The sequence below is a fragment of the Pseudophryne corroboree genome, chromosome 1, assembly GCF_028390025.1.
Source record: "Pseudophryne corroboree isolate aPseCor3 chromosome 1, aPseCor3.hap2, whole genome shotgun sequence".
Taxonomy (NCBI): domain Eukaryota; kingdom Metazoa; phylum Chordata; class Amphibia; order Anura; family Myobatrachidae; genus Pseudophryne; species Pseudophryne corroboree.
In genome coordinates, this window is record NC_086444.1 from 415,609,448 (window position 1) to 415,836,199 (window position 226,752).

Genomic DNA, 226,752 nt, shown 5'->3' on the forward strand with positions numbered 1-226,752 from the left:
CTAACCGTGGTTTTTTTTTCTTTCTTTATACATACATACTAGTTACGAGTATACTATCTCTTTATCAACCAGTCTATATATTAGCAGCAGACACAGTACAGTGCGGTAGTTCACGGCTGTGGCTACCTCTGTGTCGGCACTCGGCAGCCCGTCCATAATTGTATATACCAGTGACCTAACCGTGGTTTTTTTTTCTTTCTTTATACATACATACTAGTTACGAGTATACTATCTCTTTATCAACCAGTCTATATATTAGCAGCAGACACAGTACAGTGCGGTAGTTCACGGCTGTGGCTACCTCTGTGTCGGCACTCGGCAGCCCGTCCATAATTGTATATACCACCTAACCGTGGTTTTTTTTTCTTTCTTTATACATACATACTAGTTACGAGTATACTATCTCTTTATCAACCAGTCTATATATTAGCAGCAGACACAGTACAGTGCGGTAGTTCACGGCTGTGGCTACCTCTGTGTCGGCACTCGGCAGCCCGTCCATAATTGTATATACCACCTAACCGTGGTTTTTTTTTCTTTCTTTATACATACATACTAGTTACGAGTATACTATCTCTTTATCAACCAGTCTATATATTAGCAGCAGACACAGTACAGTGCGGTAGTTCACGGCTGTGGCTACCTCTGTGTCGGCACTCGGCAGCCCGTCCATAATTGTATATACCACCTAACCGTGGTTTTTTTTTCTTTCTTTATACATACATACTAGTTACGAGTATACTATCTCTTTATCAACCAGTCTATATATTAGCAGCAGACACAGTACAGTGCGGTAGTTCACGGCTGTGGCTACCTCTGTGTCGGCACTCGGCAGCCCGTCCATAATTGTATACTAGTATCCAATCCATCCATCTCCATTGTTTACCTGAGGTGCCTTTTAGTTGTGCCTATTAAAATATGGAGAACAAAAATGTTGAGGTTCCAAAATTAGGGAAAGATCAAGATCCACTTCCACCTCGTGCTGAAGCTGCTGCCACTAGTCATGGCCGAGACGATGAAATGCCAGCAACGTCGTCTGCCAAGGCCGATGCCCAATGTCATAGTACAGAGCATGTCAAATCCAAAACACCAAATATCAGTAAAAAGCCTCTTTTTTTCTTTGCGTCATGTGCTGTTTGGGGAGGGTTTTTTGGAAGGGCCATCCTGCGTGACACTGCAGTGCCACTCCTAGATGGGCCCGGTGTTTGTGTCGGCCACTAGGGTCGCTAATCTTACTCACACAGCTACCTCATTGCGCCTCTTTTTTTCTTTGCGTCATGTGCTGTTTGGGGAGGGTTTTTTGGAAGGGACATCCTGCGTGACACTGCAGTGCCACTCCTAGATGGGCCCGGTGTTTGTGTCGGCCACTAGGGTCGCTTATCTTACTCACACAGCGACCTCGGTGCAAATTTTAGGACTAAAAATAATATTGTGAGGTGTGAGGTATTCAGAATAGACTGAAAATGAGTGTAAATTATGGTTTTTGAGGTTAATAATACTTTGGGATCAAAATGACCCCCAAATTCTATGATTTAAGCTGTTTTTTAGTGTTTTTGGAAAAAAACACCCGAATCCAAAACACACCCGAATCCGACAAAAATAATTCGGTGAGGTTTTGCCAAAACGCGTTCGAACCCAAAACACGGCCGCGGAACCGAACCCAAAACCAAAACACAAAACCCGAAAAATTTCAGGCGCTCATCTCTAGAAAAAACCCCTTGTGGAGGAAACCTCTGGGGACCCATGGCTGAAGGACTGCCCGTCCCTCTAGGCATTAAGAGACTATGCAGAGTTTGCCCAGACCACCCACCCACCCACTAACCTTGCCTAACCCAGTCATCCCTTCTGTCGCCTCAAATCTGCTATCTTGACCTATTTAACCCAGCCGGAGAAAAACGCATCTACACGTCAATGGTGAGAGAGTGAAGAAAGAGAGCAAGAGATGAATGGGAGTGTGTGTGTGTGTGTGTGTGTGTGTGTGTGTGTGTGTGTGTGTGGGACAGTCATAACCACCATAGCATTCATTTCTGATGCTAACAGGGATTACAACTGTAAAAATTTAGCCATTCTCGTTGTGGCTACATCTTACCGCAATGGCGCCTTGTTAGGCGCGACCACACCCCGTATGTTTGGACGACATGTGTGCCCCATTCACATGGATGGGAGCGGCAAGTGCCGCAGCTCGGCATAGCTAGGCACAGGCGCGCATAGCTGTGCCGAGGGTGCACGTTTACCTCAGATGTAGCCATGAGCAGCATGGCTACACCTCAGTGGCGTGCGGTGAGGTCAGTGGCTGGTGAGGCACTACAGCCATAATGTCTGCCGAATCCTGTCGATGACCCCAACCGCCGCTGAGCCAATGCCCGCTATTGCCCCTGAGCCTATGACCACTACCACTGCCAATGGCTTAGAAACTCGCCCACCATCAACTAACCCAGCCCTCCACCACTAATTTGCATCTCAGTCTGATGCCGCCAATGCCCGCTGCCTGCCTGCTCATCATACTTGTGATATATTGTACATTTTTATGGAAAAAAATAAACATTATTGCCTGGGACTGGGAAGGGGTTCCCCGTATTTAGACAGCCAGCACTGGGCTCTTAGTCCGGTCCTGGTTCCAGAAATATTGGGGACAAAAGATGTAGGGGTCCCCCATAACCAGCACCGGGCTCCACTAGCCAGGGAGATAATGCCACAGCCAGGGGACACATTTATGTAGTTCCCTGTGGCCGTGGCATTACCCCCCCCCCCCCCCCCCCAGCTATTAACCCCTGGCTGGGGTTACTAGGACTGGGGACCCCTTAAATCAAGGGGTCCCCCTCTCCAGGCACCCAAGAGCCAGTGTTGAAGGCCGAGGCTGTCCCAAGCGTCTCAGTGTCCCAGTGTGTCAAACAAATGAAGTTTTTTGTGTGGAACTACAAGGCCCAGCAAGCCTCCCCCACTTGCTGGTACTTGGAGAACCTCAAGTACCAGCATGCGGGGAAATAACGGGCTCGCTGGTACCTGTAGTTCTACAACAACGAAAATACCCAAATAAAAACACAACACACACATTGTGAAAGTAAAATTTTATTAAAACACACTTACACACTCACACATACTTACCTACATCCCACGCCGATCATGTTCACTTGTCCATGTAGAATTCAATAGGGGTACTTGTAAAAATTAGAGAGATTACTTACCTACATCCCACGCCTATCACGTCCACTTGTCCATGTAGAATCAGTACCTGTAAAAATGAAAATTATATTTGCAAACTTCGTTCTAATCCACAGGAGGGGAAAAGGAGAGAGAGAGAGATCTGGTTATGCTGCTGCCTGGGAGGAAGGAGCCAGCGGAAGACGAATGAGAGGGGAGAGCTGCACTCAGACGCTGCCACTGCTATGCACGTCCTTTGCCCCGTACAGCACTGCCAGTTACAGCCAGATGCAGTCACTGTCAGTGCTGCAGCTGCTGCCCAGTGACCAATCACAGTGACAGGGGCGTGCTTTCAGATAGGCTGAAAGCACATCCCTGCTGATCTGCGGCACTTGGGCAGGTGCCGCTTCCATTACTTATTTCAATGGGCTTTTACAGCCCTTTGCTTGGCCCCGCCCCCTGCTTCCGGCCGCTTACAATGCACAATGTATTTAAACAGCCATTTACAATCTAAAAAAATTAACATAATATAAAAAAAATATGTGTCATAAGTATCTTCTTTGTATTATTTGAATCAGGAATAACAGTGGAGGCACTGCCTCCCCTGCCTCCCCTGACTGCACGTCCCTACTACACCTGTTTATAGTATTGGATAAAAACATACATATATTATAATAGTCATCTTTGTCCAGTCACTAACCTTCTACCAGTGTGCTATGCCGACCCAGGCCTCTGAGGCATATGCAAGAGACAGCAACAGCAGAGCCCTGTATAGGCAGTTGCCATTATGACATCACAGCATGACCTCACACACCCCACCAGACCGGCTAAGACTGGTTATTTCTGGTTTGAGGCCTTTGTTGTCTATTATGGAAAAAAGTTTACAGGAAATAGCGCATAATTCTGTTTAGTCCATTAAATACAAGGATGTAACCCAATTTTCTTTTTATCGGTTTCTCATTCATATATGGAATCCATCGTCCGTCAAAACGAAGATCCTCAAAAGTAAAACCAGAAAACAGAAAATATAGTGTAGTACAGGAGTGGCCATACTTTTGGAGTCGGTGATCTACTTTGAAAGCTGAAAAGCTTTTGTGATCTACCTAGGTGGGTCAAAAAGGGGCGTGGTATAGCAAAAAAAGGGACGTAGCCTTGCTGCACAGAGTGTAATGACTGTCTCGCACAAAATAACACATTGGCCCCCACAGGTAAAAACCTCAAACACATATGCCCCCACAGTGCCAGATACACCTATGCCCCACAGTGCCAGATATGCCCCCACAGTGCCAGTTATGCCCCCACAGTGCCAGATACACATATGCCCCCACAATGCCATGTGCCCACAGTGCTAGATATGCCCCCATAGTGCCAGATACAGATATGCCCCCACAGTGCCATGTGCCAACAGTGCTAGATATGCCCCCACAGTGCCAGATACAGATATGACCCCACAGTGCCATGTACCCACAGTGCCAGATATACCCTCACAGTGCCACATATGACCCCACAGTGCCAGATACAGGTATGCCTCCACAGTGCCATGTGCCCAAAGTGTTAGATATGCCCCCACAGTGCCACGTATGACCCCACAGTGCCAGATACAGATATGCCCCCACAGTGCCATGTGCCCACAGTGCCAGATATGCCCCCACAGTGCCAGATATGCCCCCACGGTGCCAGATATGCCCCCACAGTGCCACATATGACCCCACAATGCAGATACAGATATGCCCTTACAGTGCCATGTGCCCACAGTGCTAGATATGCCCCCACAGTGCCATGTGCCCACAGTGCTAGATATGCCCCCACAGTGCCAGATATGCCCCCACTGTGCCATGTGCCCACAGTGCCAGATATTCCCCCATAGTGCTGCTCACCGTTTTGCTGCTGTGTGGGGAGCGTAGCGCGCAGTTCTCCTGCCTGCCGCCCTGCCTCTCAGTCTGGTCTCCGGCAATGACGGCAGCATGTATATCTGAAATCAGGCGCTGGTCCGCGAGCTCTGATTGACTAACGAACCGGCACCTGATTTGAGCTATACACTCCGCCGTCACTGCCGGAGACCAGACTGAGGGGCAGGGCGGCAGGCAGGAGAGGCACTCTCCTCGCCTCGTGTGGATGGGTGGCGGATCGCGATCGACTGGTCTCATGTCCGCAATCGACCAGTTCATCGCGATCGACTGTTTGGCCACCCCTGGTGTAGTATATTTGATATTTCTGGAGACACCCTCCACCAATGAGTATAGTGATGATTATGCTGAATCCATATAACAGGTATAGCTTACCTAAACTCACATAGTGATGAAGTCACTTAGGCTCATAAAGGTATCTTTAGCTTTAACACCCAGTGTGAACCAACAAAATCAGATACTTCAACTTCGTCTTTCCCAAAACGAAAGACGTACCGTACTCACACAGGATGAAGTGGTTCAATCAAAACACGTAGCAGTTTCTTTAGTCTTTGATACTTGTATAAGTTCCCACTTTATGATGCGGTTAAACTCAGAAAAAAAAAGATAAAAGATATATGGTGTAGTATGTTTACAACACAGCAAGATTACACTCAAAAGGTGCACAGGATATCAATATGCATAGGTACAGCGTACCGAAACTCACACTGCGGTGGGGTACTTTAGACTTATCAAGGTATCTTTAAAACAAAGCCACCATATGTAAAAACCAGCAGTGGTGAATGGACATACATGAAAAATAGAAAATGCTCTCTGCCTCTATTTTTTATGTATCTCCATTCACCACAGCTGGTTTTTACATATGGTGGCTTTGTTTTGTATGTAATCGGCCGTTATTCCATCACACAGGTCATTAATTCATTCATTCCAGCATTTTGGTGGATTTTTAATGTTTTAATAAAACATCCGTTTTAGAGTAAGCAAGTCCATTCCCTTCCTTACAATATATGGAAATAGGGATCTGTAAGGAATAAAGAAACTGCTACGGGATTACAGCTACATATTGTTATGTAAGTAAGGTACGTCTGTGCATCATGATGTTTTAAATGAAGGCCATCAGTGTATTTATGCGGTAATTTATTTTAAAGATACATATTGGCATGCATGTATAAACGAGCCAGCACCAACGATGAACGAGCTCGGGGGTCACGCATCATTTATCATTGGTGCCTACACACTTAAAGATATGAACGATATCTCGTTCATATCTTTCAGTGTTATCGCGTAGTGTGTAGGGCCTATTACCGTTTTGTTATACGTATAGATTTTTATTGTAGGGTTTCCCTATTTATCTTTGGCTATGTAAGGCTTTGTATGAACCCAATTTCCACTGTTGTTATGTTGTTTATTACTGTTACAGTGTTTCAGTAATAACCTCATTTAAGGACAAAACTATGAAAAAATCGGAGTAAATCTGTGAAAAGCACAAACATAATCCGATTGGTCTAATTCTGCATATGCTACAGCAGTGTTTTTTAACCACTGTGCCGTGGAGCAGTCTCCAGGTGTGCCGTCATAGAAGCAGAGCCAGGCCCGTCAGTGTTTTGCCGCTTCTGAGACCTTGGAATGATCAATACTGGTGGGTTTAGTGGTTGCAGAGCCAGTTCTAATTTTGGGCCGGGCATTGTTGGGCTCTCCTGGCTTTCTCAGATGTGGCTCAGGTGCAGGGCCAGCAACAGAAATCTTGGGGCCCAGTACACTGATATCTCTGGGGCCCCCTTAACTTGGCAGAGGGAAGCTTTAAAACAAAATAGTATATTTCTCTCTCTCTCTCTCTGTCATCCTTAGTTTCAGTTATATGGTAGGGCAGAGCCGGCACTACCCGCTCAGCAGAGTCTGCAAAGCAGGGAGGCGCTGGGCTAGAGAGATGCTCTCCCTGATCTGCGACTCTGCTGCTGTGCGCTGCTGCTGGCTCCGCTGCACCTGTCAGACTCTGTGACAGGCAGCGCTTCAGCGGCGCCGGCAGAATGAAGCTCCAGTCCAGACCACCCACTGATCTCCTCTCTATTCCTCCCTCCCAGTAGAGTAGAGTACACAGTGGCAGGAGGGGTTACATAACAGTCTGAAACTCCTTCTGTCTGCAAGGTAGCGTCTAGTTTCTCTTTGTGCAGAGGACCTTTCCCATAACCCCCTGGGTCCATGTCACAATCTATATGAAATAAAAAAAGTGTGGCGAACGAAGCAGAGCGGAGCAAGACACCGAGCCCGAAGCGTGGCGAGCGAAGCGAGCACGCGAGGGTCCAATGCTGCATAGAAAGAAAAACTCCCCCAAACGAACGGAGAATGAAGAAAACATTTAGGAGCTGTAAGGGCGGAAGTTCTCTTCTGCCCTCTCATTTTGTCACGTCCAGGTTCTTAGCACGAAGGTAACATAGACACAACCCTGTCCGCAGGGGCTGTCTAGTTTCAGTTTCTGTTACTGCTGATGATGATTTAGGCAAGGAACAGTTCTCCCTGCACTCAGGTTTTTGAGCCCTTCCCCCTCTACATGCTGATGCACTTGTCTGGGTTCAGGGCAGCCCAACACAACAGTGAGTTGAAAACCTTGTTCTCTACAGAAATTTTATGAATCCTTCTGTTGCAAGTGTGTGCTTCCAATTTTGTCTAAATATTTTTTTAAGCGACACTGCTACCGTGGGCATGTATATAAGTGGCCCTGCTACCGTGGGCATGTATATAAGTGGCACTGCTACCGTGGGTATGTGTATAAGTGGCACTGCTACCGTGGGCATGTATATAAGTGGCACAGATACCGTGGGTATGTGCATAAGTGGCACTGCCACCGTGGGCATGTATATGAGTGGCACAGATAGCGTCGGTATGTGCATAAGTGGCACTGCTACCGTGGGTATGTGTATAAGTGGCACTGCTACTGTGGGTATTTGTATAAGTGGCACTGCTACTGTGGGCATGTATATAAGTGGCACAGTTACCATGGGTATGAGTATAAGTGGCACTGCTACCATGGGTATGTGTATAAGTAGCACTGCTACTGTGGGCATGTATGTAAGTGGCACAGATAACGTGGGTATGTGCATAAGTGGCACTGCTATCGTGGGCATGTATATGAGTGGCATAGATACCGTGGGTATGTGCATAAGTGGCACTGCTACCGTGGGTATGTGTATAAGTGGCACTGCTACTGCGGGCATGTGTATAAGTGGCACTGCTACCGCGGGTATGTATATAAGTGGCACAGATACCGTGGGTAGGTGCATAAGTTGCACTGCTGCCGTGGGCATGTATATGAGTGGAACAGATAACTTGGGTATGTTCATAAGTGGCACTGCTACCGTGGATACGTGTATAAGTTGCACTGCTACCGCGGGCATGTGTATAAGTGGCACAGCTACCATGGGCATGTATATAAGTGGCACTGCTAATGTGAGCATGTATATAAGTGGCACAGATACCGTGGGTATGCGTATAAGTGGCACTGCTACCGTTGGTATGTGTATAAGTGGCACTGCTACTGTGGGCATGTATATAAGTTGAACAGATAATGTGAGTATGTGCATAAGTGGCACTGCTACCGTGGGCATGTATACAAGTGGCACAGATACCGTGGGTATGTGCATAAGTGGCACTGCTACCGTGGGTATGTGTATAAGTGGCACTGCTACCACAGGCATGTGTATAAGTGGCACTGCTACCGCGGGTATGTATATAAGAGGCACTGCTAACGTCGGCATGTACATAAGCAGCAAAGATACCATTGGTATGTGTATTTGTGGCACTGATACCGTGGGCATGTGTATAAGTGGCACTGCTATCATGGGTATGTACATAAGCGGCACAGATACCGTGGGTATGAGTATAGGTGGCATTGCTACTGTGGACATGTGTATAAGTGGCACTGCTGACGTGGGCATGTACATAAGTGGCACTATTACCATGGGTATGTGTATAAGTGACACTGCTACCATGGACATGTATATAAGCGGCACAGTTACCGTGGGTATGAGTATACGTGGCATTGCTACAATGGGCATGTACAATAGCAGCACTGCTACCGTGGGCATGTATATAAGTGACACTGCTACCACGGGCATGTATGTGAGCAGCACTGCTATCGTGAGCATGTATACAAGTCGCACTGCTATCATGGGCATGTATATAAGCAGCACAGATAAAGCGACACTGCTACTGTGGGCATGTGTATAAGTGGCACTGCTACCATGGGCATGGGTATAAGTTGCACTGCTACCGTGAGCATGTGTGTAAGGAGCACTGCTACCGTGTGCATGTGTATAAGCGGCACTGCTACTGTGGGCATGTATATAAGCGACACTGCTACCATGGCATGTGTATAAGTGGCACTGCTACCATGGGTATGTGTATAAGTGGCACTGCTTCCGTGGGCATGTGTATAAGTTGCACTGCTACCATGGGCATGTACAGGTTGAGTATCCCATATCCAAATATTCCGAAATACGGAATATTCCGAATTACGGATTTTTTTTCGTGAGAGTGAGATAGTGAAACCTTTGTTTTCTGAAGCTCAATGTCCACAAACTTTGTTTAATACACAAAGTTATTAAAAATATTGTATTAAATGACCTTCAGGCTGTGTGTACAAGGTGTATATGAAACATAAATGAATTGTGTGAATGTACACACACTTTGTTTAATGCACAAAGTTATAAAAAAATATTGGCTAAAACTACCTTCAGGCTGTGTGTATAAGGTGTATATGAAACATAAATGCATTCTGTGCTTAGACTTAGGTCCCATCACCATGATATCTCATTATGGTATGCAATTATTCCAAAATACAGAAAAATCCGATATCCAAAATTCTTCCGGTCCCAAGCATTTTGGATAAGGGATACTCAACCTGTATATAAGTGGCACTGCTACTGTTGCCATTATTATGTGTATAAGCAGCACTGATATGGTGGGCATGTGTATAAAGGGCACTTCTGCAGTGGGCAATATTATTATTACTACCTTTTGTGTAATGACAATAAGATTGTGCTACTGTGTGGTGTACTTTAAATTGGGTTTCTATTGTGTGGCCATGACCCTTCCTTGTGATACCACACCTTCTTTTTGAAAGCACGCGCTGTCCCTTTATTAAGTATTGGAGAGAGGGCGCAAATTTAAAGTTTGCAGGGAGGCGCCAAACACCCTAGCACTGGCCCTGTGGTAGGGGACAGGATTTGCTTCTGTTTGTGTACATATGTTATGATTGCCAGCCACCAGCACTGGTTTTGCCTATAACACTAACTATAAATATTTTGAATTGGTCCTGGACCATCAATCCAAGGCACCCCTACAAGTGTCCTGAGGAACCCCAGGGTACAGTTTGAGAACCACTGGTTTAGTGTGTACCCAGCATAATTATTGCAGCTGGTCTGTGGGTTACAGCTCCGAGCACCACTTCTGGAAAAAAAAATGCAACAATGTAATTTGTGTCACAAACAGCGGAGATTAACCCTTTCTGTGACTGCTGCACGGGGATCACACAACCTCTATTCATAGGGCTGAATTCACTTAGGGGAAAAGTTCTCGCCCCACAAAGAAGTGCAAGTATATACCGCACTTACAATACCATTGGATTCACAGATAATTTCTTGCAATACACTATATACATAGAAACATCGATTTTTACTGCAGCCATTACGGTTAGTTTAGGGGTATGGGTTAGGGTCAGGGCCAGCAACAGAAATCTTGGGGCCCAGTACACTGATATCTCTGGGGCCCCCTCAACCTCCCTTAACTTGGCAGAGGGGATCTTTAAAAAAAAGGAGGAGGGTTTAGGTGGCCTGTTGTTTTTCTGCTTAAATTGAGCAGCTGGAGCATACATTTTAAAAAGCAATATTGGCACTGTGGCCCTCTTTATTTCTGTCCTTAATACTTGGGGCCCCCCTGAACCTCGGAACCTGCACAAGTGTCCTCTTTGTTTCCCCCTGTCGCCGGGCCTGTTCAGGCGTTACCTATGGAGAAGCTGCGACATGACATCCTAGGACACACAACTGCACCATGCATCACCAATATATTTGAGTGTGCCTTGGCAATATTTAAATCTTGTTCAGTGTACAGCGAGTTGTGAAAGGTTGAAAATCTCTGTGCTACAGTGTCATCACCATGTTGTTATAAAAACGCCCCAAAAACTCAGAAAGAGATGCATTGGGGTAGGGGCTGCTGGAGAGGCCCGGTAGGGGCCCCAGTTTGCTACCCCTCCCCAGTATGCCCTTGCTGCAGCCAGTGGAAGGGGCGCCATCTTCCCAGTGATCTCTTCAGGAAGATGGCGCCGCACATACAAAGCAAAGACTCTGGCACAGCTCCTGATTGGCTGCCGGTCCACAATGTCTGATTGGCTCACGAACTGGCGCCTGATTTAAGATACCCGCGCCTCCGCTGGAGACCAAACTGAGGAGCAGGATAAGCGCGTGCTGCACTCTCCTGCCCTTGCTGCAAGCAAGGTGGTCGGGCCGCTAAAGGACCCCTGCCCGTGGGCCGCAAAAGGATGCGGTAGGGGAGGCATGCGGGCCGCGGGTGTGACACCTCTGCACTAGAGTATCAGAATTAGCTTCACGGCACCCCTAGGCCAAATTTTCTTATTGAGAAATTCAGAAAAAATTATAAAATTAAGTCAATTATGTTTATGATATGTCATCCTTAGGTTCAGTTATGTGGTGAGGGACTGGTTTTGCCAATTTAATTAAGTATAAATAATTTGAATTGGTCCACCAAACTCTGGCACTACTGCAAGGTCCCCCTAACACCTCCCCCCCCTTCCCTTTCCTGAGGCACCCCAGGGTGTCACGGCCCCCAGTTTGGAAACTACTGCCATAAAATAAACTTCTTCTTTTTTAACTACTTGTAATATACCTTAAATCTCAGTTTCTATAAGGTTTTAAATCCTTGCATACAGTAAACTACACATTTTAAAATCCTACACCAGGCACAAGTAGTCATTCAGGTGCGTTGGGTATGGTTGACCGGCAGCCGGGATCCTGGAGATAAGCATACCAACGTCGGGATCCCTGGCTGCCAGAATGCCGGCAGGGGAGCGAGCAAAATGAAGCTCCTTGCGGCTCCCAGCATTCTCCACATTGTGGGCTCAGTGGCTTGCTGCACTCGCCACAGTTTCTAATCCCACTCAATGGGTGTCATGGACACCCACGAGTGGGATTAGTCCTTGGCCCCCTGTCGGCATTCTGGTGGCCGGGATCCCGGCGTCAGTATGCTGACCGCCGGGATGGTGACTACATCCCATTTAGATGACTATGTGGGAGTTTTATCATTATTATCCTATTTGTATGTAAAAAGTGTTGAAAGGGGAGAGCGCTACTGCACAGATTCCATACTGTTCCTTTAGGGAGGCTTCACTCCCTGTACCAAGATGGCTGCTGACCCAAAATACTGCACATAAGTGCGGCGCCATCTTGTCAATGTCTTAGAGCATCACAGTGGGATACAGTAGTTTTTCACTTAACTCTTCAGAGACCTGAGATTATCAGAGATCCACAACACTTCCAGTGATCCTGCACTGCTATCTGTTGCATACATTCATCAGCTGGGGAGCCGAATGACACCCCTCTTGTCTCAACCTCAGCTCAGTGTGTAACACCGGTGTGTAACAGTGATTATGTGGGATTCATATAAATATTTTATGCAATTCACAATATGAACTTACCATCTTCGGAGTGTTGGAGAATTATTATACATTTTTATTTTTTTATTTTTGGTCAAATATAGTTTTTTTATTATTATTATTATTATTATTATTATTATTATTATTATTATTATTATTATTATTATTATTGCAAAATGTGACTGGACCCTCTTTTGTCATTTTCACCTCAGCTCACTTTAAAATTTTTATAAAAGAGAAAATTATCTAAAAGCAATTATAGAGTAAGACCATTTTCCTTACTGTGTAAGCTGCAGAACTAGGTGTCCTGTTAGTTGCTTTTTGTTTTACCCTTGTATGCTTTACTGCCTTACTGCCATGTTTTGCTTATCGCACAGTGTAACCTAAGTAGTGCACCCAACATGGCTGCCTCGCCTGGTACTCTCTTGTGTAGAATAAACAATGCATGGTTCTGAACTCTCCTAATATGTTTGTCTCCCCAAATATGTGTAATTTCTTCACCTTTTGAGAGAATATAGAAATAAAGACAACTTCAAGCAAAATATATTTTAAAAATAAATGTCTATTTTTATTTTAAGTAAAATTTAGCCACTTCTTCTTCTTCTTCTTCTTCTTCTTCTTCTTCTTCTTCTTCTTCTTCTTCTTCTTCTTCTTCTTCTTCTTCTTCTTCTTCTTCTTCTTCGTCGTCTTATGATGATGATGATGATGATGATGATGATGATGATTATTATTTTGTAATTATTCATAATATTATTTACTCTGCATTCTAAAATAGGTAATTTCGGACTAAGATTCGTCCAGTAATCTTACAAACTTGTCCTATAAGAGGAACAAGATGGCGGGAGCCTCATGACTCATGAAGAGTCATCCTTCAGCACTCAGGAGAGGAAAAGCCCCCTTGTGGAGGAAACCTCTGGGGACCCATGGCTGAAGGACTGCCTGTCCCACTACCACTGCCAATGGCTTACAAACTCGCCCACCATCAACTAACCCAGCCCTCTGCACTAATTTGCATCTCAGTCCGATGCCGCCAATGCCCGCTACCTGCCTGCTCATCATACTTGTGATATATTGTACATTTTTATGGAAAAAAATAAAAATTATTGTTTGGGACTGGGAAGGGAGTGGGACGAGGACATGAATGCAATTTTGCTGTCCAGGGCTTCCATTAAGTTAATGGAAAAGGGTCTGAATGGGTTAAAAAAAATAAAAACAAATGCGTGAGGTCCCCCCTCCTAAGTACAACCAGCCTCGGGCTCTTTGAGCCGGTCATGGATGTTTAAATACTGTGAAAAAAATTGGACAGGGGTTCCCCGTATTTAGACAACCAGCACTGGGCTCTTAGTCCGGCCCTGGGTCCAGAAATATTGGGGACAAATATTGGGGAGATAATGCCACAGCCAGGGGACACATTTATGTAGTTCCCTGCGGCCGTGGCATTACCCCCCAACTAGTCATCCCTGGCTGGGGTTACCTGGAGGACTGGGGACCCCTTAAATCTCCAGGCACCCAAGGGCCAGTGTTGAAGCCCGAGGCTGTCCCCAGCGTCTCAGTGTCCCAGTGTGTCAAACAAATGAATATTGTTTTTTGTTGTGGAACTACAAGGCCCAGCAAGGCTCCCCCGCTTGCTGGTACTTGGAGAACCTCAAGTACCAGCATGCGGGGAAATAATGGGCTCGCTGGTACCTGTAGTTCTACAACAACAAAAATACCCAAATAAAAACACAACACACACATCGTGAAAGTAAAATTTTATTAAAACACACTTACACACTCACACATACTTACCTACATCCCACGCCGATCACGTCCACTTGTCCATGTAGAATCCAATAGGGGTACCTGTAAAAATGAAAATTATATTTGCAAACTTCGTTCTAATCCACAGGTGGGGAAAAGGAGAGAGAGAGACCTGGTTATGCTGCTGCCTGGGAGGAAGGAGTCGGCGGGAGTCCCCGACCTGGTTATGCTGCTGCCTGGGAGGACAGAGTCGGCGGAAGACGAAGGAGAGAGGAGAGCCGCACTCCGACGCTGCCACTGCTATGCACGTCCTTTGCCCTGTACAGCACTGCCAGTGACAGCCAGATGCAGTCACTGTTAGTGCTGCAGCTGCTGCCCAGTGACCAATCACAGTGACAGGGGCGTGCTTTCAGATAGGCTGAAAGCACATCCCTGCTGTTCTGCGGCCCTTGGGAAGGTGAAGCTTCCATTACTTGTTTCAATGGGCTTTTACAGCCCTTTGCTTGGCCCCGCCCCCTGCCCGTCCCCTACTTCCAGCCGCTTACAATGCACAGCGGGAGGCACCGTTCTCTGTGCTGCACATATGTATTTAAACAGCCATTTACAATCTAAAAAAATTAACATAATATAAAAAATATACTTATGACACAGAATATGTGTCATAAGTATCTTCTTTGTATTATTGAATCAGGAATGACAGGGGAGGCACTGCCTCCCCTGCATCCCCTGACTGCACGTCCCTGCTACACCTGTTTATAGTATTGGATAAAAACAAAAGTAATGATTAAAGCACAATATAATTCTTTTACATCTCTTTACATTAATAGAAATGGATCAGCCTGCAATACTGGCACACTGGGATTTAAGCAGGCAGCGAGAGAGTAAAGGATTTAATCTGCAACATTATTTATTACCAGTTTATTTATTTATTACCAGTTATTTATATAGCGCACACATATTCCGCAGCGCTTTACAGAGGATTGACCACTCACATCAGTCCCTGCCCCCGTGGTGCTTACAATCTATATTCCCTATCACATGTACACGCACACACATTCACCCTAGGGTTAATTTTGTTGGGAGCCAATTAACCTGCCAGTATATTTTTGGATTGTGGGAGGAAACCGGAGTACCCGGAGGAAACCCACGCAAGTACGGGGAGAATATACAAACTCCACACAGTTAGGGCCATGGTGGGAATTTAACCCATGACCTCAGTGCTGTGAGGCAGTAATGCTAAACATTACACCATCCGTACTGCCCTTATAGGCTCACCAAACAACTCCAAGGGGATGTCATGGGTGCAGCCGCACATAAAGGATTTAATTAGGAACATTATAGGCCCATCTAGACAGCGCTCTTCAAATATCTCCAATGGCCCATTTGCAGCCGCTTGTGGTTATTAAGTAACGGTACTATCCCAGCAGGTGTGAGATTTTGTTTATATCCAATACTATGCTATCCCCAAGGTAATAAGTCATAATAGTCATGCTAAAAGTCTGCCGACGATTCGAATTAAGCTGCTCTTATCTTTGTCCAGCCACTAACCTTCTACCAGTGTGCTATGCTGTGCCAGGCCTCTGAGGCATATGCAAGAGACAGCAACAGCAGAGCCCTGTATAGGCATAGGCAGTTGCCATTATGACATCACAGCATGACCTCACACAACCCACCAGACCAGCTAAGACTGTTTATTTCTGGTTTGAGGCCCTTGTTGTCTATTATGGAAAAAAGTTTACAGGAAATAGCGCATAATTCTGTTTAGTCCATTAAATACAAGGATGTAACCCAATTTTCTTTTTATCGGTTTCTCATTCATATATGGAATCCATCGTCCATCAAAACGAAGATCCTCAAAAGTAAAACCAGAAAACAGAAAATATAGTGTAGTACAGGGGTGACCAGACTTTTGGAGTCGGTGATCTACTTTGCAAGCTGAAAAGAGGCGTGGTATAACAAAAAAGTGGTTTTGGTATAACAAAAAAGGGACGTAGCCTTGCTGCACAGAGTGTAATGACTGTCTCGCTCAAAATAACACATTGGCCCCCACAGGTAAAAACCTCAAACACATATTCCCCCACAGTGCCAGATACACATATGCCCCACAGTGCCAGATATGCCCCCACAGTACCAGTTATACCCCCACAGTCCCACATATGCCCCCACAGTGCAAGATACACATATGCCCCCACAGTGCCATGTGCCCACAGTGCTAGATATGCCCCCACAGTGCCAGATACAGATATGCCCCCACAGTGCCAGGTATGCCCCCACAGTGCCAGATATATCCTCACATTTCCACATATGACCCCACAGTGCCAGATACAGATATGCCCCCACAGTGCCATGTGCCCACAGTGCTAGATATGCCCCCACAGTGCCAGATATGCCCCCACTGTGCCATGTGCCCCCAGTGCCAGATATGCCCCCATAGTGCTGCTCACTGTTTTGCTGCTGTGTGGGGAGCGCAGCGCGCAGCTCTCCTGCCTGCCGCCCTGCCTCTCAGTCTGGTCTTCGGTGGTGACGGCAGCATGTATATCTCAAATCAGGCGCCGGTCCGCAAGCTCTGTTTGGCTAACGAACCGGCACCTGATTTGAGCTATACACTCCGCCGTCACTGCCAGAGACCAGACTGAGGGGCAGGGCGGCAGGCAGGAGAGGAGCGCGCTGCGCTCTCTTCGCCTCGTGTGGATGGGCGGCTGATCGCAATCGACTGGTCGCATGTCCGCGATCGACCAGTCAATCGCAATCGACCTTTTGCCCACCCCTGGTGTAGTATATTTAACAGGTATAGCTTACCTAAACTCACATAGTGATGAAGTCACTTAGGCTCATAAAGGTATCTTTAGCTTTAGCACCCAGTGTGAACCGACAAAATCAGATACTTCAACTTCGTCTTTCCCAAAACGAAAGACGTACCCGTACTCACAGTGGATGAAGTGGTTCGATCACCTCAGTCCGTTTAGTTCCTGGTTTGACGTCACAAACACGCCCAGCGTCCGGCCAGCCACTCCCCCGTTTCTCCAGCCACTCCTGCGTTTTCTGCTTGCACGCCTGCGTTTTTTAGCATACTCCCAGGAAACACTTAGTTACCACCCAGAAACACCCACTTCCTGTCAATCATTCTCCGATCAACAGAGCGACTGAAAAGCTTAGTTCGTCCGTGAGTAAAATAGCATAGTTTTGTGTAAACTTACTTAGCGCGTACGCCCTGTGGTGCATACGCATGAGCAGAACTGCCGGATTTTAGCCTATTAGCAATTCTGCTAAAAATAGCAGCGAGCGAATAACTCCGAATGACCACCGATATCTCGTTCATATCTTTCAGTGTTATCGTGTAGTATGTAGGGCCTATTACCGTTTTGTTATACGTATAGATTTTTATTGTAGGGTTTCCCTATTTATCTTTGGCTATGTAAGGCTTTGTATGAACCCAATTTCCACTGTTGTTATGTTGTTTATTACTGTTACAGTGTTTCAGTGATAACCTCATTTAAGGACAAAACTATGAAAAAATCGGAGTAAATCTGTGAAAAGCACAAACATAATCCGATTGGTCTAATTCTGCATATGCTACAGCAGTGTTTTTTAACCACTGTGCCGTGGAGCAGTCTCCAGGTGTGCCGTCATAGAAGCAGAGCCAGGCCCGTCAGTGTTTTGCCACTTCTGAGGCCTTGGAATGATCAATACTGGTGAGTTTAGTGGTTGCAGAGCCAGTTCTAATTTTGGGCCTGGGCATTGTTGGGCTCTTCTGGCTTTCTCAGATGTGGCTCAGGTGCAGGGCCAGCAACAGAAATCTTGGGGCCCAGTACACTGATATCTCTGGGGCCCCCTCAACCCCCCTTAACTTGGCAGAGGGGAGCTTTAAAACAAAATAGTATATTTCTCTCTCTCTCTCTCTCTCTCTCACTGTCATCCTTAGTTTCAGTTATATGGTAGGGCAAAGCCGGCGCTACCCGCTCAGTAGAGTCTGGAAAGCAGGGAGGCGCTGGGCTAGAAACATGCTCTCACTGATCTACAATCCTGCTGCTGTGCACCACTGCTGGCTCCGCTGCACCTGTCAGACTCTGACAGGCAGCGCTTCAGCGGCGCCGGCAGAATGAAGCTCCAGTCTAGACCACCCACTGATCTCCTCTCTTTCCTCCCTCCCAGTAGAGTAGAGCACGCAGTGGCAGGAGGGGTTACATAACAGTCTGAAACTCCTTCTGTCCGCAGGGGCTGTCTAGTTTCAGTTTCTGTTCCTGCTGCTGGTGATTTAAGCAAGGAACAGTTCTCCCTGCACTTGGGTTTTTGAGCCCTTCCCCCTCTACATGCTGTTGCACTTGTCTGGGTTCAGGGCAGCCCAACACAACAGTGAGTTTAACTCCTTGAAAACCTTGTTCTCTACAGAAATTTTATGAATCCTTCTGTTGCAAGTGTGTGCTTCCAATATTGTCTGAATATTTTTTTAAGCAGCACTGCTACTGTAGGCATGAATATAAGTGGCACTGCTACCGTGGGTATGTGTATAAGTGGCACAGGTCCCATGGGCATGTATATAAGTGGCACAGATACCGTGGGTATGTGCATAAGTGGCACTGCTACCGTGGGCATGTGTATAGGTGGCACTGCTACCGCGAGCATGTGTATAAGTGGCAGTGCTACCAGGGGCATGTGTATAAGTGGTACTGCTACCGTGGGCATGTGTATCAGTGGCACTGCTATTGTGGGCATGTACATAAGCGGCACAGATACCATGGGTATGTGTATCAGTGGCACTGCTATTGTGGGCATGTACATAACCGGCACAGATACCGTGGGTATGAATATAAGTGGCATTGCTACTGTGGGCATGTGTATAAGTGCCACTGCTACCGTGGGCATGTACATAAGTGGCATTATTACCATGGGTATGTGTATAAGTGGCACTGCTACCGTGGGCATGTATATAAGCGGCACAGATACCGTGGGTATGAGTATAAGTGGCACTGCTACAATGGGCATGTATATAAGCAGCACTGCTACCGTGGCATGTGTATAAGTGGCACTGCTACCATGGGTATGTGTATAAGTGGCACTGCTACCATCGGCATGTGTATAAGTGGCACTGAAACCGTGGGCATGTATATAAGCAGCACTACTACTGTTGCCATTATTATGTGTATAAGCAGCACTGATATGGTGGGCATGTTTATAAAGGGCACTTCTACAGTGGGCACTATTATTATTACTACCTTTGGTGTAATGACAATAAGATTGTGCTACTGTGTGGTGTACTTTAAATTGGGTTTCTATTGTGTGGCCATGCCCCTTCCTTGTGATACCACACCTTCTTTTTGAAAGCGCGCGCTGTCCCTTTATTAAGTATTGGAGAGAGGGCGCAAATTTAAAGTTTGCAGGGAGGCGCCTGTCAAAGTCGAAAAATATCCTGATGCATGTGCCTTGTACTAACCCCTCATGCACATGCCCGCTGCACGTGCACACGCTCTGCCGTGCGTGCACATATCCGCAATTTGCGTAAGATCGCTCCGGCGATCACACGCGTGGTATGCGCATTTACGGTAGAGTTTGTAAGCGTCTAGCGTGCGACTCGATCGTAGCATATTTAACCCATATAGTGTGTTTTGTAGTAAATATTCCCCTAGACAATGTCAGCAAGTATGTTTAGTTTAAACTGTTCCTGGACAGAGAGATTCCTCTTTACATGATAGGAAGGGTCAGACAAAGGTTGAAAGGTGGTGTTTAGTATCCAGCTGTAGGGTATTTTAAGAGTAACATTCCGGGGGCGTGGCCTGACCGGGATAGTGGACAGCAGCATTCCTGTACTGCTCCCACCACACACCTTTTAAAACCTCACCTTACACCTACTACAGCCCTGTGAGAGTGCTCCCTGCCCTGACCCCTTTACCTCCTACCACTGGTGGTCAGCTCAGCGAAGCGCTGCGGAGCCGGGAGACGCTTCCAGAGGTCTCTGCAGGTTGCGGCCTTTGCCTCCAGTCAAGCCGGGGACTCGATTTCCGCGGCTGCCCGGCAGCCGAGCTCCACGCCGGAGATCGTGGGGACACGGGACCGCGGGCGCCGCTGCCTGTTCATCCAACAGCCTCACAACACCTGTCTCCCCTCCAGGGGCCCGACGGACCACACTGAAAAACAGGGCAACTAGCCCTGCACCACATCACAGGAGGTGAGAGTATTTTAGTGCAGTGAATCCATCACTCTGGCCTTTGCTGCTGCGGCGGCCATTTTACATCCAGCTAGCAAACTCTCTCCAGCATTATAACATCAAGCCTGCCTAATTCTATCACATACCCTTTATCACTCTCCCTCCTGGTGCTGGTTTCTCTCCTTGACAGTGTTGTTGGATATCAAAGAACCTCACATTGACATTGTATGAACATATACCACTGGCTGGACTTACACCTCAGTTTCATACATTTCTATAACCCTTATTATTATATCTGCAGTACCCCCGAGCACCCGGTCTGTTGCTACCTGTGGATTTTATCATCATCCAATCCTCCCCCACATTTCCTGTGATTTCTATTTCTATAATTCCGCTTATCCCAATTGCAGTCCCTGTGATCTTCAGTACATTGTGGAGGAACCTGCGGTGCTGCTGGTCAGACCACAGTACTTCGCTACAATACGAATTGAGATTCCTATTTGCTCTGCCAGGGATGCATTCACAGGAAAAATCATCCACAAGTTTTGATATGTAACTGTGCTTATATAATGCGCTGATAGCCTTCTTCGCAGGCCTCAACTTAATCAACTAATCGGCTTCCCTACAACTCCGACACTAGCCTCTTAGGTCCAAGCTACTGCTTATATGGAAAAATACCTCACATCCTCTGCATCCACGCAGCCTCTTCAACAACGCCAGGAGAAACGTAGAGCTGACGCAAATATAACTTCTGACGCAGACACCATGGCTATGTCTCCAGCTGCCAAAAAGTCAGTAGCTCCTCCAGACTCATATGTTACCTACAATGATGTCGTGGAGGCAATCAAGGCGACCATGGGGCCATTATTATCGCAAGCAGTATCGGATATCACCTCGCAATTAAACCGTCTCACTCATCGTGTTGAAGAAACGGAACACAGGGTGGGCACCTTGTTTCAAGATGTTTCACAACTTACTCATGTAGTTCCCAAACTGGAGAAGGACAACTATCATCTCTGGAATAAGGTAGACGACCTGGAGAATCGATCGAGAAGAAATAACATTCGCCTCGTGGGTCTTCCAGAATCAGTTAAGGGGCCAGCATTAGCCCACTTTGTGCGTTCTACCCTACCGACCATTTTGGGGGTTGAAACTGAATGCCGTGACCTTGTCATAGAAAGAGTTCACAGAGTGGGTCACCAGTCGTCCTCTACTACTAACCGCCCACGGGTAGTCCTTTTTCGCTGTCTCAACTACCTACATAAACAGACATTGTGGTCGGCCTCCCGCAACAAGAACCCTATCTTATGGGAATCAGCAAGGCTATACCTCTTCCAAGACTTTTCAGTTGAACTGTCTCGAGCACGTAAAGCCTTCTCTCCCATATGCTCCTGTTTGGTTGCTGACCACCGAAAATTTGCTTTGATGTATCCGGCCAGACTTCGACTATTCGATGGAACGTCGTACAAAGATTTCAATACCCCCGCTGATGCCGAAGCCTTCTTGGCGGAAGCTGGTAATGCTTCATCTCAAGCAGACATTACTGACCCGCCTTCTACCGCTCACTAATCTACACGGTGTTCAGAATAGATTACTCCACTACTTCTCCTCATGGCTCTTGCTCTCTGAACATTAGTAGGAATACACTGGTATCTTTATCCATGTTCGTGTGTTAAAGCTTGGACTTAACAACTACTGATGTTATCTCCTAACTATGTTTGAGGCCTGCACAATTTATCTATGGTATATTATGCTTAATAAGGCTATTCAAGCACATTATACTTTATTGGTTTACTTATATATTACCTATCCTTCTTTTAAGGATGTTGGAATTATTTGTTCTGTTTTGCATATGTCATCCGTCATTTTTCCCCTGTCTGTCTGTCTCCTTCCTCCTGTTCTTTCCCCCTCCCCCCTTTCCTCTCTCTTTTTGATTGACATGTTGAGTCGGGATGTTCTTTTCTGGTCCTTGTTTAACACCCCCATCACGTAAATGTCAGTACGGATAGGTACTTGGAATGTGGGAGGGATCAACTCCCCAGCTAAAAGACGTAAGATACTTACTTATATCTCCAAGTTGAAACTAGACATTGTCTGCCTTCAGGAGACACATTTAACTCATTCTGAATCACTGAAGTTGCAGATACTGGGTTGGAAATTATTAGCAGCTGCTCCATTCAATTCCAAATCACGTGGAGTAATTATTCTAGTCAAAAAATCCTTACCCATCTCTATCTCTGCTTCAGTGATTGATCCTGAAGGTCGTTATCTGATTGTAGAAATTTTAGTCAATAAGTCCCCATATGTCTTATGTACGATCTATGCTCCGAATGTCTATAAGAAATCCTTCTTTTCCAATTTACTGGCCAGATTATTACCTTATAGCTCAAGCCCCCTCATTTTATTAGGGGATTTTAATCTTATCTCCTCTCCTATACTAGACAAATCCACCACACAAAAGTCTCCCCCCTGTCTCCCAAAATTGGGAATCCCAGCCCTTTCTGAACAACTCTGCTTGGTAGATGTTTGGCGTGCAATGCATCCGACCGACAAGGACTATACGTGCCTGTCGGCGGCACATCAAACTCTTTCTCGCATTGATTATATTTTACTAGCTTCCTCCATATTTCCTACAATACATGATGCTTCCATAGAACCTATAGGTTTATCGGACCATGCACTAGTCTGGATTACACTGCAGACCACAATAGACAAAGGCACTTTTAGACTCTGGAAATTTCCTAATTATCTGTCTCAATCCGTAACATTTCGCCAGAAAATAGAGGCCGCATGGATGGACTTTAAACATACTAATTTGGATTGTGAGTCCTCAAATCCTACTTTATTTTGGCAAACGGGTAAGGCATTCCTCCGAGGTGTCATTATCTCATATGTCGCAGCTGAGAACAAACGTTTAGCCACATCTTATTTGGACTTACAATCCAAGTTGACTGAGTCTTATCAAGCATATAAAACTGCCCCTTCACCATCTAATAAACTAGCTTACACCACAGCGAAAGTTCACTTTGATGAATATTTCAAACTTAAAAGCGAACGTTCACTTTTCACTACTAACTACAAATTCCATAAATTTGGTAACAAGACAGGACGCCTTCTTTCCAATCTTCTAAGAGGCTCGCAGCCGCACATGCTAGTTCACCCCCTCCGTCGTGAAGATGGCTCCTTAACAAACTCGAATGACCAGATCACTGATGTTATGAAGTCTTTTTACGAAAAAATATACTCTGACCCTCATCACGATAATCCTCCCTTACTTACCAATGACTCTTCTCATTCTTGGACGTTCCCCTCCCTTCCACAGTTCCCTGAGGAATTTTCACATATATTGGAGGCCCCTATCTCCATTGAAGAAGTCACAAAAGCAATTCGATATTCCAAACCCCTAAAAGCCCCTGCTCCGGATGGCCTAACTGCAGAATTATATAAGATTTTACTACCTAGGTTTAGGGAAAATTTGGTGGTGTTCTATAATAACATAATCAGTACTCAATCTGTGCCTCTTTATTTTAATTCGGCAATCATTAAATTACTCCCTAAACAGGGTAAGGATCTATCCCTACCAGGATCTTACAGACCAATTTCCTTACTAAACTTTGATTACAAATTGTTTACTAAGATTCTAGCTGACGGGGCGTGGCCTGGATACTGAAGGCAGCAGACGTGCCTTACATGAGCTCCTGCAGTTAGCAGTATATTTATTCTATTATATAGCCCTTTGCTGTCCCTATTTCCAGCAGAGTTGGCTCCGGCCCCTCCCGACCACCCAGAGGTGCCCCTGAAGGAGCCGCGGAATCGGGGAGCACCTTTTGGAGCTCCCGCGGATTGCGGCCTGCGGGCGTCCTCCGGACCGGGACCTCAATTTTTCCCCAGACCGGAAGGCCTTCCGGGACCAGTGAAGTGGCGCTGTGGATCCCCCCCATTTACCTCTTGGTGACGGAGCAGCGGCTACGCGCTACGCAAGACGGCTACTGGAGACCGGCAGCTGTGCTCTGTCCCCGGCCAGCCGGAGCCGTCAGGGGTGAGACGGAGAGAAGCGGCACCCGGCGGTCACGTGTGACGGGAGACCTGATCCGGGCTCGGAGCTTGCGCCTGCACTTGGCGCTCGGTGACACACCGCCGGTGGACCTGCGGGGACGGGTGCAGTGGAGACCTCAGAGCTGCGCTCTCGAACAGGGAGATAGTGTAATCAGGCATTGAGGATATGGATAATCGCTGCCGGCAAAATAATATCAGAGTCAGGGGCTTACCTGAGAGTGTCCAACAGGCTGACCTGACAACCGCATTATCTACGATATTTGGGGAACTCATTGACCTGGATCCGAATAAGGACATTATATTTGATAGAGCTTACCGAGCCCTCCGTCCTCGTGGCTTACCCTCCGATAGACCACGAGACGTGATTTGCAGGCTCCATTATTATGTCCAAAAAGAGGAAATAATGAGGTCGGCCCGTCAGCTGGACAGCATTGACTTTCAAGGGGACAAGATTCAGATATTTCCTGACCTTGCCTGGTCGACCTTACAACAACGTCGAGCCCTGAAACCTCTTACAGACTCTCTCAGGAAACTCGAGCTGAAATACAGATGGGGCTTCCCTTTCTCCCTCCAGGTCTCTCATGGTGGCAAAGTCGCGAGTCTCTCTAGACCTTCGGATTCACAGGCCTTCTTCACGATCTTAGGAATTCCTCCGGTACCGTTACCAGATTGGGACGCTTTTCACCACCTACCGGAACTGCCTGTTGTGCTCCCTCCAGACGACGCGTGGCAACAAGTTCGTTCCCCACGGAGGCGGGGAGCTAATTCTGGTTCCGAGTGGACGTAAACTTACTTGCTACCCATGCTATACACTGAGTTTTTGTTGTTGTTGTTTTTTCCTAAATAATGCCATGTGTTGCTCACACGTGAGATCGGTTTTTGTAACTTAGTAATAGTATGCAGTTGCCATGGTTTCAAAGATAAGCGATGTGGTATCGTCGACATGTTATTTCGGTTTATTTTTATACCGAATTCCTTATCTTGTTGACGATACTCACATACACAATTGACCAACTTTCATGAAACCTGGTCTGATAGTCTAAGGATTATATGTACACTTTTATATAAGCTTTTATATTTTTTATTTTTGTGTCACTTATGCCTTTGTGCACACCTCAGTAATATCACACATTTGTTTAGATTCTATCTTGTGGATGGTCGCTGTCCTGGGCCTCCCGTAAGACCCCCACTATGCTGCATCCCCTGTCTCTTTGGACTGGGAGTCGGCAGGATTCCGCTCCTGTCCTTTTTGCAGCAGTCCTTCTTGTAGTATTATCGTCTCTGTTTATTGTCAAAGTATTTTACGGCGTGGATTCCCACGCTGCATCTTTTTTTTCTTCTTTTCTCTTCTTTCCCTTTTCTCCTATTTCCTTCCCTTGCTGCTCTTCCTTTCCCTCCCCCAATGTCTGCCGTAGGGAAGACTATTGTGAAGCAATTAGATCCGCCTGATAATGGGGGTGAACGATCTACATGTAACTACCCTTAACGTCAAAGGGTTGAATGTTCCTGAGAAAAGGTCTATACTTCTTAAATGGCTTAGAGATGAGAAAGCTGACGTTGCTTTTATTCAGGAAACACATTTCAAGATGGGACATGTGCCGTCCCTAAAATGTCACTACTATCCTCATGTTTTCCTGTCTAATAACTCTACTGGTAAGACATTGGGCGTAGCTATATTATTGGCTCGCCACCTGCCTGTTCTTAATGTGGCCTCCCATAGAATAGCTGAGGGTAGGGGGTTGTTGGTGAAATGCGACATACATGGTCAACGTTTCTCTTTCCTGAACATATACGCCCCTAACGCTAAACAACCTTCCTTTATATCCTCAGTACTAGATACCGTTGAACCTCTCTTGGAGGGGGTGGTGGTGATGGGAGGTGATCTAAATTGGACCCTAGACCCCCGCCAAGACAATTCTAAAAAGAACTCTTGCAGGCCAGAGAAGGAGCATAGGGGAGTGAGACGCGCCCTGCTCGACCACCAGCTGATTGACACATGGAGACTGACACATCCTACTGAGTTAGATTACTCCTTTTTTTCACACCCACATCAGACATACTCCAGAATTGATTACTTGTTTCTGAGCCACCGGCACCTACACCTCCTTTCTGATGCCTCTATAGGACAGATTGTGTGGTCAGATCATGCCCCAGTTAACCTCACATTACGCCTGCCTCCCAGTACACATCGCCAATGGTCCTGGCGCTTTAACAACACTTTTCTGCAGGACGCAGATTGTAGGTCCCGAATCGATAACGCTTTAGATTCTTATATTTGTACCAATGACTTAGATGATATTTCCAAAGTCTCAGTCTGGGAAGCTCATAAATGTGTCATTAGGGGGGTTTGTGTTCAGATAGGTTCCTTCCGCAAAAAGCAGAGGGAGAAACTTAGGGGTGATTTATTGTCTAAAATACAATCTCTCGAGCTCCCACACAAAAAATCCCAAACCCCACAACATTATGCCGATCTTGAAGCTGCTAGGGCAGATCTGAATAAGTTACTCTCTGATAGAATCAAGTTTTCTTATCGGAAGTGCCGTAGCAGATACTATCAATGGGGCAATAAACCTGGGAAATTACTAGCCAAAGCACTTAGAGAACAACGTGCTATTACTTTTATTCACACGATTAAAAATAGCCACGGCCAATCCCAACACCAGACACCCCACATCGCTAGGGCCTTTAGGGCATATTATTCCACCCTGTACAACCTCTCCGGCCGATCGGAAGAATTGATAAGTTGTCCCATCAAACAGCTATAGCTGATTACTTATGGGCCTTAGACTTCCCCACACTATCCACAAAAGAAGTAGAAGATCTAGACGCCCCGTTTTCTACTGAGGAGGTTCAGAAAGCTATTGAATCCTCCCCCAACGGCAAGAGCCCCGGTCCCGATGGATACACCACTGCCTATTACAAAGCTTTTAAAGAGAAATTAGTCCCTATACTCACGAGAGCCTTTAACACCATATCAGATCAATCGCCTTTTTCCCCACAATCTCTTGAAGCCCATATTGCAGTTCTACCCAAAGAGGGTAAAGACCCCAGTCTTTGCTCCAGTTACCGGCCAATCTCACTGTTAAATATAGACATAAAACTTTTTGCTAAATTGATTGCAAACCGCCTCAAACTATTATTACCTGGTCTGATACATGGTGATCAAGCAGGATTTGTTTTAGGCCGAGAAGCTAGGGATAACACCTCTAAAGTGCTCAACATGATTCATTATGCCGGCCAGCTTTCATCCACATCAATCATACTGTCGACTGATGCCGAAAAAGCATTTGACAGAGTGGACTGGGACTTTCTGGCTGGTATACTGAAGCATCTGGGACTCGGTAACGCCTGTCTTCACAGAATTTTATCTCTTTATACCTCCCCGTCCGCCAAAATTAGGATTAACGGCTCCCTTTCTGATTCTTTTCCAATCTCCAATGGCACGCGACAGGGCTGTCCACTATCCCCATTGCTCTTTGTCCTTTGCATGGAAACATTAGCTCGAAGCATAAGGGCGAACCCGAGTATTTCGGGTCTGTTGGTAAAAGGGACAGAATACAAATTGGCATTATATGCCGACGACCTACTCGCTATAATCACAAAACCGGTCACTTCTTTGCCAAACTTGATGGTAGAATTTGATAAGTTTGGAGCCCTCTCTAACTTCAAAATAAATTATTCTAAATCTATTGCCATGAATTTAACTACTCCTCCTGATATAGTAGAGGGCTTGAAACATGCCTTCCCTTTTATTTGGCATGATCACAAATTAAAATACCTGGGGGTGTTACTGACCAACGATTTATCCAAATTATTCTCCCTGAATTTTATTCCCCTATTGGCTAAGCTTCGCCTAGACTTCCAGAAATGGAAGAAATTAAGACTGTCTTGGTTCGGCAGGATTAACGTTGTCAAAATGAATACCCTCCCTAGGATACTATTCTTTCTCCAGACACTTCCGATACACATCCCCCGGCTTTGGCTCCGAGACGTCCAGAATCTTATTCGTGCGTTTGTTTGGGGCGGTAAGACACCCAGGTTTAAACACAACATTTTATTTAGGAGAAAACACCACGGGGGGCAACAACTCCTACATATTCCTAACTACTACCACGCAGTACATTTGAATAGGATTCTGGAATGGACGCGTGCTAAAGACCGCAAACAATGGGTCCTACTAGAGGAGGGTTGTTTCCCACATTATATTGAAATTGCACCTTGGCTCCCTACCCTTCCGAAGGTTTCACACCCCACGGTCTCCCCCACGCTCAAATTATGGGCCACGCTGAGATCCCAGAGCCATATATCCTCCAAATGGTCCCCTCTAACCTCCCTTCTCTATAACTCCGAGTTTGCTCCAGGTCTTCATGGGACAGCTTTCGCTCCATGGGCAGAAGCCGGGATTTTTAGAGTCGGTCAGCTGGTGAGCTCGGGTAGGGTGCGCTCCTTTTCAGATGTTCAGTCTTCTTGGAACCTACACAGTGCTGAGTTTTGGAGGTTCCTGCAGGTTCATCATTTCATATCATCCTCTAAGAACCTCTCTGATATAACCAGGGACCTCACCGCGTTTGAAAGTCTATGCACCTCTCCCAGCTCTCCCACACATACAATCTCACAAATCTATGTGCTTATCATGGAAAACTTTTTCCCGCAACCCCCTACCTTTCTGGCTTCCTGGGAGAAGGAACTATCAGGGCTACCTTCGCAGATTAATTGGGAATCCGTATTTAAGAACGCCCAGGCGAGTTCTCTATGCTTATCGACACTTGAGACCCTCTATAAACTTATATATAGGTGGTATAGGACTCCTCGTGTTCTTAATAAAATGTTTCCCTCTCTCTCGAACCTGTGTTGAAGATGCAAAAATGCCCCAGGGAGCTTCATACATATTTGGTGGGACTACCCTCTTATAACCCCATTTTGGGCAGAGGTATTTAAATGCACCGAACAGATAGTGGGAGATAAGATCCCGAAAGACCCAGGTTTTTGGCTCCTCAACCACACCCCCACGGGAACACACTCCTACAAACATTCACTGTTGAGACACCTTAGCAACGCAGCAAAAGCGGTTGTTCCACTCCTTTGGAGATCCACCTCACCACCCTCGATTAAATTATGGATTTCAAAGGTCGATTACTTTTTAGATATGGAAGACCTTGTCTCCTTCTCATATGGGAAAACCGTTAACTTTATAGCCATTTGGTTTCCCTGGTACGACTTTAAAGACACACCTCTGTATCGGTCCCACATGACGACATAACCCCCCTCATATTCATATCCATATTCATATTTCGATTATGATGTCTCTTTAATATGGCTCAAACCCTCAAATGGTGGAGATCCCTTCCCCTCCGTCCCCCAAACAACCTATCCCTACTGTGCAGACTCTCACACCTGACTCTACCCGTCTTAATTTTCCCTCTCTTTTTCTTTTTTCTTCTTCTCTTCTCTCTCTTTTTCCTTTCCCATTTTCCTATACTGTTTTGTTAAAATGTTCCTCATTTATAAGTTCTGATGTTGTAAGCGAAGCAGACAAATTATTTTTCTACTCTGGGCGCTCTATGTGTATTGGACTGACATATATGATATGTGATGTTTTTGTCCCTCCTTCTTTCTTTTTGGAAAAGTATTGCTGTAATGTTTTGTCTGCTGCTTTACTTAATAAAAAACAGTTTACACAAAAAAAAGATTCTAGCTGACAGACTGAAACTATATCTTCCCCAAATTATACATCTGGACCAGACGGGATTTATCTTAGGTAGGCATTCAGTTGTTAATGTCCGTAAAATCTTGGCAATGATTCATCACTCGATTTCTAGTAATTCAACTCCCCCTAAGATGCTTGTTTCTTTTGATGCCGAAAAAGCATTTGATTTAGTAGATTGGAACAATCTTTTCTCCACTTTGCATTTGTTTGGTTTCCCCCCCCCCCATTTTCATATCCATTCTACAAACATTATACCATACCCCCCAGTCACAAATTTCCTGCAATGGCTCTCTTTCGTCTTCCTTTTCTATTTCCCGCGGAACACGACAAGGTTGCCCTCTATTTCCCCTATTATTTGCTATAGCTATAGAACCACTGGCGATTGCAATACGTAACTCAACGTCAATTGAGGGCGTTACTATTAGAGATGAGCGCCTGAAATTTTTCGGGTTTTGTGTTTTGGTTTTGGGTTCGGTTCCGCGGCCGTGTTTTGGGTTCGACCGCGTTTTGGCAAAACCTCACCGAATTTTTTTTGTCGGATTCGGGTGTGTTTTGGATTCGGGTGTTTTTTTCAAAAAACCCTAAAAAACAGCTTAAATCATAGAATTTGGGGGTCATTTTGATCCCATATTATTATTAACCTCAAAAACCATAATTTCCACTCATTTTCAGTCTATTCTGAATACCTCACACCTCACAATATTATTTTTAGTCCTAAAATTTGCACCAAGGTCGCTGGATGACTAAGCTAAGCGACACTAGTGGCCGACACAAACACCTGGCCCATCTAGGAGTGGCACTGCAGTGTCACGCAGGATGTCCCTTCCAAAAAACCCTCCCCAATCAGCACATGACGCAAAGAAAAAAAGAGGCGCAATGAGGTAGCTGACTGTGTGAGTAAGATAAGCGACCCTAGTGGCCGACACAAACACCGGGCCCATTTAGGAGTGGCACTGCAGTGTCACGCAGGATGTCCCTTCCAAAAAACCCTCCCCAATCAGCACATGACGCAAAGAAAAAAAGAGGCGCAATGAGGTAGCTGACTGTGTGAGTAAGATTAGCGACCCTAGTAGCCGACACAAACACCGGGCCCATTTAGGAGTGGCACTGCAGTGTCACGCAGGATGTCCCTTTCAAAAAACCCTCCCCAATCAGCACATGACGCAAAGAAAAAAAGAGGCGCAATGAGGTAGCTGACTGTGTGAGTAAGATTAGCGACCCTAGTGGCCGACACAAACACCGGGCCCATTTAGGAGTGGCACTGCAGTGTCACGCAGGATGTCCCTTCCAAAAAACCCTCCCCAATCAGCACATGACGCAAAGAAAAAAGAGGCGCAATGAGGTAGCTGACTGTGTGAGTAAGATTAGCGACCCTAGTGGCCGACACAAACACCGGGCCCATTTAGGAGTGGCACTGCAGTGTCACGCAGGATGTCCCTTCCAAAAAACCCTCCCCAATCAGCACATGACGCAAAGAAAAAAAGAGGCGCAATGAGGTAGCTGACTGTGTGAGTAAGATTAGCGACCCTAGTGGCCGACACAAACACCGGGCCCATTTAGGAGTGGCACTGCAGTGTCACGCAGGATGTCCCTTCCAAAAAACCCTCCCCAATCAGCACATGACGCAAAGAAAAAAAGAGGCGCAATGAGGTAGCTGACTGTGTGAGTAAGATTAGCGACCCTAGTGGCCGACACAAACACCGGGCCCATTTAGGAGTGGCACTGCAGTGTCACGCAGGATGTCCCTTCCAAAAAACCCTCCCCAATCAGCACATGACGCAAAGAAAAAAAGAGGCGCAATGAGGTAGCTGACTGTGTGAGTAAGATTAGCGACCCTAGTGGCCGACACAAACACCGGGCCCATTTAGGAGTGGCACTGCAGTGTCACGCAGGATGTCCCTTCCAAAAAACCCTCCCCAAACAGCACATGACGCAAAGAAAAATAAAAGAAAAAAGAGGTGCAAGATGGAATTGTCCTTGGGCCCTCCCACCCACCCTTATGTTGTATAAACAAAACAGGACATGCACACTTTAACCAACCCATCATTTCAGTGACAGGGTCTGCCACACGACTGTGACTGATATGACGGGTTGGTTTGGACCCCCCCAAAAAAGAAGCAATTAATCTCTCCTTGCACAAACTGGCTCTACAGAGGCAAGATGTCCACCTCATCATCACCCTCCGATATATCACCGTGTACATCCCCCTCCTCACAGATTATCAATTCGTCCCCACTGGAATCCACCATCTCAGCTCCCTGTGTACTTTGTGGAGGCAATTGCTGCTGGTCAATGTCTCCGCGGAGGAATTGATTATAATTCATTTTAATGAACATCATCTTCTCCACATTTTCTGGATGTAACCTCGTACGCCGATTGCTGACAAGGTGAGCGGCGGCACTAAACACTCTTTCGGAGTACACACTTGTGGGAGGGCAACTTAGGTAGAATAAAGCCAGTTTGTGCAATGGCCTCCAAATTGCCTCTTTTTCCTGCCAGTATAAGTATGGACTGTGTGACGTGCCTACTTGGATGCGGTCACTCATATAATCCTCCACCATTCTTTCAATGGTGAGAGAATCATATGCAGTGACAGTAGACGACATGTCCGTAATCGTTGTCAGGTCCTTCAGTCCGGACCAGATGTCAGCATCAGCAGTCGCTCCAGACTGCCCTGCATCACCGCCAGCGGGTGGGCTCGGAATTCTGAGCCTTTTCCTCGCACCCCCAGTTGCGGGAGAATGTGAAGGAGGAGATGTTGACAGGTCGCGTTCCGCTTGACTTGACAATTTTCTCACCAGCAGGTCTTTCAACCCCAGCAGACTTGTGTCTGCCGGAAAGAGAGATCCAAGGTAGGCTTTAAATCTAGGATCGAGCACGGTGGCCAAAATGTAGTGCTCTGATTTCAACAGATTGACCACCCGTGAATCCTTGTTAAGCGAATTAAGGGCTCCATCCACAAGTCCCACATGCCTAGCGGAATCGCTCCGTGTTAGCTCCTCCTTCAATGTCTCCAGCTTCTTCTGCAAAAGCCTGATGAGGGGAATGACCTGACTCAGGCTGGCAGTGTCTGAACTGACTTCACGTGTGGCAAGTTCAAAGGGCATCAGAACCTTGCACAACGTTGAAATCATTCTCCACTGCGCTTGAGACAGGTGCATTCCACCTCCTATATCGTGCTCAATTGTATAGGCTTGAATGGCCTTTTGCTGCTCCTCCAACCTCTGAAGCATATAGAGGGTTGAATTCCACCTCGTTACCACTTCTTGCTTCAGATGATGGCAGGGCAGGTTCAGTAGTTTTTGGTGGTGCTCCAGTCTTCTGTACGTGGTGCCTGTACGCCGAAAGTGTCCCGCAATTTTTCTGGCCACCGACAGCATCTCTTGCACGCCCCTGTCGTTTTTTAAATAATTCTGCACCACCAAATTCAAGGTATGTGCAAAACATGGGACGTGCTGGAATTTGCCCATATTTAATGCACACACAATATTGCTGGCGTTGTCCGATGCCACAAATCCACAGGAGAGTCCAATTGGGGTAAGCCATTCCGCGATGATCTTCCTCAGTTGCCGTAAGAGGTTTTCAGCTGTGTGCGTATTCTGGAAACCGGTGATACAAAGCGTAGCCTGCCTAGGAAAGAGTTGGCGTTTGCGAGATGCTGCTACTGGTGCCGCCGCTGCTGTTCTTGCGGCGGGAGTCCATACATCTACCCAGTGGGCTGTCACAGTCATATAGTCCTGACCCTGCCCTGCTCCACTTGTCCACATGTCCGTGGTTAAGTGGACATTGGGTACAACTGCATTTTTTAGGACACTGGTGAGTCTTTTTCTGAGGTCTGTGTACATTTTCGGTATCGCCTGCCTAGAGAAGTGGAACCTAGATGGTATTTGGTAACGGGGGCACACTGCCTCAATAAATTGTCTAGTTCCCTGTGAACTAACGGCGGATACCGGACGCACGTCTAACACCAACATAGTTGTCAAGGCCTCAGTTATACGCTTTGCAGCAGGATGACTGCTGTGATATTTCATCTTCCTCGCAAAGGACTGTTGAACAGTCAATTGCTTACTGGAAGTAGTACAAGTGGGCTTACGACTTCCCCTCTGGGATGACCATCGACTCCCAGCAGCAACAACAGCAGCGCCAGCAGCAGTAGGCGTTACACGCAAGGATGCATCGGAGGAATCCCAGGCAGGAGAGGACTCGTCAGAATTGCCAGTGACATGGCCTGCAGGACTATTGGCATTCCTGGGGAAGGAGGAAATTGACACTGAGGGAGTTGGTGGGGTGGTTTGCGTGAGCTTGGTTACAAGAGGAAGGGATTTACTGGTCAGTGGACTGCTTCCGCTGTCACCCAAAGTTTTTGAACTTGTCACTGACTTATTATGAATGCGCTGCAGGTGACGTATAAGGGAGGATGTTCCGAGGTGGTTAACGTCCTTACCCCTACTTATTACAGCTTGACAAAGGGAACACACGGCTTGACACCTGTTGTCCGCATTTCTGTTGAAATAGTTCCACACCGAAGAGCTGATTTTTTTGGTATTTTCACCAGGCATGTCAACGGCCATATTCCTCCCACGGACAACAGGTGTCTCCCCGGGTGCCTGACTTAAACAAACCACCTCACCATCAGAATCCTCCTGGTCAATTTCCTCCCCAGCGCCAGCAACACCCATATCCTCCTCATCCTGGTGTACTTCAACACTGACATCTTCAATCTGACTATCAGGAACTGGACTGCGGGTGCTCCTTCCAGCACTTGCAGGGGGCGTGCAAATGGTGGAAGGCGCATGCTCTTCACGTCCAGTGTTGGGAAGGTCAGGCATCGCAACCGACACAATTGGACTCTCCTTGTGGATTTGGGATTTCGAAGAACGCACAGTTCTTTGCGGTGCTACTGCTTTTGCCAGCTTGAGTCTTTTCATTTTTCTAGCGAGAGGCTGAGTGCCTCCATCCTCATGTGAAGCTGAACCACTAGCCATGAACATAGGCCAGGGCCTCAGCCGTTCCTTGCCACTCCGTGTGGTAAATGGCATATTGGCAAGTTTACGCTTCTCCTCCGACAATTTTATTTTAGGTTTTGGAGTCCTTTTTTTACTGATATTTGGTGTTTTGGATTTGACATGCTCTGTACTATGACATTGGGCATCGGCCTTGGCAGACGACGTTGCTGGCATTTCATCGTCTCGGCCATGACTAGTGGCAGCAGCTTCAGCACGAGGTGGAAGTGGATCTTGATCTTTCCCTAATTTTGGAACCTCAACATTTTTGTTCTCCATATTTTAATAGGCACAACTAAAAGGCACCTCAGGTAAACAATGGAGATGGATGGATACTAGTATACAATTATGGACGGACTGCCGAGTGCCGACACAGAGGTAGCTACAGCCGTGAACTACCGTACTGTGTCTGCTGCTAATATAGACTGGTTGATAAAGAGATGTCGTAGTATGTATGTATGAAGAAGAAAGAAAAAAAAACCACGGTTAGGTGGTATACAATTATGGACGGACTGCCAAGTGCCGACACAGAGGTAGCCACAGCCGTGAACTACCGTACTGTACTGTGTCTGCTGCTAATATAGACTGGTTGATAAAGAGATGTCGTAGTATGTATGTATAAAGAAGAAAGAAAAAAAAACCACGGTTAGGTGGTATACAATTATGGACGGACTGCCGAGTGCCGACACAGAGGTAGCCACAGCCGTGAACTACCGTACTGTACTGTGTCTGCTGCTAATATAGACTGGTTGATAAAGAGATGTCGTAGTATGTATGTATAAAGAAGAAAGAAAAAAAAACCACGGTTAGGTGGTATACAATTATGGACGGACTGCCGAGTGCCGACACAGAGGTAGCCACAGCCGTGAACTACCGTACTGTACTGTGTCTGCTGCTAATATAGACTGGTTGATAAAGAGATGTCGTAGTATGTATGTATGAAGAAGAAAGAAAAAAAAACCACGGTTAGGTGGTATACAATTATGGACGGACTGCCGAGTGCCGACACAGAGGTAGCCACAGCCGTGAACTACCGTACTGTACTGTGTCTGCTGCTAATATAGACTGGTTGATAAAGAGATGTCGTAGTATGTATGTATGAAGAAGAAAGAAAAAAAAAACACGGTTAGGTGGTATACAATTATGGACGGACTGCCGAGTGCCGACACAGAGGTAGCCACAGCCGTGAACTACCGTACTGTACTGTGTCTGCTGCTAATATAGACTGGTTGATAAAGAGATGTCGTAGTATGTATGTATAAAGAAGAAAGAAAAAAAAACCACGGTTAGGTGGTATACAATTATGGACGGACTGCCGAGTGCCGACACAGAGGTAGCCACAGCCGTGAACTACCGTACTGTACTGTGTCTGCTGCTAATATAGACTGGTTGATAAAGAGATGTCGTAGTATGTATGTATGAAGAAGAAAGAAAAAAAAACCACGGTTAGGTGGTATACAATTATGGACGGACTGCCGAGTGCCGACACAGAGGTAGCCACAGCCGTGAACTACCGTACTGTACTGTGTCTGCTGCTAATATAGACTGGTTGATAAAGAGATGTCGTAGTATGTATGTATGAAGAAGAAAGAAAAAAAAACCACGGTTAGGTGGTATACAATTATGGACGGACTGCCGAGTGCCGACACAGAGGTAGCCACAGCCGTGAACTACCATACTGTACTGTGTCTGCTGCTAATATAGACTGGTTGATAAAGAGATGTAGTAGTATGTATGTATAAAGAAGAAAGAAAAAAAAACCACGGGTAGGTGGTATACAATTATGGATGGACTGCCGAGTGCCGACACAGAGGTAGCTACAGCCGTGAACTACCGTACTGTGTCTGCTGCGACTGGATGATAAATAATGATATAAAAAATATATATATATCACTACTGCAGCCGGACAGGTATATATATTATATAATGACGGACCTGCTGGACACTGTCTGTCAGCAGAATGAGTTTTTTATAGAATTAAAAAAAAAACACCACACAAGTGAAGTCACACGACGAGTGTTTAACTTTTTCAGGCAATCACAATATAGTATACTACTAACTATACTGGTGGTCAGTGTGGTCAGGTCACTGGTCAGTCACACTGGCAGTGGCACTCCTGCAGCAAAAGTGTGCACTGTTTAATTTTAATATAATATGTACTCCTGGCTCCTGCTATAACCTATAACTGGCACTGCAGTGCTCCCCAGTCTCCCCCACAATTATAAGCTGTGTGAGCTGAGCACAGTCAGATATATAATATATATATACATAGATGATGCAGCACACTGGGCTGAGCAGTGCACACAGATATGGTATGTGACTGTCTTGTACTCCTGGCTCCTGCTATAACCTATAACTGGCACTGCAGTGCTCCCCAGTCTCCCCCACAATTATAAGCTGTGTGAGCTGAGCACAGTCAGATATATATACATAGATGATGCAGGCATGCAGCACACTGGGCTGAGCAGTGCACACAGATATGGTATGTGACTGAGTCACTGTGTGTACCGTTTTTTTTCAGGCAGAGAACGGATATATTAAATAAAACAACTGCACTGCTGGTGGTCACTGTGGTCAGTCACTAAACTCTGCACTCTCTTCTACAGTATCAGCCTCAGGTCAATCTCTCTCTCTCTCTCCTAATCTAAATGGAGAGGACGCCAGCCACGTCCTCTCCCTATCAATCTCAATGCACGTGTGAAAATGGCGGCGACGCGCGGCTCCTTATATAGAATCCGAGTCTCGCGAGAATCCGACAGCGTCATGATGACGTTCGGGCGCGCTCGGGTTAACCGAGCAAGGCGGGAAGATCCGAGTCGCTCGGACCCGTGAAAAAAAACATGAAGTTCGTGCGGGTTCGGATTCAGAGAAACCGAACCCGCTCATCTCTAGTTACTATCCGGTCTAAACAACTGAAGGTTTCATTATACGCAGATGACATGGTTCTCTTTTTGTCCAATCCAACTTCCTCTCTCCCAGCCGCCCTAAATCTCATTTCCTCTTTTGGATCTGTTTCTGGCTATAAGGTCAACCTTGATAAATCAGTGATTCTCCCTATCCATGGCCCTCCCTCATTTTTTCAATCACTTCCTATTCTTCAGTCCTTTCATATTTCTCAGTCCTCTGTAAAGTATCTGGGTATACAGATATCAGCAAACTTATCGGACCTCTATAAACTTAACTTTACCCCTATCATTGCCAGGATTAACAGCTATCTGGACAACTGGATGTCTCTTCCCATCTCCCTCCTAGGCAGATTAGCAGCCATTAAAAGTGTTTTATTCCCAAAAATCTTTTATGTAATGCAGATGCTACCGATTAGACTTCTCAAGAAAGATGTACAACTTTTGAATTCTTACTTCTCCAGCTTTCTGTGGCAAGGGAAACGTCCTCGAATAGCCTACTCCAAATTAAAACTACCCCGTAAACATGGAGGCCTCGGCTTCCCTGATCTGACTTTATATTCAGATGCTATATTTTTTCGCTATATCAGTGACTGGTTACTCGACACTAGTTCTTACACAGATATTCATTTAGATTCTGCCTTATTCTCCCCCTATTCTCCAAATGCCCTGTTGCACTCTAAATTGGCTGATGTTCCGACTGTCATTAAAAATAATCCCTTATTTATGGACACATACCGATCCTGGATTATAGTAAATAGGAAATTTCACACTAATTCTAGCTATTCCTCGTACACGACACTGTGGGGGAACCCTGCTTTCCCCCCTTCTTTGTCTAATATCTCTTTTCTTCAATGGAAGGAAAAGGGCTTGGCCTCGATAGCAAAAGTATTCGACCCTGGTGGCAATTTATTATCGTTCACCGATCTCCAATCCAGATATTCTATCCCATCTCATCATTTTTATATGTATCTCCAAACACGTCACTATATTCAGTCCCTTCCCACACCTTCAACCACAGATAATGCAATGTCAACATTTGCTTTGCTTCTCAAACTTATCTCCTCTGTACCATACAAAATTAGTATGTTGTATGAACCCCTAGCTTCTATTTCAGCTTCATCCCATTGGGAATCTTCACTACAGAAATGGTCCATAGACGTCCCAGGTATCAATCTAGTATCAGACCTACTTTCGCAATATGAAACTTCTCTGAAATTTTTGCAATCATCTTATTTACAGGAGGTCCATGTTAGAATGATACATAGGGCATATATCTCCCCTGCTCAAAGGAGATACATGTCGTCCCTTGAAACCGGAGCCTGCATTAAATGCTCCATGTCTCATGCCACATTTATTCACTGCGTTTGGGAATGTGGTAAGATAAAAAAATTCTGGAATAAGCTGATCTACCTGATCAACTCCATGTTCTCTACCACCATTCTCCCTGACCCGCTAGCATGTCTATGCGGAAATTTCAAAAACTGGGACTTAGGCCCAAACAAGAAAGAAAAACTCAGTTTGCTAATCACAATTGTCACGGTTGCAAAAAAGATCATTCTTATCCATTGGACCCAACACTCCGCTCCCTCCATATCAGAAGTCAAACACAAATTGTTACAAATATTATATTACGATAGACGCACTACTATGCCTGATATTGAACATGGAGTTGAAAAACTTTATCATAAATGGGAATATTTTATTAATACTTTAGACGAGCATTCGCAGAATCATATTCTTCAATTATTTGAAAACACTTCATGGAACTTACTTAGGAGAATCTCTAAGGACACAGAACCTTCGTCCTAGGTTGACAATGTATCTACTTAGTTTTCGTCTGACACCACTAACCTGTCAGGATAGTACACCGGACTTAGGATGATTTATTTTCCCTCTCCACCTCTTTCCCACCCCCACTTCCCCTCTATATGTGTTCGATGTCCCCCCCCCCCTCCGATTTTTATTTAGTCTTGTTTTGTTTAGCTTTGTTCTCACGAGTGTCCAGAATTTTGGTTGCGACATTTCGTCATCTGTCAATTAACCTTCTTTTTCTTGTACATTGTTATAACTGGTACATTATACTCTGTCAGAAGGGTATTTAGGAAAGACATTCTTTCCATGACTTTTGTGAGACATGAATGTACAATACTTTCTAGTCCTATGTTTTATTACTGGACTTTCTTGATGCTTACTGTGGCTCACCTATTGCATTAATTTGAATTGTCCAATATCTGTTTGAAAATATCAATAAAATATATAAAAAAAAAAAAAAAAAGAGTAACATTCCGATGCTAGTTAGGAAAGGATCGCTCGCTCCTGCGTATAGTTATGTACAAATGTAGTTTATGAACATATATTGTATTTGCTGTAAATTACACATGCGGCGGGAATCCTGAGGATACCTCCCACCAGAGCAGTTGGAGAAAGACACAGCCCACCTGTTCAAATCCACCTATGACCTTTGCTATAATGTGGAGACACATTCCTGTGTCCAATGAACAATGAGATTATAGGGACCATTGTATTGAGAATGTATGTGGTGTATATAAAGACCACCATTGCCTGGCCAGACACTCACTCTCTCTGAAGGCTTTCTCTCTGAATGCTGAGGGCTGGATCCAGGACGCGCTTGCGAATCATCCCCACGTATGTATATTTCTCTGTAGCCATTTTGTTCGCCATTTGTTCTCATTGTGTTCTCATTCTGTTCGCTCTAGTTTGCGATTGTTCGCTATTGTTCATGTATATTCTGTTATTCTGTTTAGATTTCCCTGTTAGTTTGTAGTGTATAACTTGTATTGTGTTTCCCTTTTTCTCTAAACAATCCACGGCAGTTTTAGAACTGCTGCGGTTTTAAATCCAAACCAAGTCTTGTGTTTTCACTGTTTATTGCAAAGGGCTTTTCTTAGTGACTCAATTGCTCAAACAGCATACACCTTGTTAAGGTTTCTAATCGTTACATCATTACAGTAATTGGTTATTAAGGTTTAGAGTATAAGTATCTTCTCACTGTGTTTTTATTAGAAAGGTTTTAAGGTTATCCACTGTGTGTGCGCCTGCTGTGTGTAATCCGTACACTCAGCGCAGCGTGTGTACGCCAAGTGCGTACCACGTGCAGGACTCTGTACGCAAATAGCGTACAAAGTGCGTAGCACGTGCACGTGGTCTAGCGGCCATAACGGCTCCACGGTATTAGTATATAGCTTCATGTTTAAAGGTAATATTTGACATTATCAATTGAGGGCTCGTCCGGTCCTCCTCATATCCGCAGCCTAGCAGGACAAGGCAGACTTTTATCTATCAGCAAAGGACGGGAAGGTAGTATCCCTGTTAGCCGTTTGGTGGTCGGGGATACAGTAGTGCTGATTAGATAAGCGTCTGCTCCGCTTGGTTTGTAGGGATGCTGGTGGGATCCGGATCCGAAAGGTAAGAAAGCAAAGCTATTGTTTTTTATTGGTTTTTAAATCTGTTTAAATTTCTGTTTGGTTTCCACTGCGCACGCAACACACGCAACACACGCACGCATTTGTATTTTATCTGTGTATTTTCGCATATCTACCTTCCTGTTTGCCATTAGCATTGATCACGTGCTGGGTAATTTGTTGCTATTTCGTGAAAAGTAAAAAGTAATATTTAAGGGAGTAATTGTAAAGCACACACGCAGCCTGACCCAGTTATAAAGGTTTATACAGGAGATACTGTGTGGTGCTTGGTAAGCGATTATAGTTACATATTGTTTGCATTTATAGAAGCGTGTTATTTGTGTTACTGCGGACGTATCCGGCCTTTGTATACGTGTCTCGGACCACGTGCGAGATTGCTTACGCAACGCAGAGGCCTACACACGTGGCGTGTTTACGCAACGTGCGTACAGATACGCCCACTAAATACAAATCACACGATAACATTGTTTTAGTTTAAGTGATACGGAAGCCACGCGATAATAGCACAAATTTGTTCAGTTTCCAAAATTTTAGTTTAAAAGATCCTTCTCTTATTGCATCACCTCTGGGATTAGCCTGTTTTACCTGAATGAAAGTAATTTTCTGTACAGAAAAATCAAAGTGCATATGAGTGAGCAGGAGTGAGTGTGAAAATAAAGTTTTTTTCGTGAACCCATAATTCGGGATCCCGTCGGAGACCACATCAGGAGAGTGGACACTTGGTGGCGTGGGAGTGGCTTTCTCACGTTAACATTTTATAAGGTATAAAGGAGCAAGGTAGTATTACAGCAGACCAAAAGGTCGGCGAAAGTCAGAAATCCGTTTAAGGTAAGTAATGAAGTTCTGAAAACCCTGACTTGAGAAAGGTCAGAGGTAGTGAGCGCAGCCCCGGGGGTTTGCGTAGTACCCATATAGGCCCATTTTGAGAATACACTCCGGCTGAGGTTTCGCAGCCTAAACAACCGATTCCGCTGGTCGTAAGGCGGATAAGTAATAGTTACTTATACGCAGTGCGACTGGACCGCACGCTACGGTGTACATTAGTTAGTTCAGCTTGATACCCACTAAATTTGCTGCGGGATCATAGACGCTAATTGTACAGGTAAACATGATTTGTGTAGGTTTTTTTTTATTTTAAGGGAGTTTCGCTGTTCACTCAGGAAATCTCCAACAACTGATATTTACTGGGAGGGGTAGCATACTCCCACATGCTCTCAGTAAATAGAGGTTATAAAAGATCCCGAGGTTGGGTACTACCGGCACTGAAAACAGGATACGGACACAGGGCTGGTGTATAGGCCAATAGGGGCGTGAGTGGGTGAAAGCGCTCGGAGAACTTTCACCGTCGCCTTACCACTGAGTAAGTTGGTTTTTGTAAGGGTTCGCTGAGAAGGCAATACCTGCAAAGAATGGGGGCCACTTGCTCAAGTAGGGGACGATCAACAAGGGTTCACGTTGATATTTGTCGGCCCAAAGGGTCGGCGAGGTACATAATGTGTGAGAAATATGGATCACACGCAGAGGTCTTGTGCAATGAGTGGGAACGTATGACTGTGAACGATGGGGAACAGTTCCCTAGGGTAGGCAGTTTTAATCCTGAGGTTTTGCAAAATTTAAGGAGAAGGATATGTCTGATTAAATCCGGAAAGCAACGGGTAGACATTATGATTATTTACAGTTATGGCAACAGGAAGGTGAGATACAAAGGGGATTAGCTCAAGCAGCTGGTTCCAACCCTGGTAGGAAACTGATAGCCACAGCACCACCACCACCATACATAACAGGAGAGAAAATGGCTACAGAGAATTGCATACTGGTATATGACGATGATAGTGCACTTAATAAATGTATTAATGATAAGAGTAAACGTAATAAATGTGTTAATGATGATAGGAGTACAACTGATAAATGTACAAATTCTAACCCGTGCAAGTTGCACCCCATGTTAAACTTCCCTCAGGATTACAAGCAAGAAAGTGAGCCCAGCACGATGTCGGCACTTTTTCCAGCAGCCACCATACAAGACACCCAGGTGGGCATGGCCCAATCGGTAAAGGCAGTAGTAAAGCCCCCTAACGGAGGGTCAGGTGAGGTCGTGTCCACAGGTAAGTACGGTATTGTATGTTATGCACAGACAATTGCACCTCACATTGTAGAGTAATGTGTACATCATAGAGAGGTAGCGGTGTGCGTATTAATGGAAGGTTTAAAAGAAGTGTTGAGAACAAGGGTACAGACCACTCAACCTAACTGGAGAGGTATCTCGGTGGATGCATTAAGAGAGTCCGCTATCGAGCATGACCATAATATCCAAAGAACCAGAGAAGCACAGGGAGAGCGGTTGATGGTGATGAGCATCCAAGCACTAGAAGAGGCATCAAATCGACCAAAACCCCCAGCCCCTGGCACATGTAGGAAGCCAAGGGTTTGTTATCTGTGTAAAAGGGAAGGGCATTATGCCAGCAACTGTAACAGCACACATAAAGTCAGACCTCCTAGACAAGAACACGAGCAAAGTTATGACACACGTAATTTGAATCAGGGATCATAGATGGAAAATTTTAGGCCGCACCTGTAATTTGCAGCCAGTGAAGTTGATTATTAGCCTAGATAGTAAGCATGAGGTTACAGTCGATGTAATTGGTAGGTCACCCCTTGTAGACACAAGGGCGGCCAGGTAAACTCTGTGATTTATCTTTAAATGTTTCCTCTTCATCTCTGAAGTTCACCAGCAGAACTACAGCTCAAACGTCACATGTCTACTTGGTCTTTTCAGAGGTCTACCCAACCCCAGTATATCTTACCAGCATCATTGTGCCTGGCCACGCACAGAGGGTGGAGAGTGGAAATACTGGTGGGGGAGACTGTGCAGAGATACCGATAGACATGTTGGTGTGACAGCCTGATGGTGAACGGAAATCTGACAATTTTTCTCTTTTTCTATTATTCTCTCTCTTTTTGTTCTTTCATGTTTTACGGATGGTATGTCACACAACAGTTAAACAAATGGTAATGCAAGATTTATGCTCCTTACAGAAAGATCGCTGATTCGGAAAGAATATCGTATCACTGAAGTGTTCGTTTTGGGAAGACTAAGAGGCAGCACTGTTGAGACGGCATCTGAGCAAGAAGAAGAACAACAAGACTAGAGGACAATTATCGCAACAATTTTCTTTCCCTTCAATTATTTTCTTTACCCCCATTACCACTCTTTCTTTCTCCTCCTGCAAGATGGACTTGCCCCAAGAGACTGCATTCCGTGTTTTCCTGTTGACCCTGTTGTTGACCAGAGCAGTCTATTTCGGTGAGAGTACCAGAGAGGTCGAGAAAGGATCTGGAATGGGTTCTGATGACAAGGATGGATTCGTATAATTCCGAGAGCAACACAATCACCGAGCAAAGGCGAGTATCAGAAAACGATCTAGTAGCCACTAGCCATGACACTAAGAGACATTGTGAAGGATTGTTAGCTGAAGAGAATTGTATCTGTTGGAATTGTGAAAACATAGTTGAGGACGGGTGCATCCAGAGATGTCAGTCCAGCATTAATATCAACATGGAACGTCATCCATTGAGTGACTATCACTCATTAGTGGGTAAGGTTTTAAACCAAACGGAATGCTGGGTGTGCTCACAAGTACCTCCAGGTCATAGAAAGTCAGGACTAGTGCCATACGCTTTAACGATAGATGAGGTACTTAAATAAAGGGATGGGAGGCCGGTGGACAAGAAATTTAATATTTCTAAGCCTCCTAGTTTGAAGCTCCACCAATATCATGTGGATAGGTCCTTAACATGTTTTAACATTTCCAATCCCCGAAAGCCGGGAAATTGGAAAGTGACATGGAACAACCAAACCATGACATTCTCACACAGAGCCGATAGAATGCCCATAGACTCAGAGCTTATACGCCAAATAGCCAACGGTGGGAGATATTTTCAGTATAGGTACACTCTAGGAAGAAGGACCATGCGAGTTGGAGAAGTATCACCAGGATACTGTGCGCATATCATACAGCCTGATACGTGTACTAGACAAATGAGAGAGTTAGGGATAGGATTTTTCACCTGGAAGGTTTGTAATATGGTGATGTCATATTCTGTCCCATATGTCCTCCCCGATGATGCATATTTCATATGTGGGAGGAAGGCGTATAAGTGGCTTGCCCCAAACTCAGAGGGATTGTGTTACCTTGGAAGAGTGTTGCCAGAAGTAATGACCATTACCCATGAAAAGATGAAAGACGTTCACCGCAATGCTCAAGCTCCTTACACTCACACCCATTACGAACACATTGTAAAGAGACACCTTATAGATAGGACAGAGCACGCAGCCTCTGATTTGATCCACGAATCCACCGGGATTCAAATCCTACTCGCGCTAGATATCACCCGTACCGCCAGAGGAATTATAAATTGTAGGTATATAACTGCGCTAGCGAACCTGATAGACAATATCACCGAGATGTATGATGACACCTTCAGGTATACTGGGAGAGAATTGCAAGCTTACAAAACGGAACTGATCCAGCACAGGATGGTTCTAAATTACATCACAGCGGTGACAGGCGGGTATTGTGTCACCCTAGCAACTCAGTATGGTGTAAAGTGCTGTACGTATATCACAAACAGCACTGATGACCCCACCGAGGTCATAGATCAAAAGATGGACGATATCTTGCAATTGAAGTGGGAGTTCCGAAGGAGGCACAACCTTACCCTTACTTCTGTGAGTAATGAACTGACCGGCTGGGTTTCATGGTTGAACCCACGCAATTGGTTCTCAGGTTTAGGAGAATGGGCTCAAAATGTTATCGTTACTGTAGGGAAATTCCTCTTATGTATCCTAGGAGTTGTCATAATGATTGGATTGATATTCAGATGTGTTCAGATTTTAATGAATTGCAAGCGTAGTACCAAATTGATGAGTTTGAGGAGCGAGGGCATTGTAACAACAACTGGTTTAATTTATGACCCATCAATCGAGACAATGTTGTGATAAAATGTGATTCCACGGTCCGTTTCTTTCACCCGTTTCTCCTTTGTTTTTCTCCAAGGTAAAAAGACATCCACTCGGAAGAAGATTTTGATGACCTTTTATACAGACCATTGATGAACTTTTTCACAGACATTTGATGAACTTTTAGAGACTTTAACTTTATGGACACTTGAAAAACTTTGCTTGCCACTTACAGCAAAGATACAGCAACCCGGACAAGACATCAACAAGACTTCAACAAGACATCCAAGGACAATCACATACAACATCATATGAATGCATTTATAACGCATGTTTCTTATCTTCATCTCTACGATCTTCAGGTAGTGACACACATAGTCGACAGGTAATATAGGCACATATATTAGCACTCACATATTTTCCCCCTTCATGTATCATCACCTAATGTGCACCCCATTTGTTGGAACTAAAAGCCGAAAAGAGCTCGGTAGAGTTTGTTAGCCCACTTACAGACCCTTAATACGGGATAAGAAGGATTCAATGTATACTTCGCAATACCTCGAAGCTTATTTTAGAACATGTACGGCACGATGATACATGACCCCACAGACATGAATTTCATACATACATGCTTTTACTATCCCACTAGGTCATACATTTTCTACCTTCTCCTCTCCTCCCCACACCCAATCATATATAGGTATTTCACTGTATTATATATTTTTCTGCTTAAAATTGTTTAGATAGTGGCAGTTATTGTTGACTGCCAAAGGGTGGACTGTCAAAGTCGAAAAATATCCTGATGCATATGCCTTGTACTAACCCCTCATGCACATACACGCTGCACGTGCCCACGCTCTGCCGTGCGGGCACATATCCGCAATTTGCGTAAGATCGCTCCGGCGATCACGCGCGTGGTATGCGCATTTACGGTAGAGTTTGTAAGCGTCTAGCGTGCGACTCGATCGTAGCATATTTAACCCATATAGTGTGTTTTGTAGTAAATATTCCCCTAGACAATGTCAGCAAGTATGTTTAGTTTAAACTGTTCCTGGACAGAGAGATTCCTCTTTACATGATAGGAAGGGTCAGACAAAGGTTGAAAGGTGGTGTTTAGTATCCAGCTGTAGGGTATTTTAAGAGTAACATTCCGATTCTAGTTAGGAAAGGATCGCTCGCTCCTGCGTATAGTTATGTACAAATGTAGTTTATGAACATATATTGTATTTGCTGTAAATTACACATGCGGTGGGAATCCTGAGGATACTTCCTACCAGAGCAGTTGGAGAAAGACACAGCCCACCTGTTCAAATCCACCTATGACCTTTGCTATAATGTGGAGACACATTCCTGTGTCCAATGAACAATGAGATTATAGGGACCATTGTATTGTGAATGTATGTGGTGTATATAAAGACCACCATTGCCTGGCCAGACACACTCACTCTCTCTGAAGGCTTTCTCTCTGAATGCTGAGGGCTGGATCCAGGACGCGCTTGCAAATCATCCCCACGTATGTATATTTCTCTGTAGCCATTTTGTTATCCATTTTGTTCGCCATTTGTTCTCATTGTGTTCTCATTCTGTTCGCTCTTGTTTGCGATTGTTCGCTATTGTTCATGTATATTCTGTTATTCTGTTTAGATTTCCCTGTTAGTTTGTAGTGTATAACTTGTATTGTGTTTCCCCTTTTTCTCTAAACAATCGACGGCAGTGTTAGAACTGCTGCGGTTTTAAATCCAAACCAAGTCTTGTGTTTTCACTGTTTATTGCAAAGGGCTTTTCTTAGTGACTCAATTGCTCAAACAGCATACACCTTGTTAAGGTTTCTAATTGTTACATCATTACAGTAATTGGTTATTAAGGTTTAGAGTATAAGTATCTTCTCACTGTGTTTTTATTAGAAAGGTTTTAAGGTTATCCACTGTGTGTGCGCCCGCTGTGTGTAATCCGTACACTCAGCGCAGCGTGTGTACGCCAAGTGCGTACCACGTGCAGGACTCTGTACGCAAATAGCGTACAAAGTGCGTAGCACGTGCACGTGGTCTAGCGGCCATAACGGCTCCACAGTATTAGTATATAGCTTCATGTTTAAAGGTAATATTTGACATTATCACGCCAAACACCCTAGCACTGGCCCTGTGGTAGGGGACAGGATTTGCTTCTGTTTGTGTACATATGTTATGATTGCCAGCCACCAGAACTGGTTTTGCCTATAACACTAACTATAAATATTTTGAATTGGTCCTGGACCATCAATCCAAGGCACCCCTGCAAGTGTCCTGAGGAACCCCAGGGTACAGTTTGAGAACCACTGGTCTAGTGTGTACCCAGCATAATTATTGCAGCTGGTCTGTGGGTTACAGCTCCGAGCTCCACTTCTGGAAAAAAAAATGCAACAATGTAATTTGTGTGACAAACAGCAGAGATTAACCCTTTCTGTGACTGCTGCACGGGGATCACACAACCTCTATTCATAGGGCTGAATTCACTTAGGGGAAAAGTTCTCGCCCCACAAAGAAGTGCAAGTATATACCGCACTTACAATACCATTGGATTCACAGATAATTTCTTGCAATACACTATGGCCCTCATTCCGAGTTGTTCGCTCGCAAGCTGCTTTTAGCAGCTTTGCACACGCTAAGCAGCCGCCTACTGGGAGTGAATCTTAGCTTATCAAAATTGCGAACGAAAGATTGGCAAAATTGCGAATAGACACTTCTTAGCAGTTTCTGAGTAGGTCCACACTTACTCTGCAACTGCGATCAGTTCAGTCAGTTTCGTTCCTGGTTTGACGTCACAAACACACCCAGCATTCGGCCAGACACTCCTCCATTTCTCCAGCCACTCCCGCGTTTTTCCCAGAAACGGTAGCGTTTTTTCGCACACACCCATAAAACGAGCAGTTTCCGCACAGAAACACCCACTTCCTGTCAATCACATTACGATCACCAGAACGAAGAAAAAACCTCGTAATGCCGTGAGTAAAATACCTAACTGCATAGCAAATTTACTTGGCGCAGTCGCACTGCGGACATTGCGCATGCGCATTAGCTACTAATCGCTCCGTTGCGAGAAAAAAATAACGAGCGAACAACTCGGAATGACCCCCAATATACATAGAAACATCGATTTTTACTGCAGCCATTAGGGTTAGTTTAGGGGTATGGGTTAGGGTCAGGGCCAGCAACAGAAATCTTGGGGCCCAGTACACGGATATCTCTGGGACCCCTCAACCTCCCTTAACTTGGCAGAGGGGATCTTTAAAAAAAAATTGAGCCTTTGACTCTGTCACTGAGCCCGGCAGGTGGTTTTCATACTGGGCTACCCGGCTCTTCAGTGGTGGTGGCAGGGACATACAGAAAAGCTATTTAGTCCGCACTGGGACGGGATGCTGGGGACTCCGTAAGGACCATGGGGATTATACCAAAGCTCCAGACCGGGTGGGAGAGTGCGGATGACTCTGCAGCACCGACTGAGCAAACGCAAGGTCCTCATCAGCCAGGGTATCAAACTTGTAGAATTTTGCAAAAGTGTTTGAACCCGACCAAGTTGCTGCTCGGCAAAGCTGTAATGCCGAGACGCCTCGGGAAGCCGCCCAAGAAGAGCCCACCTTCCTAGTGGAATGGGCCTTTACGGAATTTGGTAACGGCAATCCAGCCGTAGAATGAGCCTGCTGAATCGTGTTACAGATACAGCGAGCAATAGTCTGCTTAGAAGCAGGAGCGCCAACCTTGCTGGCTGCATACAGGACAAACAGAGCCTCTGTTTTCCTAATCCTAGCCGTCCTGGCAACATAAATCTTTAAGGCCTACATCCAGGGACTTGGAGTCCTCCCAGTCCCCCGTAGCCACAGGCACCACAATAGGTTGGTTCATATGAAATGAAGAAACCACCTTAGGCAAAAATTGAGGACGCGTCCTCAACTCTGCTCTATCCACATGGAAAATCAAATAGGGGCTCTTGTGGGACAAGGCCGCCAATTCGGACACCAGCCTTGCAGATGCCAAGGCCAATAACATGACCACCTTCCACGTGAGAAATTTTAATTCAACTGTTTGAAGAGGTTCAAACCAGTGAGATTTCAGGAAACTTAACACCACATTAAGGTCCCACTGGGGGCACAAAGGGGGGCTGGATGTGCAGCACTCCCTTCACAAACGTCTGGACTTCTGGGAGAGAAGCCAATTCCCTCTGAAAGAATATAGATAGGGCCGAAATCTGTACCTTAATGGAGCCTTACTTCAGGCCCATATCCACTCCTGTCTGTAGAAAGTGGAGAAAACGGCCCAGATGGAAATCTTCCGTAGGAGCATTCTTGGCTTCACACCAAGATACATACTTCCTCCAGATACGTTGATAATGCTTTGCCGTCACCTCCTTCCTAGCCTTTAGCAGAGTAGGGATGACTTCCTCCGGAATACCTTTCCCAGCTAGGATTCGGTGTTCAACCGCCATGTCGTCAAATGTAACCGCGGTAAGTCTTGGAACACACGTGGCCCCTGCTGTAACAGGTCCTCCCTGAGAGGAAGAGGCCACGGATCTTCTGTGAGCGTTTCCTGAAGATCTGAGTACCAGGCCCTTCGAGGCCAATCTGGGACAATGAGTATTGCCTGTACTCTTCTTTGTCTTATGATTCTCAATATTTTTGAGATGAGAGGAAGAGGAGGAAACACATAGACCGACTGAAACACCCATGGTGTCACTAGGTCGTCTACTGCCTGAGGGTCCCTTGACCTGGCACAATACCTCCGAAGCTTCTTGTTTAGGCATGACACCATCATGTCTATTTGAGGAATTCCCCAAAGACTTGTTATCTCTGCAAAAACTTCTTGATGAAGTCCCCACTCTCCTGGATGGAGATCGTGTCTGCTGAGGAAGTCTGCTTCCCAGTTGTCCACTCCCGGAATGAAGACAGCTGACAGAGCGCTTTACGTGATTTCCGCCCAGCAAAGAATCCTGGTGGCTTCCGCTATCGCCACTCTGCTCCTTGTCCCGACTTACATGAGCCACGGCTGTGACGTTGTCTGATTGAATCAGAACCGGTAGGCCGCGAAGAAGATTCTCCGCTTGTCGTAGGCCGTTGTATATGGCCCTCAATTCCAATATGTTGATGTGTAGACAAGCCTCCTGGCTTGACCATAGTCCCTGAAAATTTCTTCCTTGTGTGACTGCTCCCCATCATCAGAGGCTCGTGTCCGTGGTCACCAGAACCCAGTCTTGAATGCCGAACCTGCGACCCTCTAGAAGGTGAGCACTCTGCAGCCACCACAGGAGAGACACCCTGGCCCTGGGGGACAGGGTTATTTTCTGATGTATTTGTAGATGGGACCCGGACCACTTGTCCAGAAGGTCCCACTGAAAAGTCCTCGCATGAAACCTGCCAAAGGGGATGGCCTCGCAGGCTGCCACCATTTTTCCCAGAACTCGAGTGCAGTGATGAACAGACACTCTTTTTGGTTTTAGCAGGTCTCTGACCATGTTCTGGAGATCCTGGGCTTTTTCCAATGGGAGAAAAACCCGCTTCTGTTCCGTGTCCAGAATCATGCCTAGGAATGATAGCCGTCGTTGGAACCAATTGTGACTTGGGCAGATTGAGAATCCAACCGTGCTGTTGCAGCACTTTCAAGGAGAGCGACACGCTCTTCAGCAATTGGTCTCTCGATCTCGCCTTTATCAGGAGATCGTCCAAGTATGGGATAATTGTGACTCCCTGCCTGCGCAGGAGCACCATCATCTCCGCCATTACCTTGGTGAAAATCCTCGGGGCCGTGGAAAGCCCAAACGGCAACGTCTGAAACTGGTAATGACAGTCCTGTACAGCGAATCTCAGGTACTTCTGATGAGGAGGGTATATGGGGACATGAAGGTATGCATCCTTTATGTCAAGTGACACCATAAAATCCCTCTCTTCCAGGCTGGATATTACCGCTCGGAGCGATTCCATCTTGAATTTGAACTTTTTCAAGTACAGGTTTAGGGATTTTAGATTTAAAATGGGTCTGACCGAACCATCCGGCTTCGGGACCACAAACAGGGTTGAATAATACCATTTTCCCTGTTGGACCAGGGGAACCTTGACCACCACTTGCTGTTGACACTGCTTTTGAATTGCAGCTAACACTACTTCCCTCTCCGGTGGTGAAGCTGGCAAGGCCGACTTGAAAAATCGGCGAGGGGGCACCTCTTCGAATTCCAGCTTGTAGCCTAGGGAAACAATTTCCATCGCCCAAGGATCCACTTCTGAAAGAATCCAGATTTGGCTGAAAAGTCGAAGGCATGCCCCCACTGGTGCGCACTCCCTTAGGGGAGCCCCAGCGTCATGCGGTGGATTTTGTAGAAGCCGGGGAGGACTTCTGATCCTGGGAACTAGCCGACGCAGGTGTTCTCTTTCCTTTACCCTTACCTCTGGCAAGGAAGGAGGAGCCCCGACCTCTTCTGGACTTATGCGACTGAAAGGACTGCATCTGATACTGTGGAGTTTTCTTTTGCTGTTGGGGAACAAAAGGTAAAAAGGTAGATTTACCCGCGGTAGCTGTGGCAACCAGGTCCGCGAGCCCCCCCTCAAACAACACTTCACCCTTGTAAGGTAAAACCTCCATATGCTTCTTTGAGTCTGCATCACCCGTCCATTGGTGGGTCCATGGAGCTCGTCTCGCAGAAATAGCCATGGCATTGGCTCTGGAACCCAGCAGCCCAACGTCTCTTTGAGCGTCTAGGGTATCAAGGCCAGTTGACAAGGTATCTGTCCATGCTGCAACTGCGCTACATACCCATGCCGATGCTATTGCCGGTCTGAGCAAAGCACCTGTATGCGCATAAATAGACTTTAAAGTAGTCTCCTGTCTGTGATCAGCAGGATCCTTGAGGGCTGCCGTGTCCGGAGACGGTAGCGCCACCTTCTTGGACAGGCGTGTTAAAGCCTTGTCCACCCTGGGAGAGGATTCCCAACGTACCCTGTCCTGAGCAGGGAAAGGATACGCCATAAGAACCCTTTTGGGAATCTAGAAACAAACAACAAATAGCAGCGCTAATATGGTGATAAAAATTATAGATTAAGAAGGATTGAATGATAGTTTTTACACATTTAATAAGATATAAATTTAAAAACCAGATAAAATCATATGTATGGTAATACCTAACAAATAGTGCTGAGAATGGGGTCACAGGAAGCTACACTTTGGGGTCACCAGCCATATCCATCACATTGCCGAACTGTATCCGGACCAACACTGGAGTTTGAACTTTGCAGCATAAACAAGTGAGACGTTCAACCCTTTAGGACCATCATCAAGCCTTCCCATTCAAGGAGTACACCGCGCTAATTGAGAACCCTCAAAACCGGACCGGTTTTGACTCGATGTAAGAGACTCTTTCATGGGACTTTACCTCTAGCGGTTTCTGGTTAAGATCTAAGGGCAAGACTGCGCTGTCAGTCCGTCTCTATATTCTGCTATCCAGTTATATTGTTAATGGGAACGTGATACACTGATATTGGCATGAACGATTGTGACCCCATTCTCAGCACTATTTGTTAGGTATTACCATACATATGATTTTATCTGGTTTTTAAATTTATATTTTATTAAATGTGTAAAAACTATCACTCAATCCTTCTTAATCTATAATTTTTATCACCATGTTAGCGCTGCTATTTGTTGTTTGTTTCTGTATTGTATGGTTTGGGCGTGACTATCCCAAACGTTGTTAGCAGCAGCATTAGAGACACAGGACCCAATAGCGCCCGGTTGTTTTCCAGTTTTTTGGTAAACCTTCTCTTCCTTTTGGGAATCTGCAGTTTTTTATCTGGAGTTTCCCAAGCTTTTTCAAATAACTCGTTAAGCTCATGAGATGGGGGAAAGGTTACCTCAGGTTTCTTTTCCTTATACATGCGCACCCTCGTGTCAGAGACAGAGGGGTCATCTGTGATATGCAAAACATCTTTTATTGCAATAATCATACACTGAATACTTTTTGCCACCCTTGGATGCAATTTTGCATCATCGTAGTCGACACTGGAATCAGAATCCGTGTCGGTATCAGTGTCTACTATTTGGGATAGGGTCGTTTTTGAGACCCAGAAGGGCCCTGTGACCCAGTCCAATCCGTGGATTGACTCCCTGCTTTCTCCCTGGACTCTGCTATGTCCAGTCTCTTATGTAATGAGGCCACACTTGCATTTAAGATATGCCACATGTCCATCCAATCATGAGTCGGCGTTGCCGACGGAGACACACCACTCATCTGCTCCACTTCCTCCTTGGACGAGCCTTCCGCTTCAGACATGCCGACACGCATGTACCGACACCACCACACACACAGGGATATATCTATAAGGGGACAATTCCCCAACAAGGCCCTTTGGAGAGACAGAGTATGCCAGCACACACCCAGCGCTAACTGACACTGGATTAAAACCCAGATAGCGCTTTTTATATATATAATCAATGTGTATACACTCACTGCGCCTTAAAAATGCCCCCCCCCCCCCTCTTTTAAGCCCTCTGTCACCGAGTTCAGCAGGGGAGAGTCCGGGGAGCCAGCTTCTCTGCAGCGTTCTGTGGAGAACATGGCGCTGTTAGTGCTGAGGGATCAAGCTCCACCCCCTCCAGCGGCGGGCTTCGGTCCCGCTTCAATATACAAAAAATAGCGGGGGATCACTGCATTTACTGCCTCCGCAGCCTAATGTACCCTTATATGCCAGTCCAGAGGTTTATTGCTGCCCAGGGCGCTCCCCCTGCGCCCTGAACCCATCAGTGCCTGTTCCGTGTGTGTAGTGTTTGGGAGCAATGGCGCGCAGCGGCTTACCTCAGTGAAGATCTGAAGTCTTCTTTTCTTCTTATACTCACCCGGCTTCTATCTTCCGGCTCTGCGAGGACGACGGCGGCGCGGCTCTGGGACGAACGGCGGGGTGAAACCTGCGTTCCGACTCCCTCTGGAGCTAATGGTGTCCAGTAGCCTAAGAAGCAGAGCCTATCATTTAAGTAGGTCTGCTTCTCTCTCCTCAGTCCCACGATGCAGGGAGCCTGTTGCCAGCAGTGCTCCCTGAAAATAAAAAACCTAACAAAATTCTTTTTCAGAGAAACTCTGGAGAGCTCCTCTGTAATGCACCCTATCTCCTCTGGGCACAAAATCTAACTGAGGTCTGGAGGAGGGGCATAGAGGGAGGAGCCAGTGCACACCCATACTAAAAGTTCTTTATAGTGCCCATGTCTCCTGCGGAGCCCGTCTATACCAGGGACGTGCAGTCAGGGGAGGCAGTGCCTCCCCTGTCATTTATGATGAAAATAATACAAGGAAGATACATGACACATATTATGTGTCATATGTATCTTCGTTATAATACTGAAATAATTTTGAGACTTTAGACTAGTATAGGAGGCACTGCTAGCAGTGCCTCCCGTTGTCAGTGTTAATGGGCATAAAGTGGGGGGCGGGGCCAAGGACTGGGCTGCAAAAGCCCATTGAAAAAACGACGATACAGCGTCACTAGTAGATGTGCCTCTGGGACAGGGCCTGATGTGATTGGACAGCGGATCCAGGGCTGGATCCGCTGGTCCAATCACCCACATGCTGCGGCGTCGCTCACCTCCCTCTCCTCCCGTCCTGTCATAGCGGCGCCGCTGGTGTGTTAACATCCGTGACCTCGGCGGAATGTGAGGTGGCCGCTGCTACTGATCCACAGCTGGTGGAGGGTCGGAGCCTTCCGCTTCCCTTCCCCGTGTAGTTGTCTCCCCTGCAGCGGGCTGATGATTTCAGAAGGCACCTGCTGCTTCCGCCGGCAAGTGGCGACGGCTGACGGGTCCTCTTTCAGCGGTGGCTGGCGGGGCTCCTTTGGCGGCGGCTGGCGAGTCTCGTCATCCGTCACGGCTCCCGGCTCTCCGCAGCACCTGTTGTCTCCCCTGGTCTCCACGGCGCTTCCCGCAGCGATGCTCAGGCCGGCTTCCTCCTCTGCGCGGCAGCCTGGGGGAGTCAAACAGAAGCCTTTTCAGCTTTGCAAGGTATAGGAAAACGTCATCTGAAGATGCCATTACCCAGCGATGAAAAGACCTCTCTCTCTCTGGGGTATATTTACTAAGGTCCCGATTTTGACCGAGATGATGTTTTTTCTTCAAAGTGTCATCTTGGGAATTTACTAAACTCAAATCACGGCAGTGATGAGGGCATTCGTAATATTTTGGAAGTCCTAGGAAAATATTACGAATCAATACACCATCGGTCAAATACGCCTGCAATTTGGTAGAAATCGGTCATTTACTAAAAAGTACAAATCACAAACACTGCCGACAATAGCCAAACACTGCCGTGCTGAAATACAATTCGTGAAAAAGTGCTAAAAAAAAAAACAGACCTGCTTTTTTCCCCCCGTGTTTGGATAGGCATGCACGGATCCATGAGATCCGTGCATGTTTTTCAGTGGGAAGGGGTGGGAAAGTGTTATTTAAAAAAAAAAAATGCGTGGGGTCCCCCCTCCTAAGCAAAACCAGCCTCGGGCTCTTTGAGCCGGCCCTGGTTGAAAAAATATGGGGGGAAAAATGATAGGGGTTCCCCCATATTTAAGCAACCAGCACCGGGTTCTGCGCCTCCTGGTCCTGGTTCCAAAAATACGAGGGACAAAAAGCGTAGGGGTCCCCCGTATTTCTGAAACCAGCACCGGGCTCCACTAGCCAGAAACATAATGCCACAGCCAAGGGACACTTATCTAGGTCCCTGCGGCCCTGGCATTACATAACCAACTAGTCATCCCTGGCCGGGGTACCCTGGAGGAGTGGGGACCCCTTCAATCAAGGGGTTCCCCCCCTCCAGCCACCCAAGGGCCAGGGGTGAAGCCCGAGGCTGTCCCCCCCATCCAAGGGCTGCGGATGGGAGGCTGATAGCCTTTTTGACAAAAAATGAATATTGTTTTTAGTAGCAGTACTACAAGTCCCAGCAAGCCTCCCCCGCAAGCTGGTACTTGGAGAACCACAAGTACCAGCATGCGGTGGAAAACCGGGCCCGCTGGTACCTGTAGTACTACTACTAAAAAAATACCCCAATAAAAACAGAAGACACACACCTTGAAAGTAAAACTTTAATACATACATCCACACCTCCATATACACATACTTACCTATGTTCACACGAGGGTCGGTCCTCTTCTCCATGTAGAATCCATGGTGTACCTGTTGAAAAAATTATACTCACATAATCCAGTGCAGATGGCTCCTCTTCTTTCCGATTTGTAATCCTGGTACTTTGCAAAATAACAAAACGAACACCCGACCTCGCACTGAAAGGGGACCCATGTTTTCACATGGGACCCCTTTCCCCGAATGCCAGGAACTCCCCCTAACTTTTGTCTAAGAGGGTTCCATCAGCCAATCAGGGAACGCCACGTTGTGGCATCCTCCTGATTGGCTGTGTGCTCCTGTAGTGTATGACAGGCAGCACACGGCAGTGTTACAATGTAGCGCCTATGCGGTCCATTGTAACCAATGGTGGGAACTTTGTGGTCAGCGGTGAGGTTACTTTCGGTCAACCGCTGACCACAAAGTTCCCACCATTGGTTACAATGGAGCGCATAGGCGCTACATTGTAACACTGCAGTGTGCTGCCTGTCATACACTACAGGAGCACACAGCCAATCAGGAGGGTGCCACAACGTGGCGCTCCCTGATTGGCTGATGGAACCCTCTTAGACAAAAGTCAGGGGGGTTCCTGGCATTCGGGGAAAGGGGTCCCATGTGAAAACATGGGTCCCCTTTCAGTGCGAGGTCGGGTGTTCGTTTTGTTATTTTGCAAAGTACCAGGATTACAAATCGGAAAGAAGAGGAGCCATCTACACTGGATTTTGTGAGTATAATTTTTTCAACAGGTACACCATGGATTCTACATGGAGAAGAGGACCGACCCACGTGTGAACATAGGTAAGTATGTGTATATGGAGGTGTGGATGTATGTATTAAAGTTTTACTTTCAAGGTGTGTGTCTTCTGTTTTTATTGGGGTATTTTTTTAGTAGTAGTACTACAGGTACCAGCGGGCCCGGTTTTCCACCGCATGCTGGTACTTGTGGTTCTCCAAGTACCAGCTTGCGGGGGAGGCTTGCTGGGACTTGTAGTACTGCTACTAAAAACAATATTCATTTTTTGACAAAAAGGCTATCAGCCTCCCATCCGCAGCCCTTGGATGGGGGGGGACAGCCTCGGGCTTCACCCCTGGCCCTTGGGTGGCTGGAGGGGGGGGACCCCTTGATTGAAGGGGTCCCCACTCCTCCAGGGTACCCCGGCTAGGGGTGACTAGTTGGTTATGTAATGCCAGGGCCGCAGGGACCTAGATAAAAGTGTCCCCCGGCTGTGGCATTATGTATCTGGCTAGTGGAGCCCGGTGCTGGTTTCAGAAATACGGGGGACCCCTACGCTTTTTGTCCCCCGTATTTTTGGAACCAGGACCAGGCGCAGAGCCCGGTGCTGGTTGTTTAAATATGGGGGAACCCCTATCATTTTTCCCCCATATTTTTGCAACCAGGACCGGCTCAAAGAGCCCGAGGCTGGTTTTGCTTAGGAGGGGGGACCCCACGCAATTTTTTATTTTATTTTGACACTGATTTCTATTTTAATAAAGGTGCACAATGAAGCCCAGCACGGATCTCTCAGATCCGGCCGAGATTCATTGTATTAAAGTCGGCAGTGTTTTAGAAGTCACTCACGTAAAACACTGCAAAAAAAAAAACGAATGACATCGACATCGGTAAATACGAAAAAGCAGAATACGACAGCTTAGTAAATTAGTCGTAATAAATTCAAAAAGTTGCAACTTTACACTTTCGATGTCATTCGTGATTGAACTTTGACCTCAGTCGGGAAAATACGAATTGTAGTAAATATACCCCTCTCTCTCCTTTTTCTTTTCTTTTTTATAAGTAGCTCATTTCTGTACTCCTTCCTCCCACTTCTCTTTCTCATCTCTTTCCCATTCCTTGTGTCTTTTTTTTGGGTGGGATGTACTAACTAACCTCCCCCGCAGCGTTAAATGCCTTTTCTGCTCTCCCCAGACATCTCGGTAACCTGGCTCCTCCCCGTCCTGGCGCTGCTATTCGCTCCTGTTGTTTCCGCGTCACAGCTACCTCTCCGGATGATGTGATATGAGCACATGCGTCGCCAGTGAATACCAAGGCTCAGCGCGGCATGCGCAATGCTGAGTCCTGAGTGGTTGCGGCAGTGAGGAGGCGGTGCATGTGAACAACAAGAAGCGAATAACAGCGCTGGGACGGGGAGGAGCCAGGTTACCGAGATGTCAGGGGAGCGCAGAGAAAGCCAGTTAACGCTGCAGGAGAGGTTAGCACACCCCGCCCTTTCTCACATGTTTATTCTCTCTCTCTCCTTTCTTGTTTTTTTTTTTTACTTTTTTCTCCCCTACAGGTCCCCCTATTGGATTCTACTGGACAAGTGGACGTCATTATCGGCGTGGGATATAGGTAAGTAATCTCTAATTTTTACAGGTCCCACTATTGGATTCTACTGGACAAGTGGACGTGATTCTCGGCGTGGGATGTAGGTAAGTATGTGTGAGTGCGGAAGTGTGTTTTAATAAATTTTTACTTTCACGGTGTGTGAGTTGTGTTTTTATTTGGGTATTTTTGTTGTTGTAGAACTACAGGTACCAGCGAACCCGTTATTTTCCTGCGTGCTGGTACTTGTGGTTCTCCAAGTACCAGCAAGTGGGGAGGCTTGCTGGGCCTTGTAGTTCCACAACAAAAAACAATATCCTTTTTTATTTACACACTTATGGCTATCAGCCCGGCACCCACCGCCCAGGGGTGCTGGGGACAGCCTCGGGCTTCACCCCTGGCCCTTGGGTGCCTGGAGGGGGGGACCCCTTGATTTAAGTGGTCCCCACTCCTCCAGGGAACCCCGGCCAGGGGTGACTAGTTGGGGGGGGGTAATGCCACGGCCGCAGGGACCAATATAAAAGTGTTCCCCGGCTGTGGCATTATCTCTCTGGCTAGTGGAGCCCGGTGCTGGTTTTAAAAATACGGGGGACCCCTACATCTTTTGTCCCCCGTATTTTTGGAACCAGGACCGGACTAAGAGCCCGGTGCTGGTTGTCTAAATACGGGGAACACCTGTCCAATTTTTTCCCCAGTATTTAAACAACCAGGACTGGCTCAAAGAGCCCGAGGCTGGTTATACTTAGGAGGGGGGACCCCACGCATTTGTTTTTAAATTTTAACCCATTCACACCCTTTTTCACAGATAAGCATGCACAGATCTCACTGATCTGTGCATGACTATCACAACACACCAGCAAAAAGCTCAATTTTATTACGAATTCCATACTTTCTCGGAAGTGTTTGACTATTGTCGTCAGTGACTGAGAATGCAGTGATGCAAATTAGTGGCGGAGGGCTGGGTCAGTTGATGGTGGGCGCGTTTGTAAGCCATTGGCTGTGGCAGCGGGCATTGGCTCGGGCAGTAGCGGGCATTGGCTCGGCGGCGGTAGGGGTCATCGGCAGGATTCGGCGGACATTATGGCTGCAGTGCCTCACCAGCCACTGACCTCACCGCACGCCACTGGTCTATACCCCATAGTCCTTACGGAGTCCCCAGCATCCTCTAGGACGTAAGAGAAAATATACTTATGACACAGAATATGTCATAAGTATCTTCTTTGTATAATTTTAATCAGGAATGACAGGGGAGGCACTGCCTCCCCTGACTGCACGTCCCTGCTACACCTGTTTATAGTATTGGATAAAAACAAAAGTAATGATTAAAGCACAATATAATTCTTTTACATCTTTTTACATTAATAATTTAAGCAGGCAGCGAGAGAGTAAAGGATTTAATGTGCAACATTATAGACTCACCAAACAACTCCAAGGGGATGTCATGGGTGCAGACGCACATAAAGGATTTAATTAGGAACATTATAGGCCCATCTAGACAGCGCTCTTCAAATATCTCCAATGGCCCATTTGCAGCCGCTTGTGGTTATTAAGTAACGGTACTGTCCAAGCAGGTGTGAGATTTTGTTTATATCCAATACTATGCTATCCCCAAGGTAATAAGTCATAATAGTCATGCTAAAAGTCTGCCGACGATTCGAATTAAGCTGCTCTTATCTTTGTCCAGTCACTAACCTTCTACCAGTGTGCTATGCCGTGCCAGGCCTCTGAGTCATATGCAAGAGACAGCAACAGCAGAGCCCTGTATAGGCAGTTGCCATTATGACATCACAGCATGACCTCACACAACCCACCAGACCGGCTAAGACTGGTTATTTCTGGTTTGAGGCCCTTGTTGTCTATTATGGAAAAAAGTTTACAGGAAATAGCGCATAATTCTGTTTAGTCCATTAAATACAAGGATGTACAGATGTAGCCACCTTTATCTTGACTGTTTCTCCGCCGAGATGGGCGTTTAGTCACGCTAAGGCGATAGCTGAGTTTAATCACAAGTAGGCGCGTTGAGGCGATCTAGATACTCATCATGCATTACACATCTCCACCACTGTGTGGCTAATGCTCCACTAATCCAGTACTTTCGATCATACAGTATAGCGGCGGATTGATCTACAGCTCTGGCAATACTGTAGGCGTAACGGGAGGCGGTGGAAAAAGTATGGAGTACTGTATGTGTATGGAGACGCAACTACAGTAATTGAGTAAAAGGAAGAATGTACAGGACAATGTATAAACACCGTGCTTTTAAAATACATGAGCGTCTGGGAATGGAGGGCTACAGTAGCTAGCAGGAGGCGGTGGAAAATACCGTGCTTTACAAATGCGAGCGTCCGAGTCCTCTAAGGCATAAACCAACACCAATGGGGTGGGGGCCGGGCGCTGTTTGCAGTACTTTCACACATGAAATTGTGAGTCTCTCATGAGGCGTCGTGGGCTAGGGGTGAAGGCTCCCACCTCCCACGCTGGGGGTCCAGGGTTCGAGACGTGATGTGCCTTCTTTTTTTTTTTTTATTGTAATAATACACTGTATTATTTTATCTACATTGTAAGACAGTCAATGGAAAGGTGCACACAAGTTACATATAAATCAGAGTACATCTGCAGGAGCGATTCTTTACGCTAAATGCAACTAAACAGCGGGAATGAAATGAGGGTATTCTGACGCTACTAACTGAGCAAAACAGTACTGTAGATCTTCAGCGTTTGTGTATTGCACATGACCTGAATTCCCTCCCTGTGCAGGCTCCCAGGGGGGAAGGGCGATGGGGGTAGGGGGAGACGATGGGAAATACTGTACTGTGCCTTTGAAATGCAATTACATGAGCGTCCGAGTCCACTACGGCATACTGTAAACCAACACCAATGGGAAGGAAATGCCAACCATTTTTTTTATGTGTTCCCGTGACATTCATTTAAAAAAAAAATGTTTTCTCTCTAATACATCCAATGGAAGGATGCACACAGGTTTCACATAAATCAAAGTACATCTGCAGGAGCGATTCTTTACGCTAAATGCAACTGCACAACGGCAATGAGTAGAAATGAGTGTATTCTGACGCTACTAAGTGAGCAAAACAGTACTATACAGTAGATATTCGGCGTTTGTGTATTGCACATGACCTGAATTCCCTCCCTGTCTACTGCATGATCTGTGCAGGCTCCCAGGGGGGAAGGGCAATAGGCTAGCAGGAGGCGGTGGAAAATACCGTGCTTTACAAATGCGAGCGTCCGAGTCCTCTAAGGCATAAACCAACACCAATGGGGTGGGGGCCGGGCGCTGTTTGCAGTACTTTCACACATGAAATTGGGAGTCTCTCTTGAGGCGTCGTGGGCTAGGGGTGAAGGCTCCCACCTCCCACGCTGGGGGGTCCAGGGTTCGAGACCTGATGTGCTTTCTTTTTTTAGATGTGAATAAAGAAAAGAGAGTGGAACAGGCACGGCGATGGATTGAGAGTGGTGAAACATTTGATGATGTAATTTTCACAGATGAATCGTCTGTTGCCCTTGAGCGGTTCTCCAGAATGTCATTCCGGAAACGTAACCATATCTCATTAAAACCACGCCCAAAGCATCCATTGAAAGTCCATGTATGGGGAGGCATATCACGAAAAGGAGCTGGTCCCCTATTATTTTTCGAAGGTACAGTACTATACTTTATTCTGTGCCTGTGTTCTGTAAAAATACATGCTGTACTGTAGAGTACATGTAACTGCACAATAAAAGGAGTTTCTTATTAATGAACAACATTTTTTGATTTCTGTAGGGATCATGGATAAGAAATTTTTCCAAGAAACAATAGTAGAGGAATGTATGGTGCCATTTGTGAATAAATATTACCCAACTCACCATAGGATATTCCAAGACAATGATCCTAAACACTCCGCCTCAGCCAAAATTATGGAAGAGAAAGGTATGAATTGGGAACGCACACCACCAGAGTGAGTATTCTTTCAACAGTGTACAAGTAAAATTTTGGATAGCACTCTAGTACTGTAAATTTATTTTTTTGTTTAATAAACAGTACAATATTGTATGTTTAATTTTCTCTATTTACTGTAATGTCATTAATTTTTTCTATACGCTTTTTTTTTTTTTTTATATAGATCACCAGACATGAACCCAATCGAATTAGTGTGGGCTCAATTGAAGAGGTACATTAGGAGTGTTGCGAAGCCAACAACAAAACAGCAACAGGATGGGATAAAGAAATTTTGGCTAGAAGTACTCACACCTGAACATTGTAATAATTATATAAATCACCTGTATAAAGTATTACCTGTTGTAGTCGAAAGAAATGGTCAAGCCACAAATATGTAGTTCTGTACTGTATTTTCTGTTTAAAATTTTAAATTGGTGCATTATTAAAAAAAATTATAAAATTGCCTTTGTCCGATTATTGCATAAACTAATGTAGAATATGATACAGTAGTAATGTTATTGATGTGTATGAACAGTTATTTTCAGTTTTATAAGTCCTGAATAAGAGTACTGTACATTTTGATCAGTGCAGTACATGGAATCGGATGTTGTAACAAATACTTTTTTTTACATTAATATTGATGCTTTTCCAATAAATATTCAATTTTACAGTATGGTACGGTACAGTACATGAGGGTACCTGTACAGTATGATACGTCATTATGGGGGAGAAATACTGTATCCACTAAATGTACAGTAAAATGTTTTTTTTCTTATTACAAACACACAAATGCATCTCAGATGGAAATATGCTATACACAGCAGACAGCTTATGGTGACAGAACTTCCCTACTGTATCCCCACCCATAGTCGTGGTATATTTTAGATTGCCTAATGAGACACTCCTGCAGCATTGCCAATGATTCATGTAAAACCTGTGTGCAAACAGTATCTGTATTGAATGCAAAGTACAGTAAGAGTACAGTATACAGTATTATCAGAGCCATACCTGACCAACATGATGCCCTAGGCTAGATTTTGGCTGATGCCCTCTTGCATAGATGCTACGTAGTTCCGCCTCTAACCCTGCACCCCTTTCCCAGCACCATCACCCATTTTGTCGCTCCTACCCCCTATAATCTAAATAAGAACAATGTGCACATTTAGTGCCAGCCCAAAACAGTGTACAGTATGTTCTTGCTGGGAAGGGGCATGGTAACACAATAATACCCGAAGATGAAATGACACAACACAGTACTGCAACTTTATTCACATTATATCATGCAGTAGTGTCTCTTATTCTCATTACATCATATCATAGTACCACATTACTTCTAACAGTATTGCCCCTTATTCACATTACACCCCACTACATTCATCTTTATTTACATTAGACCACAGGTTCTCAAACTCAGTCCTCAGGACCCCACACAGTGCAGGTTTTGCAGGTCTCACAGAATCACAAGTGAAAAAATTAGCTCCACCTACTGTATGGACCTTCTAAAATGTGTCAGTTAGTAATTAATACACCTGTGCACTTGCTGGTTTACCTGCAAAACATGCACTGTGTGGGGTCCTGAGGACCGAGTTTGAGAACCACTGCATTAGACCATGCAGTAGTGCCCTTTCCTTATGTTACACCAGAAAATATTGTAGTACACCTTATACACATACAGTACAGTAATGCCACACATTAGTAATGCATTTCATATTTACATTTTCTGATTTAATTTCATAGAGCCGCAGTCACTCACAGAATATAGGCATGTACTGTAGCATCTCATTTTATTCAGCAGAAGCTGATTAATCCCGTTTGGCTAGTTTGCCGCCTCTGTACAGTATATTACAATAGAAAAAAGTTATAGTGTCAGTGAAAAAAGCACCTCATGACAGATACTGTACACAAGCTCATGTCTAAATACTGTATACTGTAAGCAGTGACATTAAGGGGTACAGTATATGCAATTGCGGTCGAATTCCGGCAGGAATACGGACAAAATGGACACGGGATCCCCCATCTTTTTAGAACCAGCACCGGGCTCTGCGCCTGGTCCTGGTGCAAAAAATAAGGGGGACAAAAAAGCGTAGGGGTTCCCCGTATTTTTTGAACCAGCACTGGGCTCCACTAGCTGGACAGATAATGCACAGCCGGGGGACACTTTTATACCGGTCCCTGCGGCCGTGGCATTAAATACCCAACTAGTCACCCCTGGCCGGGGTACCCTGGAGGAGTGGGGACCCCTTAAATCAAGGGGACCCCCCCTCCAGCCACTCGATTATCTCTATCGCCCCTGTGTATTGTAGCTAGGGGATTGTGACGCTCCTTCAGCATTGCTCCGTAGCCTGCAAAATCTGTGCTGTTATTTGCTCCATAGCTGAGTGCCTCCTAGGAGCTAGGAGTCACAGGCGGTAGCCATTTCAATTGAGTCTGCCCTGCTATAGAATTGTATGTGTACCGTACGGTGCGTAGAACCTTTACAGTATAAACTCTCCTGCAGCTTGGGGGACAAAAAGCATAGGGGTTCCACCTATTTTTTTAACCAGCACCGGGCTCCACTAACTGGACAGATAATGCACAGCCGGGGGACACTTTTATACCGGTCCCTGCGGCCATGGAATTAAATACCCAACTAGTCACCCCTGGCCGGGGTACCCTGGAGGAGTGGGGACCCCTTAAATCAAGGGGACACCCCCTCCAGCCACTCGATTATCCCTATCGCCCCTGTGTATTGTAGCTAGGGGATTGTGACGCTCCTTCAGCATTGCCCCATAGCCTGCAAAATCTGTGCTGTTACTTGCTCCATAGCTGAGTGCCTCCTAGGAGCTACTGTAGGAGTCACAGGCGGTAGCCATTTCAATTGAGTCTGCCCTGCTATAGAATTGTATGTGTACCGTACGGTGCATAGAACCTTTACAGTAGAAACTCTCCTGCAGCTTTGGCCTGCTTTATGTAAAACTTGTGTTTTGTCAGTTTGCTATGCGATCGAGCCCGGTGTAACGTACTGTAATGTGCATAGACCTCGCTTATCTCTGTGTATTTTGGCTAGGGGATTGTGACGCTCCTTCAGCATCGCCCCGTAGCCTGCACAACTTATGCCATTTCTCACTCCATACCCGACTGCTGCCTGCCACGAGGTGGGGGTTCAGGGGTAGTGGTCATTTTAACAGTGTGCTATGCGATTGAGTCCGGTGTACCGTAATACTGTATGCAATCCTACAGTAGCTTATCCCCATCGCCCCTGTGTATTTTGGCTAGGGGATTGTGACGCTCCTTCAGCATTGCCCCATAGCCTGCAAAAGGGTTCAGGGGCGGCGGCCATTTTGCCAGTGTGCTATGCGATCGAGTCCGGTGTACCATAATGTGCATACTGTGTATTTTAGCTAGGGGATTGTGATGCTCCTTCAGCATTGCCCCATAGTCTGTACAATCTGGACTATTACTTGCTCCGTAGCCTAGGGCCTCTGTGGGGCAAGGAGTCATAGGTGGTAGCCATTTCTATTGAGTCTGCCCAGCTACAGAATTGTATGTGTACTGTACGGAGCATAGAACCTTAACAGTAGAACCACTCATGCAGCTTTGCCCTGGTTTATGTGAATAAAAAAAATAATAAAGTGTCTGAAAAAAACTAACATGCATTCGTACTTAAGGAATCGAACCCGGGACTCTGAGTATAGGAAGCGAAACACTTCACCACTTCGCCGCAGACAAATGTATAAATCCATTGGTTTTGATTATGCTGTAATGGCTACGGGATTAGGACGATAACATACTGTACAAAATTCCTAATCTTGAGAGGCAATAGTGAACTTCTAACACACATCCATTTGCGACAGTGTACACTACTGGTTTTATGTTTTGTCTGCGGGACTTGGACGCTCACATACAGTATTCATAAAGTATTGTAGATGGATCATATACTGTATGCTGTACTATTTGCGTCTGTGTCGTATATACAGTACTGTATTAAATAATGCAGCATAATGAGTATTTACTGTATGCAGCGTAATGAGACGCCTTAGTAAAGTAGTCCTTATTATATATTTCAGTATTGTATTTTACGGGAGACCACACGCATGCTCAGTGGTGATTGTAAAAAGCGACATCTGGTGGCTGATCGCAGGTATTACACGTAAAGGTAACGCCAAACGCTCTGTCTGCCTCCGTGCGATTAGGTACGCCTCTCTGTGACTAGGCGCGCCTCCCTACGCTGCATATGCTCGATCGGGACAAACGCCTCAGCCACTCAAGATAAAGGTGGCTACATCTGTAACCCAATTTTCTTTTTTTCAGTTTCTCATTCATATATGGAATCCATCGTCCATCAAAATGAAGATCCTCAAAAGTAAAACCAGAAAACAGAAAATGTAGTGTAGTACAGGGGTGGCCAGACTTTTGGAGTCGGTGATCTACTTTGAAGGCTGAAAAGCTTTTGTGATCTACCTAGACGGGTAAATAGTGCGTGCTGCAGGCGCGTGCCCCCCAAAAGGGGCGTGGTATAACAAAAAAGTGGGCGTGGTATAACAAAAAAAGGGACGTAGCCTTGCTGCACAGAGTGTAATGACTGTCTCGCACAAAATAACACATTGGCCCCCACAGGTAAAAACCTCAAACACATATTCCCCCACAGTGCCAGATACACATATGCCCCACAGTGCCAGATATGCCCCCACAGTGCCAGATACAAATATGCCCCAACAGTGCCATGTGCCCACAGTACTAGATATGCCCCCACAGTGCCAGATACAGATATGCCCCCACAGTGCCATGTGCCCACAGTGCTAGATATGCCCCCACAGTGCCAGATACAGGTATGCCCCCACAGTGCCATGCACCCACAGTGCCAGCTATGCCCCCACAGCACCAGATATGCCCTCACATTGCCACATGACCCCACAGTGCCATGTGCCGAAAGTGTTAGATATGCCCCCCACAGTGCCACGTATGACACCACAGTGCCAGATACAGATATGCCCCCACAGTGCCATGTGCCCACAGTGCCAGATATGCCCCCACAGTGCCACATATGACCCCACAGTGCCATGTGCCCACAGTGCTAGATATGCCCCCACAGTGCCAGATATGCCCCCACTGTGCCATGTGCCCACAGTGCGATATACCCCCATAGTGCTGCTCACCATTTTGCAGCTGTGTGGGGAGCGCAGCACGCAGCTCTCCTGCCTGCCGCCCTGCCTCTCAGTCTGGTCTCCGGCGGTGACGACAGCATGTATATCTCAAATCAGGTGCCGGTCCGTGAGCTCTGTTTGGCTAATGAACCGGCACCTGAATTGAGCTATACAGAGAGACCAGACTGAGGGGCAGGGTGGCAGAGAGGAGAGGCGCGCGCTGCGCTCTCCTCGCCTCGTGTGGATGGGCACGGATCGCGATTGACTGGTTGCATGTCCGCGATCGACTGTTTGGCCACCCCTGGTGTAGTATATTTGATATTTCTGGAGACACCCTCCACCAAAGAGTATAGTGATGATTATGCTGAATCCATATAACAGGTATAGCTTACCAAAACTCACATAGTGATGAGGTCACTTAGGCTCATAAAGGTATCTTTAGCTTTAACACCCAGTGTGAACCGACAAAATCAGATACTTCAACTTCGTCTTTCCCAAAACGAAAGACGTACCGTACTCACACAGGATGAAGTGGTTCAATCAAATACGTAGCAGTTTCTTTAGTCTTTGATACTTGTATAAGTTCCCACTTTCCGATGTGGTTAAACTCAGAAAAAAAAAGATAAAAGATATATGGTGTAGTATGTTTACAACACAGCAAGATTACACTCAAAAGGTGCACAGGATATCAATATGCATAGGTACAGCGTACCGAAACTCACACTGCAGTGGGGTACTTTAGACTTATCAAGGTATCTTTAATACAAAGCCACCATATGTAAAAACCAGCCGTGGTGAATGGACATACATAAAAAATAGAAAAAGCTCTCTGCCTTTATTTTTTATGTATCTCCATTCACCACTGCTGGTTTTTACATATGGTGGCTTTGTTTTGTATGTAATCGGCCGTTATTCCATCACACAGGCCATTAATGCATTCATTTCGGCATTTTGGTCGATTTTTAATGTTTTAATAAAACATCCATTTTTAGAGTAAGCAAGTCCATTCCCTTCCTAACAATGGGGGTAATTCCAAGTTGATCGCAGCAGGAATTTTGTTAGCAGTTGGGCAAAACCATGGGGGTCATTCCGAGTTGTTCGCTCATTGCCGATTTAGTGGTTGCAGAGCCAGTTCTAATTTTGGGCCTGGGCATTGTTGGGCTCTTCTGGCTTTCTCAGATGTGGCTCAGGTGCAGGGCCAGCAACAGAAATCTTGGGGCCCAGTACACTGATATCTCTGGGGCCCCCTCAACTTGGCAGTGGGGAGCTTTAAAACAAAATAGTATATTTCTCTCTCTCTCTGTCATCCTTAGTTTCAGTTATATGGTAGGGCAAAGCCGGCGCTACCCGCTCAGCAGAGTCTGCAAAGCAGGGAGGCGCTGGGCTAGAGAGATGCTCTCCCTGACCTGTGACCCTGCTGCCGTGCGCTGCTGCTGGCTCCGCTGCACCTGTCAGACTCTGTGACAGGCAGCGCTTCAGCGGCGCCGGCAGAATGAAGCTCCAATCCAGACCACCCACTGATCTCCTCTCCGTTACTCCCTCCCAGTAGAGTAGAGCACGCAGTGGCAGGAGGGGTTACATAACAGTCTGAAACTCCTTCTGTCCACAGGGGCTGTCTAGTTTCAGTTTCTGTTCCTGCTGCTGGTGATTTAAGCAAGGAACAATTCTCCCTGCACTCGGGTCTTTGAGCCCTTCCCCCTCTACATGCTGTTGCACTTGTCTGGGTTCAGGGCAGCCCAACACAACAGTGAGTTTAACTCCTTGAAAACCTTGTTCTCTACAGAAATTTTATGAATCCTTCTGTTGCAAGTGTATGCTTCCAATTATGTCTGAATATTTTTTTAAGCGGCACTGCTACAATGGGAATGTGTATAAGCGGCACTGCTATCGTGGGCATGTACATAAGTGGCATTATTACCATGGGTATGTGTATAAGTGGCACTGCTATTATGGGCATGTACATAAGCGGCACAGATACAGTGGGTAGGAGTATAAGTGGCACTGCTACTATGGGTATGTATATAAGCAGCACTGCTACCGTGGGCTTGTATATAAGTGACACTGCTACCACAAGCATGTATGTGAGCAGCACTGCTATCGTGGGCATGTATATAAGCAGCACAGATAAAGCGACACTGCAAGTGTGGGCATGTGTATAAGCGGCACTGCTACCGTGGGCATGTGTATAAGTGACACTGCTACTGTGAGCATGTGTGTAAGGAGCACTGCTACCGTGGGCATGTGTATAAGCGGCACTGCTACTGTGGGCATGTATATAAGTGGCACTGCTACTGTGGGCATGTGTATAAGTGGCACTGCTACCATAGGTATGTGTATAAGTGGCACTGCTACTGTGGGCATGTGTATAAGTGGCACTGCTACCGTGGTCATGTGTATAAGCGGCACTGCTACCGTGGTCATGTGTATAAGCGGCACTGCTACTGTTGCCATTATGTGTATAAGCGGCACTGATATGGTGGGCATGTGTATAAAGGGCACTTCTACTGTGGGCAATATTATTACTACATTCGGTGTAATGACAATTAGATTGTGCTACTGTGTGGTGTACTTTGAATTGTGTTTCTATTGTGTGGCCATGCCCCTTCCTTGTGATACCACACCTTTTTTTTGAAAGCACGCGCTGTCCCTTTATTAAGGATTGAAGAGAGGGTGCACATTTATAGTTTGCAGGGAGGCGCTAAACACCCTAGCACTGGCCCTGTGGTAGGGGACAGGATTTGCTTATGTTTGTGTACATATGTTATGATTGCCAGCCACCAGCACTGGTTTTGCCTATAACACTAACTATAAATATTTTGAATTGGTCCTGGACCATCAATCCAAGGCACCCCTGCAAGTGTCATGAGGAACATCAGGGTACAGTTTGAGAACCACTGGTCTAGTGTGTACCCAGCATAATTATTGCAGCTGGTCTGTGGGTTACAGCTCCGAGCTCCACTTCTGGAAAAAATGCAACAATGTAATTTGTGTGACAAACAGCAGAGATTAACCCTTTCTGTGACTGCTGCACAGGGATCACACGACCTCTATTCATAGGGCTGAATTCACTTAGGCAAAAAGTTCTCGCCCCACAATGAAGTGCAAGTATATACCGCACTTACGGTACCATTGGATTTGCAGATTTCTTGCAATACACTATATACATAGAAACATTGATTTTTACTACAGCCATTAGGGTTAGTTTAGGGCTATGGGTTAGGGTCAGGGCCAGCAACAGAAATCTTGGGGCCCAGTACACTGATATGTCTGGGGCCCCCTCAACCTCCATTAACTTGGCAGAGGGGTTCTTTAAAAAAAATAGAGCCTTTGACTCAGCCTGTCAGTGAGCCCGGCAGGTGGTTTTCATACTGGTCTACCCGGCTCTTCGGTGGTGGTGGCAGGGACATACAGAAAAGCCCGAGCGCTGCGACATGCATAATGATGGCAATACAGTATGGACCACAGGTACTGGACAAAAGGGATGGGGTAAAAGGAGTGGGGAGGGTTTAGGTGGCCTGTTAATTGTTTTCCTGCTTAAATTGAGCAGCTGGAGCATACACTTTAAAAAGCAATATTGGCACTGTGGCCCCCTTTAATTCTGTCCTTAATACTTGGGGCCCCCCTGAACCTCGGGGGCCCTGCAAAAATGTCCCCTTTGTCCCCCCCTGTTGCCATGCCTGTTCAGGCGTTACCTACGGAGAAGCTGTGACATGACATCCTAGGACATGCAACTGCACCATGCATCACCATTATATTTGAGTGTGCCTTGGCAATATTTAAATCTTGTTAAGTGTACTGCGAGTTGTAAAAGGTTGAAAATCTCTGTGCTACAGTGTCCTCACCATGATGTTATAAAAACGCCCCAAAAACTCAGAAAGACGTGCATTGGGGTAGGGGCTGCTGGAGGGGCCTGATAGGGGCCCCAGTTTGCTACCCCTCCCCAGTATGCCCTTGCTGTAGCCAGTGGAAGGGGCTCCATCTTCTCAGTGATCTCTTCAGGAAGATGGCGCCGCACATACAAAGCAAAGACTCTGGAACAGCTCCTGATTGGCTGCCGGTCCACGATCTCTGATTGGCTCACGAACTGGCACCTGATTAAAGATACCCGCGCATCCGCTGGAGACCGTACTGAGTAGCAGGATAAACGTGTGCTGCACTCTCCTGCCCTCGCTGCAAGCAAGGTGGTCGGGCCGCTAAAGGACCTCTGCCCGTGGGCCGCAAGGGGAGGGGAGGCATGCGGGCCGCAGGTGTGACACCCCAGCACTAGAGAATCAGAATTAGCTTCACGGCACCCCTAGGCCAAAGTTTCTTATCCCGAAAAAAATTATAAATAAAGTAAATTGTGTTTATGATATGTCATCCTTAGGTTTAGTTATATGGTGAGGGACTGGTTTTACCAAATTAATTAAGTATAAATAATTTGATTTGGTCCTGGACCACCAAACTATGGCACTACTGCAAGGTCCCCCTAACACCCCTCCACCCCCCCTTCATATTCCCGAGGCACCCCAGGGTGTCACGGCCCCCAGTTTGGAAACTACTGCCATAAAATAAACTTTTTTTTTTTTAACTACATGTAATACACCTTAAATCTCAGTTCCTATAAGGTTTTAAATCCTTGCATACAGTAAACGACACATTTTAAAATCCTACACCAGGCACAAGTAATCATTCAGGTGCATTGGGTATGGTTGACCGGTAGCCGGGATCATGGAGATCAGCATACCAACGTCGGGATCCCTGGCTGCCAGAATGCCGGCAGGGGAGCAAGCGAAATGAAGCTCCTTGCGGGCTCGCAGCGTTCTCCACATTGTGGGCTCGGTGGCTTGCCAAAGGTTCTAATCCCACTCAATGGGTGTCATGGACACCCACGAGTGGGAATAGTCCTCGGCCCCCTGCCGGCATTCTGGTGGCCGGGATCCCGGTGGCAGTATGCTGACCGCCGGGATGGTGACTACATCCCATTTAGATGACTATGTGGGAGTTTTATTATTATCCTATTTGTATGTAAACAGTGTTGAAAGGGGAGAGCGCTACTGTGCAGATTCCTGTTCCTTCAGGGAGGCTTCACTCCCTGTACCAAGATGGCTGCTGACCCAAAATACTGCACATAAGTGCGACGCCATCTTGTCAATGTCTTAGAGCATCACAGTGGGAGACAGTAGTTTTTCACTTAACTCCTCAGAGACCTGAGATTATCAGAGATCCACAACACTTCCAGTGATCCTGCACTGCTATCTGTTGCATACATTCATCAGCTGGGGAGCCGAATGACACCCCTCTCGTCTCAACCTCAGCTCAGTGTGTAACACCGGTGTGTAACAGTGATTATGTGGGATTCATATAAATATTTTATGCAATTCACAATATGAACTTACCATCTTCGGAGTGTTGGAGAATTATTATACATTTTTATTTTTTGGTCAGATATAGTTTTTATTATTATTATTATTATTTCAAAATGTGACTGGACCCTCTTTTGTCATTTTCACCTCAGCTCACTTTAACATTTTTTAAAAAGAGAAAATTATCTTAAAGCAATTATAGAGTAAGACCATTTTCCTTACTGTGTAAATGTGTAAAATTTAGCCAGTTCTTCTTCATCTTATGAGGATTATTATTATTTTGTAATTATTCATGACGAGTCATCCTTCTGCACTCAGGAGAGGAAAAACCCCCTTGTGGAGGAAACCTCTGGGGACCCATGGCTGAAGGACTGCCCGTCCCTCTAGGCCAGAGATTTTCAACCTTTTATAACTCGCGGCACACTGAACAAGATTTAAATATTGCCAAGGCACACTCAAATATAATGGTGATGCGTGGTGCAGTTGCGTGTCCTAGGATGTCATGTCGCAGCTTCTCCATAGGTAACGCCTGAGCCACATCTGAGAAAGCCAGAAGAGCCCAACACTGCCCGGACCCAAAATTAGAACTGGCTCTGCAACCAGTAAACCCACCAGTATTGATCGTTCCAGGGCCTCAGTAGTGGCAAAACACTGACGGGCCTGGCTGTGCTTCTATGGCGGCACACCTGGAGACTGCTCTGGGCACACTAGTGGTTGAAAAACACTGCTCTAGGCATTAAGAGACTATGCAGAGTTTGTCCAGACCACCCGCCCACCCACTAACCTTGCCTAACGCAGTCATCCCTTCTGTCGCTTCAAATCTATTTTGACCTATTTAACCAGCTGGAGAAAAACTCATCTGGGGGGGGGGGGGGGGGGGCTACAGTCATCACCATCATAGCATTAATTTCTGATGCGAACAGGGATTGCAACTGTACAAATGTAGCCATTCTCATCGTGGCTACATCTTACCGCTATTGCGCCTTGTTAGGCATGACCGCACCGCATATGTCTGGACTTCTAAGATGTCTGTGCCCCATTTACATGGATGGGTGCGGCGAATGCCGCAGCTCGGCATGGCTAGGCACAGGCGCATAGCTGTGCCGAAGGTGCACGTTTACCTCAGATGCAGCCATGATCAGCATGGCTACACCTCAGTGGCGTGCATTGAGGTCAGTGGCTGGTGACGTACTACAGCCATAATGTCCTTTGAATCCTGCAGATGACCCCTACCGCCGCCGAGCCAATGCCCACTACTGCCCCTGAGCCGATGCCTGCTGCCACTGCCAATTTCTTACAAATTCGCCCACCATCAACTGACCCAGCCCTCCGCCACTAATTTGCATCTCAGTCCGATGCCGCCAATGCCCGCTGCCTGCCTGCTCATCATACTTGTGATATATTGTACATTTTTAAAGAAAAAAATAAAACTTATTGTTTGGGACTTGGAAGGGAGTGGGAGGAGGACATGAATGCAATTTTGCTGTCCAGGGCTTCCATTAACTTAATGGAAAAGGGTCTGAATGGGTTAAAAAAAAATGCGTGAGGTCCCCCCTCCTAAGTATAACCTGGTTGTTAAAATACTATGAAAAAAATTGGACAGGGGTTCCCCGTATTTAGACAACCAGCACCAGGCTCTTAGTCCGGTCCTGGTTCAAAAAATATGGGGGACAAAAATGTAGGGGTCCCCCGTAACCAGCACCAGGCTTAACTAGCCAGGGAGATAATGCCACAGCCGGGGGACACATTTATGTAGGTCCCTGCGGCCGTGGCATTACCCCCCCCCCAACTAGTCACCCCTGGCTGGGGTTACCTGGAGGAGTGGGGACCCCTTTAATCAAGGTGTCCCCCTCTCCAGGCTCCCAAGGGCCAGAGTTGAAGCTTTGTGGAACTACAAGGCCCAGCAATCCTCCCTTGCTTGCAGGTACTTGGAGAACCTCAAATACCAGCATGCGGGGAAATAACGGGCTCGCTGGTACCTGTAGTTCTACAACAACAAAAATATTCAAATAAAAACACAACACACACTGTGAAAGTAAAAATGTATTAAAACACACTTACACACTCACACATACTTACCTACAGCCCACGCCGATCACGTCCACATGTCCATGTAGAATCCAATAGGGGTACCTGTAAAAATGAAAATTATATTTACAAACATCGTTCTAAGCCACAGGAGGGGAAAAGGAGAGAGAGAGAGAGACCTGGTTATGCTGCTGCCTGGGAGGAAGGAGACGGCGGGAGTCCCCGACCTGGTTATGCTGCTGCCTGGGAGGAAGAAGCCGTCGGAACACGAAGGAGAGGGGATAGCCGCAGAGAGTTATGCTGCTGCCTGCGAGGAAGGAGCCGGCGGAACACGAAGGAGAGGGGAGAGCTGCAGAGAGAGAGAGAGAGAGAGAGAGTGTCCCTGACCTGGTTATGCTGCTGCCTTGGAGGACGGAGCCAGCGGAAGACGAATGAGAGGGGAGAGCCGCACTCAGACACTGCCACTGCTATGCACGTCCTTTGCCCCGTACAGCACTGCCAGTGACAGCCAGATGCAGTCGCTATCAGTGCTGCAGCTACTGCCCAGTGACCAATCACAGTGACAGGGGCGTGCTTTCAGATAGGCTGAAAGCACATCCCTGCTGTTCTGCGGCACTTGGGCAGGTGCCGCTTCCATTACTTGTTTCAATGGGCTTTTACAGCCGTTTGCTTGGCCCTGCCCCCTGCTTCCGGCCGATTACAATGCACAGCGGGATGTACCGTTCTCGGTGTCGCACAAATGTATTTAAACAGCCATTTAAAATCTAAAAAAATGAACATAATATAAAAAATATGTGTCATAAGTATCTTCTTTGTATTATTTTAATCAGGAATGACAGGGGAGGCACTGCCTCCGCTGCCTGCACGTCCCTGAGTAGTGTTATACCTGAGTGTCATTAGTTACATCTTCAACTGATATCGATTACGAATGGACTCCTCCTCTCCTCTTCTCATCAACAGTTAAACCTATTCAGATCACTATTGCAGAGTATTTGAACTGCTGTTAAGGAAGTGTTACTAGGTAATTTGATCAGCTAGTACTTTCATTGGATTTAAGTGATGTGTTTTTTTTTTAATGCAATATTTTTATTGATGAGAAGTCGAAGAAGCTGATACAGATCAAACAGGAGATGATGACTCCAAGTAAATTCAAAATAACATACATGATATCCCATGGGATATGACGAAACAAAAGGAGAAAAGAGGAATACATCAACAATACAATATAAATGTTGACAACAGTTTTTCTGTGTTTTAACGAAAGTCAAAGAGAGAGAAGGAAAGAGAAGAACAGGGATGAAAAGAGAAGGAAAGAGAGAACAGAGGGGTGGGAGGATGGGAGACCACTAAGGGAGCATTCAAGACAAAGTCGCATCATGGGGGGTAGCCCACACTATCTTCAGACCTAAACACAGTGAACAGTAAATTTTGGAACCCAAGCAATCAAATTTTGACACAGTATATCATACACGGGCAGTAGAGGATTTAGCATAAGTGAACCAAGGTTCCCAAGTCCTCATATATTTATCCGACCTATCACGTAAGGAAGCTGTGATTTTCTCCATCGTGGAGATGTACCATATTTTGGACAGCAACATGCTCATAGGGGGGATAGTGGGCTTTTTCCAGCATTTAGCTATCACACATCTGGCGGCATGAAGAATTTGGAGTACCAGATTGCCCGCATGGCTGCTAATATTAGGCAAAGGAAGGCCCAGTAGAGCCGTCCAGAGACCCAGTGTTACCTGGGAACAAAGTATAGATCCAATAAGATTTTCCAATTGGGCCCAGAAAGGGCGGATTTTGGAACAGGACCACCAAATGTGTTTGAAATCTCCAATTTGACCGCACTCACGCCAACACAATGGGGAGGACCCAGGGAAAATCCTATGCAATGTCGCTGGAACCAGATACCATCTGGTATAGACTTTATAGGAGTTTTCCTTTACTAGAGAGGAAATTGAGGACTGGGCGACTTTTTGTCTAATGATTTCCCAGGAATCCTCCCCAGGAGGAGGGACCAGGTCCTGCTCCCATTTACATTCATGGGGAAGTGTGTCCGCTGATTTCAAAGAGCGTAATAAACCATAAATTATAGAGATAATACCCTGTTGCATAGGAGAATGAATACAGAGACGTTCTAAAGGGGTAAGTTGGCGAATAACCTTGGATTTAGGAAGGGAACTTAAGAAGGAGCGGAGTTGTAGATACTCGTAAAGTACAGGTTGGATAATGCCATATGTGTAACTTAAAGAGTCTAAGGAACGCCAGGAAGAACCTTCTATAAAATAAAAAAACAGTCCCGGTCGTGGGTTCAGGTGAAACCACGAATGGGATCGCAAATTGGAGCCAGAGGGAAAGTCCTGATTATCCCAAATAGAAGTGATGGGGGATGGGAAAGTAGAGAGACCATAATGCCGAATGCAGAAAAACCACAGGGAGCAAGTGAATTTTGTAGTCGGAGCGCACGTTTGTATCTTCTGAGTAGGTTTGACAGGTGTGAGTAGGGAAACCAAGGTGGAGACCCTGGCCGTTAAGAGTTCGATTAGTATCCAGGGCAAGTGGGGCGCTTGAGAAAACCATGCGAGAGCCTGGCTCAAGTGGGTTGCATGATAGTATTTATGGATATCCGGTAAACCTCTGCCGCCAGCTAGTGGGTCCCGTAGCAGAGTGGAAGTCCTAATTCTAGGAGGTTTATTAGACCAAACTAATTTTAAGAAGAGTTTCTGCATTCGACACAAAGCCTCTGCGGGGATGCGTACCGGAATTGTTTGAATCAGATACAAAAAGAGGATTTTGGTACTTACCGATAAATCCATTTCTCCGAATCCTCTAGGGGACACTGGAGTCCTATACAGTAGGGGTGTGAAGCCTTGAACCGGAGGTGTGGCACAATCTTAAATAAGCATTGTCTGCACAGCCGGCTCCTCCCCCTTCACATCCCTCCTCCCTCAGTTTGAAAAATGTGACTGAGAGAATAGGACATGACACTATAGCCCATGGCGAGGAACCGAACAACATATCAAACAGCGACCAAGAACTCTTAACCGAAACAACTAACGCTGTTTGCACGAACTGTTTAAAACAAGAACTTTGAACACAGCAGGTTGACAGCACCGAGGCGGGCGTCCAGTGTCCCCTAGAGGATTCAGAGAAATGGATTTATCGGTAAGTACCAAAATCCTCTTTTCTCTTTCATCCACTAGGGGACACTGGAGTCCTATACAGTAGGGGACGTCCCAAAGTTTTCCCCCAGGGAGGGAGTGCTGTCGGTGGCCTGCAAAACCAAACGTCAGAACTTAGATTCTCCGGACACAAAAGTATCAAACTTGTAAAATCTTGCGAATGTGTGGGCTGAAGACCACGTCGCCGCTCTGCAAAGTTGAGTAGTGGAAGCACCTCTGGCAGCCGCCCACTGATCGGGTAGTATGAGCACCCGTCTGAACTGGAAACATAAGCTTGCCGAATGGCAAGTCTAATCCATCTAGACAGAGTCTGCTTAGATGCCGGCCAACCCTTCTTTGGCCCATCATAAAGAACAAACAAATGGTCCGACTTTCTGAAAGACGACGTAACCTGTACGTATACCCGTAAAGCTCGGACAACATCCAGTGACACGTCCTCATCTGTGAGACCCTGGAAAGATGGGACCACTATTGGCTGGTTTACGTGAAACCCCGAAACCACCTTCGGAAGGAAGTCTGCTCTTGTACGGAGTTCCGCCCTATCCTCATGAAAAACTAAGAAAGGACTCTTACAGGATAAGGCTCCCAACTCAGAAACCCACCTAGCCGAAGCCAATGCAAGTAATAACGTGACCTTCCAAGATAGATACTTCAGGTCTGTTCTTGTCAACGGCTCAAAAATCGGTGACTTCAAATATTCTAACACCAAACCTAAGTCCCACGGTGCCGTGGGAGGACGAAAAGGGGGTTGAATCCTCAGCACCCCCTGTAAAAAAGTTTGAATCTCTGGCAAGGATGCTAGCAGCTGTTGAAAAAGGATGGAGAGAGACGAAATCTGAACCTTCAGAGAGCCCAGCCTGAGCCCTCCCTCTAGACCGGCCTGAAGGAAAAGTAGAAGTCGCGATAAATGGAAGTTAGTTGAATTTCATCCCCGTTCCTGACACCAAGCCATGTACCGTCTCCAAATCCTGTAGTAGTGCTTGGCTGTGACCGGCTTCCTAGCGGCAATCATTGTAGGAATGGCCGTTCGTGGGATCCCTGTTTCTTAAGATCCGGGTTTCAATAGCCACGCCGTCAAATGCAGCCTGTTCAGGTCGGGGTGTAGGAACGGTCCCTGAGATAGCAGGTCCTCTCTCTGAGGTATCCTCCAAGGATCTTCCGCCAGTAACCCCTGCAGGTCGGTGTACCAACTCCTGCGGGGCCAATCTGGTGCGATTAGAATGTCCCACACTCGTTCCCGCTTTACCCTTTTCAGAACCCTGGGTATGAGTGGGAATGGTGGAAATATGTAAACCCTCCTGTAACACCACGGAAGTGTTAATGCGTCCACTCCTTCTGCTGTTGGATCTCGAGTTCTTGACACATATCTGGGCAGCTGATGGTTTTGTCGAGACGCCATTAGGTCCACCTGAGGCAGACCCCATCTTCTCACAATCATGTTGAAAATCCGTGGATGAAGGCACCAGTCCCCCGGATGCATGTCCTGGCGACTGAGGTAATCTGCTTCCCAGTTCTCCACACCTGGAATGAACACTGCAGAGAGAATGATGTCTCTTCTTTCTGCCCACAACAAGATCTTTGTGGCCTCCTTTAACGCCATCCTGGTCTTTGTTCCTCCTTGACGGTTTATGTAAGCCGTCGTCGTGACATTGTCTGACTGAATCCTGATGTGTTGATTCATGACTAGGTCTTCTGCTAAGAGAAGTGCATTGTAGACTGCTCTTAGTTCGAGGATATTTATGGGTAGTTTGCTTTCCAGTAGCGTCCACCGTCCTTGAAACTGATGGTCCTCTAGGACGGCTCCCCAACCTCTGAGACTGGCGTCCGTCGTCAGGATCCTCCAATCCCAAATGCCGCATTTCTTGCCGGCTGTAAGGTTCTTGTGTAACGACTACCATATCAAGGAGACCTGAACTTGTGGTTGAAGTCGGATTCTCCGATGGAGAGGCCAGTGCGAGCCTGCTCCCTGAGCAATGAGGTTTATTTGGAATGGTCGTGAATGAAGTCTGCCGTACTGGAGAGCTTCGAACGACGCCACCATCTTCCCGAGAAGTTGCACACAGAGGTGCAGAGAAACGGTTTGCGTCCTCAGTACCTGAGCCACTAATCTCTGTAGGTCCTGGACCTTGTTCTCTGGTAGGAACACACGTAATAGGACCGTGTCCAAGATGAGACCGAGGAATTGAATCCGTTGAGTCGGTATGAGGTTGGACTTTTGGAAATTGACAATCCATCCATGTTGAATTAGAAATTGATGTGATGTCTGAACATCCTTGAGCAGTCGATTCTGAGATGGAGCTTTGATCAGTAAATCATCCAGATAAGGTATAATCGTGACCCCCAACAGTCTCAGTCCTGCCACCATGATCGCCATGATCTTTGTGAAAATTCTTGGGGATGACGCTAGACCGAACGGCAAGGCCCGGAATTGGTAGTGCTCCGCCACCAGTGCGAACCTTAAGTAAGCCTGGTGAGGAGTCCAGATTGGAATATGCAGATATGCATCCTTTATGTCCATGGATACCATGAACTCGCCTTGTTCTAAGCCTGCAATGACTGATTGGATTGATTCCATCTTGAATCTGTAGACTCTTAAAAACTGGTTGAAAACTTTTAAATTGAGTATTGGTCTGACCGTCCCGTCTGGCTTTGGCACGACAAAAAGATTGGAATAGAACCCCGTTCCTCTCTGAGAAGCGGGAACCGGAATAATGACCTCTGCTTGTAGCAATTTGAGAATTGCTGCCCGTAGTGCCCTTGCTTTTTGAGGGCACTGAGGCAATCCTGTTGTAAAAAACTGACTGTGAGGTCTCTGTTGAAATTCCAGTCTGTACCCCTGAGAGATTAAGTTGTTCACCTAAAGTTCTGGTGAGGTTTTGGCCCAGATGTCCTGAAAACCTTCCAGTCGTCCGCCCACCAAGGGGGACCCCAGGTGAGCTGGGAGGCCGTCATGCCACGGTCTTGTCAGCAGGTTTATCCTGCTTTCTGGTTGTTGCCTGCGAGCGGCCTCTACCTCTGCCCCCGCGTGCTTGTGTACCGAAACCCCTACCTCGGGCTCGAAAGGACTGTGATCTAAATGAAGTAAACGCTGGTCCTGAATAACCTCTCCTAGTTTGTGGAGCGGTTCTCGTATAAGGAGTAGGCAGAAAAGTGGACTTCCCCGCTGTAGCCTGCGAAATCCACTTGTCCAACTCTGGTCCGAACAGCATTTCACCCCCAAAGGGAATGGATTCTACTGCCTTCTTGGTGTCAGAGTCACCTTGCCATTCTCGGAGCCATAAAATCCTTCTAGCCGATATGGCCGATGCAGATATGCGCGATGTTATTCTGCTAATATCCTTAGAAGCTTGACACAAGTATGAAGCAGATTCTCGAATGTGTTCCGCCAGCTGTGTAATCTCTTCTAAGCTATTTTCCTCCTCAATAGCTTGTATAATACGGCCGGACCATGCACCCATGGCCTTGTTGACCCAAGCACAGACGATCGCAGGTCTCTGCGCTGCACCTGCTGCTACAAACATTGATTTTAAAGCAGTGTCAAATTTACGGTCGGACGCATCCTTTAAAGTAGTTACGTTAGGAATTGGCAAGATTGTCTTCTTTGACAACCTTCCTAGTGAAGCATCCACTACCGGCGGAGACTCCCACTTGTCCATTACACCCTTAGGTAGGGGGTAAGTTACCTGAAACCGTTTCGGAAATTGAAAACGTTTGTCAGGTTGTTTCCAAGCCTCCTCCATCTGAGATTGGAGGGATTTAGGAATGGGGAACGCTGCTGAACGCGGCTTCTGGGATTCGAACAAATCGAAATATTCCGGCTCCCGGATTTCCTCTTCCTTAAAGCTTAGGATGTCCTTTACCGCGTCAATTAAGGAATCCAGACCCGAGATCGCAGAGTCTTCTTCAGGAAAATCGGCGTCTAGGTTAGGTTCGATTAACTCACCTTCTTCCGTATCCAGAAGAAAACCCTCTTCCTCCTCAGATTCTGGTATAATAGGAAGAGTTCTTTTAACAGCCCTGCGCACACTCGTCTCTGCGTGTGCGGGCGGCGTTAACTTGATGAGAAATTCCTCCATCGTCTTTGAGAATCCCGCAGCCCATTCTGATTGCTGCTTGCGGGATTCTGCCATCTCCTTGGAGATTCTATTAGCAAGGTTGTCTTCCCATGCCTTAGCCAGAGCACTGCTCCCAGGTGGAGCGTCCTTGTGTAAGCAGGAGTCGCACACCCCGGAGCTGCCAACCCGCGTGCTCTTCTTGTTACATTTCGTACAAACATAGCAGGTCTTTGAGGTCTTGGTAGCCTTAGACATGTTGTTTTTCTTTTTAAAACCCCTTACCAGGGCATTACGCAACACTTTCACCCTTTAAACTAGGAAGAGAAAGACTGGGAGATGACGGAAGCGAAGGTATTGGATCCGGCTGGAATTACCTGTCCCCTTTTTCTCTATAAAAGGAACAGGCCAAAAAAAATAATAAGAATTTACTTACCGATAATTCTATTTCTCATAGTCCGTAGTGGATGCTGGGGACTCCGTAAGGACCATGGGGAATAGCGGCTCCGCAGGAGACTGGCCACATCTAAAGAAAGCTTTAGGACTATCTGGTGTGCACTGGCTCCTCCCCCTATGACCCTCCTCCAAGCTTCAGTTAGGATACTGTGCCCGGACGAGCGTACACAATAAGGAAGGATTTTGAATCCCGGGTAAGACTCATACCAGCCACACCAATCACACCGTATAACCTGTGATCTGAACCCAGTTAACAGCATGATAACAGAGGAGCCTCTGAAAGATGGCTCACAACAATAATAACCCGATTTTTGTAACAATAACTATGTACAAGTATTGCAGACAATCCGCACTTGGGATGGGCGCCCAGCATCCACTACGGACTATGAGAAATAGAATTATCGGTAAGTAAATTCTTATTTTCTCTAACGTCCTAAGTGGATGCTGGGGACTCCGTAAGGACCATGGGGATTATACCAAAGCTCCCAAACGGGCGGGAGAGTGCGGATGACTCTGCAGCACCAAATAAGAGAACTCCAGGTCCTCCTCAGCCAGGATATCAATTTTGTAGAATTTTACAAACGTATTTGCTCCTGACCAAGTAGCTGCTCGGCAAAGTTGTAAAGCCGAGACCCCTCGGGCAGCCGCCCAAGATGAGCCCACCTTCCTTGTGGAGTGGGCATTTACAGATTTTTGGCTGTGGCAGGCCTGCCACAGAATGTGCAAGCTGAATTGTACTACAAATCCAACGAGCAATAGTCTGCTTAGAAGCAGGAGCACCCAGCTTGTTGGGTGCATACAGGATAAACAGCGAGTCAGATTTCCTGACTCCAGCCGTCCTGGAAACATATATTTTCAGGGCACTGACAACGTCTAGCAACTTGGAGGCCTCCAAGTCCCTAGTAGCCGCAGGCACCACAAATAGGCTGGTTCAGGTGAAACGCTGAAACCACCTTGGGGAGAAACTGAGGACGAGTCCTCAATTCCGCCCTGTCCGAATGGAAAATCAGATAAGGGCTTTTTCAGGATAAAGCCGCCAATTCTGACACGCGCCTGGCCCAGGCCAGGGCCAACAGCATGACCACTTTTCATGTGAGATATTTTAACTCCACAGATTTAAGTGGTTCAAACCAATGTGACTTTTGGAACCCAAAACTACATTGAGATCCCAAAGTGCCACTGGAGGCACAAAAGGAGGCTGTATATGCAGTACCCCTTTTACAAACGTCTGAACTTCAGGGACTGAAGCTAGTTCTTTTTGGAAGAAAATTGACAGGGCCGAAATTTGAACCTTAATGGACCCCAATTTCAGGCCCATAGACACTCCTGTTTGCAAGAAATGTAGGAATCGACCCAGTTGAATTTCCTCCGTCGGGCCTTACTGGCCTCGCACCACGCAACATATTTTCGCCAATTGCGGTGATAATGTTTTTGCGGTTACATCCTTCCTGGCTTTGATCAGGATAGGGATGACTTCATCCGGAATGCCTTTTTTCCTTCAGGATCCGGCGTTCAACCGCCATGCCGTCAAACGCAGCCGCGGTAAGTCTTGGAACAGACAGGGTCCTTGCTGGAGCAGGTCCCTTCTTAGAGGTAGAGGCCACGGATCCTCCGTGAGCATCTCTTGAAGTTCCGGTTACCAAGTCCTTCTTGGCCAATCCGGAACCACGAATATAGTGCTTACTCCTCTCCATCTTATCAATCTCAGTACCTTGGGTATGAGAGGCAGAGGAGGGAACACATACCCTGACTGGTACACCCACGGTGTTACCAGAGCGTCTACAGCTTATTGCCTGAGGGTCCCTGGACCTGGCGCAATACCTGTCGAGTTTTTAATCATGTGGAAGACTTCTGGGTGAAGTCCCCACTCTCCCGGGTGGAGGTCGTGCTGAGGAAGTCTGCTTCCCAGTTGTCCACTCCCGGAATGAATACTGCTGACAGTGCTATCACATGATTTTCCGCCCAGCGAAAAATCCTTGCAGCTTCTGTCATTGCCCTCCTGCTTCTTGTGCCACCCTGTCTGTTTACGTGGGTGACTGCCGTGATGTTGTCCGACTGGATCAACACCGGCTGACCTTGAAGCAGAGGTCTTGCTAAGCTTAGAGCATTGTAAATGTCCCTTAGTTTCAGGATATTTATGTGAAGTGATGTCTCCAGGCTTGACCATAAGCCCTGGATATTCCTTCCCTGTGTGACTGCTCCCCAGCCTCGCAGGCTGGCATCCGTGGTCACCAGGACCCAGTCCTGAATGCCTAATCTGCGGCCCTCTAGAAGATGAGCACTCTGCAACCACCACAGGAGGGACACCCTTGTCCTTGGTGACAGGGTTATCCGCTGATGCATCTGAAGATGCGACCCGGACCATTTGTCCAGCAGGTCCCACTGGAAAGTTCTTGCGTGGAATCTGCCGAATGGGATTGCTTCGTAGGAAGCCACCATTTTACCCAGAACCCTTGTGCATTGATGCACTGAGACTTGGCTCGGTTTTAGGAGGTTCCTGACTAGCTCGGATAACTCCCTGGCTTTCTCCTCCGGGAGAAACACCTTTTTCTGGACTGTGTCCAGGATCATCCCTAGGAACAGAAGACACGTCGTCGGAACCAGGTGCGATTTTGGAATATTGAGAATCCAATCGTGCTGCCGCAACACTACCTGAGATAGTGCTACACCGACCTCCAACTGTTCCCTGGATCTTACCCTTATCAGGGAATTGTCCAAGTAAGGGATAACTAAAATTCACTTCCTTCGAAGGAATATCATCATTTCGGCCATTACCTTGGTAAAGACCCGGGGTGCCGTGGACCATCCATACGGCAGCGTCTGAACTGATAGTGACAGTTCTGTACCATAAACCTGAGGTACCCTTGGTGAGAAGGGTAAATTTTGACATGAAGGTAAGCATCCTTGATGTCCCGAGACATCATGTAGTCCCCTTCTTCCAGGTTCGCAATCACTGCTCTGAGTGACTCAATCTTGAATTTGAACCTCTGTATGTAAGTGTTCAAAGATTTTAGATTTAGAATCGGTCTCACCGAGCCGTCCGGCTTCGGTACCACAACAGTGTGGAATAATACCCCGTTCCCTGTTGCAGGAGGGGTATCTTGATTATCACCTGCTGGGAATACAGCTTGTGAATGGCTTCCAAAACTGTCTCCCTGTCAGAAGGAGACATCGGTAAAGCCGACTTTAGGAAACGGCGAGGGGGAGACGTCTCGAATTCTAATTTGTACCCCTGAGATATCACCTGAAGGATCCAGGGGTCTACTTGCGAGTGAGCCCACTGTGCGCTGAAATTCATTGAGACGGGCCCCCCACCGTGCCTGATTCTGCTTGTAAAGCCCCAGCGTATACTGAGGGCTTGGCAGAGGCGGGAGAGGGTTTCTGTTCCTGGGAACTGGCTGATTTCTGCAGCCTTTTTCCTCTCCCTCTGTCACGGGGCAGAAATGAGGAACCTTTTACCCGCTTGTCCACGAAAAGACTGCGCCTGATAATACGGCGTCTTCTCATGTTGAGAGGCGACCTGGGGTACAAACGTGGAATTCCCAGCTGTTGCCGTGGCCACCAGGTCTGAAAGACCGACCCCAAATAACTCCTCCCCTTAATAAAGCAATACTTCCAAATGCCGTTTGGAATACGCATCACCTGACCACTGACGTGTCCATAACCCTCTACTGGTAGAAATGGACAACGCGCTTAGACTTGATGCCAGTCGGCAAATATTCCGCTGTGCATCACGCATATATAGAAATGCATCTTTTAAATGCTCTATAGGCAAAAATATACTGTCCCTATCTAGGGTATCAATATTTTCAGTCAGGGAATCCGACCACGCCAACCCAGCACTGCACATCCAGGCTGAGGCGATTGCTGGTCGCAGTATAACACCAGTATGTGTGTAAATACCTTTTAGGATACCCTCCTGCTTTCTATCAGCAGGATCCTTAAGGGCGGCCATCTCAGGCGAAGGTAGAGCCCTTACAAGCGTGTGAGCGCTTTATCCACCCTAGGGGGTGTTTCCCAACGCACCCTAACCTCTGGCGGGAAAGGATATAATGCCAATAACATTTTAGAAATTATCAGTTGTTATCGGGGGAAACCCGCGCATCATCACACACCTCATTTAATTTCTCAGATTCAGGAAAACTACAAGTAGTTTTTCCTCACCGAACATAATACCCCTTTTTTGGTGGTACTCGTATTATCAGAAATGTGTAAAACATTTTTCATTGCCTCAATCATGTAACGTGTGGCCCTACTGGAAGTCACATTCGTCTCTTCACCGTCGACACTGGAGTCAGTATCCGTGTCGGCGTCTATATCTGCCATCTGAGGTAACGGGCGCTTTAGAGCCCCTGACGGCCTATGAGACGTCTGGACAGGCACAAGCTGAGTAGCCGGCTGTCTCATGTCAACCACTGTCTTTTATACAGAGCTGACACTGTCACGTAATTCCTTCCAACAGTTCATCCACTCAGGTGTCGACCCCCTAGGGGGTGACATCACTATTACAGGCAATCTGCTCCGTCTCCACATCATTTTTCTCCTCATACATGTCGACACAAAAGTACCGACATACAGCACACACACAGGGAATGCTCTGATAGAGGACAGGACCCCACTAGCCCTTTGGGGAGACAGAGGGAGAGTTTGCCAGCACACACCAGAGCGCTATATATATATACAGGGATAACCTTATATAAGTGCTTTTCCCCTTATAGCTGCTGTATAGTTAATACTGCGCCTAATTAGTGCCCCCCTCTCTTTTTCTGTAGTGTAGTGACTGCAGGGGAGAGCCAGGGGAGCTTCCCTCCAACGGAGCTGTGAGGGAAAATGGCGCCAGTGTGCTGAGGAGATAGGCTCCGCCCCTTTTTCGCGGACTTTTCCCCTGCTTTTTTATGGATTCTGGCAGGGGTTAAAATTCATCCATATAGCCCTGGGGGCTATATGTGATGTATTTTCGCCAGCCAAGGTGTTTTTATTGCGTCTCAGGGCGCCCCCCCCAGCGCCCTGCACCCTCAGTGACCGAAGTGTGAAGTGTGCTGAGAGCAATGGCGCACAGCTGCAGTGCTGTGCGCTACCTTGTTGAAGACAGGACGTCTTCTGCCGCCGATTTTCCGGACCTCTTCTGCCTTCTGGCTCTGTAAGGGGGCCGGCGGCGCGGCTCTGGGACCCATCCAAGCTGGGCCTGTGATCGTCCCTCTGGAGCTAATGTCCAGTAGCCTAAGAAGCCCAATCCACTCTGCACGCAGGTGAGTTCGCTTCTTCTCCCCTTAGTCCCTCGATGCAGTGAGCCTGTTGCCAGCAGGTCTCACTGAAAATAAAAAACCTAAACTAAAACTTTCACTAAGAAGCTCAGGAGAGCCCCTAGTGTGCACCCTTCTCGTTCGGGCACAGAGATCTAACTGAGGCTTGGAGGAGGGTCATAGGGGGAGGAGCCAGTGCACACCAGATAGTCCTAAAGCTTTCTTTAGATGTGCCCAGTCTCCTGCGGAGCCGCTATTCCCCATGGTCCTTACGGAGTCCCCAGCATCCACTTAGGACGTTAGAGGGAAAAAAATTAAAAATTAAAACACCAGCCGACTCGCAACCCTCACACCCCAACTGTAAATCAGCAACGATGTTAGAGTTGGCTTGCTTCCTTGTATTTTCTCCGGGATCTTTGAAACAGACGTCCCTTGAAAATATAATTTGTAGATTTGATTACTTTTCAGGAGATCCTCGTATATTGTATATATACATTACACCAGCAGAGGGAGCTGTTACCTAACTCTCTCGCTACTATCTTAATGCATGCACTATCCAGCCGTGCAGCAGGGGGAGTTAATTCCTTTATTAATAAACCTTCCCCTATGTATACTACTGGGGGGGAGGAGGAGGACCCATCCCTCACCTCAGCCTGGCGCCAAAACGAAGAAACATGGCCCCCACTAAATGTAAGTTATTAGAAAAAGGGCCTGCAGCACTGTTATCAACATTTAAGCTCTGCGCCTTTACCTCAATGCTTTGCGGGATTCTGCCTCCTGCTTTAACTCATTTCTCCCCCTGGCCGCTTGTGCGCGCCTAGTCTCTTATGCAGCACGCTCCGGACCCGCCGGCTGGCGCGCGCGACGGGTCCGTCTCCCGTAGCGGCACCTGTGCTCCGCTCCGCCCGTGGGTCTCTGTACTGCGTAGCGCGCTGCTCTGCCGTCCCCCCCTGCTCACATATGCAGATACAGCCACAGTCTCACACAGTATATAGGCATGCTGCATATAATTTTAATCAGCAGAAGCTGCTTGTGCATCCTAGCACATAGCAATGCAAATAAGATGCATTTTCATAAAAAAAAGGTGCCTGATGTTAGCATTGAGGCAAGATTTATGAGGACACATCTGTATCCAAGCAGAGGCAGAGGTCACAGTGTTAGTGGCAGTGTGAGTGCTGTGTGCATGTGAGTGGGTTGGTTGTGCAGTAATGTTCGGAATATGTGTAAGGGGCACTGTGTGTGTCATTATGTGTATAAGGGCATTAATAATGTGCGGCATATGTGTAACAGGGTACTACTGTATGTGTGTCATTATGTGTATAGGGGCACTAATAATGTGCAGCAAATGTATAGGGGGCACTATGAGTGTCATTAGGTGTATAAGGGCATTAATAATGTGTGGTATATGTGTAACAGGGTACTACTGTATGTGTGTCATTATGTGTATAGGGGCACTAATAATGTGCAACATATGTGTAAGGGGCACTGTGTGTGTCATTATGTGTATAAGGGCATTAATAATGTGCGGCATATGTGTAACAGGGTACTACTGTATGTGTGTCATTATGTGTATAGGGGCACTAATAATGTGCAGCAAATGTATAGGGGGCACTATGAGTGTCATTATGTGTATAAGGGCATTAATAATGTGTGGTATATGTGTAACAGGGTACTACTGTATGTGTGTCATTATGTGTATAGGGGCACTAATAATGTGCAGCAAATGTGTAGGGGGCACTGTGTGTGTCATTATGTGTATAAGGGCATTAATAATGTGCGGCATATGTGTAACAAGGTACTACTGTATGTGTGTCAGCGCCTTCATCCCCAGAGGACCCAGCACACACACTCCGCGCTGTGAGAACTGCTACTACAACACAACCCTGTGTCTCTCCTCTCATCTTTTCTGCCTGCTCCTGCTACCCCTCCCCCACTGGACTCCCATGTAACATACAGGGTTATGGTCTCAGCAATAAGAGAGGCCATTGGTCCACTGCTTGCCGAGCAGGCAGCACGTATATAACAGGAGCTAGATGGGCTTACTAAACATGTTCAAGGTAATGAACAGAGGCTAGGAGCTATGTTTGCAGATTTACAGACTAATGCTGCTAAACAAGAAAATGCAGCATCAACTGCTTAATAAAATTCAAGATTTGGAGAACAAGTCTTGCAGTAGTAATTTGCGTGTAGTCATTAACCTGGATACAATTAAAGGCCCTGCATTGTTTGATTTTTTGAAAGATACTCTGCCGGAACTACTCCATATGTCTGAGCAATGTTCTGATATGATGAATGAGAAGGCTCATCGTCTCGGCCCTGTCTGCACTCACCCGGGTGCGAGACTGCGGATGGTTATATGCAAATTACTCAATTACGCTTATAAAAACGTTATTTGTGTGGCTTATTGCAAGCTCGATAATCTTACATGGGAAGGTCAGAAGATTCTCATTTTCCAAGACTACTCCGCTGAACTCACTAGTGCTAGAAAAATTTTTCCCCACTCTGCTCCCAACTAATCCAACAAGGGAAAAAAATTGCCCTACTTTACCCAGCACGCATGAGACTCTACAATGGCTCCTCACATGTCGACTTTAAGTCAGTGGATTATGCTAGGAAATACATTGAAGAACTACGTAAGGATGCAGACGTTCACTCCTCCATGGAGGACATCCGTGTCACCACCTGAACCCCCTTTCTTTATGGCGGATTCACCCACGTGGTTGTTGCTGCGGTTTGCTATTGCTCACTGCAGCTAAACTGCCCTCTCGGCACCATTTCTTGATGTGATTTGACTTTCCCGCAGATGCAGGCTCCTCAGTACATTTTCTGTGTGATGTCCATCTCTTTGAACATTTTCTGTCTATTATTTACTTGCATGGATACCTCCGTATCACGCCTTCTATGGTTTCCTGAAGACATTAACACTGTGGGATTATTGTTGCCTTATATGCAGTGCTAGCATATATATAATAAGAATTTACTTACCGATAATTCTATTTCTCATAGTCCGTAGTGGATGCTGGGGACTCCGAAAGGACCATGGGGAATAGCGGCTCCGCAGGAGACTGGGCACAAAGTAAAAGCTTTAGGACTAGCTGGTGTGCACTGGCTCCTCCCCCTATGACCCTCCTCCAAGCCTCAGTTAGGATACTGTGCCCGGACGAGCGTACACAATAAGGAAGGATTTTGAATCCCGGGTAAGACTCATACCAGCCACACCAATCACACCGTACAACTTGTGATCTGAACCCAGTTAACAGCATGATAACAGAAGGAGCCTCTGAAAAGATGGCTCACAACAACAATAACCCGATTTTTGTAACAATAACTATGTACAAGTAATGCAGACAATCCGCACTTGGGATGGGCGCCCAGCATCCACTACGGACTATGAGAAATAGAATTATCGGTAAGTAAATTCTTATTTTCTCTAACGTCCTAGTGGATGCTGGGGACTCCGAAAGGAACATGGGGATTATACCAAAGCTCCCAAACGGTCGGGAGAGTGCGGATGACTCTGCAGCACCGAATGAGAGAACTCCAGGTCCTCCTCAGCCAGGGTATCAAATTTGTAGAATTTAGCAAACGTGTTTGCCCCTGACCAAGTAGCTGCTCAGCAAAGTTGTAAAGCCGAGACCCCTCGGGCAGCCGCCCAAGATGAGCCCACTTTCCGTGTGGAATGGGCTTTTACAGATTTTGGCTGTGGCAGGCCTGCCACAGAATGTGCAAGCTGAATTGTACTACAAATCCAACGAGCAATCGTCTGCTTAGAAGCAGGAGCACCCAGCTTGTTGGGTGCATACAGGATAAACAGCGAGTCAGATTTTCTGACTCCAGCCGTCCTGGAAACATATATTTTCAGGGCCCTGACTACGTCCAGCAACTTGGAATCCTCCAAGTCCCTAGTAGCCGCAGGCACCACAATAGGTTGGTTTAAGTGAAATGCCGAAAACACCTTAGGGAGAAATTGAGGACGAGTCCTCAATTCCTCCCTGTCCGAATGGAAAATCAGATAAGGGCTTTTACAGGATAAAGCCGCCAATTCTGACACGCGCCTGGCCCAGGCCAGGGCCAACAGCATGACCACTTTCCATGTGAGATATTTTAACTCCACAGATTTAAGTGGTTCAAACCAATGTGACTTTTGGAATCCAAAAAAAAAACTACATTGAGATCCCAAGTGCCACTGGAGGCACAAAAGGAGGCTGTATATGCAGTACCCCTTTTACAAACGTCTGAACTTCAGGGACTGAAGCTAGTTCTTTTTGGAAGAAAATTGACAGGGCCGAAATTTGAACCTTAATGGACCCCAATTTCAGGCCCATAGACACTCCTGTTTGTAGGAAATGTAGGAATCGACCCAGTCGAATTTCCACCGTCGGGCCTTACTGGCCTCGCACCACGCAACATATTTTCGCCAATTGCGGTGATAATGTTTTTGCGGTTACATCCTTCCTGGCTTTGATCAGGATAGGGATGACTTCATCCGGAATGCCCTTTTTCCTTCAGGATCCGGCGTTCAACCGCCATGCCGTCAAACGCAGCCGCGGTAAGTCTTGGAACAGACAGGGTCCTTGCTGGAGCAGGTCCCTTCTTAGAGGTAGAGGCCACGGATCCTCCGTGAGCATCTCTTGAAGTTCCGGTTACCAAGTCCTTCTTGGCCAATCCGGAGCCACGAATATAGTGCTTACTCCTCACCATCTTATCAATCTCAGTACCTTGGGTATGAGAGGCAGAGGAGGAAACACATACCCTGACTGGTACACCCACGGTGTTACCAGAGCGTCTACAGCTATTGCCTGAGGGTCCCTGGACCTGGCGCAATACCTGTCGAGTTTTTCCCAACGGTTTATAATCCTGTGGAAGACTTCTGGGTGAAGTCCCCACTCTCCCCGGGTGGAGGTCGTGCTGAGGAAGTCTGCTTCCCAGTTGTCCACTCCCGGAATGAATACTGCTGACAATGCTATCCCATGATTTTCCGCCCAGCGAAGAATCCTTGCAGCTTCTGTCATTGCACTTCTGCTTCTTGTGCCACCCTGTCTGTTTACGTGGGTGACTGCCGTGATGTTGTCCGACTGGATCAACACCGGCTGTCCTTGAAGCAAAGGTCTTGCTAAGCTTAGAGCATTGTAAATGTCCCTTAGCTTCAGGATATTTATGTGAAGTGATGTCTCCAGGCTTGACCATAAGTCCTGGATATTCCTTCCCTGTGTGACTGCTCCCCAGCCTCGCAGGCTGGCATCCGTGGTTACCAGGACCCAGTCCTGAATGCCGAATCTGCGGCCCTCTAGAAGATGAGCACTCTGCAACCACCACAGGAGGGACACCCTTGTCCTTGGTGACAGGGTTATCCGCTGATGCATCTGAAGATGCGACCCGGACCATTTGTCCAGCAGGTCCCACTGGAAAGTTCTTGCGTGGAATCTGCCGAATGGGATTGCTTCGTAGGAAGCCCCCATTTTACCCAGAACCCTTGCGCATTGATGCACTGAGACTTGGCTCGGTTTGAGGAGGTTCCTGACTAGCTCGGATAACTCCCTGGCTTTCTCCTCCGGGAGAAACACCTTTTTCTGGACTGTGTCCAGGATCATCCCTAGGAACAGAAGACACGTCGACGGAACCAGCTGCGATTTTGGAATATTGAGAATCCAATCGTGCTGCCGCAACACTATCTGAGATAGTGCTACACCGACCTCCAACTGTTCCCTGGATCTTACCCTTATCAGGGAATCGTCCAAGTAAGGGATAACTAAAATTCCCTTCCTTCGAAGGAACATCATCATTTCGGCCATTACCTTGGTAAAGACCCGGGGTGCCGTGGACCATCCCTACGGCAGCGTCTGAACTGATAGTGACAGTTCTGTACCATAAACCTGAGGTACCCTTGGTGAGAAGGGTAAATTTTGACATGAAGGTAAGCATCCTTGATGTCCCGAGACATCATGTAGTCCCCTTCTTCCAGGTTCGCAATCACTGCTCTGAGTGACTCAATCTTGAATTTGAACCTCTGTATGTAAGTGTTCAAAGATTTTAGATTTTAGAATCGGTCTCACCGAGCCGACTGGCTTCGGTACCACAATAGTGTGGAATAATACCCCGTTCCCTGTTGCAGGAGGGGTACCTTGATTATCACCTGCTGGGAATACAGCTTGTGAATGGCTTCCAAAACTGCCTCCCTGTCAGAGGGAGACGTCGGTAAAGTCGACTTTTGGAAACGGCGAGGGGGAGACGTCTCGAATTCCAATATGTACCCCTGAGATATTACCTGAGCCCACTGCGCACTGAGCCCACTGCGCACTGAAATTCATTGAGAACGGGCCCCCACCGTGCCTGAGCTTGTAAAGCCCTAGCGTCATACTGAGGGCTTGGCAGAGGCTGGAAAGGGTTTCTGTTCCTGGGAACTGGCTGATCTCTGCAGCCTTTTTCCTCTCCCTCTGTCATGAGCAGAAAAGAGGAAACTTTTTGTCCGCTTGCCAACAAAGGACTGCGCCTGATAATACGGCGTCTTATTTTGAGAGACGACCTGGGGTACAAACGTGGATTTCCCAGCTGTTGCCGTGGCCACCAGGTCTAAAAGACCGACCCCAAATGTCCCCTTTCAAAGGCAATACTTCCAAATGGCGTTTGGAATCCGCATCACCTGACCATTTTACTGGTAGAATTGGACAACGCACTTATACTTGATGCCAGTCGGCAATTATTCCGCTGTGCATCATGCATATATAGAAATGCATCTTTTAAATGCTCTATAGGCAATAATATACTATCCTTATCTAGGATATCAATATTTCCAGTCAGGGAATCCGACCATGCCAACCCAGCACTGCACCTCCAGGCTGAGGCGATAGCTGGTCGCAGTATAACACCAGTATGTGTGTAAATACCTTTTTCCCTCCTGCTTTCTATCAGCAGGATCCTTAAGGGCGGCCATCTCATGAGAGGGTAGAGCCCTTGTTCTTACAAGCGTGTGAGCGCCTTATCTCCCCTAGGGGGTGTTTCCCAATGCATCCTAACCTCTGGCGGGAAAGGGTATGCAGCCAATACTTTTTAAGAAATTATTAATTGTTATCGGGGGGAAACCCACGCATCATCACACATTTTATTTCTCAGATTCAGGAAAACTACAGGTAGTTTTTCCCTCACCGAACACAATACCCCTTTTTTGGTGGTACTCGTATTATCAGAAATGTATAAAACATTTTCCATTGTCTCAATCATGTAACGTGTGGCCCTACTGGAAATCACGGTTGTCTCTTCACCGTCGACACAGGAGTCAGTATCCGTGTCGGCGTCTGTATCTGCCATCTGCCTGACGGCCTATGAGACGTCTGGACAGGCACAAGCTGAGTAGCCGGCTGTCTCATGTCAACCACTGTTTTTTTTATATAGAGCTGACACTGTCACGTAATTTTCAACAGTACATCCACTCAGGTGTCGACCCCCTAGGGGGTGACATCACTGTTACAGACACCCTGCTCCGCCTCCACATCATTTTCCTCCTCATACATGTCGACACACACGTACCGACACCCAGCACACACACAGGGAATGCTCTGATAGAGGACAGGACCCACTTAGCCCTTTGGGGAGACAGAGGGAGAGTTTGCCAGCACACACCAGAGCGCTATATATGTATAGGGACAACCTTACAATAAGTGTCTATCCCTTATAGCTGCTTATATCTGTTATTTTGCCAAATAAGTGCCCCCCTCTCTTTTTTACCCTGTTTCTGTAATTGCAGGATGCAGGGGAGATTCTGGGAGCCTTCCTACCAGCGGAGCTGTGTGGGAAAAATGGCGCTGTGTGCTGAGGAGATAGGCCCCGCCCCCTTCACGGCGGGCTCTTCTCCCGCTTTTTACTGGAAAACTGGCAGGGGTTAAATACATCCATATAGCCCAGGAGCTATATGTGATGTATTTTTCGCCAACTAAGGTAAATTCATTGCTTCCCAGGACGCCCCCCCCCCCAGCGTCCTGCACCCTCAGTGACCGGAGTGTGAAGTGTGCTGAGAGCAATGGCGCACAGCTGCAGTGCTGTGCGCTACCTTATGAAGACAGGAAAGTCTTCTGCCGCCGATTTATGGACCTCTTCTTGCTTCAGCATCTGTAAGGGGGCCGGCGGCGCGGCTCCGGGACCCATCCATGGCTGGGCCTGTGATCGTCCCTCTGGAGCTAATGTCCAGTAGCCTAAGAAACCCAATCCACTCTGCACGCAGGTGAGTTCGTTTCTCTCCCCTAAGTCCCTCGATGCAGTGAGCCTGTTGCCAGCAGGTCTCACTGAAAATAAAAAACCTATTTAAACTTTTACTCTAAGCAGCTCAGGAGAGCCACCTAGATTGCACCCTTCTCGTTCGGGCACAAAATCTAACTGAGGCTTGGAGGAGGGTCATAGGGGGAGGAGCCAGTGCACACCAGCTAGTCCTAAAGCTTTTACTTTGTGCCCAGTCTCCAGCGGAGCCGCTATTCCCCATGGTCCTTTCGGAGTCCCCAGCATCCACTAGGACGTTAGAGAAATATATATATAAAAAAGTATATATATATATATATATATATATATATTATATATTAAACTTAATATATAAAGCAAACAGTAAAATCTTGCAAGCTTTATGCAGCAAAATGCGTCAGGTGCTATCTACTGGACCAGGACAACTTTTTATTTGGATCCGAACCAGCCCTTGCCATTCGCCAGTCAATCAGAGGAGTTTCAGAGAGGCAGCATTCAAACACTGTGTTGCATGAGGTACCCATTAACCATACCCTCTAACGGTGCACGCAAAGAACACATTGCACTCTCAATTTACACAAGAGACTCTTGCTACTGGACTCTATTGTAATGAATGGCACTACTTGGAACGGATTCCATGTACTGCATCATTGATACATGTCCTGACCCAGTATCTCGGGTAAATTATCCCCTTTTTAAAATACATGAATTCATGTTGTATGTTGTTTATTGCATAGGATATTGGTTTTTATTAAATTGTCTTTTTTTAAATTGATAAATTTGGTGAAAGTATCATTGCTCTATCCTATCTGAGCGCAGCCTCCCTTTTGTTGTATCATTGTTACAGTGGGAGTGACTGCCCTCTAAATTTGGTTGCAGCTTAGTAAAGCACCTCATTCTTATAGCACCCGAATACCATTGGGTATATCCTACTTCTGCATCCAAACGTCATCATCAAACTGCACCTCAACAGATCTCTGGTATGAAACGACTATTTTGTCTACACAGCAAGTACACACTCATGTACCAGAAGCATGTATCTACAGTCTCAGGTTTATTCCTTAGTAGATTAATGTATATTATATGCAACATTGGGGTAAATTTACTAACATTCGTATTTTCCCGTTTCAGGTCAAAGTTCAATCACGAATGACATCAAAAGTGTAAAACTGCAACTTTTTGAATTTATTACGACTAATTTACTAAGCTGTCGTATTCGGGTTTTTCTTTTGTTCCGATGTCGATGTCATTCGTGTTTTTTTTTTAAATTTTTACGGCAGTGATTAGCAAAACACTGCCGACTTTTTTACAATGAATCTCGGCCGGATCTGTGTGATCCGTGCTAGGGTTCATTTTTTTTTTTTTTTTTTAATTAAACACTGTAAAATCCAAAAAAAAAATTGCGTGGGGTCCCCTCTCCTAAGCATAACCAGCCTCGGGCTCTTTGAGCCGATCCTGGTTGCAAAAATATGGTGAAAAAAATGACAGGGGTTCCCCCATATTTAAGCAACCAGCATCGGGCTCTGCGCCTGGTCCTGGTTCCAAAAATACGGGGGACAAAAAGAGTAGGGGTCCCCCGTATTTTTAAAACCAGCACCGGGCTCCACTAGCTGGACAGATAATGCCACAGCCGGGGGTCACTTTTATATAGTGCCCTGCGGCCGTGGCATCAAAAATCCAACTAGTCACCCCTGGCCGGGGTACCCTGGGGGAGTGGGGACCCCTTCAATCAAGGGGTCCCCCCCAGCCACCCAAGGGCCAGGGGTGAAGCCCGAGGCTGTCCCCCCCCATCCAATGGGCTGCGGATGGGGGGGCTGATAGCCTTTTGTGATAATGAAAAGATATTGTTTTTAGTAGCAGTACTACAAGGCCCAGCAAGCCTCCCCCGCATGCTGGTACTTGGAGAACCACAAGTACCAGCATGCGGCGGAAAAACGGGCCCGCTGGTACCTGTAGTACTACTACTAAAAAAATACCCAAAAAAAGACAAGACACACACACCTTGAAAGTAAAGATTTATTACATACATGCACACAAACATACATACATACTTACCTTATGTTCACACGCAGGTCGGTCCTCTTCTCCAGTAGAATCCAAGGGGTACCTGTTGAATAAATTACACTCACCAGATCCAGGGTCCCAGGCTCCTCGTCGCATCCATGAGTAATCCACGTACTTGAATAAAATAACAAAACGGATACCCGAGCCACGAACTGAAAGGGGCCCCATGTTTTCACATGGGACTCCTTTCCCCGAATGCCAGAAACCCACTCTGACTTCTGTCTAAGTGGGTTTCTTCAGCCAATCAGGGAGCGCCACGTTGTAGCACTCTCCTGATCGGCTGTGTGCTCCTGTACTGAGTGACAGGCGGCACACGGCAGTGTTACAATGTAGGGAACTTTCTGCCCTGCGGTTGACCTAAAGTGACGTCACCGCTGAGCAGAAAGTTCCCACCATTGGTTACAATGGAGCGCATAGGCGCTACATTGTAACACTGCCGTGTGCCGCCTGTCACTCAGTACAGGAGCACACAGCCGATCAGGAGAGTGCTACAACGTGGCGCTCCCTGATTGGCTGAAGAAACCCACTTAGACAGAAGTCAGAGTGGGTTTCTGGCATTCGGGGAAAGGAGTCCCATGTGAAAACATGGGGCCCCTTTCAGTTCGTGGCTCGGGTATCCGTTTTGTTATTTTATTCAAGTACGTGGATTACACATGGATGCGACGAGGAGCCTGGGACCCTGGATCTGGTGAGTGTAATTTATTCAACAGGTACCCCTTGGATTCTACTGGAGAAGAGGACCGACCTGCGTGTGAACATAAGGTAAGTATGTATGTATGTTTGTGTGCATGTATGTAATAAATCTTTACTTTCAAGGTGTGTGTGTCTTGTCTTTTTTTGGGTATTTTTTTGATAGTAGTACTACAGGTACCAGCGGGCCCGTTTTTCCGCCGCATGCTGGTACTTGTGGTTCTCCAAGTACCAGCATGCGGGGGAGGCTTGCTGGGCCTTGTAGTACTGCTACTAAAAACAATATCTTTTCATTATCACAAAAGGCTATCAGCCCCCCCATCCGCAGCCCATTGGATGGGGGGGGACAGCCTCGGGCTTCACCCCTGGCCCTTGGGTGGCTGGGGGGGGGGACCCCTTGATTGAAGGGGTCCCCACTCCCCCAGGGTACCCCGGCCAGGGGTGACTAGTTGGATTTTTGATGCCACGGCCGCAGGGCACTATATAAAAGTGACCCCCGGCTGTGGCATTATCTGTCCAGCTAGTGGAACCCGATGCTGGTTTTAAAAATACGGGGGACCCCTACTCTTTTTGTCCCCCGTATTTTTGGAACCAGGACCAGGCGCAGAGCCCGATGCTGGTTGCTTAAATATGGGGGAACCCCTGTCAATTTTTTTCCCATATTTCTGCAACCAGGATCAGCTCAAAGAGCCCGAGGCTGGTTATGCTTAGGAGGGGGGACCCCACGCAATTTAAAAAAAAAAAATAATCACTTTCCCACCCCTTCCCACTGATATACATGCACGGATCTCATGGATCCGTGCATGTCTATCCAATCACGAATAAAAAAAGCAGGTCTGTTTTTTTTAAGCACTTTTTTACGAGTTGTAATTTTTCACGGCAGTGTTTTGTTTTTTTTTGCTTTGCACTTCTTAGTAAATGACCGAGATTCATACTTAAACAGCCGCGTTTTGACCGATGGTGTATTCATTCGTGATTTTTTTCCTAGGACTTCCAAATATTACGAATGCCCTCATCACTGCCGTGATTTGAGTTTAGTAAATTACCGAGATGACACTTTGATGAAAAAACGGCATCTCGGTCAAAATCGGGACCTTAGTAAATTTACCCCATTGTCTTTTTAAAACTCTGGTTCTGCATTTTACCCACTATATTTAGTTTATCTGTAACTATGCTTAAAGAACAAATATATTTGATTATTTAACTGGAGTGTATATACATGACTTAGGGCCATATTCAATAACTGTCGGAAGATGCCGTCTTTTCGGAAAGAAGGCAGCTTCCGACAGATTTCTGTCGGAAGGGGTTCCGTCCTATTCAAAGAGGGCACTTTGTTTCTGACAAGTCGGGAATTCCCAACTTATCGGAAAACACCTGGATCAGCCGGATAGGCGCCGATCCGCATGCTTCTGTCTTGTTTTGGCCCCCTTTCCAACTATCTCAATCCGACTCTTAAAAAAGTCAGATCGAGTAGGGCGTCTTCCCGGTCAGGCTCCTCACTCCCAGAAGCACCTCCCCCATCCGCCGCAGAAATGTCCCCCCGCCGGTCACCGCCACTGTAAACTCTCCCTGCCGGCCACCGTCAGCTCCCTTGCCGCTGCAGTCCGCTCCCCCTGTCATTGCACCCGGCATCCGATGACAGCAGCAGCAGTACACCGGGTACGGCCAAATCTGATAGTCGGATTTGGCCGTTCACTGAATAGCCCTTGTCGGATCCATTCCGACAAATGCATTTCGGAATGGATCAGACACTTATTGAATATACCCCTTAATGTCCATCATGCTCTTTCTTTTCCCCGATGCAGCAGGTAACACGCTAGGAGGTAGATGCTTCTCTAACTAAACACGCAAACAGCGACTGAAAGGTAGGTAGCTGTCCTTTGTTGACATGCACAGTGTGGATTGGTTTATTTAAATGCAGAGCAGTACCAGTGGGGTTACATGAGCTCATATATAAGTGTAGTCTGTAGTTTTACACCTGCATCAGAATCCACCAGAGCTTCTGGTCTCTGTAGTACAGGGGGAAGTAATACTACTCTTTAAGAGAGCTGCAGTACGATGTCAGGTTAACATAGGACAATGTATTTTACTGTCATTGTTAACATTTGAACATGTCACTGTTGGGAGTTTAGTGGTCCTTTTAAAACTAGCACATTAATAACAGCAGGGATACTCAACCTGTAATGTACAATTTTACATTGAGAAGTATTAACTGAAGTACAAGAACAGAAATCTGGTGACCTCCACTAGCAACATTTATTATAAAAGAAAAGTAATAATATGTTACAAATATAGGCTTTGTATATAGATGTGCTTCTTCTTCTTCACTGCTGTACAGAGCTATGTAGTGATTCAGTTATACAGCGGGGACCATCACAGAAGTGTGGCCTGATTGTCTGCAGAGGGGATGCCCCTGACTGGGAAGGGAATACTGGAGGGAGTGTCCATTTACTCTGTACTGTTATGGAAGCAATATAAAACTTACCAAACAGAATAGGAATTTCGGAAACTATATGTAAAAATAGGTTGTCCCCAAATATAGATGGTGTATCACATTATCTATGTTGAAAATTAACCCTATAAAAACAAACATTAAAATAGATTATATAAAATAAAGTAAGTTAATGTGTCCTGGAAATATTTCAATTGGACTTACTAACAGTCCTTCACCAGACTGTGGTCAGCAGAGATGCAAGACTTCTATTAGAGGCGTATACTTCTCACACAGCCCTGGCTTAGTAACCCGGTCACTAGCTCACATGGCAGAGTCAAGGAATAAAATACTGATGTGATTGCATAGTCATACAAGTAACAGGTGTGAAGATGCTTAGTTAACAGTTCTGGAACGAGGTCGCAGTACACCCTGGGCAGGCTGCAGCTCCACCATCTTCTTCCTCTGTGCCTGAGCATGCTCCTTGTACCATTCCTGATGATACAGAAAAAAAAGGAAATCACTTAATATTGTCAATTGGTTTATGTAATAGATCACATATTATTGTATAAAGGACACACGGGCGTATATGGGGAAATAAGAGGCAATACATGAAAAGATAGGAACGTAAACGAAGAAATTTTGCAGTTTATACCTCACTTGCATACAGAACCAAGTCAGGTCCTTTAGTAGAAGAGACCAGAAATGTGTGGATTTGCAGATGGCAGCGTCTACATTTATGTAAGTATTCTGATGGTTGTAGCTGGGTGCAACAAAGATATACTGTATATACTGTATATCTTTGTTGCACCCAGCTGCAACGTCTGCTTTTGTTTCATTCTGTATTAATCATGATAGACAGCACTGGTCCTTTTACTTTCTTAAATAAGCGTTTAAATATTTTTATTACATTGTTGGAAATGCTCTTTGGTATATAAATTGGTGCAAAATGTATATATTAAGAGCACGGGAAAACCCTTAATTACGAACAGGAGTACCTGTAAAACGCTGGTCATTATGTGAGGAGAGAAATGCTCTGCGGTCCCCTGCCTTAAATAATTTAAAAAGACTGTGTATATGTATATATTTCCAACAATGTAATAAAAATATTTAAACGCTTATTGAAGAAAGACAGCACTTGTCCTTATACTATCATGATTAATGGAGAACGAAACAAAAGCAGAAGCCCAAGAACACCATGGCAGCTGATGGAGTCAGTGATAATTTGGGTGGTTTATAATCCAGCCATGCGATTCTGTAGGTGGATCGTAAGCAGGAAATGAGAACTAGCCTACTCAATGGATTGGGCCTTCCATCATAATATCAGCAGGAACGCATGATTACAAATCTCTAAAGATGCAGAAATGTCACCACAGAGACCAAGACCTTGATTGATGGAGAGCACAGGAAGAATGGTACCGTGCCTGCTTGGCCCCAGAGGAGTGCAAGGAGCTCTTGTCGTAGAACTAATTTGGATCTATTTTGAGGAAGGTATTATTTTCTCATTTTGGCTTGAGGACAGTCTTTCCTGAAAAAGGCAAGGAAGGCTACAATTTTTGGAAGTAATGTCAGCCGACCAAGATTTTAATAAAAGAACTCAGTGCCGACACTGCATTGGCTGAGCATCTGGCACCTAACCTGTCGAAATCCAGGTTTGTGACATTCATGTAGGACAATCCATCACAGATATTAGAGACAAACTGCATAAACTCTGCCCTAAGTGTGTCATATTAAAGTCCAATCACTTTGGCCACATGGCAAGCAGCAGAGAATGACCCGAATGGTTTAACTTGGGTATTTGTAACTGACTTTATTGACTGTTTACCAAGTGCACTTTTGTGAACTATACAGGTATGTAGCAAGAAAAATGCTCACTGTTTTCTCTACAAGACCTGTCCCATACATGCAGAAAGGAACATACCTGTAAAGAACAGTTTTAGTCCCCTGGAGAATCACATGACACAAGAGATAGAGTTTGAGGGCAGCACCAAAGCTCAGGATGAGACCGTGTACCTTACATGTGAATTTATGACATGCTGACGATTGATGGTTGTGAGAAGTAGCAGTTGGAGTTCCAGGCCCAGAGTATTTCAGCATTACACATAGGGGCAGATGTATTAAGCCCGGAGAAGTGGTAAAGTAGTGGTAAGTGCAAGGTGATAACGCACCAGCCAGTCAGCTCCTAACTGACAATTTACATATTAGAGCTGATTGGCTGGTGTATTATCACCTTGCACTTACCACTGCTTTATCACATCTCTAGGCTTAATACATCTGCCCCATAATGACAAATGCACTTGGAGTACGACAACATGGGGAAAAAAAAAAATTAAGATTCCAATCTCACCTGAATCTCTTCTTCATACATCTTCATGCTCAAATCACTCTTAGTTTGAGATCTTCGACCCACAAACCGGACTGATGCAGCCTGAAACACAGGATTGAAAGGAGACTGAAAAAAATAGAAAGAAAGAAAAAGAAAGAAAGAAAAGAAAAGAAAGAAAAAGAAAAGAAAGAAAAAGAAAAGAAAGAAAAAGAAAGAAAGAGAAAGAAAGAAAAAGAAAGAAAGAAAAAGAAAGAAAGAGGCAGAAGCATACCATGAGATAAAACTAAATCAGATTATCAACATGATTATGATCAACATTTTAACACATGAAACAGAGACTGATCATTGCAGTACTGTCACCTGCATAGAACTTCACGTGCAGCTGGCGCTGGTCAGGTTGTTCCTATAAGATGGAAGCTAGATATTGGTCACACCTCTGTTTTGTCTGGCAGTGTCAGTAAAAGCAATGTCACCTGTTCTTTGTGAATTGCAAAACAGATTATTGAATAACCCACCTGGGTGGACTGTAAATGAGACAGCAGTTTCCGTAGTTGACTTTTCTCATCACTGCTTTGTGCATGTTTGAGAATCAGTGTCAGCTCTTCTCTATCTACTTCTTCCTCAAATGTTATTCCTTTTTCATCTGCAGAGCAAGCGATATACCATTACGAATTTCCACAACTAAGAAGACACACTACAATAGATAGAAATAAGAGTACAACCTCTACTTTATTTCAGTAACAATGTCAACACGTATGACTCGCACTCTGCTCCAAAACTGCCGGGAAGATACAACAACTGGCTGCCATGCATTTTGTTTCTACATGTAATATCTTAAAGTAACAATGAATGATCTCCCACTGGAACATCAACTGCACATTCTGAGTGCACCTACTACAGTGGATGTTCAGATGTTGACACACACTACGATAGGGTCTGCCTGCTTGGTGCCTGCCGGGACAAACCCTCTGAAGCAATTTTACCACTTACTTTCTGCATCTTTGTTCTTTCTGCTGTAATTCATTCGGAATACAAAGGCATCCAAGATGCAAGCAACAATGATGGTAATTACAACCTGTGAATATATCAAGGAATGAGCTGGTATTTTTTTCTAGTTATTATTGAACATTTTTAAGGGGAATAACCCATTTAAAAAGGATCAACATGCAAACCCCTGTATAGAATACGATGCTTTCAAGCATACAACAATGGGGGTCATTCTGAGTTGATCGCTAGCTGAAAATGTTCGCTGTGCAGCGATGATTCAAAAAAATGGCACTTCTGCGCATGCGGCGCAATGCGCGCGCGACGTACTTTCACAACGGCCGATGTAGTTTCACACAAGGTCTAGCGAAGCTTTTCAGTCGCACTGCTCTCCACAGAGTTATTGACAGGAAGTGGGCGTTTCTGGGTGTCAACTAACCGTTTTCAGGGAGTGATCGAAAAAACGCAGGCGTGCCAGGAAAAACGCAGGTGTGGCTGGGCGAACGCAGGGCGCGTTTGTGACGTCAAATCCAGAACTGAACAGTCTGAAGTGATCGCAAACGCTGAGTAGGTCTGGAGCTACTCTGAAACTGCACAATTTTTTTTTGTAGCTGCTCTGCGATCCTTTCGTTCGCACTTCTGCTAAGCTAAAATACACTCCCAGTGGGAGGCGGCATAGCGTTTGCATGACTGCTACAAACTGCTAGCGAGCGATCAACTCGGAATGACCACCAATATACAGGACTGCATGCAGGCGTTGAGCAGTTGTACGGAGAAGCAAAGACAGGGCAAAGGTACAAATGATCTCATGTATAATGTACTCACCATGGTGACAATATAAAACACCATGAAGTATAGTCGTGCCCAGTGCGAGGTTTGGGAAGTGACTCCTTCCTGTAAAAGTGCAACTTTGATTTTATACCAATTAAGAATGGTATTACATAATCTGTTACTTCCACATCTGAAATGCCACTACGTGATACAGAATGAACACGAACTGTAAAGGGTAGCGCTACAGCCAAAAAAGAAAATAATAATTGAAAGAAAAAATATATAAAGTAGTATGACATTTCAAGCCTGCTATGAATAAGCCTACTGAAATGCTCAAACGGTGTAAACTAATCTAGGAGACACTTACCATAATGATGTACCAGTTATTCACCACTGTCAGCTCAAATAGCGTCACTACAAAAGAATGTGAAAAAACAAGCACCATTTATTTAATATTCATTCTAGACTCAAGAGTAAGAAAAGAGATTTTACGAAACAATTTTCTCGGAGGCCGCTAATATCTGTGCAGACAACTATACAGTCTGTCTATTACCACAAGAAAGTAAGCCAACCCAATTCTACAGCCGGTATCCAATTGGTTGTGGTAATTTACCGTGGCTAATTGACTTGCCCGGGGCCATCCTAGGGCTTTTCTGAGATGGCAGGGAAAACCAAATTCCCGATAAGTAAGCATTTCTTCTGCAATCACTGCCGTAAAACCCATAGGTCTGTGGCTTTTTGCGGACACTATGGGGTAAATTTACTAAGATGGGAGTTCTATTTCGGATGGGATGTTGCCCATAGCAACCAATGAGATTCCAGGTATTATCTTCTAGAAGGTGCTAGATAAATGAGAAGTAGAATCTGATTGGTTGCTATGGGCAACATCCCATCTTAAATAGAACTCCCATCTTAGTAAATTTACCCCTATGTGTCTTTGCATTAAAGAGAATTTTTTGCACGCAAAAAATGCGCTATAATTGAAAATCCTGATAATGACTGTGGTTGCGATAAAAACCATTTTTTCTGTGCAAAAAATGACTGCGTCTAATAGTATACCCCCCCATCATTTACAAGCTATGGAGAAAAGGATCTGTGTCCTCTCGCTGAAGAGACTTGTTATTTCAGTAGTGCTGCCTTTTAAAGGAGGGAGAGGGTTCCAGAACCTCTTGTGCTATCTTTACAATACAAAATACTTTTTTGGCGCAGGTTCTACCAATTGTATAAACACTCAGTACCACTTCTAAGTGGCTTCAACGTTTTTTTTCAAAGTTCGTCAGGGTAGGTTCAGATATCGCAATGATGGAATTGAAAGCGTCATCTCGTACAAGGCATATAGAAGAATAATTGTATAAACCAGTTAGGCATTTCACCAGTATGCTGCCTGCTTCTTCAGACTTGCTTATGCCAACTGTGCTTACAGGAAATAGTTTTTAAACATCAAATAGCAAGGCCAGTAAGAATAGACAAAGAAACAGAAAGAACAAGTTGGAAACCAGCAGTTCATATGGCACGGACATAATACACCTTAAGAATAGGATTTCACGCCTTAAGAATAGGAATTTATGTATACACACTTGCCAATTGAGCGCACAGCGCTAGTGACAGCCCCAGATCTACTTGCATGCACAAAAGATCTGAGGCTGACGCTAGCGACCCGTGTGTGCACGCATCAACATTGTTCATACACATGCACCGATGTAAACGATTAAGGTCCGTACACATCAGACGATGTCGCTCTGTGAGCGACGTCATCTAATGTTTTCCCCTCCCGGGCCGGCCGACTGTACACACTGAGCGATATGACCGCTCATATTGCTCAGTGACGTCACGCCTCCGCCAGCCCTGCATGCAGGTCGTGGATGACAGTCCAGATCCTGCATGCATACAATGGCGACAGCGACGATCGTTGCCGACCCGCGGGGCCGTGCAACGGTCGTTGCTGGCGGCATACACACTTGCCGATAAAATGAGCGGCATGGGGGATAATGAGCGACGTCGCTCATTTTATCGGCAAGTTTGTATGGGTCTTTAGTCTTTCAAAATAGTAACAATGTAGGTTTCTGCCAAAATGTAATGTTCCATGTATAATTATCAAATCTGTCTAGCAGTTGATTGATCAAACCTAATGTGCAATTGGTTGCTATAGATAATGGCACATTTACACTTGCTTAGCCAATAAAGATCAAATTGTTAAATACATATAAAACCTCAACAGGCAAATAAGATCTGATGTTTTTTACATTTTACTATTCTTACCAAAGCTAATGAGGATGTTATCAAAGTTGTTTAGGTAGTAGTAACCCTGCTCAGTTTGGGTTTGGTTGCCCACAGTATGGTTCAGAAAGCGGTAAGACTCTGCCACTGTGCTAGTACTGTGAGAAAACAGATTGTTACTATTTGCATGGCCACAAAAAATATCATCACAAAATCAGCTCTGGCTAAACAAAACCTATCAACACTGTCTGCTAGACCTAATACTCTATTACGGAGTATGTAAATTGGTGCACATCTATGGGAATAAAGAGAATGGTAGAGATATGCAGCTTTGATAGATACATAGACAAAAAGAACAGTAGAGTACCATTTATATAAGAATGTATATTATAAAGTAGCATCAAAGTGATTTGGTTCCTTTGTAAGAACATCATTGAGGGGAATTCAAATGTTATTGCCCCCGATCTCCCGTCTAAAGTGACGGGAGATCGCAGGGGGTGATATACAATTGATTTCCCCTATCGCGTTCATCAGTGTCCACCTCTAAACCCGACTAAACTAATGGGCGCGATTGGGAAAAGTGCTGTTTGGGCGCACTTTTCACACATTTCAGCTCGCCTCCCCCAGCGGGTGCGAGCTGAAATGTAGACGCTGGCGGTAAAAACATTTGAACCTCGCCCGTTGTGTCAGAGTAAGGAGACAGAACGTGAAAGTCACCTCCTGTAAGGGAGATTTATTCAGCAGACAGTAGCTGGCCAGGTGCAGACAGAGAGACTTGTGCAGTTTACAAAATAAATCATGTTTACTTTGATCAATCTTTGTGAGAATATCAACCTGCCAACAAAATTATTTTCTTCCACTTGTCACATACAGACATAACTCTTTTACTTTTAAAATAATTCAAATATTGGCCTAAAAGAAGAGCTGAACTCAGGTCGGGTGTAATTTCTCCTGTACTGCATGAACAGAACTAAATGCAAATATTTACCTGTATGCCGAACTATGGGGTATATGCAATTGTGGTCGAATTCCCGAAATTGTCGAATTTCGGGTCATTTTCGACCAAAAAAAAAAAATTCCCCTATGCAATCCAGTGCTTTCCGACCAAAAAACGGACTTTCAAAATTCGACTTTTTGAAATTCGAATTTTTGCAAATTCGACTTTTCTGCAATGATACAAGTGCTGCAATTCGACCAAAGCATATTCAATTCAAGTTTTGAAATTCGACAGCAGTGCTTTTAGACAGCAAATTCGTCATTTTCAATCCGCCACACTTTGGAGGGTGAAAACAAATAAAAAAATTTTAAACATGTTTTTTTTTGGTGTTTTTTTTTTTGGGAATAGCAGATCTATTTATATTAGAAGGGATTAGGTACTTTTTTTTTTTTTTTGGGAGGCACAAATATTATTTATATATTTTTTAAAATATTATTTTTTTTATTTTTTATGCTGGAAGGGTAAAATCATAAAAAAAAATGGCGTGGGGTCCCCCCTCCAAAGCATAACCAGCCTCGGGCTCATTGAGCTGGTCCTGGTTCTAAAAATGCGGGGAAAAAATTGACAGGGGATCCCCCGTATTTTTAAAACCAGCACCGGGCTCTGCGCCTGGTGCTGGTGCCAAAAATACGGGGGACAAAAAGAGTAGGGGTCCCCCGTATTTTTAACACCAGCATCGGGCTCCACTAGCTGGACAGATAATGCCACAGCCGGGGGTCACTTTTATGCCGTGCCCTGCGGCCGTGGCATTAAATATCCAACTAGTCACCCCTGGCCGGGGTACCCTGGGGGAGTGGGGACCCCTTCAATCAAGGGGTCCCCCCCCCCAGCCACCCAAGGGCCAGGGGTGAAGCCCGAGGCTGTCCCCCCCCATCCAATGGGCTGCGGATGGGGGGGCTGATAGCCTTTGTGATAATAAAAAGATATTGTTTTTTCCAATAGTACTACAAGTCCCAGCAAGCCTCCCCCGCAAGCTGGTACTTGGAGAACCACAAGTACCAGCATGCGGGAGAAAAACGGGCCCGCTGGTACCTGTAGTACTACTGGGAAAAAAATACCCAAATAAAAACAGGACACACACACCGTCGACAGTAAAACTTTATTTCATACGTCGACACACACATACTTACCTATGTTCACACGCCGACATCGGTCCTCTTCTCCATGTAGAATCCACGGATACCTGTAAAGAAAAGTTCAAAATACTCACCTCAACCATGGTCCAGAGATAAATCCACGGACTTGGCAAAATAAGAAAACGCAAATACCCGCACCAAAAACGGACTGAAAGGGGTCCCATGCTGACACATGGGACACCTTTCCACGAATGAGACCTGTCAGTGACAGCTGTCACTGACAGGTCTCTAAGCCAATCAGGAAGCGCAACTTCGTTGCGCTCACCTGATTGGCTGAGCGCTGTCTGCACTGTGACAGCGCATCGCACAGCTCCCTCCATTATATTCAATGGTGGGAACTTAGCGGCTAGCGGTGAGGTCACCCGCCGGTCAGCGGCTGACCGGCGGGTGACCCCACCGCTACCCGCAAAGTTCCCACCATTGAAAGTAATGGAGCGGCTTTGCGATGCGCTGTCACAGTACAGACAGCGGACAGCCAATCAGGTGAGCGCCACGGAAGTAGCGCTTCCTGATTGGCTGAAGGGACGTCAGTGACAGGAGTCACGTGATGTCCCGGCATTCGGGAGAAAGGGGTCTGATGTGAAAACATTGGACCCCTTTCTAGTCCGGTATGGATCGGTGTTCGGTTTGTTTTTTTGCCAAGAACGTGGATTTACCTCTGGACGTGGATGTACCTCTGGACGCTGGAAGGTGAGTATAATTTTTTCACAGGTACCCTCGGATCGTCGGCGACCGTGGCAGTCGGCGTGTCAACATAGGTAAGTATGTGTGTGTCGGCAGTATGTAATAAAGTTGTACAAGTCACGGTGTCTGTGTCCTGTTTTTATTTGGGTATTTTTTTTCCAGTAGTACTACAGGTACCAGCGGGCCCGTTTTTCTCCCGCATGCTGGTACTTGTGGTTCTCCAAGTACCAGCTTGCGGGGGAGGCTTGCTGGGACTTGTAGTACTAATGGAAAAAACAATATCTTTTTATTATCACAAAGGCTATCAGCCCCCCCATCCGCAGCCCATTGGATGGGGGGGGGACAGCCTCGGGCTTCACCCCTGGCCCTTGGGTGGCTGGGGGGGGGGGACCCCTTGATTGAAGGGGTCCCCACTCCCCCAGGGTACCCCGGCCAGGGGTGACTAGTTGGATATTTGATGCCACGGCCGCAGGGCACGGCATAAAAGTGACCCCCGGCTGTGGCATTATCTGTCCAGCTAGTGGAGCCCGATGCTGGTGTTAAAAATACGGGGGACCCCTACTCTTTTTGTCCCCCGTATTTTTGGCACCAGCATCAGACGCAGAGCCCGGTGCTGGTTTTAAAAATACGGGGGATCCCTGGCCAATTTTTCCCCTGCATTTTTAGAACCAGGACCAGCTCAAAGAGCCCGAGGCTGGTTATGCTTTGGAGGGGGGACCCCACGCCATTTTTTTTTCGGGTTTTTCACGTTTTTTTCCCGTTTTTTAAAATCGCGGCAAAATCCGCCAAATCGGCCGATTTTCGCCCGCGATTCTGGCGAATCCGTTTTTCATTGAATATGGTGAATCCCGGCAGGCACCTGCCGGGATTCACCTGGCGAATTTGGTCGAATTAAAAAACGGCGATAATTGCCGCGAATTCGACCGCAATTGCATATACCATTATGTATCTTTGTGGGCTCTTATACAAATGCTTGGTTTGATAGCGGCCACCTCTATCAGGACACACCTGCACCAGCCTATACTCTAAACCGGCGTTATTATCTTTATGTCCAACTCTTCACAGCTCGTAATTCTGTCCACACACCCTCACCGAATATGGCTATGTGAGAACGTCCCAAGACTGAAATGCATACTACTCTAGATACCCGCACTTGCAAGGGCGTATGGAGCGAATAAATGCAAGCTACGCTAGGCAAACAGCCCCACTACGTGTAACTGGCTGACTGTCATCACACATGAGGATTTCACCAATAAAACTGAGGGGCTGATTTATTAATGAGTTTATTCATCCACGACGAGCTTTAAAACTCTTTGCATATGATAAATGGTGCCCCAGCCAATCAGCTCACCACTATCATTTTTCAAACAAGACAGAAGCTGATTGGCCAAAGCACCACTTATCGTATTCAATGATATTAAAATTTGTTGCGTATGATAAAACTTGTTGAAAAATAAGGGATATGGTCATTAGGTCGACCACTATTGGTCGACATGGTCACTAGGTTGACATGAGTTTCTCACTTTTTTTTTTTCATTTTTTTTTTTTTTTTTTTTTAAACTTTTCATGCTTTTACGATCCACATGGACTACGATTGGGAACAGTAACCTATGACGAGGGCAGCGGAGCGAGGCACCTTGCCCGAAGCGTGAGGGAACGCGGTGCACTAATTGGGGTTCCCCGTCACTTTATGAAGAAAACGACACCAAAACGTTAAAAAAAAAAAAAACTCACGTCAACCTTTTTTCATGTCGACCTAGTGACCATATTGACCTAATGCATGTCGACCAACAGTAGTCAACCTAATGAATGTTGACCTAAGTGTTGTCGACCTAATGACCCATACCCAACAATAAGCCCCTGCTTTTCTTAGACTGTGGCGTAGTTGTATATATTTTGAAGCCAACTAAACAGAAAGGAGGTTACATAAATTTCACTGTGACACATTTTTACTGTAGGCGGTCAATAACCATTATTGTGCTAGTCTTCTTCTATTCTGCACACTGCTTATATGCGCTATTAACTAAAAGTAGTATGTATAGTGGTGTGAATAACAGATCAACAGATATGCTGAGCGACCAAACACTGCAGCGCTATGTTATACTTACTTGCAGCAGTTGGGGGTCAGCACCCCTGAGAAGAACTCCATGCCCACAATGGAAAAGGAATAGTAGAAAATAAGCAGAGTTAGGCCCAGGCTGCGGGGAGAAAAACATAATGTTAAGTACAAGGTAGAAAAGGGTAAGGAAATAAATGAACACAGACAAAGAACGCAGAAACAGATAATCCCCTAGGAAGTTTCTGGTCTGTGGACTGAGTAAAGAAAAAGTCCTATTACCTGGCCATCCTTGGGAGCAACTCAAACATGGTGTCCAACACTGTTCTGTAACGCTTCTTCAATTTGAAAAGCCTGGAAGGGATCATAGAGAGTGTTTTGTGAGATTACATTAGAGACTAGAGCTAGAAACCATTATTATTGTATCAACATAATCCCACAGGTTGCTTGTGTTTCAGTGTTGTAATAGTGAGGTGCATAAGAAACTGTCATTGTGACACAGATACAATTATATGTCAGGAAGGTTAAATTAGAGTCTCAAAGACGTTATTAGGACTCTTCAAGATATCTATGGAACATGTGGCAGAATAAACATACATTATATCCGCTGCAATCTGACCTGAGCAGCTGCAGGGGTCTCAACACTACAATAAAATAAAACGGCTTCACGTTAAAGGCCAAGGCCAGGAGTCCCAGCAGTGCCAGCATTGTCACAGAGAAATCAAACCTATGAGAGAAGAATGGGGCATAAACCGCTAGCACACCACGCAACACAGCACAAATACATGACAGCTGAATATTTACCACACAGCAAGCACCTCCACTTTATAAGCTACACAAGCCTGACTCTTGCCTATGAAATCTGGATATATCTGTACTATACACTTGTCCACTTACAGGTTCCACCCTGATGTGAAGTATTTCAGTGGGCCCAGACCAGTAACCTTCACGAGCACTTCAGACACATAAACTAGAGTAGAAGACAAAAACACACTGGGGTTATTAATGTACTGGGATCATAGTGGTGGGGAGCAGGTGTATGTGTGCCTGCTGGGGAGGTAGGGTCACATTGTGGGGTAGCTACAGCCTCTAAATATTGACAGCAACTGTTATTAGACCAATTGTGCTCAATATGGAGACATTGCAGGCTAGCATGTGTTCATCAGATAACACATAATTTCACATATGTTTACATGACCTACTGGTCTTCTATACAGGTTGAGCCCAATGAACATAAAATAGGAATGGATAGCAGTTTGGGGCTTCGTACCTTCCCATCGCAGGCCCTATCCATTCACCACACACATCACATACAGATTGCAGCAGCACCCCTACATTTTTATACTTTGGCTCTAGTTAATAGGAGAAGATCAGTCTCGGATGTGATGAGCCCTCTTTCAGCTAACCTTGTTGCCACCAGTGATTTAGAAGCACTTAGGAAAGTGGGAGACTTACTTGTAAGGAAAACAATGTAGCTCCAAGGAACACCTTGTGGAAAGAAGTTACCACCTAGAAAGAGGAACCATACAAGGAAAGGTATTAAAAGAGAAGTGCAAATGCAACACAGGCAATTGTGATTTCCTGTAACCTGAGTGTAGAAAGGCAAATAGTATTTTTTCAGTCAAATCTACTTTTTTCAAAATACATATTTTCTGCTCATTAAGTACCCACTTGTGTGCAGATTTAGACTGACTGACCTCTTAGGTCTGAAGTTGAACATGTTCAATAACCACTTTGATTTAAAATAAAATATTTACAAATACAGAAAATTTACTTTGACTTCTGACACTGAGCAAATTAGGGACTGGTGCTTCAAATAGGTGCCCCAGGTGTTCTGCCCCTCAATGTTCCTAACGGCATCTCCTCTGTGAATGTTCTGCAGTGCATCTATTCTTGACTCGGGTCACGAGTTGGCATTGCTAGAACCGTACGTAACTTTACCCTATTTTCCCCTAAACTTAGTTTTTTTGGTCTGGGTCTTCAGCACAATGTTAACTGTGTAACTGGCCAATATATACAGGTTGAGTATCCCTTATCCAAAATGCTTGGGACCAGAGGAATTTTGGATATCGGATTTTTCCGTATTTTGGAATAATTGCATACCATAATGAGATATCATGGTGATGGGACCTAAATATAAGCACAGAATGCATTTATGTTTCATATACACCTTATACACACAGCCTGAAGATCATTTTAGACAATATTTTTTATAACTTTGTGCATTAAACAAAGTGTGTGTACATTCACACAATTCATTTATGTTTCATATACACCTTATACACACAGCCTGAAGGTCATTTAATACAATATTTTTAATAACTTTGTTTATTAAACAAAGTTTGTGTACATTGAGCCATCAAAAAACAATGGTTACACTATCTCACTCTCACTCAAAAAAGTCCGTATTTCGGAATATTCCGTATTTCGGAATATTTGGATATGGGATACTCAACCTGTACTTACCGGTCAAAGTTTGTATTGCATGCACTTGGTTGCCTCCCAGGGGCCCTACAATTGATGATGCTGGATTTCCTCTGTGACGGGAATGACATTCGGCGAGACAGCTGTGTGATCATTTCTATAACCTGTACTAGTATATAGGCACTGGGGGACGTTTTTCTCTATACTCTTCTAAGATGTACTGCATTATTCTGAATATGTCACTGAATTAGTTTTTCTAATGGTGTTTATCATTAATATGTTTGTGTCCTTTTTCTCTGTTTGTTTCTCTGTTTGCTATGGCAAAGACTTCCTTCTGCATGTTTCTATACTTGGTGGGTGGGCTTGGCAATGGAAAGGGGGGAGGGGGACTGTTTCTCTATTTTTATTTTTGCTGTTTTGGAAAATGAGTAAGACATATTTGATAAAAAGGTATTTACTTTGACTTAAATTCTATTGGTTTAAACAACTACCAAACCCCCAAATTTTAATTTCAAGTTATGATACATGGTTGCCCAGTGATAACATGGCATTACACTATCACCAGAAAGTATTACCAGTCCACTACATGCCACATATTTACCAAAGTGTCCTAATGAGGCCCGAAACTAACACAAATAACAGAGTGATTTACTGCAACATCAGTGTCCCTGCCCCTGTGCAGCAATCACCTCATCCACTCTGCATTTCTGCAAAGCAAGTCTGCCTACTTGCCACTGTCTGCATGTTTAATCACAGTACATAATTTACATGGAAATATCCAACAAATGACTGAAAGAGAGCATAATGCACACATTTATATTTAGTCCAGTATAAATGATTACATGTGTGTTATTTAGCTATATTCTGTAGGAGCAATGCTGTGGTTGCGATGTGCCACTATTACATGTGTTCATACAGCACATCAGTCCTATCACCTGCAACTGAATTGCCCTTAGAAAGTTGCATGCATTTACTGCCCAAAATTACCAGGGGAGAGCCATGGGAGTCAAAGCACATTAAGGTGCACATGTTCCGTTCGATGCATCTAACGATTTGACCGATTATAAAATACTAGCATTTGCGCCATGCACACATCAGACAAACAAATACATAAAGTATGGGCTGAACTCACTTTTCACCATAAAAGTCTCAATCAAAATCCAGAATCCATTTATAGCAACTACAACATCTGGAGAAAGAAGAGAGAACCGATGTTAAGAACTTGTTAAACTCAGCACTTATATCAGAGCAATAAAAGATGTTTCCACATTAGGATTAGCCTGAATGAAGAATTATGTGCTTACCTGTTAAATCCTTTTCTCCAAGGTCCATGAGGGACACAGGGATGACACTGGTGAGCTGGAGGCTGGGCACCAAACGGTTAACTTTCTTTTCCCAGCAGCCAAGGCTTCCTCTCTCCTATATCCCGCCCCAGCCTAGAGGTCAAGTTAACAAACCCAAAACATGGAGGAAGAAGAGGGAAAAGGAAGACCAGCACACACACAGTTCAAACACACACACAATGGAAGTGAAAAGGGAAACCGATATCAGTGCAAAAAAAAAAACCCTGCAAGCCAGGTGCTAAACTTCTGACCATGGCGTCAGCCATGGTCACCATTCAAGCATCGGAGAATAGCAGAAGATGGCTTCCCACACTGGGCAGGCTGGTAGCTGGGCGACGGGTAGACTAGGCCTGTTTACCTCTGGACTTGGAGCACTTGGTGGAAGAACTCTGGAACCTGGAGAAAGATGATCATTGGCTTTGCCTAGCATAAAAGGAGCGAAAACTTGAATTTCGAGACCTGGGAGCCACCACAGAAAAAAGGAAAGCCATCTTGGACGCTGCTACCGTAGCCACAATCTTGTCCAGCTCTGGGCCAAAATGAACCTCCCCTGAAAAAGCAAATGCTTCAAGGGCCACAGTGGTGCACCAGGTCCGAAGCAAGAAGGCTATCCAGGCTGCAACAGCAGAAGCAGATACCTTAGAGCAGGCATTCCCAATCTCGGCGCTCATGGCACACTAACAGTACAGGTTTTAGTGATAGTGGGTAGAGAAATGTATTGGTCGCACAGACTAACTGATATCTTCACATATTGCTGCTTTCAGCAGAAATTAGGCCCCCACATGAAAAATGATATTTGAATTACAAATTACAGTTGGGGGGTGCTACCACGGACACACAAATTTTCAAGTTCAATGCAATGCTGCAGCCCGGCTCATCTTCCTCACTAAACGCACTACATCCACCTCTCCTACAAGCCCTTCACTGGCTTCCCTTCCCTTTCAGAATCCAATTCAAACTTCTCACACTCACTTACAAAGCCCTCACCCACTCCTCTCCCATTTACATCTCTGACCTTATCTCCCTTTACTCTCCCACCCGTCCTCTTCGCTCTGCTAATGGACGCCAACTCTCCTGTCTTCTGATTACTTCCTTCCACTTCCATCTCCAAGATTTTTCACGTGCTGCTCCCTTTCTCTGTAATTCTTTACCTCTCCCCCTCAGACTCTCCACCTCTCTACAAAACTTCAAACGGGCTCTTAAGACCTACTTCTTTACCAAACCCAGCCAAATCTCATCCTAACCCTCTGTTCCACGCTCTCTATGTACCCCATCTGTGTCACCCCTGTCTGTCTACCCCTCCACTTAGAATGTAAGCTCTCACGAGTAGGGCCCTCTTCCCTCATGTGCTTATCCTTTTCTTACTATAATAATCCTCAACTGCCCAAGTCCCGCATTTGTTTGGCCACCTTGAAACTTATCTCTTTGTCATCTACTGGTGTAGTTATGCTTAGTTACCCTGTACTTGTCCTATATTGTCTTCAACTGTAAGTCACTGTTTTCCTGTCTTGATTATGTGCATATGTACTCTGTAATTGGGCGCTGCGGAACCCTTGTGGCACCATATAAATAAAGGATAATAATAATAATAATAATAAAGACGAAAGGGGGGGGGGGGGGGGATGTCTCAAAAGTGGTGCACTCAATTATAAAATGTGACTTTTGTTAGTACATAGTTTAAGAAATTCGTTAAAAAGCAAAAATAAAGTGAGATAGCAAAGAGTAGAAAGTGATTAACAGAGGATGCACGGTATGCTTTATGGCTCCAATATTTAGCAAAAATAGATATGTCACAGAGGGATAACTGTATACATGGTATAGTACCTAGCCAGCGGGCATACAGGAGATCAGCGCTACGATCAGCGCTGCAGTTGGATGTCACTCACCCGCCCGAGTGAGTGACATCCTGCTGCAGCGCTGATCTCCTCCGGCTGCCGCCGGCTGTCCCCCCGCGGCTCGCCCCCCCTCTTCTCCTCTGGGTCCCATCTAAAATTTAACTTGAAAAAGTCGAATTTTAGATGGGATTGAACAGGGGTTGTCGGATCCATTCTGACAAATACATGTCGGAATGGATCTGACTTTAATTGAATACACCCCTATAACTTTTTATTGAGAGTTAAATTTTTGTAGAAGTACAAATATAAAAACAAAAACAAACTGAAAATACTGTAGCAAGAGCAGGTATACGAGGCAGAATATAGAATATACATCATAAATTACAAACCAAGAGGACACATGACATACGACTCAGGATATGTAGATTGTCTCCCCACACCATAGTGCGCAGAGGCCCACAGGCGCCATGTGAGCCCATACATTCTATCCACAGAGTAAAGAGGGGAGTACCTAATCCCATAAACATGTCACTGTAAAGACACAGCATTGTTAAGTATAATCCAATAGGATATAAAACATCTGCCAAACAGCCACATAAAATAAAACAAAACCCACAAAAACAAACCACCCCTGTAACCCCCCACCCTGTATAGCCTACCCCCAACTTAGTTATACTTGGATCCCTAAACCCCCATCCCCTACCTTAACTACACTACACTAACTAGCAACCCCCCCCCCCCCCCACCACCACCACCACCCTCCATTTCCCTTAACTACTCTAACTAGCAAACCCCACCCACCCCATTCCAGAAGGATAATAGGACACAAAACTAACAGGAGCAATAAACTAATGACTTTAAGCTAGGCTAAGTCCGGCTCTCCCACAAAAGGATAAAGCGTTCCTCCCATATAGCATACCAAGCAGTATATAAACGTATACATAGCATAGATAGGAGAAGATTCGGCCATATCAAAAATACAGGTAATAAAAATATACAAATAATAAAACAAAAATACTGGTAACAAAGATGAGAATCCGGCCAGGCCTCCATCGCGTGCAATATTACAGTATCGGTCTCGTCTCCGGTTATCCAAGGATAGACACATCGGGGTATAAAGTACGTAAAGGATAAGTCCAGGAACCTCCCGCCAGTGCGGGGACGGCCAGAAAAGTACTTGAGGCATGGGAATAAAGGATCTGGAAATGTAACCACCGGCAGCAAAGGTGTAGAACGGATCTTCAAAAAGCCCACAATGGAGTCTTGACACCCACGGACTAAGGCAATATCCATATCAGTTGGAATCACATCCCATGGGAAGGCGAAATCCAGAGGCTGCGACGGCACATCATGAGCGCAGACTGCAGTGACAGAATTCAAAGTTACAGCTACTACGTCTCCGAGCTTCGTAAGGGGCCTCTGCGTAGAGGCAAGAATTGCTTGAAGGATTTGCTGCACAGAATTAGCCATCGGTAAGTTGTGAATACAAGCCAAACAGGAGGCCAGTGACAAGATGGCGGCTTACCAGAGCTTACCAATAGACCTACAACGGGAGCCCTAGACAGAGCCGTAGTAGTAGTAGTAGTAGTAGTAGTAATAATGTCACGCTGGAAGGACCGCATCCACCACCCAAAAGGCGTCGGAGCAGACAGGGGATCCGTGCTGCAGCCGAAGAGGACAGCAACAAGATGGCGGCAGCCCGCACCCAGCACTCCCCAAACACCACGGCAGACAGGCGTATGTCGAAGAGAAGCCACTTGCAGGGGTTACACACACGATCTTGGAGAACACAGCCAGGAGACAACCAAAAGGCAGCTCTCAGGTATGTATAATGTCCCCGAACAGCCGCAGGAGCTGGAGACGAGACACCAAGCCGCAGTTAGAGAGGGCCCGGCCGCAGAAATCTCTGTAAAACGGCCAAAAGGCACCACACAGGATCCTACCCCGGGGCCCCTTGTGATCAGTAGACAATACACGGCTGCAGAACCGAATCCAGGGGAGAAACAGCCTGAAAAACAGGATATATTCAAGGATATGAGCGGGAGAGCCGGCAAAAGCACCCTTCACCTAGCTACTCCAGGCCACGTTCCCACTGCTGGGGGCATATAATGTGTATCTGGTAGCACTGCTGGGGGCATATAATGTGTACCTGGCAGTACTGTGGGGGCATTTAATGTGGATCTGGCAGCACTGCAGGGGGCATATAATGTGTATCTGGCAGCACTGCTGGGGGCATATAATGTGTATCTGGCAGCATTGCTGGGGGCATATAATGTGTATCTGGCAGCACTGCTGGGGCATATAATGTGTATCTGGCACTGGGGGCATTTGTGTATCTGGCAGCACTGCTGGGGGCATTTGTGTATCTGGTCGGTCCCACACACATTTTCACCTTACCAAATCTGGCCATCTATGCAAAAAGTTTGAACACCCCTGTCTTATGTGTTGCCAATAAAAGCTTATTGTTATATTGTCTCACTTTAATGTCATTCATGAAGTTGACACAAATTACTAATGGGCAAAGATGTATTTCAATAAAGATTTTATATTATCCCAACTCCTGCCTCATAGATGTGTGTACCTAATCCTAAAAGGTGTTATTCCACTTCAATAACCATCCTTATATAAGCACATGGATGGATTATTCCTCATATATTCACATCTACGTTTTACACATCATTACTATATTAATGGGGAGATCCCTGTTCCGTGTATCACTAAAACCTGCACTGTTATTGTGCCTTAAGGGCTGAAACACACGCACCGGCTCCTGCCACCCGGCAAAATCCCGCCAGGCTCTTTACCGCTGCCGTGCTGCAGAGACACATGCAGCGCAATGTGTCCTTTCACATGGCACGGCTGCCAGGTTGCAGCCGGAAATATACACTGGAAGGTCCGGCTGCCGTGCCGTCTTTGAAGGCAGAGAACCATGTGTGTGAAGGAGAGCTTTCACACACGTTTTTTTTTCAAGCCGTGTCTGCTGCTGCGCATGCGCACAGCATTACACACGGCTCAAAGCCGTTGTGTGTGAAAGACTCTGCCGGATGGCAAAAAGCCGGACAAAGTTTGCCCGGCTTTTTGCCATCCGGGGAAAACCGGGTGGTGTGTTACAGCCCTAAGGATGGACGTTGGGAATGCCTGCCTTAGAAGTAAGGATACCTGTGTCAATGCCTTGCCCAGATAGAAGCCTGCCTCAAGGCAAGGGCTGGGGATGCAATTGTTCCCACATTAACACAAACTGTCTTAAGGAAATTCTCAATCTTCTTATTTGTTGGATCCTTAAGGGATGCAGTGTTAGGGATAGGGAGCATAGTAGATTTAACTAGGCAGGCTATGTGAGCATCTACCGAAGGAGGGGACTCCCATTTGGCACTATCTGCAGCTGGTAACAGGTAAAAGGCAGCAATGCGTTTAGAGAAATGGAAGCGCCCATTAGGGTGAGCTCATGTCACCCTAACAAGCACCCTAGGGTGAGCTCATGCCTTCAAACGAAGCATAAGAAGGAAAATTTGCAGACACCTGCTTCTGATGCTTAAAACCGGGTCATCTGACGTAGAAGTCTGGTCAGAATCCTTAACCAAAGGTACAGATTTAACTGCCTTAATCAGGGCCTCAACATTCACCTGCGGTAGGGAGGTTTCAACATCCAAGATAATGGAGATGCGAGGAAACCTCAGTCATTGTAATAACCAAAATGGAGCAGAGAGCTGTCCAATCTGGTAGGCCTGCACTTGGACGGACAGTCCTTGTCCAACATCTGTTGAAGAGAAACAGACATCTGCGACAAACACTGCACAGACTGAGGGAACGAATGGATCAAAAGTGGTTCTGTGGCTGTGGGTTGTGAATCTCCTTGAACAGGTAGAGTACTAGCGGTCTGACCAACACCTATAGAAAGACTAGTGCGTGGGTGTTGCAAGCTGGTTCACTAACTGCAACATTACCTGTGAAAGCGTGGAAGCCCATGCTGTTTCCTGAGTGGAAGCTGTGGCTCACAGACCTCTCACTATGTGGCTGTGAAACACACACTGGACACACTGACCATCCTGGTCTAGAGCCTGATGAGAAAGCACTTCAGCGGAGTTTGTACAGTTGCGCAGCACAGAAGAGCCCACCTCCCTGGGTGTCTTCGAATACATGTTAATGTAATTCCAAGATTGTCCACACACACACGCACGTTTAATGTAAAACAGTGGTGTGCTGTAAGGGGTAAAGTACTGAATGTTAGAGTGCCACAAATAAATTAATAAGCGTGACTATGTAATGACAACTATGTCAGCGTGAATGCAGATATACAAACTGGTCGTATCAAAATAAAGGCTTGTCAATTAAATTAAGCAACAGTATAAACAGAATGACTGTAGACCCTACAGACTGAACAAAGTAGTCCTGAAGTATATAGAAAGAATAGAAAAAGTACAGATATGCACACAGAAAACATTCAATGCACAAGGTATAAGATAATGGGCAGTTAGTGCTCAACAACCATGCCCCGACAGGGGAGGAAGGAGGTTTAGTATTACCTGACTGGCTGGAGTGAGATATACAGGGAGGCAGGAGCCTTCCTGAGTCTCTCTCTCTCTCGTGCAGCTGAGGGCAGCTAATGTGCTAAAATGGCCGCCCAGTGTTGTAGGGAGGGAGGAAAGAAAGGAGGAGTTTGCCTGGTGGCAGGTAGCCTGCATGAGGGAATGGGTGAGTAGTCAATAGGGAAGGCTGTCCTCCCCCATCTGGCTTATACCCCAGAGACATGGCCACCACAAATAAATAGTGCTCCATTGTCGAAAATCCACCCTGGTGGTCTAGTGGGGGTGCAGAGACAACCTGGCCCCCAATGAAAAGTACCGGTGGTGGACTCCCTTACTGGCGGTAACAGACGCTCAGTGACCTGTCCCTGATGTGTCCGGTTGCAGCTCCCCATCTGTGTGCTGGAGTCGGACAGGGTCACTGAACTAGACGCCAGTGCTCTGGCTGCTGGGAATCACTGGAGCAGCAGTAAGGGAGTCTCAGATGCTGACTCACTGCCTGCTCAATTGAGATAAAAATAAAAGAAGTAGAAGGAGAATAGCAGCCCCTGAAAACGATGCCCACTCCATGGACACCAAGCAAAAAACCAAGGTATCCCTGTGAATCACTATGGACCCTGAAGAAGAAAAGAAAGTTAACAGTTTGGGTCCCAGCCTCCAGCTCACCACTTATATTGAGTGTTTTTCCTGTGTCCCCCATGGATGAGAGAGAAATAGACATAGTATGATTCCTACATGCATTTATTTAGATTTGTGTCCACGTCACTGCACTGAGAACAGAACACAACATGCAATCCAAATAAACATCAGATGTCTATCCAGATCAAAATAAATTTGGTTGGTCGATGAACACAATCCACCAGTAGTTCTGGATTTAAGGCCACATACCGGTGGAACAAGACAGGAAAAACTGAAACCTGACCCATAATAGACAACATCTCAACACCTAATCCAAGTTCACCTGTAGAATAAGGAAAGGAGGTATGAAACGCTGAATTGGGGGCAAACCATTGCTCACACCACACAGAACTGCTGGCATATTTTTGAAGTCGCTGGCTGTCTGGCCCGAAGCAAAGTCAGAATGACTGCACTAGAGAGACCGCTGGCCTACAAACACTTGACGACATGTTTCAAGCCGTTACAGCCAAGCAATTTAATGTGTGGAACTGAAAAAGGATTGAGGCTGAAAAGACCATTCTCTAGTAAAAGATCTGAAGTCCACTCCAACAGCTTGACCTGAAAATCGGCATACATTGCACATCTTGTGCAGTTTAATGTGATGAAAAACAGATGGTGCTAATCAGCACTGGTTGAGCCACTCAGTAGCACCCTGAGTTCTAACACTGCAAAATCACAAAGTATATCTAAATCTCTAAGTCTATGGCATGCAAAACTGTGCCATACATGGCGGGATATAGCAAAGATGTGGACACATCTGTATGTGTTACCATTTAGTACCTTAAGCTCTCCGTTCACTCCCCACCACATATCAGACACAATGGAAAGTGTGAAAATTAAAAGCCATGTCATAGTACTCACATACAGCATACTGAAATGCTCTGGAATTCGCCAAGACGTTAAAACCTAAAAAGAAACAAAAAATCTTTAGCAAGTGGATCCAATAATAGATCGCCTACATCTTTTGCAGCAAGACAGGTGCTGTGACACTGGCAATGTGCTATCTATGCTCTTGTGACTTGGCTCCTTAAATTATGCTGTATATTTAGCCACGTCAACCAGGCAGGATAGTCTGCATTGTGTTCTGCAATGTTCCCCATGTGATTAACACAGCTTATATGTTGTGTTACATTGTAAGCTAAATATAATGGCTGCAGTGCAAAAGCTAACACTACAGAATCTTGTCCTGTTGTCTAATTTATCACAATGTGCAGCGGGTACTTAGATTACACAATATATATCCCTGGGAGGCTGGAAGAAAGAAGCTGCTATTCACATGACATTACCTTTAAATATAAGTAGCGCTGTAGGAGGCAGGTCATCAAACCAGTGCTCACGGACACGCTGCACCTGCCAAAGGGAAATGATTCACATAATCTATAAGTGTAAGATATATATATATATTACACACACAACAAATTTATACGTTACCTTCCACTTCAAATCCACCACTTCATAGAAATGGTAGAAGTCTTTTACTCTGCAAGACAAAAACAATGATCAGACTTTTAAGTAGTCAGTTTTATGCAGCATTTACAAACTTACAAATGGTTTGAAATGCTTCACTGAAAATAGAATTACATAATAATAAAGTAAATGTTAAGTCAGTAATTCCAATGACTAATTTACCCTTTAATGTCTGCATGTACAGGTTCTCTCTAACTAAACCAACCTCCATTCTTGAAAGAAAATGTTACCGGAGATTGTCAGTCCTGCTCTGCTTCAAGGCCCTGAAGCATAGATATCGATCACGGTTAGACATTCGGGGCTTGTAGAACTTCATCATTCCATTAAAGTGCTGAAAGGAAATTCCCGGGGGACCCTGCAAAAAATAAAGTAAAATATATATATATATATATATATATATATATATATATATACACACACACACAAATATTTGTGTATGTATGTATGTATGTATGTATGTATGTATGTATGTATGTATGTATGTATGTATGTATGTATGTATATATATATATATATATACACATACACACACTATATATATATATATATATATACATATATATACATATACATACACACACACACACGTGTACATGCATACATACATACATGCTGGGTGATGGAGCCTTCAACTAGCCAAATACGCTGCAATTCAATCAACCAGTAACAGTCGACAAAGTCATTTTGGCTACCGGTATAAAGAACAAATGTCACACATTGGGAGATTTCATGGTGGGTGGATTGGACAGAACAAGTTTCCTATTTTACAATTGCATAAACTGATACAGCCATTATCCAGAATGATTTAATGTCCTTGCCGAACCCAATTCTATCCGATCTGATCGTTTTAGGGCCATGCAGTTAGCAAGCAAATATATCAGAATTTTTACAAAGCTGCCTAAGGCCACATGTCTCGCCTACGTTTTATTTTTGACAGATGAATAAATGAGAGGTGAAAGTTTACACAGAGATCATGTTGTACTTTTAATCCCTGCCCCGGTACCTCTCTATATACATCTCTATGAGAGGTTCAGTGTTCCCTGTATTAATCTGTCAAAAACAGCACAGAAGAGAGATGGCTTTACATAAGGCATTTGCAGACACTCGTATTATAAAGGAATATAACCGTTAATCATCTATATTTATAAGTTTCGGTACCTGTGGATTGACCAGCAGCTGATAGCTGTGCTGGGTAGCTGTGCGCTTGTGCAGAAGTAGGGACTTGAATTTCTTTTTCTCAATGTCATTGAATGTGTCAAACACAACTGCTAGGAGCTAAGGAAGAAAAAGGAGATTTATGGTAGACTTACCATGGTTAAATCTTTCTGCTAGGTACACTGGATTCCACAGGGAATAACATCGGGGAGTAGAGTTGGATCTTGATCAGAGGCACCAACAGGCTAAAGCTTTGACTGTTCCCAGGATGCATTGCACCGCCTCCTCTATAACCCCGCCTCCAGGCACTGGAGCTCAGTTTCGTTAACCAGTCCAATGCAGTGGCAGGCAAAAGAGACGGTAGATGTGTTAGTCACATAGAACCACATTCTCATGACAGGAGAAGGGACTAGCGGCTAATTCCATACAAACCCAAAGAAGCTAAGTGTGTCAGGGTGGGCGCCGTGTGGAATCCAGTGTACCTCGCAGAAAGAGATTTAACCATGTTAAGTCTACCATAAATCTCCTTTTCTGCAGCGGGGTACACTGGTATTCCACATGGAATAACATCAGGGATGTCCTAAAGCAGTTCCTCACGGGAGGCGATGCACTGTAGCGGGTACAAGAACCCGGCGTACAAAGGAAGCATCCTGGGAGGGGGAAGTATCAAAGGCATAGAACCTGATGAACGTGTTCACTGAGGACCACGTAGCCGACTTGCACAATTGTTCATCAGACGTGCCACGGCGAGCCGCCCAAGAAGGTCCAACAGACCGAGTAGAATGGGCCTTGATAGCAGCAAGAGCTGGCAAACTAGTCTGCGCATAAGCTTGTGAAATCACCATTCTAATCCATCTGGCCAAGGTTTGCTTATTCTCAGGCCAGCCACGTTTGTGAAAACCAAAAAGTACAAAAAGGGTATCTGACCTCCTGAAGGAGGCGGTCCTCTCTACATAAATACTGAGAGCCCGTACCACATCTTTGGAGGACAAACCAGAAGAGAAAAAGGCCAGAACCACAATCTCTTGGTTAAGATGAAAAGATGATACCACCTTAGGTAGATAACCAGGGAGAGTTCGAAGAATTGCTCGGTCACGGTGAAAAATCAGAAAGGGAGGACAACAGGATAAGGCGCCTAAGTCCGACACCCTCCTAGCAGAGGCAATAGCTAGTAAAAACATGACCTTAAGTGTAAGACATTTAAGATCCACAGACTCAAGAGGTTCAAATGGAGACTCTTGTAGAGCATTTAAGACAACAGACAGATCCCACGGAGCCACAGGAGGAACATAGGGAGGCTGAATCCGTAGAACACCCTGAGTGAAAGTATGAACGTCAGGAATAGATGCAATTTTTCTCTGAAACCACACCGACAAGGCAAATATATGAACCTTTAGGGAAGCCAGATGAAGGCCTAAATCTAGGCCTTGTTGCAGAAAAGCCAAAAGCCTAGAAGTACTGAACGAATAGGCATCATAATTCTTAGCAGCACACCATGTGAAGTAAGAGTTACAGACCCTGTAATAAATCAGTGCAGAAGCTGGCTTGCGGGCCTTCAACATAGTTTGAATAACCGCCTCAGAGAATCCCTTGGCCCCCAGGAGTGAAGCTTCAAGAGCCACGCTGTCAAAGCCAGTCTGGCCAGGTCCCGATAAACACAAGGGCCCTAAATGAGGAGGTCTGGGCGTTAAGGAAGTAGAAGGGGACGCTCTATCGACAGACCCTGCAGGTCTGAGAACCAGTGCCGTCTGGACCACGCTGGAGCGACTAGAAGTAGTATTCCTCTTTCTTGCTTGAACTTCCTTAGAACCCTGGGCAGGAGTGACACTGGAGGGAACACGTATGGCAGCTGAAAGTTCCATGGAATTGCCAGTGCATCCACAAACGCTGCTTGAGGATCCATGGTCCTTGATCCAAAGACCGGAACATTGTGATTGTGTCGAGACGCCATCAGGTCTACATCTGGCAGGCCCCACTTGTCCACTAGGAGTTGAAAGACTTCAAGATGAAGACTCCACTCTCCGGCATGAACGTCCTGATGACTGAGGAAATCTGCTTCCCAGTTAAGGACTCCGGGTATGAACACTGCCGATATTGCTAGCAGACGGCGTTCCGCCCAACAGAGGATTTTGACACTTCCAGCATTGCCATGCGGCTTCGAGTGCCGCCTTGATGATTTATGTACGCCACAGTGGTGGCGTTGTCTGAATGTACTTGAACAGGCTTGTTCTGTACTAGAGGCAGGGCCAGTGTCACCGCATTGAACACTGCTCACAATTCCAGAATGTTTATCGGGAGGAGAGATTCCTCCCTGGTCCACGACCCTGAAGAGAGTGTTGCTCCAACACCACGCTCCAACCTCACAGACTGGCGTCCTTTGTCAGGAGGACCCAGTTCGAGATCCAGAAGGGACGGCCCCTGCTCAACTGTTGGTCCTGTAGCCACCAGTTCAGTGATAGACGAACCTCGGAGTCAAGGAGATCATTTGAGACCTGATCCGATGAGGCAGGCCATCCCACATGGAAAGGATTAACCTCTGCAGAGGGCGAGAGTGAAATTGAGCGTACTCTACCATGTCAAAAGCAGACACCATGAGGCCTAGTACTTGCATCGCCGAGTGTATCGACACTCTTGGGCGAGAGAGGAAGTCCACCTCCTTTTATTGGAAAGTATATATACTTGTCATCTTAGATGTTTAAACTACTAAGACCGGTCTTGTTTTATGATTTGTGATTATTCATATATTATTAAATATTTTTAATTCAATAGGAGTCTGTTATTTTTGTCAGCCATATCATATAAATTTATAATATAGCGCAAAAGTTTCTAACAATTCGAGAGAGGAAGTATCTGATCCTGTCCTGAAGTTTCAGGACTTTCTCTGGAGACAGAAACAATCTCTGGCTGTGTGTGTCCAGCAGCACCCCCAGGTGCACCACGCTCCGAGCAGGGACCAGCGAGGACTTTTTCCAGTTGATGAGCCACCCGTGGGCTTGAAGGAATTGGACGGTCAGTTCCAGATGACTGAGGAGAACCTCTTGGGATTTCACCAGGATCAGCAAGTCGTCCAGATACAGCAGGATCCTGATTCCCAGACGACGGAGATGAGCAGTCATCACAGCCATTACTTTGGTGAAAATCTGAGGGGCCGTGGTCAAATGGCAGGGCCTGGAATTGATAATGTAGGTTGAAAATAGAAAACCGCAGATACTGCTGATGCGACATGGCAATAGGAACATGCAGGTAAGCATCCTGTATGTCCAGGGCAGATTAACTACAGGGACAATATGTGGCTGCAATGGCACAGGAGGTTCTACAGGGGGCGTAAGATGTGTCACAAGTGTAGTTAGCATACTTGAGAATGCTGCCCAAGGTGGGTCCTGATTGGCCACAAGTGCTGCAGGTTGACTGGGTGTATGGCACTCAGCACCTGAACCAGCAGCTAAAACTTCTCCCTCAGGTAAATCCGTGGCGCCAGTACTGCAGGATGCAGAGGCGTCTGCGGATTTCCCGCCCTGTGTGGCAGACATTATAAGGAATGTAGCCCTAGGGCGTAACAGTACAATATAGCCAGACAAACACAATACCTGCAAATAACCCCCTATGTAATGTGACAGTAAATACAGGACACAGAACAGAGGATTTAAGCGGTATGAGTTGACTGAAAAACACAGGAAAAAATACCAGATCGTATATTCTGTGTGACGCTATATATATTGGTGATATGATCCTGATGACGGTTTTCCATAAATCGAAACGTTGATCTCCATGGAGTAGTTTTCTTGTCTCTTCTGTTGCTGTGAAGGTAGTAGTCCTGTGAGTGCCGCCTATTGCCATATAGAGACTGTTTAGACCTGCATTGGGTTCTGTTTGGAAGGCACCCAGGCAAATCCTGTGGTTCAGCTGAGTGCTGGTGCGCACAGAAAGTGTATATTATATATATATATGTATGTATATATAGGACCCTGACGCACCTAGCCCCTCAGGGTACAGAATATAGTGATAGCAATATGTGATACGGGAGAATGGAATCCCACACAAGAGCTACAGGCAAACTCAATCACATGAACAATGCAGAAGTTATTACATATAAACAATAACAATGAACTGGACTAGTAATTTAAATATTATTATGCGAGTATAGATAGAACAATGCACAGTAGATACTGGATGTATATCACAGAATACTTGTACTAAATATTCAGCTAGCAGCCCACATGCTCTTAACTAACACTGTCTAAAATGACATGTAGAATACTTAAGTGTCTGTAAAAGCACAGCGCTGATGAGGCAGGCGGCTTTACAGAGGAGACAGTGCCCTGCAGTCCTGGAGATCAGCTTAGCTATTAGTGAAGATGGCGCCAAAATCTCTGTCAGGGAGTGAGGGAGAGTGAAATGCAGCTGCAGGACAGGAACACCAGCAGTAGATGGCGCACGGAGCTGGGCGAGGGGTTACAGGTCAGCACCTTATCACCTATGCTGATCCTCACCACCGGGCACTGTGGAGACTAAACCAAACAGATTTTAGTAAATCCGACCTGTGCTCCCTTGCCCTGGTGGATATACTGGGGTCCCTGTGCAGTACCATGTCCACGCCAGCAGCGCCGGATCACGATTTACCGGCGGGTCCCACCTAAGGGACCCTCTTACCTCCTCCCTGATATGCGGCCACGCGATCCAGAAGAGCATCAGTGGTATGTGCCTATACCCGGGAACCAGGCAGCTGGAGTATGCAACGCTGCTGGGGAGGTGATGGAGCTGCAGCACAGAATGTCAGACTGACATAAAAGTACTGCGGCCCTTGAAGTCTTCAAAAAAAGCTCTTTTCAGGGCTGCCTAGCGCAGCCCCACCTGTTATCTGTCTGCACTGCAGACACCAACTTACAAACTGAGTTCCAGTGCCTGGAGGCGGTGCAATGCATCCTGGGAACAGCCAAAGCTTTAGCCTGTTGGTGCCTCGGATCAAGATCCAACTCTACACCCCGATGTTATTCCCTGTGGAATACCAGTGTACCCCGCTGCAGAAAATCAGAATGTGAGCCACATATCAATAAGCGCTAGCCTAACAGCACCTGCCTCTTGGAGGATTAGTCACTCAGATGTTTGGCTCACTTTACCTATAGACACAAGTTATTAGTCAGCACCATCCATTAAACTACATACTTGTTTTATGGAGTCATCTGGGAGCTCTAATATTGCAGAGGCAAAGCAAAGACTGTGTCTTGTCTGTTGTATTGTGTGTCTTCTTAATCACAGCTGTTTTCACCAGAAACACACTAGCACGTAAAATACAACTGATTGAAATGAAGCTCAATTTTGCTCCATACAGTAGGAGAAGCTGTCAGGGCAATTAAACTGAAAATACAAGTGACCTATAGTAATGCTAAGATTCAGTGTACAAATGCAAAAGTGTTGTTAGGTGGAAGAGTTAGGGTGTGTACACACGGTGAGATATTTTCTTTCGATTTTGACTATATAGTCAAAATCGCAAGAAAAGTTAGTGCAGATCACAAGTTGAAAGTCACCTTGCGATCCCGATTCGATCCCGATGCGCGGTCCTGCCAGGTCGGCATCGCAAGAAAAGATAGACTGTGCAGGCAAGTCAATCCTTGCTAGATCAGTGTACTAGCTAGTTCATCTCACATGTCAATGACATCTCACATAAGCCAAAATCTCACATAAGCCAAAATCGTAAGCACACATAGCCCATATCTCAAGAAAAGTTAGTCAAGATCTGTGCTATCTGGGCTCCGGGGAGTTCAAGGGAAATCGCAAGTGAAAATCGGGCATAGCACGGATCTCACCGTGTGTACACACCCTTACGCTAATGACATTAGGGACTGGAATGTGTACATTCCTGCAATGGATGCCTGACCAGCGCATTTACAGGAACAAAACGTTCAGATGTGTCGGTAATTGTACCTTTGCTAAATTAGGACCTCCCTGCCACCTAGACTCACTTCATTCCTGAAACACCTTGAAAAAAGAACTAATCCCTAATTCCAAATGTATAATTTCATCATAATGCTCTACATTCATTAGCAGAACTGCAGTGAATTTTTTTTTTTGTTATAAATGGACTGGCACTTGCCATTTTCTTTTGATAGCATAGCCTATGGGAAGTCTGTAGCTGTCTTCCATAATTTCTACACCTCTGATGGACTTTACTGTGAGTCCACTAACCTCCTGGTAAATTTCACTTTCACTTTCCAATTGTTTATCACCAGGGACAAACTAAAGCTGTGAAGCAACCTTAGTAACCCATTACATGCGCACACTCGGCAAGTGGGCGTAGCCATGGGTCAAGGGGGCATGCCTTGAGTCATGGTGGGAATGGCCTCTCGGCACATTCTGTGTTCTGGCTGCAGGTGGGACAGAGGGAGGGCAGCAGAACATAAAGTTAGAAGGCTGCACTGCTCAGCTAGCTCTGCTCTCTGTGTGGTCAGACCTGCACATCCACCTATCTGCCCTCCACCCAATGTTGTTGCTCTCACTGATGGTTGCAAATTTATGGAAATAAGGAATTTATGGAACTCATTTATTGTTATCTGATTTATGTGAATAAATCATTTACTTTTTAAACAGCTGTATTCTTAAGTTTCAATAGGTCAGGTTTCTTGACCTGGCCTGGCTTTCTGTAATGTTGCTTCTAAGTAGTTTATAGCTTCTTAGATAAGGTAAGGGCCATAAACTAACCTATGACTCCCCACTATACATCAGTGTCCTCTACTCCCATATCTATGTAGCTATGAGTTCACTTAAAGGACAGGCTGGAAGCCATGATGCGTCCCAGACGCCATTACAATATACACGTAGACATTACATACAAGTCTTATATCGCTGGATGCAAATGAATGTCCCATTTGCCACAATATATGATACGAAAAGACCTAAAAAAAAAAATCTATTGACTTACAGTAATCGCCAACGCTATACATCTGTTTCTCACTGCCCAGGTACTCAGCATTGAGAGTTAAGGAAAGGGTGAGGGCCGAAGCTGTGAGGGGGTTATATTTGCCCCTCTCACCCACACTGGGTTGTTCATTTCTGAGGGAACAGCCAAGAGCTGGGAATGCATCATATCTCTTACACTATGAAATCCCTCCACAAAGAAGGCTAACTGCGGTTGAGTAATTTAGGCTTCTGAAATTATCCTCTTGTTTTATTTGAAATTGTATCCTGATCTGTGTGTACTTTTAAATATTTCTCATAATCTTTGTAATGCTTTTTTGTAACTAAAGCTCTGAAGATATTCTTGAAATTAAACATCTAATTTTTAGATCTGGTCTGTGTTCTTATGCCCAAAGGCCTCATGGTCCATGCTATCATTTTGTGACGTATTAATAATTGTGTGTGTAGGCCAAAGCGAAGACGGCCTTGCGTTTAGTCGCCAAAACTTCTTGCTGGTGGCAGTTTCAGGTTTAAAGTAATCCAGTAGTCGCGCACGGCGATTCTCGGATTGGTGCATCTGGAGAATCGGCCGGTGTTCGTGACATATATGTTCAGGGGAAAATAATCTGATAGACAGCAAACTTGAAAAACATCAATGCAGACGTCCATGGAAATATGGAAAGGGTTGTGCGCCAATGTATGTATCCATATTTCTTTTAGTTTGTAAATTATTCCAATTGACTTCAACAAAAAAGTAGAAATACCAGAAACTTAGCTAGTCTTCACCAAATACAATTTTTCTCAGCAAGTACCAATTTAATTGTTGGTACATCTTCACTTTATAGCATTTCTGACTCTTCTAAACTTGGGTACATACAGACTACTGATAAAGTGTAGCCATCCAATAAATGCTCTAATCCGACTGAGCAATTATCGGATTGGTGTTCCCCCGTGCACACTGAGCTATTTCTTGCTCAGTGTGTACTTTCTTTATGGAATCGGGAGGACTGGAACCAGCTAGGGAGACACTGGCTAATAACCAGATTTACGCAATATAGTGTGTGCAGATAAAGCAATAGCATGCTCCTGATACGACTGCTGCAGGAGCATTTGAAGCCGCTTATTTGCTTCAAATGCTGTAAAGCGCTAGCATACATACTATCTAATTATCAGCTTGATAACTGGAGAGTGTGGACCTAAATATACATTGGAGATGGTGGAGGACCAATCTTGCCTGCTTGTAGCAAAGTCAAATTGCAATATTTATGCGAAATTGGACAAAAATGTAGGCTGCAGTGACAAGCTCACCAAATTCATGATTAAATATAGCTCAATAGACAAGTACACAATGAAGAAGACGCAGGACCACCGGTTTCGAGAATATGCCGGCATCATGACATCAGGGAAACTAGAATGCAGAAGGCAGCATTGTTAACAGGCGTGAAATCAGTTTTGTAGGTTGTTGTAGAGAAAAACAGAAGAACTTACTTGGCAGTTGTCAGGAGCACAAACAGACTGACAAGACTGTTCTCCAGAGTGTTGAAATACTGAGCAGCAAAGGAGACACTAATTAGTTAAATTCATGTGGAAGTGGAGAACATTAACAGATAATAAGAATTTACTTACCGATAATTCTATTTCTCATAGTCCGTAGTGGATGCTGGGGACTCCGAAAGGACCATGGGGAATAGCGGCTCCGCAGGAGACTGGGCACAAAGTAAAAGCTTTAGGACTAGCTGGTGTGCACTGGCTCCTCCCCCTATGACCCTCCTCCAAGCCTCAGTTAGGATACTGTGCCCGGACGAGCGTACACAATAAGGAAGGATTTTGAATCCCGGGTAAGACTCATACCAGCCACACCAATCACACCGTACAACTTGTGATCTGAACCCAGTTAACAGCATGATAACAGAAGGAGCCTCTGAAAAGATGGCTCACAACAACAATAACCCGATTTTTGTAACAATAACTATGTACAAGTAATGCAGACAATCAGCACTTGGGATGGGCGCCCAGCATCCACTACGGACTATGAGAAATAGAATTATCGGTAAGTAAATTCTTATTTTCTCTAACGTCCTAGTGGATGCTGGGGACTCCGAAAGGACCATGGGGATTATACCAAAGCTCCCAAACGGGCGGGAGAGTGCGGATGACTCTGCAGCACCGAATGAGAGAACTCCAGGTCCTCCTCAGCCAGGGTATCAAATTTGTAGAATTTAGCAAACGTGTTTGCCCCTGACCAAGTAGCTGCTCGGCAAAGTTGTAAAGCCGAGACCCCTCGGGCAGCCGCCCAAGATGAGCCCACTTTCCGTGTGGAATGGGCTTTTACAGATTTTGGCTGTGGCAGGCCTGCCACAGAATGTGCAAGCTGAATTGTACTACAAATCCAACGAGCAATAGTCTGCTTAGAAGCAGGAGCACCCAGCTTGTTGGGTGCATACAGGATAAACAGCGAATCAGATTTCCTGACTCCAGCCGTCCTGGAAACATATTTTCAGGGCCCTGACTACGTCCAGCAACTTGGAATCCTCCAAGTCCCTAGTAGCCGCAGGCACCACAATAGGCTGGTTTAAGTGAAATGCTGAAACCACCTTAGGGAGAAATTGAGGACGAGTCCTCAATTCTGCCCTGTCCGTATGAAAAATTAGGTAAGGGCTTTTATAGGATAAAGCCGCCAATTCTGAGACCCGCCTGGCTGAAGCAAGGGCTAACAGCATTACCACTTTCCATGTGAGATATTTTAAGTCCACAGTGGTGAGTGGTTCAAACCAATGTGATTTTAGGAATCCCAAAACTACATTGAGATCCCAAGGTGCCACTGGAGGCACAAAAGGAGGCTGTATATGCAGTACTCCCTTGACAAACGTCTGAACTTCAGGAACAGAAGCCAGTTCTTTTTGGAAGAATATTGACAGGGCCGAAATTTGAACCTTAATGGACCCTAATTTTAGGCCCATAGACAGTCCTGTTTGCAGGAAATGCAGGAAACGACCCAGTTGAAATTCCTCTGTAGGGGCCTTCCCGGCCTCGCACCACGCAACATATTTACGCCAAATACGGTGATAATGTTGTATGGTTACATCCTTCCTGGCTTTGATCAGGGTAGGGATGACTTCATCCGGAATGCCTTTTTCCTTCAGGATCCGGCGTTCAACCGCCATGCCGTCAAACGCAGCCGCGGTAAGTCTTGGAACAGACATGGTCCCTGCTGGAGCAGGTCCTTTCTTAGAGGTAGAGGCCACGGGTCTTCCGTGAGCATCTCTTGAATTTCCGGGTACCAAGTCCTTCTTGGCCAATCCGGAGCCACGAGTATAGTCTTTACTCCTCTCCTTCTTATGATTCTCAGTACTTTTGGTATGAGAGGAAGAGGAGGGAACACATACACTGACTGGTACACCCACGGTGTTACCAGAGCGTCCACAGCTATTGCCTGAGGGTCCCTTGACCTGGCGCAATATCTGTCCAGTTTTTTGTTGAGGCGGGACGCCATCATGTCCACCTTTGGTTTTTCCCAACGGTTCACAATCATGTGGAAGACTTCTGGGTGAAGTCCCCACTCCCCCGGGTGAAGATCGTGTCTGCTGAGGAAGTCTGCTTCCCAGTTGTCCACTCCCGGAATGAACACTGCTGACAGTGCTATCACATGATTCTCCGCCCAGCGAAGAATCCTTGCCACTTCCATCATTGCCCTCCTGCTTCTTGTGCCGCCCTGTCTGTTTACGTGGGCGACTGCTGTGATGTTGTCCGACTGGATCAACACCGGCTGACCCTGAAGCAGAGGTCTTGCCTGACTTAGGGCATTGTAAATGGCCCCTAGTTCCAGGATATTTATGTGAAGTGACGTTTCCATGCTTGACCACAAGCCCTGGAAATTTCTTCCCTGTGTGACTGCTCCCCAGCCTCTCAGGCTGGCATCCATGGTCACCAGGACCCAATCCTGAATGCCGAATCTGCGGCCCTCTAGGAGATGAGCACTCTGTAACCACCACAGGAGAGACACCCTTGTCCTTGGAGACAGGGTTATCCGCTGATGCATTTGAAGATGCGATCCGGACCATTTGTCCAGCAGATCCCACTGAAAAGTTCTTGCGTGGAATCTGCCGAATGGAATCGCTTCGTAAGAAGCCACCATCTTTCCCAGGACCCTTGTGCATTGATGTACTGACACTTGGCCTGGTCTTAGGAGGTTCCTGACTAGGTTGGATAACTCCTTGGCTTTCTCCTCCGGGAGAAACACCTTTTTCTGTACTGTGTCCAGAATCATCCCTAGGAACAGCAGACGTGTCGTCGGAATCAGCTGCGATTTTGGAATATTTAGAATCCATCCGTGCTGTCGTAGTACTACTTGAGATAGTGCTACTCCGACCTCTAACTGTTGTCTGGACCTTGCCCTTATCAGGAGATCGTCCAAGTAAGGGATAATTAAGACGCCTTTTCTTCGAAGAAGAATCATCATTTCGGCCATTACCTTGGTAAAGACCCGGGGTGCCGTGGACAATCCAAACGGCAGCGTCTGAAACTGATAGTGACAGTTCTGTACCACAAACCTGAGGTACCCTTGGTGAGAAGGGCAAATTGGGACATGGAGGTAAGCATCCTTGATGTCCAGAGACACCATATAGTCCCCTTCTTCCAGGTTCGCTATCACTGCTCTGAGTGACTCCATCTTGAACTTGAACCTTTTTATGTAAGTGTTCAAGGATTTCAGATTTAAAATGGGTCTCACCGAGCCGTCCGGCTTCGGTACCACAAACAGCGTGGAATAATACCCCTTTCCCTGTTGTAGGAGGGGTACCTTGATTATCACCTGCTGGGAATACAGCTTGTGAATGGCTTCCAATACCGCCTCCCTGTCGGGGGGAGACGTTGGTAAAGCAGACTTCAGGAACCGGCGAGGGGGAGACGTCTCGAATTCCAATTTGTACCCCTGAGATACTACCTGCAGGATCCAGGGGTCCACTTGCGAGTGAGCCCACTGCGCGCTGAAATTCTTGAGACGGGCCCCCACCGTGCCTGAGTCCGCTTGTAAGGCCCCAGCGTCATGCTGAGGACTTGGCAGAAGCGGGGGAGGGCTTCTGTTCGTGGGAAGAGGCTGTTTGCTGCAGTCTTTTTCCCCTTCCTCTGCCCCGGGGCAGATATGAGTGGCCTTTTGCCCGCTTGCCCTTATGGGGACGAAAGGACTGAGCCTGAAAAGACGGTATCTTTTTCTGCTGCGAGGTGACTTGGGGTAAAAAGGTGGATTTTCCAGCCGTTGCCGTGGCCACCAGGTCCGATAGACCGACCCCAAATAACTCCTCCCCTTTATACGGCAATACTTCCATATGCCGTTTGGAATCCGCATCCCCTGACCACTGTCGCGTCCATAATCCTCTTCTGGCAGAAATGGACATCGCACTTACTCTTGATGCCAGAGTGCAAATATCCCTCTGTGCATCTCGCATATATAGAAATGCATCCTTTAAATGCTCTATAGTCAATAATATATTGTCCCTGTCCAGGGTATCAATATTTTCAGTCAGGGAATCCGACCAAGCCACCCCAGCACTGCACATCCAGGCTGAGGCGATTGCTGGTCGCAGTATAATACCAGTATGTGTGTATATACTTTTAAGGATATTTTCCAGCTTCCTATCAGCTGGTTCCTTGAGGGCGGCCGTATCAGGAGACGGTAACGCCACTTGTTTTGATAAGCGTGTGAGCGCCTTATCTACGCTAGGGGGTGTTTCCCAACGCGCCCTAACCTCTGGCGGGAAAGGGTATAATGCCAATAATTTTTTAGAAATTAGCAGTTTTTTATCGGGGGAAACCCACGCTTCATCACACACCTCATTTAATTCATCTGATTCAGGAAAAACTACGGGTAGTTTTTTCACACCCCACATAATACCCTTTTTTGTGGTACTTGTAGTATCAGAAATGTTCAAAACCTCCTTCATTGCCGTGATCATGTAACTTGTGGCCCTACTGGAAAATACGTTTGTTTCCTCACCGTCGACACTGGAGTCAGTGTCCGTGTCAGTGTCTGTATCGACCTGAGGTAAAGGGCGTTTTATAGCCCCTGACGGTGTTTGAGACGCCTGTACAGGTATTAACTGATTTGCCGGCTGTCTCATGTCGTCAACAGTCTTTTGTAAAGTGCCGACACTATCATGTAATTCTTTCCATAAGACCATCCAGTCAGGTGTCGACTCCCTAGGGGGTGACATCACTAACACAGGCAATTGCTCCGCCTCCACACCATTTTCCTCCTCATACATGTCGACACAGCATACCGACACACAGCACACACACAGGGAATGCTCTGACAGAGGACAGGACCCCACTAGCCCTTTGGGGATACAGAGGGAGAGTTTGTCAGCACACACCAGAGCGCTATATATATATATATACAGGGATAACCTTATATAAGTGTTTTTCCCTAATATAGCTGCTGTATATATTAATATGCCAATTTAGTGCCCCCCCCCTCTCTTGTTTTACCCTGTTTCTGTAGTGCAGGACTGCAGGGGAGAGTCAGGGAGCCTTCCTCCAACGGAGCTGTGAGGAAAAAATGGCGCTTGTGTGCTGAGGAGATAGGCTCCGCCCCTTTTTCGGCGGCCTTTCTCCCGCTTTTTTGTGGAAAACTGGCAGGGGTTAAATACATCCATATAGCCCAGGAGCTATATGTGATGTATTTTTAGCCATTTAAGGTATTTTCATTGCGTCCCAGGGCGCCCCCCCCCCAGCGCCCTGCACCCTCAGTGACCGGAGTGTGAAGTGTGCTGAGAGCAATGGCGCACAGCTGCGGTGCTGTGCGCTACCTTACTGAAGTCAGGACGTCTTCTGCCGCCGATTTTCCGGACCTCTTCACTCTTCTGGCTCTGTAAGGGGGCCGGCGGCGCGGCTCCGGGACCCATCAATGGCTGGGCCTGTGATCGTCCCTCTGGAGCTAATGTCCAGTAGCCTAAGAAGCCCAATCCACTCTGCACGCAGGTGAGTTCGCTTCTTCTCCCCTTAGTCCCTCGATGCAGTGAGCCTGTTGCCAGCAGGTCTCACTGAAAATAAAAAAACCTATTTAAACTTTTACTCTAAGCAGCTCAGGAGAGCCACCTAGATTGCACCCTTCTCGTTCGGGCACAAAATCTTAACTGAGGCTTGGAGGAGGGTTATAGGGGGAGGAGCCAGTGCACACCAGCTAGTCCTAAAGCTTTTACTTTGTGCCCAGTCTCCTGCGGAGCCGCTATTCCCCATGGTCCTTTCGGAGTCCCCAGCATCCACTAGGACGTTAGAGAAAAAAGAGATGTCAGATAGATGTTTTAACTGCATGGTCGAGTCACATTATTATGACCATCAGCTAATAGCCAGAGTAACCTCCGTGTGCAGCGCGGACAGCAGCTCGACAGGTTGAACGGTCGTTGTAGACACAGGTCTGGTAGCCCCCAGGTTGTCAGTTACCTTCACGCACCTTCGTACCTGATATTCACCTCTCACATCAATGGCACGTGGTGCAGTTTCCACGTTGGTTATTCGAAATGGTGCCATTTGTCCAGTCAGGATACACCATAACCACAGTAGCACGCAAACAGTTCACAAACTGCGCTGTTTCAGAAATACTGCCACCCTTGGCACGTAAGCTGCTAATCATTCCTTTTTGTAATTCGGATAAATCGCCCCTTTTACCCATGACAGCAACAAGTGATATGTGTGCACATGGCCTATCTCACACATTATATACCCACCAAGCCAGCACATGGCACATGACGTTCATGGGCTATGTGCTGCCAATGTCAAATATAGGAGGTGGTCATAATAATGTGACTCAACAGGTGTAGATCAAGGCTGCTTATAAATGTCCCCATCACTTACCGGATCAGATGGATTAAGAGAAAACAAGTGAAATCCTAAAAAACAATAGAAAATAAAATAAAAATCATTATCAACAAATGTATCCACTTTTGAGGTTTCAACTACAATCTTTTTTTATTAAATAAAAGTAGATTACAAATACGGGTTGCTGTTGTTGGTCTACATACAGTACTTTCACTACACTGTGCAACTCTAGTGGATAGATTTACTAAAGCTTTGAAAAATGAAAAGTGGTGTGTGCACGTTGCAACCAATCAGATTCGGTCTAGGATACAATCTTAAAAATAGTTAGAATCTGATTAGTTGCCATGAGCAACCCCACCATTTTTTATTTTTAGAAGCTTTAGTAAGTCTGCCCCTACGTTCTTGACTGAAACGATGCCAGTAATGGTTCTAATTCAGTGTGGATTGAATCTGCAGCAGCTTTGCAAATGCAATCCTTAGTAATTCAAATGCAGGAGAAACATAGCATGTCCTTCCTGCATTTGCGAACACATCGATAGCAGTCAGGGATGAACACTGCAATGGCAGGCTAAGTCTGAGCTTACTCAGGCTTGCAGTCGCTGGACGGCTTGCGAGTCCAAGGAAACTGCGTCTCACAATGCAGACCTTGACCTCGCCACTAAGGGAAAATTGGGCGCCCCCATCTTTTCCTGCGAATGCCCTGTCTTTCAATCAGGCAAAGGCATTTGCATCCCTGTGATGCGATTGCAGAACCTGTCCTGCACATGTGCAGTTTCCAGAGCATCGGGAAACTGCGGGTTGGATTGCAATTGCCATCTATCCTGAACAGACCCCAATATTCATTAACACATCTGTTGTTTACATACCCAGGATGGCAAAAATGACCATGAAGAATAAGAGTAGAATTAGAATGTCTATAAAAGGAGGCAGAGACTGGAAAATCTGACGCAGGTTCCTGTGAAGCAATAGCATATTTTTTTTTTAAGATTTTGTTCCAGATTCAGTCAGGCAAATACTGCATTGATAAGGAAAATACTACACATCTATTTCTCTAAAAAGCAACACAATCACTACATATAAAAAGTATGTATGTAAAAGGGTTCACCTGAGGTTTCAGTGACGTTTACAAAATAGGATTGTTAAACTTACATTAAACTCCTTTTCTCTGAATCTATTGGGGCACACTAGACCATGAGGATATAGACAAGCAGGGGTAGCCAACCCTGGCCCTCGAGATCTACCAACAGTTCTCCTCACAGAATCTTAGTGAAGTAATTTGCTCCACCTGTGGATCTTTTAAAATGTGTCAGTGAGTAATGACTGCACCTGTGCACCTGCTAGGTGAGCTGGAAAACATGAACTGTTGGTAGCTCTTGAGAACCAGGGTTGGCTACCCAAGGTATAGAGCCTCCATTAGAACTCTGGCATTTTTTACCAAATTAAACTGTTTGTGCTCCTCCCTCTACATCAACGTACTTCAGGGAACTCCGCTCCAAAGAAACCAAAACTAAGAAAAAAAAATAACTTCACCTCTTTAAGAAAACAGGTAGCTTTGATAAACTTTTAACTGGAGAACTACAGCATAATAAAGGGTGGGAGCTCAATGACTTCCAACCGATTTAAAGAAAATAATGTAACAGAAACATTCCCCCCAGCTTGTTCTTCATCCAAGTAGGGAACGTTACTGAACCAGCTGGTGACTCACAAGAGGACAGAAGAAGCTGCTGACAATGTGTCTGCTATTGGTGGGCTTCAGACAGTAAAGTAATGCTTACCATGGAGGTGGTGTCATACTGCATCAATGTTGCACCTCCTCCAGGTCCCAGTACAGCACTGGCAACCATCTTGAAAGGGATGGCTGACCTAGCCTAAATGTTGAGGCCCAGGCCTTCGGAGACTGACTGCAACTTACAGAACTGGGAGAGGGGAGTCACTTCCCTGATCAATTCCCAGGCACATGCTTTGAAACTACTGTGCCTGCACAATGATGTAGTAACACACAGTGGGCATTAACACTACCTGCGCTAGTAGTGAAGTAGTTCCCCAGAGGGATTGTCCCACTTTGGGAGTAGGATGCGGCAGGAAGCAATATCTGGATGGTGCCCTCCTAGCCTGTTCTGGTAGCCTAGCAAGAAAGCACTCTAGTCCTGAGATATGGAACAGAGAGGAGATCAAACAGTTTAACTTTATTTTTAAAGGGCCTAAATCCTAATGGAGGTTCTACATCCCCATGAGCCATTGTTCCCAACTGAATGAATTAGAAAAAAAGGAATATATTATATGAAACAAGCAGTTGTAGCTTTACAAATCTCTAAAACTTTTCTAACTGTTGATATATATGATATAGACTATGTGGAGCATAGTGATCAAAGGATCTATGTAGACTGGATTTTCTATTCTGCTGCATAAAAACCCTCACTGAGTGCCCGTTGATGAGCACAGCAGGACAAACACTTGGGGAAATATAATGAATTACTAAAGTCAATAACATTTATTCAACAAAGTGCAACAGCTGTAAAATGTGTCCGAAACCAGAAAGCATTTTGAAAAAAAGATTTGACTTCATTAAACCTTGGATAAAATGTTTTCCGATGTTCATGTAATATGAAAGATCTATATTTCAGTCATTTATGGGACTTTTATTAATTATATATATGAGAATAGGATTCTAGTAACGAACAGTACTTTTAGGTTTTGAAATCAAATAAATTGAGGTCATGAATGAAAGAACAAATGTCTGTGGGAGTATTTACCAATTTATCATCAGTACGTAATCTACACTGAAGTGTAGATTGCTAACACACATACAACACACTTTCACACATATGCACATCACATAAAGAACTGTTCTTACCTTCGTACTGCCCCACAATACCTGCAGTCAACTAAGAAAATGGGGCGCAGGGCTCTTGTTACCCGCACATGGGAGGTCTGTCTCACTAGCACCACAATGGCTTCAACAAACTGAAGCAGAAACACACAACTCTGCAGAGAAGCACAGGTAACGCAAACATGATTGTGTGTTTACTGTATGTACACGTGTCAGGGAACACATGTAAAAGCAGGGAACCTACTCTCGCACTACTTCAGCAGTCTCCACTATAAGGCCGGTATCCTATAAGTAGCAATAATTTACCACTGATAATAGGTTCGCTGGGTGCTACCCAATTAGCCCCGTAAACTGTTAAGGGCAGTACACACGAGGAGAGGTGTGCTGAGCGATCTGCATGCAGGCCAATCTAGCACCGGCGATAGCGACGCGCGGGGCCGCGCATCGCTATTGCTGTGGGGCATACACACAAGAGATCCATGCTTAACTTCTAAGCAATCTAGTCAGATTGCTTAGATTTTAAGAACGGATCTCCACGTGTGTACCCCCCTGTACTTCTAGGGGATTGTGTGTCAGGTGCCTCTGGCACCCGAAGCGTAATCTGAAATAAGCAGCCGTTGGAGCCGCAATACCACATGAGATCCTGACATTTTCCTGGATCACATGTATTACCAAACAATCGTGGGCCTTTTTTAGGACGATAAAAACGGCCTATAATTGGATTTCATGATAATGACCATCATTAAACATTTTTTCTTTTTTTTAAATCGCACTATCGGGCCGTTTTTATCAGCAGAAAAAAGGATTACACCAAATAGGATACCCCTTTTTAGCTGTACCCAATTAAACCTAATATAACACAGTATCTATCATCTGCCACACTAGTAGAATACTGACCTTCAATATAGTTCTGCGATGCCTCATAAATGTCTGGAACCCAAGCCATCTCATTTTAATGCCAAGCTCAAATACAACCAATGCAAGGGCCAACAACTCCAAGGTGGCATGGACCTGCAACGTAATCATAGGTACAACAGAAAGGTGAGTGATATCACTAATGAGAATTTTACAACTGACTCACTTTTTGGGGTCTTTTCAATTAGTGTCGGAATTCCCGCATTCCTGCATTTTCCAACTTTTTTAGGTCGAATCTGGATTCGACCTATTCAAGTCCAGTGCTATTTTTCCGACTTGTCGAATTAGCCGCGGATCCACGTATTTTGACGGATTTGTGGGTGTTTCCGACAGGTTTTTGGCCCGTTCTCGACAATGCTGATTCCACTTTAAAAAAAAAAGTCGGATCGGCATTGTTGAAAACGCCCGCAAATTGAATACTGAAGTGTTGGAGCGTCTCCGTCGCAGAGGATCCGACAATAATTGAATAGACCCCTTTGTCTTCAACTATGAGGCATGATAACACTATAGCATATATCTGATTTTCTGCCCAATCATATTCAACACTAACATCAAATCATAATGTGGAAAAACAATAAAAATGTGTTGAAGCAGGTACAGCAAAATGTTCCATGCAAAAAAAATAAAAAATAAAAATGGCATTAATAGCATTCATTATTTGGCTGAGTTTTTCAAGCAATTTACTCAAATATCCCATTGCATTTACAGTTAAATAAATCATGGCTAATTAATCCTGAAGCTGTTTTTTAAGTATTAGCCCAATAATGAAGGTAACGGGAGTAGCCCAGTATCTAAAATGCCCTGACAAACAAAGACACTGAGGGGTATATTTGCAGCACTGTCACACGGTGGTCTCAACTACACGCACACCTCCATGTCTGGTAACAGTAAAGGAGGTGGGGTTAAAATACTGTTATCCCAATCTTTTAAACACAGTTCTACCACAGGTTCCATCACTCACATTCACATCATGTGAAGTACATTCTATCGCCCACCTTGGCAACCCAAACAATTTCTGGAAGATTTTTATGCCTGGCTCCCTCACTTCCTATCATCATCATGTGTGATTTCAATATCACTCTTGCTAGTCCGAAATCTGCCACTCATGACTCCAAACTACTCACTCTAACCTCCTCGCTTGGCCTCTACCAATGGATTGATTCCTCTACTCATCAGGAGGGACATGCTCAGGTTTCAACACTCCTTTCCCTTACTCAGATCACAACCTTATCACCTCATGCTCTCAATACTAGGGTGCATCAAACGCCCCATGAATTTTTAAAAATAAGAAAAATGATTTGTCCCCATGCTACATTTTATAGAATTGTTAAGGATATTTCTCTGACGTCCTAGTGTATGCTGGGAACTCCGTAAGGACCATGGGGAATAGACGGGCTCTGCAGGAGACTGGGCACTCTAAAAGAAAGATTAGGTACTATCTGGTGTGCACTGGCTCCTCCCTCTATGCCCCTCCTCCAGACCTCAGTTAGAATCTGTGCCCGGCCAGAGCTGGATGCACCTAGTGGGCTCTCCTGAGCTTGCTAGAAAGAAAGTATTTGTTAGGGTTTTTATTTTCAGTGAGATCTGCTGGCAACAGACTCACTGCTACGTGGGACTGAGGGGAGAGAAGCAAACCTACCTGCGTGCAGCTAGCTTGTGCTTCTTAGGCTACTGGACACCATTAGCTCCAGAGGGTTCGAACACAGGGCCTGACCTCGATCGTCCGTTCCCGGAGCCGCGCCGCCGTCCCCCTTGCAGAGCCAGAAGACAGAAGGAGATAAAATCGGCGGCAGAAGACTCCGGTCTTCATTAAGGTAGCGCACAGCACTGCAGCTGTTTGCCATTGCTCCCAGTGCACACCACACACTCCGGTCACTGTAGGGTGCAGGGCGCTGGGGGGGGGGGGCGCCCTGGGCAGCAATAAGAATACCTTTTGGCTATAAATACACATAATACAGTCTGTGACTGTATATGTGTAAAACCCCCGCCATTTTTAGTCAGAAACAGGACAGAAGCCCGCCGCTGAGGGGGCCGGACCTTCTTCCTCAGCACACCAGCGCCATTTTCTCTTCACAGCTCCGCTGGAAGGAAGCTCCCCAGGCTCTCCCCGGCAGTATCCTGGTACACAAAGGGTGAAAAGAGAGGGGGGGGGGGCACATAAATTTAGGCGCAAAATTTGTATATACAGCAGCTACTGGGTAAACACTGAGTTGTAGTGTAATCCCTGGGTTATATAGCGCTGGGGTGTGTGCTGGCATACTCTTGCTCTGTCTCTCCAAAGGGCCTTGTGGGGGAACTGTCCTCAAATAGAGCATCCCCTGTGTGTGTGGTGTGTCGGTACGCGTGTCGACATGTCTGAGGTAAAAGGCTCCTCTAAGGAGGTGATAGAGCGGATGTGTGTGTGAGAGGGTGTCTCCGTCGACAACGCCGACACCTGTTTGGATATGTGTAAGTGCTAAGGTGAATTTCTTGCACAAAAGGTTAGGGAACAGACAGGAAATCTACCCTGGTCTGTCCCTATGTCACAGAGACTTTCAGAGTCTCTCAATGCTCACTATCCATAATAACAAACACTGGTGTCGACATGGAGTTTAACTCCACTGTCGACTACGATAATGCAAAGTTACAGCCAAGATGGCTAGAAGGTATTCAATATATGATTATTGAAATAAAAGATGATTTGCATATCACTGATGACTCATCTGTCCCTGACACGAGAGTACACATGTTTAAGGGGAAGAATGCTGAGGTAAATTTCCCTCCTCTCATGAGGAAAAAGAGCGGGAATCTCCAGACAAGAGACGGCAGCTTCCCACAGGAGAATTCTCAGGCTGTATCCTTTCCCCACTAGGGCCAGGTTATGTTGAGAATCTTCCCCTGGGGTGTCCTGTTTGCACAGACGGTAGCACTTGCTATTCTCAGGGATCCTGCAGATAGCGTGCACATTCTAGTATACTACCCAGACCGGCGATTGTGTCGGCATGGGTTTATAGCGCTGTGGCAGCGTGGACAGGTACCTTATCAGCAGAGATGAGACCCTAGTATGCAATATAAATATATTAAAGATGCTGTCTTAAGTGATAGATATATAGTTATAAAGCATGCCCAAAGAGACATGAGTATACTGGGTCCTAGAGTCAAAGCTATGTCGATCTCTGCTTGACGTGTCCTGTAGAATATGCATTGGACAGATGATGCCGACTTAAGAGGCATATGGAAGGCTGAGGATTGTGTGGAGAAGGGTTCTCGGGCCTGGTCTCCACAGCTATAGCTGGTAATTCTGCTAGTTTGCCTTATATTCCTGCACAGCCTAAGAAAGCACAACATTATTAAATGCAGCCTTTCGTATAAAGAAACAAGAAAGTCTGAGGTGCGTCCTTTCTTGTCAGAGCCGGGCAGCTAGTTCCCAGGAACAGAAGTCCTCCCCGGCCCCTACAAAAATTCACCAATGTCGCTGGGGCTCCACAGGCAGAGCTAGGCCCGGTGGGGACACGCCTTCGTAAGTTCAGCCACAAGTGGGTTCACCCCCTGTTCGATCCCTGGGCAATAGATATTGTGTCTCAGGGATACAAGCTGGACTGTGAGAAGATGCCCCCTCACCGAGGACCCGGCGGGCTTCCCCCCAAGAGAGGGAGCCAGTGTTAACTGCAATTCACAAATTGTATCTTTAACAGGTGGTGGTCAAGGGTCCCCTCCTTCAACAAGAGGGTGTTATTATTAGACCATGTTGTAATCCCGAAACCAGACGGTTTGGTCAGACCCATATTGAATTAAAAATCCCTGAACATATACCTGAGAAGGTTCAAGTTCAAGATGGAATCGCTAAGAGCGGTCAGTGCAAGCCTAAAAAGGGGGAGACTTTATTGTGAATCGGGACATAAGGGATGCATACCTTCAGGTCCCCATTTATCCACCTCATTAGGCATACCTCAGAATTGCGGTACGGGATTGTCATTACCAATTTCAGATGTTGCCGTTTGGTCTCTCCACGGCCCCGAGAATATTCACCATGGTAATGGCGGATATGATTGTGCTCCTGCGGAAGCAAGGTGTCACTATTATCACGTACTTGGACGATCTCCTCATAAAAGCGAGATCAAGAGAGCAGTTGCTGAACAGCGTATCACTTTCTCTGGAAGTGTAACGGCAACACGGCTGGATTCTATATATTCCAAAGTCACAGTTGGTTCCTACAGCTCATCTGCCTCTCCTAGGCATGATCCTAGACACAGACCAGAAAAGGGTTTATCTCCCGATAGAGAGAGCTCAGGAGCTCATGACACTGGTCAGGAATCTATTAAAACGAAAACAGGTGTCAGTGCATCACTGCACTCGAGTCCTGGGAAGGATGGTGGCATCATACGAGGCCATCCCCTTAGGCAGGTTCCATGCGAGGACCTTCCAATGGGACTTACTGGACAAGTGGTCCGGATCACCTCTTCAGATGCATCGGTTAATCACCCTATCCCCCAAGGCCAGGGTGTCTCTCCTGTGGTGGCTGCAGAGTGCTCACCTTCTCGAGGGCCGCAGATTCGGGATTCAGGACTGGATCCTGGTGACCACGGATGCAAGCCTCCGAGGGTGGGGGGCAGTTACACAGGGAAGAAATTTCCAAGGTCTGTGGTCAAGTCAACTGACTTGCCTTCACATCAATATCCTGGAACTAAGGGCCATATACAACGCCCTAAGTCAAGCGGAGATCCTGCTTCGCGACCAACCGGTTCTGATCCAGTCAGACCGCAAGGGTTCATGTAAACCGCCAAGGCGGCACAAGGAGCAGGGTGGCGAGGGTAGAAGCCACCAGAATTCTTCGCTGGGCGGAAAATCAAGTAAGCGCACTGTCAGCAGTGTTCGTTCCGGGAGTGGACATCTGGGAAGCAGACTTCCTCAGCAGGAACGACCTCCACCCGGGAAAGTAGGGACTTCATCAGGAAGTCTTCACGCAGTTTGCAAATTGATGGGAACTGCCTAAGGTGGACTAGATGGCGTCCCACCTCAATAAAAAGCTAAAAAAAAAAAAGGTTTTACGCCGGGTCAAGGGACCCTCAGTTGATAGCTGTGGTCGCACTAGTAACACCGTGGGTGTTCCAGTCGGTCTCTGTATTCCCTCCTCTTCCTCTCATACCCAAGGGCTGAGAATTGTAATAAAAGGAGGAGTGAAAACAACATTATTTGCTCCGAATTGGCCAAGAAGGACTCAGTACCCGGAGCTGCAGGAAATGCTCTCAGAGGACTCAGGGCTTCTGCCTCTCAGACAGGACATGTTGCAACAGGGGCCCTGGCTGTTCCAGAATTTACCGCGGCTGCATTTGACGGCATGGCGGTTGAACGCCGGATCCTAGTGGAAAAGGGCATTCCGGATGCAGTTATTCCTACGCTGATAAAGGCTAGGAAAAATGTGACAGCAAGACTTTTTCACTGTATATGGCGAAAATAGGTTGCTTGGTGTGAGGCCGGGAAGGCCCTACAGAGGAATTCCAGCGGGGTCGATTCCTGCACTTCCTACAGTCAGGAGTGACTATGGGCCTAAAATTAGGATCCATAAAAAGGTCAAGATTTCGGCCCTATACATTTTCTCTAAAAATGAACTGGCTTCACTGCCTGAAGTTCAGACGTTGTTCCGGGGGTGCTGCATATTCAGCCTCCTTTTGCACCTTGGGATCTTAACGTTGTGTTGGATTTCCTGAAATCCCACTGGTTTGAGCCACTTAAGACCATTGAGCTAAAATATCTCACGTGGAAAGTGGTCATGCTATTGGCTATTGGTCATGCTATTGGCTAGGTGTGTGTCAGTATTGGCGGTTTTGTCATGTCAAAACCCTTATCTGATCTTCCATGTGGACAGGGCAGAATTGAGGACTCGTCCCCAATTTCTTCCTAGAGTGGTATCATCGTTTCATTTGAACCAGCCTATTGTGGTGCCTGCGGCTACTAGGGACTTGGAGGATTCCAAGTTGCTGGACGTAGTCCGGGTTTTGAAAATTTATGTTTCCAGAACGGCGGGAGTCAGAAAGTCTGACTCGCTGTTATTCTGTATGCAGCCAACAAGGTTGGCGCTCCTGCTTCGAAGCAGACTATTGTTCGCTGGATCTATAGCACGATTCAGCTGGTTCACTCTGCGGCTGGATTGCCGCATCCAAAATGGTGAAAGCCCATTCCACAAGGAAGGTGGGCTCTTCTTGGGCGGCTGCCCGAGGGGTCTCGGCTTTACAGCTTTGCCGAGCTGCTACTTGGTCGGGGTCAAACAAGTTTGCTAAGTTCTACAAGTTTGATACCCTGGCTGAGGAGGACCTTAAGTTTGCTCATGCGGTGCTGCAGAGTCATCCGCACTCTCCCGCCCGTTTGGGAGCTTTGGTATAATCCCCATGGTCCTTACGGAGTTCCCAGCATCCACTAGGACGTCAGAGAAAATAAGAATTTACTCACCGGTAATTCTATTTCTCGTAGTCCGTAGTGGATGCTGGGCGCCCGTCCCAAGTGCGGACTCTCTGCAATACATGTATATAGTTATTGCTTAACTATAGGGTTATTGTTATGAGCCATCTATTACTGAGGCTCAGTTGTTGTTCATACTGTTAACTGGGTATGGTTATCACAAGTTGTACGGTGTGATTGGTGTGGCTGGTATGAGTCTTACCCTGGATTCCAAATCCTTTCCTTGTTGTGTCAGCTCTTCCGGGTACAGTTTCCTTAACTGAGGTCTGGAGGAGGGGCATAGAGGGAGGAGCCAGTGCACACCAGATAGTACCTAATCTTTCTTTTAGAGTGCCCAGTCTCCTGCGGAGCCCGTCTATTCCCCATGGTCCTTACGGAGTTCCCAGCATCCACTACGGACTACGAGAAATAGAATTACCGGTGAGTAAATTCTTATTATTGCATACCAATGTTGAAGAATCTGAGATGATATTTATGTGGCCCACCATGCCCCTGAAGATTAAAGATTTCTATTAATTTCTATTTATTTTATTTTATTTTTATTTATTTCTATAAATTTCTATTTATTTTATCTGAAAAAGAAATAATGATTTGATTAATGATTTGTGATTTGGATGGGAACAGCCACGATAGGCCCATGAGGCTTCATGCTGTTCCCTTTCTTTGTTATGTAATTTTTGGGTGTGGAGGTAGACCACCTAAGTCAAATAGTACATCAAAAAATTTTTATTGAGGATATCCAATACAATACAACACATGAATATGCTACCTATTTCATGGGTGTGAATCTAGCGGGTAACCTTTTTCATATGGACTGATTTTTTATTAATTTTATATTTTTACATTTTTTCTGTGCACAGAAGTTTATCTTAGATCCACCTCCTTTAGTTAGGCAAGAGATATGTAAATGATTTTTCATAATTGACCGGTCTGAAGTGTAATTTATATATATATTTATATGAAATACTATTAAATAAAATAAAAAATATATATAATATAATAAGTTATATATTTGTTTTTCATTGAACTCTGAGCCATATCATAACATTTATAGCGCAGGAGGGGATTCGTTTGCTGATCAAAAAAAATTTGCACAGTTGTTTCTATGCTAAAAAGGTACATTTTAAGAATAGGGACAGCAAGCATTCCGAATGTCGGGGCGTTTGATGCACCCTATTCAATACCTTTCCACCTATTTCTGCATTCAATTCTCCTGAGATTGCTGTATCACACCTGAATCCGACTCTACAAATAGACCTTGTTGAAGTGGGTCCAGCTACTCATCACATTCCACATAGGCCTAGATGTCAACCATGGCACTCTAAATTAACAAAACATCTACAAAAACTCTCACGTAAAGTTGAACATCAGTGACATAAATCTCGTACTCCAAGCGACTTCCTCACATATAAGACCATCTACCACTCTTATCATAATGCCTTGGACACTGCCAAACAAACATATTCCCAAACTCTCATCTCTACTCAAGCCTCTAACCAAGTGCCTTTTTAACACATTTAAATCACTTCTCAACCCTTCCTCATCCAGCCCACCAGCCACTATCAATGCATAATATCTTGCTTCCTACTTCAAGGACAATATTGATAAGATCAAAGGTGAAATGGTAAGCTCTTCTTCAGCCAGTGACCTGCTCAATGCCTTACTTAAACACTCTGGCACCTTTTCATTTGATACCACAAATGAATATGAAGTATCAACACTCTTCTCATCATCCTACTCTACTACCTCTCCTCTTGATCCTATACCCTCACAAATAAGTAAAGGTCTGTCTCCTGTGCTCATCCCAATCTTAACTAACATCTGTAATCTCTTTTTCTACTGGTATCTTTTCCTCACTGTTCAAGCAAGCAGTGATTACTCCCATTCCGAAAATAAATTCTGACCCAAACACTCTCTCAAACTACCATCCCATCTCTTAGCTCCCATGTCTCTCCAACCTACTTGCGAGACTTACCTGCACTCACCTCACTTTCTTAACTCACACAACTTATTGAACCCACTTCAGTCAGGCTTTCGTTCCCCACACTCCACAGAAACAGCACTGACTAAAGTAGTGAACGATCTAGTCACTGCTAAATCTAAAGGCCATTTCTCACTTCTTATTCTTCTAGATCTCTCTGCTGCTTTTGTCACCATTGACCACTCTCTTCCCACACAAACACTACACTCCCTAGGTCTTCAGGACACAGACTTTTGTTGGTTCTCATCCCACTTATCTAATCACTCTTTCAGTAACCGCTTCTCTGAATCCACCTCCTCTTCGCTACCTCTATCAGTTGGAGTACCGCAAAGCTAGGTCATAAGGGGGGTACACACGGGAGATTTCTCTTAGAGATGTGTCCTGAGCGATCTAGCACAGACCGAGGGGAAGTACGGGGGGGCCACTCATTTCACCCAGCGGTGAAATGAGCGATCTATTAGATTTGGCATGCAAATCACCCACCTACACCCAGAGCAATGTGTTCTTAATTTCAAAGCAATCTAGTCAGATTGCTTAGAAATTAAGTGAACATCGCTACGTGTGTACCCCCCTTTAGGCCCTCTGCTTTTCTCAGTCTATACCACATCTCTTGGCAAACTAATCAGCTCACTCTTCAATCCATACATCTAACTTGGAAAACATAAATAGAATAACCCTGTAGAACTATCTCCCAGCAGAGGGAACATGAATTAGCCAAACAACAAAAAAAACCTCTGAAAGTTTCATGCCTCTATGTTATCTGACCTACAGTCATGAAACAATGCCACATAACGATGTGACTGCATCACTAGGAAGAGCTATTACCAGATTTGAATGGAAGCTTCTTGCAGTAAATGCATGAAAAGGGGAAGAGATAAAAACTATGACAAATGATAAACTAGACAGGTTGATTGGCTCTCTCTGCTCTAAAGTACTGTATGAACCATGTAATGTATGTACTTCTATTGTAGAAAAAAATAAAAATAACTAATATGTCAATATGCTATATTTGAAAAAAAAATAAAAAAAAATTGCTAACTTGATATTTTCAGATTTCTACCAGTTTTTTTAACCATTTTTCTAACCATAAATTAACTTTTTAAAATACAGTATTAGTAAGAGGAGAAAGTGATGTCTATTGTGTTTTCAATTACTTTAGTTGCACTATGATCTTTGCACTCATACAGTATAGCACTGGGGTAAAATGTGTGGCCCTCCAGCTGCTGTTAGAGCATGCTGGAATGTGTAGTTCCACAGCAGCTGGCGTGTCACCCATTGCCTATTTATGTTATAGCCCACTGAAAAGCTTTTGCACAATCCCATTCTTTTTGCTCATGTACTGATACTTGAACGTGCTCATGTACTTCTTCATGTCGATAGAGCTTTAGGCACTCAGAAAGCCACTTAGTCCACTCAAGTGCAACAATATTTCTTTAAATCTTCCTCAAAGTGATAGGATACAGCAGCAATTGAAAATGTGTATTGCTCTGAAATGACTTATGTAATTACACTGGCAGGGCGATTATCCAGCAAACCAATAACGTCACCAAGTGAAACTGAAGTGGATGAGAAGAAAATGTAAACAAACATAATGGTCACTGAACAGCTGGATGCTGCAGCTTCTCTCAGAGAGCAATCCGCTTGGAGGACAGCGGCTTTTCCAAAATATTTTGTGAGCATTTGCTTCACAGTTAAAGTGCATCTATCACCTGTACTCGGTGACACATTATGCTGAGCTGCCTTGGCTGCTGCATGCGGTGTGCTGGAGCTGCTGCCTGCCTTCACAGATAAGGGAGAGACTGGAGAGAGAATGTCTACCTCACAAGGCTACCAAGGATTAAGTCCATCATAAAAAGGACACAACGAACACAGGGTAAGTACCAACCTTGAAAAGAGACCTCAGTGTCTCGAAACACGTCTTGCATACTACACCTGTGCTGTACAGACTAGAGATGAGCAGGTTCGTTTTTACTCAGATTTACCCGAATCTCCTTATTGGCTCACGGACGTCATGTGTTTTGGTTAGCCAATAAGAAAAATCCAGAAAAAAAGAACTTGCGATAATTCTGGCGTTAAGAACCGAGTAAATCCGAACCCGCTCATCTCTAGTACAGACCAATGGATTAAGAGAACAACCCCAGCTGGACAAAAGCTTAGGAGTCTATGCAGGGTATATCCGGAATACACTGTACCTACTAATTATCACCTTCTCTCCAGATTTATCATCACTTTAATCTACTCTGCATTCCCTATTGTACTGAATGCGACTACTGTCCTCTGTGACCGGTTATAAAACTCACTGATAGGAACTCCTGCCTTTACAGAGTACTTTCCTCTGCACTTAGCTACCTTGCGACTTAAGGGGGGTACTCACGGAGAGATCCATGCTTAAAATCTAAGCAATCTGACTAGATTGCTTAGATTTTAAGCACAGATCACTCGTGTGTAGCCCCCCTCAGCGATAGCGACGCGCGGCCCCGCACATCGCTATCGCCGGTGCTAGATTGAGCCTGCATGCAGGCCAATCTAGCAGGTCGCTCATTTCACCCACTGGGTGAAATGAGCGGCCCCCCGTCCTCCCCTGCACGCTCAGCACACATCGCGCTGTGCTGAGCGGCGGCAGAGATGTGTGCTGAGCGGTTCGCTCAGCACACATCTCTCCTGTGTATAGGGCCCTTTCCAAGACTATATGAACAGATGTCTTTATTTTTATTAATCATTTTTATATTTATTCTTTTTCTATTTTTGAAGTATGTCTTTTCCCATACACTGTATGCATTATTTTAGTATGTTTATTAAATGAATCCGTGAATTTACTATCGCTCCATTTATCTTTCTAAATTTAATACGATTACACATACTTTAAGCCTACATTGTTGAGGATTCAGTATGATATCCCGGCTGCTGGGATCCCGGCAGTCACGAGACCGATGCCGGGATCCCGCAGGCCGGAATACCGGCAGCGAGTGCAGCGTGTCCGCTCGCCATGCTTCAGGTCCGGTGGCGACTCTAGTCGCCACAGGGTTATATTCCCAGTCGGGTGGTGATCCAAGCATGGGGATTCTGGCCCAACTGCCGGTATTTCACTGGGTGTCGGGATTCCAGCGTTGGTCTCCTGACAGCCGGGATCCCGTCAACTGGCAAACTGAACGCCTCCCATTGTTGACATAGGTCAAAAGTACACACTACAACCTATTACCAACATCTTCTTGGTTTACGTGAGCAGCGACCCATCCTGTGACGCATCATTCCTGCTTCCTGCATCTTACTTTTGGCAGGTTCTGAGACTATTGCAGTGCTGAAATTCTGCACATGAAAATACTGGTGGTAAGATAAATATGACACGTTATTTTAAAGTTAATGTCCACTTTTAAATTGTAATAGTGCGTCATATAATCACATAAAAATTTTTTTTTTATACATACATAAATGTCAAGGCGGAGAAAAGGGACAGCCGGAGCCTCACACAGAGAAAGCAGCAGCAACAAAAGTCCAGTGCTCAGTTCCAGCATGTAAAACATATGATTGTGAGCAAAGAGGTATGCAGAAAGTGCCTCAGGATCCCGGGGGTGCGTGTAAAATTTGTCATTATTCTTGCCCTCCTGGAAAGCATCAGAAACACATTGGACACATTATTTTATAATTTCAAGCATTTTAAATGGAAATTGGTGGCAAGAACAGGCTATATATGTAGTGATCTGGTAATTCAATCCAGATGCCAAATAAATTTTGATACCAAATGAATGGATCTGTAGCCAATTTAAACACACAAGTGGAGACCACACTAGACAGATATGCACATTAGCTGAATAACCAGAAAGTATGGAAATCTAGCTGGACAATGACCACATACATAAATACAATGTTACTGTCCAATTAGACTTTCAGATCTGCCATAATGTAAATGACAATAATTATACTCTATTTATACGGTACCTTTCTTCCAATAGGAAACACTTCCCATTATTGCCGGGGTAGAGACAGCCATCCTGGGTGCGCTTAGCTGCTATTCTAAGTACTCATTCACATCAGTCCCTGACCCATTGGAGCTTACAGTCTAAATTCCTCATCACAAACACAGTCAATAAACCTACAGTTTTGGGCTTTGTGGAATGAAATCCTCATAAATAGACTACAGAGCTTTACCATGACCCCAATGCAATGTAACAGCAATGCTAACCACTGTGTCATAGTGCTGGTCACATATACAAGTTTCAGGCCAATTAAATTAAAACACAATAAAATTAAATTATGAATGTCTTTTTAGTGTTGTCCTGAATAAAAGGTGCATATTCTTGGCATATAAAAAGTATTTTAATGTATGAGGGTGGTTAAATAAACAAGGTAAGAAGAAGTTCTCATTGCGGAAATTTATTCAAATCGTACATATATGTATACCTTGGTACATAGTCCCCACACTTGTCTAAGCACTTGTTCCAACAGTACACTAAGGAGGACATTTACTAAGCAGTGATAAGAGCGGAGAAGTGAGCTAGTGGAGAAGTTGCCTCATGAACCAATCGGCAGCTCTGTATCATTTTATAATATGCAAATTATAGATGTTACTTCAGTGCTGATTGGTTGCCATGGGCAAATTCTCCAATCTTATCACTGCTTAGCAAATGTCCCCCTTAGGCATCTATCTCGGCATAGAAGAAAATAGGATTTTAATACCTACCGGTAAATCCTTTTCTCGTAGTCCATAAGGGATATTGGGGAAAACTAGTACAATGTGGTATAGATGGGACCAAAGGAGCCAGTGCATTTAAAATGTTCTTCACTGGGTGTGCTGGCTCCTCCCACAGCCAGTTTTAGGTTAAAAAAAAAGTGCCCAAAGGAGAAAGGACATATATGAGAGAAGGAACATGATAACCGAAAAGGTGGTGAGATTTACACACTAACATGCAACGGCTAGTAGCAACAGCAACAGCTGAATAGGTAACTATAGAACAAGAACCTGCAGAAAAGTCCACGCACTGAGGCGGGCGCCCAATATCCCTTATGGCCTATGAAAAAAGGATTTACCAGTAGGTATTAAAATCCTATTTTCTCTAGCATCCATAAGGGATATTGGGGAAAACTAGTACGATGGGGACGTCCCAAAGTATTCAGAACGGGCAGGAACGCGCGGAGACTGCTGCAGCTCCGGCTGCCCAAACTGGGAATCCTTTTCGGCCAGGGTATCAAATTTGTAGAATTTCGCAAAAGTGTTCTTCCCCGACCAAGCAGCAGCTCGGCATAGTTACAAGGCAGAGACTCCACGGGCAGCCGCCCAGGAAGAGTCCACCGATCTAGCAGAGTGGGCCTTTAGAGACTTAGGAACAAGTAAAACTGCCGTGACATAGGTCTGTTGGACATTAAGCCTAATCCAACGAGCAATAGACTGCTTTGAAGCAGGCCAACCCTTCTTCTGCTCATTATAGAGCACGAACAAGGAATCCGTCTTTCTGACCCGAGCTGTACGCTTGACATATATCTTCAAGGACCGCACAGCATCCAATGCCTCCGGAGGAACGGAAGCGTCAGAACTGGATGGAACCACAATAGGTTGATTCAGATGAAACGCAGAGACAACCTTCGGCAGGAACTGCTGTCTAATCCGAAGCTCCGCTCTGTCCTCGTAAAAGACCAAGTAGGGACTTTTACACGATAAGGCCCCCAATTCTGAAACACGTCGAGCAGAAGCCAGGGCCAGTAACATCACAGTCTTCCACGTGAGGTACTTGTCTTCTATCGTCATCAGAGGTTCAAACCAGGAGGACTGTAGAAATTTCAACACTACAACCAAATCCCAGGGTGCCGTAGGTGGCACGAAGGGAGGTTGTATGTGGAGTACCCCGTGCAAGACGGTCTGAACTTCTGGCAACACGGACAATTTCTTCTGAAAGAAAATGGAGAGAGCTGAAATCTGGACCTTAATGCAACCCAGACGTAAAAGCCCTTATCCACCCCAGCCTGCAGGAAACGTAGGAAACATCCCATGAGAAACTCTGCAGGCAGATACGTGCGTTCCTCGCACCAAAAGACATATCTCCTCCAGATATGATAGTGTTTTGACGTCACAGGTTTCCTGGCCTGAACCATGGTTGCAATAACCTTCTTGGAAAGGCAATTGTGAGCTAGGATGTTCCGCTCAATCTCCATGCCGTCAAGCGAAGTTGCCGTAAGTCCGGACAGACGAACGGTCCTTGTTGAAGAAGATCTCTTCTGAGTGGTAGAAGCCAAGAGTCTTCGATGGACATGTCCAGAAGATCTGCGTACCACGCCCTCCGAGGCAAAACAGAATTGCCTGAACACCTTGATTCCTGATTCGCTTTAGCACTCTTGGGAGAAATGGGATCGGAGGAAACAGGTAGACCAACCAGTACGGCCAAGGCGACGCCAGTGCATCCACTGCCCACGCCTGAGGGTCCTTGGTCCGCGAGCAATACCAGGGAAGTTTCTTGTTGAGATGAGAAGCCATCATATATATTTGTGGGCAACCCCACCGGTCACACCAGATGGTGGAGACCCCACTGCCCCGGGTGGAGATCGTGACGACTCAGGAAGTCCACCTCCCTGTTGTCCACACCCGGAATGAAGATTGCTGACATGGCTCTTGCGTTTCTTTTCGCCGAGGGGAGTATCTTTGACACCTCTCGCATGCAGGCTCCGCTTTTTTTCCCTCCTTGTCGATTGATATATGCCATCGTCGTGGCGTTGTCAGACTGTACCTGGATCGCATGATCCTTGAGCAGAGGAGACGCCTGAAGCAGAGCATTGTAGATCACCCGTAGTTCCAGAATGTTGATTGGATGGAAGCTTTCGTGGGATGACCACCTGCCCTGGAACTGCACCCCATGGGTGACAGTTCCCCATCCTCGCAGACTCGCATCCGTTGTGAGGAGTGTCCTATCCTGAATTCCAAAACTCCTGCCCTCAGGAGATTGGAGGACTGAAGCCACCACAGGAGGGAAATTCTGGCCTGAGGTGACAGCCGAATCAACCGGTGCATCTGGAGATGTGATCCGGACCACTTGCTCAGGAGATCCAATTGAAATGTTCTGGCATGGAACCTCCTATACTGGATCGCCTCGTATGAGGCGACCACCTTCCCCAACAATCTGATGCAAAGATGGATGGATACTCGAGCAGGTAGTAGCACCATGCGGACCATCTCCTGGAGTATTCTCGCCTTGTCCTCTGGTAGAAACACCTTCTGTGCCCCAGTATCCAGCAACATTCCCAAGAACAGGAGCCTCTGAGTTGGCTCCAGGTGGGACTTCTGTATGTTGAGGATCCACCCGTGGTCTTACAGAAGACGGATGGTGCGGTCGATATGGAGCAACAAAAGTTCCCTGGATCTTGCCCTTATCCGGAGATCATCTAGATAAGGCACCACATTGATCCCTTGGATCCGGAGTTGAAGCATCATCTCCGCCATCACCTTCGTGAATACCCTCGGTGCTGTTGACAGGCCGAAGAGTAGAGCCTGGAATTGGAAGTGATCGTCCAGCAGGGCAACCCGCAGGTACACCTGATGAGGAGACCAAATCGGAATATGGAGATAGGTGTCCTTGATATCCAAGGAGACCATAAATTCCTGGTCTTCCAGCCCTGCAATTACTGCACGCAGGAATTCCATCTTGAACACCTTTAAATAAGGATTTAAGGTTTTCAGATTCAGAATTGGTCTGACCGAACCGTTGCCGCGTTGCGCTAGAGGTACTGGAACAATGACGTGGGATTGGACCAATTTTTGGATAGCCTGTTGTAACGTAACTGGCATATCCTCCAAAGCTGGAAAGCTTGATTTGAAAAATCGTTTGGGTGGGGGAGTACTGTTGAACCCTGAGAAACGAGCTCCCTGACCCAGGCATCCTGGCAGGAGGACTCCCAGACGCGGCTGAAGTGACGTAGTCGAGCTCCCACCTCGAGATCCCCTTGGGGTGGGGTGGCACCGTCATACTGAGGCTTTAGTGGAAGCAGAACTGGTGGACTGTTCCTGAGGACTGGTACTTGCAAGTTTCCTGGACTTACCTCTGGTAGCTCTAGCTGCATTGGAGGCACCTCTGGCCTTTGATCGAAATGTGCGAGACTGAAAGGACTGGACAGACGGTCCCGGATAGGAACATCTCGCCGGCGGGACCCCAGAGTGGAGAAACGTGTATTTCCCGGCAGTAACCTTGGAAATACCAGGCACTTTTGATTATAAATTCCCCCTGGGTATAATCACTTTTATATCCACTCTCCTCTGGGACATATATCGTTACGGCTAGGACAGTCTCCAGATGGCATTCACTGTAGCAAAAGATAGTTACCAGTTCCACAATGGATGTATAGGATACATGCTCCTGAGGAAGCTGGATCACCCTGTTGCCAGCGAAACGCGTTGAGCCTGTTTACCCACCTGGGCATCGCTCTCCGATATTATTGGGACTTTGACATCTTCGGCACCAATTGGACATTGGAAAAAACTTCCCAGTGATAGGAGCAATGTCCAATTGGTGCCGAAGATGTCAAAGTCCCAATAATATCGGAGAGCGATGCCCAGGTGGGTAAACAGGCTCAACGCGTTTCGCTGGCAACAGGGTGATCCAGCTTCCTCAGGAGCATGTATCCTATACATCCATTGTGGAACTGGTAACTATCTTTTGCTACAGTGAATGCCATCTGGAGACTGTCCTAGCCGTAACGATATATGTCCCAGAGGAGAGTGGATATAAAAGTGATTATACCCAGGGGGAATTTATAATCAAAAGTGTTATTAAGAATAATAACAGGATTTTATTCCTGTTTTTTTAATGGTACAATAAATTGTTATTTTATTCAGCAAACCGTCTTTTTATAATCCTTACAGCCAGTGCTGGTATTCTGTGTTTTATTTCTATTATATTCGGGGATCTGACCATCCCCTTACCAGCTGCTGCTGACTGCGCACTTACATATCTTTTTACTTTTTTATAAACACATATATACATGTACAGCTGGACACTGTACATGTATATAAAGAGCCCCCGCCATGTTTTTGAATAATTTGAGCGGGACAGAAGCCCGCCGCCGAGGGGGCGGGGCTTCTCCCTCAGCACTCACCAGCACCATTTTTTTCCACAGCACAGCGCTGAGAGGAAGCTCCCCGGACTCTCCCCTGCTTACTGAGGTGACAGTGGGTTTTTCAAGAGGGGGGCACATAATTGGCAAAAAACAAGTTATTTCAGCGCTACTGGGGAAACATTCTGTGTTTTGCCTGGGTTATATAGCGCTGGGGTGTGTGCTGGCATACTCTCTCTCTCTGTCTCTCCAAAGGGCCTGGTGGGGAACTGTCTTCAGATAAGAGCTTCCCTGTGTATGTGGGGTGTGTCGGTACGCGTGTGTCGACATGTATGAAGTGGAAGGCTCACCTAAGGAGGAGGGGGAGTGTATGAATGTCAGATCTCCGTCGGCAGCGCCGACACCGGACTGGATTGAGATGTGGAATGTCTTGAGTGCTAGTGTAAATTTATTACACAAGAGATTAGACAAGGCTGAGGCTAGGGAACAGTCAGGTAGTCAGACCACGCCTGTCCCTGTGTCACCGGGACCTTCCGGGTCTCAGAAGCGCACATTGTCCCAAATAATGGACACAGATACCGACACGGATTCAGACTCCAGTGTCGACTATGAGGAGGCAAAATTACGGCCAAAAGTGGCTAAGGGCATTCGATATAGGATTATTGCAATAAAAGATGTTTTGCATATCATGGAGGAACCCCCTGTCCCTGACAAGAGGGTACACATGTATAAAGAGAAAAAGCCTGAGGTTACTTTTCCATCCTCGTATGAGCTGAGCGAGCTGTGCGAAAAGGCTTGGGAATCTCCAGACAAGAGGCTGCAGATTCCAAAAAGGATTCTTATGGCGTATCCTTTCCCGCAAACGGATAGGATACGATGGGAGTCTTCTCCTAAGGTGGACAAGGCTTTAACACGTTTATCAAAAAAGATAGCGCTGCCATCTCAAGATACGGCTACCCTCAAGGATGCTGCTGATCGCAGACAGGAGGTTACCATGAAGTCCATTTACACACATTCAGGTATAATTCTTAGACCGGCAATGGCATTGGCCTGGGTTTGTAGTGCTGTCGCAGCATGGACAGACTCCTTATCTCCGGAAATTGAGACCCTAGATAAGGATACCATTTTAATGACCCTAGGGCATATAAAAGATGCTGCGTTATATATGAGGGATGCTCAAAGAGACATTTGTTTGCTAAGTTCCAGAATAAACGCTATGTCTGTTTCTGCTAGGCGAGTGTTATGGACCCGACAGTGGACAGGTGATGCAGACTCAAAGAGGCATATGGAGTCTTTGCCTTACAAAGGTGAGGAGTTATTTGGAGAAGACCTCTCGGACCTCGTCTCCACAGCTACGGCAGGTAAATCGAATTTTTTGCCTTACGTTCCCTCACAGCCTAAGAAAGCGCCTCATTATCAAATGCAGTCCTTTCGTTCGAATAAAAGCAAAAGAGTACGATGATCGTCCTTTCTTGCCAGAGGTAAGTGCAGAGGAAAAAAGCTGCACACAGCTAGTTCCCAGGAACAGAAGTCCTCCCCTGCCTCTGCAAAATCCACCGCATGACGCTGGGGCTTCCCTGGGGGAGTCCGCTCAAGTGGGGGCATGGCTTCGACTTTTCAGCCACATCTGGGTTCATTCACAGGTGGATCCCTGGGCAATAGAAATTGTTTCTCAGGGATACAAGCTGGAATTCGAAGAGGTGCCCCCTCGCCGGTTTTTCAAATCGGCTCTACCTGCGGCTCCCTCAGAGAGGGAGTTAGTGTTGAATGCAATACAAAAATTGTATCTTCAACAGGTAGTGGTCAAGGTTCCTCTACTGCAGCAAGGAAAGGGTTATTACTCAACCCTGTTTGTGGTTCCGAAACTGGACGGTTCGGTCAGACCCATTTTGAAGTTAAAATCCCTGAACTTATACTTGAGAAAGTTCAAGTTCAAGATGGAGTCGCTCAGGGCGGTCATCGCCAGCCTGGAAGGGGGGGATTTTATGGTTTCCCTGGACATAAAGGATGCATACCTTCATGTTCCAATATTTCCTCCTCATCAGGCGTTCCTGAGATTTGCTGTACAGGATTGTCATTATCAATTTCAGACGATGCCGTTTGGGCTTTCAACGGCCCGAGGATTTCACCAAGGTAATGGCGGAAATGATGGTGCTCCTGCGCAAGCGAGGGGGTCACAATTATCCCGTACTTGGACGATCTCCTCATAAAAGCGAGATCTCGGGAGAAGTTACTGGACAGCGTGTCTCTGTCTTTGAAGGTGTTACAGCAACACGGCTGGATTCTCAATATCCCGAAGTGGGTTCCTACGACGCTTCTGACCTTCTTGGGCTTGATTCTGGACACAGACCAGTAGAAGGTTTTTCTTCCAATGGAAAAAGCTCAGGAGCTCATGACTCTGGTCAGGAACCTAGTGAAGCCAAAACAGGTGTCAGTGCATCACTGCACTCGAGTCCTGGGGAAAATGGTGGCATCGTACAAAGCCATTCCCTTCGGCAGGTTCCATGCGAGGTCCTTCCAATGGGACCTACTGGACAAGTGGTCCGGGTCACATCTACAAATGCATCAGAGGATCACCCTGTCCCCCCCCAGAGCCAGGGTGTCTCTCCTGTGGTGGCTGCAGAGTGCTCACCTCCTAGAGGGTCGCAGGTTCGGCATTCAGGACTGGATCCTGGTGACCACAGACGCAAGTCTCCGAGGTTGGGGAGCAGTCACACAGGGAAGAAATTTCCAAGGTCTTTGGTCGAGTCTAGAGACTTATCTCCACATCAATATCCTAGAGTTGAGGGCCATATACAACACCCTACGTCAAGAGGAGGCATTACTTCGCAACAAACCAGTTCTGATTCAGTCGGACAATGTCACCGTAGTAGCTCATGTAAACCGCCAAGGCGGCACAAGGAGCAGGGTGGCAATGGCGGAAGCCACCAGGATTCTTCGCTGGGCGGAAAATCATGTAAGTGCACTGTCAGCAGTGTTCATTCCGGGAGTGGACAACTGGGAAGCAGGCTTCCTCAGCAGACACGACCTGCATCCGGGAGAGTGGGGACTTCATCAGGAAGTCTTCGCGCAGATCGCAAGTCGGTGGGGACTGCCCCAAATAGACATGATGGCGTCCCGTCTCAACACAAAGTTAAAAAGGTATTGCGCCAGGTCAAGAGATCCTCAGGCGATAGCTGTGGACGCCCTGGTGACACCGTGGGTGTTTCGGTCGGTCTATGTGTTTCCTCCTCTTCCTCTCATACCCAAGGTGTTGAGAATAATAAGACAGAGAAGAGTGAGAACAATCCTCATTGTTCCAGATTGGCCACGAAGGACTTGGTATCCGGATCTACAGGAATTGCTCACAGAAGATCCGTGGCCTCTTCCTCTAAGACAGGACCTGCTGCAGCAGGGGCCCTGTCTGTTCCAAGACTTACCACGGCTGCGTTTGACGGCATGGCGGTTGAATGCCGGATCCTAGCGGAAAAAGGTATTCCGGATGAGGTCATTCCTACGCTAATAAAGGCTAGGAAGGACGTGACATCAAAACATTATCACCGAATATGGAGAAAATATGTTTCTTGGTGTGAGGCCAGGAATGCTCCTACGGAGGAATTCCATCTGGGTCGTCTCCTTCACTTCCTGCAAACTGGAGTGAATTTGGGCCTAAAATTAGGCTCCATAAAAGTTCAGATTTCGGCCTTATCCATTTTCTTTCAAAAGGAATTGGCCTCTCTACCTGAAGTACAGACTTTTGTAAAGGGAGTACTGCATATTCAGCCTCCTTTTGTACCTCCGGTGGCGCCTTGGGACCTTAACGTGGTGTTAAGTTTCCTTAAGTCACATTGGTTTGAACCACTCAAAACGTGGAGTTAAAATATCTCACTTGGAAGGTGGTCATGTTGCTAGCCTTGGCTTCGGCTAGGCGAGTCTCGGAATTGGCGGCTTTATCACATAAAAGCCCCTATCTGGTTTTTCATGTGGATAGGGCGGAATTGCGGACTCGTCCTCAATTCCTACCTAAAGTGGTTTCATCCTTTCATATGAATCAACCTATTGTTGTGCCTGTGGCTACGCAAGACTTGGAGGATTCCGAGTCCCTGGATGTGGTCAGGGCTTTGAAAATTTACTTGGCCAGAACGGCTAGAGTCAGAAAAACAGAAGCACTATTTGTCCTGTATGCAGCCAACAAGGTTGGCGCTCCTGCTTCAAAGCAGACTATTGCTCGCTGGATCTGTAACACGATTTAGCAGGCGCATTCTACGGCAGGATTGCCGTTACCAAGATCGGTTAGGGCCCATTCCACTAGGAAGGTGGGCTCTTCTTGGGCGGCTGCCCGAGGAGTCTCGGCACTACTTGGTCGCGGTCAAACACCTTTGCAAGTACTATAAGTTTGATACCCTGGCTGAGGAGGACCTCCTGTTTGCTCAATCGGTGCTGCAGAGTCATCCGCATTCTCCCGCCCGTTTGGGAGCTTTGGTATAATCCCCATGGTCCTTACGGAGTCCCAGCATCCTCTAGGACGTTAGAGAAAATAAGATTTTAAACCTACCGGTAAATCTTTTTCTCGTCGTCCGTAGAGGATGCTGGGCGCCCGTCCCAAGTGCGGACTACTTCTGCAAGACTTGTATATAGTTATTGCTTAAAATAAGAATTTAAATACCGATAATTCTATTTCTCGTAGTCCGTAGTGGATGCTGGGGACTCCGTAAGGACCATGGGGAATAGCGGCTCCGCAGGAGACTGGGCACAAAAGTAAAAGCTTTAGGACTACCTGGTGTGCACTGGCTCCTCCCCCTATGACCCTCCTCCAAGCCTCAGTTAGGATACTGTGCCCGGACGAGCGTACACAATAAGGAAGGATTTTGAATCCCGGGTAAGACTCATACCAGCCACACCAATCATACCGTACAACCTGTGATCTGAACCCAGTTAACAGCATGATAACAGAGGAGCTTCTGAAAAGATGGCTCACAACAATAATAACCCGATTTTTTTGGTAACAATAACTATGTACCAGTATTGCAGACAATTCGCACTTGGGATGGGCGCCCAGCATCCACTACGGACTACGAGAAATAGAATTATCGGTAAGTAAATTCTTTTTTCTCTAACGTCCTAAGTGGATGCTGGGGACTCCGTAAGGACCATGGGGATTATACCAAAGCTCCCAAACGGGCGGGAGAGTGCGGATGACTCTGCAGCACCAAATGAGAGAACTCCAGGTCCTCCTAAGCCAGGGTATCAAATTTGTAGAATTTTACAAACGTATTTGCTCCTGACCAAGTAGCTGCTCGGCAAAGTTGTAAAGCCGAGACCCCTCGGGCAGCCGCCCAAGATGAGCCCACCTTCCTTGTGGAATGGGCTTTTACAGATTTTGGCTGTGGCAGGCCTGCCACAGAATGTGCAAGCTGAATTGTACTACAAATCCAACGAGCAATAGTCTGCTTAGAAGCAGGAGCACCCAGCTTGTTGGGTGCATACAGAATAAACAACGAGTCCGATTTTCTGACTCCAGCCGTCCTGGAAACCTATATTTCCAGGGCTCTGACAACGTCCAGCAACTTGGAGTCCTCCAAGTCCCTAGTAGCCGCAGGCACCACAATAGGTTGATTCAGGTGAAACGCTGAAAACCACCTTAGGGAGAAACTGAGGACAAGTCCTCAATTCCGCCCTGTCCGAATGGAAAATCAGATAAGGGCTTTTACAGGATAAAGCCGCCAATTCTGACACGCACCTGGCCCAGGCCAGGGCCAACAGCATGACCACTTTCCATGTGAGATATTTTAACTCCACATATTTAAGTGGTTCAAACCAATGTGACTTTTGGAACCCAAAAACTACATTTAGATCCCAAGGTGCCACTGGAGGCACAAAAGGAGGCTGTATATACAGTACCCCTTTCACAAACGTCTGAACTTCAGGGACTGAAGCTAGTTCTTTTTGGAAGAAAATTGACAGGGCCGAAATTTGAACCTTAATGGACCCCCATTTCAGGCCCATAGACACTCCTGTTTGCAGGAAATGTAGGAATCGACCTAGTTGAAAATTCCTCCGTCGGGGCCTTACTGGCCTCGCACCACGCAACATATTTTCGCCAAATGCGGTGATAATGTTTTGCGGTTATATCTTTCCTGGCTTTGATCAGGATAGGGATGACTTCATCCGGAATGCCTTTTTCCTTCAGGATCCGGCGTTCAACCGCCCTGCCGTTAAACGCAGCCGCGGTAAGTCTTGGAACAGACAGGGTCCTTGCTGGAGCAGGTCCCTTCTTAGAGGTAGAGGCCACGGATCCTCCGTGAGCATCTCTTGAAGTTCCGGTTACCAAGTCCTTCTTGGCCAATCCGGAGCCACGAATATAGTGCTTACTCCTCTCCATCTTATCAATCTCAGTACCTTGGGTATGAGAGGCAGAGGAGGGAACACATACACTGACTGGTACACCCACTGTGTTACCAGAGCGTCTACAGCTATTGCCGGAGGGTCCCTTGACCTGGCGCAATACTTGTCGAGTTTTATAAACATGTGGAAGACTTCTGAGTGAAGTCCCCACTCTCCCGGGTGGAGGTCGTCCACTCCCGGAATGAATACTGCTGACAGTGCTATCACATGATTTTCTGCCCAGCTAAGAATCCTTGCAGCTTCTGCCATTGCCCTTCTGCTTCTTGTGTCACCCTGTCTGTTTACGTGGGTGACTGCCGTGATGTTGTCCGAATGGATCAACTCCGGGTGACCTTGAAGCAGAGGTCTTGCTGAGCTTAGAGCATTGTAAATGACCCTTAGCTTCAGGATATTTATGTGAAGTGATGTCTCCAGGCTTGACCATAAGCTCTGGAAATTCCTTCCCTGTGTGACTGCTCCCCAGCCTCGCAGGCTGGCATCCGTGGTCACCAGGAACCAGTCCTGAATGTGCGGCCCTCTAGAAGATGAGCACTCTGCAACCACCACAGGAGAGACACCCTTGTGCTTGGTGACAGGGTTATCCGCTGATGCATCTGAAGATGCGACCCGGACCATTTGTCCAGCAGGTCCCACTGGAAAGTTCTTGCGTGGAATCTGCCGCATGGGATTGCTTCATAGGAAGCCACCATTTTTCCCAGAACCATCTCATTGATGTACCGAGACTTGGCTCGGTTATAGGAGGTTCCCGACTAGCTCGGATAACTCCCTGACTTTCTCCTCCGGGAGAAACACCTTTTTCTGAACTGTGTCCAGGATCATCCCTAAGAACAGAAGACGAGTCGTCGGAATCAGCTGCGATTTTGGAATATTGAGAATTCAATCGTGCTGCCGCAACACTACCTGAGATAGTGCTACACCGACCTCCAACTGTTCCCTGGATCTTACCCTTATCAGGGAATCGTCCAAGTAACGGATAACTAAAATTCCCTTCCTTCGAAGGAATATCATCATTTCGGCCATTACCTTGGTAAAGACCCGGGGTGCCGTGGACCATCCATACGGCAGCGTCTGAAACTGATAGTGACAGTTCTGTACCATAAACCTGAGGTACCCTTGGTGAGAAGGGTAAATTTGGACATGAAGGTAAGCATCCTTGATGTCCCGAGACATCATGTAGTCCTCTTCTTCCAGGTTCGCAATCACTGCACTGAGTGACTCAATCTTGAATTTGAACCTCTGTATGTAAGTGTTCAAAGATTTTAGATTTAGAATCGGTCTCACCGAGCCGTCCGGCTTCGGTACCACAACAGTGTGGAATAATACCCCGTTCCCTGTTGCAGGAGGGGTACCTTGATTATCACCTGCTGGGAATACAGCTTGTGAATGGCTTCCAAAACTGTCTCCCTGTCAGAAGGAGACATCGGTAAAGCCGACTTTAGGAAACGGCGAGGGGGAGACGTCTCGAATTCCAATTTGTACCCCTGAGATATCACCTGAAGGATCCAGGGGTCTACTTGCGAGTGAGCCCACTGCGCGCTGAAATTCATTGAGACGGGCCCCCACCGTGCCCGATTCTGCTTGTAAAGCCCCAGCGTCATACTGAGGGCTTGGCAGAGGCGGGAGAGGGTTTTTGTTCCTGGGAACTGGCTGATTTCTGCAGCCTTTTTCCTCTCCCTCTGTCACGGGGCAGAAATGATGAACCTTTTGCCTGCTTGCCCACGAAAAGACTGCGCCTGATAATACGGCGTCTTCTCATGTTGAGAGGCGACCTGGGGTACAAACGTGGATTTCCCAGCTGTTGCCGTGGCCACCAGGTCTGAAAGACCGACCCCAAATAACTCCTCCCCTTAATAAGGCAATACTTCCAAATGCCGTTTGGAATCCGCATCACCTGACCACTGTCGTGTCCATAACCCTCTACTGGTAGAAATGGACAACGCACTTAGACTTGATGCCAGTCGGCAAATATTCCGCTGTGCATCACGCATATATAGAAATGCATCTTTTAAATGCTCTATAGGCAATAATATACTGTCCCTATCTAGGGTATCAATATTTTCAGTCAGGGAATCCGACCACGCCAACCCAGCACTGCACATCCAGGCTGAGGCGATTGCTGGTCGCAGTATAACACCAGTATGTGTGTAAATACCTTTTAGGATGCCCTCCTGCTTTCTATCAGCAGGATCCTTAAGGGCGGCCATCTCAGGAGAGGGTAGAGCCCTTGTTCTTACAAGCGTGTGAGCGCTTTATCCACCCTAGGGGGTGTTTCCCAACGCACCCTAACCTCTGGCGGGAAAGGATATAATGCCAATAACATTTTAGAAATTATCAGTTGTTATCGGGGGAAAACCACGCATCATCACACACCTCATTTAATTTCTCAGATTCAGGAAAACTACAGGTAGTTTTTCCTCACCGAACATAATACCCCTTTTTGGTGGTACTCGTATTATCAGAAATGTGTAAAACATTTTTCATTGCCTCAATCATGTAACGTGTGGCCCTACTGGAAGTCACATTTGTCTCTTCACCGTCGACACTGGAGTCAGTATCCGTGTCGGCGTCTATATCTTTAGAACCCCTGACGGCCTATGAGACGTCTGGACAGGCACAAGCTGAGTAGCCGGCTGTCTCATGTCAACCACTGTCTTTTATACAGAGCTGACACTGTTACGTAATTCCTTCCAACAGTTCATCCACTGAGGTGTCGACCCCCTAGGGGGTGACATCACTATTACAGGCAATCTGCTCCGTCTCCACATCATTTTTCTCCTCATACATGTCGACACAAACGTACCGACATACAGCACACACACAGGGAATGCTCTGATAGAGGACAGGACCCCACTAGCCCTTTGGGGAGACAGAGGGAGAGTTTGCCAGCACACACCAGAGCGCTATATATATACACAGGGATAACCTTATATAAGTGTTTTTCCCCTTATAGCTGCTGTATCTTTAATACTGCGCGTAATTAGTGCCCCCCCTTTCTTTTTTAACCCTTTCTGTAGTGTAGTGACTGCAGGGGAGAGCCAGGGAGCTTCCCTCCAACGGAGCCGTGAGGGAAAATGGCGCCAGTGTGCTGAGGAGATAGGCTCCGCCCCCTTATCGGCGGCCTTATCTCCCGTTTTTCTATGTATTCTGGCAGGGGTTAAATTCATCCATATAGCCCAGGAGCTATATGTGATGCATTTTTTTGCCATCCAAGGTGTTTTATTGCGTCTCAGGGCGCCCCCCCCCAGCGCCCTGCACCCTCAGTGACCGGAGTGTGAAGTGTGCTGAGAGCAATGGCGCACAGCTGCAGTGCTGTGCGCTACCTTGTTGAAGACAGGACGTCTTCTGCCGCCGATTTTCCGGACCTCTTCTGTCTTCTGGCTCTGTAAGGGGGCCGGCGGCGCGGCTCTGGGACCCATCCATGGCTGGGCCTGTGATCGTCCCTCTGGAGCTAATGTCCAGTAGCCTAAGAAGCCCAATCCACTCTGCACGCAGGTGAGTTCGCTTCTTCTCCCCTTAGTCCCTCGATGCAGTGAGCCTGTTGCCAGCAGGTCTCACTGAAAATAAAAAACCTAAAACTAAACTTTTCACTAAGCAGCTCAGGAGAGCCACCTAGTGTGCACCCTTCTCGTTCGGGCACAAAAATCTAACTGAGGCTTGGAGGAGGGTCATAGGGGGAGGAGCCAGTGCACACCAGGTAGTCCTAAAGCTTTTACTTTTGTGCCCAGTCTCCTGCGGAGCCGCTATTCCCCATGGTCCTTACGGAGTCCCCAGCATCCACTTAGGACGTTAGAGAAATAAGGGTTATGTTATAGTTTCATCGGTTTTGGTCCAAAACTATGTTGTTTTTCATACTGTTAACTGGTTAGTTTAACACAAGTTATACGGTGTGATTGGTGTGGCTGGTATGAATCTTGCCCTTGGATTAACTAAAATCCTTTCCTCGTACTGTCCATCTCCTCTGGGCACAGTCTAAAACTGAGGTCTGGAGGAGGGGCATAGAGGGAGGAGCCAGTGCACACCCAGAGTCAAAGTCTTTCTTAAAGTGCCCATGTCTCCTGCGGAGCCCGTCTATTCCCCATGGTCCTTACGGAGTCCCAGCATCCTCTACGGACTACGAGAAAAAGATTTACCGGTAGGTTTAAAATCTTATTTTCACAGTAAGAACAAACACATACTTACACACAGACAGTTATAATGCAAGCCTGCTATTCCTACTGTATGTGAGAGGAGATACACAGAGAGGGAGACATACCAGCACACCCGGAACTGCACAGCCCCAGTGAGACTGTCAGCTCTGTATCACAATAACACTAATAAATGCAGTCCTGAATAGGCTCAGAATAGTGTACAACAGCGGCTCTCCCCCTTTAGCAACACCCTGTACCAGTTTCCAACGTGTCTGGGAGGTAGGAAGCGCTGAGTGTGTTCTGCTGATGGCTTCTGTAAGCAGAGGAAAGCACCAAACGCCGCTGGTCCCACTCTGAGTAAGCTCCACCCCCTCCAATGGCGCCAGAGCTATACACTATATTTATACTGGCAAAGTCTTCCAAAAAGCTTAAAACCTCACACAAGTGCTTGGTTAAGCATGTGTGTGCCAGTGTAGTCACGGGGGATCCTAGCGGGACCCCCCAGGGAGTATCCCGTACATCAGCCGCACTATGAAAATGGGCCCCCCTTAGCGAATGTGACACCTTCAGGTAGCGTTAGGGTTGTGTGGCGTGCTGCGGCAGCCAAGGCGCAGTGCCCCGCTGAACAAACAGCCCCTCAGGGTCTGCACCTCGCAAGGCTGGTGACCATCCTCCCCCCTAACTCCCACGGCGCAGGTACACTGTTGCCCAGAGTGCTTACGGGAAAAAAAAAAAAAGATTAAATGAAACTGAAGAAAACTCTCTGGAGCTGCATAGATTATGTGCATCCTCTCCTGAGGGCACTTTTTTCTAAACTGCCTGTGGGAGGGGGCATAGAGGGGATGAGCCAGCACACCCAGTGAAGAAAATTTACAGTGCACTGGCTCCTTTGGACCCAGTCTATACCCCATTGTACTAGTTTTCCCCAATATCCCTTATGGATGCTAGAGAAATCAGTATCAAGCGCCTGAAGCCAAGACATGACAGCTTGCTGGACTTCACACCATTAGTTGTGAATCGCCATCCACACAGGTGCTTCTTCAATTATTCCAAGTGATGGAAATCACTAACTCAAATGCAACTGTACTGTTAAATCAAACCTTCAATGCGGCATGAATTATGATCTGTGGTGGACGTGCCTGGCTGGTTGGATCGCTGCTCATCTTGAACATCTGCTCTCCCAATGTCATAGGCAGTGCACCAAACATGTTTCCGTGGCATGATGTTATCACTGTACATCTCGACAAGTTGGCGATAAATTTAAGCTGCTGATGTGCCCTTTAGATTCAGAAATCTGATCACACAACACACCTCAGTGTTTGACGTTTCCACCAGTCCCGCCATCGTACAACTAATGTTGGGACAGTATGACTGCTATGAGGCGCTGTCTAATGGCCGTGAGGGGGAGAACATCACATATGTGAGAAGCCTTGTTACCTTACTTCTTGAACCACCCTAATATATAGCTATATAAAGATTTTATATTTTTTATATTTATTGGTATTTTACCATAATGTATCCCACTGTTTGAGAAGAAGCACAGTCAGATTTATTACTGTGTTTAGGGTTATTGTTTCAATCTCCCAACTGACAGCTACTATTCTTACACCTTCTCCACCAGAGACTATTATCATTTAATAAAGTTATTTCGTCTAAAACAGACACATTACAAATAAAATTGAAACAAGTTTCCAGCTGAAAGTTATATGAACTAATAAAAGCAGATATTCGGTATTGTAGCAGACAGCGAGCATTACGTTTCCAGGAATCAGATCTCTCTACCATCTATGTTGTTATATGCTACATGAGCACCAGGAGAATACGCTGACATAGCTGGAATGGGTAACAGGTAAAAAACATCACATTGAAGCTACAAAAGAAATACTGTTATAAGGAGGAGGAGACCTCTGGTGTAAGATGACAGGGAAAGAGCTTCATTAACTGAAGTTAATTATTTGCCGAGTGTTATTTACTGCACTTTGCTCGGAAATTTTATTTCTGCATGAATGAACTCAGCTTTCCAGCTTGTGGGCTAGGGTATATTATGTGGGGTCTTCACTTGAAGACATATTAAATGTATAAATAACTACTATTCTATATGTGTCTCCAAAAACATTGGCGATCCCTCATCAAATAAGGCAAGTTCCTCCATTCAAAGCAAACAAGCAACGCAAAGATAGTGAAAAGGAAAAATAATGATTTCTGGCATAAATCGGACTCCCATTGTTTGGATCCTACCACTAGAAATTTTAGAGAAGTAGATTTTTATTATGTGCCCCGTGAAACATAAATGGGAGAAACGACTGTAAAAACATCACTGTCTTACATTCCAATAGTCATAAGAGTTATTTCACCCTCTTGTAACACTTGTGTTACAGCACATATCTAAAAATTACATATCCACTCTTTAAAAAGTTTTATTTATAATACACTGTCCGATTATATCTTACAGATATATCTTACCTGGCATCTGCTTTTAAGATAAAGGACTTATAGTTGTCAAAAAGACAGAAGGCCAAATGTAATAGGGTACAGGATTGCGTAACTGCAGAGATTTCAGCAAGTTATGCTGACCATACACTTGTGCGATGCCCCACGACGCGACATCGCGGGGCATCGCACCGGCAGTTCAGGTGCGATCAAATCGCACCTGAACTGACAAAGTGGTTACCATGCGATAGATCGCATGGTAATCACGTGATGGGCACGTCACCGCTGAGTGGGAGCGGCCTCTGGCCGCTCCTGTCAAGTGCCCATCGCAGTGCGATATATCTCATGTGGGTTTAAAACCACATGCGATCGCACTGCGATACGAGAAATATTATGTGCAGCACATAATATCTTGAGACGCGACATTCGACAGGCGTGCCCGCGCATCGCTTCTCAAGGTACCTAAAAATAAGATTTTACTTACTGGTAAATCTATTTCTCGTAGTCCGTAGTGGATGCTGGGGACTCCGTAAGGACCATGGGGAATAGACGGGCTCCGCAGGAGACAGGGCACTTTAAGAAAGAATTAGGAATACTGGTGTGCACTGGCTCCTCCCTCTATGTCCCTCCTCCAGACCTCAGTTAAGGAAACTGTGCCCGGAAGAGCTGACAGTGCAAGGAAAGGATTTTGGAATCCAGGGTAAGACTCATACCAGCCACACCAATCACACTGTATAACTCGTGATAAACTTACCCAGTTAACAGTATGAACAACAACAGAGCATCAGATAAACCTGATGCAACCATAACATAACCCTTATTTAAGCAATAACTATATATAAGTATTGCAGAAGAAGTCCGCACTTGGGACGGGCGCCCAGCATACACTACGGACTACGAGAAATAGAATTACCGGTAAGTAAAATCTAATTTTCTCTAACGTCCTAGTGGAGGCTGGGGACTCCGTAAGGACCATGGGGATTATACCAAAGCTCCCAAACGGGCGGGAGAGTGCGGATGACTCTGCAGCACCGAATGAGCAAACACAAGGTCCTCCTCAGCCAGGGTATCAAACTTGTAGAACTTTGCAAAAGTGTTTGAACCCGACCAAGTAGCTGCTCGGCAAAGCTGTAATGCCGAGACGCCTCGGGCAGCCGCCCAAGAAGAGCCCACCTTCCTTGTGGAATGGGCATTTACTGATTTTGGAGGCGGCAATCCAGCCGCAGAATGAGCCTGCTGAATCGTGTTACAGATCCAGCGAGCAATAGTTTGCTTTGAAGCAGGAGCACCCAGCTTGTTGGATGCATACAGGATAAACAGCGACTCAGTTTTCCTGACTCCAGCCGTTCTGGCTACATAAACCTTCAAAGCCCTGACTACATCTAGTAACTTGGAATCCTCCAAGTCACGAGTAGCCGCAGGCACCACAATAGGTTGGTTCAAATGAAAAGATGACACCACTTTTGGCAGAAATTGCGGACGAGTCCGTAATTCTGCCCTGTCCATATGGAAAACCAGATAGGGGCTTTTATGTGACAAAGCCGCCAATTCTGACACACGCCTAGCCGAAGCTAAGGCCAATAGCATGACCACCTTCCACGTGAGATATTTTAACTCCACGGTTTTAAGTGGCTCAAACCAGTGTGATTTCAGGAAACTCAACACCACGTTAAGATCCCAAGGTGCCACTGGTGGCATAAAAGGGGGCTGAATATGCAGCACTCCCTTTACAAACGTCTGAACTTCAGGAAGAGAAGCCAGTTCCTTTTGAAAGAAAATGGATAGGGCTGAAATCTGGACCTTAATGAAACCCAATTTTAAGCCCATAGTCACTCCCGACTGTAGGAAGTGAAGGAAACGGCCCAGCTGGAATTCCTCTGTAGGGGCATTCCTTAACCTCACCATAGGCAACATATTTTCGCCATATACGGTGATAATGTTTTGCCGTCACGTCCTTCCTAGCCTTTATTAGCGTAGGAATAACCTCATCCGGAATGCCTTTTTCTGCTAGGATCCGGCGTTCAACCGCCATGCCGTCAAACGCAGCCGCGGTAAGTCTTGGAACAGACAGGGCACCTGTTGCAACAGATCCTGTCTGAGAGGCAGAGGCCATGGGTCCTCTGTGAGCATTTCTTGCAGTTACGGATACCAAGTCCTTCTTGGCCAATCCGGAACAATGAGTATTGTTCGCACTCCTCTTTTTCTTACGATTCTCAGCACCTTGGGTATGAGAGGAAGAGGAGGAAACACATAAACCGACTGGAACACCCACGGTGTCACTAGTGCGTCCACAGCTATCGCCTGAGGGTCTCTTGACCTGGCGCAATACATTTGTAGCTTTTTGTTGAGGCGGGATGCCATCATGTCCACCTGTGGCAGTTCCCAACGACTTGTAATCTGTGTGAACACTTCTTGATGAAGTCCCCACTCTCCCGGGTGGAGGTCGTGCCTGCTGAGGAAGTGTGCTTCCCAGTTGTCCACTCCCGGAATGAACACTGCTGACCGTGCTTTTACGTGATTCTCCGCCCAGCGAAGAATTCTGGTGGCTTCCGCCATCGCCACCCTGCTCCTTGTGCCGCCTTGGCGGTTTACATGAGCCACTGCGGTGATGTTGTCTGACTGAATCAGCACCGGCTGGTTGCGAAGCAGAGGCTCCGCTTGACTTAGGGCGTTGTATATGGCCCTTAGTTCCAGGATATTGATGTGCAGACAAGTCTCCTGACTTGACCACAGACCCTGGAAATTTCTTCCCTGTGTGACTGCCCCCCACCCTCGGAGGCTTGCATCCGTGGTCACCAGGACCCAGTCCCGAATGCCGAACCTGCGACCCTCGAGAAGGTGAGCACTCTGCAGCCACCACAGAAGAGACACCATGGCCCTGGGGGATAGGGTGATCAACCGCTGCATCTGAAGATGCGATCCGGACCACTTGTCCAACAGATCCCACTGAAAGGTCCTTGCATGGAACCTGCCGAAGGGAATGGCTTCGTATGACGCCACCATCTTTTCCAGGACTCGTGTGGATTGATGCACCGACACCTGTTTTGGTTTTAAGAGGTCTCTGACCAGAGTCACGAGCTCCTGAGCCTTCTCCGCCGGGAGAAAAACCTTCTTCTGGTCTGTGTCCAGAATCATGCCCAGGGAAAGCAGACGCGTCGTAGGAATCAGCTGCGACTTTGGAATATTCAGAATCCAGACGTGCTGTTGCAATACTTCCCGAGAGTGTGCTACGCTGATCAGCAACTGTGCTCTCTGGACCTCGCCTTTATGAGGAGATCGTCCAAGTATGGGATAATTGTGACTCCTTGCTTTCGCAGAAGCACCATCATTTCTGCCATTACCTTGGTAAATATTCTCGGTGCCGTGGACAGACCAAACGGCAACGTCTGGAATTGGTAATGACAGTCCTGTACCACAAATCTGAGGTACTCCTGATGAGGTGGATAAATGGGGACATGCAAGTAAGCATCCTTTATGTCCAGAGACACCATAAAATCCCCCTCTTCCAGGCTTGCAATGACCGCTCTGAGCGATTCCATCTTGAACCTTTATCTTTATCATCTTTACCATCTTTATCTTTTCAGGTAAATGTTCAGGGATTTTGAATTCAATATGGGTCTGACCGAACCGTCCGGTTTCGGTACCACAAACATTGTGGAATAGTAACCCCTTCCCTGTTGAATGAGGGGAACCTTTACCACCACCTGCTGGAGATATAATTTGTGAATTGCCGCTAACACTATTTCCCTCTCTATGGGGGAAGCTGGCAGGGCCGATTTGAGGGGTGAGGGGGCATCACTTCGAATTCCAGCTTGTATCCCTGAGATACAATCTGTATAGCCCAGGGATCCACCCGTGAGTGAACCCACTTGTGGCTGAAATTTCTGAGACGCGCCCCCACCGACCCTGGCTCCACCTGTGGAGCCCCAGCGTCATGCGGTGGATTTAGTGGAAGCCGGGGAGGACTTCTGTTCCTGGGAACTAGCTGTATTGTGCAGCTTCTTTCCTCTACCCCTGCCTCTGGCAAGAAAGGATGCACCTCTGACTTTCTTGCCTCTTTGTGATCGAAAGGACTGCATTTGGTAATATGGTGCTTTCTTAGGTTGTGAGGGAATATATGGCAAAAAATTTGACTTCCCAGCCGTAGCTGTGGAAACTAGGTCCGAGAGACCGTCCCCAAACAATTCCTCACCCTTATAAGGTAAAACCTCCATGTGCCTTTTTGAGTCGGCATCACCTGTCCATTGCCGAGTCCACAGGACCCTTCTGGCAGAAATCGACATTGCATTTATTCTAGAGCCTAGTAGGCTAATGTCTCTCTGGGCATCTCTGATATATAGGACAGCGTCTTTTATATGCCCCAGGGTCAGTAATATAGTATCCTTGTCCAAGGTATCAAGTTCCTCAGATAAAGTATCTGTCCATGCTGCTACAGCACTACACATCCAGGCCGACGCAATTGCCGGCCTCAGTAGGGTACCTGAATGTGTATAAACGGACTTCAGGATACCTTCCTGCTTTCTATCCGCAGGATCTTTTAGGGTGGCCGTATCCTGTGACGGCAGGGCTACCTTCTTAGATAAGCGTGTCAAAGCTTTGTCTACCCTAGGGGAGGATTCCCAGGGTAACCTGTCCGCTGGCGGGAAAGGATACGCCATAAGCAACCGTTTGGAAATCTGCATTTTTCTATCTGGAGATTCCCAAGCTTTTTCACATAACTCATTTAACTCATGTGAAGGGGGAAAGCTCACCTCATGCCTTTTTTCCCCAAACATATAAACCCTCGTCAGGGACTGGGTTTTCCTCTGAGATGTGCAATACTTCCTTCATTGCTATAATCATGTAGCAGATGGCTTTAGCCATTTTAGGCTGCAACTTTGCATCATCGCCATCGACACTGTAGTCAGAATCCGTGTCGATATCTGTGTCAACAATTTGGGATAGTGGGCGCTTCTGAGACCCTGACGGCCTCTGCGCTGTAGGATCAGGCATGGGTTGAGACCCTGACTGTGCCAAGGCTTCAGCTTTATCCAACCTTTTATGCAAGGAATTAACATTATCATTTAAAACCTTCCACATATCCATCCAATCGGGCGTCGGCGGCGATCCCACATTCATTTGTACCAGCTCTGCTTCCACATAGCCTTCCTCGTCAAACATGCCGACACAAGCGTACCGACACACCACACACACAGGTGATGCTCTATTTGAGGACAGAACCCCCACAAGGCCTTTTGGAGAGACAGAGAGAGAGTATGCCAGCACACACCCCAGCACTATATGACCCAGGAATTACACAGTAACTTAGTGTTTACCCAGTAACTGCTGTATATACTGATTTTGCGCTAAATTTATGTGCCCCCCCCCCTCTCTTTTTACCCTCTTTCTACCGTGAATCTGCAGGGGAGAGCCTGGGGAGCTTCCTCTCAGCGGAGCTGTGGAGAGAAAATGGCGCTGGTGAGTGCTGAGGAAGAAGCCCCGTCCCCTCAGCGGCGGGCTTCTGTCCCGCGATTTTGTGTAAAATAATGGCGGGGGCTCATGCATATATACAGTGCCCAACTGTATATATGCCCACTTTGCCAAGAGGTCTCTAATTGCTGCCCAGGGCGCCCCCCCCTGCGCCCTGCACCCTACAGTGACCGGAGTGTGTGGGTTTAGTGTGGGAGCAATGGCGCACAGCTGCAGTGCTGTGCGCTACCTCATATGAAGACTGGAGTCTTCTGCCGCCGCTTTTGAAGTCTTCTTGCTTCTCACGCCGGCTTCTGGCTTCTGGCTCTGCAAGGGGGACGGCGGCGCGGCTCTGGGATCGGACGACCAAGGGTGCGTTCCTGTGTTCGATCCCTCTGGAGCTAATGGTGTCCAGTAGCCTAAGAAGCATGACCTATCCACAGTGAGTAGGGCTGCTTCTCTCCCCTCAGTCCCACGTAGCAGAGAGTCTGTTGCCAGCAGATCTCTCTGAAAATAAAAAAAATCCTAACAAAATACTTTCTATTTAGCAAGCTCAGGAGAGCTCACTAAAGTGCACCCAGCTCGTCCGGGCACAGATTCAAACTAAGGTCTGGAGGAGGGACGTAGAGGGAGGAGCCAGTGCACACCAGTATTCCTAATTCTTTCTTAAAGTGCCCTGTCTCCTGCGGAGCCCGTCTATTCCCCATGGTCCTTACGGAGTCCCCAGCATCCACTAGGACGTTAGAGAAATGTGCATACAATCCTTCGATTTCTCTCACAAATGTGGTCGAAATCGAAGGATAGCACCGATTATCTCATAAGTGTATGGGCACCATTAGTAGTCAAATAAAGCGGCAATGTTAAGTAAGGCAAAAACAGATTGCTGCTTTAAAGTTGCCAAAATCTCGTCAGTTTCAGAATCTGACACTCTATTGCATTTGGTCCTACTGTCTGGTTACTACGGGAAGCCAGCCATTCTGAACCAAACAAGCACTCCCAGGAAACGGCACAATTTATGCCACTACGCTATGAACGATGCAGAAGAAAGGTATTTAGGATAGGACTTTCTAACCACAATGTACTTTATTCCCTGAGATAGCTCTGAGGTCCCTCACCTATAGCACAACACGATTTTGCCAACATGCAAACTGCTCTTTTTTTAAAGTTGCTCTTAACACCCTATTTCAACTATGGAGGACACACAACAGCTTAGCTTGGTAAGGAGCTCTGCACTGTGTCCATGAATTATGTGCGACAGTTACATTGTCCATAGTGCAACCTTTTAATGTATTCAAATATAAACTTACAGATTCAAGAGTAAAATACATTAAACATTACTGTATTATAATGAAGTTTAGCTACTGAGCCAATAAGACTCTACTCTAGTCTCCAAACCTTCAAGCGTTCCCTGAAAACTCACATCTTCAGGCAAGTTTATCAAATTCTGAAACCGCTCACATAACCTTCATAAGCTTTCTCATCCAATTACATCCCCACTGTAGAGTCCACACATATCCTCACATATTTTCTTTACTTTCCCATCGTCCTGACCCCAGGCTAACATTGCTGGTGACCACATCATACAGCCCACCTAGAAACTTTGCAATCTGGTGGACCATTGTGCAATATTTAACTCTTATCCTTGTGTATCAATGCTTATATCAGTAAAAATTGCAAGCTTGTGAGCAGGGCCTTCCTACCTCTTTGACTGTGTGTTATTACCCAGGTCTGTTTTACCACTGTTGTTTCCAACTGGAAAGCACAAAGGAATTTGCTGAAAGAAACTGTTAATCAATAAATTAATAAATATTAAATTAGTTTTTCTTTCAAAAGTGATTATTGAATGTATATTTTTTTTAAATTTAAAATAGAATAAATTAATTGGGTCCTCAATATTGAGTCTAGGAAAAAAACACAAAAAAACATTGGGCTCAATTAATTGCAGTGTAAGTGCGTCTGTATGTCGCACTTTTGGTAGCGCCAGACTCACAGATTTTTCTACGCAGCCCCATAGGGCTGCAGACAAAAATCTCCAAGCCAGGGGTGAGATCGAGCCATGAGGGGGCGAATTGCAGTGCTGTTGTCGGAATTTACACACTGCTGTAACGGCAACTAGCCCCCTCCGTGGGTAATTGGACTGAGCACTTTTGTGTGTTTTTCTTTTTTTATTTAATGTGACTTTAATACATGATTTTTGTTTAAAAGCTAATTTTAGGTCACTAAACTCCAGCATGGATTATGGAAAATAATGGCCATATCCTTTACCAGAACTAAATTTATTGATTTTATTCTTGTTTTTAAGTTTTACAGAATGTACTAACTGTCATCAGGGAAATATCTGAAGAAAAGCACCAAAACTTCTAGACTGCACTTAAACTAGTGAGTAGAGGAAAAAAAGAAATTCAAATGCCAGCAAAGGGTGCAAATTGTTGCTGCGTTTAAATGCCGGTAACAGCACCGCATCTCACACCCGTCGCCAGCCCAGTCGAATTCACACAAAAGTGTTCTCTACCCTATGGGGTTGTGAGCAGTTTTGTGTGAGTTTGGGTAGCTGTTGCCGCGCTGATTCATCCGAGTGGATGTCTTCGCCCGCAATGGTCAGATCTGCTTTATTCCTTATTCTGACACATGTTTTTGTTGTGATACTGTTGTTTCTTGGGTTACAGAACTTAAAAGGAAATGTAAGAACAAAAGGAGAAGCTATTTTGTTTTCATTGTTTTTTGAGCACTCAAGGGATTTATATTAATCACAGTCAGGCTTACCATACTATCCCTTTAAACCGGGACACAGATGAATTACACAGGTTCTCTAGGTAATTAAAACCAGGTGAAGTCAGCCAGCCACAAAACCTCATGAGTGTCCCGGTTTAAAGGGATAGTATGGTTAGCATATTCATATTGCACTACAAAGAACATTTAGTCACTCACACAAGTCCCTGCCACTCTAGAGTACAGTCTAAACTTTCCATCACAACAAAAACACACACGTATATTCATTTTGGAATGTGGAAGAATCCCCACAGAGACATGGGGAAAAGAATATAAACTCCGCTAGAAGTACAAAAAAATAAATAAAAAAGTTTTGTAGTGCACCTCCTTATAACATCAATTTATACATACAAGACAATATAGAAAAATGTGGCACTTCTAATCTAACCATCGCCCAACACTGTTGGTCAGCAATAATAACCACTGTGCCACTAAGCTGCCCATTTGTAGTGGTCTTTATAAAGCACGACTCCACTGTACCAAAGTTTGCACCACTGCACAAAAAAACACAACAGGAAGTTTACATTACAGTTAATCATTTTTGATAAAGGAATACATTTACTAAGACTTCTAAAGAGGAAAGGTGGAAGCACTGCCTTTAGCAACCAGCTTCTAATATCCCTTTCATACATGAGAACCGGGAGTTTGCAGGAACTAGCAATCTGGCAAATTCCTGAGTCTCATCTCCGTGACCCTGGTCCTGGGTCGTATGCTTTCACACATGCAGAAATCCTGGGTTGCTGCACAATAACCCAGAATTTAGCAGCAGGTCAGAAAGCGGCATTATCATCATCTGCAGTCCCTCCAAAATGACCCCTTACACCAGGTACAAAATGCTCTGCTCCTGGACTTCCCACTTAATTTATGATTGCAGTCACGTTTATTGAAAACAACTTTCACATCAATCAATTAGCTGTACACAGGTAACTATAATCATACTTGCCTACCTGACCCTCTCCATGAGGGAGAAAATGCTCTGTTCCTGGACTTTCCTGGTAATGTATGATTGCCATCACCTGTGGTGAAACACCTTTCTTATCAATTAACTAGCTCACCACAGGTGATGGCAATCATACATTACCAGGAAAGTCCAGGAACAGAGCATTGTCTCCCTCATGGAGAGGGTCAGGTAGGCAAGTATGACTATAATCATAAATAAGTGGTAAGTCCAGGAGCAGAGCATATTGTACCTAGTGGAAGGGGGTATTGTTAAATTTATCTAGTACAGTGTTAGTCAACACCAGTCCTCAGGATCCCTAACAGGTGTATTACCAACTATCACATCTGAAAGATCCACATGTGACCTGGAAACATTAAATGTTTGGGATTCCGTGGACCAAGTTTGAGAACCACTAATCTAGTACATTCCAGAAACTGATAACTAGAATCTGATTGGTTGCTATGGGCAACACCTCCAAGTTTCCTTATGGCCCATACACGGTGAGATTCGGGCTATGCCCGATTCTCACTATGTGACAGGGGCTAGGTCGGCACATAATCAGTATCACAAGCACACTCATTATGTGCTTGCAATACTGACTATGTGCGATTTTGGCTAAGTGTCAATTTTGACTCTCTCTTCTATAGATAGTCAAAATTGACTTGCCTGCACTGTCTATCTATTCTTGCGCGGGACCGCGCATCGGCATCCAATCGGGATTTCAAAGTGACTTTCACCTTGCGATCCGCACTAACTTTTCTTACAATTTTGACTATATAGTCAAAATCGTAAGAAAAAAATCTCACCATGTGTACACACCATTAGATATTTTAGACAATCTCCCCTATGTCTGATACAACCTATCCAGCTAGCCTTCAAGTTCCACAAACAAAATCAGGGCTGCCCAAGTGCTAAACTGGGAATATATGCCTAAATATTTATGAAATGATTTAGTAAAGAACAATTTTGTGGCCACATTATATTAATTGGCTCAATCTTATGAATATGTATTAAAAACATACTTGTAACCCTCCTAACACTTTTGCCTTAACTTTAAGCTTCTACCAACCTGGAGGTAAATGGAAGCCTCCTGATATCGGTTCTCCCAGGTCTGATCTAAATCCTCTGGCACATATACTTGCTCCATGGTGTCTGTGTGGCATTCATATCCATCTATAGCTGCAAGTCAAGTTTCAGAGACTATTACACATCACAAAAAGGAGAAACGAGGCATGTAGTCAGTAATACATTTAGCTTTGTTACACATTAATAGAACATGCTTTTTAAACAGAGATACACATGCAATTTTTTTTTTACATTTTACTTTAAATAACCTGAAAATACTGAATAATAAATTTACTAGGAAGAAATCTGGAAAACATTTGCTCTATGAAGTCCTTGCAAAAAATACTTATGAATTGTTTATCTTGGAATTGAAAAACACATGCACAGAAAAAAACAAAAAAAATCCACCCTTGAGTTTAGACTGCAATTGAATGTCAAGGCTATCCTGGGAGAGAACGAAATGAACCTTGATTAAACATGCACGGCCACTAACATACTAGATTAAGCATACAGAGACATCTCACCCAATGGTACATCACTGTTATTGTCCTCAGCAGGAAGCTCAGCGCAACCTCCATTTTCCTCCAACGTGAGCAAGAGCGGCTCATCATCTTCTGGCTTTCCAGCCATTTCCAAGCTCTTCCAGCAACCCTTTCCCAAGGGTCCGGCTAACTGGTGACTATGTCACTTTCATCTGTTAACTATGCCATTCATCCGACAGAGTAGAATAATATGAGAAAGCCACGCATGGAGAAAAGCACCTTTCAATGAGTTAGCCTGCAGACTAGCACCTTCATCATCTCAAGTGATCAATCAGAAACCAGAGGTGCTGCAAATGACAAAATTAGTGTCCTATTATGGCACAATAATGTTAATATATATATATATATATTTATTTATTTCTTTTTTATGAACAATAGTCATGGAATCAAATAGTTCACAAAAATATGAAAAAAAAAATCCTCATACATCGCACCCAATATCACAACCAAAATGTGTGGGTTTTACCCCATCACTGGTATTACCCATATTTAATCTTTACATGATCTCCATAGCTACTAAAAAGACATTGGGATAATCTCACTCTCCACAGGTCTATTATGACAATGCCACACTTAGTACATTAGGAAAAGTTCACACACATTGGTTAGGAAAACTTCATACAACCTTACATGTTCATCTTGTCAGCTTCTAACCTTCTCCACGTCTACATGTCCTCACTATCATTCATACAATTCAAATTGAAACTTTTTTTCTTTCCTCCATTGTCTCATATTTACCAGATGCCCCACAATATTTTTTAATCCATGGGAAAAGGCTTTTGGTTTTGAAACGATACATGTGCATGGGTAACATAGGACCTGATTCAGGTTTGTTAGCAAAGCAAAAACTCACACCACTGGGCAAAACCATGTTGAACTGCAATTGGGGAAAATGTAACATGTGCAGAGAGATTTAGATTTGGAGGGGTTATAATGTTTCTGTGCAGGGTACATACAGGCTGCTTTTGCATGTAGCCACAAATGTTATGGGCCCTACAGACTCTGCGATGTGCCGCCGAGCTGCCCGACCGCCCATACGGCAGACGGGCGACCCGGCGGCAGTGAAGTTACATCACTCCCCCCGTCACCCGGCTCCGTAGACGTGCAGGCAAATATGGACCATCTCGTCCATATTGGCCTGTATCCACAGCCGACGGGGCATCAGCGATGAACAAGCGCGGGGTCGTGCATCGTTCATCGCTGGTGCCTCCACACTGACAGATATGAACGTTATCTCGTTCATATCTTGCAGTGTTATCGCCCAGTGTGTAGGGCGCATTAGGCTGCTTTATTTTTAAACTGCAATTGAGATTTCAGTTTGAACACACTACACCCAAATCTAAATCCCTCTGCACATCCCATCTGCAGTGCAACATGGTTTTGCCCATTAGTGTGCTTTTTTGCTTTATTTACAAACCTGAATCAGACCCATAGACCCAACAATTGCAAGCACAAAATCTAGCGGCTTTACTTCTGAAAAAGTGTTCCACACCTCATGTGAAGGTGTGTACACAAGCTGAGATTTCTCCCCTTCGATTGTGACTATATAGACATAATTACAAGGAAAGTCAATGCACATCTCAAGGTGTTTGGCAGCTAGCGACCCTGATTCGTACTTCTGCGGGGCCGGTATCGCAGGGCTAGATAGACTGTGCAGGCAAGTCAATCTTGACTATATAGTGTACTGTCTAGTACATAGTATAGTCATAATTGGCACTTAGTCAAAATCGTATATAGACAAAATCGAAAGGGCAGATAGTCAATATCGGTGCTTCTAGGCTCTGGAGGAGTTCAAGGGAGATCTCAGTCAAAATCGGGCCTAGTCAATATTCCACCATGTGTATGCACCTTAAGGCTTGTCCTACCACTATGAATGTTTCATTTAAAATTACAATGAATTGAGTCAATTTATTTTGTGTAACCAAAGATGGATTTGTACATTTCTAAAAACAATCACTAAAATGTTACACCATTCCCACATCTACATATCCATTATGTTCACGTAACACTAGTGCACAATCTGTATGTTCTTCAAGAAAAAAAAATCACACCACCGACAGGTCCATCATATAATCCTCATAGTTTACACCAGTTTCCTAATCTCAGTCCTCAAAGAACCCCAACAGTCCAGGTATTAAGGATATCCATGCTTGTGCACAGATGGTATAAGCAAACTGACTGAGGTACTAGTTAAGTCACAGGTGCTTAAGGATGATTATCCTAACCACCTGGACTGTTGTGGTGACTTGAGGACTGCATTTGGAAACCACTGGTGTTACACCTTTTCAGTCTTCTACATGTCATTCTGGTAAACTTCACACCTTCACCCAATGCTTTTATTGTGGCATTACTCAGGGATGAGCAGTACCAGAACCATTCTATGGAAGAAATCAGTGAAATCATTGGAGAAATGAATAAAATAATTCAGAGTTGATCTCATCAGCAACTTTGTTAGCAGTTGGGCAAAACCATGTGCACTGCAGGGGGGCAGATATAACATGTGCAGAAAGAAATAGATTTGGGTGGGGTGTGTTCAAACCGAAATCTAAATTGCAGTGTAAAAATAAAGCAGGCAGTATTTATCCTGCACAGAAACAAAATAACCCAATCTAACTCTCTCTGCACATGTTATATCTGCCACACCTGCTGTGCACATGGTTTTGACCAACTGCTAACAAATTTGCTGCTACGATCAACTCCGAATTACCCCCAATATCTGCACACTTATCCAGTGTGGAAGCTACTATAAACCTTGTAGCAACTTGCAACTTTACGGGAAAGCACCTTTTTTCACAGAAAGAAAACCCTGGCTTTCTCTAGCTGTGCATATATATTGGGTACAAGTCATACCAACTTCATATTTTCATTTCCACCATGTAAACCTCCATCTTTCTGTAACACATAATTGTCTATGACAATGCCAAATCTGCTCCATATCAAAAATCCTGTCACTTTATTTCTATGTCCATAAAATTCAACAACCTGACATTTCTGAATTACAGTATGTTCATCATGTGACTGATATGCCTTCCCCACAGCCACATGTCCAACAGATAAAACTCCATATGGTGTCAACATCTTCCTATCCATTGGAGAGTTTCATTTTATCAGGGACATGTATCAAACTTTCTAAAGAAGACAAGTGGAGACTAATAGGCCCTACACACTGGCCGATTTTCAGAAAGATATGAACGAGAACTCGTTCATATCTTTCAGTGTGGAGACTCCAGCGATGAACGATGCGCGTCCCCGCGCTCGTTCATCGCTGGTCTCCCGTCGGCTGTGCATGCAGGCCAATATGGACGATCTCGTCCATATTTGCCTGCACTTCAATGCAGCCGCGTGACGGGGGGAGTGAAGAAACTTCACTCCCCCCGTCACTGCCCCCCCGCCCCCGGGTCGCTCGTCGGCCGTATCCGCCGTCGGGCAGCTCGGCGGCGGGTCGGCCAGTGAGTAGGGCCCTTAAGGGGGACATGTACTAAGCAGTGATAAGAGCAGAGAAGTGAGCCAGTGGAGAAGTTGCCCCATCAACCAATCAGCAGCTCTGTACAATTTTATAGTATGCAAATTATAGATGTTGCTTCAGTGCTGATTGGTTGCCGTGGGCACTTCTCCACTCTTATCACTGCTTAGTAAATGTCCCCCTAAGTCCATAACAACAAATCAGCTTCTAGCTATATTTTAATAAATAACATTCTTTTAAATTGATAGGGAGGAACTAATTGGTTGCTATGGTAAACATAGCCACATGTCACATATAAATGTCACTAACATAAACTTATCTCCAGCTACAACAGTACATCAGGTAAATGTCACAGCACAAGGGTTACATAGGGCACTGCTCACACCATCCTTCTCCTTTATTGTCTATCAGTCATTTGTTTTCCTCATGTACATTCCCAGCAAACGCTACACCTTCTCCACATTTACACATTGTAGTATGTATACTCTTCTCTTTTTGCGAAGCCAAGCTAAAGTGGTTTTCTTTAAGTGAACATTTCATTATCTAAAGGTGTGTACACACGGTGAGATATGTACTAAAATCGCAAGGAAAGTTAGTGCATATCGCAAGGTGAAAGCCACCTTGTGATTCCGATGCGCGGTCCCGCATGGTCGGTATCGCAAGCCTAGATAGGCGGTGCAGGCAGGTCAATTTTGACTATCTAGTATAAAATTATAGTCAAAATTGGCACTTAGTCAAAATGGCAAGCACAGTCTATGTAGGATTGCAATACCGACCATAGTCCATATCACACAGTGGGAATCAAAAAGTCAAAATCTCAGTGTGTACATACCTTAAGACAGTGGTTCCCAAACTGTGTGCCTAGGCACCCTGGGGTGCAGCAAGGCTCTTGCATGGGTGCCACAGGTGATGGTCCTTCCAAATCATATTATGGTGATAGTGATAGGCAAAACCAGTGCTAGGGCCCGCCAGTCATAAAACATGTGGACAAACAGAAGCACAACTGTACAGCATCACATACCTGAACCTAAGGATGACAGGTAGGTACAATTTACTTAGTCTAATATTTTTGAGCAAATTTACCAGTAAAAAAACTTTTACCCAGGGTTGCAATGAAAAAAATGCTGATACTCTTGGGGGCCATAACTCAAGAATGTTTGGGAACCACTGGTCTTAAATAACACTCACTATCGGATCACTTGCCCTGTATCTAGTGGATCAAGAGGAGAAGGAAAGATGCTCTTATTCTAATACCATGGAAACTTGTACTCACTTTATGTCCCATGCCCGCACTTCTGTGGGCACAGGATGTGCATGCATCCCATCACACACACTGCACTACTCTATGCACGTTCCCGTGATCACACTGGATCAAACAACCCCGGCACAGAACCATGCATCTTTTACCTAGACAGTTACACGCACTCTGCCACCATGTTACATGCCCACTTTGCTGTCACGTGACGGGAGATTCGGGGAGCAGCTCAGACACCATCACATTAGCGGCAGCAGCAAAACTTCTCGGATCCCTTCCGCACATGCGCACAAGCTGCGGGAGCGCGGGCAGTGCTTACTGCGCGCATGCGCATGCTTCCATCCTTACCAAAACAATATTTTAACTATTTTGCGTCGCCGCCTGTTGCGCATGCGCCGTGGAGACGGGCGGCGACTGGAGACGTAAAGTGGCTGAGTCACATGATCAGTTTCCATAGCGATTGTAAACAGAAAAAGGTACACACAGTAACACAGGCCACATAGCGTACTGGAGACTGACAGCGCTATCTGAGGGAGGAGAGCGGCTCGGTGCAGGTGCGGTGTAGTGTCCTGTCTCTGTCCGGCTGTAATACAGCGGATAGATACCTCACACCTCCCAACTTTACCCATTTCACCCGTGACATAATGCTCTATTCTGGTTTTTGTTTCTGTACTAAATACCCCTCATTTGCAGCAACAGTACTATGGAGCCCCATCGCCACTATGCTGTACTTAGCAATGTAGCCAGGAAACCTCTGCCAGTTGCCAACCCTGCTCGCCTCTCTCTATACAGCGGGATAGGTTTGGGAAAGAGGTATACCCCCACTGGCATTAAAATTAATAAAGGAGATGTACTAAGAGAAAAGAGCGGAGAAGTGAGCCAGTGGAGAAGTTGCCCATGGCAACAAATCAGCCGCTCTGTATAATTTTACAGTATGCAAATGATAAATGTTACTTCAATGTAGATTGGTTGCCACGGGCAAATTCTCCACTGTCTCACTTCAGTGTTTTCACTGCTTAGTACATCTCCCCCATTGTACCAAATGAGAAAATACTAAAGTGTCTTTTTTGTTTAACTTGTGTAATGCTGTGGTGCATAACTTTAGATGTTTCTTTTTCCATTTTGCTACAGAAGACTTTTATTAATATATAAATTCATATCAACAGCATACATAAATGCAATTAATTTTATTTTACTTGCTTTCTAACATGTTTTAAAAATGTGCATTACAAGCGCCAGTGCGTATATAGCATTTCAGCTGCTATGTTGAATTTCACTTGTAGAGAGAGCAAAGTATAGCATGTATAATATGATACTGTCAAGGTAAAAACAAATTGCATCTTTTAGATGAATTATGTATTAAAGTAGTAGTACAGGCCTGACCAACCTGTGGCTCTCTAGCTGTTGTGAAACTACACATCCCAGCATGCTCTGCCATAGTTTTACCATCCCCTAATAGCAAATCTGTGGCCAGGCATGCTGGGACCTTTAGTTTCACAACAGCTGGAGAGCCACAGGTTGGCCTGGCCAGGATAAGTGCATAATTGAATGTACACTTGTCACCTGCTTGAGGAGTGTACATTGTGATTTCACACGGCACATGCTAGCACCACCACTGTCTTTTGCTCAGCTGCATTATTAATACATTCTTATTTATTTGCTAATTACAGTCACGCATTCTTAATCTGATGTGTGCACAGAACAAAACTGTCTGGGAAGAAATCAGCACATTTCTTTTACTTTAGAAATTCCAAAGGCTTCTTCAGACATGGCGTCAGAGGTCCTCCCTGTGGCACAGTCACCGATGCTGTCCTCGCCATCACAATCTCCTGTTGGAAGTATTGGTAGACTGCTCAAGCCAAATCACAGTAAGATGATGCTCAACATTGACAGCCTGAAGATGCTGGAGCCTGGACGTAAAAAACTAACTTCAGTAGAGACACAGAGGGTAGTGGCAGTGCTTGATGAGACAATAAAAAAGCTACAGCTTGTCAGTCTGTTTCAGCATGCGTTTGAAAACCTGGATAGATATAGCATAGTGTTTGGTACGGAGCTGATGGGTGCTTTGCGGGAGCACCAGAGGCTACAGGACAGCATGCAGCGACAACTCCGACTAATGAATAAAGAATCAGATGAATGTGAGGAAGAGGACGGCTCCAAATGGACAAGAAAAAACCTGGCAGAAACATTGGATGTGAATTTGACAGCATTTGGTGAGGGAGTTAGAAGTTCAGTAAGGAATACTTTGAGGCTATTTTTGACCAACCCAACTGCCTGTGAAGCTTTGACATCGGAAAGTCATGTAAGGGATGCGGCAGCACAGAAACTGCTCCAGTTCCTTTCAGAGTTGAGAGGATGTCTATTTGAAATGCTTCTGACCAGTCCTCTAGAGCATAATGAGAAAATGTGTTACCTCCAGGAGATCAGTCTCCGTGACAACAAGAACAGAGAATATTTAGCAACTTTGGAAGAAGAGCTTAATGCAGCAATTCTTGATCGTGACACTGAGGTATACAATATATAAAATAACATATCTGATGTATCAATCTTTTTTTCTCATACGTCCTAGAGGATGCTGGGGACGACATCAAGACCATGGGGTATAGACGGGATCCGCAGGAGACATGGGCACTCTAAAGACTTTCCATTGGGTGTTAACTGGCTCCTCCCTCTATGCCCCTCCTCCAGACCTCAGTTTTAGAGTGGATGCACTCTGAGGAGCTCTACTGAGTTTCTCTGAAAAGACTTATGTTAGGTTTGTTATTTTCAGGGAGAACTGCTGGCAACAGTCTCCCTGCTTCGTGGGACTGAGGGGGCAGAAGTAGGAACCATCTTCCTGAAGAGTTTCATGGCTCTGCTTCTGGCTGACAGGACACCATTAGCTCCTGAAGGGTACTGAACGCTAGCCGTGTCTAGATGCTCACTCCCACAGCCCGCCGTCACCCCCCTCACAGAGCCAGAAGTCAGAAGACAGGTGAGTAGAAGAAGACAGATCTTCTATCAAGAAAAGTGACGGCTGAGGTACAGCGCGGCTGGCGGGAGTGCAGCGCTCCTTTGCTGCCCACACACACAGGCACTGCAGGGTGCAGGGCGCGGGGGGCGCCCTGGGCAGCAAAAACACCTCTATAAACTGGCAAAAAGGGGGCATAAGATGCCCAGGCACAGCCCTACCCCTGCCAATATAAATATTATAAAAAGTTTCTGAGGTAAAAAGGGCGGAGCTTCTTCCTCAGGCAGCCAGCACACTGCTCAGTGCCATGTTCTCTCTCCTCAGGCAGCAGAGAAATCGCTGGTCCTCCACTTCTGACTACAAGTATCAGGGTGCAAAACAGGGGGGCGCACAAGCGAATTTGGTGCTTTACAAGTGTGTTTTACTGTGTAAAAAGTGCTGCATGTCAGTGGACATTTTGTGTTCACAGGCATTAGATACTGGCACTGGGGTTGTGAACTGGCTGCTCCTAAACTGTGTCCCTCTGACAGATTTTACTGTGGGTCTGTCCCCTAATAAGTCCCAGTGTGTCTGCGTGTGTGTTGTACACGTGTGTAAGACATGTCAGAGGCAGGGAGTTCCTCCCCGGAGGAAACCATTTTAGGGACACAGAAGTGTAATGTGGTGACGCTGCCGGCACACCAAGAGCCTGCATGGATGAAAGAAATACGTGATAGTATGGATCATATTAATAGGAGATTAGATAAGTCTGAATCTCATGCTGAGTGCTGGAGAAAATCTGTGGAAGATGTTATTTTTCAGGGCTCTGTTCTTCCATCCGCAGGCGACCCCTCTGGGTCACATAAGGGACCATTTGCAAATATTGTGAATACTGATACCGACACGGACACTGATTCTTGTGTCGACGATAGTGACTCCAGGGAAATAGATCATAAATTGGCAAAAAATATACAATATATGATTGTGGCTATAAGGGAAGTTCTGGAAGTCACGGAAGCCACTCCTGTACCTCAGGAGAAGGCCTATTTCTATAAAGAAAAGAAATCTAAGGTCACTTTCCCTCCTTCCCACGAGCTTAAAACACTCTTTGACGGGATGTGGGTGAATCCCGAAAATAAATTTCGTATTCCCAAAGGAATTCAGATAGCTTATCCTTTCCCGGTGGAGGACAGAAAAAAATGGGAGGTTGACAAAGAAGGTAATTCTCCCTGCACCTGGCACGGCTTCACTAAAACAGCCGGCAGACCGAAAGATGGAAACTACATTGAAATCCATTTATGTTGCCAATGGTATGCTGCTCAGGCCCACAATTGCTTGCGCGTGGGTGAGTCGCGCCATTGAAAAATGGTCAGAAAGCGTGTCATCAGAAATTGAGATGATTGATAAAGATGTGATACTCCTTAAGTTAGGGAATATCAAAGATGCTGCCGCATACATGCTAGAAGCGATGAAAGATATTGGACTCTTGAGTTCACAAGCCGCTACCATGGCAGTATCGGCTCGGCGGGTGTTGTGGATTCGCCAGTGGAAAGCGGATGCAGATTCAAAAAGAAATATGGAGGCTCTCCCATATAAAGGTAAGGCCTTATTTGGCGATGGACTGGATGCGTTAGTCTCGGCGGCTACCGCAGGTAAGTCAACATTTTTGCCCTCTGCGCCTGCACCGGCAAAAAAGACATATCACCTGCACATGCAGTCCTTTCGGCCCAATAAATACAAAAAAGCGCGAGGTTCCCCCTTCTTTGCGGGTAGGGGAAGGGGAAAGGGAAAGAAGTCCATAGCAGCTTCAGGTTCCCAGGAGCAGAAGTCTACCCCTTCTTCTGCCAAATCTTCAGCATGACGCTGGGGCTCCTTTGCGGGAGGCCGCTCGGGTGGGGGCACGTCTCAAACTGTTCAGCCAAGGTTGGATTCTGTCTGACCTGGATCCCTGGGTGTTGCAAATAGTGTCCCAGGGATACTGTCACAATCCATGTAGTTTCTCCTCCATAAATTTAAAGGAATAAACAGAACAGGACACCTGTCCCTAACTGTTATTCTTCCGGCGCTGATATCAATTAGTGATTAATTAATAGTTCATCAAAAGCAGCTGAGTAGGACAACTAGCTAGGTTGCCAACTATATAGAAACAGAAAAAAAGTGTATACTCAGCGCTATATGTACACTGTATTTAGTTAAACTATAGTGTGCAGTCTGTCATATAGAATAATTGACTCAGTAGAACTAAAAAGATACGTATAAATGAATTCTTTATGCAATATCAATAAAAATGACACATTTCAAACAAACAAGCAGCATATATTAGCAACAAATAATTAATAAGTATTAATGATAATTAATATAGCATACAATATGGTGAACTTTCTTTGTTATAATGCTGTATAAAATTGAAATACACTGGCGTCCCAGTGTTTAATAAAATGTCCCGCAAGGAATAATCACAGCCTTGTAATGGTGAGCTTTTATATAAATTGGTGTATAGTTACCCATGTGCTGGTTCCTGAGAATTTAAATGAACAGGGTCCGTTTGATTATCTGTGCACATATAAGGGTATGTATTTAGTTGAGCTGATTAAAGCTGGTTTAGAAACTGCCGTGTAATAACTACGGCTGTACTCCGGGCAATTGGAGAATCTTGATAGCCTGTATATAGGACTCCAAAGAACTCGCTTCCTCGTCACGGGTGTTAGACCTCACTGCGGAGGCCAGCAGCAATCACTCAGTGCGGGTGAACGGAGTCCCGGATGTCTACAGCACAACACAGAAATCGATGTCAGTGCTCCAGCTGAAAGCCGCCGGCTGAAGCGCCCGGCGTTTACCAGGCCGTGATGGATTGTGGCTGTGAGAAGCCGTATGCAGGATCAATCAGCACGTATAGCCGAACAACTGGACATAGAAAGTGGGCGTCAACGCGTTTCGTCTCCTTGGCAACCGGAGACTTCCTCAAGACCTGGTCCTGGAAGCGAGTTCTTTGGAGTCCTATATACAGGCTATCAAGATTCTCCAATTGCCCGGAGTACAGCCGTAGTTATTGCACGGCAGTTTCTAAACCAGCTTTAATCAGCTCAACTAAATACATACCCTTATATGTGCACAGATATTCAAACGGACCCTGTTCATTTAAATTCTCAGGAACCAGCACATGGGTAACTATACACCAATTTATATAAAAGCTCACCATTACAAGGCTGTGATTATTCCTTGCGGGACATTTTATTAAACACTGGGACGCCAGTGTATTTCAATTTTATACAGCATTATAACAAAGAAAGTTCACCATATTGTATGCTATATTAATTATCATTAATACTTATTAATTATTTGTTGCTAATATATGCTGCTTGTTTGTTTGAAATGTGTCATTTTTATTGATATTGGATAAAGAATTCATTTATACGTATCTTTTTAGTTCTACTGAGTCAATTATTCTATATGACAGACTGCACACTATAGTTTAACTAAATACAGTGTACATATAGCGCTGAGTATACACTTTTTTTTTAGTTTCTCCTCCATGCCTGGGGTGGCGCTCTCTGCTCTGGTGCTCAGCGTTCTGCTCTGTATCTGCAGCTTGATTAGTAGCTGTTACCACAGCTGTGAGCAGCACATGAAATCACTACTTAGGCCAGCCACACAGGCTCCCTGTTGCCAGTTCATCGAGTCAAGATTGTTACAGCTTCTGGTCCTGGTCATGCTGGTCTCTGCTGCTTAATCGACCAAAGAACTGCCAGTGCTCTTGTTCCCGGCGAGTTTCTCCGCAGTCTACCCCAGTGTCTCCGGTGCTTCCAGCGTTAACTGCTGCACAGCTTCCAGCGTTCTCAAGCAGCTTCTGGACTTTAATGTGTCTCGGTCATCAGCGTGCTGGGAGTCAGTGTCTGCATCAGAGTCTTTAAGTATTATTTTCAAGTTCCTAGAATCATCAGTGTCTCCAGTCACCGTGTACTACTCTGCAAACCACCAGTATCTTTAATTGTTATTCTCGAGTTCCTGGAATCATCAGCGTCTTCAGTCACAGTTTTCTACTCTGCAAACCACCAGTGTCTTTAATTATTATTCTCAAGTTCCTGGAATCATCAGCGTCTTCAGTCACCGTTTACTACTCTGCAAACCACCAGTGTCTTTAATTATCATTCTCAAGTTCCTGGAATCATCAGCGTCTCCAGTCACCATTTACTACTCTGTAAACCACCAGTGTCTTTAACCATTATTCTCAAGTTCCTTGAATCATCAGCGTCTTCAGTCATCGCTTACAACTTTGCAAATCATCCGTGTTTTCAATCATCATTCACAAGTTCCTTAACTCGTCGGCATCTTCAGTCACCATTTACAAGTCTGCAAATCACCAGTGTCTTCAATCATCATTCACAAGTTCCTTAACTCATCAGCACCTTTAGTCACCGTTCACAAGTTTACAAATCATCAGTGCCATCCTGTGATCCAGTTACAGTGCAATCCTGCAGTCCAGCTACAGTGCAACCCTGGTACGTGCATACTCTACCACAGTCTACATCATTTTCATGTACTCACAGTCTCTTGGCATCCCATGTCCCCTCAGTTTTCCCTTTGTGTTCTCTAGTTATTCCTGCTTTATATTTATTGTTTACAGTTGTACATTGCTTTAATAAACTTGCTATTATACCGTGAACATCAGTCCCTGCTAATATGTTCTCACAATGGGAGATCCAAACGAATTCTGACAGTATGAACTGGCCAAAAACAAACAGCAGGGGAGATAATTGCAGTCTACCTGAGGGAGTTTTCTCACAGCTCGTTAACCCCTCAGCTCCCGGGACATCACCTTCTTTAGATTTGTTACAACTGGGGGTTTTAAAGGAGAAGTTAGACCAGCTACAGACTTTAGTGTCCGGTATTCTATGCGTTCTTCCTGAATTCCTGGGGAGACTGGTGGACCCCAGTAAAATAGTTTCAGAAAAGGAGTTTTCTTCTGACCCATGGACTAGGCATGCTAGGGGCACCTCTCCTCCTCAGACAAGAGGCAAGTTCCAAAGTTTCCCTCGACCTAGCCTCTCTGAAACAGAACGCCAGTATCGTAGAGACTATAAACTTTACCTGTATTGTGGGGGTCAAGGACATTTTATTTTAACCTGTCCCATTCGAAAACCAAGAAATGGGGGCAGAGTGTATCTCCAATCTTTAAAAACCATCTGTCACAAAACTGGTCTTCCACCTAGAGTTTCCAAGCCTGTCGCCCCAGGAGGGGGTTCTTCAGAGTGTCCAGCCCCAAGAAGGGGTTTTTCAGAGTATCTTGCCCCAAGAAGGGGTTCTTCAGAGTGTCCAGCCCCAGTGAGGGGTTCAGAGGGTCCAGCCAGAGAGACTACAGAGCGCTGCCCAGCCAGAGAGACTACAGAGCGCTGCCCAGCCAGAGAGTCTACAGAGCGCTGCCCAGCCAGGGAGTCTACAGAGCGCTGCCCAGCCAGGGAGTCTATAGAGTGCTGCCCAGCCAGGGAGTCTATAGCGTGCTGCCCAGCCAGGGAGTCTATAGCGTGCTGCCCAGCCAGGGAGTCTATAGCGTGCTGCCCAGCCAGGGAGTCTATAGCGTGCTGCCCAGCCCGGGAGTCTATAGCGTGCTGCCCAGCCCGGGAGTCTACAGAGTGCTGCCCAGCCTGGGAGTCTACAGAGTGCTGCCCAGCCCGGGAGTCTATAGAGTGCTGCCCAGCCCGGGAGTCTATAGAGTGCTGCCCAGCCAGGGAGTCTATAGCGTGCTGCCCAGCCAGGGAGTCTATAGCGTGCTGCCCAGCCAGGGAGTCTATAGCGTGCTGCCCAGCCCGGGAGTCTATAGCGTGCTGCCCAGCCCGGGAGTCTACAGAGTGCTGCCCAGCCCGGGAGTCTACAGAGTGCTGCCCAGCCCGAGAGTCTACAGAGTGCTGCCCAGCCCGAGAGTCTACAGAGTGCTGCCCAGCCCGAGAGTCTACAGAGTGCTGCCCAGCCCGAGAGTCTACAGAGTGCTGCCCAGCCCGAGAGTCTACAGAGTGCTGCCCAGCCCGAGAGTCTACAGAGTGCTGCCCAGCCCGAGAGTCTACAGAGTGCTGCCCAGCCCGAGAGTCTACAGAGTGCTGCCCAGCCCGAGAGTCTACAGAGTGCTGCCCAGCCCGAGAGTCTACAGAGTGCTGCCCAGCCCGAGAGTCTACAGAGTGCTGCCCAGCCCGAGAGTCTACAGAGTGCTGCCCAGCCCGAGAGTCTACAGAGTGCTGCCCAGCCCGAGAGTCTACAGAGTGCTGCCCAGCTCAGCCCAGTGAAGTGGGGGCTCTTGCCTCAGGCCAGCCCCGTGAAGTGGGGGCTTTTGGCTCAGGCCAGCTCCTTGAAGAGGGGGCTCCTGCCTCAGCCCAGCCCCGTGAAGAGGGGGCTCCTGCCTCAGCCCAGCCCCGTGAAGAGGGGGCTCTTGCCTCAGCCCAGCCCCGTGAAGAGGGGGCTCTTGCCTCAGCCCAGCCCCGTGAAGAGGGGGCTCTTGCCTCAGCCCAGCCCCGTGAAGAGGGGGCTCTTGCCTCAGCCCAGCCCCGTGAGGAGGGGGCTCTTGCCTCAGCCCAGCCCCGTGAAGAGGGGGCTCTTGCCTCAGCCCAGCCCCGTGAAGAGGGGGCTCTTGCCTCAGCCCAGCCCCGTGAAGAGGGGGCTCTTGCCTCAGCCCAGCCCCGTGAAGAGGGGGCTCTTGCCTCAGCCCAGCCCCGTGAAGAGAGGGCTCTTGCCTCATCCCAGCCCCGTGAAGAGGGCGCTCTTGCCTCAGTTCAGCCCCGTGAAGAGGGGGCTCCTGCCTCAGTTCAGCCCCGTGAAGAGGGGGTTTCTGCCTTAATTCAGCCCCGTGAAGAGGGGGCTTCTGCCTTAGTTCAGCCCCGTAAAGAGGGGGCTTTTGCCTTAGTTCAGCCCCGTGACGAGGGGGCTTTGAGCATTATGTCAATCTCAGAAGAAGAATCTAGCACTCTCGTTTCTCACAACACAGGCCTTATATCTAGACACATAGGCACTGTTGTAGTCCTGGGTTCCAATTTTACTACTAACTTGTTGGCTCACGATTTGGGTACAGCCCAGTCCCCCAGGACTTCCGGGAAGGACCAAATCCAAAAAGTACCATCCAAGTCTCTAGTCAAAGTTCGGTTAGGATCATCATATATTTCTGACCAGTCTCCTGAAAGTCTATCCCCTCCTCAATGTCCTGATGATCCATCTCCAGTGTTTCTAGAAAATCAAGTTTCCACTTCACAGAATTCATCCAACGCTCCATCTTTGGATTACTTTGATGGAGATTTAACGCAATACTTCGCACTAGTTAATCGATATGTTTCTATGATGGAGACAGATCCTTCCCTCGGAATTACTCCATCCAACATAGTTAAATTTTTATTCCTGACCTTCAAAGGAGAAGCCGCGGCTTGGGCTAGTCCACTAATTGAGACCAATGACCCAGTTCTTCTCAATCTTGTGGCCTTCAGTGAAATGGTAATTAAGAAATTCAATTCATGGTCTTACCAGTCTTCAGTCCCAATTGAGGTTCCTGCCCAGCCGGGGTCAGCTACGGTTCCTATCTATCTTGGTTCATCCGAGAATCCTGTTGCCAGCTTAGAGACTCCAGCAATCAGCTTACCTGTTGGTTTTCTTCAGCTCCAGTCTACTGTTCCTACTGGGAAATCCACAAAAAGGAGAAAGAAGAAAAAGGGAAAATTTAAGTTGAAAGCCTCTGTTGGACTTCCTTGGCAGCATGAGGATACCCTGATATGCCCTCTACCTTTTTGATTCAGACTCTGACATGTGTTGAGCGTCTGGAATCCGCTCCTTAGGGAGGGGGTACTGTCACAATCCATGTAGTTTCTCCTCCATGCCTGGGGTGGCGCTCTCTGCTCTGGTGCTCAGCGTTCTGCTCTGTATCTGCAGCTTGATTAGTAGCTGTTACCACAGCTGTGAGCAGCACATGAAATCACTACTTAGGCCAGCCACACAGGCTCCCTGACAGGCTCCCTGTTGCCAGTTCATCGAGTCAAGATTGTTACAGCTTCTGGTCCTGGTCATTCTGGTCTCTGCTGCTAAATCGACCAAAGAACTGCCAGTGCTCTTGTTCCCGGCGAGTTTCTCCGCAGTCTACCCCAGTGTCTCCGGTGCTTCCAGCGTTAACTGCTGCACAGCTTCCAGCGTTCTCAAGCAGCTTCTGGACTTTAATGTGTCTCGGTCATCAGCGTGCTGGGAGTCAGTGTCTGCATCAGAGTCTTTAAGTATTATTTTCAAGTTCCTAGAATCATCAGTGTCTCCAGTCACCGTGTACTACTCTGCAAACCACCAGTATCTTTAATTGTTATTCTCGAGTTCCTGGAATCATCAGCGTCTTCAGTCACCGTTTTCTACTCTGCAAACCACCAGTGTCTTTTATTATTATTCTCAAGTTCCTGGAATCATCAGCGTCTTCAGTCACCGTTTACTACTCTGCAAACCACCAGTGTCTTTAATTATCATTCTCAAGTTCCTGGAATCATCAGCGTCTCCAGTCACCATTTACTACTCTGTAAACCACCAGTGTCTTTAACCATTATTCTCAAGTTCCTTGAATCATCAGCGTCTTCAGTCATCGCTTACAACTTTGCAAATCATCTGTGTTTTCAATCATCATTCACAAGTTCCTTAACTCGTCGGCATCTTCAGTCACCATTTACAAGTCTGCAAATCACCAGTGTCTTCAATCATCATTCACAAGTTCCTTAACTCATCAGCATCTTCAGTCACCATTTACAAGTCTGCAAATCACCAGTATCTTCAGTCATCATTCACAAGTTCCTTAACTCATCAGCATCTTCAGTCACCATTTACAAGTCTGCAAATCACCAGTGTCTTAAATCATCATTCACAAGTTCCTTAACTCATCAGCACCTTTAGTCACCGTTCACAAGTTTACAAATCATCAGTGCCATCCTGTGATCCAGTTACAGTGCAATCCTGCAGTCCAGCTACAGTGCAATCCTGCAACCCTGGTACGTGCATACTCTACCACAGTCTACATCATTTTCATGAACTCAGTCTCTTGGCATCCCATGTCCCCTCAGTTTTCCCTTTGTGTTCTCTAGTTATTCCTGCTTTATATTAATTGTTTACAGTTGTACATTGCTTTAATAAACTTGCTATTATACCGTGAACATCAGTCCCTGCTAATATGTTCTCACAATGGGAGATCCAAACGAATTCTGACAGATACAAGCTGGAGTTTCAAGACGTTTCCCCATGCCGATTTTTCAAATCGACCTTGCCAGCGTCTCTTCCAGAAAGGGAAGCAGTAACAGCGGCAATCCAAAAATTATGTCAGGATCAGGTCATAGTCCTGGTACCTTTGTCACAACAAGGGGAGGGGTTTTATTCAACCCTTTTTTGTAGTTCCAAAGCTGGACGGCTCGGTCAGACCGTTCCTAAACCTGAAAAATCTGAATCTCTACTTGAAACGATTCAAGTTCAAAATGGAATCACTGAGGGCAGTGATTTCCAGTCTGGAGGAGGGGGACTACATGGTGTCGGTAGACATAAAAGATACTTACCTGCATGCTCCCATTTATCCTCCTCATCAAGCTTATCTGAGATTCGCGGTTCAGGATTGCCATTACCAATTCCAGACGTTACCTTTCGGTTTCTCCACGGCGCCGAGGGTATTCACCAAGGTGATGGCGGAGATGATGGTTCTCCTGCGTGAAAAAGGAGTCAATATAATTCCTTATCTAGACGATCGCCTGATAAAGGTGAGATCCAGGGAGCAGTTGTTACAAAACATCACACTCTCTCTGTCAATACTCCAACAACACGGTTGGATCATAAATTATCCAAAGTCACAGTTGGAACCGACGTCAAGATTGTCTTTTCTCGGGATGATTCTGAACACAGAAGTTCAGAGAGTATTTCTTCCCGGTGGAAAAGGCTCTGGAAATCCAGAAAATGGTAAAACAGATATTGAAACCATCGAGTGTGTCGATCCATCAGTGCATTCGGTTGTTGGGGAAGATGGTGGCGGCCTACGAGGCCATACAGTTTGGCAGGTTCCATGCCAGGGTATTCCAGTGGGACCTGTTGGACAAGTGGTCGGGATCCCACCTACACAGGCACCGGAAGATAATCCTGTCGTCAAAAGCCAGGTTTTCGCTCCTGTGGTGGCTACACAGTTCTCACCTACTAGAGGGACGCAGGTTTGGGATTCAGGACTTGCTCCTGGTAACCACGGATGCAAGTCTCCGAGGCTGGGGAGCTGTCAGTCAGGGAGAAAGCTTCCAGGGAAAATGGTCAATTCAGGAAGCCTGCCTTCACATAAACGTGCTGGAATTGAGAGCCATTTACAACGGCCTTCTACAAGCGGTACATTTTCTTCAAGATCATCCCGTGCAGATCCAGTCGGACAATGTAACAGCAGTTGCATGCATAAACAGGCAGGGCGGAACGAAAAGCAGAGCGGCAATGGCAGAGGTGACGAAGATCCTCCTCTGGGCAGAAAGACATGTAAAGGCTCTGTCAGCAATTTTTATTCCGGGAGTTGACAACTGGGAAGCAGACTTCCTCAGCAGACACGATCTCCATCCAGGAGAGTGGGGCCTACACCAAGAAGTCTTCACAGAGGTGACAAGTCTTTGGGGAGTTCCTCAAGTAGACATGATGGCATCTCATATCACCAAGAAGCTTCAGAAATATTGTTCCAGGTCGAGAGACCCTCAAGCAATAGCAGTGGATGCGCTGGTGGGCCAGTGGGTGTTCCGGTCAGTGTATGTCTTCCCTCCACTTCCGCTGATCCCAAAAGTGCTCAGGATCATAAGAAGAACAAGAGTTCGAGCAATCTTCATTGCCTCAGACTGGCCAAGGAGGGCTTGGTACCCAGATCTTCAGGAGTTGCTCATAGAAGATCCTCGGCCTCTTCCTCTTCGCGAGGACCTAATGCAGCAGGGGCCGTGCGTGTATCAAGACTTACCGCAGCTACGTTTGACGGCATGGCTGCTGAGCACCGGATCCTAGCCCGAAAGGATATTCCCAAGGAAGTCATCTCCACCCTTATTCAGGCCAGGAAAGTTGTAACATCGAAACATTACCACCGTATTTGGAGAAAATATGTGTCTTGGTGTGGATCCAAGAAGGCTCCTACGGAAAAGTTTGAGTTGGGACTTTTTCTCCATTTTCTGCAGGCTGGTGTGAAGGCGGGCCTGCGATTGGGATCAATCAAGGTCCAGATTTCGGCCTTGTCAGTGTTCTTCCAAAAACAATTGGCCTCTCTTCCAGAGGTTCAGACCTTCGTGAAAGGGGTTCTGCACATCCAGCCTCCATTTGTGCCTCCAGTGGCACCATGGGACCTTAACGTGGTGTTGCAGTTCCTTCAATCAGATTGGTTTGAGCCTCTACAAGAGATAGAGTTGAAGTTTCTCACTTGGAAAGTGGAGATTCTTTTGGCATTGGCATCCGCGCGGCGGGTGTTTGATTCGGGGTCCTTGTCTCACAAGAGCCCTTACCTGATCTTCCATGAAGATAGGGCAGAGTTGAGGACTCGTCAACATTTTCTTCCGAAGGTGGTTTCATCTTTCAACATAAACCAACCTATTGTGGTGCCAGTAGTTACTTACACGTTCACTGGGTCAAAGTCTCTAGATGTGGTTAGGGCTTTGAAGATTTATGTCACTAGAACAGCTCGAATACGGAAAACAGAGTCTTTGTTTGTCCTGTAGGCTCCCAACAAGATTGGGTGTCCTGCTTCCAAGCAGACTATTGCGCGTTGGATCAGAAGTACAATTCAGCACACTCATACTACGGCTGGATTGCCGTTACCGACGTCGGTGAAGGCCCATTCCACTAGGAAGCTGGGCTCATCCTGGGCGGCTGCCCAGAGGGTCTCGGCATTGCAACTTTGCCAAGCAGCTACTTAGTCAGGGTCAAACACATTTGCTAAATTCTACAAGTTTGACACCTTGGCCAATGAAGACCTCAAGTTTGGTCAATCGGTGCTGCAGGGTCATCCGCACTCTCCCGCCCGTACTGGAGCTTTGGTATAGACCCCATGGTCTTGATGTCGTCCCCAGCATCCTCTAGGACGTATGAGAAAATAGGATTTTGATACCTACCAGTAAATCCATTTCTCCTAGTCCGTAGAGGATGCTGGGCGCCCGTCCCAGTGTGTACTTTACCTGCAGTTTAGTTATTAGAATTACACAAGTTGTGTTATCTTAGTTTTCAGCATGTTGCTGCAATTGGTTCATGCCTGTTGGCGTGTGTTATGTTGAATGCCATGTGTGCGGCATGGTTGAGGGTGTGAGTTGGTAGATATCTCACCACTAGTTTAAGTAATTCTTTCCCTCGAAATGTCAGTCTCCCTGGGCATAGTTCCTACAACTGAGGTCTGGAGGAGGGGCATAGAGGGAGGAGCCAGTTCACACCCAATGAAAAGTCTTTAGAGTGCCCATGTCTCCTGCGGATCCCTTCTATACCCCATGGTCTTGATGTCATCCCCAGCATCCTCTACGGACTAGGAGAAAAGGATTATCCTGGTAGGTATCAAAATCCTATATTTTCATCATGTTTTGTTACTTTTACAGAATTGGAGAATTATTCCTTTTAGCTACTGATGGACTATATGTAATTAACTCTAGCCTATGCAGAAGGATAAATACCTGTGTAATGGAATTTATATAGCAGCCCTTTGAGTATGGCCCTTATTGATTTGTTGTTTACAGCATAAATTAACCCTTAAGTGAACTCCTTGATTATCCCTTTAAACTGGTTTGAGTTGAATCAACTTTAAAAGTTATTTAAAAATCATCCTGTCCATCAATATTCACAACATGGAATTGACAGAACCAAGTAAAACAAAGGCCGTGGTTAGGTACAATTCATATATAGGTAAAAATTGTTTACCAGGATAGGGAGGGATGACAAGACAATGCTGTACGTATAAACTATTTTAAGTATGGATTCATACACATTATGGAACATTTTGGGATGAATCTTAAAACTCAACAGAAACGGTAATAACTTAATCCAGTGTTTATCAAATTTTCTTGAATCACAGCACCCTAGAGTATCTGAGTATTCTCCACGGCATCCGTACGCCAAAAGTCTATTTTTTCATAAACTCTGCAAAAATTATTACATTTAATAAATTGTGCTTACCTGCCCTCCTTAGGTTCAGTTATGTGGTGGTTGTGGTGGACAGGGTTGTGCTTCTCTTTATCCATATACCTGTATTTATGATTGGCAGCCACCAGCACTGGCTTTGCCTATCTCATTGACCAAAAAATATATAGTTATGGTAGACTTACTGTCGATATCTGTATTTCTCCTAAGTCCACAGGATAAACATTGCGATATGAGGTAGCGTCAGCGAATTGGCACGAACAATCAAAAGCTTTCGGCCTCCCAGAGTGCAACGGGCCAGTTCCCTATATCCCCGCCTCCTGGCTCAGGCAATTCAGTTGTTTTCCAAAGCTCAAGGCAGGAGCATCATAGAGAACCCTAATCAGGCGAGGAGAACACACATGCACACACTTCCGTACAAGGAAGAAGAGGTTAGTAGGTATGAGGATCCTTAAATCAGGGGCATCAGGGTGGGATCCCTGTGGATACTGTGGACTTAGGAGAAATAGAGTTATCGACGGTAAGTCTACCATAACTACGTATTTCTGCTGCAGGGTCCACAGATTATCCACAGGATAAACATTGGGATGTCCCAAAGCAATTTCAGTGGAGGGGACGCTCCTGATTGGACAGGAGAATCCTTTGCCCGAATGCAGCGTCCTGAGAGGCAAAGGTATAATGTCTAATGAATGTGTTAATGGAAGACCATGTGGCTGCCTTACATATCTGTTCAGCTGAAGCACCATGTTGTGCTGCCCATGAAGGACCTACCTTACGAGTAGAGTGAGCAGAGACATTAGCTGGAATAGGGAGATCAGCTTGAGAATACGCTTCTGAAATTATCATCCGAAGCCACCTCGCCAGTGTCTGCTTGTCAGCAGGCCATCCTCTCTTGTGAAATCCGTAGAGAACAAAGAGAGTGTCTGTCTTTCTGATGACACTGGTATGATCCACGTAGATCCTTAAAGCATGGACTACGTCCAATGATGCATCTCCCGCAGAAAGATCCAGCCCTTGAAAAGCCGGAAATACGATTTATTCGTTAAGGTGGAATTTAGACCCCATCTTAGGAAGATAACCAGATTTGGTTCTGAGAACCGCCCTATCTGGATGAAATATCAGAGAAGGAGGGGGACATGCCCCTAAGTCTGAAACTCTTCTAGCTGAAGAAATAGCCAGTAGAAAGAGAACCCTAGCTGTCAACCATTTAAGATCCACTTGCTTCAGTGGTTCAAATGCGGCAACTTGAAGCACCTTTAAGACTAAACATAGATCCCAAGGAGCAACAAAGGTTGGATGTGAAGCATTCCTTGGAAACAAGTGTGAACCGTCCTGTAGGTTAGCAATTTTCTTTTGAAACCATACAGTCAATGCTGACAACTGAACTCTCAAGGAAGCCACCAGTAGACCTTTGTCCATTCCTGCCTGAAGGAATGCTAGGACTCTGGAAACTCTGAAAGACCTACGGTTAAATTTCCTGTCACTGCACCATTGAATATAAGCCTGCCATATCCAGTAATAAATGTGAGCTGAGGATGGTTTCCTTGCTCTAAGCATTGTTTGAATTACCTGTTGTGAGAATCTTCTTGCTTTCAGGATGGAAGTCTCAAGAGCCACGCTGTAAAAGACAGCCAATCCAGGTGCTTGTAATAGCAAGGACACTGAGACAGTAGATCTGGACGTTGAAGGAGTAGGAACGGAGTATCCACCGACAGCCTCTGCAAATCTGTGTACCAATGTCTTCTGGGCCAAGCCAGAGCTATTAATATCATGACGCCCTTTCCCTGTTTTACCTTTCGCGTCACCCTAGGTAACAGTGGAAACACATAAGCCAGACGAAAGTCCCATCTTACTGACAAGGCATCCACAAATTTCGCATTGGGATCCTTTGTCCTTGACCCATATGCAGGAACTTTGTTTTTTATGACGGAAAGCCATGAGATCTACCAGAGTCTGGAAGACCTCGGGGTGTAAAGCCATTTATTTGCATGAATGGCATGTCGACTAAGAAAACACGCTTCCCAGTTTAGGACTCCCGGAATGAACACTGCGTACAAGGCTGGATTATGAAGTTCTGCCGACCTTAATGTGCGGCTTACCTCCTACATTGCTTTTTGGCTGTGAGTTCCTCCCTGATGATTGAGCTGAAGAATGTACTTTGCCTAAATGAGTGCCATATATATGGCCCGAAGTGCCAATATATTTATTGGCAGGCAACTTTCTTACTTAAATATAGAAAACACAGCGCTTATGCTAAACCACCAAAAAATCTGTTAATTATTAACAATTTTAAAACACATCAAATTCCTGCTGCTCCCACCGGTGGTACTGTTCCACCAATTAATAGAAAGCACAAATGGATTTAATCAAGGGAGTGCTGAAACCAAAGTCAATTTATATCACAGATTTATTACAGTCCACATACAAAACAACAGTTAAAACAAATTAAAGGATAATATCCGGATATTTAAAACAATATTGTGCACTCAATAATCCATCCCATGCCCTGAGCTCAGATTTAATGAATGTCCGTTTATTTATAAAGGTCCGTTCAAACCCCGCTTGATAAATTTAATTGTATCTGACTGTAGCCACGTTGTGATGGTGATAAAATAGATACAAACAGTCTCTTTGCATTCAAGCAAATAGTTACAGTCACTGTAAAAGCTTTTGATACGTAGCGGGAGGGGGAGAGCACTGTGTGGTGAATGTCTTACACAGCAGTATGCTACGACCCCTTGATCATCCCAGCCGCAGCCCGTCTTAGACAGATACTCACAGCCACCTCGGCTTCCTACGGGGTGCGGACCGCCTTTCGCTCGGTCACGCTATTGCTTTGTCCCCAGTTGTATGTCTCGTAGGCACTCTGTGCGGCAACGGGATAAAGTGTAGAACGTCTCAGGGCACCGGGATCAAAGCAGTATAGCCCTACTGGCTGTGAGTATCTGTCTAAGACGGGCTGCGGCTGGGATGATCAAGGGTTCGTAGCATACCGCTGTGTAAGACATTCACCACACAGCGCTCTCCCCCTCCCGCTACGTATCAAAAGCTTTTTAGTCTTGCCAGACTTGTCAGATTGAGACTGTTTGCCATAACCCTTCCTTTTGCTTTTCCCTGGGTCCGAAAGGGCAGAAAAGCTGGAAACCCAGGTTTGGAATTGTGTGTTGAATTAAATTTCACCTTCTTGGAGTCTGCTTCTGCCTCCAACATACTGTCTACTTCTTTACCAAAAAATGAATATCTCCAGTAAAAGGCAAAGACTCTAGAACTTTCTTGGATTCTGAGTCAGCCTTCCATGTACACAGGCAAACAGCTCTGTGAGCTGCTACTGCTGAGGCTGATGCTTGAGGGCTGCTTCTTCCATATTGTTGCTCTCTAGATGCCAATGAAAGATCATCCTCTAATGCATCAGCCCAAGCTGCCACTGGTTTTGTCATCCAGGATGACGCCATGAATGGTCTTACAATTGCCCCAGACAAGGAGAAAATGTTTTTTTTTTTTAAAAACCATCTATTTTCCTATCCGTAACATCATTTAATGTAGGCAGTGTAGATTTTTGCATCAATCCAGTGACATGCGTATCTACTTTGGGAGCCACCTCCCTTTTGAAACAGTCCCCAGCTGGAAGAGGATAATGGGAATTCCATTTCTTTGAAATTCTAAACTTCTTACTGGGTGTTACTCAAGCCTCTTGCATAATCTCCGTCAGTTGTTATGACCAGAAATTCAGTCCTGACTGTTTTGGGACGTTTAAACACAGGTACGTTGGATTTTAACAAAGACTCTGCTGCCTCCTTAAAGAATAGAGTGGATTTCATAGCACTAATTAGCTCAGGTATGTCCACTGAGCTGGGACCTTCATCCTCATCTCTGTATGCAGACCCAGAATGTGAGGAGTCCTCATCCGAAGAGTCCCCCTCTGAAACATGTGTAGACTGTGACTATGTTGTTTCATATCTGTGTATTTTATTTTCCACAGGCCTTTCAGCCTATTTTTGTTGAAAGGTTGCAGATTCCTGGACTGGATGTGATAACCCCCAGGGGAAATGTAGCATGTAAGGGTTAACAGGGTAACCTATCCATGGTATAGGAGCTGGCATTATCCGCTCAGCTATATTGGATGTCTATACAAAAAGAAGCCCATGGGGGTTCTACTTGAACCTGTGCCTGCCTTGGATTATTCAGGAGGCTTTAGTGAAAGCTAAAACAATTTGCACATAATCCATTTTGAACCAGATCCTGAGAAGTTAACCCATCTTTGCAAGATAAACATGAATCAGTGTTGGTGCTGCTGTGGAGAGTGTATCCTCCTCACCCTTGCCTCTCTTAGACATGATAAACAAATCACACACCTGTACATTGTTAATTACACAATGTGTGACTGAAATCACTTTAAAACTTGTTAAAGTAACATACATTCCGATCCCTCCCTGCCTTGCACCAGCATTGAGGATCGGTATATACACATAAACTGACAGTGAATAGTAAAGTCAGCAACCACACTAGCAATCAGTCACAAGTTATACATTAGTATAATAAGCAATATAAGCACATAATCACATACAGATACATTTCCATTATGCAGGAGAACATATTACTGCATTACCTTTATATAGGACTTTTAAACATATTCAGTCGCACAGCGAAAGAAAGCAGCAGCAATAGTTTACAGACTCATTTGCATCAGGCACTTATCCAACTACTCATACGTAATGGTAGGTAGAGACTTAGTGCTGTATCACCTAGCTCAGGAAAGTGGGATACAGGGAGACTTCACCCTGATTCCAGGATCGATCAATATGTTAGTGAACTCCGAGTGGATCCAAGACACCAATAGTGTACACAAACGCCCAGTGAATCCACAGTGAACACAGACGCCCAAGTGAACATCGACGCACCAGTCACCTATGCTGCGACTGGGTCCATCAGAAACACAGCGTCTGAGACGGAAGGGGAGATCAGTTCATGGCGGGAAACTCGGAGGAAACTGGTCATGAACCGTGGGGGGGACCGGCGACCAAGGGAGCGTCTTAATCCCCAATGTTAACATCAACCGAAGGGATCACACTAATCCCTGGAGCCTATGATCCCTGAGGCCTAGTGCTGGTGCTGTGGCAGCTGCATCAGCGACTGTATGGTAGTCTCCTTCCCGAAACACTGTGGCTGTGTATTGCGTCTCCCCCGCTAACCAGAACTGACGCCTTACCTGCTCACCGTGCTACGGCCACAGCCTGGTAACGTCTGCTGGACTTGCTAGTACATCCTACACAGATGCTCACCGAAACAACACTGTACACGTGGGTAAGCATTGTCGCTACCCAGCGGAGAGTTGTTGGAGCGACTATAAAAAATAAATTAAATAAGCTTATAGCTGCCAAAACCAGCAGCCCATAGATCGTGGTCCAGCTCGTGATGCATCAACAGAAAGACTGAATTGCCTGAGCCCGGAGGTGGGGATATAGGGGACTCTCCCGTTGCATTCTGGGAGGCCGAAAGCTTTTGATCGTTGGTGCCAATCCACTGACACTACCTCATATTCCAATGTTTATCCTGTGGATAATCTGTGGACCCTGCAGGAGAAACATTTTATTTGGTACTGGACCAACAACTCAAGGCACCCCTGCAAGTGCCTTGCAGCACCCAGTTTGGGAACCACTGGTTGAGTCCCTGAAAACAGATTGAGTTAAGTACTTAGATATAGATGTACGTTTAATTTTACTGAGGTTTTCCAGTGACAGATAAGGTTTTCTTTTCAGCATTTGAAACTCTAAACTATAGAGACAAACTCACTAACATAATAAATAAAATATATCATCACCTAATCTAAATTTCTTTGCATGCTGAGCGGAAAACACATCCTATCCATAATAAGCAGGGTTGGACTGGCCCACAGGTGTACAGGGGAAACCCCCAGTGTGCCCCACTGCCTAGGGACCCACCTCCTCCCCTAGGGATCAGGTTCCATACTGTGCACTCGAATTATATATGCTACCATAAACTAGAGATGAGCGCCTGAAATTTTTCGGGTTTTGTGTTTTGGTTTTGGGTTCGGTTCCGCGGCCGTGTTTTGGGTTCGAACGCGTTTTGGCAAAACCTCACCGAATTTTTTTTGTCGGATTCGGGTGTGTTTTGGATTCGGGTGTTTTTTTCAAAAAACACTAAAAAACAGCTTAAATCATAGAATTTGGGGGTCATTTTGATCCCAAAGTATTATTAACCTCAAAAACCATAATTTACACTCATTTTCAGTCTATTCTGAATACCTCACACCTCACAATATTATTTTTAGTCCTAAAATTTGCACCGAGGTCGCTGTGTGAGTAAGATAAGCGACCCTAGTGGCCGACACAAACACCGGGCCCATCTAGGAGTGGCACTGCAGTGTCACGCAGGATGTCCCTTCCAAAAAACCCTCCCCAAACAGCACATGACGCAAAGAAAAAAAGAGGCGCAATGAGGTAGCTGTGTGAGTAAGATTAGCGACCCTAGTGGCCGACACAAACACCGGGCCCATCTAGGAGTGGCACTGCAGTGTCACGCAGGATGGCCCTTCCAAAAAACCCTCCCCAAACAGCACATGACGCAAAGAAAAAAAGAGGCGCAATGAGGTAGCTGACTGTGTGAGTAAGATTAGCGACCCTAGTGGCCGACACAAACACCGGGCACATCTAGGAGTGGCACTGCAGTGTCACGCAGGATGTCCCTTCCAAAAAACCCTCCCCAAACAGCACATGACGCAAAGAAAAAAAGAGGCGCAATGAGGTAGCTGTGTGAGTAAGATTAGCGACCCTAGTGGCCGACACAAACACCGGGCCCATCTAGGAGTGGCACTGCAGTGTCACGCAGGGTGTCCCTTCCAAAAAACCCACCCCAATCAGCACATGATGCAAAGAAAAAGAAAAGAAAAAAGAGGTGCAAGATGGAATTATCCTTGGGCCCTCCCACCCACCCTTATGTTGTATAAACAAAACAGGACATGCACACTTTAACCAACCCATCATTTCAGTGACAGGGTCTGCCACACGACTGTGACTGATATGACGGGTTGGTTTGGACCCCCCCCAAAAAAGAAGCAATTAATCTCTCCTTGCACAAACTGGCTCTACAGAGGCAAGATGTCCACCTCATCTTCACCCTCCGATATATCACCGTGTACATCCCCCTCCTCACAGATTATCAATTCGTCCCCACTGGAATCCACCATCTCAGCTCCCTGTGTACTTTGTGGAGGCAATTGCTGCTGGTCAATGTCTCCGCGGAGGAATTGATTATAATTCATTTTAATGAACATCATCTTCTCCACATTTTCTGGATGTAACCTCGTACGCCGATTGCTGACAAGGTGAGCGGCGGCACTAAACACTCTTTCGGAGTACACACTTGTGGGAGGGCAACTTAGGTAGAATAAAGCCAGTTTGTGCAAGGGCCTCCAAATTGCCTCTTTTTCCTGCCAGTATAAGTACGGACTGTGTGACGTGCCTACTTGGATGCGGTCACTCATATAATCCTCCACCATTCTATCAATGTTGAGAGAATCATATGCAGTGACAGTAGACGACATGTCCGTAATCGTTGTCAGGTCCTTCAGTCCGGACCAGATGTCAGCATCAGCAGTCGCTCCAGACTGCCCTGCATCACCGCCAGCGGGTGGGCTCGGAATTCTGAGCCTTTTCCTCGCACCCCCAGTTGCGGGAGAATGTGAAGGAGGAGATGTTGACAGGTCGCGTTCCGCTTGACTTGACAATTTTGTCACCAGCAGGTCTTTCAACCCCAGCAGACCTGTGTCTGCCGGAAAGAGAGATCCAAGGTAGGCTTTAAATCTAGGATCGAGCACGGTGGCCAAAATGTAGTGCTCTGATTTCAACAGATTGACCACCCGTGAATCCTTGTTAAGCGAATTAAGGGCTGCATCCACAAGTCCCACATGCCTAGCGGAATCGCTCCGTGTTAGCTCCTCCTTCAATGCCTCCAGCTTCTTCTGCAAAAGCCTGATGAGGGGAATGACCTGACTCAGGCTGGCAGTGTCTGAACTGACTTCACGTGTGGCAAGTTCAAAGGGCATCAGAACCTTGCACAACGTTGAAATCATTCTCCACTGCACTTGAGACAGGTGCATTCCACCTACTATATCATGCTCAATTGTATAGGCTTGAATGGCCTTTTGCTGCTCCTCCAACCTCTGAAGCATATAGAGGGTTGAATTCCACCTCGTTACCACTTCTTGCTTCAGATGATGGCAGGGCAGGTTCAGTAGTTTTTGGTGGTGCTCCAGTTTTCTGTACGTGGTGCCTGTACGCCGAAAGTGTCCCGCAATTCTTCTGGCCACCGACAGCATCTCTTGCACGGCCCTGTCGTTTTTTAAAAAATTCTGCACCACCAAATTCAAGGTATGTGCAAAACATGGGACGTGCTGGAATTGGCCCAGATTTAATGCACACACAATATTGCTGGCGTTGTCCGATGCCACAAATCCACAGGAGAGTCCAATTGGGGTAAGCCATTCCGCGATGATCTTCCTCAGTTGCCGTAAGAGGTTTTCAGCTGTGTGCGTATTCTGGAAAGCGGTGATACAAAGCGTAGCCTGCCTAGGAAAGAGTTGGCGTTTGCGAGATGCTGCTACTGGTGCCGCCGCTGCTGTTCTTGCGGCGGGAGTCCATACATCTACCCAGTGGGCTGTCACAGTCATATAGTCCTGACCCTGCCCTGCTCCACTTGTCCACATGTCCGTGGTTAAGTGGACATTGGGTACAGCTGCATTTTTTAGGACACTGGTGACTCTTTTTCTGAGGTCTGTGTACATTTTCGGTATCGCCTGCCTAGAGAAATGGAACCTAGATGGTATTTGGTACCGGGGACACAGTACCTCCAACAAGTCTCTAGTTGGCTCTGCAGTAATGATGGATACCGGAACCACGTTTCTCACCACCCAGGATGCCAAGGCCTCAGTTATCCGCTTTGCAGTAGGATGACTGCTGTGATATTTCATCTTCCTCGCAAAGGACTGTTGAACAGTCAATTGCTTACTGGAAGTAGTACAAGTGGGCTTACGACTTCCCCTCTGGGATGACCATCGACTCCCAGCGGCAACAACAGCAGCGCCAGCAGCAGTAGGCGTTACACGCAAGGATGCATCGGAGGAATCCCAGGCAGGAGAGGACTCGTCAGACTTGCCAGTGACATGGCCTGCAGGACTATTGGCATTCCTGGGGAAGGAGGAAATTGACACTGAGGGAGTTGGTGGGGTGGTTTGCGTGAGCTTGGTTACAAGAGGAAGGGATTTACTGGTCAGTGGACTGCTTCCGCTGTCACCCAAAGTTTTTGAACTTGTCACTGACTTATTATGAATGCGCTGCAGGTGACGTATAAGGGAGGATGTTCCGAGGTGGTTAACGTCCTTACCCCTACTTATTACAGCTTGACAAAGGGAACACACGGCTTGACACCTGTTGTCCGCATTTCTGGTGAAATACCTCCACACCGAAGAGCTGATTTTTTTGGTATTTTCACCTGGCATGTCAACGGCCATATTCCTCCCACGGACAACAGGTGTCTCCCCGGGTGCCTGACTTAAACAAACCACCTCACCATCAGAATCCTCCTGGTCAATTTCCTCCCCAGCGCCAGCAACACCCATATCCTCCTCATCCTGGTGTACTTCAACACTGACATCTTCAATCTGACTATCAGGAACTGGACTGCGGGTGCTCCTTCCAGCACTTGCAGGGGGCATGCAAATAGTGGAAGGCGCATGCTCTTCACGTCCAGTGTTGGGAAGGTCAGGCATCGCAAACGACACAATTGGACTCTCCTTGTGGATTTGGGATTTCAAAGAACGCACAGTTCTTTGCGGTGCTTTTGCCAGCTTGAGTCTTTTCAGTTTTCTAGCGAGAGGCTGAGTGCTTCCATCCTCATGTGAAGCTGAACCACTAGCCATGAACATAGGCCAGGGCCTCAGCCGTTCCTTGCCACTCCGTGTGGTAAATGGCATATTGGCAAGTTTACGCTTCTCCTCCGACAATTTTATTTTAGGTTTTGGAGTCCTTTTTTTTCTGATATTTGGTGTTTTGGATTTGACATGCTCTGTACTATGACATTGGGCATCGGCCTTGGCAGACGACGTTGCTGGCATTTCATCGTCTCGGCCATGACTAGTGGCAGCAGCTTCAGCACGAGGTGGAAGTGGATCTTGATCTTTCCCTAATTTTGGAACCTCAACTTTTTTGTTCTCCATATTTTATAGGCAGAACTAAAAGGCACCTCAGGTAAACAATGGAGATGGATGGATTGGATACTAGTATACAATTATGGACGGACTGCCACGGTTAGGTGGTATAAAAAAACCACGGTTAGGTGGTATATATTATAATAATAATACAATTATGGATGGACGGACTGCCTGCCGACTGCCGACACAGAGGTAGCCACAGCCGTGAACTACCGCACTGTACACTGGTTGATAAAGAGATAGTAGTATACTCGTAACAATTAGGATGACACTATGACGGTATAAAGAATGAAAAAAAAACCACGGTTAGGTGGTAGGTATATAATAATAAATAATACAATTCTGGTCGGACGGACTGCCTGCCGTGTGCCGACACAGAGGTAGCCACAGCCGTGAACTACCGCACTGTACACTGGTTGATAAAGAGATAGTAGTATACTCGTAACAATTAGGATGACACTATGACGGTATAAAGAATGAAAAAAAAAACCACGGTTAGGTGGTAGGTATATAATAATAAATAATACAATTCTGGTCGGACGGACTGCCTGCCGTGTGCCGACACAGAGGTAGCCACAGCCGTGAACTACCGCACTGTACACTGGTTGATAAAGAGATAGTAGTATACTCGTAACAATTAGGATGACACTATGACGGTATAAAGAATGAAAAAAAAACCACGGTTAGGTGGTAGGTATATAATAATAAATAATACAATTCTGGTCGGACGGACTGCCTGCCGTGTGCCGACACAGAGGTAGCCACAGCCGTGAACTACCGCACTGTACACTGGTTGATAAAGAGATAGTAGTATACTCGTAACAATTAGGATGACACTATGACGGTATAAAGAATGAAAAAAAAACCACGGTTAGGTGGTAGGTATATAATAATAAATAATACAATTCTGGTCGGACGGACTGCCTGCCGTGTGCCGACACAGAGGTAGCCACAGCCGTGAACTACCGCACTGTACACTGGTTGATAAAGAGATAGTAGTATACTCGTAACAATTAGGATGACACTATGACGGTATAAAGAATGAAAAAAAAACCACGGTTAGGTGGTAGGTATATAATAATAAATAATACAATTCTGGTCGGACGGACTGCCTGCCGTGTGCCGACACAGAGGTAGCCACAGCCGTGAACTACCGCACTGTACACTGGTTGATAAAGAGATAGTAGTATACTCGTAACAATTAGGATGACACTATGACGGTATAAAGAATGAAAAAAAAAACCACGGTTAGGTGGTAGGTATATAATAATAAATAATACAATTCTGGTCGGACGGACTGCCTGCCGTGTGCCGACACAGAGGTAGCCACAGCCGTGAACTACCGCACTGTACACTGGTTGATAAAGAGATAGTAGTATACTCGTAACAATTAGGATGACACTATGACGGTATAAAGAATGAAAAAAAAACCACGGTTAGGTGGTAGGTATATAATAATAAATAATACAATTCTGGTCGGACGGACTGCCTGCCGTGTGCCGACACAGAGGTAGCCACAGCCGTGAACTACCGCACTGTACTGTGTCTGCTGCTAATATAGACTGGTTGATATTTAAAGAGATATTAGTAGTATACAACAATACTATACTGGTGGTCAGGCACTGGTCACCACTCCTGCAGCAAAAGTGTGCACTGTTAATTAATATAATTGTACTCCTGGCTCCTGCTAACAACCTGCAGTGCTCCCCAGTCTCCCCCACAATTAATTATAAGCTTTTAATTTATACATTGATGACTGTGCAGCACACTGGGCTGAGCTGAGTGCACACAGACTGAGTCACACTGTGTGACTGACTGTGCTGTGTATCGTTTTTTTTTTCAGGCAGAGAACGGATATAGCAGAGAGAAGTGAACGGATATATTATATTAAATAAAAGTTAACTAGCAACTGCACTGGTCACTGACTGTGGTAAACTAACTCTGTCTGCGACTCTGCACAATCTCTCTCTCTCTATCTAATCTATCTCTATTCTAATGGAGAGGACGCCAGACACGTCCTCTCCCTATCAATCTCAATGCACGAGTGAAAATGGCGGCGACGCGCGGCTCCTTATATAGAATCCGAGTCTCGCGATAGAATCCGAGCCTCGCGAGAATCCGACAGCGTCATGATGACGTTCGGGCGCGCTCGGGTTAACCGAGCAAGGCGGGAAGATCCGAGTCGCTCGGACCCGTGAAAAAAAACATGAAGTTCGGGCGGGTTCGGATTCCGAGGAACCGAACCCGCTCATCTCTACCATAAACTGCACAGGACTAAGGTCTGCTCTTTACAGTGCATTGCTGTTATTAATCTGGTACATTATCACGTATGCCCTAGCAGTATTTACTATATATATTTATCAAGGGGCCCAGGCTATGCACTCTATAATGGTCCCCCCCCCCGGTGGGCCCTTCATACCCCACTCCAACACTGCACATAAGGCTCAACAAGGGTGAAATAATTTGGGCTTTGGCATTATGGGGGACATTTATCAGAGTTTGGACAGATATAAAGTACCAACCAATCGGCTCCTAACTGTCCTTTTTCAAGCACAGCCTGTAACATGGCAGGAGGTGATTGGTTGGTACTTTATCCCCCACCCCCCCTTCGCTTCCTCTTCCATATGGGTGGCCACTCCGCCTCTTTATCTTGCTCTTTTCATCGACTTTCTACAACTGATTTATTTATTTTCCCATTGATAAACATTTCATCAAGCTCTTCTATTATGTATTAGTTGCGGGGTTGTTATTATAACTTCTGTTGCTAATTGTGAACCTCTGGGTAGGTCATTTATATAATGTCTTTCATCCACGGATTACATTTTGATTACCAAAAAATGGCAATTTCCATAAGTCTCTTCCAGGTGCATTGAATTATTAGAGCTAGATTTAGAATTGTCGTCTTTGTGTGTAGATTGGAAAGAAAAATGAAACTATTCGCCAGCTGAAGATCAGCCTGCATCAGTTAGAGAAGTTATCAGAGAGCCAGGTGAAACGTATAACGCAAGAGGCAGAGAATCAGCAGAAAGCAGACCAGCGAGCCTTAGAGGGGAAATCTGCAAAGCTTCAACACGAACTGCAGCAACTGAGATCACACCTCAATGGTACCATTTCTGAACACCGCGAGGTAGAACTAAGTCTCAGAAAGGTATATTGCCATGTTGCATTCAGTAGACTTTTTGAATGATTTCTGTCAAATCTGTGGGATAGAATGTCAGTATAATTGTAACCTACAAATGTATCACATTTTGGGGGGTATTCAATTAGATGCAATAATTTACAGCAGCTAATTGATTCGCCAGGGGCAATTCAAATAGCCCCAATACCCAGCACTTATTGGGGGTTATGCTTCAGGTGCCTCAGGCACGCAAAGCATAATCTCCAATAAGCAGCCTTCGGTGCCATCTATACCCCATGAGTCTGGAAACTTATCACGGATCCCATGTTGTCGTCCAAAAATGGGTAATTTTTCTCCCCCCCCCCCCTAATGGGCTTTAATGGAATAGCCAAATAATTACCATTGGTCAAAAATCGCGCTATCAGTGAGTTATTGTTTTTTTGGGGGGTAGAAAAAAAAATGCTAATTGAATACCCCCCTTTAAATACGCAGATCAATATTTACTGGAGGATAAATGGGGGTTTATTTAGTTACTTCCAAGAAAATTTGTGCCCCTAAAATAAAATACATTTTACTTCCAGTTATTTAACAATAAGAGAGGCCACACTGTAGTGCTGCTAATATTATATATACAGTAGAGCAGGGGTGGCCAGACTTTTGGAGTCGGCGATCTACTTGAAAGCTAAAAATCTTTTGTGATCTACCTAGGAGGAATAATAGCGCAAAAAAGTGGTCGTGGTATAAAAAAAAAGGGACGTAGCCTTGCTGCGCAGAGTGTAATGACTGTCTCGCACGAAATAACAGAGGGGAGGGGGGCGGCAAATGGTTGACAATATGGCCCTCTTGTTAGCAAATTGGAGGATGAAAAACTTAAAAATAAAAAAAATTAAAAAACTTTAAAAAAAAAAGGATTTTTTTTTTTCTTAAGAAGTCACTTTTGGTGACAAAAGCTGTAAACGTTTTTCAACTAAATACCTTTAATATTTGAATTTAGTTTTAAGGTCCACCAACATTTCTTTTATGTATATACACACACACAAACACTCTTTTAGATCCATAACGGTAAACTACTGTACACTGCTCAGCGCTGACTGAATATTTCACTGCAGGTCTTTTAAAAGTAAAACATTAACTTCCCACTTCATTACAGACCACTTAGACCCCTTTTCCACTCCTGTTCACAGTGTATGGGAGGGCGGCGCTGGGAGATCGGTGATCTCCAACCGCCGCCCCTGCCGCGTCACTAGCAGCATCACCAACCCGGCAATATGCCGGGATGGTGAGCGCTGTGGGAAAGGGGGGCTGTAGCACAGGTCGCAGTCGTGTCATGAGACACGGCTGCGACCCGTGCTATAGTGGAAAAGGGGTATCTATCTCCACCAACATCTTTAGAAAGGTGTCCTGTTGGGATATGGCACAAGTTAAAAAGACTGCGTGTGCGCGAACATTAGAGTAAATCCAAATAAACTACACAGTTCATTTTTGCAAAGCAAGTCTGCCAAGATGTCAGTCACCAGATTCCAATTGTAAAGCGCAACGGAATATGCTGCGCTATATAAGAAACTATAAATAAATAAATCAGTGTATCCCTTCTATCGCAGCAGTCTTCATTCTGCATTACACTACTTAAGGAGTGTAATGTAAATACAGTGGTATGCTATAATTTCCTTTTGTATGTTCTCTTTTAAGCAAAGCTGCAGAAAAAAAAGTTTCTTTTGCTCAATGATTTGTGTGTCTTTATTATAATCTTACAGAAAAAATATAAAGTTGAGACTGAAATTGAGAACTGGATACAGAAATATGATGCAGATATGGGTGAGAAACAGGTATGAAAAAGAAAATAAATTAGAGCTAACCAGCTCAATTTCCAAACACAGCCTGGAACGTGGCAGTTAGGAGCTGATTGGTTGGTACTTTATCTCTCCAAGCATTTATGCATATGCCCCACTATGTCACATTATATCATAGATAATTCTAAAAAAATATTTCTTCTCTTTAATGTTGCCATAATATGTACAGCAAATTAAATTAAAAATAGGGACCTCATTGAGTAATTAGTACTAAATAGCTTCAGCAAAATTATTTTTTACATAACTACGTGCCCAAGTATAAACTATTTACCTGCAATGTTGTGCCCAGGGTATTTCTAGAATGCATAAAAAAAGTAACTGTTGACAAATATGTTCTATGGAACACTGAATTATAATCCATCTATCTTCTTGACCATCAGGCAGAGCTGGAGGAACTGGAGGCATTGTATGAAGAGGAGAAGGCTCATCTGGCAGAACTGAAAGAGAAGCTGGCAACAGTGGAGGTAGAGTATGCCCAGATTGAGGAGGAGAGACGCCAGGCCCAGCTGAGGAAGGAGGCAGAAGAGAAGGAGCATGCCAACAAGGTTCAGGCTGCCACAATTATCCAAGCACATTGGAGAGGGTACCAGGTTCGCAAAACAACGAAATCTAAGAAAAAGAAAAAGAAAGGAAAAGGGAAGGGCAAGAAAGGAAAAAAATAATGGTCTGTATTACGCTATGCAACACAGTAATATTTCTGTACCCCAAAGTTCTTCTGACGAAGAAAAATCTCCACTTTATAGTCTTCCAGTTATACCCATGTTTCCTTTTACCACCCGTAAAGCTCTTTACAATTTTATCTGTAAATGCATCTAAACTAAACCAAAGATTAAAGTTCTGGTGCACCACAAATGTTTTACCTTTTATAGACTTGTGTATCTCTGGGAAACAAGATATATGCATCTATAAAACAGTTCTGCAGCAAAGGCTAAACATGTGGGGTGTGTGGGAACGCTGAAACAATGGTATAGGCCAGTGGCTCCCAAACTGGGCGCCATGGCACATTGGGGTGCGGCAGGGCACTTGCAAGGTGCCATGGGTTGGTGGTCCAGTATTAAATTAACACTGCACTGGTTTTGCTTGTCACAAAATATGTGGACAAATAGATGTGCAGGCCTATCCACCACCACAGAACTGGATGACAGTTATGCACACTTTAATCTAATAATATTTCTGCTGCGGGGTACACTGCAGGGACGTGCGGTGAGCTAAATGGCTCAGGAGGCACTGGCTAGCACCAGAGCCAGATTTACATGCAATATATGGGCATTATACACATGTATAAACTCCTAGAAATTTGGTGAGTTTTGATCAGAGATGTGCAGAAAAGATACACAGGTGAGGCACTGCCTCACCTGCCATATACCTTTTACTCCAGGGTTTTGGCTATAAAAATAATTAGAATAATGCAAAGAAAATATTTCAAACATATTCTTTGTATTTTTCATATACTTTATGCAGTCAAAACTCTTGACACAACGTTAGTATGACAGGAAAGGCTCTGCCTCACCCCACCGCACGTCACTGGTACACTGGGCTCCACAGGGAATGACATTGGGGTGTAGAGTAGGATCTTGATCCAAGACACCAACAGGCTAAAGGCTTTGACTGTTCCCAGAATGCATAGCGCCACCTCCTCTATAACCCTGCCTCCGTGCACAGGAGCTCAGTTTTGTAATTGGTGCCATGCAGTGCAGGCATACAACAGGTGGGCTGCCCCAGCAGCCCTCAGAAGAGCTTTTTTAAGTGAAAAATTAAGACTTCAAGGGCTGCAGCAGAGGCACTGTGAGTTTTAGATGTCAGTCAGACATCTCCTGCTGCAGCTCCATCACCTCCCCCAGCGGCGTTGTATACTCTCGCACCCTGGTTGCCGGGTACTTACAGCAGAGGCTCCGGTTTTCATCTGTCAATTACACACCCCACCGAAGCTCTCCAGGATCGTGTGGCCGCACTCAGGGAGGAGGTAAGAGAGTCCCCCAGACGAGACCCGCTGGAATTTGTGATCCGGAGCGGCCTGTGGGAGGCCGGCCCCGCACGCTGGCGTGGACACTGTGGCAGTATAGGGACCTCACTAGACCACCAGGGAGGTCAGTTTTTCTAAAAACCGTTTACTATAAAGCCCGCAGTACCCGTTGGTGAAGTCCAGCGAGGGGATAAGGCTTTGACCTGCAGCCCCTCCCCCAGCCCCAGGGCACCATTTAGAGTACATTTTCCCGCCCTGGAGCTGCATATCTTTCTCTCCCTCACTCCCTGTCAGCGTTTGGGTGCCATTGGGACAAGTTGAGCTGATCCTGGGACTGTTTGGGCAAATCCTCCTCTGTAAAGCCGCCCTCATGTCAGCGCTGTGCATTTTACAGGACACTTAAGTATTCTACATGTCTGCTGACAGTGTTAGTTATGAAACAGTGCATTTAGTCAGGGTTATTTAGTACAAGTACCCTGTGATATACATCCAGTCTTTACTGTGCATTGATATATCTATTGAGTATATACTGTAGCTATACTTAGTATTACTCTGTATTGCTAGTCCAGTGCAGTTTTATAGCATGTCATAATTTCTGCATTGTACAATGTGACTATGTGTGTGAGCATATAGCTGCTGTGTGACCTCCATTTCGTGTATCTCACTCAGATTGCTATCCCTATATTCTGTAACCTGAGGGGGCCAAGTGCGTCAGGGTTATTATTTAATATAGGTGTTTCACAAGATATACTTATTGTGTATTTTTATCTGTGATTTTTAGTCACCATATACCTCTGGAACTCTCCGTTTGTGCTAATAAACTACACAGGCGGTTCTTGTCAGGTGTTGTGCTGCTGAAATTGTACTGGGTTGCCTTGAATTGAGCTTTCAGAAATGTCAGCTACAAGGGGCGACGGAGCTGGGGCTGATCCCACAGTGCATGGTGGTGATGCTGCAGACACGTTTGAGGAAAATATAGCAGCAGAGGGTTCAGGTTCTGGGGGTTCCTTACCCCCCAGTGGGACTGTAGCAACGGGGCTTCAAAAAGACCCACCTTGGGCTACTTTCTCCACATTATTGAATACGCTGGTAACTAGACTTAAGCCCCCTATGGGACCTCTTGTGCCGGTACAACCACTTATGGTCCCTGCGGTTAATCTGCCATGGGCAGATCAACTGTCCACTCAGTTACAGCAATTGAACCAATCACTGACTAAACAGAAATCTCACCCTCGTCCGCCTAAGACCAAAGGGTACTCTAAGCGGGCCATTGCTTCCTCACAATCCACCAACATCCCAGACACCTCATCTGGTGAGGATGGCGTATATACTGACCCCACAGACACTGATTCTGATACTTCTGATGGGGAATCTGTTTCACAGGTGGATGTTCCTGACTTGATGGAGGCTATCAGGTTAATCCTTCAAATTACTGATGACCCAGAGCCTGATACTGCCCCTAAGAAACCGGACAGATTTAAACATCAGGAAGTGGTTAAACAAGTTTTACCTCTCTCTGACCATTTAGATGACATACGTCAGGAATCCTGAGAAAATCCAGGAAAGAAATTCACGCCTCACAAGATGATGCTGGCTCGCTATCCCCTCGCGGTGGAGCTAAGTAAAAATTGGGAGACACCCCCGTTAGTGGATTCGCAGGTGGCGTGGCTGGTGGTATCCTCAGCTCTGCCTGTAACTACCGTCACGTCTCTGAAAGAACCAATGCATAAGCGTGTGGAGGGTTGTTTAAAGGCGATTTACATCCTAGCTGGTGCTGCGCATCAGC

The 226,752-nt window shown here is 45.9% G+C and overlaps 2 protein-coding genes across 10 annotated transcripts; one reads left to right on the top strand and one right to left on the bottom strand.

Annotated features, from left to right (window-relative positions):
* Positions 1 to 102,679: 102,679 nt before the first annotated feature.
* Positions 102,680 to 192,100, bottom strand: TPCN1 (two pore segment channel 1). Of its 7 annotated transcripts, XM_063913303.1 has the most exons (29): positions 191,939 to 192,100; positions 187,051 to 187,355; positions 186,531 to 186,640; positions 157,759 to 157,935; positions 145,900 to 146,013; positions 145,027 to 145,157; positions 143,039 to 143,127; positions 142,209 to 142,243; positions 135,849 to 135,907; positions 135,669 to 135,768; positions 127,473 to 127,589; positions 126,545 to 126,669; positions 126,279 to 126,327; positions 126,134 to 126,197; positions 125,709 to 125,753; positions 117,601 to 117,657; positions 115,500 to 115,553; positions 114,942 to 115,014; positions 114,664 to 114,771; positions 114,327 to 114,398; positions 114,097 to 114,186; positions 109,214 to 109,329; positions 107,322 to 107,368; positions 107,009 to 107,077; positions 106,190 to 106,274; positions 105,715 to 105,842; positions 105,560 to 105,602; positions 105,221 to 105,301; positions 103,280 to 103,368 (listed from the first exon to the last, which is right to left on the bottom strand). In XM_063913303.1, the coding sequence occupies exons 2-28, from the start codon at positions 187,154 to 187,156 to the stop codon at positions 105,261 to 105,263; spliced, it is 2,304 nt and encodes a 767-aa protein (XP_063769373.1). In that variant the 5' UTR covers positions 187,157 to 187,355; positions 191,939 to 192,100; the 3' UTR covers positions 103,280 to 103,368; positions 105,221 to 105,260. The 7 variants fall into 7 exon arrangements, with proteins under 7 accessions (XP_063769368.1, XP_063769369.1, XP_063769371.1 ...); XM_063913298.1 differs by lacking the exon at positions 105,560 to 105,602 and having other exon boundaries at positions 102,680 to 103,368; positions 191,939 to 192,099; XM_063913299.1 differs by lacking the exons at positions 105,560 to 105,602; positions 191,939 to 192,100 and adding an exon at positions 191,805 to 191,910 and having other exon boundaries at positions 102,680 to 103,368.
* A 105-nt stretch (positions 192,101 to 192,205) lies between these two features.
* IQCD (IQ motif containing D) lies at positions 192,206 to 223,855 on the top strand. Of its 3 annotated transcripts, none has more exons than XM_063913306.1 (5): positions 192,206 to 192,262; positions 193,457 to 194,295; positions 220,950 to 221,183; positions 222,908 to 222,979; positions 223,384 to 223,855. In XM_063913306.1, the coding sequence occupies exons 2-5, from the start codon at positions 193,555 to 193,557 to the stop codon at positions 223,663 to 223,665; spliced, it is 1,329 nt and encodes a 442-aa protein (XP_063769376.1). In that variant the 5' UTR covers positions 192,206 to 192,262; positions 193,457 to 193,554; the 3' UTR covers positions 223,666 to 223,855. The 3 variants fall into 3 exon arrangements, with proteins under 3 accessions (XP_063769376.1, XP_063769375.1, XP_063769377.1); XM_063913305.1 differs by having other exon boundaries at positions 192,251 to 192,340; XM_063913307.1 differs by having other exon boundaries at positions 192,261 to 192,340; positions 193,532 to 194,295.
* Positions 223,856 to 226,752: the final 2,897 nt, after the last annotated feature.

What these genes read in the sequence shown, in the direction of transcription:
- IQCD (XM_063913306.1), top strand. Translation starts at nt 193,555, where the DNA reads ATGGCGTCAGAGGTCCTCCCTGTGGCACAGTCACCGATGCTGTCCTCG. An exon ending in TTCTTGATCGTGACACTGAG is followed by an intron (nt 194,296 to 220,949) that starts GTATACAATATA and finishes CTTTGTGTGTAG; the next exon opens with ATTGGAAAGAAAAATGAAAC. An exon ending in TAGAACTAAGTCTCAGAAAG is followed by an intron (nt 221,184 to 222,907) that starts GTATATTGCCAT and finishes ATAATCTTACAG; the next exon opens with AAAAAATATAAAGTTGAGAC.
- TPCN1 (XM_063913298.1), bottom strand. Translation starts at nt 187,156, where the DNA reads ATGGCTGGAAAGCCAGAAGATGATGAGCCGCTCTTGCTCACGTTGGAG. An exon ending in AGCAGGACTGACAATCTCCG is followed by an intron (nt 126,328 to 126,544) that starts GTAACATTTTCT and finishes TTTGTCTTGCAG; the next exon opens with AGTAAAAGACTTCTACCATT. An exon ending in TGGTGGATTTGAAGTGGAAG is followed by an intron (nt 126,198 to 126,278) that starts GTAACGTATAAA and finishes TCCCTTTGGCAG; the next exon opens with GTGCAGCGTGTCCGTGAGCA.